Source organism: Dermochelys coriacea, chromosome 2, assembly GCF_009764565.3.
Source record: "Dermochelys coriacea isolate rDerCor1 chromosome 2, rDerCor1.pri.v4, whole genome shotgun sequence".
Lineage (NCBI taxonomy): Eukaryota > Metazoa > Chordata > Testudines > Dermochelyidae > Dermochelys > Dermochelys coriacea.
In genome coordinates, this window is record NC_050069.1 from 2,231,925 (window position 1) to 2,441,141 (window position 209,217).

The 209,217-nt window shown below is 49.9% G+C and overlaps 4 protein-coding genes across 19 annotated transcripts; 2 read left to right on the forward strand and 2 right to left on the reverse strand.

Annotated features, from left to right (window-relative positions):
• Window positions 1-4,251: 4,251 nt before the first annotated feature.
• Window positions 4,252-121,950, forward strand: LOC119850538. Of its 15 annotated transcripts, none has more exons than XM_043507222.1 (29): window positions 4,283-4,431; window positions 5,547-5,734; window positions 5,975-6,084; window positions 6,697-6,768; window positions 11,350-18,181; window positions 21,323-22,718; window positions 29,181-29,406; window positions 47,032-47,244; window positions 47,386-47,592; window positions 48,930-49,111; window positions 51,755-51,872; window positions 52,865-52,954; window positions 64,392-64,511; window positions 65,020-65,236; window positions 65,666-65,799; window positions 68,117-68,317; window positions 72,896-73,044; window positions 74,194-74,353; window positions 74,601-74,709; window positions 77,831-77,964; window positions 79,869-79,980; window positions 80,710-80,939; window positions 83,029-83,062; window positions 83,908-84,048; window positions 84,609-84,814; window positions 85,914-86,149; window positions 95,009-95,162; window positions 95,612-95,660; window positions 121,208-121,950. In XM_043507222.1, the coding sequence occupies exons 1-29, from the start codon at window positions 4,331-4,333 to the stop codon at window positions 121,261-121,263; spliced, it is 12,177 nt and encodes a 4,058-aa protein (XP_043363157.1). In that variant the 5' UTR covers window positions 4,283-4,330; the 3' UTR covers window positions 121,264-121,950. The 15 variants fall into 15 exon arrangements, with proteins under 15 accessions (XP_043363161.1, XP_043363162.1, XP_043363163.1 ...); XM_043507223.1 differs by having other exon boundaries at window positions 121,255-121,950; XM_038388702.2 differs by lacking the exon at window positions 121,208-121,950 and adding an exon at window positions 102,345-104,117.
• A 2,878-nt stretch (window positions 121,951-124,828) lies between these two features.
• Window positions 124,829-157,202, reverse strand: LOC119852186 (NFX1-type zinc finger-containing protein 1-like). The gene is made up of 14 exons (XM_043509850.1): window positions 156,898-157,202; window positions 149,195-150,589; window positions 147,519-147,675; window positions 146,979-147,104; window positions 139,530-139,672; window positions 138,932-139,066; window positions 138,236-138,332; window positions 137,539-137,671; window positions 136,795-136,914; window positions 136,017-136,171; window positions 134,202-134,347; window positions 133,613-133,723; window positions 129,196-129,291; window positions 124,829-127,756 (listed from the first exon to the last, which is right to left on the reverse strand). The coding sequence occupies exons 2-14, from the start codon at window positions 150,569-150,571 to the stop codon at window positions 124,829-124,831; spliced, it is 5,724 nt and encodes a 1,907-aa protein (XP_043365785.1). The 5' UTR covers window positions 150,572-150,589; window positions 156,898-157,202.
• A 30,618-nt stretch (window positions 157,203-187,820) lies between these two features.
• HGH1 (HGH1 homolog) lies at window positions 187,821-193,163 on the forward strand. Of its 2 annotated transcripts, none has more exons than XM_038392445.2 (7): window positions 187,821-187,971; window positions 189,059-189,617; window positions 189,969-190,069; window positions 190,501-190,599; window positions 190,858-190,949; window positions 191,358-191,480; window positions 191,809-193,163. In XM_038392445.2, the coding sequence occupies exons 2-7, from the start codon at window positions 189,088-189,090 to the stop codon at window positions 191,977-191,979; spliced, it is 1,116 nt and encodes a 371-aa protein (XP_038248373.1). In that variant the 5' UTR covers window positions 187,821-187,971; window positions 189,059-189,087; the 3' UTR covers window positions 191,980-193,163. The 2 variants fall into 2 exon arrangements, with proteins under 2 accessions (XP_038248373.1, XP_038248374.1); XM_038392446.2 differs by lacking the exon at window positions 187,821-187,971 and adding an exon at window positions 188,022-188,205.
• Window positions 193,164-194,029: 866 nt separating this feature from the next.
• LOC119852191 (testis-specific serine/threonine-protein kinase 5-like) lies at window positions 194,030-202,817 on the reverse strand. Its single transcript, XM_038393230.1, has 8 exons — window positions 202,614-202,817; window positions 200,988-201,095; window positions 199,817-200,019; window positions 198,903-198,958; window positions 196,526-196,658; window positions 195,963-196,078; window positions 195,359-195,538; window positions 194,030-194,487 (listed from the first exon to the last, which is right to left on the reverse strand). Exons 1-8 carry the CDS (start codon window positions 202,815-202,817, stop codon window positions 194,030-194,032), a joined length of 1,458 nt encoding a protein of 485 aa, XP_038249158.1.
• Between the last annotated feature and the right edge of the window lie 6,400 nt (window positions 202,818-209,217).

Consider the following 209,217-nt stretch of genomic DNA (forward strand, 5'->3'; position numbering starts at 1 on the left):
GTATGAAGACTTAACACACCAGGTTTTAAATCTAGCTTTAATCCTTGCTGCTGTTTCTTCTTCTGATGAATAAGGAGTTATTGATGTTAACCCAAATGCTGGAATATTTAAGTGCTGGTAGGCAAGAGATGATTGCGATGGCAGTGGCACTGATGCTCATCTAGTTAGTAATGAATATAAAGCCTTTTCAGAGTGATAGATTTAAGCTGGTAAATGATAAACATAAACTACTAGTCACAAGTCATTGATTAAAAGATCAGTATGAATTTTTGGAAGTTTGTGTGGGATGCATTTTTTTCCCCTCCTTTTCTTAATGACTGAATAGTTGGATGTAGACTTGCTGATTCAGTGGAACTTCCCGGCATGGGCTAATCCTCCACTCCTTGTGTGGGCAAAATGCCCATTTGCCTTTTTAAGAGCTGCTGCATTGGTCCTTGAGTTTGTATGATGCTAAGACTCGGTGAGCTGCTGTCTGTCAGATGAGACATAAAACCAGGGTTTAGTCCAGTTTTCATTAAAGATCTGTGGCTCTTTTGTTAACTCAGTGCTCTGACCAAATTCTTCTGGCCTAAATAACTAATGATGTTTCAGCATAATGGAGCAGGTGAAATGAGCTGTAGCTCATGCTTATGAGCTTATGCTCAGATAAATTTGTTAGTCTCTAAGGTGCCACAAGTACTCCTTTTCTTTTTGCGAATACAGACTAACACGGCTGCTACTCTGAAACTGGTAATTAAAGGAGGGTAATTTAATGCCAGTCAACATGGTTTATGGAAAATCACACTAGATAATTTTTTTGAGATTACAAGTTTGGTGAGTAAAGGAAATAGTGTTGATGTAACATGCAGTAACTCCTCACTTAAAGTTGTCCTGGTTAATGTTGTTATGTTGCTGATCAATTTAGGGAACATGCTTGTTTAAAGTTGTGCAATGCTCCCTTATAACGATGTTTGGCAGCCGCCTGCTTTGTCCACTGCTTGCAGGAAGAGCAGCCCATTGGAGCTAGCTGGTGGGGGCTTTGAACCAGGGTGGACCGGCAGCCCCCAATCAGCTCCCTGCTCCTCTAAGTTCCCTGTGCAACAGCTGCCCAGCAGGCTCAGTTGCCAGCAGTTCAGCTGTCCCTCTCCCACTGCCATGTGCTGTTCCTGCCCTCTGCCTTGGAGCTGCTCCGGGAGCCTCCTGCTTGCTGTGAAGTGGGGCGGGAAGAGGGGTGCTAATGTCAGGGTTTCATCCTCTCTCCTGCTCCTTTACCCTATCGGGCCATCTCCACGGAGCGGGAGCGTGGGGGACACGACAGGGCTCAGGACAGAGGAACCTTGCTGGCAGCAGCTGTTGTCTCAATTTGCTGATCTATTTATGAAGGAATCAGAGTAGCAGCCGTGTTAGTCTGTATTTGCAAAAAGAAAAGGAGTACTTGTATTTGTTAGTCTCTAAGGTGCCACAAGTACTCCTTTTCTTTTTAAAAAGGAATGTACTTAGAGTGGGGCCAGCATACTTAAAGGGGCAATGCACATCTCTCTCTCACACATACGGTGTGTCTTTCTGTCTGTCTCTGCTATGCTCTCTCCCCTCCCTACATTCACGCTGCCTTGTAGAGTGTGAGGCTACATTAACAACATGTTAAGCCTTGAGGGCTCAGCAGAGTGCTAGTTCATCATTCAGCAGTAAGGCATTCCCTGGGAAATATCCCCCCCCATACCACGCTCTGACTCCACCACCTCAACCAGGCTTCACAATCATCGTTGCTATGTACAGTATTAAATTGTTTTAAAATTTATACTCTGTGTGTGTGTGTAAAATACAGTCTTTTGTCTGGAACCTAGCTCCCCTCTTCCCCCCCTATTTACATTCATTCTTATGGGGAAATTGGATTTGCTTAACATCGTTTCACTTAAAGTCGCATTTTTCAGGAACATAACTACGTTAAGCGAGGAGTTACTATACTTGGATCTTTGTTAGGCATGTGACTTGGTACTGCAAAACATTTTGATTAAAAAACCTAGTGTGCTATAAAATTAACATGGCATACATTACATGGATTAGGAGCTGGCTAGCTGGGAATCATTGAGCAGGTGTGTTTCTAGTGGGGTGCAGCAGGGATCAGTTCTTGGCCCCTATGGTATTTAACATTTTTATGAATAACTTGGAAGAAAACATAAAATCATCACTGATAAAGTTTGCAGATGACTCAAAAATTGGGAAGGGGTTAAATAATGAAGAGGATAGGTCACTGATACAGAGTAATCTGAATTGATTGATAAAATGGGCACAATCAAACAAAATGCATTTTAATATAGGTAAATGTATACATCTAGGAACAAAGAATGTAGGCCATACATACAGTATGGGGGGACAATATCCTGAAAAAGATTTGGAGACTGTGGTGTATAATCAACTGAACATGAATTCCAAGTGTGATGCTGTGGCCAAAAGGGCTAATCTTTGGATGCGTTAACAGAGAAATCTTGAGTAGAAATAGAAGTGCTATTTTACCTCTGTATTTGGCACTGGTTTGACCACTGCTTGAATTCTGTGTCCAGTTCTGATGTCCGTAGTTCAAGATGGATGTTGATAAATTGGAAAGGGTTCAGAGAAGAGGCTTTAGAAAGATTAAAGGACAGGAAAATTACACCTTATAGTGATAGACTCCAGGAGCTCAATCTATTTAGCTTAACAAAGAGAAGGTTAAGGTTAAGGGGTGGCTTGATTATAGTCTATATGTATCATAAATATAAAGGGAAGGGTAACCACCTTTTTGTATACAGTGCTATAAAATCCCTCCTGGCCAGAGGCAACATTGTGTTACCTGTAAAGGGTTAAGAATCTCAGCTAACCTGGCTGGCACCGACCCAAAGGACCAATAAGGGAACAAGATGCTTTCAAATCTTGAGGCGGAAAAGGCTTTTGTTTGTGCTCTTTGTTTACATGTTTGTTCTCTCTTGGGACTGAGAGAGGCCAGACAGAAATCCATCTTCCCCAACCCACCCTAATCCAATATTACAACCAGTAGAGGTAAGCCAGGCAAGGCGGATTAGTTTCTTTTGTTTTATGTGAATTTTCCCTGCGTTAAGAGGGAGGTTTATTCCTGTTTTCTGTAACTTTAAGGTTTTGCCCAGAGGGGGATCCTCTGTGTTTTTAAATCTGAATACCCTGTAAGTATTTTCCATCCTGATTTTACAGAGGTGATTCTTTTACCTTTTCTTTAATTAAAATTCTTCTTTTAAGAACCTGATTGATTTCTCATTGTTCTTAAGATCCAAGGGTTTGGGTCTGTGTTCATCTGTACAAATTGGTGAGGATTCTTATCAAGCATTCCCCAGGAAATGGAGTGTAGGGCTTGGGGGGATATTTTGGGGAAAGACGTCTCCAAGTAGTCTCTTTCCCTATTCTTTATTTAAAACGCTTGGTGGTGGCAGCATACTGTTCAAGGCCAAGGCAAAGTTTGTACCTTGGGGAAGTTTTTAACCTAAGCTGGTAAGAATAAGCTTAGGGGGTCTTTCATGCGGGTCCCCACATCTGTACCCAGAGTTCAGAGTGGGGAAGGAACCCTGACAATATGTATCTACATAAGGAAGAAATATTTGATGATCAACTCTTCAATCTAGTAGAGAAAGGTATAACACAATCCAATGGCTGTGAAAGTTGAAGCTAGTCAAATTCAGACAGGAAATAAGGCATACATTTTTTTTTTTTAACAGTGAGGGTAATAAACCATAGGAATTGTTTATCAAGAGTTGTGGTGGATTCCCCATCATTGGCAATTTTAAATCAAGATTGGATGTTGATCTGAAAATTATGCTCTAGGAATTATTTTGGGGAAATTCTCTGACTTAGTTATACAGAAGGTGAGACTAGATGACCACAGTGTTCCTCTCTAGGCCTTGGAATCTATGAAAAGGACACTCTCTCTTTTTTAGGACCAGAAAATTAATAATGATTGTATAATGTTGTTGTGTGCAAGAGCTACGAAGTTCCATACCAAGGTTGGTTATATTTCCATAATGGGCGTGGAAATATATACATAATTTGTTAAGCCTTTGGGATCCTTGGGCTGGAAAGCACTGTATAACTGAGGGACCATAGAAAGAAAAAGCTATGTTAACTTTACTTGTTGGCCGTGGAACTTGGTCCTCCACTTTTGACCCTGGACTGCTTCTTCAGTTCACTTTGTGGATGGTGATATTTGATGTTTCTGGGATAAATGCATTGAAGGGTTGTAGATAAAGTGGGAGTGTTTTTGTGAGCAATGTGAAACTTACATGCTTCATTCACTTTATTTTTAATTTATTTTTCTCCCCTCCAGATGTAAAGCAAGCTTGTATTTTCTGAAATGGCAACAATCTGCCAAACGCACGGAGGGGAGCTCAACCAGTGTCACCTGCGCAGTATAGGCCGCAAAGCTTCTGTCTTTGGTGTTGCAGAGGTTATCCAGTGAGTACTGTGTAAGACAGCTGTTGGGCTGCTGTGCTCAAGAATGAACACTACATGCTGGGATTTGTATTTTACGGGCTGTGTTCCATGTTAAATATGAGTGGCGATTGTCCATATTGTAGACTGTGTCCAGTATTGAGACTAACTTGTTATGGTGTGAGTCTGATTTGATAGAGTGTTTCTTAGTTTAGTTTAATATTATTGATCGTAGCTTACCTTTGTTTTCTTGATTTTATTTTAGTTTGAGAATTGTAACTCTATATCAATTTTATAAATTGTATTTAATTTCTCTCAATAAGCAGTATGGGTCCCAGAACCTTTTGAGGGCCTGGCTTAGATGCCAGCTGATCAACCTAAAAGCCTGACCAGCTCCCCTTACAAGTCTTTGGTTCTCACAGCTTGCTTGGACAGTTTTGACTTTGCCACTTTGAATATTTAACAGAACAGTCTTGGCAGGGTCAGTGCAGTGGGTTTTTGTTGATTATTTTCCCCCAGATGTTTACGTTGAATCTCTCTCCTTTTCTGCTTATATTTCCAATTTCTCTAGGTCCCTTTGTGTTGTTATTTCTATGCCCTGAGTGGTGTTTGACTCCTTCTACTTTATTATTGCCTGTGAATGTAATTTATTAGCTGTTTACTCTTTTTTAGATCATTAATAAAAATGCTATATAAAGTCAGCTGTAACTTAATTCTCACAGTATTCTGTGGATTTAGTACAGACTACCTCTTGTTCCCCTCCTCCCTCATTGGGCTCCTTTTAATGTGTGTCAAGTCGGGCAGCCAAAGATCAAGACGCTCATAATCACTGGTTACTTCTGAAAATGTGAGCCCCGTGTTCTCTGAAACCACTCCCTACTATGCTGAGTGAGTTTTGCTCTATGTATCTTCTCTGTGACCAGTGACTAGTGACCAGAAAATGATGATGCGTTACTCCAATTGTAATTCAGTTGCTAGACCTTGGAAATTCTACTGCACCTAATTGTGGTACGGTGAGAGGTGTTCTCTAGCCTCTTGTAATCACACTGCTTTCCATGAAATCCAGACTTCTGCAGAAGAAGCTATATGTAACAGAGAAAAAAAATCTGACTTTTTTTTTTTTTAAACTTTGTTTAAAGTTTTTATAAGGCAGTTACCCTGATTGGAAGAAACAAAGATGTTGTGGACTATTTCATCAGTTGTCCAGTTTCAGAGAGAAGAGATTACATTTCCCGGACTCATGCCAGAGTGATTCGAACCAATGATACTTACAGACTTGTGGATTCCAGTTTGACAGGCGTTTATGTGAATGATGTTAGAATCAATGGTAAGTGTGGAAGGAAGATGTTCAAGGGCATCCAGAGGAATCTTGTGCATTCTTCTCTTTAGGATCTGATGTTAGGATATACATAATAGATCACTTTATTTGATGCTTATTTAACATTTATATTATGGTTTCTTTATCGCCCGACGTAATACATCCAACGATAGTTGTTCTGAATTTTTGAAAAGAATGATCGTTTGTTGTGATGTGTAATATTTTTTTGTTTTTGTTTTAAATTTTCAGGTACAATTAGCTTGCAGGAAGGAGATACTGTGACCTTTGGACATCCTGCAGGGAATGGTATCAGGTCTGGAACACAAGTTCGTCAGCCAAATTCAGAATTTTACTTTCTGGTACATTTTATTCCTTCTTTGATCTGTTGTAAGAGTAGCTAAAGTATGGGTCAAATGTGATCCATATTGTTACACAGTGCAGTCTGTGGCTACCCTCCCCCTTAATACAAGGCAGGTCCCATGGGAACTATGAGTCCCAGCATGCTGTGCTCCATTTTGATGTAAATGTCCTGTCCTCATTGCAGACTGGATGGGGGTGGCTGTGATCTGATTCATGTTAAATAAGTTAAGTGTTGCCTTTGTGCTCCTGGCGGGGTCCCATCAGTTTATCAAAGTTTTAGAGACCTCTGTTCTAATTAGTGATACTGAAGAGAACTCCCATAAGTTTAGTATTCAGATAACTTGTATTCTTTTAATACATCAGTATAGTTGTTTATGCTACACGCTCTGAGAATGGTTCACTTTTAAAGGTAACCAAGTAAGACTATTTGAATTAAAATTGGAAGACTTGAAAAAACTTGACTTCCTTTAAGCCTGAAAACTGAAATCTGTTAATAAGCAGTAAATGATGCAGTTTACAAGGTATTAGGGCCTCCTCTTCATTTTAGTCTTCTGGATCTTGAATTAAAGTGAGGTTGTGTTTCAGATAAACCTCTTGCATTTCTGTTTCAGTTTGAACATTGTTACTGTAGAATTGAACAGCTGCAAAGTGCATGTGGAGAGATGAGGAATTCGCTACCACAGGTGAGGCAAAGCATAGGAAAAAGAAATTACTAGCAGTACTCAGGGTATTTCATCTGACAAACACTGTTCCTTTCTTGTACTTAAAGAGGAGTATAAGGGGGAATAAGGCAAAGCACCACATGTATTGGTAATACATGTATCAACACTGTATCATATGCATATGATCTATATTACACTCATGCGCACACACACGCGCGCGCTCCGTCTTCTTGTTACCAACTAGTTGCTCCCCTTAACTTCACAGGCCAGGTGAGTTAGATGGGGGGGTGGAGCCGGGCTTCTGTCGATCTGGATCGATGCTCCAATGTTGACAAGATGAGACCCGGGGTCCTCTGCAAGACCCCTCATATTTATAGCTGCTTCCCTCTCATGCAAATCTATATCAAATACAAAATCTGTGTCTGTGTCTATTGGTCCTTTGTGCTGCTTCCTTCTGGGTGTTGTCTTAATGCTACAAAGAGGGTATTTTCAAAAGAAGGTGCTGGCTTCTAACCCCCAAGGCCGTCAGTATGTCTGCTCTTCTTTAGTGAGCCCACTTGACAAGTTTTATTGTTCTTGGGTCTGGCTTCCATCCCTTCTCCAACTGTTGCAGCTGTTTGGAGGTGCTTGTCTTCCACACCTAACTCATTCACACCTCGTTCATTCAACAGGGCAATTGATTGAGAGTGGGGGGGAGATCTTATTCTACTCCTAGCAAAAAGACATTTTTAACATTATACCAAGGCTCAGTATAAAGTTTTCTATATAAGGATCTAATAGAAAGTTGTATGAAAATAGAGGCATAATACAAAATCATATGAAAGTTATCTACAGCTTTTTTCAGCTAAGAAGACTAATGGTGGAAATCTGTGAAATGCTCTCTGACCTCCTGAATCAATTCCCCTGCTCATTGCAAGAGTCATGCTGTTGTTTGTTCAATACACAAGTGTAATGGGTGCTTTTCAGACAAATAAGACCCAGATCCTGGCCCAGTGTACTTATTTTCTAAATTTTAGACAAGATACAATGAATGATAGCAACAAACAAGATGGGGAATTGGGGAAGGAAGGACAATGGTTACAAAAATGTCATACTGTTTGATGTGCACATCTTGAAGTTTCTGTTATAATAAATACATTTATATTACAAATGGAAAAAAATAATAAATACATATTGTATGTATACATTTCTTGATCCTGTCTTCACCAAGCACTGTTCCCCCCTCCCCTTGTTGAGTTCCCTCTGATCACTCCTGCACTGCTTCTAAATTCTTTCAAGGGTGCCTACAGTGTCCAGACAGAACGAGAAAGAAGTGCTGTTGGAACTTGGACCAGTTCCTGAAAAACAGCACTGATTACACTTGGAGTGTAATAAATATAGAATATCAGGGTTGGAAGGGACCTCAGGAGGTCATCTAGTCCAACCCCTTACTCAAAGCAGGACCAATCCCCAATTAAATCGTCCCAGCCAGGGCTTTGTCAAGCCTGACCTTAAAAACTTCAAAGGAAGGAGATTCCACAACCTCCCTAGGTAATGCATTCTAGTGTTTCACCACCCTCCTAGTGAAAAAGATTTTCCTAATATCCAACCTAAACCTCCCCCACTGCAACTTGAGACCACTACTCCTCTTTCTGTCATCTGCTACCACTGAGAACAGTCTAGATCCATCCTCTTTGAAACCCCCTTTCAGGTAGTTGAAAGCAACTTGGGTCATCAGTTGTATATGGGGAAGAAGGCTATTATGCTCCCTCCAGTCAAAAATTATGTGCCCTTAATGTGTAGTAGTCTGGGGGTGGGGTGGTGGAGGGTGGCACCGAGTAAGTGAGGGGTGGTGGTGAAGAGGGATTAAGTGGATATGAAATGTCAAGTCATCCATGCTACATGGGTTTCTGTTTTCACATTTAATATGTAAAACCAAAGTTCATTCCTTTTCAGTTATCCGGTACGAAACTGTGGAAAAACCTGAGTGTCTCTGGATTAAGTTTAGAAGTGTGTGCAACAAGAGTGATGTCATGGTGGGAGTCTGCTATAGACCACCGGACCAGGGGGATGAGGTGGATGAGGCTTTCTTCCGGCAACTCACGGAAGCTACTAGATCGCATGCCCTGATTCTCATGGGTGACTTTAATTTTCCTGATATCTGCTGGGAGAGCAATACAGCGGTGCATAGACAATCCAGGAAGTTTTTGGAAAGCGTAGGGGACAATTTCCTGGTGCAAGTGCTAGGGGAGCCAACTAGGGGGAGCGCTTTTCTTGACCTGCTGCTCACAAACCGGGTAGAATTAGTGGGGGAAGCAAAAGTGGATGGGAATCTGGGAGGCAGTGACCATGAGTTGGTTGAGTTCAGGATCCTGACGCAGGGAAGAAAGGTAAGCAGCAGGATACGGACCCTGGACTTCAGGAAAGCAGACTTTGACTCCCTCAGGGAACAGATGGCCAGGATCCCCTGGGGGACTAACATGAAAGGGAAGGGAGTCCAGGAGAGCTGGCTGTATTTCAAGGAATCCCTGTTGAGGTTACAGGGACAAACCATCCCGATGAGTCGAAAGAATAGTAAATATGGCAGGCGACCAGCTTGGCTTAATGGTGAAATCCTAGCGGATCTTAAACATAAAAAAGAAGCTTACAAGAAGTGGAAGGTTGGACATATGACCAGGGAAGAGTATAAAAATATTGCTCGGGCATGTAGGAAAGATATCAGGAGGGCCAAATCGCACCTGGAGCTGCAGCTAGCAAGAGATGTCAAGAGTAACAAGAAGGGTTTCTTCAGGTATGTTGGCAACAAGAAGAAAGCCAAGGAAAGTGTGGGCCCCTTACTGAATGAGGGAGGCAAGCTAGTGACAGAGGATGTGGAAAAAGCTAATGTACTCAATGCTTTTTTTGCCTCTGTTTTCACTAACAAGGTCAGCTCCCAGACTGCTGTGCTGGGCAACACAAAATGGGGAAGAGATGGCCAGCCCTCTGTAGAGATAGAGGTGGTTAGGGACTATTTAGAAAAGCTGGACGTGCACAAGTCCATGGGGCCGGACGAATTGCATCCGAGAGTGCTGAGGGAATTGGCGGCTGTGATTGCAGAGCCCTTGGCCATTATCTTTGAAAACTCGTGGCGAACGGGGGAAGTCCCGGATGACTGGAAAAAGGCTAATGTAGTGCCCATCTTTAAAAAAGGGAAGAAGGAGGATCCTGGGAACTACAGGCCGGTCAGCCTCACCTCAGTCCCTGGAAAAATCATGGAGCAGGTCCTCAAAGAATCAATCCTGAAGCACTTAGATGAGAGGAAAGTGATCAGGAACAGTCAGCATGGATTCACCAAGGGAAGGTCATGCCTGACTAATCTAATCGCCTTTTATGATGAGATTACTGGTTCTGTGGATGAAGGGAAAGCAGTGGATGTATTGTTTCTTGACTTTAGCAAAGCTTTTGACACGGTCTCCCACAGCATTCTTGTCAGCAAGTTAAGGAAGTATGGGCTGGATGAATGCACTATAAGGTGGGTAGAAAGCTGGCTAGATTGTCGGGCTCAACGGGTAGTGATCAATGGCTCCATGTCTAGTTGGCAGCCGGTGTCAAGTGGAGTGCCCCAGGGGTCGGTCCTGGGGCCCGTTTTGTTCAATATCTTCATAAATGATCTGGAGGATGGTGTGGATTGCACTCTCAGCAAATTTGCGGATGATACTAAACTGGGAGGAGTGGTAGATACGCTGGAGGGGAGGGATAGAATACAGAAGGACCTAGACAAATTGGAGGATTGGGCCAAAAGAAATCTAATGAGGTTCAATAAGGATAAGTGCAGGGTCCTGCACTTAGGATGGAAGAATCCAATGCACCGCTACAGACTAGGGACCGAATGGCTCGGCAGCAGTTCTGCGGAAAAGGACCTAGGGGTGACAGTGGACGAGAAGCTGGATATGAGTCAGCAGTGTGCCCTTGTTGCCAAGAAGGCCAATGGCATTTTGGGATGTATAAGTAGGGGCATAGCGAGCAGATCGAGGGACGTGATCGTTCCCCTCTATTCGACACTGGTGAGGCCTCATCTGGAGTACTGTGTCCAGTTTTGGGCCCCACACTACAGGAAGGATGTGGATAAATTGGAAAGAGTACAACGAAGGGCAACGAAAATGATTAGGGGTCTAGAGCACATGACTTATGAGGAGAGGCTGAGGGAGCTGGGATTGTTTAGTCTGCAGAAGAGAAGAATGAGGGGGGATTTGATAGCTGCTTTCAACTACCTGAAAGGGGGTTTCAAAGAGGATGGCTCTAGACTGTTCTCAATGGTAGCAGATGACAGAACGAGGAGTAATGGTCTCAAGTTGCAATGGGGGAGGTTTAGATTGGATATTAGGAAAAACTTTTTCACTAAGAGGGTGGTGAAACACTGGAATGCGTTACCTAGGGAGGTGGTAGAATCTCCTTCCTTAGAGGTTTTTAAGGTCAGGCTTGACAAAGCCCTGGCTGGGATGATTTAACTGGGACTTGGTCCTGCTTTGAGAAGGGGGTTGGACTAGATGACCTTCTGGGGTCCCTTCCAACCCTGATATTCTATGATTCTATGATTTATACTTAGCATTTTATGGTGCCGTGACTCTTGTCTCTTTTCTACAGATTCAGTTACCGCTGTTGACATCTCCTGAAGTACCACCAGTGTACAATGCAGGTCTGGTCTTCAAGAACAACGTTGGCCTTCCTGTTATATCGCAGCTGGCATGGACTTCTCAAGTAGTCCCAAATAGTGGAGCTCTGTCTAAATCTAGCACACACTGTGGTGATATGCAGCCTCCCACAGTCACTGTGACTCTGCCATTAACATCAGCTGGCTCAGTACTGTCTTCAGTGAAGTCTTCTCTTTGTACAAATTCTGTTAATGTGACTTCAAACAAATTAGAAATGCCTGCAACATCTACATCAGCTGCAACAGCAGATACTTCTTTGGAAGACTACACTAGACCTAATTCTCAGATTGTACGTTCTTCTTCACCTGAATATGTCCATCAGAAGGGTTCAGCAGTCACCACAGAGCCTTCTCAACAAAGAGTCTTTGAAATTGCACAGTCATCTTTGTTTCGGGAAAATGCTGCAAGGACCGCAGAACTGGCTAATTCTGACTTTCTCTGCGTGAAACCAAGCGGAGCTCAACCATGCACATTAGGAAGCATGTCAAAGTTTTACAGACCATTCCTGGATGAGAGACGAGACAGTGGTGAAACAGAAACACAACCTCCTGTAACTTGTTATAATCTGGAACCTTCACCACCTTTTCCTCACTCAAGAGATGCTGTAGAGACACATGACAGTGACCCGAGTGGAAAAGCAATTGTCAGAGCTAGTCTTTCTGATAACAGTCTAGATCTTTCAGACTCTTTTCCAGTAGAAAGTGGAAGCAACCTTGATTCCAAGCCACTGGTTCCTGTAGCTGATAAGTCAGTGCTTGGAAGTTGTGCAAACTCTGACGACGATGATGTAGTGATGGAGATCAATGTTATTAACAGCACTGAAGAAACAGCTAAACATGAAACTTCTAGGCATTCAGAGCCTTGTATTCAAATGCAAGTCACAGAAGTGATAAATGAAGCTATGAAAAATGTTCAAGTGCCATCAGTCAGTGATTATAAGGCAAATTTAATGGAAAAGGAAAGATCAACAGAAGAACAGAATAGGTATTCATTGGAGCAGCATATTGTTGATGCTTGTGTACATGAAACTCCATGTGTGGCTGTATCTGTTACTGGAGATGAAACTTGTGAATCCCATTCAAAGAAAAAGGGTCGTCTTCATGTAAATAGCTTGTCAGAGTCGGTTATTGTTGAAGTAGAAAACTGTTCAGAAAACAGTGACTGTATGGCAATAAGCATTGTCCCAGAAGACATTACTTTGGGTAAAGATCTAGATGGTGGGTCTCCTGCAAAAGAAGTGGTGAGTCCAAAGAAACTAATGAATGCAGATGGTAAAACCTGTGTAGAAGAGTTGGATTTGCCTTCTGAAACTGCTATGACCATAGACAGAATTCGGGAAGTAAACATATCATTTGTGCCAGACTTAGAACTTCCACATAGTGTTTGGCATTCTGAGATGAAAAATGAGATCTGCAAAGATGAGCTGACTTCAGTTATAAAGCAAAACAGCCTTATGTCAAATGAGGAAGCAATAAAAGAAAGTAGTGATATTGTAGAATGTGAAAGTTGTTCCTTGGCTGACAGAGAAATGGAAACTTTAAATACCACCTTACATATGGAAACTCAGAAGCCTGAAACTACTTCGGACATTCAAGAAGGAGCTGAACCTAACACTGATAAAATCATTACGATATCAAACAGAGAAGTGAGAGAAATACATAGAGATCATGTTTTTGAGGACAAGTTGCAAAACGCTTTAGACCAGGAGTATATGCTTTCAGACACTGGAATAAGTAACCTAGAACATCAGAACTCTTCTGATGCTCATAAAATTCTGACAATGTGTGCAGCAAAAGAAATGTCCGGTTCTGAGTGTAATATTGGTTCTGCTAAATCCCAAAAAAATGAGGATGACAATGTCATTGGGGTTGCCTTATTCCAGAGCTGTGTTACAGAACAAGTTGTCTCTAGAGCCAGTGGAACAAAGATGGTCCAGTGTCTGGATATGCTTCATTCAGAAGAGGAAGAATCATCAATGGATTCTCATGTGGCACTGGATGGGCTTGTAACAAAGATACTTCAAAACAATCCAGATCTCACAGCACCAGAGAACCTGCCCTTGTGTACACAGAATATCTCAGACTATCATGTACATTCTCCTTCTAAACACCATATCCTCTCTCAAGGTAAATACTTGGAAGATATAACTTATTCTCCCTGTAATTGTGTGCCGTCTTCCTCTGGCTCTTTGCACAGTGAGAACTCACCTCACAAACCAGCTCCAAAGGAAGAGGAATTAAGTAATTCAGGGGCAGTTGTCAAACCTTTGAGTAGAACATTTTGCAGTTTGCAGGCCACAGCAATAGAAATTACTTCTCCTGAGTATCCTTGCACGTATGAAGACTCTGGAGCTCTTACATCTGTCACGAGGTCCATCAGTGAAACAATGAGCCAGGGAACAAACATCCAGCCATTGTCTCAGAATGAAACTGAAACTTCTGTGAAACAGAATGCATGCAATAAGGCAAATATTTCTCATGCCACTGTGTGTATAGAGTCTGAAGGCTTTCAGTCAGACCATGTATGTATGACTACATCCGTATCTACAAAAGGTGTGCCACAGGAGGTTAGTGATTTTGGTTTCAATAAATTACATTTGGAAGTAAGTGCTTCTGAAGCGGATGAAGAGCAAACAGATATGAATGTAAATTCCATCTCTTTAACAATGGATAGTCCTGTTAGATACGGAGACAAAGATGAGAGTGAAATAAAGATGGATTCCATGGATACAGAGACGAGAATATCTTCAGTTACAGATTGTGTTGAAATATCATATGCAGAAGTGGAAACTCAAACTAGGCAAATAAATGAGAGGGCCATAAACTTACTGGCTACAAAACCTTCAGTAAATGGAAACAAAAATAGTGTGTCAAACACTAGTATCTGCGAGGAAGAAGTAAATATGTCTGTGGACACACATTTGAGTCTTCAGCAATTTTCAGAGGCATATGAAAGAACTATGCTGTTTGACAATGCAAGTAAAAATTCCTGGAGAGAGTTCTCTAAACAGATGGAGATAGATTCCAAAGCAAAGGAAAAGCTGTCTTCAGAAACACGGATAGAAACCTTTGATGGAAAAACAATATTTGTAGCTTCGTGTTCTCCAAATAAAGTGACATTTTTGGAAAACACAGAGAAATTGGTGGAAGCAATTAATCCTGAGTCACCGATTAATGTAGGTGAAAAATTTCTTGATCGGTGTCTTCTACAGAAGAGTGACTGTACTTTGGAGAGAAAGAGGTCTCCAGGGAAAGAAGACAAGTCAGATGTCTCCGTGTTTTCTTCCAGTTCTCTTTCAACCACTAACACCAGATGTATTAAAACAGTTGAAATCCTTGTCAGACATACTTTGGATTCCACTCTTACTGATAACAATGAGATGCATGATACCGATTACCAGGAACTGAAAACAGCTTGCTTAGTAGTGGATGATACAGCATCAGGGGAGAAGCAGTTTGATCAGTCAGCTAGTATTGAAAATACATTTTATAAAAAGACAGATGAAGATGGTATCGAAAGCAAAGAGATAATGAAAATACCTGGAGAGAGACATGACTCAGGAACAGCCATTAATGGTAGCGTATTTGAAGAACAGAAAAATATAGAAAACAAAGGTATAGATAAAGAGATGGAGATTATGGCAAATGTGCGTGTTAGGCAAACAAATCTTAATCACAGCAGCGTTACAAAAGTACCCACAAACAGGCTGGAAGGGAATACAGCATATTACTCTTCAGAATTAGAGGGAGGAATAGCAAATGATCTTTCTCCATTATGCTTATCCAAACAGACTTCTCTAGTAGCAGAAAGAAGCTCTGACTTTAATGATTATTCCTGTTCACAAACACAGTCCCCTTACTATGTGAATAAAAGGGACATGGGAAACTATCCAGAACCTGTAAATGACTACATCTTGCCCCAGCAGGACACCAGGAATGAAGAAGGTATGAAGTTGAATGATGAAAATACAGGTGAGACAGTAAACTGTAAATGGAGTGTAAAATCAGTTACACTGGAAAAAGATAATGCTGATACACATTTTAGTGAGCTTGATTTGGGAACATTGAATAATTACCAAGAGGATAATGAGAACTCTTCTGTTAGCGCTGCCCATTTGGAATTACGACAGCAGTCTAGTGCATTTCATGACCAGCAGGAGACTGATTCCTATGCTGTGGAGTCCCAGCATTTGGAAAGTAACATAGATCTGAAATCCAAAGAGGATCCTGTGAAACAACCACTTTATCCAGAGGACTTTGTCATAGACAGTGATTTGAAGAAGCTATGTGAACAAAATATGACTACTGAAATCTTGACACCAATTGGTTTGGAAAGGAGTAATCAAAAAAGTATATGCCAAGAGGAAGGTGGAATCAAACTGCAAACTACACAACTATGCAATGTAGACAAAAATGATCTTGCAGTCGGGATGCAGGCTATTGCATTTGGAAAGCCTGAATCTGCCAAAAAAAATATAGCTGAAAACCACCTTAGGGAAATTGAAAATGACCCTACAGACGGGTCTGAGTTATTCAGTGCAGAGGAGCTTAATTTATATATCTCAGATTCTGAAGTTGAAAAGGAAAAGGAAGAAAACAATAGCACAAGAATGAAAAATACAGTTGAAATGCAGCATGATAGATGCAAAATCCTGAAGGAGAAGGATACTATCATCTCTGATCCAAACAGTGTTTCTGGCAGCATTATTCTGCAAGCTGACCTGGACTGCAAACCAAATGAAGATCAGCTTGACAGAGTGATTGAAACAGCTGATCTCAAATCAATGATAGGTACAGAAAAGTCAACAGATATGCGTTTGGAGGGAAAATGCTATTCTCTTTGCAATGCAGAATATGATCCAAGTGAACTTAGAATTGCTGGACCTGAAAATTGTAGCACAGGTGGAATGGAAGCAGTGAAAGGCAATGCAGAGATTGGTTTGAATAAGGGAGATGCAGGTTGTTCAGATGAACATGTAGGAAATGCTGATTCTAATTCTATCCAAGCTGGAAAAAATCTAGAGGAGAATCCGGAGCCTGAGTATAGCTTGCTTAATGGTTGCATTCAAGAACTAGAGGTGGGGACACTAGCTGCCCCTCTTGGAGCCCTAAAAACTGTTAAAGACTCTCCAGTAAATGAAATGCTGACAAGCCTTTGTGCAGAAAAAGACAAATTTAATCAGAAAACAGAAACAAATGAACTAGTATATATGCAGCAAGAAAGCAAAGACTCTGAACCCCTAAAATCCCAAGCAAAGATACACCAACCCATAGGATGTGCAGACTTTTCTGAAGGCAGTAATGAAGATTTAACTGTTTCAGAGTCTAACTTTATGAACAGAGTGGAATCTCATAAAGAGGAGAATAAAGATTCTCAGAATAAAGAGGCAAACAAAAATAATTCTTTCAGAACACTAAAAAGACACATGAGTAGAAATGAATATTCTGGAACTTCAGTTTCTGAAGATGAGCAGTGCTCCCAAAAGAGAAACTGCCCTTTGGGGTCTCTTTCCATGCAGGAGTCTGTATCTGACCTACCCAGTCCTAATGTAACCTTGTTTTCCATTCCCACTGATTTGAAGGAGTGTCATGATCAGTTTATTAGCAGTAGTGTTAAGCAGTTCTTTAAAAAATACCCCATTCTTCAAACAGCTCAGCATCTTGATGAAATGGAGAAGGAAAATAGTAAAAATATTGCCCAGTTGGTGAGAGAATTTTTTAAAAAAACAAATGACTCTGAGAACTTGGTAAATGAAAATACAAAACCTGAAAGGTTTGTGCCATCCATTGAAAGTAAAGTAGAAGAAGACACTGACTGTAAATCTATAAGTGAAGTAGACTGTGAAAGGAGAGATGGAAGTGGTTTATTTCTATTTTCAAGTATTGAACCTCAGATAAATGGAAAACAGTCAGTTAAATTAATATCTGAGTCCCAGAGTCTCCCCTTTGACAGTCAGTTTGGGTTTACTGAACTTGCTGCCAGTTCAGAAGATTCATGGACTGATGTACTAGAAAAAGATGTGGTAAGTAAAATTCCAGAAAGCCCAAGTGCAGATTCCCTGTCTGAAGAGGAACAGTTTCAGTCTAGTGTCTGTTTAGCATTAGATAATCTATATACTTCCGCTAAATCTCCCCTGAAATTTCCTGATACAGATTCTGAAAAGAGCACCAAAATCAAAGATTTGGACTTCATGTTCTCTGACATATCGAATAGCTCTGTTGAAAGTGAGCATCATCAACTTACCCGAAAACTAACTAGCTGTAGTTCTAGTGGAACAGGTGATGGGCTCCATGAAGGTATTTGCAGTGACAGTTGCAAAGCAGCAGGTCTTGACACACAGTCAGGTTTTTCATGCAACTCCTTAGAAGCTTCAGCTGTGTATTGGAGTGATGAAGACACAAATATAACTTCAGATCTCATTGAAACATCTAGAGAGAGCAGACAGTGTGTTATAAGTAACTTGCCACAGCAGTTGGAGTCAGAAGACCATGTTGAAAGCATCAAAGACAAAAATTACATGCCAGTACTGCACCGGGCTGAGAGAACACTTGATGGTATCAAAACACCCAATATAGAAGACTTATCAGTTCCTGCATTCTGTGTGAATTCAATAACTGGGGGTGTTTCTAGTTCACAGAATATCATCTTGAAGGTAGAAAGTGATGCAGACCAACATGAAGTCCCTGAATTTGATGGTCACAACAACACACAAAACAGTGAAATCTCCTGTCTTCAAACAAAATCTGTATGCTCTCCCTGCAAAGGTGGTAATTTTTTTTAAAAAAGAATAAAAAATACATATCTTAAGGCAGAAAAATGCATTTGAGAAGGCATTTGTTGTGGGCTGGGTGTGTGGCTATGAAAACTGCCAGATATAAATTAATTTGGCTATCACAGCACATCATATTTATTATGGTGCATAGTCCCTATTATATAGAGAAATTATAATTATCTGATTTCACATTGATAAACTTCCCTTTTTGTATGAGGAATGTGTCTCTCGCAGTGTTTTGGAACCAAATTTGCCTTATCCTACAAACTTGGAAGTAGCTTACATCAGTTATAAATTTAATGTGTTTATATTTTTATATAGACACATACTCTCTTTCCATCTTCCAGCGTGGGTTTTCTTGCATTCCTCGTGGCTGTGGACAGAGCAGCCTGAGTGGTATGGTTAATGCAGATTGAATTTGCTGAAAAATGTACAAATATTGTAGTTCTCTAGCCTACTAGTGTTCTGGAGCACTGGCTTCTGTCTAAGGGTACGTCTACACTGCAGTCACGGGCTTTTGGGCCATCTTGTACAGTTCACACTGACGTGCACGCTGCTGCAGCTTCACTGCTCTGGTACCTGAGATAACTTAGCTATGTCTACCTGAGCTGTGACTACAGCCTGGACCTACTCTAGCACAGATGTAACAGATGTGCTCAGCTGGCCTCCTATTTAGGCAGACACATAAGCAGAAGGCATGCGTATTTCTCTATCCCAGAATTCATCCCTTAACTTGGAATTGTGCTCCAGAATCTCAACTTTCATTTAAAAAAAAAAAAAGTTTATAACCCGTATGGTTGTGAAGATAGCCTCAAAAATGTAAACCAGTGCCCCATCTGAGTCTATAAAGAGACAAAAACAAATAAATTTGGTTGATCCATTTTCATCCTTAAATCTGAGGGTAAAAATGATATTCTCTACTAAAGAAGCCTCTGTTAGTAGAGTCTAAACAAATAAAGCTGCTCACTCTAAAATGCGCTGTTCTCTGTTGGTGCAAAACTAACATTGAATCAAGGGGTGAAGGTAGAGGGCACCCAAATATTTCAAGTTATATTTTTTATTTCTTTGAACAGCCAGAAACGTGCCGGGTACTCCACAAAAACAAGTATTCAGTCCCTCCCCCAGAGCTTGCAGTCTAAACTTGGATAAAGAAAAGGAGTACTTGTGGCACCTTAGAGACTAACAAATTTATTTGAGCATAAGCTTTCGTGAGCTACAGCTCACTTCATTGGATTCCTTTGTGTAATGACTCATCCACTCCCAGTCTCTTCAAGCCTAAGTTAATTGTATCCAGTTTGCAAATTAATTCCACTTCAGCAGACTCTCACTGGAGTCTGTTTTTGAAGTTTTTTTGTTGAAGGATAGCCACTCTCAGGTCTGTAATCGAGTGACCGGAGAGATTGAAGTGTTCTCAGACTTGTTTTTGAATGTTATAATTCTTGACGTCTGATTTGTGTCCATTTATTCTTTTACGTAGAGACTGTCCAGTTTGACCAATGTACCTGGCAGAGGGGCATTGCTGGCACATGATGGCATATATCACATTGGTAGATGCGCAGGTGAACGAGCCTCTGATAGTGTGGCTGATGTGATTAGGCCCTATGATGGTGTCCCCTGAATAGATATGTGGACAGAGTTGGCAGTGGGCTTTGTTGCAAGGATAGATTCCTGGGTTGGTGGTTCTGTTGTGTGGTGTGTGGTTGCTGGTGAGTATTTGCTTCAGATTGGGGGGCTGTCTGTAAGCAAGCACTGGCCTGTCTCCCAAGATTTGTGAGAGTGATGGGTTGTCCTTCAGGATAGGTTGTAGATCCTTGATGATGTATTGGAGAGGTTTTAGTTGGGGGCTGAAGGTGATGGCTAGTGGCATTCTGTTATTTTCTTTGTTGGGCCTGTCCTGTAGTAGGTAACTTCTGGGTACTCTTCTGGCTCTGTCAATCTGTTTCTTCACTTCAGCAGGTGGGTATTGTAGTTGTAGGAATGCATGATAGAGCTCTTGTAGGTCTCTGTTTGAGGGGCTGGAGCAAATGCGGTTATATCTTAGAGCTTGGCTGTAGACAATGGATCGTGTGGTATGATCTGGATGAAAGCTAGAGGTATGTAGGTAGGAATAGCGGTCAGTAGGTTTCTGATATAGGGTGGTGTTTATGGCTATCCTTCAACAAAAAAACTTCAAAAACAGACTCCAGCGAGAGACTGCTGAATTGGAATTAATTTGCAAACTGGATACAATTAATTTAGGCTTGAATAGAGACTGGGAGTGGATGAGTCATTACACAAAGGAAAACTATTTCCCCATGGTATTTCTCCCCCCCCACCCCACCCCCCACTGTTTCTCAGACGTTCTTGTTAACTGCTGGAAGTGGCCCACCTTGCTTGTCACCATGAAAGGTTTTCCTCCTTCCCCCCTCCCCCCCGTTGGTGATGGCTCATCTTAAGTGATCACTCTCCTTGCAGTGTGTATGATAAAACCCATTGTTTCATGTTCTCTGTGTGTGTATATAAATCTCCCCACTGTATTTTCCACCAAATGCATCCGATGAAGTGAGCTGTAGCTCATGAAAGCTTATGCTCAAATAAATTTGTTAGTCTCTAAGGTGCCACAAGTACTCCTTTTCTTTTTGTGAATACAGACTAACACAGCTGCTACTCTGAAACCTAAACTTGGATATGATAAGTGTGGGACATGGATAAATGAAATAGCGGAATTTAGGAGAGGAAAAGAAGAGGTGAAGCAAAAAGATCACGTAGTTACACAGTAAAGCAGCGATCCATTGTTGGTTTTAAATCTGCCTCAGCCTTTTGAGAGACAAGTCATGGGGGTGGGGTTTGAGAGTGAGAGAGAGGGAGGTGACCTGGTAAACATTAAGGAGGGCATTCCATGTATAGGGTGGCTTGGAAGAAGGCAGAAAGTAGCAGAGTGTGAGCAAGATGAAGGGGGTATTTAGGCTGGCATCATTGGCAGAATTCAGGGCACGTGGGAGGGAAAGCAAAAGGAGAGAAGGTTGTAGCTGAGAAGCAAGTAGCAGAAGCTTGAATTTGATAGGAATATAAGGAGCCGAAGTGGGCATTGGAATAGTCTAGATTTCTGTGAATTCTAAATTAAATGTTTGGTGTTTTTTCTTCTCACCTCCAGATTTAACACCTTCAGCCACAATGGATTGGAACACTAACTCACCTATACAAGAACAAATTACATCCCATGTAAGACTAGGCATTAATTCCCACACGCAGTTAAAAAGAGAGCTTTCTCATGAGGAGCATAGTGATAGTGGTAACAGAAACAGCATTTCCCCTCCATCCAAAATGTGTCCCCCTGATGTTGTTGCAATTTCTTCAGAGTCTGCTATTGAGGAACCAGCACCAAATCAAAAGGAAATTGGCTCTCCTGATGCTTCAGGATCATGCAGCACTTCTCAGACACATCTTACTGAGCATCTTACCCAAACGCCATCTAAGCCTGAAGCCAAACACTCTTTATCACTGAAGAAGCTGAAAAGTTCATATGTATCCATCCCTCCTTCTGCAGTTGAAGTGAGCAGTGCTTCTCAAAAGGCTGTAGATAGTAATGTAAGCAGATGTCTTCAGAGCTCTTATTTCAACAGTCAGTTGGAACTTTCTTCCTCTAAGTTTCCTCCTCCTGAGGCAAGTGATTCCGCTGAGGTGATTAATAGCCACCATGAGAGAACTGACAAAGAGGAGGACTTTGCTGAAGATAACCAGCATGGAGGCCAGCAAAACCAGAACGGGCAAACTAACCTATATGATTACATGGATGGAAGAGTTACTTTGGAGCCTTGTATTGCAGTGGGATCGAAAGAACCCAGTGACTTACAGACTACTAATGATTTTAGTAGTACGAGCAGTATGCCAAAACTAGAAGGTTTGGATTTGTCTAGGTCAACATTGAACAGTTTAGCTTGTGAACCTGCTACCTTTCCTGGTTTCAAAGAAGAAAATCTGCAGTGTTCTCTGCACGTACAGATGCCTTCTGACACTTCTGATAATTGCAGGTTGGACTTCAAGGAGTATCCCACAACTTTCTCTCCAGTAATCTCAACTTTGCACAAATGTGGTGCCTCAGAGACTTCAGTAAGCTCTCTGCCAGACCATTTGTTTCAACCAATGTCTATGGCAAATCTTCAGATTCAAGGCAGGGTCCTCTCGGCTTGTACGTTTAGCCAACCAGCTTCAGAACATGTTTACTCTTCGGATGAAGAAGCTTCCTGTCATTCTGAGGATTTAGGTGAAGATATGAAAGAATTCCCATCCATGTCTACAGAGAGTTCAAGTGCGATTGGCCTCTTGTCTGAAACCAAAAATTTGGGCAGTCTCTCTGATGCTGAAAATTCTGCTCACAAAGCAAGTTCCAGTAATACAAATATAATGGAGAGTGAGCTTCAGAAAGCCTGGGCTTTATCAGAGGGAGACATTGAGTTCCAGTTGAGTCAATGTCAAACTGTGCTTGATGACATTTCCCAGACTCTGTGTGCTGTGGAGGGCATTGATAAAGTGCACATGGAGGAATGGAGGTAAAGCTTTATTTTTGAGTCCATAGTTGTCAAATTAATGAGACCATTAGGGGGAGGCAGGGTTGTAGTGGTCAAAGCATACTGAAAGGCAGGATTCCTGACTCACTGCACGACTTTAGGCAAGTCACTTTAACCTCTCTGCCTCAGTTTATCCATTTGTAAAATAGTGTTAGTAGCCACTTCACAGGGATGTTTTAGGTTACTGTGGCAAATTTGGTGTCATCCCAGTGATGAATTTCTTAAGGAACTGTTGAGAAAATAGTATCCAGCCAATATAGGTTGTCAGTATGAAAACATAAATTAATGGGGTCAGGACAAGAAACTACTCAAATATCCGGGAACGTGTTGTCATGCCTCTCCAGTGCGCCCTCTTGTGGCCCTGTGGGTGTATTACACTTAGTGTACCTTGAGTCTTTTCAATTACAATTCAAAAACAGGTTTCGGAGTAGGAGCCGTGTTAGTCTGTATCCGCAAAAAGAAAAGGAGGACTTGTGGCAACTTAGAGACTAACAAATTTATTTGAGCATAAGCTGTCGTGAGCTACAGCTCATTTCATCGGATGCATGTAGTGGAAAATACAGTGGGGAGATTTTATATACACAGAGAACATGAAACAGTGGGTGTTACCATACACACTGTAACGAGTGATCAGGTCAGGTGAGCTATTACCAGCAGGAGAGAAAAACAACCTTTTGTAGTGATAATCAAGGTGGGCCATTTCAAGCAGTTGACAAGAACATCTGAGGAACAGTGTTGGGGGGAAATAACATGGGAAAATAGTTTTACTTTGTGTAATGATGCATCCACTCCCAGTCTCTATTCAAGCCTAATGTAATGGTGTGCAGTTTGTAAATTAATTCCAATTTAGCAGTGTCTTGTTGGAATTTGTTTTTTGAAGTTTTTTTTGTTGAAGAATTGCGACTTTTAGGTCTGTAATCGAGTGACGAGAGAGACTGAAGTGTTCGCTGACTGGTTTTTGAATGTTATAATTCTTGATGTCTGATTTGTGTCCATTTATTCTTTTATGTAGAGACTGTCCAGTTTGACCAAGGTACATGGCAGAGGGGCATTACTAGCACATGGCGGCATATATCACATTGATAGATGTGCAGGTGAACAAGTCTCTGGTAGTGTGGCTGATGTGTTTAGGCTTTATGATGGTGTCCACTGAATAGATATGTGGACAGAGCTGGCAACGGGCTTTGTTGCAAGGATAGGTTCCTGGGTTAGTGGTTCTGTTGTGTGGTGTGTGGTTGCTGGTGAGTATTTGCTTCAGGTTGGGGGGCTGTCTGTAAGCAAGCACTGGCCTGTCTCCCAAGATCTGTGAGAGTGATGGGTCGTCCTTCAGGATAGGTTGTAGATCCTTGATGATGCGTTGAGAGGTTTTAGTTGGGGGCTGAAGGTGATGGCTAGTGGCGTTCTGATATTTTCTTTGTTGGGCCTGTCCTGTAGTAGGTGACTTCTGGGTACTCTTCTGGCTCTGTCAATCTGTTTCTTCACTTCAGCAGGTGGGTATTGTAGTTGTAAGAACACTTGATAGAGCTCTTGTAGGTGTTTGTCTCTGTCTGAGGGGTTGGAGCAAATGTGGTTATATAGTAGAGCTTGGCTGTAGACCATGAATTGTGTAGTGTGATCTGGATGAAAGCTAGAGGCATGTAGGTAAGAATAGTGGTCAGTAGGTTTCCGATATAGGGTGGTGTTTATGTGACCATCGCTTATTAGCACCATAGTGTCCAGGAAGTGGATCTCTTGGGTGGACTGGTCCAGGCTGAGGTTGATAGTGGGATGGAAATTATTGAAATCATGGTGGAATTCCTGAAGGGCTTCTTTTCCATGGGTCCAGATGATGAAGATGTCATCAATGTAGCGCAAGTAGAGTAGGGACATTAGGGGACGAGAGCTGAGGAAGCATTGTTCTAAGTCAGCCATAAAAATGTTGGCATACTGTGGGGCCATGCGGGTACCCATCGCAGTGCCGCTGATTTGAAGGTATACATTGTCCCCAAATGTGAAATAGTTATAGGTGAGGACAAAGTCACAAAGTTCAGCCACCAGGTTTGTCATGACATTATCGGGGATACTGTTCCTCGAGGCTTGTAGTCCATCTTTGTGTGGAGTGTTGGTGTAGAGGGTTTCTGCATCCATAGTTGCTAGGATGGTGTTTTCAGGAAGATGGATTGTAGTTTCCTCAGGAAGTCAGTGGCGTCTCAAAGATAGCTAGGAGTACTGTACTGGTAGCATAGGGCCTGAGGAGAGAGTCTACATAGCCAGACAATCCTTCTGTCAGGGTGCCAATGCCTGAGATGATGGGGTGTCTAGGATTTCCAGGGTCTGGATCTTGGGTAGCAGATAGAATACCCCTCCTCAGTGTTCTAGTGGTGTGTCTGTGCGGATTTGTTCTTGTGCTTTTTCAGGGAGTTGCTTGAGCAGATGGTCCCTCTGATCCCACTGAGGGTTACCAAAAGAAACTAATGCCTTGCATAGTGACAGGTTTCAGAGTAGCAGCCGTGTTAGTCTGTGTTCGCAAAAAGAAAAGGAGTACTTGTGGCACCTTAGAGACTAACGAATTTATTTGAGCATAAGCTTTCGTGAGCTATAGCTCACTTCATCAGATGCATTCTGTGGAAAATACAGTGGGGAGATTTATATATATACACACACAGAGAACATGAAACAATGGGTTTTATCATACACACTGTAAGGAGAGTGATCACTTAAGATGAGCCATCACCAGCGGGGGGGGAGGAGGAAAACCTTTCATGGTGACAAGCAAGGTGGGCCATTTCCAGCAGTTAACAAGAACGTCTGAGAAACAGTAGGGGTGGGGGGGGGGAGAAATACCATGGGGCAATAGTTTTCCTTTGTGTAATGACTCATCCACTCCCAGTCTCTAATCAAGCCTAAGTTAATTGTATCCAGTTTACAAATTAATTCCAATTCAGCAGTCTCTCGCTGGAGTCTGTTTTTGAAGTTTTTTTGTTGAAGGATAGCTACTCTCAGGACTGTAATCGAGTGACCGGAGAGACTGAAGTGTTCTCCAACTGGTTTTTGAATGTTATAATTCTTGACGTCTGATTTGTGTCCATTTATTCTTTTACGTAGAGACTGTCCAGTTTGACCAATGTACATTGGAGAGGGGCATAGCTGGCACATGATGGCATATATCACATTGGTAGATGCGCAGGTGAAGGAGCCTCTGATAGTGTGGCTGATGTGATTAGGCCCTATGATGGTGTCCCCTGAATACATATGTGGACACAGTTGGCAACGGGCTTTGTTGCAAGGATAGGTTCCTGGGTTGGTGGTTCTCTTGTGTGGTGTGTGGTTGCTGGTGAGTATTTGCTTCAGGTTGGGGGGCTGTCTGTAAGCAAGCACTGGCCTGTCTCCCAAGATTTGTGAGAGTGATGGGTCGTCCTTCAGGATAGGTTGTAGATCCTTGATGATGCGTTGGAGAGGTTTTAGTTGGGGGCTGAAGGTGATGGCTAGTGGCGTTCTGTTATTTTCTTTGTTGGGCCTGTCCTGTAGTAGGTGACTTCTAGGTACTTTTCTGGCTCTGTCAAACCGATTGCAAAAGAAACTACACCATCTGCTCAAGAAACTCCCTGAAAAAGCACAAGAACAAATCTGCACAGACACACCCCTAGAGCCCCGAGCAGGGGTATTCTGGATGGGCCGCTCATCTTTCCTTCCTTCCTTCTGTTTCTCGCTCTCCTTCTGTCTCTCTCTCTCTTTAATATTGACATTATGCTCAATGACCATAGCCTTCCTCAAATCAAAGAACTTGAAATTATATAACACTCTTTAAAGTTGTATGAGTCCACTGTGTTGCGTTATTTTAATGGGAGAATATTTTTCTTGGGAGTAGATGGCTCCAAGGTGTGGATTAACTTAATTTTACAAATGCATGTTTAGGTTTCCTCAGCTGTACGTTTGTTTCACACACAGCTTCCCTAAAAAGTTAAACACAAAAATACCCACCCTCTTGAAACCCAAGACTGGTAATTCAGTCCTGCACCAGAGACAGGTTTAAGGTCTGTTTATCTTGTGATATCTAAAAATTAGAAACAGAAGCTTTATATCACTGGAAATGTCTAGTCAATGTGCATAACAAGTATGGCTGGAATACAGTAGTACAATATTTTGTCCCGGTTTTCATTCTGGTAATACTGTACTCCACTCCCTCATACACTAAGACACACCACACACTGGGTAACAGTCTTTCCAGTGTTCTGGGGTGCTTTATTTAGCATTTTTGTTCTGTGAAGGGCCTAAGGGCATACCATAGACTTCTCCTACCTATGCTTCTAGGCCAGTCTCTTTAACTACAGTCCTAGACCAACAACACCTGTTTTTTTTTAAAAATGGAAACTTAAATTGCAAGCTTTTTGGGAAAAGAACCATGTCATGAATTTATGCAATCTATAGCAGAGTGGAACACTCATCCTGATCAGAGCCTCTGGGAGCTACTGCAGGATAAATACTGCTAATAAACAGTCAAAACTGCAGAAAAATCACTCCTCCTAACTCTATAGGCTAATGTTCTGACTGTGAAGCTCACTGGCTTGTCTCATGGAGCTCCTAAGGCTAGCAGCAGGTGTTGTGATTCCTGCTGGGTTAATTGACAGGGTACCAAAGGTCATTTGCTAAAGCAAACCCACTTTGTGAACTCCTGCTAGTCCTTGGATAAATCCCTGCAATAGATGCAGGGGTAATGGATTTTCTTTCCAAAGGCTCATTTGGATTAGGATGCTGTTGTCATAGAAGATTCTTTGCTGAACCCCAAAGAACTAGTACATCCCATCATACTTCCTAAGTAAGCGTAGTTCTGTATTTTGGAATTAATTAGATGCACAACTGTGATACTTTTCCGTTAGTCTGGAGCAGACATAAGTACTCTTTAGATAGTACTTATCTAAAAGTACTCATTTTCAGTATTCCTGTGGTCTCAGGAGCACTAAAATACTTAACACTGTATCATGAATTGTTATATAAACCAAGAAAGCAATATATCTTAGCAGGGGATAAGCATAGAGGTCCCTCAAGATGACAGCACATTAATACTAGCAATAAGTTCCATGGGAGTGATCTATCCAAATGCAATAAAAATAATTCTCCTCTATATTGTATATAACTGCAGTATATATATGTTCTGTATTGTCAGTGGTGTGCAGTGATGTGCTAGTATTTTAACAGAGCTCTTCAATTCTTAAAGAAAACCTGAGTTGAATCCTTTGCAGAAGATTGAGTCACACTTCTCTGATATTTATTAATTGCTTATTGCATCGTCATCATGTTCCTATTACGCCTCTGGCGTTTAGGCCAGTGATGATGCTCCTCCACTCCTGTCTGTTTCTGGCAAGTCTTTCCATGGTTCCCCAGCTGTGCCCCAGGGTTTTCAGCTCAGCTTCCACAGCTCTTCACCATGTTGTTTTCGGGTGGCCTCGTTTTCTCTTGCCTTCAGGTGTCCATCTTATTGCTACTCTGGTGATGGAATCAGTTTGGATGTGTCCTACTTTCTTATTCCCCAGCACTCTGCACCATAAAGTAGTGTTGAAAGTATGCAGCTCTGATAAATCTTGTTTGGTTTTGGTGTTGTATTTCAATGATTTCCAGACTGTATTTAAGCTCCTGAAGGTGTTCCTGGCTTTACTGATTTTGTTCTGGATGTCCTGGCTTGTTCCACCATCCTGGCTACTTATTTACATAGGTGTAAATCTTGGAGGCAGACAGTTATTCTGTAGAATAACTTTAAATTTTGTTGATTGCTGAAGAGAGGCTTATGGGGAGGGGGGCGCAGGGAAGAAACCACAGTGTTTGAGAGAGATGAGATTTGCTCATGTGCCTAGGTTGTTAAGCAATGACCAAGCCTGGAAGTCATGTGGATTTGTCAAACATAGCAGCAAGTAAATAACAGTATTAGAAGGGGCAGCGATCCTACCAGGATAAGAACGAATGATACCTAAGTTCCAAGGCCAGAAGGGACCATGGTGATCATCTAATCTGACCTCCTGTATAACACAGGCCATAAACAACCCCAAAATAGTTCCTAGAGCAGACTTCTTAGAAAAACATCCAGTCTTGATTTAAATGTTACCAGTGATGGAGAATCCACCGTGAGCCTGGCTAAATTGTTCCAATAGTTAGTTACCCTCATGATTAAAGTAGGTGGTTGTATTGCTGTACGTTGTAAGTGAAATGTTTATGATTGTGGCGGTGGGTTCAAAAATACCAGAAGTAGGATACGACCCTCTAGTTCTGATTTGATCTCTGGTGGAGTAATTTTGGGAGCGTGGTAGGTAGTTCATCTTATATGCAGCTATAGAGTTCATCTTGTACGTGATTTATGGCTTCAAAACTTCCATCAGTCAGAATAGCTGCTTATGCAAATTGAAAGCTTAATAAGTTAAATGTTGCCAGGTGACTGCTTCATAATTCTGCCTTTTTTTTTTTTTTTAAATAAAGAGAACAGATTGAAAAGTTGCAGAAAGATACAAAAATGCCAAAGACCTACATTGCAGTGGTGGGGAACACCGGGGCAGGGAAAAGCAGCTTGTTAAATGCCTTGCTGGATGAGGAAGCTGTGCTGCCTACATCTGCCATGAGAGCTTGCACTGCTGTGGTGGTGGAGATCTCCAAGACCGGTGGGAAGAGTCTATATGAAGCAGATGTGGAGTTTCTTTCTAAAGAAGTAGGTAGCAAAGATAAATCTAAATATTCCTAAAATGGCTAAATTCTTCCAGCAGAATGGTTGTTTGATGACATTGGGAGCCTATGCTGTTAGGGTAAAGGGGTTAAAGAAGAGTAATTTCATTCCTGTGGAATGCAGATGCATTTTGTGTTGGCACACAACATTTCATGGGCAAAATCTGAAATCTATGACGTGTCTGTCTGTCTGTTTCCCTCCCTCCCTGTCTCCTCATGGATGTGTCCTCTAACTTTGAATCCTGAAACCCATTAACCTTAGTTGTATTGTCTTGCTCCCAGTCTCCATCCTTTATGGGTTTTGCTACACTCCTGAGTGTCAGACAGCTGCAGCGGCACAGGAGCTAGCAAACAGAGCTCTAAATAGGGGAGTTTGAGTGGGAGTTTGGATTGTGGTGCTTGTTTGGGGTTTGCTTTTGCTGGGCGGGGTGGTCTTTTTGGTGTGCCTTGTGTTTCCCAGATTAACAGGATTTAGGTGGGAAGGTGATGACAGATATGGAGGCAGCTGTGGGAGTGACTCCTGTAGTGGAAGACACATTGAGGATGACTGGATGTGGAAGCTGTGGTATGTACATGATCCTGGAGGGGGGAACCGGTAAGAGTTTTTTCTGCATGAAATGTTGTCTGATAGAGCTGATGGAGGAAAAGATCCGAGGTTTGGAGATGCAGGTGGAAAGTCTGGTTGAGTTTAGGAAGGGGTTTGAGCAGATGATGGAGCAAAGATATGAGGTATCTGAAGGGAAAAGCTCAGACTCACGGATGGAAGCAGGGCTGGGGAATTTTGAGGAGAGACTGGGTGAGGAAAGTGGTCAGTGGAAACATGTGACTCAAAGAACCAGGCAGAGGAAAAGACGGGCTAGTGAAGGAGAAATAGAGTTTAGGAACAGGTTTGCAGAGTTGGAAAATGAAGAAGGGGCTCAGCAGGTACTTGTTGAAGGTGGAAGGGTAAGGAAGAAGAGAAGAGAGGCTAGTCCTGTAGGAAAAGCAGAAGAGTCAAGGGAGACTAGACCAAATATGAGCCCCAGGAGGATACAGGATGGGTTGAAGAGGATTATAAGGGAAAATAGGAATGGAAAGAACTTGCAGCCAGAGGGAACGGGAGAGACTGGAGAATAGCACCGTCACCAGGAAAAGGCAGGTCTATGTGATCGGGGACTCCTTATTGAGAAGAATAGACAGGCCTGTAACTAGAGCTGATCCTGAGAATAGAAGGGTGTGCTGTCTTCCGGGTGCTAAGATACGGGATGTAGACCTGAGGTTGAAAAAGATCCTAAAGGGAGCGGGAAAGAATCCCCTAATTATCCTTCATGTGGGAACAAATGATACGGCTAGATTCTCGCTGGAAAGTATTAAGGGAGACTATGCTAGGCTGGGGAAGACGCTTAAGGAAATTGAGGCTCAAGTGATCTTTAGCGGGATCCTTCCTGTTCCTAGAGAAGGGCAACAAAGGTGTGAGAAGATTGACTGTTAACAGATGGCTTAGGCAGTGGTGCTATAAGGAGGGCTTTGGGATGTATGGCCACTGGGAGGCATTCACGGACAGAGGACAGTTCTCTCGGGATGGACTTCATCTGAGTAGGGAAGGAAATAGACTTCTAGGATCGAGGCTGGCACAACTGATAGAGAGCTTTAAACTAGGAATTAGGGAGAGATGGATGGGAGATGTCCAGGAAATCTCCACGCCAGATTTTAGCATTGAGAGGGAAGAAGACGAAGTAAGAAAGGATACAGCCGTGGGTAGGAGAATGTATATAAGGAGCGAGGGCGGTGTGGATACTAGTCTAATAGGTTATACTGGCTGTAGAATGACTGTGCCTAATAGGGTACAAAATGTGAGCGAGGCCAAACAGCAAAAATTAAGGTGTTTATACACCAATGCGAGGAGCCTAGGTAACAAAATGGAGGAACTAGAGCTACTGGTGCAGAAAGTGAAACCAGATATTATAGGGATAACAGAAACATGGTGGAATAGTAGTCATGATTGGACTGCAGGTATTGAAGTGTATGTGCTGTTTAGGAAAGACAGAAACAAAGGTAAAGGTGGTGGAGTAGCATTGTATATCAATGATGAGGTAGACTGTAAAGAAATAAGAAGCGATGCAATGGATAAGACAGAGTCCGTCTGGGCAAAAATTACATTGGGGAAGAAAACTAGTAAAGCCTCTCCTACGATAGTGCTTGGGGCGTGCTGTAGACCTCCGGGATCTAATTTGGATATGGATAGAGCCCTTTTTAATGTCTTTAATAAAGTAAATACTAATGGAAACTGCGTGATCATGGGAGTCTATAACTTCCCAGATATAGACTGGAGGACCAGTGCTAGTAATAATAATAGGGCTCAGATTTTCCTAGATGCGATAGCTAATGGATTCCTTCATCAAGTAGTTGCTGAACCGACTAGAGGGGATGCCATTTTAGATTTAATTTTGGTGAGTAGCGAGGACCTCATAGAAGAAATGGTTGTAGGGGACAATCTTGGCTCAAGTGATCATGAGCTAATTCAGTTCAAACTAAATGGAAGGATTAACAAAAATAAATCTGCAACTAGGGTTTTTGATTTCAAAAGGGCTGACTTTCAAAAATTAAGGAAATTAGTTAGGGAAGTGGATTGGACTGAAGAACTTATGGATCTAAAGGTAGAGGAGGCCTGGGATTACTTTAAATCAAAGCTGCAGAAGCTATCGGAAGCCTGTATCCCAAGAAAGGGGAAAAAATTCATAGGAAGGAGTTGTAGACCAGCTGGATGAGCAAGCATCTTAGAGAGGTGATTAAGAAGAAGCAGAAAGCATACAGGGAGTGGAAGATGGGAGGGATCAGCAAGGAAAGCTACCTAATTGAGGTCAGAACACGTAGGGATAAAGTGAGACGGGCTAAAAGTCGAGTAGAGTTGGACCTTGCAAAGGGAATTAAAACCAATAGTAAAAGGTTCTATAGCCATATAAATAAGAAGAAAACTAAGAAAGAAGAAGTGGGGCCGCTAAACACTGAGGATGGAGTGGAGGTTAAAGATAACCATGGCCCAATATCTAAACAAATACTTTACCTCAGTCTTTAATATGGCTAAAGAGGATCTTGGGGATAATGGTAGCATGACAAATGGGAATGAGGATATGGAGGTAGATATTACCATATCGGAGGTAGAAGCGAAACTGAAACAGCTTAAAGGGACTAAATCGGGGTGCCCAGATAATCTTCATCCAAGAATATTAAAGGAATTGGCACCTGAAATTGCAAGCCCATTAGCAAGAATTTTTAATGAATCTGTAAACTCAGGAGTAGTACCGAATGATTGGAGAATTGCTAATATAGTTCCTGTTTTTAAGAAAGGAAAAAAAAGTGATCCAGGTAACTACAGGCCAGTTAGTTTGACATCTGTAGTATGCAAGGTCCTGGAAAAAATTTTGAAGGAGAAATTAGTTAAGGACATCGAAGTCGATGGTAAATGGGACAAAATACAACATGGTTTTACAAAAGGTAGATCGTGCCAAACCAACCTAATCTCCTTTTTTGAAAAAGTAACAGATTTTTTAGATAAAGGAAATACAGTGGATCTAATTTACCTAGATTTCAGTAAGGCATTTGATACCGTGCCACATGGGGAATTATTAGTTAAATTGGAGAAGATGGGGATCAATATGAACATCAAAAGGTGGATAAGGAATTGGTTAAAGGGGAGACTGCAACTGGTCCTACTGAAAGGTGAACTGTCAGGTTGGAGGGAGGTTACCAGTGGAGTTCCTCAGGGATCGGTTTTGGGACCAATCTTATTTAATCTTTTTATTACTGACCTTGGCACAAACAGTGGGAGTGTGCTAATAAAGTTTGCAGATGATAGAAAGCTGGGAGGTATTGCCAATTCGGAGAAGGATCGGGATATCATACAGGAGGATCTGGATGACCTTGAGTAAACTGGAGTAATAGTAATAGGATGAAATTTAATAGTGAGAAGTGTAAGGTTATACATTTAGGGATTAATAACAAGAATTTTAGTTGTAAATTGGGGACGCATCGATTAGAAGTAACGGAAGAGGAGAAGGACCTTGGAGTATTGGTTGATCATAGGATGATTATGAGCTGCCAATGTGATATGGCTGTGAAAAAAGCTAATGCGGTTTTGGGATGCATCAGGAGAGGCATTTCCAGTAGGAATAAGGAGGTTTTGTACCGTTATACAAGGCACTGGTGAGACCTCACCTAGAATACTGTGTGCAGTTCTGGTCTCCCATGTTTAAAAAGGATGAATTCAAGCTGGAGCAGGTACAGAGAAGGGCTACTAGGATGATCCGAGGAATGGAAAACTTGTCTTATGAAAGGAGACTTAAGGAGCTTGGCTTGTTTAGCCTAACTAAAAGAAGGTTGAGGGAAGATATGATTGCTCTCTATAAATAGATCAGAGGGATAAATACAGGAGAGGGAGAGGAATTATTTCAGCTCAGCACCAATGTGGACACAAGAACAAATGGGTATAAACTGGCCACCAGGAAGTTTAGACTTGAAATCAGACGAAGGTTTTTAACCATCAGAGGAGTGAAGTTTTGGAATAGCCTTCCAAGGGAAGCAGTGGGGGCAAAAGATCTATCTGGTTTTAAGATTCTACTTGATAAGTTTATGGAGAAGATGGTATGATGGGATAATGGGATTTTGGTAAGTAATTGATCTTTAAATATTCAGGGTAAATAGGCCAAATCCCCTGAGATGGGATATTGGATGGATGGGATCTGAGTTACCCAGGAAAGAATTTTCTGTAGTATCTGGCTTGTGAATCTTGCCCATATGCTCAGGGTTTAGCTGATTGCCATATTTGGGGTCGGGAGGGAATTTTCCTCCAGGGCAGATTGGAGAGGCCCTGGAGGTTTTTCGCCTTCCTCTGTAGCATGGGGCACGGGTCACTTGAGGGAGGCTTCTCTGCTCCTTGAAGTCTTTAAACCACAATTTGAGGACTTCAATAGCTCAGACATAGGTGAGGTTTTTCGTAGGAGTGGGTGGGTGAGATTCTGTGGCCTGCGTTGTGCAGGTGGTCGGACTAGATGATCAGAATGGTCCCTTCTGACCTTAGTATCTATGAATCGATGAATGTTCCAGTTTGCACAGACCCTTTAAAGTCAATCTGCAAAATTTACGGGCATGTTCTTCATTGCACAGATGGGTTAGCAACTTGTCACACAATCTTTTCAATGCTGTTTGAAGAGTTTTACTATCATCTGAATGCTATTCATCTGAAAATATTGGGTACCCCTCTAGATCTTTGGGGTTGTATTATAATTTGTAGGGGTTTCATAGAGTCCAAGGCCAGAAGGGATGACTGTTATCATCTAGTCTGACCTGCTGTATGACACAGGCCATAAAACTTCCACAAAAATTCCTAGAGCATATCTTTAAGAGAAAAATCCAGCCTTGACTTAAAAATTGTCAGTGATGGAAAATTCACTATGACTGTTGGTAAATTTGTTCCAGTGGTTACTCTCATTGTTATAAATGTATGTGTTATTTCTGGTTAGAAGTTAATAGGTTTCTAAACCCAGGGAGAAATAACATAACTAAATATAATGAGATAAAAATCTCTCTGGCCTTCTTTCAAAGAGATATTAAGGCATGTGGGGTCTGTGATGGTAATTTGACCTTTTTAGCTAGATTGTACTTTTAAGATTTACTGTGCCAGGGTTTGAAAATTCCACTTTTCCTTGGTGAGCTTGAAGTTTTTCCCAGGCAAGTGCCATTAGCATCTTCCTAATATAAGCTTAGACTTGCATTTAATTTAAAAAATGGTTTGGGGTTCCTTAATTGTTGGGTGCCCATTTGAAAGAGCCTGATCTTCAGAAATTGTTCCCCTGTGAAAATCAGACCTTTTGAAAAATGTCTCCAGTTTTGTGCACACAATCACTGCCTAAGTTTCTTCTTAGAGTGGCCTCACCCTTAGAACGTTTGAATGGTGAGGGGAGAGACTAAGGGGAGCTTGTGAGCACTCCAGGAGGCATAGCTGGAAAAAATTCCACTGTCTGAGCACACCCAATAGGTGCATCCCATGAGTGTGAATATGCAGAGCCCATCTTGAAGAACTTAGGTTACAGGTAAGTAAACTTCATTTCTTCAAGTGCTGGTCTCTGTGTATTCCGCCGTGGGTACATGTGTGCTCCATGTGTCTGAGACAGGAGAATTCTTGCAAGTAATGTACATTGGTCTGCATCTGTGCTCCTACTGTCCTCGTGCTCTGCACCAAAATCATAAGTGGTGGGGTGGAACAATTGCCTCTCCAGTTTCTTCATCAATTTTATCTTCAGTGTAGCTATACTAATAGAACTATTAATACTAGCTAGTGGTTAGATAGCGTCCTCACCATGGGGAACCTTCCCAGATTTCTGGTATTGAAATCAGATTATATTCAGAATACTGGGCTTTAAAAGCTGCGTCTCCTGTCCCTCCTCTTTTCTTGTCAGTGATGATAATCAGCATTGTTTGCACTGCCTCAGGGAGGCTCATCTCTTCACCAAGTGCCGTATCTGTTTTGTCTGCACCAGCCGGACCTATCAGGTGTGGGAATTTTAACTTCCTCGGGGAGGCTATAAGGCTCCAGTCAGACCCAGACTGGGGGGAACTTCCCTGTACATTGGCCAGAGTCATCAAGTAGTGCGTCTCCTAGTATGAGGCCTGATGCAAGTGTGAGGAAGATCATACTTATGGACCCTACATTAGGGTTTGCTCAGGAAAGCAGGGAACAAAAGCAGACCACACTGAAGAGGATGATCCTCCCCTTACCCCCCCAACTCCATCCAAGTCAGGCAAGTCTTCATCCCCAGGTCCCAAAGACTTAGCATGTCTTGAGTCCCAGGGCCAGGATATAAAGATACATAGGAACAAGGTTCTGCCGATACTAGACTCTGCACTGGCAGCATTGCCATTGGCAGGTACCATTTGTAGGCCTTCATGGAGCCCTAGGCACGCCTAGCAGTATGAACCAAAGGTGGTGAACCAAAATAGGCCTTGTAAGAATAGTAACGTGAGGGTATCAGCTAACCAGGTAAACATGTTCCTGATTGGAGAGGATAGTACAGGAACACATAGGCCCCTAATAAAGATAAGGATGGGATGACAGAATAATGGACGAGGATATTTTGTTCAAACTAGGAGGTACAAGTGTTACCCGCATGCTTTAGGACACCCCATGTTTACCCTTTGGTGGGCTCAAGGGTTAATTTAGGCACCCCCACCCTAACCCAGTTCTTAGGGCTCAAGGCCACCCATACCCAATTCCTAGGGTTCAGGGTGTAATCTTCTGTGGGTTTTGTGGGGTTTTTTACCAATGAAAGAGCCTTACACAGTAATATCCTTAACCTCTATTTATTAAGTTACTACAACAGAATACAAATACTAAGCATACAATGCTCGCCACTCCCAATAAGTCAGACTAACTTTTCCTGGTGGCCAGTCAGGATCAGGTCATCCAGGGACTCCAGTTTCTGCACGGTGTCATCGGCAGGGTGCTGAGGTCTGGCAGCTCTGAGCTTGGGCTGTGTCCTGGAGTTGGTTCCCAAAGAATTTCCTTTTGGACCCCAGTTCATATAGTGAAACTTGAGCCTTGTTTAGCTGTGCCATAACCAAGCGTTTTAAACTGAAGTCCTACAAAACAGTATTTTTCACCAATCCTAGCCCATTATGAAACAATTCTTTAACCAATCGGCCCCAGCACCTTGTAAAATTAGTTACACGACAGACAGAAGAATTAAAGAATCAGACGGAGACCCTACAGATAAACAATCGAGAAGTATGACAGGTTTCAGAGTAGCAGCCATGTTAGTCTGTATTCGCAAAAAGAAAAGGAGTACTTGTGGCACCTTACAAACTAACAGATTCATTTGAGCATAAGCTTTCGTGAGCTACACCATCCGATGAAGTGAGCTGTAGCTCACGAAAGCTTATGCTCAAATAAATTTGAATAGAGAAGTAGGGACCATAAAGGCAAAACAATAAATAAGTATAGATTTCACAGTCACAACTAGTGAGAAGTGGTTTCTTGCCTGATAGGGTGACCAAACAGCAAGTGTGAAAAATCGGGATGGGGTAGGGGGGTAATAGGAGCCTATATAAGAAAAAAGACCCAAAAATCGGGACTATCCCCATAAAATCGGGACATCTGGTCACCCTATTGCCAGACAGATGCTATCAAATAAAGTTTTCTTTAAATATCTTAAGATCTATTTCTTTATCTGGTGGTGGTGGGTACCGTTGGGACAGGATCGCCACCGTTACAGCCCAGTATTACATTGTTTTGATGGAATGTAGATAGAATGTGAGGATGTATAGAGGACTGTGTAGATGGAAAGTGAGGACCCATGCACACAACACCCAAGGTCTGCGTAATCTAATAAGGAGTCAGATCACCCTTCCCCTCCAAGAGAACAACCAGAGCTTCCTTCTGAGCGTACAGAAGAGGAAGAGTATGGTTCTGCTGGTACTGACAAGGGTATCTTCTATAGTTAGATGTTCAGCTGCGTGTGTTCTCCCTGTGTGCTGCCCCAGCTCTGTGAAGACAGCCAGCACAGCAGACCTCGAGCAAACCACTCAATGACCAGAAGATCCGAAGGTGCCAGACCAGGTTTATTGTCGACAAAGCATGGTAATAACACCTGGCAGACTCTACAAGGATACTAAGACAAGTATGCCTGTGACAATGGATGCATCCCAGTGGATAGTGGGCCTTTCCTTTCCCCCTTGGCTGGACCAAGACACATACACTGAGAGATATCTCTTTAGACCCTGACACAAACAAGTTACGTACTGCTCCTCTGACATAGTTACTGCCCCCGGACATGGCTAGTTATTACCCAGCTCCTCGTACATGTTGGTTCGATCAAAACATCTGTATTCATAACCCTGTCATCCTGACCTTATCTTATGGTCATCCGGAGAGGATGGCGAAGCTGGAGCAACTACCGCATTCAGAGATGAGGAAGATGTAGCAGGAAGAGAGCCTGAGATATAAGCGCTTGTATCAGAGGCTTGAGCGAAAGTAGTGGGCAAACTACCCCGGAGGGGTCAGTGTGTTCCTGTTATCCATGGGGAGCGTTTGTTTGTTTTTGTACCGTCCTTGATATCAGGGATGTTCTGGTACCACTTGAGATCGGGATGCCTGAGTACTCTGTGCTTAGCACTTCTTAGGAGTGTGTGTTTTTGCAATATCAGCACTATTCTTGCCAGATTTTGTGAACTTGCAAGCAGGCAGAGCCTGATGTTTGCTTACAGCCTGACTTTTGCTAACTTTGCTTTATATCAGCAAAGCTTGCCCATTACTTTAGCTCAGGCCTCTGATACAAGCGCTTATATTTCAGGCTCTCTTCCTGCTACATCTTCCTCATCTCTGAATGAGGCAGCTGCTCCAGCTTCGCCATCCTCTCCGGATGACCACAAGCAATTCCAGGAACTGCTAGAGTTTAGCCCAAGTGCTCCACATCTCCTGAAGAGATCCAGGACACTCAACATAAGCTTTTGGACATCCTGAAACCCACGGGATCCAACTGGATAGCACACCCAGTGAACACAGACATACTGGAATTGGCAAGAGCAATTTGGCGTACGCCAGTAATGTGTGTCCTTCCCCCAAGAGGGCTGGGAAGTGTTCCTTTATGCTTGCAAAAGGGGCAGAGATTTTATTTACCCATCCTGCACTAAACTTTGGTTGTTCAGGATCATTGAAAGATCTAGGCAGCGACACCCAAGAGCCACCACGACTGACAAGGAGGCCAAACGTCTGGATCTGTTAGAGAGGAAGGTGTTTAAATCTACTAACCTCCAATTTAGAATGTTGTACTAAGTATGATTTTCTGAATTATTCAGAGTTTCTAGATTTTAAGGACAAACTACCCTAGCAGGACAGGGCTCAATTTCTGGCCCTTATCGGTGAAGACACACTGGTGGCCAAATCTTCTTTTTTTTTTTTTTTAATATATATATTAAATATATAGATCAACCCTGAAGAGGAAATACCATTAATAACCATACAAATAGAGACCTATGCCTCAACCATTTTACCATCTGCATTCTTACGAACTGCCTCATAAAAGACAGAGAAGGCCCCAAAGGCACGATACCCTGCACCCTCCACTTAACTACATCAGCCCAACCGCACCTCCTGGCCGAAAGATACTTTTGACAAAATGTTCAGGAGTTGTGAACCAAAGTTGATGCCATCTCTACCCAATTCCCAGGTCTCCTTTGGTAGGTGCCTAGCACTCTTCTCCCTCCCACCCCCGCCCCATAATTGGAGGGTAGTAACAACAAACAAGTGGGTGCAGGATATAATCCATTTCAGTTATACCATCGAGCTTCTCTCTCCTCCTCCTCCTCCAAAACCTCCTTCCCCTTCCCTTTTCAGGGACCACTCTTAAAAGGAGATCTCTCTCTCCTCCAACGGGGACCAATAGCGCAGGTACCTCTTCAGCATTGGGAAGAGGTTTATGTGTGAAATATTTCCTCGTTCCCAAAAAGAAGGCAGGATGGAGACCCAGTCTCGACCTATGACAACTCAATGTTTTTATTCACAAACTAAAATTCCACTCGGTTATATTGGTATTGATAATACCAACCTGGGAAAAGAACTCATGATTCATAGCTCTTGAGAAAACATAAAATAATCACTGATAAATGTTTCAAATGAAACACACACTGATGGAGTGGTAAATAACTAAGTGGACAGGTCACTGATACAGTGTGATGTGGATTGCTTGATTCAGTGGTGAACAGCATTTTCACTCAGTTGGAACCCCCACTTGGGACTCTTTCACCTCCCGAGAAAACAAGAAATGCAACACGTGCTGCTCCAGGGGTGACTCTCCTCCTACTCCATTGGACACACCACTTGAACTATTTATTCTGCTGCTACCTTGGTTCTTTAGAAAATTCAGACAGACAGAGCCTGAGTCATCTTCATTGAGGTCAAAGGACCCAAACAGTTCTGGTTTATAAGCCTCCTAAAAATGTCAGCATGTCCTCTCATCAGCATTCAACCATCCTGGATCGTCTGACTCCAGAGAATGGCCGGCTCAGGCATCCCAACTCTGGTGCCTTTCACCCCATGGCTTCGTATTTGGATGGGCCTGGAATATTCCTATTCTGAGGCTGAGCAACTCATTCTCGAGACCAGCAGTGTGACGCTGGCAGACCAGGTGCCAGTTATGCCCATGCCTGCCTGAACACTGACAAAAGCATAGCTGGGACCAGTCTGGCTCACCTCTGTGTTTGCGTTGCTGTGAAATAGACGTTAAGTCAATAAAAAGAATGTGTTTTAGTGTTTAGACTTGATGAAATGCTTGTAGGGTGCTGCATGTATTGATCTCGTTTAACCTCTGTTAGCCCATGGTATAAAGTTGTATTGAGAGTTTGCATTTGTAATTGTGTTTCTCACCAAACAGCAAAGGAGCCTTAATTAATGTAAAGTGCTTGTTCAGCACACAAGAAGGTCCATTGAAGGTAAATGAGCCATTGTGAAACAACAAAGGACAGACTTCGTTGATTGCTTCTCTGTCCCCCATGCCTGCCCCCCCCCCCCCATAAAGAGAGGATAGCACTTGGACACTCTGACATCAGTTTGAACTCTGGAGGAAGAAAATAAAAATGCCCGACCAGAAGGAACTGTAGCTCTTTGTGGCTTGAACTTTGAAGGGCAAAGTTTTCTAAACATAAGCAGGGGATCCTCAAGCTGCATAGCTTGCCTTAGGGGACATATGGATCTGACATATACAGCAGTTACAATCACTTTTTGGAACCTAAGATTGTAACTCATTTGAGTATGTATATCTGCTTTAACTTTGCAAATAACTCTTGTTTGTTTTTCTTCATTAATAAATCTTTAGTTTATTACACGATTGGCTACAAGTGTTGTCTTTGAGTGTGCATGGGTACGATTGACCTGGGATAAGTGACTTGCCCTTGGGGACTGGGAGTAACCTGAATATTGTGATTTTTTGATGTAAGGGACCATCTGTCACAAAGGCAGGCTTGCCTGGGTGTCAAGATAGACCAGAGTGCCCAAATGGACTGTCTGTGATTCCAGGGAAAGGCTGGTATAGTCATTGAGGAGTTCACACTTGTTACTTGGTCGGTGAAATCTAATTATAGAACAATCAGTCAATCTGGGGTTTGTGCCCTGCTCCTTGACAGTCTGCCCTGAGGTTGGCACTCATGCTCTTGACCCACTCGAGACCAGTTTGTCAAGCAGAAAAGATTCCATCAGAAAAATGTTAGCTGTCCATGTGGAAGCGCTTCTCCCTCGGGCCCAGCAGAATCATATATCTGCAGGTACACAGCGGATATTCTTGCAGTCTCCCTCCTTACCCACAAGATTGGTCTTTCCCTTAGCTTGATACAGGTTTACCTGGTGGCAAGCAATTTTTATAAACAATCAGCAGATAGCTACTTTATTTTTATTTACACAGTAACATCTAGATTCCTAGATGGATTAACCAGAACCTTTCTGCCAGTAACAAAATCAACTCTTCACTGGAACCTCATTTTAGTACTTTTTGCATTCACTAAGACAGCTTTTGACCCCTTTGCTACATGTTCCGTGTCTTATCTATCAATGAACATAATCTGCCTTGTTGCTATCACCTTGGCCAGAAGGGCACGTGAGCTTGTGGCCCTAACGATAGACCCACCTTACGCAAATTTCCATAAAGATGCACAGTCTTGCTATAACTGCACCTGAAATTCATCCCTAAGGCAGTTTCAGAAGTTCACATAAACCGGACTGTCCACTCATCTTCCCAAAGCCTCCTGCCTCCACTGAAGAGAAAAGGGCTTCGTTTCTTGATTTGACGAGACCAATGCACATCTACCTGCAGCAAGCAGAACAGATCAGAGAGTCACCTTGATTGTTGCTATAGCAGAACGAGTCTCAGGACAAGCTATTTCCTCCCAGACAATCTCTAGATGGATCTCTGGCTGCATCCTGCTTTATCAGTTGGCACATCTTCCTCCCCTACATGCGGTATGGGCTCACTGGTACCAGAGCACAAGCAGCCTCGGTAGCATCGCTTCACAAGGTACCCCCCACTTGATATTTGCAAGGCAGCAATATGGAGTTCTGTGCATATGTTTACAAGACATTACCCACTGGACTAAGACTCCTCCACTGACTTATCCTTTGGGACTGTGGTTCTACAAGCAGCTATATCACCTGCACCTTTGCATCACCACCTCCTAGTATTGCTTGTCAGTCACCCACAGTGAAATACACATAGGGATCAGCATGTGAAGAAGAAAGGGAATCACTACCCTTTTGTAACTAGAACTTTTCCAAAATGCCTGGTCCTTATCCCTATGCCACTTCCTTACTTCCTTCCCTTGTGCTTTGGATCATGATAAGATTTGCAGTAGAGAAGGAACCGGAGAGGCATTTGGTCCACCCTGCCTCTCTGTCTCGATACAGAACACAAGGAGAGCAAGGATGCAGGCATGGACCAGTGGATGCTACTTGCAAGAATGTGCTGGTCTCAAACATGTGGAGTTCATGCATATCTACAGGAGAATACAGATAGGGACCACACATCTCAAAGGACTCCAGTTACCTTATGGTAAATAGCTTCCCTTTATATCACTTATGGTTGACAAGATAGCTTTCAAACTTGACTTGAGAGTGAACTGATGCAGTTGTATGTGTGTGATGTGATTTTTGGCAGATAGACTGCTCTGTTGCCTTTGCTGCTGCTACTCTTCCAGGATGCAGCAGAGTGACTAGCTCTTGTCATTGTCGTCTGCTGCTTAGACCTCTGTGGGTAGCAGTGAAATGGAAGGAGTCTGAGTTTGCTCCGCTGCTGTTTGGCAAGGCTGTGAGTGGCAGTGGTGGCAGACATTGGAGCTTTTCAGTGAAGGAGGCTCCAAAAATAGAGGCCAAGTGAGGGATAAAGTACGGATTTTATTTAGATTTACATCTCTACCCTAGCCCCTCGCTATCGAGCTGACATTTTGGATTACTAGTCACTACTTCCCACCCCCAAATCCTGAAAACTTTGAGTTCTTAATTCGAACTCCCGTGCACTCTTCTCTCTCTACCTTCCATAATACATGCTGAGGGCACTGTTAAATGGCTTTCTTTTCTGTGTATAGCGTATAGTCTTTTCTCTTGTCTTCTTTTATTCCACTTGATGTGTCTTCTATGGATCCTTGTATATTATTTCAGGTTTAGCTTCCTTTTATCGTTTTCAATCATTTCAGCTGCTGTTCAGATCTTCCTCCACTGCCTCCAGAGCAGAAATCTATTTAAGCTTGTTACCTAAGTGGTACTCAAAAGGCTGGATTCATCCTTGGTGCAGTGTTGGATTTGTTTAAGTTAATGTCAGAGATGAATTCATCTTGCAAGGTGGATAAAAATCAGTGATTTAAAAAAAATAAAAAATGTGATTTTATTGAATCAGATTTTTCAATTTTTTGTTTATTTAAATTGTTGGTTTTTTTCTTCACTTTAAAACAGGTTTATTGCTAAGTCTGAATTTAGTACAAAATATGTGAAGGGCAACATTTATTATAATCTCTTAAAATCTACTAGTTTAACCAAGAGATGTTCAACCTGAAATTCAAGAGAGTCACACAAAAAGTGGAAAGTAGATCAAATTATTAAGCATGAATATAAAACAAAAACAAGCAAGTAGCAACAAAATTAGAAAGGTCAAAACACAAATGAGATTAAACTAGCTGAGGATATAAAGGGTAACAAGAAAACATTTTACAAATACATTAGAAGCAAAAAGAAGACCAGACCGAGGACAGGTTAAATCCATTGTTCAACAATTAGGGAACAATAACAGAAAACACAGCAATGGCTGAAGTGTTAAATGCCGTTTTTGTTTTGGTATTCACATAGTAAACATTGATTGGGTAGGATCTGAGGCTAAAATAGGGAAAGAACAAGTTAAAGAATTAATTAGATAAGTTAGATGTCTTCAAGGTGGCAGGGCCTGACCAAAATGCATCCCAAGTACTTAAGGAAATTGCTGAAGAGATCTCTGAGCCATTAGCAATTATCTTTGAGAATTCATGGACAGCTGAGAGATCCCAGAGGACTGGGAAAGGGCAAATATAGAGTAGAATTTCAGAGTTATAAACGCCTCAGGAATTGAGGTAGTTAGTAACTCTGAAATGTTCGTAACTCTGAACAAAACATTATGGTTATTTCAAAAGTTTACAACTTAACATTGACTTAATACAGCTTTGAAACTTTATTTTGCAGAAGGAAAAATGCTGCTTTCCTTTTGTTTTGTTTTTTTAGTAGTTTACGTTTAACACAGCCCTGTACTGTATTTGCTTTTTTGGGCGGGGGTCTCTGTTGCTGCCTGATTATTTACTTTAGGTTCCAAATGAGGTGTATGGTTGACTGGTCAGTTTGTAACTCTAGTGTTCATAGGTAATACAGTAGAACCAGTAGTTATCTATTATAAAGGGAAATAAGGATAATCCAGGAAATCATAGACCAGTCAGCTTAATTTCAGTACCCAGAAAGATAATGGTGCAAATAACCCATCAGTTTGTAAGCACCTAGAAGATACAGTGATAAGTAACAGTTAGCATAGATTTGTCAAAAACAAATGTCAAACCATCTTAATATTCTTCTTTGGCAGGGTAATAAGCTTTGTGGATGGGGGGAAGCCGTACATGTGATATATCTTGACTTCAGTAAGGTCTCACATGTTCTTCTTATAAGCAAACTAGAGAAACATAGCCTAAACAAACCTACTATAAGGTGGGTGCACAACTAGTTGGAAAACTGTACTCGGAGTGGTTATCAGTAGTTCACAAAAAAGCTGGAAGGGGTCTCGGAGAGATCTGTCCTGGGTCTGGTTATAATCAATGTCTTCATAAATGATTTGGATAATGGCATAGAGAGAACACTTAAAATTTGCTGACAATACCAATCCGGGAGGGGTTGCAAGTGCTTTGGAGGACAGGATTAAAATTCAAAATGATCATGGCAAACTGGAGAAATGGCCTGAAATAAATAGGATGAAATTCAATAACTACAAATGCAAAGCACTACATTTAGGAAGGAATAATCAATTCACAAATATAAAATGGGAAATTACTTCCTAGGAGTGATCTGGGGATTATAGTCTATCACAAACTAAATATGAGTCAGTGGCGTAACACAGTTGCAAAAGAAGGAAACATCAGTCTGGGATGTATTAGCAGGAGTGTTGTAAACAAGTCATGAGAAATAATTCTCCCATTCTGCTCAGTACTGATCAGGCCTCAACTGGAGTACTGCATCCAGTTTTGGGCGCCACACTTTGGAAATGATGAAGACAAACTGGAGAAAGTCCAGAGGAGAGGAACAAAACTGGTCAAAGTTCTAAAAAACATGACCTATGGGGGAAGATTGGAAAAACTGGGTGGGGGGGACATAATAGTCTTCAAGTATATAAAAGGTGGTTATAAAGAGGATGGTGATAAATTATTCTCCATATCCATTAAGGATGCACAAGAAGTAATGGGCTTAAATTGCAACAAGGACAGTTTAGGTTAGACATTAGGAAAAGTTTAGGGTAGTTAAGCAGTGGAAAAAATTACCTAGGGAGGTTGTGGAATCTCTGTCATTGGAGGTTTTTAAGAACAGGTTACAAAAATACCTGTTGGGGTGGTCTAGATAATTCTTAGTCCTGTCTCAATACAGGGGATTGCACTAGATGATCTGTTGAGGTCCCTTCCAGTCCTACGTTTCTAGGATTCTAAAACATTTAAATAATAAATATGATATTTTGTGTTTAATTACCCTTCTAATGCAGATTGACACAAATTATGTGCAAAATGTTTATTAATAAGTAAGCAAAATGTCATTCACCATTTTCTAACATACTAAAAATGCAGTTAAGAAGGATCTGAAAATATTAAGCTATATAACTGCTTAAATAAATGTATATAGTTATAATGTACCCTCTTAGGTAGCAAAAAGATGTATCAGAACTAGTATAGAAGCTCTGTCTAGTTGTAAATCAACATATTTTAATGATTATATCAACCAGTGAGAATGTACCTTTCTTCAGAAAATAATTGAAGTACAAGTGGAAAACTAGATTAAAATCAGTGATTGAAATGAAGGATTTCTACTTGGTGATTCAAATCATTATTTAAATCGATCCCCTGTCACCCTGTAGTTTGAAAATAGGAATGTTGCTCATTCTATATGTTGGAACTATCTTGGATCTTTTCAGTAGCCATTCTTTGTACCAGTCGTTGGCGATGCTGTTCATATTGTATGTTTAATTTTAGTGCTTAGGTACTATGGTAAAAGGGAGCTATATAAATATCTGAGGGAGAGAATCAGAGCTGAGTGGAAAACTTTCATCAGTCTTCAAGGGGAAAAAACAAACAAACAAAAAGCTTCTAAAAATGTTTGAAAATATTTCCTGTTTTACTGACTAGCTGGCGTAATAAGTTAAAAAAGGTTTCTTGGTCTCAGCAGAACAATAGTAATAGAACTCACTCCTCTGTATGTCGTAAAAATATCTTAGGGCAAACAGAGCATCTAGTCTTGATTCATTTTAACTTGAATAGTTATTCTACATATAACAAATTACAAAGTTACTCTTTTGGAGTATTGTCTCAATTGTTTCTATATTTCCCACTTCAGGAGTGGGATAATGAGCTGAAAGCTCTCCTAGAAGACATGAAAGACAAATCTGGTAACTTAAAGAAACGATGCCCAGATCGCAAGACTGAAGCTGGTGCTGCCTATAGTCGTGTGAAAGCTGTATATGGAACGATAGCAGAACTTCCAAAGCTGAAGGAGATGAAGGAGGTGACTCAGCATCTTGGGACAGTAAAGCACATCTCTGCAGAGAAGGTAAACGCAGCATGATTTGAGGTGTGGCCTTCCTATATCTTCACCCATTCAGGCTATTTCACGATGATATAGACAATAAATGGAGTAGCTCAGCCTATTGCCTGTAGTGAACCTTACTCTTGTTTTCTGTCCATTGCTTAGGCAGCAGATTTTCGCACAAAAATAGAGAAATTCATTGACTCTCGGACTGATAACTTACGCGACATGAAAGGTGGAGAATTTTGGCCCATTGTTAAATGTGTCAAAATCCGTGTTCCCGGTGCTAATGTCTTGAAGACTGGGGCAGTGCTGGTGGATTTGCCTGGAATACGAGATTCCAATGCTGCCAGGGATAATGCTGCCAAAGAGGTACAATGGCATCTCTGAAATTTCAGGCTGTGGTTTGTTTTGTTTTTTTAAATCCTTATGTCCCTTCTGGTTCCCAGACCTGATGTGCATTGGAAACAGCATCTTCCTTCTTAACTGCTATATAATGCTTTTGCACACATTATGTCATTCAATATGCATTGGACGCATGAGCAACCTCTTCCCTTTTCCTCTGTTTTTCAAACATAAACATTTGCAATACCATGTAATTAACATGTGGCACTTGCTGCTGCATGATGCCATAGTGACAAGCTGATTACTAAAACTCTAGGATTATTAGCTTCTATGGATAAATGGCTTTCACAGTTGCACTAATTAGGATACAATTACAAGTGCTATCCATCCTTGTGCTTCAGGGCATACACTGATTGTTATTTGAGGTGTGTAAGTAATCACCATAGATGCTATCATATTGCACTCTTAGGTGCCTTGAGGACATTTATCCCTCCCTTAGAAGGATGCATTCCTATTAGGGACTGATCGTAGTACAGTCAGAAGTAATACAGCTGTGTTTGTGTTTACACAGACCTTCTGTGCCATTTCAATCCCTTTTGTACATCTCCATCAGCAACACTGCTATATTGTGTTTGTATTAGTGCATTCTGCGAAAATATGGGCAACTGTCTTGTCTTATAGTGCCTCAGTAGATAACGGAGTGCAAAAAAACCTGATTAATGTTAAATTTGAAAAATGGTTCACCACTGTTAGACACATGTAACTGTTATATAGCAACTCTGAAAGCCTCTGCTCGTAAATAGGTTTGGAATTCTTTCCTTTTGCATTATCCAGCTGGAGCTTCCACTTAATATTTCTAAGGGCTTGTCCCCACTTAGCAGGGGATCGATGCACGGTGATAGATCCGCCGGGGGTCGATTTAGCGAAGACCCGGTAAATCGACTGCCGATCGCTCTCCCATCGACTCCGGTACTCCACCGGAACAAGAAGAGTTTCTCCCGTTGACCCAGTGCAGTGTAGATACCACAGTAAGTCGATCTAAGGTACGTCGACTGCAGCTATGTTACAGGTTTCAGAGTGTCACAAGTACTCCTTTTCTTTTTGCAGCTATGTTGTTCACGTAGCTGGAGTTGCATAACTTAGGTCGACTTAGCCTTGTAGTGTAGACCTGCCCTAAGTGTCACTCTACCACTTAGACACTCATGCAGGTTTGGAGATTCTGAAACAGTGAACAGTGTTTCTTTTAAAAAAATAAATTTTTTGGACAGTTCTTCTAAATGTATTAAGAATTGGTTGAAACTCTCAAGTTTTAGAACTAATTACTACAGTTTTCCTGTAAACTGACTTTTCTTGCCATCCTTTAGTATTTAAAAAACTGCAATGCAGTATGGGTAGTAGCCAGCATCACCAGAGCTGTGGATGACAAGACTGCCAAAGAGATGCTGAGTGCAAACCTGCGGAGGCAGCTGCTCATGGATGGCCAATATGGGAGTTTAGCTTTTGTTTGTACGAAGACTGACAGCTTTAATGTTACAGAAATAATGAGGTAACTTCAACTCTCACAAGCCTGCTGCAGTAGCATGTCTTACATGAGGTAGTGGTTGATCACTCAAGCTCTTTTAAACTGGGAACCACTTCAGCAACTTGCCAGGGGTACAAGAGATGCTCTTCACTTCCATAAAATGGGACAGATTACAAGTAGAGGTAGAATGCAGAGGTGATCCCACTGAGACTAAGGGCTCGTAAGTTACTGTGCAGCAAGCCAGGGTCTGACTCTGCAGCTCACCAGCTTGCTGTGTGCTAACATTCTGTGTGGACAGTGCTACAGTACAGTGAATGTCAGTGTGGCTCCTCAGCCTTAAAGCTTGTCTTCACTATGAAGCTAAATCAGTACTGCCGCAATCGATGCAGTGGCATTTCTGTACTCTACCTCAATGAGAGGCGGAAGCAATGTTGGCAGGAAAGTGTCTCCCATCAACATAGCATAGAGTGGACCCCACAGTAAGTAGATTTAAGCTACGTCGACTTAAGTTATGCTACGAACGTAACTTGTATTGCGTTGCTTAGATCGACCAGAAGCGGTTGTGTAGACCTGCCTTTAGGGCCCTACCAAATTCACAGCCATGAAAAACGAGTCATGCACCGTGAAATCTGGTCTTGTGTGTACATTTACCCTATACTATACAGATTTCACAGGGGAGACCAGCATTTCTCAAATTGAGGGTCCTGATCCAAAAGGGAGTTGCGGGGGGGGGGGGGTCATATTGCCACCCTTGATTCTGCACTGGCTTCAGGGCTGGGGAGTGGCGGCTGTTGGCCAGGCACCCAACTCTGCCCGCAGCAGTGCAGAAATAAGGGTGGCAATACCATACCATCCTTACTTCTGCGCTTGAGAGCTGGGCTCCTGGCCAGCAGCCACGGCTCTCTGGCTACCCAGCTCTGAAGGCACTGCCACTGCCAGCAGCAGAGCTGTAGTAAGGGTAGCAGTACTGCAGCCCCCCATAATGACGTTGTGATTTTTCTTCCTCCACCCCCTTTTTGGGTCAGGACCCCAACAATTATAATCTGTAAAATATTTAAATAGCTTAAATCATGAAATTTATGATTTTTAAAATCCTATGACTGTGAAATTGACCAAAATGGACTGTGAATTTGGTAGGGCCTTAATCATACTACAACTTGTAGGGCTTGCCATGTAAATCAGCCCTTAAGTGTGCAGAGTTCAAAAAAGAATCAATTAAGTGTTCTGGTTTGGTCGGGGCTAGGTTGGTGGCTGGCTGTATGGATTACTGGCCACAGCAGTGCACTAAGTTCATCACTATTGGAAAAGTTGATATGTCCCTAACCTTTCAGTTGAATTAGAATGGACTGTACCACCTTTAGCTCACACTAGTACAGTGCTCTCAAGATATAAATGGTTATAAAAGTGCTAAATATTTATCTGTCCTCAGAGTGTCTGTGTGGTGGGCTTTCTAGTATCTTGGCTTGTGCTTTCCGTAGATCATTTTAGAGGCCCATAACAAACAGGTTCTCTGTCTCTTGTCTTAAAATTCAAGAGCTTAGTTCTGTGAGGTGTTAGCATTCTCAGCTTCCTCTGACTTCAGTGCAAGTCACAGATCTGGATTGTAAACCCCCCACCCCCCGATGCAGTCTTTTTGTCTTTGTTCATGGTGGCTGATGTAAATCATTGTTGTCTTACCGTTCACACTCTAACCTTTAAAAAGCTAGAGTGGATTCAGGGAGCACACACTTGGGTACTGTCTGGAAAGCAGAATTAATATGTGTTACTAAAGTCCCCCTAAGCTGCGCGGCCACGCCGCGGCCGGTTAAGCCCCACGCAGGGGCTCAGGGCTGCGGCGGGGAAAGATGCCTCTCCCCCAGCACGGACCTTCCATGGTGGGGAAAGGCGCTCCTTCCACACCCCGAACCCTTCATGCCTGGCCCCACCCCAGAGCCTTCACCCCTAGCTGGAGCCCCCTCCCACACTCTGAACCCCTCGGCCCCATCCCCACCACATGAATTTTGTTATGTGCACCAATATAGAATCATAGAACTGGAAGGGACCTCAAGAGGTCATCTAGTCCAGTCCCCTGCACTTAGTGTGTCACACATCACTCCATATTGATGCACACAACAAAATTAATTGCGCACATGGACACACAAAATGGGTAGTGTCCTTTTGCCTTGTCGTTAACTTTCCTGCCTGTGTGACTGGCTTGTTTTGATATGCTACATGTAATCTTGGAAAATATTTGCCTAGGTTATTTATTTCCAGCAAGGAAACATAAGTTTTTACATATAAAGTCCCCAGCTTTGATGGCTATGAACCTGATCCAAAAGCTATTGAAGTTAATAGGAGTCTTCTCCATGACTTCAGTGGGCTCTGGATCAGGCCCTATTGTATGAGGGCCTAGATTATAATGTGATGTGCAAACCAATGAGCCATGGAACTCACGGATCTTTGAAAAGCTTTGCAAACAAAATGAGTGGCACAGGATTGTCAAATTTGTTCACAGTGAATTGCTGTTAGTAATCAAGCAATTAAAGCAGAATATCAGTGTAATTCTTTTACAGAAAAAATATCCACTTAATTCAAGTAGAATATCAGTGCATGCAATGTCTTTTTTTTTTTTTTTGTAGTGGGTCACTTTGTTTATAGCCTAACTTTTAAGTAACTTGGATCTTGCAGTGACCTGGATTTAAGAGATGAAATCCAGCCCATGGAAAAGTCACTGGAAGAGCTGGAAAATCAGCGGGTGCAAATGGAAATGGAGAAGGACACACTTTATACTCAGCTCCAGCAAGAGGTTGGTAATTCTTTTCCCCCTCCTAGTACAAGACACTGGGTGGCAGATATGTTTGGGTCTGGAAACAGCCTCCAGGCAATAGAAAGTCATGTTTGTTAGTGGTTAAAACAGTTATTCTCCTCCAGCTAACTTCACCCCGCCACTCAGACTCAGACGGGCTGTATTTCAAACCCGGAGAAAGGCTTTTCATGCTTAGTTGTTTTAGTGGGGAGAAAAGGAGGATGGATAATCTGAAATCGCATATGAAGAAGATCTAACTCAAGCCTTGGGAGCAGCGCAATAAGAGAAAATGTAGGGGGATCCTCAGCTCTCAGATTGCCAGGTTAGAGATGAAAATGTTCTTCGATCTAGTCCATCATCCAGGAGACCGTGCTGAACTGTACCCTACAAAATGTTCCTCCAGTGTTTTGTCCTGTAGGTTTGAAACAGCCTAAGCAATAGAGCTTCCTTTTCTCTTGGAAGGCTATTCCATAGTCTAAAGATGAATGAAAGTTAGGCACTGTGCTTCATTAGTACAATTGTATAGGGACCTTTTATAGAGAAAATAAACAAACTATCTCTGCCTTGTGTCATGTCCTCAGGCAAGATGGGTAGTGAGGCTTACACAAAATAAAGTTGAAGTTACTTGTCTTAATCTCAATTTTATCACTATAACATTGGTGTGGCATGCCAGCCACTGCTGTCCTTGAGTGTGATGAGTCTTGAGGACTCCATCAAGGTTCTCTTCTGGGAACGTCTCTGATTTGTGCAGTTGAAAGCTTTGTTGTGTTCAGTTGTGTCTAGCCAAATGTTTCCAGTTCATGGAATTTTTCTGATTTAAACACTCTCTTCTCCCCCCCTCCCCCCCACCTTAGGAAAGATCACTTTTAAAAAAATGCATAAAACCCATTTAAGGTCTAAATTACCTGTGCGACACAGCCTGGTGATTGGGGCAGTGTGGAGCTTTACATTTCTAATGTTTTTAATGCTTTTAGTATTCTGTTCTTTCATAGCAGCAACGGAAAGGACCTGGTGCAGAAAATCCAGCCTCATTCCAGAAAGAAAATGACCTTAGGAAGAAAATCCTAGAGAAGGAATTCAGAGTGAGTGCCTTGGGAGCCATGATCTGACCAACTTTTTGTTCGAACGAGAAAATTCTTCTTCAAGTGATGATCCCTAACGTGTTCCACTGTGGGTTATGCGTACGTACCATGTGCCTGGAGCCGGAGAATTTGAAAATATTGTCCACTAGTCTGCCCTGGCTCACCTTGTGTTTCTGACCAAGTAGATAAAAGGCGGGGCAGATCGACCACCTTCTCACTGCTGCATGAGCCAGGTCGGAACCTCTCTGTGTCTGTAGCTTTGGCTTCATCCCTTAAGATATTATTTAGCTTTATAAATAGTTTTTAGCACCTTGTACAGTTAATAATGTTAGCGTTTTCATAGTTTTTAGTGCCAGATTTATCTTTGGGTGAACACTTTTCTTTCCCCAATGCCGCATGTGGGTACTGGACTCAGCCCAAGATTCAGGGCTTCAAACTGTGTTTCCTGCCTGCAATCCTTCTTTGTCAGTGACAGCCACTATTGCTTTGGGAAGCTCACCTTGCAGTGAGGTGCAGTATCTGCCACTCATTCCCCAGCCGTGCCTGGGGGGGAGGGCAGGAACTCCACCTTTGAAAACACCTCTGTGGAAAAGACTGAGAGGGTTCAATTCAGCCTAGATGGGGGAAACCCCCTGTACACCAGCCTGACGAAGCAAGGCCTGGACTTCCTACTGCGAAGTCTGACACTGGTTCCAGAGATGTTACCCCCATATACCCCCAGCAGGATCTTCTCAGGAACCCAGGAAGCATTCTCATATGCCTGGGACTTCGACACCGGATTTGGCTCTGAAGAAGCCCAGCACCTCAGCCCAAGAGGACTTCCCAGTAGAACCTCAGAGTTACGAACATCTTGGGAATGGAGGTTGTTCACAACTCTAAACAAAACGTTATGGTGGTTCTTTCAAAAGTTTGCAACTGAACATTGACTTAATACAGCTTTGAAACTTTACTATGCAGAAGAAAAATCCAACTTTTAACCATCTTAATTTAAATGAAACAAGCACAGAGATTCCTTACCTTGTCAAATCTATTTTTGATAGTTTACATTTAACATAGTACTGTACTGTATTTGCTCTTTTTTATTGTTGTCTCTGCTGCTGCCTTGATTGTGTACTTCTGGTTCCAAATGAGGTGTGTGGTTGACCAGTCAGTTTGTAACTCTGGTGTCTGTAACTCTGAGGTTCTACAGTAGTGCATCCTAAGTCCCAGAGGCTTGACAGGAAAGTCCATGAATATCAAGCTCCATAAATGCTGGAAAGCGATCAGTCTGTATTGTTCTCGGCACCTCCCAGACCTCAGGATCTGTTGGCTCTGCCAATGGCAGTTCACCTCCTACTTGCGGCACAGTCTTCGACAGCACCCTCTCCAGCTCTGATGGTCCAGACAAAGACAGCCACTCTCACACTGGGGAGAACCGAGTCCCAGGCTGCTCCACAGGACATCTTCACACTCCCGGATCTGGCATCCCCTCCATTTGGTCTGTTCCTTTCCAGAGATGTTATAACACCACCTGGAAATCAACAGCTCAGAGAAGTTTATTGCCTGTTCCTTCCTCAAGTTGCAACTTCCCTTCATCGGCACCACCTCTGGAACAGGAATCAGCTTTCTCCTCATTGGGAGACTCTGAACCACCCGGGGAACCTTCGTTTCCTTGCCCTACATATCTTCCACACCCAAAAGACTTACACCTGCTTGGGAACAACCTCTATTTAGCTTGGAGCCGCTGGCACTTCATGCCATTGGGGCTTCCATGTCCCCCTTTTAACCCTGCCTACTGGCCATATTGTGGGCCCTGGGACCAGTACCGCTCTGCAGCGTCTCTCAGGTCTGCTAGGGAGTCACTCCTTGGTTCCTCTTGATTTGAGACACTCTGATCCCCCCAGATCCTTTAGAGGAGAAAGAGCAATATGCACTGGACCCAACAGTTCTGCTGGAACCAACAAGACTGCTATCTTTATCTTTGGACGAAGCAATAACCCCCAGGTCTCCCTCCCGCCGCCCAGTGAATTCAGGCAGTTCCAGGATCTTTGTTGTAGGGTTGCTGGGGAACTACAGATTCTTCTTGAAGGGTTTTCAGGAATCCCAGCACAAACTCCTTGACATCCTCCACCCGTTTGGATCCAGTAAAAGAATGCTCCACATAAACGAAGCTATAATGGAGCCCATTAAGGCTGTTTGGTTCACTCCCGCTGCCTGTACTTCCATCCCCAACAGGGTGGGGAAATGTTGTGCACTGGCCAAAGGGGCTGAAATTTTGTTTTCTCGCCCTCCTCCCAAGTTCTTGGCATAAGCCACTTCTGACAGGGCTCTACAGCCACACCCACGGTCTCCTCCTGCAGAGCGTAAGTGCCCAGACTTACTGGGGAGAAAGGTCTTCCTATTATCTAATCTCCAGTGCAGGATAGTCAACTATCAGGCAACAATGGGCGAGTCTGACTTCTTGAACTACTCTTAAGTTTGCGGAGTTCACCGACAGTCTTCCACAACAGGACAGCGTTTGTTTCCAGGCATCGATAGACGAAATCAAACTAATAGCCAAGGCTGCCCTCCAGTATAGAGTTGATGCCACTGAGATATCCTCTAGAGCCATGGCTACTACCATTGTCATGTGCAGAGAATCATGGCTCCATGTGTCAAAGTTCCCTTGAGAGGTCCAGAATACTGTGGAGGAAATCCCCTTCAATGAACCACAATTACTCAGTCACAAGATGGATGAATTCCTCCATAGTTTGAAGGACTCCAGGGCTATCCTCCACTCTCTGGGGACATATACACCTGCTCCCAAGAGAAAGCTCCATCGATAATCATCTAGACCTAGACATGCGGGGAGGGATAGCTCAGTGGTTTGAGCATTGGCCTGCTAAACCCAAGGTTGCGAGTTCAATCCTTGAGGGGGCCATTTAGGGATCTGGGGCAAATATTGGGGATTGGTCCTGCTTTGAGCAGGGGGTTGGACTAGATGACCTCCTGAGGTCCCTTCCAACCCCGATATTCTATGTGGCTCAACAGGTTTTCCCCATCAGATACCTTATGGAGCACCATGCAAAAGGTGGAATGTTCAAAGAACTTGCTTTCCTGCACCTTCTACAACAGGCTTGGCCTCCCAATCTCAACCTGCAGTGAGGCACAATTTTTGAAGGGATCTTGAGAGCTGTGAACTACTAGGCCAAACATTGTCCGACCTTCACATGCCTTTTGTAGGTTGTTTGGCGTGCTCTCAACCCCTAGAATGTAGTACCAGACCAGTGGGTGCTGAATGTCATCTGCGCTGGCTCTGTGATTGAGTCTGCATTCCTATCTCCTCCACAACCCCCTTCTCCTACCTCCTTTAGGGACTACTCTCCAGTAAGAGGTGGGCTACATATTCAAGCGAGGAGTGATAGAACATGTCTCCCTAGATACCAAAGAAGCGGCTTTTACTTGACTTATTTTTTTTAATACCCCAAAAGAAGAGCATATGGAGACCAGTTCTCAACCTCCACCACCTCAACCACTTTGTTTATAAAGTCAAGTTTCATATGGTCTCACTGGCCTCTGTAATACCATCCCCCAAAAAGGACGTGGTTTACAGCTCTTGATATGAAGGACATCTACTTTCATGTAGATATTCATCTTGTTCACAGATCCTTCCTCACATTCATGATGGGCCCTGACCATTTTCATTAGAGTGCTCCCTTTTGGCATAGTCTTCAAGGTAGTGAGAGCTCACGCCAGACTCCTTGATCTCCTTGTCTTTCCCTATCTCGACGACTGGTTCCTGTTGGTAAGTCATGCCAGAAGGCCCATGCATCAACTCTAATGATTCTACACTTCCTCTTCAACCTAATAGCTTTCTTTGACACGGGTAAAAAGCCTTGTGGATAGAGGGAAAGTGGTAGATGTAGTGTATCTTGACTTCAGTGAGGCTTTTGATACTGTCTTGTATGACCTTCTCATAAACAAACTAGGGAAATACAATGTAGATGAAGCTACTGTAAGGTGAGTGCATAAATGGTTGGAAAACTGTCCCCGGAGAGTAGTTATCAGTGGTTCACAGTCAAGCTGGAAGGGCATATCAAGTAGGGTCCCACAGGGATGAGTTCTGGGTCCAGTTCTATTCAAAATTTTTCATTGATTTAGATAATGGCATAGAGAGTACACTTATAAAGTTTGAGGACGATACCAAGCTAGGAGGGGTTGCAAGTGCTTTGGAATATAGGATTAAAATTCAAAACAATCTGAACAAACTGGAGAAATGGTCTGAAGTAAATAGGATGAAATTCAATAAGGACAAATGCAAAGTACTCCACTTAGGAAGGAACGATCAGTAGCATGCATACAAAATGGGAAATGACTGCCTAGGAAGGAGTACTGCAGAAAGGGATCTGGGGATCATAGTGGATCACAAGCTAAATGTGAGTCAGTTTAACACAATAGCAAAAAAAGCAATCATTATCCTGGGATGTATTAGCAGGAGTGTTGTAAGCAAGACATGAGAAGTAATTCTTCCACTCTACTCTGTGCTGATTAGGCCTCAATTTAGAGTATTGTGTCCAGTTCTGGGTGCCATATATCAGGAAAGATGTGGGCAAACTGGAGAAAGTCCAGAGAAGAGCAACAAAAATGATGAAAGGTCTAGAAAACATAGAATCATAGAATATCAGGGTTGGAAGGGACCCCAGAAGGTCATCTAGTCCAACCCCCTGCTCAAAGCAGGACCAAGTCCCAGTTAAATCATCCCAGCCAGGGCTTTGTCAAGCCTGACCTTAAAAACCTCTAAGGAAGGAGATTCTACCACCTCCCTAGGTAACGCATTCCAGTGTTTCACCACCCTCTTAGTGAAAAAGTTTTTCCTAATATCCAATCTAAACCTCCCCCATTGCAACTTGAGACCATTACTCCTCGTTCTGTCATCTGCTACCATTGAGAACAGTCTAGAGCCATCCTCTTTGAAACCCCCTTTCAGGTAGTTGAAAGCAGCTATCAAATCCCCCCTCATTCTTCTCTTCTGCAGACTAAACAATCCCAGCTCCCTCAGCCTCTCCTCATAAGTCATGTGCTCTAGACCCCTAATCATTTTCGTTGCCCTTCGTTGTACTCTTTCCAATTTATCCACATCCTTCCTGTAGTGTGGGGCCCAAAACTGGACACAGTACTCCAGATGAGGCCTCACCAGTGTCGAATAGAGGGGAACGATCACGTCCCTCGATCTGCTCGCTATGCCCCTACTTATACATCCCAAAATGCCATTGGCCTTCTTGGCAACAAGGGCACACTGCTGACTCATATCCAGCTTCTCGTCCACTGTCACCCCTAGGTCCTTTTCCGCAGAACTGCTGCCGAGCCATTCGGTCCCTAGTCTGTAGCGGTGCATTGGATTCTTCCATCCTAAGTGCAGGACCCTGCACTTATCCTTATTGAACCTCATTAGATTTCTTTTGGCCCAATCCTCCAATTTGTCTAGGTCCTTCTGTATCCTATCCCTCCCCTCCAGCGTATCTACCACTCCTCCCAGTTTAGTATCATCCGCAAATTTGCTGAGAGTGCAATCCACACCATCCTCCAGATCATTTATGAAGATATTGAACAAAACGGGCCCCAGGACCGACCCCTGGGGCACTCCACTTGACACCGGCTGCCAACTAGACATGGAGCCATTGATCACTACCCGTTGAGCCCGACAATCTAGCCAGCTTTCTACCCACCTTATAGTGCATTCATCCAGCCCATACTTCCTTAACTTGCTGACAAGAATGCTGTGGGAGACCGTGTCAAAAGCTTTGCTAAAGTCAAGAAACAATACATCCACTGCTTTCCCTTCATCCACAGAACCAGTAATCTCATCATAAAAGGCGATTAGATTAGTCAGGCATGACCTTCCCTTGGTGAATCCATGCTGACTGTTCCTGATCACTTTCCTCTCCTCTAAGTGCTTCAGGATTGATTCTTTGAGGACCTGCTCCATGATTTTTCCAGGGACTGAGGTGAGGCTGACTGGCCTGTAGTTCCCAGGATCCTCCTTCTTCCCTTTTTTAAAGATGGGCACTACATTAGCCTTTTTCCAGTCATCCGGGACTTCCCCCGTTCGCCACGAGTTTTCAAAGATAATGGCCAAGGGCTCTGCAATCACAGCCGCCAATTCCTTCAGCACTCTCGGATGCAATTCGTCCGGCCCCATGGACTTGTGCACGTCCAGCTTTTCTAAATAGTCCCTAACCACCTCTATCTCTACAGAGGGCTGGCCATCTCTTCCCCATTTTGTGTTGCCCAGCACAGCAGTCTGGGAGCTGACCTTGTTAGTGAAAACAGAGGCAAAAAAAGCATTGAGTACATTAGCTTTTTCCACATCCTCTGTCACTAGCTTGCCTCCCTCATTCAGTAAGGGGCCCACACTTTCCTTGGCTTTCTTCTTGTTGCCAACATACCTGAAGAAACCCTTCTTGTTACTCTTGACATCTCTTGCTAGCTGCAGCTCCAGGTGCGATTTGGCCCTCCTGATATCTTTCCTACATGCCCGAGCAATATTTTTATACTCTTCCCTGGTCATATGTCCAAGCTTCCACTTCTTGTAAGCTTCTTTTTTATGTTTAAGATCCGCTAGGATTTCACCATTAAGCCAAGCTGGTCGCCTGCCATATTTACTATTCTTTCGACTCATCGGGATGGTTTGTCCCTGTAACCTCAACAGGGATTCCTTGAAATACAGCCAGCTCTCCTGGACTCCCTTCCCTTTCATGTTAGTCCCCCAGGGGATCCTGGCCATCTGTTCCCTGAGGGAGTCAAAGTCTGCTTTCCTGAAGTCCAGGGTCCGTATCCTGCTGCTTACCTTTCTTCCCTGCGTCAGGATCCTGAACTCAACCAACTCATGGTCACTGCCTCCCAGATTCCCATCCACTTTTGCTTCCCCCACTAATTCTACCCGGTTTGTGAGCAGCAGGTCAAGAAAAGCGCTCCCCCTAGTTGGCTCCCCTAGCACTTGCACCAGGAAATTGTCCCCTACGCTTTCCAAAAACTTCCTGGATTGTCTATGCACCGCTGTATTGCTCTCCCAGCAGATATCAGGAAAATTAAAGTCACCCATGAGAATCAGGGCATGCGATCTAGTAGCTTCCGTGAGTTGCCGGAAGAAAGCCTCATCCACCTCATCCCCCTGGTCCGGTGGTCTATAGCAGACTCCCACCATGACATCACTCTTGTTGCACACACTTCTAAACTTAATCCAGAGACACTCAGGTTTTTCCACAGTTTCGTACCGGAGCTCTGAGCAGTCATACTGCTCCCTTACATACAGTGCTACTCCCCCACCTTTTCTGCCCTGCCTGTCCTTCCTGAACAGTTTATAACCATCCATGACTGTACTCCAGTCATGTGAGTTATCCCACCAAGTCTCTGTTATTCCAATCACGTCATAATTCCTTGACATCACCAGGACCTCCAGTTCTCCCTGCTTGTTTCCAAGGCTTTGTGCATTTGTATATAAGCACTTGAGATAACCTGTTGATCGCCCCTCATTCCCAGTATGAGGCAGGAGCCCTCCCCTCTCAGACATTCCTGCCTGTGCTTCCTCCCGGTATCCCGCTTTCCCACTTACCTCAGGGCTTTGGTCTCCTTCCCCCGGTGAACCTAGTTTAAAGCCCTCCTCACTAGGTTAGCCAGCCTGCTGGCAAAGATGTTCTTCCCTCTCTTCGTAAGATGGAGCCCGTCTCTGCCCAGCACTCCTCCTTCATGGAACACCATCCCATGGTCAAAGAATCCAAAGCCTTCTCTCCGACACCACCTGCGTAGCCATTCGTTGACCTCCACGATTCGACGGTCCCTACCCAGGCCTTTTCCTTCCACGGGGAGGATGGACGAGAACACCACTTGCGCCTCCAACTCCTTTATCCTTCTTCCCAGAGCCACGTAGTCCGCAGTGATCCGCTCAAGGTCATTCTTGGCAGTGTCATTGGTGCCCACGTGGAGAAGCAGGAAGGGGTAGCGATCCGAGGGCTTGATGAGTCTCGGCAGTCTCTCCGTCACATCACGAATCTTAGCCCCTGGCAAGCAGCAGACTTCTCGGTTTTCCCGGTCAGGGCGGCAGATAGATGACTCAGTCCCCCGGAGGAGAGAGTCCCCGACCACCACCACCCGCCTTCTCCTCTTGGGAGTGGTGGTCGTGGAACCCCCAACCTCAGGACATCGCATCTCATGCCTCCCAACCAGCGGGGTCTCCTTCTGCTTTCTCCCCCCAGACATATCATCTGGTCCACTCTCCGCATTGGTACCTGTGGAGAGAACATGAAAGCGGTTAGTTACCTGTGTCTGTGTTACTGGAACCCGGACATTCCGCTTACCTCTTCTGGAGGTCACATGTTGCCAAGCTTCTTCACTGGCCTCTTGGCTCCTCTGTGCAACCTGCTCTATATCTTTAGAGCTTTGTGCCCCTAGAAGGTTATCCTGAGTTTGGTCCAGAAAATCCTCAGTCTCTCGTATACAACGCAGGGTCGTTACCTGTTGCTCCAGACCTTCAATCTTCTCTTCCAATATGGAGACCAGCTTGCACTTTGTACAGACAAAGTCGCTTCTGTCCTGTGGAAGAAAGACAAACATGGCACATCCAGTGCAGGTCACAATAGCTGAACCCCCCCCTTCCATATCTCCTACCTACTATGAGCTTCCTCAGAGACGTTGGCAAGATGTAAGCCTCACTGGGCTCACTCCAGGCGAACTCCCAGGCAAACTCCTGCTGTGAGCTGCTCTGCTGTCCCCGCTGCTCAGCTGGTTCGCGAGGCTCTGGCTATTTTCAAACAGCCAGGCTTCCCTGACGCAAACACACAGACACCCTAATGCCCGCCCCCTGCAGGCTAGCAGCCAATCAGACACTCACTCAGGCTCTCTCCCTGCCCTCCCAGCAAACACACGCTCGGATACTTCCTCAGCAAGCAAACACACACACTCGGATACTTACCAGTCCCAGGCAAACTCCTGCTGTGAGCATGTGAAACATGACCTATGAGGAAAGATTGAAAAAAATGGGATTCTTTAGGCTGGAGAAGAGAAGACTGAGGGGGACATGACATAGTTTTCAAGTATATAAAAGGTGGTTACAAGGAGGAGGGAGAAAAATTGTTTTCCTTAACCTGTGAGGCTAGATGGGCTTAAATTGCAGCAAGGGAGGGTTAGGTTGGACATTAGGAAAAACTTTTTAACTGTCAGGATGGTTAAGCACTGGAATAAATTGCCTAGGGAGATTGTGGAATCTCCATCATTGGGGATTTTTAAGAGCAGGTTAGACAAACCCCTGTCGGGGATGGTCTAGATAATACTTAGTCCTGCCATGAGTACAGCGGACTGGACTAGATGACCTTTCGAGGTCCCTTTCAATCCTGTGATTCTATTGAGTCTTCCCTGGGTGTAAATGCCAAAAAAACATTCTCACCCTCCAAAATTCAGCAGGGCAGGACAGGGCATAGGTTATCCTGATCACTCCCTACTGGTCTAGACAGTTTTGGTTTCCGAATCTTCTGCACATGTCATTCTGAATGCCAATCATCCTCCCAACATTCCCCAGTCTCCTGACTCAGCAGAATGGCAAGATCAAGCACTCCAATCTGCATTTTCTTCATCTCAGGGCTTGGTTTTTGGATGGATGTTCTTGAAACATGCATGTTCTGCAGCCATACGAGACGTAATTTCTAATGGTAGGGAGGATTCCACTGGATGATTCATCCTGGCTAAGTGGAGATATTTTTCTTCTTGGGCACATGAGATAGCTCTCTCATTTTAGACGATACCTTTTCTCTAAAGACATCAGGCTTATCCATCAGCTCCTGGAGAGTCCACTTGGCAGCGATTAGTGCATACTGTCCTCCTTCTCAGTGTTGCTTGGTCTTTGCTCATGCATTGATCACCAGATTTTGGAAAGGCCTACTTGGAACCTTTCTGACTATTTACAAGCCTACCCTTGAGTGGGACTTGAACTTCGTTCTCTCAGTACTTACACAAACATGCTTTGAACCTTTAGCGTCCTGCTGCATGTCTCTTTTCTCTATGAAAGTCACATTCCTTGTAGCTATCCTAGAATCATAGAAGATTAGGGTTGGAAGGGATCTCAGGAGGTCATCTAGTCCAACCCCCTGCTAAAGCAGGACCAGCCCCAACTAAATCATCCCAGCCAAGGCTTAAAAACCTCTAAGGATGAAGATTCCACCACCTCCCTAGGTAACCCATTCCAGTGATTCACCACCCTCCTAGTGAAATTAGTTTTTCCTAATATCCAACCTAGACCTCCCCCACTGCAACTTGAGACCATATCACCTTAGCCACAAAGATTGGCGAACTTGGAGTGATGATGGCGGATCCTCCTTACACTGCAATCCATAAAGATAAGGTTTTGTTATGTTTACACCCCAAATTCACTCCCAAGATTGTCTTGGAATTTCACTTGGACCATTCAATCCACTTAGTTGTGCTCTTCCCTAAACCACACACTTCTTCAGAGAAACAGAGACTCCGTGCCCTCGACGTCTGGCAGGCCTTAGCCTTTGTTCTACACAGAACAAGACCAATCAGGAAGTCCCCAAGACTATTCGTCACTCTAATAGAAAGACTAATGGGACAAGCGATCTCAACTCAGAGGATCTCCGGTTGCATTCTACTGTTACCAAATATCGAGCCTCTCTCCCACATGGGGGAAGAGCTCATTCCACGAGAGCACAAGCTACGAGTATGGCATCTCTTCAGGATGTACTCTTTCTTGATATCTGTAATCCAGCCATGTGGGACTCTGTCCACAGCTTTTACGTGACACACTGTCCTAGTCCAGGACTCCTCTGCTGATGCCTCCTTTGGGACAGCAAGTCTTTTGCTCAGCCCTATTGTCAACATTCTCGCACTCTCCTCCTACTTAAGTACTGCTTGTTAATTACCCACACTGGAATACAATAGGGACCATCACTCTAAGAACAGGAGTTTACTTACCTGTAACTGGAGGTTCTTTTGAGATGTGTAGTCCCTATTGTGTGGTCTCTATTCAACTGTCTGCTTTCCTTTGGATCTCCTCCGATTCATGGTGGAGAAGGAACTGGAGAGGCAGTCAGTCCACGTTGTTCTTTATCCCCTTAGTTGGAGAGACAAAGTGATCCAGGGGGCATGCATAGATCAGTGGACACTACTTTCAAATTCTCCAGTTCCAGACGCATGGTGCACATGCGTAACCCACAGTAGAATACAGATAAGGACCACACATCTTGAAGAACCTCCAGTTACCAGTAAGTAACTTCCTGTTCCTTTAAGTTACTTCCTTTGCCATCCTTGTCATTCCTGACCCTGAACAGCAGTGACACCCCAATAAAACAATAACCTTTCTGTGCAGGTCACATGCAGCTTCAGCTTTTGGTTGCAGTTGAAATTTTTTTTTTTTTTTAAACATCGCCTGTTCTGGATATAACCTCATTTCTCCCCTTTCTTCTTTACTTAGATTAGTAAATTGCAGAGAGAGAAAGATATGAAGCTTCGTGACATTAGTCTGATCTGTGTTCAGTCCCGAAATAGATTTTCCAAACAGCGGATTTGGGTGGATTTCAACAACGGCCTTCAGGTAGGAATCCCTGGGAACGCTACCTCTATCTCTGCAGAAGGGGAGACAGCACTTCCAGGCCACCATCTGGATTTTGCTGCTCTTATGTAGTCAGTGAATGCAGTGAACCATAACTAAAATCTGAAATGTCGTCAACTTTCACAGAAAAGTTGAAGGGAATCCATATGTTTTTGGTGCTACCACTCCTTTTATCTGAATCACTGATGTTTCTATATGTATTACTAATGAATGGTTAGGGCACCTTTTTAGTGAGAAGCACATTATCTAGTAGAGGGCACCTCTGTGTTCTTGTTTGGCTAATTTCAGGAGACAAGTTGTATGTTCATCCATAGATTGCCATTATGACTTTCTGAATAACACAGGCCAGAAAACCGGACCAAATGCAGCTTAGAAAGACAAGTGTCTAAACTCATTCTAGTGTCTAAATTAGATTTTAGCTAAAGTCTTTGCAGCTGATCAACGAGTGTGCTTTGAGTAGAGGTGAAATGGAGGCTGTTCTTTGTTGCAGGAAATGAGAAGGAAAGCAGCATATGATGAAGATGAGGAAGAAGAGGAGACTGAGGATGAAGAGTTAACTACTTCAGACACAAGTGACCCTGGTGAAGTTGAATCCCAGCATGGGAAACTTCTGGTTTTCACTGTCAGCTCTACAGAATATCTAAAATTGCATGGAAAACTGCTCCGAGATGGGCAGCCGCAAGTCTTCCACAATGAGGAGGATACAGGTATTAACACCTGCTAACTTGAGCTCAAGTATCATGCTGCTGAGTTAGTGGTCTGTTGTCTTGATTGCTCACTAATACAATGATCCGCCCCCTGTAACTTTGAGGTTAGTTTGAGTGTTCTCCCAGGTACATGGCCAATAGGCATTACAGATACCACTTTTTTGTTTTATATCTTCTTATTTAAAAATATCTCTACATCAAATTCTGATAGTTTTTGCAACAAAATGTTTCCCGATCACTGTTTTCCTAGTCCTCTTCCCCAAGTCTTCCTTTTCATATTTTGTCTGTTTACTAGGTGTTTGTACAGAGCCTGGCACAATGGGGTCCTGATTATGATTGAGGCCTCTGAGTGCTAATGTAACTTAAATAATTTCTGAGGAAGAGAGTCCATGCAGGGGAATGGTCATGTTCTCTTGTCTCTTTGCCCAGAAATCCCAGCTCTGAAGAAGTTTGCCATTCACACTGCCTTGCAGCATAGCATGGTGGCAACAGAGAAGGTGATCAGAAATGTGGCTCGTATCATAAGTCAAGTGGTCAATTATCTGACCAATCAAAGAGCAGAGGTAAGCATACACTAGTGTTTTTAACTTACTTTTATTTGGGTTGAGCAACTATTAAAAGTTCCCTCAAAATGGATAGGTATTTGCAAGTGCATAATATGGAATAGACCAGTGGTTCTCAAACTTCATTGCACCGCAACCCCCTTCTGACAACAAAAATTACACATAATCCCAGGAGTGGGGACTGAAGCCTGAGCCTGCCTGAGTCCCACAATCCCAGACAATATGTCTATTTTAGCGATTCTCAAACTGTGGGTCGGGACCCCAAACTGGGTCAGTACCCGGTTTTAATTGAGTTGCTGGGGTGGCGTTAGACTAGCTGGAGCCTGAGCCTCACTGCCAAGGGCCAAAACCAAAGCCCGAGCCCCATCGCCCTGGGCGCGGGGGACCAAAGCCGAAACCTAAGGGCTTCAGCTTCAGGCAGGGAGCCTGTAACCCGAGCCCTGCTATGCAGGGCTGAAGCCTTGGGGCTCTGACTTCAGCCCCGGGTGGTAGGGCTTCAGCTCCGGCTTCAGCCCTGGGCCCCAGCAAGGCTAACGCCATCCCTGGTAACTCCATTAAAATGGGTTCATGACGCAGTTTGGTGTCCTGACCCAGTCTGAGAACCGCTGGAATAGACATATTGCAGCAACTTGCATGGACACTAGGTTTATTGCATGATACATGTTGCTGGCTATTAGTGCTATTGTCCTTGGTCCTACTCAAGATGAAGAAGAAATGCTGGAATGGCAGCCAGCAAAATGAACAGTATGGCCTAGTAGACTTAATATATATACATATTTAGGGAACCGAAGAGACTGTCTTCTCACTTCTCCTTCTCTCTGTTTGCAGCACAAGCCCTGAGTTCCTCTCTTTTAAAATTAATCTTTGTATTTTACTTGTTTAATACATTTCACGTTGACTGACTTCTGGTACCTAATCCAAATGGAACTCCTCTGTGACAGCAATGATGGCAGACAATGGGCAGTCATTAGTTTGAACCAAAGACAAAATCATACATGAGAAAAAAATTGTAACTACAGTAGAACCTCAGAATTATGAACACTTTGAGAATGGAGGTTGTTTGTAACTCTGAAATGTTTGTAACTCTGGAACAAAATGTTACGGTTTTTTCAACAGTTTACAACTGAACGTTGACTTAACGCAGCTTTGAAACTTGACTATGCAGAAGAAAAATGCTGTTTTCTTTTATTTTTCTTAGTAATTTAACACAGTACTGTACTTGCTTTTTGTGGGATGGGGGTCTCTGCTGCTGTCGCCTGATTGTGTACTTCCAATTCCAGATGAGGTGTTGACTGGTCAGTTTGTAACTCTGGTGTTCGTAACTTTGAGGTATTACTGTATGCCATTGTTCTTGGTCCAGTACTGGCCTGTGAAGCAGACTTGCTAGATGGGTCCCATAGGTTCGCTTTGTAGCAGAGTGAGGAAGGCAAAGGTATTTAATCATGTCACTAAACCAAGGGATGCCAAATTGCATTCTCTGTGCCATATCCAGCTCCAAACATTCTGAAGTGCAGCCTGTGCCCACTTCATTGTTCTTAATATGGAGTTGTGGCCAGAAGACTACAGGTCCTAGCATATGAGGTGTGGCCTGAATGCTTGGCTCAGTGTGAATCGTTCCAGCTGGGACCTGTAGTTTCTGCAGGCTGTACCTCTTTGTTAAAGATGTGGGTGGCTAAGTAGCTGTAGCTCTTTGGCTCATGGCATCTTGCTGCTGCTGCCCTATGTTGTGCTGCCTTTGAATGTAATGCAGGGTGCCCACATATCTGTGATGTATGCATGCTTTGATGGTCACGGGATCTTCCACTGGAGAGATGTGGAGACTTATTGGATATAGGTCTGTGTGCAGTGTTTTTGCTGCTTCGGTCCCAGGATATTAGAGACAAGGTGGGTGCGGTAATATCTTTTATTGGACCAGCTTCTGTTAGTGAGAGAGACAAGCTTTTGAGCTTACACAGATACCTGAAGAAGAGCTCTACTTAGCTAAGAAGCTTGTCTCACGCACTGAGAAAAGTTGGTCCAGTAAAAGATATTACAGCATCCAACTTGTCTCTGGATGTTGATCTAGTAGGCCAGCAGAGCTGTGGGTTCTGTATGAAGTTAGCTCTCAGTCGTGTTCTTTAAATCTTCTAGGTGCTGTTTAGCCAACATCCAGGGACCTGAAGCAATGTAGCAGGAGGCCCACGTTGATTGCTTGCATTGTGTGCAGGCTTCTGAATGTTTCTGAAGCAACTGGCAGAGTTTAGCAGGGATGTAGATGGTCTCATGTACCTGTTGCATTTACATTGACCTGTTAGGATCTTCACTGTTTGCCTTTCAGGACAATTCTCACCGGGCCCAGGTTCAAGAAATCGTGCAGGAGTGCCTGTCGAGACTACACACGCACCTTCAGGAGGCCATGGAAGACAGCCTCCATGACATCAAGTACTATTTTTCTGTCCTCATTCTCGCCAGCCTAAAGAAAGGAGCCAGAAGGGCAGAAGAGCTGTGTGAAGACAAAGTCAGAAGTTGGGGTTTACCTGTAAGATACGTGCTTCTGTTTGCCAAACCCTCTCCTATGCTGTCACTGTCAACACCATTGCCATCCTGCCTGCCTCTCAAGCTTGGTGCTGCCTTTCACTGCTCTTTCCTTCTGCACTTACATTATTGTACCCCTCTGCTCTCCATGTACTGGGTTCTGTACTAAGCCAAATATAAAATGATGCTAATGCTGACCTATGTTGGAGCGGTATGATGACTATCTATTGTTTTTTTGCATCACTCTAAAAATGCTATGTAACTGGGGTGGGGTGTTAGTGGTGGTAGTTTAAGGAAAGAATCTATGCATTGGAATGGATGGGCTCCACCTAAACCAAAATGGAATCAGATTGCTGGCGCTTAAAATTAAAAAGGTCATAGAGCAGTTTTTAAACTAAGGGCTGGGGGAAAACCAACAGGTGCGGAGGAGCATGTGGTTCAGACAGAGATATCCCTTAAGGGAGGATCTATTAATGGGTATTCTCTATATCCTTGTAAAGAGAAGAGGATGGAAGATAAAATATGAGTAGGATGTGATGAAAAACAGTCAAATGAAAGAGTCCCATTCAGTTACATCATGTAATGGCAGAGAGCTAAACAGTGACAGTTTTTAAGTGCTTGTATACAAATGCTAGAAGTCTATAAATAGTAAGATGGGTGAACTAGAGTGCCTCGTATTAAATGAGGATATTGATATAATAGGTATAACTTGCTGGAATGAGGATAATCAATGGGGCACAGTAATACCAGGGTACAAAATATATCAGAAGGACAGAATAGGTTCGTGCTGGTGGGGGAGTGGCACTATATGTGAAAGAAAGCATAGAATCAAATGAAGTAAAAATCTTAAATGAACCAAATTGTACCATAGAATCTCTATGGATAGTAATTCCATGCTTGAATAATAAGAACATAGCAGTAGGGATATATTACCAACCACCTGACCAGGATGGTGATTGTGACTATGAAATGCTCAGGGAGATTAGAGGCGCTATAAAAATAAAAAAAACTCCATAATAATAATGGGGGATTTCAGCTATTCCCATATTGACTGGATACATGTCACCTCAGGATGGGATGCAGAGAGTCTCTTGACACTTTAAATGACTGCTTCTTGGAACAGCTAGTCCTGGAATCCACAAGAGAAGAGGTCATTCTTGATTTAGTCCTCAGTGGAGCACAGGATCAAGTCCAAGAGGTGATTATAGCTGAACCGCTTGGTAATAGTGACCATAATATAATTAACATCCCTGTGGCGGGGGAAACACCACATCAGCCCAACACTGTAGCATTTAATTTCAGAAAGGGGAGTTATACAAAAATGAGGAAGTTAATTAAACAGAAATTAAAAGGTACAGCGCAAAAAGTGGAATCCTTGCAAGCTGCATGGAAACTTTTTAAAGACTCCATAATAGAGGCTCAACTTAAATGTATACCCCAAATTAAAAAACATAGTAAGAGAACCAAAAAAGTGCAACTGCGGCTAAACTACAAAGTAAAAGAAGCAGTGAGAGGCAAAAAGGCATCCTTTAAAACATGTAAACTAAATCCTATTGAGGAAAATAGAAAGGAGCATAAACTCAAGTGTAAAAATAGAATTAGGGAGGCCAAAAAAGAATTTGAAATACATCTAGCCAAAGACTCAAAAAGTAATAGCAAAAATTTTTTTTAACTACATCAGAAGCAGGAAGCCTGTTAACAAACAGTGGGGCCATTGGATGAGAATTAAATGAATTCTTTGCATCAGTCTTTACAGCTGAGGATGTGAGGGAGATTCCCAAACCTGAGCCATTCTTTTTAGGTAACAATCTGAGGAACTGTTCCAGATTGAGATGTCGTAGAGGAGGTTTTGGAATAAATTGATAAATTAAACAGTAGTAAGTCACCAGGTATTCACCCAAGAGTTCTGAAGGAACTCAAATGTGAAATTGCAGAACTATTAACTGTGGTATGTAACCTATCATTTTAATATGCTTCTGTACCAGATGACTGGAGGGTAGCTAATGTGATGTCAATTTTTGTAAAAAGGCTCCAGAGGTGATCCTGGCAATTACAGGCCAGTAAGCCTAACTTCAGTACCAGGCAAACTGGTTGAAACTGTACTAAAGATCAGAATTATCAGATGCATAGATGAACGTGATTTGTTGGGGAAGAGTCCACATGATTATTTGTTGGGGAAGAGTCCACATGATTTTTGTAAAGGGAAATCATGCCTCCCCAATCTACTAGAATTCTTTGATGGGGTCAACAAGCATGTTGACAAGGGGGATCCAGTGGATATAATGTACTTAGATTTTCAGAAAGCCTTTGACAAGGTCTTTCACCAAAGGCTCATAAGCAAAGTAAGCTGTCATGGGATAAGAGGGAAAGTCCTCTCATGGATTGGTAACTGGTTAAAAGACAGGAAACAGAGTAGGAATAAATGGTCAGTTTTCAGAATGGAGAGAAGTAAATAGTGTTGTCTCCCAAGGGTCTATAGTGGAGCCAGTGCTGTTCTACATATTCATAAATGATCTGGAAAAGGGTAAATAGTGAGGTGGCAAAATTTAAACTACTCATGATAGTTAAATCCAAAGCAAACTGTGAAGAGCTACAAAGGGATCTCACAAAACTGGGTGACTGGGCAAAAAAAGGGCAGATGAAATTCAATGTTGATAAATGCAAAGTAATGCACATTGGAAAACATCATCCCAACTATACATATAAAATTATGGGGTCTAAATTAGCTGTTACCACTCAAGAAAGAGATTTTGGAGTCATTGTGGATAGTTCTCTGAAAACATCCACTCAGTGTGCAGCGGCAGTCAAAAAACGAACAGAATGTTGGGAATCATCAAGAAAGGGATAGATAATAAGACAGAAAATATCCTATTGCCTTTATATAAATCCATGGTACTCACATCTTGAATACTGCATGCAGACGTGGTCACCCCATCTTAAAAAAGATATATTGGAATTGGAAAAAGGTTCAGAAAAGGGCAACGAAAATGATTAGCGGTATGGAACAGCTTCCATATGAAGAGAGATTAATAAGACTGGGACTTTTCAGCATTTAAAAAAAGACAACTAAGGGGCGGGGAATATGATAGAGGTCTATAAAATCATGACTCACGTGGAGAAAGTTTAAATAAGGGAGTGTTATTTACTCCTCATAACACAAGAACTAAGGGTCATTCAGTGAAATTAATAGGCAGCAGGTTTAAAACAAACAAAAGGAATTATTTCTTCACACAACACAGTCAACCTGTGGAACTCCTTGCCAGAGGATGTTGTGAAGGCTAAGACTGTAACAAAGTTCAAAAAAGAACTAGATAAATTCATGGAGGATAGGTTCATCATTGGCTTTGGCAAGGATGGTGTCCTTAGTCTCTGTTTGCCAGAAGCTGGGAATTGGTGACGGGGGATGGATCACTTGATGATTACCTGTTGTGTTCATTCCCTCTGAGGCACCTGGCATTGGTCACTGTTGGAAGACAGGATATTGGGCTAGATGGACCTTTATTCTGACCTAGTCTGGCCGTTTTTATGTTGTTAATAAATACCTTATGGAAGGAAAGGGCAGTGCTGGCACTCCCATTCCATTGAAATGAAAAAAATCCCAAGGGTTGTTAGCAAAAATGTGTATTTCTCTATGTAGATGGTGTAGACTTTAGTCATGTAAGCGTTTTGTGGGTAATAGAGATGATGTTGGCTGCTGTAGCTCAGTTAATGACTAATCGTGCTAAGATGTGTTTCATTTACTGTCACTAAAAGAAAAGGAGTACTTGTGGCACCTTAGAGACTAACAAATTTATTAGAGCATAAGCTTTCGTGAGCTACAGCTCACTTCATCGGATGAAGTGAGCTGTAGCTCACGAAAGCTTATGCTCTAATAAATTTGTTAGTCTCTAAGGTGCCACAAGTACTCCTTTTCTTTTTGCGAATACAGACTAACACGGCTGCTACTCTGAAACCTGTGATTTACTGTCACTGTTTGCTTCACCTCTCCCAGTTAAACAGCATCTTGCATTTTAAAAATGCTGCACAAACACTAGTAAATCTACACAGCCATTTGTGAGTTGCATTCATCTGCCAGTTTCACTTGTAGTCTAGACTGCTGAGTTTTGTATTAAGTGCTTTTGTACAGTGCCTAATGCAATGGAGCTGTGATTGGAGCCCTTAACCACTACCTGAATACAAATAATAGAACATTGTATGGGTGCTGCACTCCTGCCTCTTAGTCTGCTCGCTGTTCTAGTATATCTCACGCCATCTCCCTGTAAACTATTCTGCATTGGCATGTAGCTGTCTTAGTTCTGTAGGGGAACAGCACCTAGTAGTCCATAAGTGGGCAAGGAATTGTCATAGTAAGTTGACTATCCCTTTTGAGCTGCTCTTTTTATTTGTATTATTTTACAGCACTCAGAAGCTAAATCATACACTGTCAATGCCTTGCACAGTTATGATATGGTTATCCCAAAAGTGCATTTCTCACCAGTGAGCAACCAAAGAGCATATTCGTGTCTTAGAGTTGAACTGCTGTCTCCTATATACTTTGAAATACTGTGACAGACCCTCTCTCTCCTTGCTTTCCATATCACAGGTTATTGGATACCCCTATGCTACCTATCGAGCTGTGTGTGCTCGACAAGGTGTCTACAGCTCTGGAGCATGTGGGTTTGTTGATTTCAATGAGCAACTCACAGAGCCAATATCCAGTGCAATCTCCATGACATGGAATGACGTCTTCAGGTACCCTCCTCTTCACTGCACACTAGGACATTCTTACTAACACAAGACACTTGCAAACCTCTCTGGTAGAAAAACAAACACAATTTTGTGCTGTCTACCAAAAACTGTGAGACGAGCTGGTACAAAATGCACGGCCTCTGTTCTCTAATGTCCTCAGGCCACTTTATTCCATAGGTGAAATGATATTCCAGCATTTAATTCAGGGAATGGCAAAACTTCATGATTTCTTCCCCTGAGGGACTGAGCCTTCCAATTCACTTCCTGTCTCCCAAAAGGTGGAGATCACCTCATGGCTGATTTAGTGTCTAATTTGCATTGCTTCCTAAATGGGAAAGGATTAGTTATGTATTCGTTTGTATTTTTATATTAAATTATATCACACAGTCCCTAGTCTTGCAACCAAATGCCAGAGTGCTGGTGCAGAGCCCAGTTTTCTTAAGTGCAGTTGCAGAATGGGGGCCATATTCTCCAGTCACTTCTTGCAGAAACGTATTCAATTACTATTTTAAAAATAGTCTTTATACACTGTATCTGTGTACTAGTTATAACTTGTATTGTAATGCAAGTCTTAACAAGGATGAAGGTGTTAAATTCTGAAACTCTTAAGCGAACGTAAAATGTACTAATCCTTTGGAGAATATTATTTATATCATGGAGTAATAGTACTTATGTAAAATATCTTCTTCTGAATTAAGAAATCAATCACTTGTAGCATATGTGATCCAAAATTTGGAACAATAGATCCATAATATAAATTGCCATACTCGATAGCGGTCTGTCTTTTATAGGTTCTAATACACAGCTTCATTAAAAAGCGTAAAGTGCTTTGAGATCCTCTGATGGAAGCTGTTATAGAACTAGGAAAGCCCAAGACAGAAACGGACAGATCTGATGCAGCAAGGGTTCCCTAAAAGGGCACCTAGCATTTTTAGTGGGACTTTAGACCCTGTGGAAAAAAATGCAGATGTTTCATAGAACTCATTTCTCTGGACATAACTTCATCATTTGGTCATCAGTATGACCCCACCATTTTATCTCCTCCAATAGCAGTATAAGTGAATGGTGATCATGTCCCCAGATGCATTGCAGTGTGTTGCTCATGCCCTTAGGTGCCTGGATTAATCCTTGAATGCATTTTCCCCCTTCAAGTTGTAGATTGGGGGAGTCCATCAAACAGTTCAGCAAAGCCATCTTAGATAAATTGAAATACTTCTTCAGAGATCTCACGAACAAGCTCCAGGAAAAAGGCAGAAACACAGAGCCAGTAAGCGTCATTCAGAGGCATCAAATGGAAGCTGTCCAGGCTTTGGTAAGATTGGCAAGGGGGTCCATGCAGTGGATGCCCTTCAAAACTTGTCTGTTTTGTGTTGGGTAAATAAGGTGAGGATGCCTCACTATTTGCAGTTTGCCCTGTGCTTACTATAGGGAATCTGCAGCTGCTCAAGTAATATAACTATCTTGGGTAATGGGCAAGTTTTGGTAAGCAGCCACTTTATTTGAAATGAGAGAACTTTTTGTAGCACACCATACTGATTTTTCCTTCCTTCACTTCTCAGTTGTGTAACTTTCTTCTGGATCAGACTGAGTACATCAATAAAAGGCAGCGTGGTATATCCCGTGTCCTGACACCAGAAATACAGGCTAGCATGAAACCAATATATGCAGGTAGGAAAATCCTATAGCTAGGCTAAGTCTGGCTTCCTGTGCATTGAGTTACTGACCTGGAACCAAATGTAGCAGTGACACTAAACATCTGTGCAGTGGTGAATTCTGCCAGTTAGTACTGGAAAGAATGGTTCCCAAGCTGGTAGTATGGAAATCTGTATGGTGGTAGAATCACTGCTCTACTCCACCTGTTGAGTCCGCTTCTCCCACTTTTATTTCTTACATTTCAAAGGCCTAGTTCAAAGGGATCACTTTAAATTCTTATTCTTGAGCAGCCGAATAATAATGTTGTGTATTTGTAGATCACTTAGCAGCTTCAAAAGGGAGAGAAGGAGCAGAGAATGAAATTCCACAGCAGTGCTGCAGAACTGCACAGCGCTAGAGCTGGAGTCTGTCACACCAATGGAGTAGCACCCAGGTGTGGTGCATGCCTCCATCTGACAGTGAAATCTGACACTGAAAACAGCCACTCAGTGGGCAGCGGCAGTCAAAAAAGCAAACAATGTTGGGAATCATTAAGGAAGGGATAGATAATAAGACAGAAAATATCATATTGCCTCTATATAAATCTATGGTAAGCCCACATCTTGAATACTATGTGCAGATGTGCTCACTCCATCTCAGAAAAGATGTACTGGAATTGGAAAAGGTTCAGAAAGAGCAACAAAAATGATGAGGGGTATGGAACAGCTTCCGTCTGAGGAGAGATTAATAAGACTGGGACTTTTCAGCATGGAAAAGAGACAGCTCAGGGCAGATAAGATAGAGGTCTATAAAATCATGACTAGTGCGGAGAAAGTAAATAAGGAAGTGTTATTACTCCTCATTACACAAGAACTAGGGGTCAACAAACAAAATTAAGAGGCAGCAGGGTTAAAACAAACAAAAGGAAATATTTCTTTGTACAACACACAGTCAACCTGTGGAACTCCTTTCCAGAGGATGTTGTGAAGGCCAAGACTATAACAGGGTTCAAAAAAAGGACTAGATAAATTTATGGAGGATAGGTTCATCAATGGCTGTTAGCCAGGATAGGCAGGGATGGTGTCCCTTGCTTCTGTTTGCCAGAAGCTGGGAATGGGCAACGGGATGGATCACTTGATGATTCCTTGTTCTGTTCATTCCTTCTGAAGCTCCTGGCGTTGGCCACCATCGGAAGATAGGATACTAGGCTAAATGGACCTTTGGTCTGACCCAGGATGGTCGTTCTTTCGTTATTATGAAATGGCAGTCTCACCAAAGAACAACAGTTGAAATACAGGAAGGCTATGCTCTTCCTGTAATCCTTCTGGATGTTAGGAGCCACACCAAAATAAGTCTCTGGAAACTTTATAAAGGACTTCAGAGACACTGTAGTGATTTCTTTATATGGTGGCGTGTATGAAGTAATTCTTTGCTGCTGAGTTTCTGATCGCATAGGTCTGGGCTAATTTAAAATTGGAAGCATGTGATGATGAAAGCAGAAGAGCAGTAGGTCAGATGCTATCCACTGTTTTGGAATTAGAAGTCTAGGGATTGTGGAGACCTTATGGGTTTTGAAATGTACTGGTATGTTTTAAGGGTGCCAGAAGACAGCCTAGCAACCAATCCACTACCATATTCTACTGAAGTTGCTGTCAGGTCTGTAGCTGCTCACATTCCTTGGTGAAAAGAGCTTGAGGGATCAACGTGTAATACCCTGGCTTTTTTTTATGTGCTGATGACTCCCCCTACAGACTAGCTGCAGAGCATAGAATTTGCTGCTTTCTCACAGCTAAAGAGGGTCAATAATGCAGGTAGTAGAGGTTTGTATGTTTGGTGCTGAACATCCTGAGTTTAATCCACAGTGACAGTTATGATGTCTGTATATATGCCACTATGGGTTGCTATAAAAGCACTAGAGAAGTGCTCCGTGTCATGACCACAGATCTTCTGGCTGTTTAGTTCACAGTCTGTGTGGTCTACAAGCTAAATATAGCAGAGTTCTACAATGAAGATTATGTCCCACCTTATCTTCAGTGCGGAGCCCTGTTTCGCATGCAAGCTTTGCCCCTCTTGTTCTCAAGAGGGAGAACTTCTCTCCTCATGACAGCTTGGGGCTTCACGAATCGTAAGGCTGTCTAGTGCCTTCAGTGCCATCCCAATGTGCAGTTTAGTATGGCCGCTTGGATCAAAATGAAGCAGCATATGCTGGGACCAGAGGCAATACGTGTGTGTGGTAGGGGAAGGGGACGTGTAGGGTCATGTGCCCCCCTCCAGATGCTTGATCGCATGGTGCAGTCGGGCCTCCTCCCTACAGGACAGCTGAGCAGGCAGGAGGAACAGCTGGGAGGTGCAGGGAGGGGTCACTGATTTTCGGGAGGGAGGGAGGCACTGCTTTGGGGGGCAGGGCATGACATGAGCTGTTCTGGGGTTGTTCCCCTCCACTATAGATTCATAGGTACTCAGGTCAGAAGGGGCCATTATGATCATCTAGTCCGACCTCCTGCACAACGCGGACCACAGAATCTCACCCACCCACTCCTGAAAAAAGCTTCTCACCTACGTCTGAGCTACTGAAGTCCTCAAATCGTGATTTAAAGACTTCAAGGAGCAGAGAATCCTCCAGCAAGTGACCCGTGCCCCATGCTACAGAGGAAGGCAAAAAACCTCCAGGGCCTCTTCCAATCTGCCCTGGAGGAAAATTCCTTCCCGACCCCAAATATGGCGATCAGCTAAACCCTGAGCATATGGGCAAGATTCACCAGCCAGATACTACAGAAAATTCTTTCCTGGGTAACTCAGATCCCACCCCATCTAACATCCCATTACAGGCCATTAGGCCTGTTTACCCTGAATATTTAAAGATCTATTAATTACCAAAATCATGTTATCCCATCATACCATCTTCTCCATAAACTTATTGAGTTTAATCATAAAGCCAGATAGATCTATCAACAGGCATGGGTCGTCTCTGGTTGGGACCTGCAGTCTCTGTAGGCCACACCTCTATTAGATTGCCTTTTCCATTTTAGTAGTCGTGTGGCACCAGGCGTCCTGATAGATTGCCATTCCGGCCATTGGTTGAGTAGCATGTGGGCAAGGTTGCACCAACACTTGTAAGATTATGTGCTGATATTTAAATACCGTCTCTCTTCCATAGTTTGTAGCCAACTGAATGGTCCTGGCTGTTTCCAGAGAATGAAAGATCTTATGCAGAGGCTCGTCCACAATCAGAAGGAGACCATGTTTAGCTGTGTCACTGATAAGTTACGGCACCAGCTTGACCTGCTCCAGGTGAGATGAAACAGAATTAGCCCTCTTCTGGAAAGTAGCTGGCCTTGTACAATGTGATATAACTGCTGTCTCTCAGGTCATGGGACCATGCTGTTTAGTACGACTTGGAAGAAGCATTGTAGCTTTTCCATTTGCAGTTAAGTAGCAAGAATGGCAGCCAGTATTGGAAGTGGATCCCTCCTGTTGTGTTTAGTTTGACTCTGGTTGCAGTATTTACTGGGGTTTTAGCCCTGGTGAGATTCCAGTGCTATTAATAATCCTGTCTAGTGTGGAGAAGGGAGAATAACTTGCAAGAAACTGTGACTGGATGGAAAGATTTCTACTGTCTGTGAAAGATTTTGTGTGAAACACCAATAGACAAGCTTTGTGCAGGATGCCTCCTTGAAGTGAGTCTCTATATGGGGACAGTACCATGGGGCTAAATACCATGATTACTGTCTCCAGTTTTTCACACTTGACTCCTACTGCTTTTAGGTTTTTGAATCAGTAAGCTAACTTATTGATGGGCTAGTAGTAATCAGATTTCTATTATTACAAACAACTCTTCATAGTGTCAAACATGCCTGTTACAGGAGAGCCTCAGAGTTACGAACTGACCAGTCAACCACACACCTCATTTGGAACTGGAAGTTCACAATCAGGAGCAGCAGAGACCAGGAACAAAAAGAGCAAATATAGTACAGTGCTGTGTTAAATGTAAACTATAAAAAAAGAAGGGAAAGCAGCATTTTTCTTCTGCATAGTAAAGTTTCAAAGCTGTATTACGTCAGTGTTCAGTTGTAAAGTTTTGAAAGAACAACCATAATGTTTTGTTCAGTGTTACGAACAACCTCTATTCCCGACGTGTTCAGAACTCTGAGGTTCTGCTGTATATTTCAGTATGCTTTAGAGTTAAACCAGTATTTACATTTCATTTATTTTTTAATTCTATCTTCGAATGAGGCTTGAAAAGAAGTGAAAAGGCAGAGAAATACAGGAAATCTGCAGTTCAGACAGAGCATTGCATGCTGGTTTTGGTCATCTACAGGGGTCAGACTTTTCTTTTTGCGAATACAGACTAACACGGCTGCTACTCTGAAACCTATATTAAAGATGATGATTGTTGTAGTGCTTCAGCAAAGTTGAGTACCTCTGCATGAGCAAACGTATAATTTGGACCTGATTTTAAACATGTCAGATTTTAAAATGTATTTGTAGTCTCACTAACTGGTTGTTTGCTCGCTAAAATGGTCCTCAAACTGCAGTCCATGACCTGCAGGGGTCTTGATAGGTCACATTATGGAGATTCTTCCTCTTTGCTTCCAGCTCTTTCTAGACTATTGGTGGCAAAGAGCCCTGGTGCCCTATACAAGTAGTTGAAAATAAGGAAGAGGAGCCAGCCTAGCCTATGCACATTGTGTAACTGAGAACTGGAAGAGAGCGGGTCCATCGGGTTGCAAATGGGAGAGGAGGCAGATCCACAAGACTATAAAAACATGTCCCATGCCATGAAAAATATGAGCTCACCCAGTGACTATGTGTAGATAAACGGGAGAGGGAGGCATGTGTCCCAGATACTTAATGTACAGGGTTTCTGTATAAAACTGCAACCTGAGCCTTCTCCCCTCTGAGTTTCACTTTTTGTTTGGTTTGGTGGTTGCTCTTATACGGGGATTATCAAAGAGATTTAGCTCACGAAAGCTTATGCTCAAATAAATGTGTTAGTCTCTAAGGTGCCACAAGTACTCCTTTTCTTTTTGCGAATACAGACTAACATGGCTGCTGCTCTGAAGCCTGATTAGAGTGATCTAGTGATGAAGCAGCCTACTAAACAAAAGGTGCCGTGCTGACTAAAAGAGAATTAATATTCATTTTGAAGAAAATTAATGTGTAACATGAAACCTTGAAGCCTTGTCTTCTTTTAGATCTACATCGGTGGTAGTTTTGAGAGCTTGGTTCAGGAGCTGACTAAATCCTTGACTCTGCAGTTTGAACCAATGCTGAAGCTTATCCAGAAAAATGATGGAATTATTCCAGGTAAAGAGGCAATTGCTTACACGTTGGTTTCCTCTCGTCCCTGTAAACAATGTTTAGAGTGAATGCTGAACATAGAGACAGAACATCACAGTATTCAGCACCTTCTTGTGGAGCAGTTAGAGGCTGGTTACATATGTGAGCTATAACAAGTGAGCGTTGCTGCAGCTAATTCAGTAATCTCATACTTCAGAGTGTGCTGATCGAAATTGTGCTGTCTTTAAGTTTTGAACTGTAATGCTCTCATACTAAAAAGAGTGCTGAACTGTACTTTACTATCCCTAAAAAAAATAGTTCTGTCTTTGTCAGATTTGGACTGCGTGCCTGCCCCTTCTAGTGGTGTGCTCTCAGAGGCAGACTTTTCACACACAAGCATAATTGTATATACATCAACTGAAAGGGGAAGATCCACAAGGATGGCAGCCATTACCAATGGTACCTCTACTCTCCTGGGAATGGGCTGCCAGCCGCGCCAGGTGTGTCTTCTACACAGATACAAGGTGCAGTGTATCCACTGGAAAGCATTGCACGAAATTGGTTACTTGGCAGTGTTCCAGTTTAAGCAGTTACATAGTTTATTGGGAGCGGTACAGTTCGTGTTAACGTTACCCATTTCTTGCTGTGGGAAGCCTGGTTTCCACGTGTCTGCATTTATAACAGTTGCAGCTTTGAATCGGTAGGACTGCTGGTCAGCGGAGGGAATAACATTTGTTCCTTTAATGTTTTGTCCAGATTTAGTGAACATCTGTGCCAAAGTCAGCAAGATTTGTAAAATATCTCGTGTAGATTATGTTCTTCCCAACCTCAACCTGACAGAGAGCTGTTCTGTACCTTCTTCTCCTGGGAGAGAGCTGCCATTAAAGAGGGAGCTGCAGGAAGGCTTGGATCCCCAAAACTTCTTGGGAAAGTGCAATATCATCCACATTGGGACTGTATCACTTTCTCACATTAATCCCATTCAGGTACTGAATTTAAAAGCACCTCTTCCCTTGGTCTGGGAGGGATGTTCAGTAGGAGCAGATTTGTGTGTCCAAAAGAGAAGCCACAAGAGAAACTAGCAGAAATATTTCTGCCAAAGTGGTGTGAAACTTTGAGCCCTTTTGTTCCAAGTGCTACACAGTCAGAATATACGGTATATCCTATTTCCCTGTCTCAAAAGATTCACTGGCATAATATAGCATACCCATGGAGTCCATGCTAACAGGGAGGATTTTCTTTTTCTGCGCCGATATTAGATGAGAGATTCTCCCTTTTTCTCTTCTTGAAATTTATCCTCACTGGAAATGTTAGTTCTTTCTGTGACCACTCTCTGCCCTCGGGCAGGTTTGAACACATTGAGAAGCTGTTTCTCCTTTCAGTAGTTGAGGTTTTAACTAGATTTCCCAAGTAAGTTTGATTTTGGTCCTTGCACAGCCCTAACTTGTTCAAAATAAATCCTTTCTACCAGAAACTTCTTGTGTGGAGCATTCTGCCACAGGGTTTTTTTTCCTTATGTTTGTGATTAATTGGAGATGTGAGAAGTTGGAAAACAGACTTCAAGAAGATAAGTTAACTTTTTTTTAAGACCCTAGGAACCCAGTCCCCCCCCCCATTTTATTCATTCACTGGTCCTCAATGAAAGTTACTGCCTTTGAGTATTTCCGAAATGCCATGGGCTGGCTTTTAGATCGTGATTTATCTACCACAGACCTGGAACCACTGTGGCTTCCTTCACTTTTTATGAAGTTTGTCAGTTGCAACACTTGGCTTGAATATTTTACAAACCTATTAATTGCCATTCTAGACCAAACTAGAGGTCCCTTTAGTACAGTCTTCTGCCTCTCAGGTCTTGTCTGTACTTACGGCTAAATCGGCACTGCTACTATCGATGCACGGTGTCAATTTAGCAGGTCTGGTGAAGACCTGCTAAGTCGATGGCAGAGCACTCTCCCATCGAGTCTGTACTCCACCTCCCCGAGAGGCAGAAGGTAAGTCGGCGGGAGAGCGTCTCCCATCAACACAGCACGGTGTAGACACTGCTGTAAGTCGACCTAAGCTATGTCAATTTCAGTTACATATCTGAAGTAGCATAACTTAGGTCGACCTGCAGCTTTACTGTAGACCAGCCCTGAGAGTGACCACTACCAGATGCTTCAGAGGAAGGTGCAATGTCGTACACAATTGTAGAAGGGGCTCTTATGAGAGACTTTCCAAAAGTATTTGCAATGTCCAAAGACGTCATGTTGCCAGATTCCCCTTTATCCACTATTTTGTTGACATGCTTAAAGAATTTTAATAGAGAGGTGCAAGCTTCTTTTACAGAAAGTGTGCTGGCTTGGCCTGTCCTCATTCATGTAGGTGTTTTATAATTCTCTTTATTTCTACCAGTGAGCCTTAATACACTCCTGGATCCACAGCTACTGCCAACTAGACAGGGCAGTCAACTCCACTTATCCTCCAAAGTATACAGTAAATGTTATGCTCTGAATTACCTTCCTTATGCACTTCCAGATAGAGTTCAAGGTCTTCATCGTAAAAGTTTTATAAATACATCAAATTCTGGCCTGAAAGTACACAGAAACCGTACAATGAATGGTTACCATTTGCATCTCCTGTATCTATATTGCTCAGCAATGCTTGGTGGAATTATGGAGTTAGTGATAAAGTTGTTTGGGGGATCTGAATGGTGAAAATCTGGAAATTGAAACATGAGTTTGTTTGTTTTTTTAAATCTAATAAAATTGTATCATATATTTACATCCTTAACCTTACATCCTTAGTTTCTAAATTAAATATTTTAATGCAAAATGTATTATCCAGTTCTCAATTGCAGTGTACTTTATTAACTCATAGAGGCTATTAGCAAAATAAATTCAAAAACTGATCTTCAGGAGAAAGCAAAGCCTGTCATCCATTTCAGGGCTTCTCTATGAACATATTAGACTTCCATTCGGGGGTCAATACTGTAAAATGAAAGAGAGCCACAAACCTTGATTTTAAATGTCTTTTCTCACTGTTCTATTGCCAATCAATGAGTTATCACCTAACAAATCTGTCTCTTGTATTTTTAAGATATCTGCACAAGAAATCACTATCACTATGACAGGTCAGTAACCTACATCATTTTTAACTTTGTGCATGCTCTCCCTTTTCCACCCCACATCCCCATTTATAAACTGCAGAATTAAAGAATTTGAAGGGTTGAAGGGTTTTCTTCAATCCCTTGAAGTTGGTATTTAAAACTCCCAAGAAAGAAACTGTTTTGACCATTGTTTCTGCCTTGGCTATGAAGCATTGGGACTCAGCACACAGAAGCAAGGTCCCTCTAGTATGGGGACATTCCATGGGCAGTATGAATTGGATCAGAATGATTTGACTTTAAAATCATTGGTCTCACTGAATCCATTCACACTTTTCTGGCACAGCTGGATACATTCCTGTTACTTCTCTATCTGTACTCTCAAGAGACAGAGACTAGAACTTCATGCCACTCTTTTTCCTACACCCCATTTTAGGGCTTGGTGCACCTTGGGGATACCCTGTAGGTAAATCTTGGTAACCAGGAGTTCCCAGCCCAGCAGATTTCATTGATGCTCCGAGAAAGCTCCTGGTCACTGACTTCAAGGAATTAGTTATTACAGTGTTTAATACCCACTGCCATTCTCCATTGAGGGTTTTTCTTTGTACACTTTAAAATTAGACTTAATTTTAGAATATTCAGTGAACAGATAGTTAATCTCTCATGTGGGAGGCTTAAGTAGGTTTTTGATATGAGGATATTTTCTTTCCACCGGGACAAAGCACATAATATAAATAGAGCAGCGACAGCACCATCCTTTGGCTGTGGCACCATATTATGTTCAGAGATTTTGAAACGCTGAGTATGGTTTGGCTATCATAGGAGCATAAATGTGAGCATGCTTTTAAATGCTCATCTTTCTTCCTCCAAAGATCATACCACCATGACTCTTCCGTTCAGCAGCGTGTACCTTTGCGAATGTTGCTTCCACCTGTATTATTTGATCCTTCATCTCTCTCCTGAGTTTGCCAAGAACATTTACTCCAGATTGGGAGCCCAGGCATTAAACCCAAGTGAGTGGAAATGGGAATGCTTCCCAGGTGGTGGTGATGTCTTGAAAAACAACCTAGATAAACCTGTGAACTATTGAAGGGCTTTTTGTTTGTACAAGGTTTGTTTTCCATATCTTCCCTCACCTCCACCAGACAAATGTACCATGTACTGTAATTTAGAGTCTGAACCACTACAATGGGCTAATGTGTTTTGCAGTGATAGGTGTTCCTTGTCTTCTCTGTCCTAAGTGGTGGAGGGGGAAACCACACACATACCCACATTAGCTTTTTCCATCTGTCATTATCATCATCATGTGTGGAGCTGACAGGAGTTTCTTTGAAGATCTCCTGCTGTGTCTTTTGTATGGAGCAGTATCTATGCTAATTTGATTTACTCCATAGACCTAGTATTGCTGAGCTACATAAACCATATAAACATTCTGAGACTACCTCAGAACATATTGGATTCCTAGAAACAACAGCTAGTAGGAAGTGGGGGGAGTGATAGAAGAAGCTCCTTCACACTTCTGAGATTAGTTTATGTTGTGCTATGTAATGTAGTTTAATTGTACTGTCTTTAGACCTAGGTAACCAGGAGGTGCTCATTATCCTGGACAAGCCCCAGGACCCGTCATCTTTCCATAGCTTGGTAGAATTCATATCGGCAAGACATGGGGGCATACCTTGGTTCCGGGAACTAAATCTGCAGCAGGGAAGAGAGAAATTGGAATCGCTGGGAGTGTATTACACTGTCAAAGTGAGCCATCATGAGTTCTGCATGTTAGAGGTGGGAATTTCAGGGTGACTATCAGAAAACAAGCTTGTTTCCAAAGAGAGAATGAGTTAGAGGCTGTTTGCTAGGAATGCTGGTATTATCAGATACTTGAGCTCCACAGATGAGAGCCAGCCAGTCCTGAAGAGTTGTCCTGGAAGACTGGGGGCTTCCCCTACATGTTAATAGATCACCTACTCTTGAACAGATTCTTCAACCTCAAGTAGAATCTAGTTCTAGTGACACAGTGAATTCTCACTGTCTTACAATGATTTTTGCTTTTTTGGGTTGGTTTTTTTTTTTTGTATTTATCTATCAGACCTACTTCCTAATCAGACAGACATGCATGACTTAACTACAAATTCCCATATTGTATTTGTGCCTCTAGTTTAGCTAGCCACCACAACAAGCTTTCTGTGCTGTTCTTGCGAGGCTTTGCTTCTGGGAGACTCTTGAATGTAACCACTCTAACATCCACAGTTTGATCATGGATCTCTGCCCCTGCCAACTGTTGGATGATATCTCACCTGCAGGAATTCTCATTTGATTTGAATCTTGTGATGATGGAGATAAAATATTCTTTCATGGTGTTTAGTCACTCATCTTTCAGGAATCCTGACCTCCTGAGTTGAAATTATCGAGGGTTGATCTCTGTCTGATGGTGAATTATTTTTGGAAAGTCTTTAAACAAAAGCTTTGTAATTTAACTGACTTATGAGCCTTTGAAATATATGTACTGTTTTTGCAGTAGACTTCTGCATTCATCGTCTCATTGTTTTTATAAAGCGTGCAACAAAAGGCGGCTATGCTGTGCATACGTATGCTGGTATCATAAGCTGCATACTGTTGAATTGTAAGCTGTTGCAGGCTCAGCTATTGTTCATCTTGTTCAGTGCTCCTGGAACTCTTGCTGTGTTTTCGCTGAATTCTTGGAAGGAAAAAAAAATCCATATTCTTTTTTAAGCCAGAGAGAGAACCCATGGAAATTCCATACAAAATACGTTAAGAAAGCCTTAGAGATGCATGGTTAAGAATGCAAAAGTTAAGGTTGCTGCAGGCTACATTTTAGTACTTTCAGTTTAGCAGGTATTTAATATTTTTTTCTCTTCCCTAGGACTTAAAATATGATGATGAAGAAAAGACTCTTGAAGTCTCACCTTCCAGTTCGCCATCAGATCAACCAACCGTCTTCACCCTTGCACAGCAGCCCCAGCTCCCTGGCATGAAGTTGTATCCATACGGCAGAAAGAGAGGAGGAGGAGAGATCCAGTCACAGTGGGAGAAGAAGCACAAAGGCAAAACTATAGAACAAAGCCCAGAAGCGGAGCCTGCTGCGTTCCATCTACCAAGGTAACTGCATGGTGATCTCGGGGCTTCACTGCTCACATAGCAGTACTTTCAGTGTGTGGTCTCAACAGCATCAGCAAATATTGCAGCACACTATCATACATGACCCCCTGTCTCAGCTACAGTGTAAATATTTAGCAGGCCCTGTCAGAAAATCACATTTTTAGGAGTTCAAAAGTCTGTATAAAAATTTCAGCTTTAGATTGAAATGTGCCCTGCAAAATCCAAGCTCAGAAGAGAGACTTGGCGACAAAATGTAAATACAATTAAAATGGGATATTTTAAAGTGTATAGGCTTCAAAGCTGGAAAACACTCATTACTGGTTGCTCAGCCAATCCAGCCCTCCACTTTTCCTCTGCCCGTTAAAGTGTAGTTTCCTATAGTCATTCCATGTGGGAATCGTGTGGAGCTTTACCTCCTACCTCACAATAGGCACTCGCAGTACACTGTGGCTCATGGAGGTAGAGCCCTTGTTAGTGCAAGAGGAAAAGGTTTATGCTAAATGAGCCTGTCTCCTCTGTCCCTTCTTGATTCTGCACCCTTAGTAAAGCAAAAAATTGTGTTAACTTGAAAAACTGGCTTCATCCACCTAAAATGTTATACTTCTGTTTACTCGGTTATTGTCTTATGAAGAGAGGAATAGATTAATAACACAATCCAGTTCATTTTCTTGTAGAAGTTGATTGCCTAAGGCGATAGCTATCCATTAGCTGGGAGGGCGTTTCCCAGTGCAGCTAGATGGACGCACTAACTCTGCTCAGGCTCATGCACTAAGAATAGCAGTGTGGCTGGGATGACTGGGATTAGCTAGCTGAACCAGAGGGTCAGCTGGGATTGTGTTCAGGCAGTAGCCTGGGCAGCCTCCTATGGCTGAACTGCTATTTTTAGCACGCTAGCTTGAGCAGTGCTAGCGTCTGTCTGCCTACCTGCTCTGGGAAACACACTCCCAGCTGCTGTGTAGATATCGCCTAAGAGTGTCTTCCCAGCTAACCCTCAATATTCCATTTTAGTCCAGTTCCAGGCAAGCTCCCCAATCTTTGCGATATAATGCATTTGGGCCAAGAGTTGGTTCTTCTGCCTTCAGGCAAAAGAAAGTAGAGCTCTGGGGTATTCCCTCATTTGGCAGGCTTTCTTAAAGACAACAAGGAAACACAGATAGGTCTTGGGTCAAATGACTGGCTCCAGGACCTTCGTTCCATCATCTTCTGTGCTGACGGCTTCTCCTGTTCTGCCAGTGCTGCCCCAGGACTCCAACTAGCTGTCCTCAAGCTGGAGGAAGTCCTTCCTTGCCAGGGCTGCTTCTGTCCTGGATTGCCTGTAGGTTTGGATACAAGCTGTCATTAAGATCTGGATGGAAGCGTTTTGGGGATAGACCTGCTGCACTTCAGCCAAAGCTCTAGTTTTTCTTCGAGTGCTTGTTCATATCAATTCCAGTTGATATCGGGTATGCGTGTGCTGCGTGCACAGCAACTGTAAGATTTTTCCCTTAGCAGTATCAGTAGGGTCGACCTGGGTGCCCCCTGGAGTCGTGCTTTCATGGTGCCCAATATAGTGCCTTGCCAACCTGACACCATCCCCCCTCCCCCCCCATAATTCCTTCTTACTGCCTGTGACAGCTAGCTGGAACTCCATACCACTCTTGCCTTGGCAAGTGCATGCTTCGCAATATCTCTTTTCGTGTACGTAGTTAGATTTTGCAGTAGAGTAGTTTTATAGTTGGCTTTTCTTACAAGTTTCCTTTGGGGGGGTCTTCCCCCCGACGTGTTTTCTCAGGCAGTGGGCTATGCCTCGGTCCCTGGGCTTTAAACTGTGCTCGGACTGTGGCACGTTTATGCCAAGAAGCGACCCAAACTTGTGCCTTAAGTGTCTTGGCAAGAGGCATTTCAGGAACCACTGTAAAATCTGTAAGGACCCTTAAGGACAGAGAGCAGCGATTCCAAGTCTTACTTACGGAGGCAGCACTTCAGCCACAGTCAGAACCCCACACCGGACCTGGCCTCAAGTGTCGCATCCTTGGTGTGCAGCACGCCGGCACTGAGGAAGGATTCAGTTACAGACTCTCAGCACCGCCACAGCTCCACCCACAGGCAGGCATTAGTAAGACACTGCTCTCGCTCCATGGTGCCCCATAAAAAGAAAAAGGAAGGCAGAGGCGCTCCCCAGCTAGATCTAAGGACCATTTAACCAGCAAGCCCCCATCGGGCGCTCAGTTGGCTGGGATCCCATCAACTCCTGCCCCAGAAGGGATCCAGTTGAGTCTGGACCCACATCGCTCACCGGCCTGCTGCTATAAGGACATACAGCTCCCCTCCACGCCAGAGGCGTTCAAGGGAGCAGTGGACCTATTAGCACTCATGGCTCTGCCTTTGTCTCCTAGGAGGGAGAGGTCACCGGCACGGATACCAGGCCCTGTACATTCTGTGGGCAAGCCAGTGATGATGTTGGCCATGAGGCCATCCCCATTGCGTCAGCCTGCGGCACTGGGGGCCGTGCAGGAGAGCTGCTCTGGTCCCCAACTTGGCACCAACCCTGGCACCGAGAGGCTCCGTTCCTCCCTGGTCCTTTCAATCAGAGACCTTGGAATCGGAAGTGGAGTCCTTGCATCCTAGTAGGAGCAGAAGATCCTGCTCTCGATGCAATCGACATCCCTACCTGGCGCCGTGGCCAGGCTAATGGCAGGCTCCTCGGTGGCCCTTCTGGACATCCTGGGCCTATCATCAAAGCCAGGATTCCAGATTGGTGTCGATGGCCTCAGCCAACAACAGTGTCATCTGCCGCACTGTACTCAGCATCGTCCCTGGCCCCGATCCCAGCGCTGTCCACAGTGCCATTGCTCCTTGCCCCACAGGACTCCAGAGGGGCTGACAGCAGTGAACAGAACCCAATTCCCGCCACCTTCTCATCCTAGTCGTCGGATGAGGCGGTGGTGGGTACCTCCACTGCTCCGGCCTTAGAGGACCTTAGGGTCTTTCAGTAGCTGCTGAGTGAGACAGGTAGCCCAGAACCTGAATATCAAAATGGAGGAGGTGGTGGAGAAAGCTGATCCAATAGTTGATATTCTCTCCCCTCCCGGGCCATCCCGAATCACGCTGCCACTGATCAAAACGATTAGCGATGTCACCAAGACTCTGTAGCAGACCCCGTCCTCGCTGCCACCAACCTTCAAAAGATATGAGCGGAGGTATTTTGTTCCCTCACATGGGTATGAACATTTGTACACCCACCCCCAACCAGACTCCCTGGTCGTTGATGCTGCTAACTAGCGTGAGCAGCAGGGCTACCAGGGACTTTCTACCAAGAACTGTGAGGCCAAGAAATTGGACCTTTTTGGGGAGGAAAATGTACTCGACTTGGAGTTGTAGCTCCGTATCGCTAACCATCAGGCGGTGGTTAGCAGATACACTTGTAACACCTGTGGGACTATGCAAAAGTTCTCTGAACTTCTGCCTTCTGACTCTCGTGTGGAGTTCTCCACACTAGAAGAGGGAAGGCAAATTGATCTCCCTTGTGTCCCTGCGGGTGGCATTGGATGCAGCCTCCCGTGCAGTGGCTACTGGGGTGGCCATGAGGAGGAGTTCCTGGCTGCAGCTCTCGGGCCTACCATACATGGTGCAGCAGACAAGTCAGGATCTCCCTTTTGAAGGTCAGTCACTGTTTTCAGAAAAGACTGACTCTCATCTGCACAGCCTCAAGGACTCTCGGGCCACCCTGAGGCTGTTGGGCCTCCACATGCCTGCGACCCAGAGGAGGCACTTCAGGCTTCCTCTTTTCAGTCTCCCCTCCCCCCCGAGGAACAGGAACTGGAGAAAGAGACCTCATCCCTCCTCCAGCCAGGGCTCTGACTAGCCTAAACCCTCCTCAGGCCAGAAGCAGGCCTTTTGAAGGCGCGGTTGGGGGCGACGCAACAATGCAGAGTCTGGCTCCATTCCGCCTTACCTTTTCGTCCCGTCTGTCCACTTTCTACCCTTTGTGGGCTCGCATTACATTGAACTGTTGGGTGCTCTGCACTGTAGAAAGGGGATATTCACTCCAATTCTTGGCCCTCCCGCCCTTTCACTCCCCTACCCCGTCCCTCTTCATGGACCCCTCTCATGAGCAACTCCTTATCCAAGAGGTGCAAACACTCGTCTTACTAGGAGCAGTGGAAGAGGTTCCTCAGGACTACAGGGGCAGGGGTTTTTATTCCCGGTATTTCCTAATAGCAAAAGCCAAAGGTGGGCTAAGGCCTATTCTAGACCTGTGCAAACTCAACAAGTTCATGAAGAAACTCAAATTCCGTATGGTCTTGTTGGCCTCCATCATCCCTTCCTTGGATCCATGGGACTGGTATGCCGCCCTAGACTTGAAGGACGCCCGCTTTCATATAGCGATAACTCCGTCCCACAGGAAATACCTCAGGTTTGTGGTGAGCAACAACAACTACCAGTTCAGTCCTCCCTTTCAGTCTGTCAGCAGCGCCTCAAGTATTTACCAAGTGCACGGCATCACAGCTGCATTCCTGCGCAGGCACCAGGTACAGATGTTCCCGTACCTAGATGACTGGCTGATCAAGAGCCGCTCCAGGGCTCTAGTGGAGGCGGAAGTCGAATTCATCACGGCAACATTCGATGCCCTGGGCCTTCTCCTGAACGTGGGGAAGTCGACTCTGTCCCCTGTTCAGCGGATAGAGTTAATAGGGGCAGTGCTGGACTCGACCCGGGCCCTGGGCGCCGACATTCAGAATCTCAGGCAGTTTCCCATCTCCACAGCACGAAATTGTCTCAGACTCCTGGGACACATATCAGCGTGCACCTATGTGGTGCAACACGCCGGGCTCAGACTGCAGCCGCTCCCTTGGTAGCTGGCCTCAGTGTATCAGCCAGTTTGGACAGGATCATGACTCTGCCTCGCCTTGTCCTCGACTCTCTCCTGAGGTGGCTCGACCCACAGGTGGTGTACTGAGGTTCCTTTTGCCAGCTCCCAGCCAACTCTCTCACTGGTGACTGACACATCAGACTTGGGCTGGGGAGCACCTCTTGGAGACCTCAGGATGAAAGGCCTCTGGTCTCAGGTGGAACTGGCTCTCCACATCAACGTCGGAGATCCGAGAGTGGTGCGCCTGGCATGTCAGACTTTCTGAGCCCACCTAACAGGGAGGTGTGTATCAGTTATGACAGACGCACCACAGCAATGTTTTATATCAACAGATGGGTGCATGCTCCTCTCCCCTGTTCCAGGAAGCCCTCATGCTGTGGGACTTCTGTGTAGAGCATTCAGTACACCTGCAAGCATCGTACCTAGATTGGAGCACAGAACTAGTTGGCGGACTACCTCAGCAGGTTGTTCTACGACCACGAGTGGTGCCTATGCCTGGATGTGTGAACTCCATCTTCCAACGGTGGGGCTTTCCCCAGACAGACCTCTTTGCCACATGACTCAACAGGAAATGTCAGCAGTTCTGTTCCTTCCGGAACCACAGTCCGGGCTCCATGGTGGACGCGTTCCTCTTCCCGTGGGGAGACCATCTCCTGCACGTGTTCCTGCCCATTCCGCTCGTTCACAATGGAGGGATCAAGCTTTGGTGATATTGATAGCTCCACCCTGGCCCTGCCAACACTGGTACACATCACTCCTGGAAATGTACATGGACGCCCCAGTCACCTTGCCACTCTTCCCGGACTTAATAACTCAGGACCACGGCCACCTTCAGCACCCGAAGCTCGAGTTGTTGCATCTCATGGCATGGCAGCTCCATGGCTGAACCCAATGGAGCTTGCCTGCTCCGACCAGGCTAGACGAGTCCTCCTTGGCAGTAGAAAACCCTCCACTAGGGCTGCCTACCTTGCCAAATAGAAGAGATTTTAAATCTGGATGGCACAGCATCATTCATCCTCAACGCTGTACGGCTTATATTGGACTACCTTCTCCATCTCAGACAGCAGGGGCTGTCCATGTCGTCAGTAAGATTCACCTGGCTGCCATTTCAGCTTTCCATCCAGGTGCAGAGGGACGGTTGGTCTTCGCCAACTATGGTTTGTCGTTTTCTGAAAGGTCTCAACAGGCTATATCCACAGGTCAGGCAGCCAGTCCTGCCTTGGGACCTTAACTTGGTCCCTTCCAAACTGATGGGTCCACACTTTGAACCATTGATGGCATGCTCCCTGCTCTCTCTCTCTCTCATACAAGGTGGCCTTTCTGGTAGTGATAACCTCAGCCAGGAGGGTGTCTGAGCTCAGGGCACTATCAGAGCTCCACTACACTGTGTTCTATAAGGACAAGGTGCTGCTCAGGCCTCACCAGGCCTGCCTCCCGAAGGTTGTCTCCCATTTTCACATCAACCCAGACATCTCCCTCCCAGTGTTCTGTCCTAAGCCGTGCTCAAGTGGTAGGGATCAGAGACATTGCTATCTGGATATCTGCAGAGCGCTAGCTTCTTATATTGAGAGAACAAAATGGTTCCTAAAGCCCATCCAGCTCTTTGTGGCTGTGGTGGACAGAATGAAGGGTCTTCCTGTCTCTCCTCAGTGGATTTCATCATGGATCACATCCTGCATACATGAGTGCTATAACCTGGTAGGTGTTGCTGCCCCTCCAATCACTGCGCACTCCACCAGGGTGCAGGCCTCTTCAATGGCGTTCCTGGCTCACGTTCCCACCCAGGAAATTTGCAGAGCAGCGACAGTCCTCCATACGCACTTTCATCATGCATTATGCAATTACCCAGCAGGCCCGAGACAACGTGGCCTTTTGTAGAGCAGTACTCCAATCAGTGGACACCTCCGACCTCGCCTACTGAACTTGAGCTTGGGAGTTACCTGATTGGAATTGACATGAACAAGCACTCAAAGGAGGAAAAAATGGTTACTCACCTTCTCATAACTGTTCTTCAGGATGTGTTGTTCATGTCCATTCCAATTCCCACCCACCTACCCTGTTGTCTGAGTAGTTGGGAAGAAAGAACCGAGGCAGGGATCAAGTCGGCAGGGCCCTATATTGGGCGCCATGAAGGCATAACTCCAGGGGACGCCCAGGCCAACCCTCCAGATACTGCTAAGGGAAAAATCTTCTGGCTGTCTTGCGCACAGCACACGCACACCTGATTGGAATGGACGTGAACAACACATGTCGAAGAACAACAATTACGAGAAGGTGAGTAACCATTTTTTCCTGAGAAGATTGGGGCTTATTCCATTAGGGCAAAGGCTGTATTAGTGCCCTGCCTTCACAGGACTTCCATACAGCTACATGGAGTTGAGTACACAGCTTTACTCAGGAATACCATCGACGTGGCATCTGCGGAGGATGCTTACTTTGGGATGGCAATTGTCCAATCTCTATTCAGCTAGAATCCATATTCTTAGTACTGCTGGCTAAATCCCTGCAGACGGGAATATGCAGAAGACATTAAAAAGGCAAAAATTAAAAAAAATTAAAAAAAACCAAGTTTGTTTGACAACTCCTCTTTTACATAAGATACTGTGAACTGGTATTAATTATACTGCTTTGGCCCCAAATGTTACAGTACAATGTCTCTCTAGCCTCTCTTTGTTTCACATCCAGAAAGAGACCTTAACTGAAAGAGGCTCTTCACTTACAATCTAAATTTAAATGTATTGTCCAGAATAAATATAAGAGGCTGTTCAGACTCACTGCTTTCTCTCTCAGGGTTTTCTCTGGCGCATCACCATGGTATCTCTGCACCTTAGTCTTTCTTCTGAGGCCTTGTCTATACTACAGAGTTTTGTCGATACAAGTTATGCCGACATACACCACCACTTTAATTAAACTGCTATTTCATGTCAACACTATGTTCCTTGTGTTGGCAGAGCACATCCACACTAGTAGCTCTTGCATTGAGACAGAGAGCAGTGCTCTGTGGGTAGCTATCCCACTGTGCAACTGGCCGCAGGATGCTTTGATAAGGGTTTTCAGTGCTTAATGGGGCAGGTACACCATCACATGGTGCAGGTTTCTCAATCCCATCCTTCTGTGGGCATCCTATTAGGTTACAAGCTGCTTTTCATCTGAAGTGGGGGACGGGAGCGGGGGAGTGTGTGTGATGGGGCGGGGGGGGAGAGAGAGAGAGAGAGAGAGAGAGAGAGTGTGTGTGTGTTGGGGGAGAGCAAGTGTCTGCATGCTGTCTCTTTTAAGTTCAGAGAGCCGCCGAAGCAACTAATCCTAAGGCAGGGGGAGGGGGACACACCACTCCCCATCAACCCGCAGCTCTGCACAGCAGTGTCTCTCCCGCCCTCCACCCTGCCTACCTGCCACTGTATTCCTAGTGCAGAGGAGAACAGGATTCCACATTAATGATTCTGTGATTCCCTCTGAGTTCTCCCACAGCCTCGTCTGCCCACAGACCAAGATGATCTACCCCTTCCCAGTAGTCTAGGCAGGAGTGTGTTTGCTGCTGTAGTGCTCAAGGGGGCCTTAACTATGTGAGCTCTGCACACTGAGGAATTTCCACAGTTCCTGGAGCTTTGAAAGGGGAGGGGCACATGCCTGTGTAGCTGGATGCAGGGCTGTGGAGTTCAAAATAGTGAGCAGACTGATCATGGTGGGCACTGTGGGATCCTTCCTGGAGGCCAGGTGAACACAGTGTCTACCCTGACACTTCATAACTCTAACTTTGCCACAAAAATCTCTATGCCTCTCGTCAAGGTGGTTTTATTTTGTTGGCAAAACAAGAGAGTTTTGCCACCAAAAGTTGCATTGTAGTGTGTACCCCTCCACTGTTTTGCCAACAAAACTGAGTAGTGTAGACAAGGCCTGTGTTTCCAGTGCGTATTGAATTAGCGGTGATGTGACCTCTGTTTTAGTCTCTTTCAGCCTTCTGCTGTTTAAATGCCCCTCCTTGATATTTTTATTTTTTTTTAATTCAGCCAACACATTCCTGGCGGACTGGTGGTCTCAGCCAGACAGTCCATGGCAAGTCACCCGCAGAACGCAAGCAGAGAGTGTGCACCTGCGTTTTACGAGTGGAATACAACCTCCTTTCCAGGAACGTCCGTGTCTGAGGCACCATCCAGCTCTCATGTAAGCAGCCGGCTAGGAGTGTGTTACAGCTGTCATGGGGGGACAATGACAGTCCCATCAGCTGGGCTGTGGTTTTCATGGGAGTTATGCAACTGGAACCTTGTGCAGTATTTTGAACACTGACTTTTGTCTGGAGGATTTCATCCTTAACTAGGAACATGCATCTTTACTGGTGAGAGCTTCTTACGCCTTCCCATGTGAGAGCTTCGTTTCCTTGTCAGAGACCTGGGCATCCCTTCTCTTTTATAACACTACCTTGAGGGCTTTCTCTTTCCGTGCAAACATAGGTCCCAGCCCTCTCTGATTTATTGGAGTCTGACAGGCCATAGTTGAGCAGCTAATTAAAAATGAACCACTTCTGTGGTGGCTGGTAAAAAGAAGGGTGAGAGACATAGGAGCTTGTATAGTTGGGTGTATACTGAACTTTAACTCTTGGTTTATTTCTTCAGGTAACTGTGAAGGTTGAAAGTGATCTGTTTACCATTCCAAGTGCAGCAGGTAAGCAAAGGCAACTGTTAATGGTTACTGTGTCCTTGCTAGGCAAGGGACACCCCGAATGTGCCCAACCAGAAACTTCACCACCTTTGCAGCCTACAGTCAATTAAGAGATGCAGCCTATGGGGAATACATATCTCAGCATGTCTGCTCTGATCAAGGCAAACTATACTGGACTTGTCATCTCTGTGAGCCTTGCTTCCATATTGATAAGGGTGGCTGCAGTCTGAGTCTTAACTGGCTTATTGCCTTCTCAGTGATCCATTTCAGAGGACCCCACTCTGTTTCTGAATGTGTTTGGTTAGGTGTATGGACGAACGTGTGGTGCTTCGAGTGACGTTTGCGCTCCATGTGCCTGACACTGGAAAATTCTTACTAGCAGCATCCACTGGTCTGTGCCTGCACCTTGTGCGCCCCGGGGCTCCAAATCGAGGGCATAAGGGGAAGTGTGGATTGACCGCCTCTCGAATTCCTTTCTACCGCTTATGGTCTGAGACAGAACTCCTCGGGGTCTGCAGCTTTTGCTAGCATTCCTGCTTAAAAAAAAAAAAAAAATCTGGGGGGGGAGGGGAGTGTAAATAGTTTGTCTTAACTAGCTAGTTCTAGTATTTTAGTAGTTAGTGTTTTGTGGTCTGGGTTTTCCCCCCATGTCTCTCCCCCATAACGTTTAGGGTTCTTAGGATGCCTAAGATCCCAGGCTTTAAATCCTGCATGACCTACCTCCAGCTTTATATTGCCTTGGAGGCTCCCATGTTCTCTCCATGTGCAATATTTGCCGTTCACTTCCACCTTGAACATGGCAATCCCATGAATTTCAGCTTCAAAGATACCTAATGGAGCAGTCAATGAAGCCCCAGTCCAATCCCACATCGTCTCTCTCTCTCTCTGTCCCTCTCTCTCTCTCTCTCTGTCATGCACAAACACAGACCCCCTTGTGCATTGTCAGCAGTTCAATAGTAATGTCCTTTCAGGCTGACACTCTCCAGCTCTGGATCGTCGGATACCAAGCCTGGGAACTCTTAACAAAAGGCAAGATCAAACACCCCATAAGAAACAGAAAAGGTCCGCTCCTAAGGCCTCTAAAAAGAGAATCACTTCCCCTCCACCTTCCAAATCACATCCCAGTATTGGTATGTTCGGAGCTCACTGGGACCCGGGGGCTGATCTGTCAATACTGAGGGCCAAGAGCAGCCCTAAACGGCCAGCTGTGGAAGGGGCAGGACCAGCCCCAGCCCCAGTACTGGAAACAGGAGGGAGTGAGCACCGGCTGCACTGTCAGCACTGCACCACAGCAACAAAAGGGACATGGTGGTTCCATCATCTACCACCCAACTTAAATCACTACTGTCAGCTCCTCTGGGAGGTAGCAATCCCTCCTGCTCTCCTTCTGGTAGACCAGGGCTCACTGTCCTGGAGAATCTGGCTTTTATTCCAACACAGAATTGCTGATACTTTTGGAACCAGTGATCTATAAGGAGATACCCACACCTTTGAGGCACCATTTGCCAGTACTGTCAATGGCTTTATCCGTGCAGTCTGAAGAATCCTATACTTCTGGTGAGATAGAGACTGAGTCAGTGTCCCTCTGCCTGCTCCAAGAAGCAATGTTTACTCCTGGGGGAATTCTGTGCCTAAAAATTCTGCAACAAAAATTTAAAAATTCTGTGCACAATATTTTCAAATTCTGCATATTTTATTTGTCAAAATAACACAATATAATCACACCAGTTTCAATTATTTTTGGTCATTTATTTCAAAATACCTGTCAACAAGTGTGTCTGTAACAATACAGACAACAAAAAAGATTCAGAAAATTTTTTATGACAAATAGATTCCTTATTAGGCATATTAATACAGAACTCTGAGTAATTCATTTAAACTACAATACAGAACCGTATTTCCTGCACCCCCACAGAAACAGTGCAAAGTCTGCGGGGAGTGAGGGGTAACGGAGAAGCCGAGGGAGAGTGAAATAATTGCTGGGAAGGAGCCTGGATGTGAACTTGGAGGGTTGTTGGGTATGGGTGGGAAAAGTCTGGAACAGGTTTTTTGGGGGGCGAGGAGGGACTGCTAGAGAGTTTTCCCCCATGTAGAGCCTCGCTGACCCCAGCCTCACCCGTTCAGTCAGGCACATGTGTCCCTCTACCCCCACTCAGACACCCACTCCCCCCCATCCACATGTGTCCTTGCACCCCACGTCCACATGTATTCCTCCACCTCCACTGAGATACCCATTCTTCCCATCCCCATGGTGTCCTCACCCAGCCATGCCTTGTCCCTGTGTGGCTCTATACCCCTTCTCCCTGTCCCAATGTGTCTGTGCCCCCACCAAGCCACCCCCTATCACTATGTAGCTCTGTACCCCATCCCCCATTACCATGTGGCCCTATGCTTCCACTCCATTCAGCCCCTGCCCCAGTCTGTCCTCCCACACTAGCCCTAGTGAGCCCCTGTCTGACCCCCCCGCCCAGCACCCCATGCTCTGTCTCTCCATAGCTCCTGACCTGGCAGGTGCTGTGAAGAAGGCAGGCACTTTCTCTTCCCTAGCTGGCTGGGAGCTGCTGCTGTGTTCTATCGCCACAGCACCCTTTGGTGGGCAAAAGATGGAACTGTAGCCTCTTTTCAGCAGAAGCTTTTTTCTGCACAACAAAATTAAAGTATGCACGGCTCATTAATTATGCGCACCTGCAGTGGTGCAGAATTCCCCCAGGAGTAAATGTTTTCCAAGATAGGGGCTCCAGACTCTCCTAGTACCCTCCCCTTTGTCACCACTTCTTTATTATGATCCCGTCCTCTGGACATTGGAGTTCCTGGAATCCCTACTGCAGACCGCCTGATTTAAAGGGATCTCTGCAGGCGTCTACACAAGGATCACTGCAAAGGGAGTATCCTCAGCTCCCTCGTGAGTACTATGAGGAAGAAGATCAACCCAAGCAGACAGAACGGCTTAACCCCCATGTAGCACTCTCTTCCACATTTCCTAATGAGGTGGTGATACCAGCCGCATCATCACTAACCAATGACTACAAGCAATTTCAAGGTGTGAATTCCAGAGTCTCTTCAGATTCTTCTGGAGGAAGCCCAGGATTCCACTCACAAGTTTCCGCAGGACCACAAGTGGGAGCTACACAACTTGGTGGTACAAAACATCTTCCAGTGGGGATTCCCATTGTGGGATCTCTTCATGCCCAAGGACAACAAGAAATGCCCAACCTAGTGTTCCCAAGCAGCTTGGGGTCATGATTCCAGAGGGGATTCTTTCCTGGTTCAGTGGTTGGAGCCGCTGATGTATGCCTTCCCACCCCACCACCATTTTGCCCTGAGTCCTAAAGAAAATCAAGGAGGACAGTGTGGTGGTGATTCTCATAGCATCCTACTGGCTGAGGCAGTTCTGGTTCACCAGCATCCTTCAGATGTCAGTGTTCCTGTGCATGCATATCCATCCATTTCCAAACGTTCTAACACAGAACAGAGGCAGGATCAACTATCTCAACCCAGCATCCTTCTAACAGCCTGGTATTGGGAAAGATGACGAGCTTAGAGGAATCGTGCTCCAAGGAGGTACAATCCATACTCCGTAATAGCAGAAAACTCCCCACGAGACAGTATTGTGGGCCTAAATGGAAGAGATTTTCTGTCTGGTGCCAACTTCGTCACATAACCCCAGAGGATTTGGACATTCCTACTCTCTTAGACTACCTTCTTTCCCTGAAGAATCTGGGGCTATCTCTGTTCCCAGTGTATGCATTTGACATCAGTTAACGCCTTCCAGTTCCTGGTTGACAGCTACTCAGTCTTCACCCATCCTACAACTTGGGGCATTGCTACACTTGCAGATGTAGAACGCCTTGAGTTAAACCCACCTTGGGAGAGCACAGTAGGGAAAGCGCTGCAGTCTGTCCACACTGACAGCTTCAAGCGCATTGGCGTGGCCACATTTGCGGCACTTGAAGCAGCATTGGGAGCGGTGCATTATGGGCAGCTATCCCAGCATGCAAGTGACTGCAACTTGCTTTTCAAATCGGGGAGGGAGGGAGGGAGTGTGACAGGGAGTGTGTTGTGTGTATGTGGGGGGGGAGAGTGGGTTTTTGAGGAGCTGAGAGCATGTCAGCATGCTGTCTTGTAAGTTCAGACAGCAGCAGACCCCCCCCTCGCCCCTCCCCACCCCTCTCCCTCACACAGCATTCCACAGTAAGAGTTGCTTTGTCTCGGAGCAGATAAGCAGCCAGCTGTCAGAAACTGAGCTTTCAAAGGGCATATCCACATTCCTACAGTGATTCAAAAACAATGAGAAGAGTTGTCACTTGACCTGAGAGGATTATGTGACGTTTCCAGAGGCCGATCAGAGCGCAGTAATGCAACACCTCGTTCACATTGATGCCCGGGCGTTTCAGCCAAGGTGCACCAAGTGTTAATCTTCTCGCCGAGGTGGAGAGCCAGGAGCGCTCTAGTGGACGGGTAGTGAGCTAGGGTGCCTGGGGCTGCTTTAATGTGCTCTAACTCGCAAGTATAGCCCAACCCTAAGATTCCTGAAAGGCCTTGCCAGAACTTTTCCTCCAGAATTGAAACCAGCACCGTCTTGGGACCTCAGCTTGGCTTTGTCAGCACTCATGAATCCTCTATTTGTACCATTGGTCCCTTGCTCCCTTCTCACCTGTCTATGAAGGTAGCCTTCCTGACTGCAATCACCTCTGCCAGAAGAGTGGGAGAGCTCAGGGCCCTTATGGCAGACTCCCTATGTAGTGCTCCCTAGAGTAAGGTAGTTTTGAGGTTACACCGCAAGTTCGTTCCAAAGATTCCCTCTGAATTCCACATTAACCAGGTCATACACCTTTTGGTCTTTTCCCCAAAACCTCACGCAATCAGGGAGAAAGGAAGTTCCACTCTCTGGATGTCCCTCAAGCCATAGCTTTCTACATACAAAGGTCTGAACCCTCCCAGAAATCTGAAACTCTTCGTTTCCTGTGCTGAGCAGATGAAAGGAGAAGCAGTTTCCTCTCACAAAGTCTTTCCAAATTGATTTCTGGTTGTCTGCCTTTGCTATGATCTTGCAGTGATGATGACTTGTCAGAGTGAGGGCTCACTTGACCAGAGCCCAAGCTACTTCAGGGCCATCTCTTCAGGGTTTTTCCCTCCTGGAGATCTGTAGAGTGACAACATGGAGCTCTGTGCAAACCTTTACTAGACATTCTGGATTGGTGCAAGCCTCTTCTGTGGTTGCGTTCTTTAGTACAGTGGTCCTAGAGCTGATGGTGCAATACAGGTCCTCTCACCCTCCTCCTTCCTGAATACTGTTTGGGAGTCACCCACAGTGGAATACACATAGGGACCATCACTTGAAGAAAGAACAGTAAGGTAAATGACCTGCATTCTTTGAGATGTGGTTCCTATGTGTATTCCAGTACCCACCCTCCTCCTCTCCTGCATCAGATCCTTTCTCTACCACAAATCGTTCTCGGAAGTATTGAAGAGGCATTCAGTCCACACCTCCCCTAAGCCTTCAGATTGGAGCATGAAGAGATACAGGGCACAGGTGCGGACCAAAGGATGCTACTAGGAAGAATTTTCCAGTCTCAGTTGCACAGAGCACATGTGCACCACAGTAGAATACAAATAAGGACCACGCATCTTGAGGAACGTTGGTTACTGTAAAGGTGAGTGATCTTTGTTTTTAAACAGGTCCTTGTTAAGAGGACTTTCAGTAGATGCCCATGTAAGAGCAGGACTAGGGTGCGCCTACATTGAGGGGCTGTATGCCATTGTAAGCAGAGCTTTACACAGCGGAATGCTTGCCTTGAGGGGGAGTAAATCTTCATACTAGCTGCAAGCCAGAGTTTTGTATGACTCTTCGCAATCTATTGCCAGTGTTAATTATGACATGGCTATCAGGAGGATTGTTCAAGTCTAGGAGCTTTCTATAGCAGCCCATCATACATGTTAACACCCTGTTTCCCCTCCACTATCAGTAGCTCCTGCATGTGTTTCACAGGTAGCATTGATAGTGGTAAATGACTGGAGTACTGGGACATGGGACCCCTTGGGGAACCTCAAGACTTGTTGAAGGGGAAGGCAGAGGAGAAAAGAAATAACTGGAGGCAGGGAAAGTTGTTTGGCCCCAGAAAGTCAGCAGCATTCTGTTCCTGCACTGGTCCCTGCTGTAGCCAATGCTGGGAGCAGCTCGTGTACATAGTACACAGCTGCCTTTTTGTGGAATAGGGAGAGGATAGACAGTTGCCAGATAAGAATTAAAAAAAAAAAAAAAAAAAGTGAAAAATACACAAAAGTAAGAAGCAAGATGAAAAAAGGTGGAGGGGATGGGACGGACAAAGACCTGATGAAAGAGAGAATGGACAGAGAGGAAAGACAGTGTTGTTTTTAAGGTTTCAGAGTAGCAGCCGCGTTAGTCTGTAGTCGCAAAAAGAAATGGAGTACTTGTGGCACCTTAGAGACTAACAAATTTATTTGAGCATAAGCTTTCGTGAGCTACAGCTCACTTCATCGGATGCATTTTAAAGTGTGCTGCAAGGGGAACAATAAGAAGAACATACCCAGCCATTAGTGTTTCCCCAGTGGGATTCCAGCAAAAGGTTGGGAACCACCAAACGAGAGCACCAAAATTCACTGGTGCCAAAGCAGGACTGATGTGTCTCAATCTAATGTTTTGTTCTCCTCTTGCATACAATAAAGGTAACCTTCATGTCGGAGCCAAAGAGGGTGTTTGGGGAAAGTGGCAAAATCCAAATGCTCAGGAAGACAACAGTTCTGATGTGGATAAAATGGAGACCAATGGAAACACGCACACTGCAAAAGATTCATGGAGTCCACACTAGTTTGTTATAATTCAAAGTCTGTTACCTGACTTGTATACACACAACACGCAATATATGTACGTACATCATCAGTACCAAAAGGCTGTAGAAATAGACTCCTTCCTGTTGAAAAATTATTCTGAAACTGATTGTCATGTAATCTTACACTGATAATTTAACACGATTGACTGAGTGAATTCTGGGCACTGTCTCTGAAGTAGCCTGCTGCATCAGTGCCTCTTTTCAGAATGGAGGAGTTTGCATACAATAGCACAGCTGAAATATCCGTTTGGACAATGGTTGGCTGTTTCTTGAAAGAGAAATGAAGTGAGTCAGCTACATGCAGAAATGACATACATGGGACTCCCCCTTTGCTAAGACACTTGACTCTAGAGTGTAGCCAACAACTCTCTGCCAGTGAAAGCCACATTGGTAAAGAAAAACTTAGAGTAACAGGCAAAGACTCATCCAAAATGCATAGAGTCAAATACTAAGACTCTGTAGCCTACATATTAATCCAAAGCAATAGAGCATAGACCCACTGATTTTTGGAAAGGAAAACAGATTATGATTTGATGAACAGAAAACTTCTGCAACAATAAAGAACAGCTTCTTGTTGTTCCTTGTAAATTGAGGGGATGGATGATGTCCAAATTGAGCTAGGATGGTGCTGGAGAATCAGCTTATCCTGCCTGTTAAGGAGCTTTTCAAATACAGACAGGTTGTGCTCGAAGTTCAGCAGAAGTGGAAAGAAAGTAGGAAAGGTCTAACCTGAAAAGATAATGTGTTTTGTTTACTTGGGGGGTTATGCTAATCTGCATTAAAACCTCTCCCTCTCCCTGGCCTTCTGGTGAGGTGTAACCAAAACTTCCATCTGGTGAGAGCGAGTTCTTGGAGTTACTGTGTGTCAAGTGTGAGAAATTGCCGAGTTTTGTGTCCCATAAGGACATTGTTTCTGAGAGAACCTGAAGTCGGACTATACTTTTCTGTATCATAAAGCCCTGCAGTGTTATAGTGGCAGTGGATGCAAGTGGGGCTTGATCCACAGCCCACTGAAATCAAGTAGAGACTCTCAATGATTTCAGTAATCTTTGGAGCAGGTCTCAATGAAGATGAGAATTTTGTTGAAGAGGAATCTGTGCAGTACAGTTAAATCTTCCTGGATTAACTGTTCAATTTTGCTTTCTCTAAATATTCCCAATTCTGATTAGGTTCATAATGGAGTCTTTGCTGAACAGAGCAATGGAGCACAATGATCTGTTTAATAGTATTGCCCCCACCCTTTGTGTTTAGTTCACTGTCTTGTTTCTCCTTTTTAATGTGTTTCCATCCTTTCCCTGCAATGCTACGTCGCTGCAGGATGAGTAGTGCAGCCTGCTGCTAAATTTGCAAGTGCTGTAAGAATTTTTATGCTGTTGGGCAGGGTTGTTTTTTAACTGAATGCAGTATGCTTTGAGGTAAAGCAGATAAACTGCTAGGATGTCAGAGACCTAGCCTGACTGAAAGTGTCTCTCGGTGCATCACTTCAGCTGACAAACTGTTTTTGCCTTATACCAATATGGTGTTTTCTAGCATTGCTTGAATCATGCATTGTATTTGTGCCTTTTTGTATTTATAAAATAAAAATACTTGATATTCTTCCAAAAAAAAAGTATACAGGTATTGGTGGTTGTATTTGTGTGTAGAGGAGGCAGGGACATGTTACATACTGAGAATGGCTGTCACTGCATCTCTTCTTCATCCATCCTCCTTCCCCGCTACTGGCTCCATTTTCCCATCCTTGGTACCCTCACCCTTCTACAGTTCCCACCATCCCTACCTGCTCCTCTTCCCCTCTCCATACTAATCTCCCCTTTCCTTCCACTAGCACAGATACAAGTCCTACATTAACCCCCTTTCTACTTCCCATATCCATCTCCCCATGACCACTTCCACTGCTCTTGTGCCACCACACACACACACACACACACACACACACACACACACACACACACACACACACACACACACACACACCCTTCCCCACTGTCTCTCGAACACCTACTCCTTCTCTGAAAAGATTTGTCATCCATGACCTCTTTGTATCTTGTTCCCTCCAGCTCTTGGCTTTCTGAGACCTAGATCCCTTTGTGTGCCATGGCCTCTGCTGCTACTCTCTTAGGATGTCTCTTCTTTTCTCTCATTCCCTGCCTGGAACAGACCGGTGGGGGTGTTGGGCTTTTTCTCTCCTGTTCCTGCTGCTGCAAGTCCCTCCCACCCTCTCCCTTCCCACTTTCTCCTCTTTTTGAACAGCACTGCACCCGACTCGCCGCTCTCCCTCCATGTTGCTGTCATCTACTGTCCATCCAGCCTTCCTCTTTGATTTCAGCTCTTGGCTCTCTTATCTTCCCAGTCTTTCACACTCATCCTTGGTGATCTCAACTTCCATGTTGAAGACCCATCTGACCCCTTAGGTGCACATTCTTCATAGATTAATGGTCTCTAAGTGTATTCTAAATGTGGGTATGAGTGCGCGCTATGCACCCCAATACAGAAATTTTTCAAAGCAGTGTCCATTGGCCTGCACATGTGCAGTAGTTCTCCTCATGCTCCTGATCAGGGGTATAAGAGACAGTGTGTGTTGATACCTCTTCAGTTCTTTCTTACCGCTGCCTGGCCCAAGTCAGAACTGTGCCCTCCGCTTTGGTGCATAACCTATAAAGAAAGCATTTGTAAATAGTTATATTCTGAGATTAGTAGTTAACAGTTAAAGTTTAGAGAATAGTTTAGAGTATTTCTTTCTCCCTGGTTGGGAAATGCCTCCCCAGCGCCAGGACTATGCCCAGAGTCCCTCGGTCCTTCTCAGTCAGTGATGAACATCAGTGTTGCCTATGTTGTCTGGGTAAGGCGCATATGTCTGTTGCTCCTTCCCACCCAGAACTCAAGAAGTCCGGGAGCTTCACCTATGGAGTCATGTGATGGAGAACGCTATGAGACACCTCTCCGATTTGGGCCAGGGAGACCCTCTGTAATCAGCCTTAACTGATCAACAGTGCCTCTCCAAGTTTGTGCCTTGGAGCAAAGCCCTCAACATCTAAGCCTAAGATCTCTTCTTTCAGGGCTGCCCTTGACGGTAGAGAGCACTCTCCTGGTGTAAGGACAGATCCCCATTGATGACTGTCCATGAAAAACGCACTTCCTCCCTGGGTCTGTCCAGCTTGGGTGAGACATCACATATGGAATTTGAAGAACTGACTCTATTGAAGACTCCTGGATCAGACTGCAAGACACATAGAAAGTAGGATCCGCTGGTTCTGTTGGTCACCTTGGTACTGAAGCATAAGTTTACATGTTCACTGGTTCCATCTACAAGTGCAGGTCCAAACCTATTATCTGTATCGCTTCGTCTATCTAAAGACCAGCTGGTCACTGCAGATGAACCAGATCCATCATATTTAACTACGGGAACCGCTTGAACACCGGGGTGTCCCGAGACTTATACAACACCAGAGGATATATTCCTCCCTTATCTGTAGTCTCCACTTCTCTCTGGCCCAGCCCTCCTGAGGGATGCTCTTACTCTGGAGGAGGAGTCTGCACCATTGTCCTAGGAGCCATCTCCCTTCTGGCCATCTGGCAAGAGTGTCCCGGTACCAACGGCACCACTTCTACCAATGGAGCAGGTCTCGGACTTATATGACTCTCTGAGTCAATTGAACCCTGATAGTCAAGAGGTTTGTGTTGAAGCGGGACGACTTCTTAATATTTCCTCTGAATATTGTGGGGGTGCCTCAGTTTCCTCTATGCAGTTCTTTAAATATCTAGGAGGTGGGATAAGAGTGTATGATCGTTGCAGAGTCCTAGAGGGCAGGTGTGTGCAGGGGTCTGGACACAGAATGGCCAACACCCTGTTTCCTGGCAAGTGATGGCCTGGCCCTTCCCCTCTGCAAGATAAGAGCTAAAGGGTTGGGGAACAAAGGAATCAGGTGACCTCCTAGCCCGGGAAAGGGACAAAGCCCAGGGGAGGGGGCTGGAGAGTGAGTAAGTTTTGGGGCTGGCTGGGGATAGAGTGAAGTGCAGATGTGGTTGTCTGGCTCGCTGCCCCCCCCCCAAAATGGACCCAGCTGAGGGGTCCTATTCTCTGCACCTACAAGCTCTGTTTTAGACTATGTTCCTGTCATCTAATAAACCTTCTGTTTTCCTGGCTCGCTGAGAGTCGCGTCTGACTGCGGAGTTGGGGGGCAGGACCCTCTGGGACTGGCTGTGGGAAGCGCACAGAGGGGCAGAGGATGCTGAATGCTCCAAGGTCAGACCCAGGGAGGTGGAAGCTGTGTGAGCTGTGTGTCCTGCAGACAGTCTGCACACGGAATGGAGACTTCCCCAGAGTCCTGACTGGCTTCATGGGAGCAGTTCCAGAGCATTGCCCGGGGACTCCATGACAGGGTTACCCTCGCCATCTTACTGGATACAACAACCCTTCCCCCAAAGGGACTGCTGGTACAACTTTCCTTGGGGTCCTCCTGCAACCAGTCAATCCCTCTTTCTTGCATTATTGGGATCTGTGAGTTCCTTATGGCAGATATCTGTGCCCCTCTCAGGAGTCCCACTGCTCCTCGCCTCCAGGTCAATTTCCGGAGCTTTGCACTGTGGGTAGCTATCCCACAGTTCCCACAGTCTCCGCCGCCCATTTGAATTCTGGGTAGAAATCCCAGTGCCTGATGGGGCTAAAACATTGTCGCGGGTGGTTCTGGGTACATATCGTCAGGCCCCCATTCCCTCCCTCCCTCCGTAAAAGCAAGGGCAGACAATTGTTTGCGCCTTTTTTCTTGAGTTACCTATGCAGACGCCATACTATGGCAAGCATGGAGCCCGCTCAGCTAACTGTCACTGTATGTCTCATGGGTGCTGGCGGACATGGTACTGCATTGCTACACAGCAGCAGTTTATTGCCTTTTGGCAGCAGACAGTGCGGTATGACTGGTAGCCGTCGTCGACGTAGTCCTGGGTGCTGTTTTAACCGGGCGCCTGGGCAAACATGGGAGTGACTCAGCCAGGTCATTTCCCTTGTTTCGTCTCATGCCGATTGAGTCCTACCAGCAGTGCACTGTCTTTTAATCTGCAGCCAGCAGAAGATGATGGCCAGCAGTCGTACTGCACCGTCTTCTGCCGAGCACCCAGGAGCTGACGATGGCTAGCGGTCATACTACACAGTCGGCTGCCAACAAGATGTATAAAGATAGATGAAGTGGCTCAAAACAAAAAATAGACCAGATTTATTCTGTTTTCATTTTCTCCCTCTGTGAAATCAACGGCCTGCTAAACCCAGTTTTGAGTTCCATCCTTGAGGCGGCCATTTAGTTTCTCGCAAAGCCACCCCCTTTGTTGATTTTAATTCCCTGTAAGCCATATCGTCAGTCGCCCCTTCCTCCGTCAGAGCAACAGCAGACAATCGTTCCGCACCTTTTTGTGCAGACGCCATACCACGGCAAGCATGGAGCCCACTCAGATCACTTTGGCAATTAGGAGCACATTAAACTCATTAAATTAGGAGCACACGCATTATCCAGCAGTATATGCAGCACCAGAACCTGGCAAAGCGAAACAGGGCAAGTAGGCGACGTCAGCGCGGTTACGAGAGCGTTAAGGACATGGACACAGACTTCTCTCAAATCACATGCCCTGGCCACGTGGGCATCATGGTGCTAATGGGGCAGGCTTATGCGGTGGAACTCCGATTCTGGGCCCGGGAAACAAGCACAGACTGGTGGGACCGCATAGTGATGCAGGTCTGGGACGATTCCCAGTGGCTGCGAAATTTTCGCATGCGCAAGGGCACTTTCATGGAACTTTTGACTTGCTTTCCCCTGCCCTGAGACGCAAGAATACCAAGATGAGAGCAGCCCTCACAGTTGAGAAGCGAGTGGCAATAGCCCTGTGGAAGCTTGCAGTGCCAGACAGCTACCGGTCAGTCGGGAATCAATTTGGAGTGGGCAAATCTACTGTGGGGGCTGCTGTGATGCAAGTAGCCAATGCATTCAAAGATCTGCTGATATCAAGGGTAGTGACCCTGGGAAATGTGCAGGTCATAGTGGATGGCTTTGCTGCAATGGGATTCCCTAACTGTGGTGGGGCCATAGATGGAACCCATATCCCTATCTTGGCACCGGAGCACCAAGCCAGTGAGTACATAAACCGCAAAGGGTACTTTTCAATAATGCTGCAAGCACTGGTGGATCACAAGGGACGTTTCACTAACATCAACATGGGATGGCCGGAAAGGTACATGATGCTTGCATCTTCAGGAGCTCTGGTCTGTTTCAAAAGCTGCAGGAAGGGACTTTCTTTCCAGACCAGAAAATAACCCTTGGGGATGTTGAAATGCCTATAGTTAACCTTGGGGACCCAGCCTACCCCTTAATGCCATGGCTCATGAAGCCATACATAGACAGCCTGGAGAGTAGTCAGGAGCTGTTCAACTACAAGTTGAGCAAGTGCAGAATGGTGGTAGAATGTGTTTAAAAGCGCGCTGGCGCAGTTTACTGACTCGGTTAGACCTCAGCGAAACCAATATTCCCACTGTTATTACTGCTTGCTGTGCGCTCCACAATATCTGTGAGAGTAAGGGGAAGACGTTTATGGCAGGGTGGGAGGTTGAGGCAAATCGCCTGGCTGCTGGTTACACACAGCCAGACTCCAGGGCGGTTAGAAGAGCACAGGAGGGTGCGGTGCGCCTCAGAGAAGCTTTGAAAACCAGTTTCATGACTGGCCAGGCTACGATGTGAAAGTTCTGTTTGTTTCTCCTTGATGAAACCCCCCGCCCCTTGGTTCACTCTATTGCCTCTGCAAGCGGTGATTGAAGGGAGGTGGGGAGGGTGGTTAGCTTACAGGGAAGTAAAGTCATTGTTGCTTCACATTCATGCATTCTTTATTAATTCATCACTCAAATAGGGGGATAATTACCAAGGTAGCCCAGGAGGGGTGGTGGAGGAGGGAAGGACAAGGCCACACAGCACTTTAAAAGTTTAAAACTTATTGAATGCCAGCCTTCTGTTACTTGGGCAATCCTCTGGGGTGGAGTGGCTGGAGGGGCCCCCCCCACCCCGTTCTTGGGCGTCTGGGTGTGGAGGCTATGGAACTTGGGGAGGAGGGTGGTTGGTTACACAGGGGCTGTAGCGGCGGTCTGTGCTCCTGCTGCTTTTCCTGCAGCTCAACCATATGCTGGAGCATATTAGTTTGATTCTCCAGCAGCCTCAGCATTGAATCCTGCCTCCTCTCATCATGCTGCCACCACCTTTCAGCTTCAGCCCTCTCTTCAGCCCACCACCTCTCCTCCCGGTCATTTTGTGCTTTCCTGCACTCTGACATTGTCTGCCTCCATGCATTTGTCTGTGCTCTGTCACTGTGGGAGGACAACATGAGCTCAGAAAACATTTCATCGCGAGTGCGTTTTTTTTCGCCTTCTAATCTTCGCTAGCCTCTGGGAAGGAGAAGATCCTGTGATCCTTGAAACACATGCAGCTCATGGAGGAAAAAAAAGGGACAGTGGTATTTGAAAAGACACATTTTATAGAACAATGGGTACTCTTTCACGGTAAACCTTGCTGTTAACATTACATACATAGCGCATGTGCTTTCGTTACAAGGTTGCATTTTGCCTCCCCCCCACTGCGTGGCTAACAGCGGGGAACATTTCTGTTCAGCTACAGGCAAACAGCCCATCAGGAACGGGCACCTCTGAATGTCCCCTTAAAAAAAGCACCCTATTTCAACCAGGTGACCATGAATGATATCACTCTCCTGAGGATGATACAGAGAGAGAAAGAACGGATGTCGTTTGAATGCCAGCAAACATACACTGCAATGCTTTGTTCTACGATGATTCCCGAGTACGTGCTACTGGCCTGGAGTGGTAAAGTGTCCTACCATGGTGGATGGAATAAGGCTGCCCTCCCCAGAAACATTTTGCAAAGGCTTTGGGAGTATATCCAGGAGAGCCACGAATGCCAGGGCAAATTAATCATTAAACATGCTGGCTTTTAAACCTTGTATAGTATTTTAAAAGGTACACTCACTAGAAGTCCCTTCTCCGCCTGGTGGGTCCGGGAGGCAGCCTTGGGTGGGTTGGGGGGTACTGGCTCCAGGTCCAGGGTGAGAAACAGTTCCTGGCTGTTGGGAAAACTGGTTTCTCCGCTTGTTTGCTGTGAACTATCTACAACCTCATCATCATCATCTTCCTCGTCCCCAAAACCTGCTTCCGTGTTGCCTCCATCTCCATTGAAAGAGTCAAACAACATGGCTGGGGTAGTGGTGGCTGAACCCCCTAAAATGACATGCAGCTCATCATAGAAGCGGCATGTTTGGGGCTCTGACCTGGAGCGGCCGTTGGCCTCTCTGGTTTTCTGATAGGCTTGCCTCAGCTCCTTAAGTTTCACGCGGCACTGCTTCGAGTCTCTGTTATGGCCTCTGTCCTTCATGCCCTGGGAGATTTTCACAAATGTTTTGGCATTTCGAAAACTGGAACGTAGTTCTGATAGCACGGATTTCTCTCCCCATACAGCAATCAGATCCAGTACCTCCTGTTCAGTCCATGCTGGAGTTCTTTTGCGATTATGGGACTCCATCATTGTCACCTCTGCTGATGAGCTCTGCATGGTCACCTGCAGCTTGCCACACTGGCCAAACAGGAAATTGGAATTCAAAACTTCGCGGGCCTTTTCCTGTCTACCTGGTCAGTGCATCTGAGTTGAGAGTGCTGTCCAGAGCGGTCACAATGGAGCACTCTGGGATAGCTCCTGGAGGCCAATACCATCTAATTGCATCCACAGTACACAAATTCGACCAGCAAAACCCATTTCAGCGCTAATCCCCTTGTCGGGGGTGGAGTAAGGAAATTGATTTTAAGAGCCCTTTAAGTCGAAAAAAAGGGCTTCTTCATGTGGACAGGTGCAGAGTTGCATCGATTTAATGCTGCTAAATTTGACCTCAATGTCTAGTGTAGACCAGGGCTGGGGCACCTGGCATTGGCCACTGTCGGAAGACAGGATACTGGGCTAGATGGCCCTTTGGTCTGACCCTTTATGGCTGTTCTTATGAGGTCCAGGATCCTCAATACCAGCTCCTGGACATTGTGTAGCCTCAGGAGCCACGTAAGGTAGCCCTACCCATCAATGAGGCCATACTAGAACCGGCTAGAGTGGGATGCCACACTCCAGCATCCTGTGCCCCCATACTGAAAAGGGCTGAGACAGTATTTTGTTCCTGCCAAAAGGGTTTAATTCTTATTAACCCACCCTGTCTCCAACTTCCCAGTGATACAGATGGCTGACGAAAGTGTGGGGCCTGCATGGCAAATAAAGGCTCTAAAAGACTGGATCACATAGGGAGGAAGGTCTTTTCCTCCACAGGCCTGCAATTTCATGTTGCTAGTGAAATAGTATTTTAATACTTATCCCAGGCTTGTGGACTTCACAGACAAACTTCCCATAGAAGACACAGCTCAGTTTCAGTCCCTTTTAGAGGAGGGGAGGCTAGTGACAAAAGTAGCCCTCCTGGCTGCACTGCATGCAGTGGACACGGCTTCTAGAAGTTTAGCCACTGGTCTATGTGTGAGGGGGATTCCTGGCTACAATCGGCAGGGTTCCCTAGCAAGGTCCAAAATGCCACCCAGGACCTTCCTTTTGATGAGTCAAATCCCTTCAACAAGAAAATTGATGAGTCCCTGCTCTTGCTAAAAGTCTCAAGATTGATGCTGCATTCTCTGGGGATTTATACGCCAGCCTCTAGGAGGAAACACCAGACAGAGTCCAATATACCAAGGCCACCTTCTCACGCATCGTATGACCTGGTGCACAACCCAGCCTCTGCGCAAATGCCAGAGGATTCAGAGGCCTTGGTCTTGGTCTCCTCTACTGCCACAGCCTCTCCTCACTATCCACCACCAGCCAAGAGCCACTTTTGACATATTGGTGGAGACCCAAGCACCACTACTGTTGCCAACCATCTGTCCTCTGTCATTTTTGGGGGCCATCTTACACTTTTAACCCACAACTGGAACAAGATCACAATGGACAGTTTAGGTTCCAGAGATTATTCACCAGGAATATTTCATAGTTTCTTTCCTTGCCACTTCACAAACCCCCTTCATCCCCACCTCTCATCAGGTGATTCTTCAATGGTAGGCGGAATCCCTTTTACACTGAGGGGCAATAGAGCACATCAGACCTCGTTACCGCAGGAGTGGGGAGGGTTCTACAACCCATATTTCCTAATCCCTACAAAAGACTAAGGGTGGAGACCTGTCCTGGACCTTCAGCAACTCAACATCCTTATTCAAAAACTGAAGTTCCAGATGATCACACGAGCATCTATAATCCCCTTCCATCAGGAAGGGATGTGTTTCATAGCTCTCAGCATGGAGGACGCATATTTCCATGTGGATATTCACCTATCACACAGGAAGTTCCTGTGTTTTATGGTAGGCCAGGAACATTTCCAGTTTTGAGTACTCCCCTTTGGACTGGCTACGGCAACAGAGTATTTAGAAGGTTTTTTCTGTAGAAGGAGCCCATATGAGGTACCAGGGCTATATGATATCTGATGTGATATTCGATTCGCTTCTGGCAGCCCGACCTTGTCAGGAGGTCAGGTCAGCGACAGGGTTTCTCATACAACTTTTAACTGCCCTAGGAGTTTATATAAACAAAGTTTTTTGTTACCCATAAGGTCAATAAACTTTATAGAAGAATGATTGGACTAGGTTTCTGCAAGAGCATTCCTCACCCCAGAAAGGTTTCGTGCCGTGAGCAACCTGATTTTACACATTGACCACAGTCTCACTCCTTTCACAGGCTCCATCTGCAGTGCTTTCAGGCTTGGCTCCATCCCATCTATTGACCAAGCAAGGACCATGTCACCTCCAGCGTGGTCAATCCCACTAGAGTTATCATTTCCCTGACTTGTAGTTGAACCCAGAAAAGGTCATGGCGGGAGTTCCCTTCAGCCCTCCCACCCCCAGGGCCACCATTGTGATGGATGCCTCCCTCCTGGGGTAGAGTGCTTACTTGGACCCCATGGGAGGCCAGACTACATATAAACTTATTGGAACTGAGGGTAGTCCACCTTGTGTGCAAGGCCTTTCATCTTCCTGTACACGCACTCTATATACAGGTAATGTCACACAACATCACCGCTATGGTATATATAAACGGACAGGAAGGAGTGAGATCTGCTGCCAAGAAGCAGTCAGACTTTGGAACTGATCCGTCAGAAACTGCATCATGATACAGACCACCTACCTCTCCAGTATTCACAGCTCCTTTGCAGACTAAACAGAAGGTTCTCAACAGACCGCAAGTGGGAGATTCATGATCTTGTGCTGACTGAAATATTTATACAGTGGGGTTCACAATGGGACCTCTTGGCATCCCAAATGAACAGAAACCTCCCCCTATATTGTTCCAGAGGAGCCATGGGTCGTGAATCCCAGGGCAATGCTCTGCTGCTGGCTTGGATGATGGCCTCATGATGATGATGCCTTTCCTCCCATTCCCCTACTTCCACAATCATAGGGAAGATACGTCGCAACAGAGCCAACATCATTCCCCTAGTGTCCCACTGGCCCAAACGGTTCTGGTTCACAGAATTTCTAACAGCCCACCTGTCTGTTAGGATCTGCCCATTCCTCGCTTTCCTAACCCAGGATGGGAGGAAGACTAAGCATCTCAATCTGGGCTCACTCCACCTAACAGCCTGATTATTAGATAGGCATTGGAAATAGAATGCTCATGTTCGGCACCTGTTCAGGTGATCCTTAGCCAGAGTAGAAAAGAGTCTGCTAGACCCTGCTATCAGGCCAAATGGAGACTCTTGTGGGCCTGGGCACAACTACACCAACATTCTCCAGATACTCTAAGCATCCTCTTCTAGACTATCTCCTGTCCCTGAAGACTTCAGATCTCTCTACTAGTTTGCTAAGAGTACACCTAGCAGTGATTAGTGCCTTCCTCCCTGCCTCCCTCACTATTTATTTACCTCTCTCCATTCTGAAAACTGACTATTTATTTCTACCCTTTGTTTCCTATCTTTTAACCAGTTACTGATCCATGAGAGGACCTTCCATGGTGAGTAGCCTCTCCCTCCTGGACTGCCCCTTGAGCTTCTGCCCTCTTAAAGTCTTCAGCCCCCATGTGTCGGGTGCCACCCATGCCAGTTTTCCCATATCAGCACAGACTCTGCCAGGTTTGTCTTCAACAGATTGCCGCATGCATTGATTCCATTGGTGAATGTGGGCTGGTTTCCCTCTGAAGCAGTCTGCTTCTTGGTGCAGAGGAGATCAGTTGCATTCAAGCTAATTTCACTGTTGCCAGCTCATGATTTTGTCTTGAGTCTTACGATAATTATTGTTTTCCTTAAAGCCCAGCTGACTTCAGCCTTTGTTCTTAAAGAAAAAGTAAGTTTCTAGCCTTCATGGCTGTGGGGAAAGCTTCAACATGTGACATCAGTGCACCCGAAAGGCTCAAAAGCAGAAGGCAAATAAAAAGAGCCCAAATCTATTATTTTTATATAATATCATAAATTTAAAGCAAATCTCATGATTTTTGGTGAGCCTGACTCATGATTTTTGGACATTTGGGGTTGGCAATACTGTAATTTGGCTGCCCCCACAATAGCAGTTCTATGGCAGAGATAGAGATATGGCGGACAGGGGATGAACACAAAATCTCGCTTGAGTTCTAGCTAGTTTAATTAATGGACTGTTTTGGGCTGTGACCTGTGATTTGGACCTGTATCCCTTTTGCTGGAAAAGCAAGCAGTGGAACTGTTGATTGATTGAAGCCCATGCCTGTCGTGAGGATTGGATAGGATTTTTGAGGATGTTGTAATCAAATTACCCTGTGGCTCTCTTGCCAGGGCCTTGGTTTTGTTGATTGTACACCACCACACAAAGCGAGAGAACTCAACTATTGTATTTATGAACGACACACGAATAAAGAGGGAAGAAAGTGAAATGATCCAGTGTGAGGCAGTGATGCTGGGCAATGCTCCCTGCCATGTGTCACCCAAGCAAGATGCCAGGTGCACCCAGAAAAAAAATGACAAAAGGAAGGGGGAGGCAACTGGTGCATCCAAACTGGCCAGTCACACTGAGTTGGGAAGTATCTAACCATTGGTCTGGAGCTGCTCAGGGCAGTCACAGAAGCACCCCAGGGCCTGTGTAGGCATACTTCCCTCACCTTCAACTATGGCCGGTCAACTTCCCATACTTAAAATGGGACTAGGCCAGATCCATCTCAGGGAGCCTTACAGAATGGGGAGCGACCACTCTGCCCCAGACAGCTTAGAGCCAGGAGAGCTACGCAAGGGAGAGCTCAACAAGAACTAAAGGGAGTGGGCAAAGGGATGAGTGTAGGGCGGAGGGATATAGTGGTTGGGGCAGGGACTAGGATCTGGCTCATTGTTCCAGGTTGTCTGCAAGCTCTGGAGGATGGTGCCGTCTCCTGTTCTTCTCAGTTCTTAATTAGAATGTTAACCTGGCAACCATGATGTGCGTGTCTGTATCATCATTTTAAGAGCTAGGGCCACATCAATCCATCAGTGCAGGCTGGATCCATGGGCAAGTCCTACGTTTAACACTTGTCCTTTAGGCTTACTCAGGACCTAGCACAATGCACCTCAATCCTTTGGGTGGCCTCTCGTGGTCAGTGTGGCTTCTGTGGGATGGCGGCTGGCTTCTGGATTGTTTAGGTCTAAACAGCTGGTTGTGTTCTTCCTACCTGCCCAGTTCTTAAGGAGCACGTGTCATTTTGTTTATATGTGGAGGTACTAGTCACTTTGGTGTGAGATTAAATTGACTGTAAATTATTATTTGTATTACTATAGCATCTAGGAAGCCATAGTGTGTCACATGCTTCTTCCTACTGAGCTTCAATTAAACACACTTTAGGTGTTGTTGAGAATAAGAGGACAGAACAAAGTGAATAAAGCACAATCTGTCAGCTGTACTTGGAGAGCCCATTCCCCAACCCTGAGGGAAGAGAGCTGAGCCTCCCAAAAATCACTGGAAAATCCTCACCCTAACTACAGAATCCAAGAGGAACTAAAATCAGTAAAGAAAAAGCAAAAAGGTGGAGGAAGGGAGGAGTGGAGAAATGCTAGTAATGGTCCCGTGCCTTTTGTTCTTACTCTGTCGTACTAGGTATGTCCATCCTTCATCAGAGAGTGCTTCCTTTACCTGCCCTTTGTCCTACATCTTCCAAAGTCCTTCTGCATCTGGAGGACTGAAGGCTTACTGTGTCACTGGGGGGAGCTGGGTGCAAGACTCCATGATCTACCCTTTTTCCTTCACAAAGTCCTTGAAGAACTTTTTAAATTAGATTTCTTAATGTTTTCTTCTTGTCAGCACAACTCAGGACCAGGTGCTCTAGCTGGTTTGCTCTTCAGGAGCAGATATTTTGCTCTTGCCCATTCTGTTGTGGGGTCATAATCTAAAAACCATCTCTCTGACCATATTGGCATCCTTTTTTGCCTCCTCTCCCTCCAGGCATGCCCAGCACCTAACACCTACAGGTTATTCTCTTTCCTCCATCCCATCCCACACGTTTGGTTTTGTTCACTTTTCTATTTGAATCCTTTTCCGGGAACCAGCTCTGTTACCCCCCCTCCCATAAGACTTTAGTCACCCCTCAATGGCCTGCCTACTCCAATAATTCAGTCTATTCATTTGTCTATTTTGGTAGGTAAAAGGGGGTGGGTCCACTTTAGAGGATTTGCCAGGGTTTGCCAGGGAGTTTCTCTGCAACCTATGAAGGACTCCCCAGGACAGACTAGCTCTGTTGATCGTTGGAAGGACACAGATCCAGTCTTTTGCTCAAAGGATTGACACTCAGACAGTATTCTTTGAAATCAAAAATATTGTTTATTAACACAATATTCCCTAATACAAAAAATTTATTAAGAAAATAAAGAATCAATAAATTTTCTTAACAAGGCATAATGTGCATCTGTGTTAATTGACTTTAAGTATTCAAAATTGCAATAGCAGTTTTTAAATTGCTTCAAGTGGTCATATTGCATATGTGATGACCAGTCACTCACAGAATACTGACAGCAAATCCTTAAACATCTAAATCATAACAAACACAAAAACATCCAGTTTTATTATCCCATACACTTACATTCACACAGTTTAATTATTCTTTATAGGAGAGTTATTTTGCTTACTCTCTCTATCTTCTTTTCCCTGAGAGCTCCTTCTGTTCTGTCACTGTTACCAGTGTTGACACTGCTCCGTTGTTACTGCTTACCTCTTCTAAAGTGATTTTTGGTCTCTTCTTTTTATTCTTGATTCTTCTGCAGCTTACAGACACCAGTACCTTCCACTCTCTCTGCCTCCAGTGTCAGCTCTCTGCCTTATATACAGATTTTGACCTATTGGGATTGGTTATTTTTACAGTCATAAGCTTTCCTACCAATCAGATTTAAGCCCTCTATCTGTCAATCAAAGCTAGACCTGATTGAAGACTTGCATCTTGCCTGACTGACCTCTCCCTTCAGGTTCTTGAGTGATCTTTATTTCACCTCAGCCTCCCTACTTGCTATTGGCCGAATCGCTCCCAGACCTCCATTCTGGATTTCTCTAACTGACTGCTTGTGACCGCCACCTTGTTATCGCTAGCTGCAGCCACCTAAAATGATCTTTAACTATTAACCCTCTACACTTGTAAACTATCCATGTCTAAGTAGACCGTAACCCTGACCCTGCCAACAAGTTTAATTCCGATCTCATAGATACTAAGGTCAGAAGAGACCATTCTGATCATCTAGTCCGACCTCCTGCACAGTGCAGGCCACAGAATTTCACCCACCCACTCCTACAAAAAACCTCACCTATGTCTGAGCTATTGAAGTCCTTAAATCATGGTTTAAAGACTTCAAGGAGCAGAGAAGCCTCCCTCAAGTCACCCGTGCCCCATGCTACAGAGGAAGGCGAAAAACCTCCTGGGCCTCTCCAATCTGCCCTGGAGGAAAATTTCTTCCCAACCCCAAATATGGCAATCAGCTAAACCCTGAGCATATGGGCAAGATTCACCAGCCAGATACCCAGGAAAGAATTTTCTGTAGTAACTCAGATCCCATCCATCTAATATCCCATCTCAGGGAATTAGGCCTATTTACCCTGAATATTTAAAGATCAATTACTTACCAAAATCCCATTATCCCATCATACCATCTCCTCCATAAACTTATCCAGTAGAATCTTAAAACCAGATAGATCTTTTGCCCCCACTGCTTCCCTTGGAAGGCTATTCCAAAACTTCACTTCTCTGATGGTTAGAAACCTTCTTCTAATTTCAAATCTAAACTTGCTGGTGGCCAGTTTATACCCATTTGTTCTTGTGTCCACGTTGGTGCTGAGCTGAAATAATTCCTCTCCCTCTCCTGTATTTATCCCTCTGATCTATTTATAGAGAGCAATCATATCTCCCCTCAACCTTCTTTTAGTTAGGCTAAACAAGCCAAGCTCCTTAAGTTTCCTTTCATAAGACAAGTTTTCCATTCCTCGGATCATCCTAGTAGCCCTTCTCTGTACCTGCTCCAGTTTGAATTCATCCTTTTTAGACATGGGAGACCAGAACTGCACACGGTATTCTAGGTGAGGTCTCACCAGTGCCTTGTATAATGGTACTAAAACCTCCTTATCCCTACTGGAAATGCCTCTCCTGATGCATCCCAAAACCGCATTAGCTTTTTTCACAGCCATATCACATTGGCAGCTCATAGTTATCCTATGATCAACCAATACTCCAAGGTCCTTCTCCTCTTCCGTTACTTCTAATCGATGCGTCCCCAACTTATAACTAAAATTCTTGTTATTAATCCCTAAATGCATAACCTTACACTTCTCACTATTAAATTTCATCCTATTACTATTACTCCAGTTTACTCAAGGTCATCCAGATCCTCCTGTATGATATCCCGATCCTTCTCCGAATTGGCAATACCTCCCAGCTTTGTATCATCTGCAAACTTTATTAGCACACTCCCACTTTTTCTGCCAAGGTCAGTAATAAAAAGATTGGTCCCAAAACCGCTCCCTGAGGAACTCCACTGGTAACCTCCCTCCAACCTGACAATTCTCCTTTCAGTAGGACCCGTTGCAATCTCCCCTTTAACCAATTCCTTATCCACCTTTTGATGTTCATATTGATCCCCATCTTCTCCAATTTAACTAATAATTCCCCATGTGGTACGGTATCAAATGCCTTAATGAAATCTAGGTAAATTAGATCCACTGCGTTTCCTTTATCTAAAAAATCTGTTACTTTTTCAAAAAAGGAGATTAGGTTGATTTGGCACGGTCTACCTTTTGTAAAACCATGTTGTATTTTGTCCCATTTACCATGGACTTCAATGTCCTTAACTAATTTCTCCTTCAAAATTTTTTCCAGGACCTTGCATACTACAGATGTCAAACTAACTGGCCTGCAGTTACCCAGATCACTTTTTTTTCCTTTCTTAAAAATAGGAACTATATTAGCAATTCTCCAATCATTCGGTACAACTCCTGAGTTTACATATTCATTAAAAATTCTTGCTAATGGGCTTGCAATTTCAGGTGCCAATTCCTTTAATATTCTTGGATGAAGATTATCTGGGCCCCCCGATTTAGTCCCATTAAGCTGTTTGAGTTTCGCTTCTACCTCAGATATGGTAATATCTACCTCCATATCCTCCTTCCCATTTGTCATGCTACCATTATCCCTAAGATCCTCTTTAGCCTTATTAAAGACTGAGGCAAAGTATTTGTTTAGATATTGGGCCATGCCTAGATTATCTTTAACCTCCACTCCATCCTCAGTATTTAGCGGCCCCACTTCTTCTTTCTTAGTTTTCTTCTTATTTATATGGCTATAGAAACTTTTACTATTGGTTTTAATTCCCTTTGCAAGGTCCAACTCTACTCGACTTTTAGCCTGTCTCACTTTATCCCTACATGTTCTGACCTCAATTAGGTAGCTTTCCTTGCTGATCCCTCCCATCTTCCACTCCCTGTATGCTTTCTGCTTCTTCTTAATCACCTCTCTAAGATGCTTGCTCATCCAGCTTGGTCTACAACTCCTTCCTATGAATTTTTTCCCCTTTCTTGGGATACAGGCTTCTGATAGCTTCTGCAGCTTTGATTTAAAGTAATCCCAGGCCTCCTCTACCTTTAGATTCATAAGTTCTTCAGTCCAATCCACTTCCCTAACTAATTTCCTTAATTTTTGAAAGTCAGCCCTTTTGAAATCAAAAACTCTAGTTGCAGATTTATTTTTGTTAATCCTTCCATTTAGTTTGAACTGAATTAGCTCATGATCACTTGAGCCAAGATTGTCCCCTACAACCATTTCTTCTATGAGGTCCTCGCTACTCACCAAAATTAAATCTAAAATGGCATCCCCTCTAGTCGGTTCAGCAACTACTTGATGAAGGAATCCATCAGCTTTCACATCTAGGAAAATCTGAGCCCTATTATTATTACTAGCACTGGTCCTCCAGTCTATATCTGGGAAGTTAAAGACTCCCATGATCACGCAGTTTCCATTAGTATTTACTTTATTAAAAACATTAAGGGCTCTATCCATATCCAAATTAGATCCCGGAGGTCTATAGCACACCCCAAGCACTATCGTAGGAGAGGCTTTACTAGTTATCTTCCCCAATGTAATTTTTGCCCAGACGGACTCTGTCTTATCCATTGCATCGCTTCTCTCCCTGCTTCAGCTGGTGGTGGCCATGCCAGCGCTCTTAGTACTGTCTTCCTTACACAGAGCAGCTGAAAAATCTCGTCTCACCATTGGACTTTGGAGGCGGATCCTGACATGAAATTTTGCTCAACAGTTTTGCTGGGAACATGTGGTAAGGAGTTTACCCTGAACCAAGTGTAAGTTTCTTGTTAAGTTTTAGCTACTAGAAAGTATTTGTCTTTATTTCTCTTGTAACCATCTTTTATTTTAATGCCCTATACTTGTACTCACTTAATCACTATCTCTGTAGGTAAATAAACTTGTTTTATAAATCTAAACTAATCCAGTGGTTAAACTGAGCTGTTTGGTAACTCTGGTGAAGGTAGAAAAATGTCGAATGTTGGCCCTTGACCTTTACTATCTGAACTGTCCAGGAGAAGCTGGACCATGCAGAAGAGAGTCCTGTAGCGGGACTGGGATCCCACAGAACCCACTGCCATAATAGCGGGAGCAGGTAAAATGTACTTTGTTGCGGGTGGGACTCGGAGAGCAAAAATCCAATCTGCGGTAATTTGCGGAGAAACGCTAATTTATTTTTTTTAAATAAAGGTTTTAATACTTAAATTTTAGCGAGGAATAGAAAGCAATTTGATATCTATCATAACAGGAGTTAAAGGGGTTTTTTACAGGGTTTAAGCATGATTTTCTTTATTCTTTTAGTGGTAAAACTTATGTCTGAATTCTGTTTCCATATACAATAACTCCTCACTTAATGTTGAGGAGTTAAGTGACTTTAAGCGAAACAATGTTAAGTGAATCCAATTTCCCCATAAGATGTAATGTAAATGAGGGGGTTAGGTTCCAGGGAAATATTTTCACCAGACAAAAGACATATATGTGTGTGTGTGTGTGTGTGTGTGTGTGTGTGTGTGTACACACACACACGCGCGCACACACACACACGTTTCAGAGTAGCAGCCGTGTTAGTCTGTATTCGCAAAAAGAAAAGGAGTATTTGTGGCACCTTAGAGACTAACAAATTTATTTGAACATCACAGACAGCCACGCGGGGCAGTCTCCCCTTCGGACCTGGGAGCCGGCACCCACAGCTGACCCGCTTCCCCGACCCCAACGTCCCCTGAAATAGCTCACCTTAAGTGATCACTCTGGTTCCAATGTGTATGGTAACACCCATTGTTTCATGTTCTCTGTGTATATAAATCTCCCCACTGTATTTTCCACTGAATGCATCCGATGAAGTGAGCTGTAGCTCACGAAAGCTTATGCTCAAATAAATTTGTTAGTCTCTAAGGTGCCACAAGTACTCCTATTCTTTTTACTGCTCAATGATGAACTAGCATTTGGCTGAGCCCTGAAGGGTTAAGTCGTTGTTAATGTAGTCACACTCTCCAAGGCAGCAGGCATGGAGGGAGGGGAGACAGCATAGCTGTGCGAGAGAGAAAGATGCGAATTTCCCCTTTAAGTAGCTGACCCCAGGCTTAAGTACAATATCTTGTTAATTAAATCAGCTTGCTGAGACCTGAGACAGCAGCTACTGCCTAGAAGCTCCCTCTGTCCTGAGCCCTGTTGTGTGTCCCCCCCCTGCTCTATGGAAGATTGGGTAAGCGGGGTGCAGGAGCAGGGTGGAGGGGGACACCCTGACATTAGCCTCCCTCTTCCCCCCCTTCCTCCATACAGCAAGCAGGAGTCTCGGGGAGCAGCTCCAAGGCAGAGGGCAGGAGCCGCATAGGGCAGTGGGGGAGGGACAGCTGAACTGCAGGCAATTGCTAGCCTGCTGGGCAGCGGTTGCACAGGGAACTTAGGGGAGCGGGGAGCTGATAGAGGGGCTGCTAGTCCACCCTGTTTCCAAGCCCCCACCAGCTAGTTGCAAAGGGCTGCTCTTTCTGCAAGCAGTGGACAAAGCAGGGGACTGCCAAACGTTATAAGGGAGCATTGCACAATTTTAAACGCGCATGTTTCCTAATTGATCAGCAAGGAAACCATGGAACAATGTTAACCAGGATGACTTTAAGTGAGGAGTTCCTGTAAATATTAACTGACCTTTTAGAGGGGTCCGGGGGTGTTCAGTAGCTTGGGGGGAATCAGTCTCTCTTGTGGGATTTGCGGGATCCAAGATCTTTGCAGGGGGAGCGGAATTTAAAAAAAAATAGTCCCACGCAGGGCTCTTGTGCAAAATACCTATTTTGGGGGGGAAATTCGGGACTGGGAGTGTGCTGGGGTCACCCTGCAGTTAGTAACCAAGGCTGCTGGAAGCCACAGTGCAGCTGGTGTGTTGCTGGCAAGCTGCTGGGATCAGAGCTGCTGGCCCAGGGCTGTGGCTACACACACACACTCAGGGTGTGAGTGGCCTAGGCTGGGAGCTACAACAACAAAGTGTTGTGAGGCACCCAGATTGCAGGTCAGGTACTGACACAGCCCCTCACTGACCCAGATTGCACCCTGGAATGTGACATTGGGCTGTGAAAAAATTCATGAAATTATCCCCCGCTCCCGAGTCAGTCTAGGCCCTTTGCATAGGAAGGACCCACTTGTCTGGGGGCTGAACCTTGGGCAGGTGCAGAATGTAGACGGAGTCTTCCTGCATTCCATTTGTCATTCATGAAGCCTGCTGTCTGTCCTGATACACAGGTCCATAAAAGCCTCCAACTTGGCAGGAGAGCCTACCCATCTCAGCTCACCCTTTAATTCATCACACTGATTGGAGGAGTGTGACATCAATCCAGAGGCTGTCTGTGGCCAAGTGTCTAAACTGGGCAACACAGGAAGGGGCCAACCTCAGAGTTTCCCGGTGCATACGTAAAGCAGTCTCTGCCATGTGAGCTTTAGCTGTCACAAACGGTAGCAAATGCTTGCAGGAAAGAAGCCCAGCATGTCAGCAAGGGGTGGTCTAGCCTATGCTAAAGCCTCCACGGTAAGCAAGTTAAGTAGCTGCCCCACCTTGACTTGGTCCATGGCATATTCCTGGGGTTGGAGCATAAACAGGAGTCTGCACTGGGTAATAAACATGCAAAACTTGTAGATGGTGCCACAGTATCTCTCTGCGAGTGGAACTGTAGCTGGTGTCACTAGGGGAGACGTGGGTACCTGCAGCTGCTCTGAGAGCTGCAGTGTGTTCCCGCAGGGAGAAATTTTCTGTCTGCAGTTGCCATATGTGATCTCTCAGGCTCTGGTTCTCAGCCTGGAGGACAGTGATGTGTTCCTGTAGGTGCACAGGCCCCTGAGGCATCAGTGAGGCGGAAGACTCAGTTCAGGGGTTCAGCAACAAGTCCTAGAAGAGACTGGGGTGGTCTGAGTAAACTGTCAGGGCCCATACACGGGCAATCCCACCTACTGGTCAAAGCTCAAAGCAGAGTCGGATCGTGGACAGGAATCACACCAAGGGTGACAGGACGAGTCAGAGTCAGAAGCCCCGTCAGGTGTGAAGGCCGGAGGCAGTAACTGGGGCCGGGATGAGGAATAAGGAGGGGGAACCGGGCAAGGAGCCAGGAACTTGGTTGTAGGGGATCGGTCAGTGCCGGGCCTGGCGCCGGATTGCTCAGGCAAGGGGTGACACAGGCACACGAAGCTTTATGCCCAGTGGTGTCCAATCAGCAGCTGCTGTCAGTCACCGGACCTGGCTGATGCAGCAGGTGGAGCATTAGCAGCGGTTTCCCTGCCTTGCCGCGCGGTGGCGGAAGGAGTAAGGTTCCCGCTTGGTGCACCCGCGAGCCTGGGTTCGAGGCCTGTGGTGCCTGACAGTAGGCAGGGGGTTGGCAAGGCCAGCTGGCAGGGGGGTGAGGGGTTGACAAGACTGGCAAGCAGGAGAAGCTGGATTGGTGAGTCGGCCTGAGGGTGGGGGGCTGGGTGGACGAGAGGGGGGTGAGTCCGGCTGAGGGTGGGGGCTGGGCGGGCAAGGGGGGGGTGAGTCTGGCTGAGGGCAAGGGGGCAGTGAGTCTGGCTGAGGGCCGGGGCTGGGCAGGCGAGGGGGCGGTGAGTCCGGCTGAGGGCAAGGGGGCAGTGAGTCTGACTGAGGGCCGGGGCTGGGCAGGCGAGGGGGCGGTGAGTCTGACTGAGGGCCGGGGCTGGGCAGGTGAGGGGGTGGTGAGTCCGGCTGAGGGTGGGGGCTGGGTGGGCAGCAGGTAGGTGACCATGGCTGATCGTTGGAGCTGCGCAGAGCTAAGATACTATCCTGTAAACGTGGTTCTTGCACCTGTGCTCTAGCGGGTTCCAGTATTTGATCGTCGGAGACGTTATCCCGAGTGAGAGCGTGGTTTTGCCCCCCAATGGTAGCTCCACACTCGGGGCAGCTGCTCTGCTGCATTGGGCGGCCGCATTCCCCAATAGTGTACAAATGGCCCTGAGGGCATCTGTACCAGTGGCCCCTGCCGAATTGCATGGCCTCTGTTATCATGACCCTCTCTGCCTCGGAGAGCTGCAGTCCTGCAGCAGGAAGCCACTCGTCAATCTTCTCCAGCACCCTCTGGAGAGATTCCTCCCGACTCTGGGTGAAAGGGTCCTGCCGCTGGAGGATACCTATGGCTTCGTTAGCAAGTGCCACGGCCTCAGTGGATAACGACTCTTGTTTGTTTTCGTAGCCACTCAGCCGCACAAAGATGTTTCCCAGGTATGATATCCTCGTGATCTCATTCCTGCATTCCCTGAGCTGCTGCGCCGTGAAGGCATGTCTGTTTCTGTTGAGCCAGCGCTCCACAGCCTCTATCTTCCTTTTCAGATTGCGTTCTCTCGCCACTGTGCACTTCTGTGCTTGCTGCTTCAATCTGGAGAGACTTGCAAAGAAATTTAGGGTGTTCTCCAAGTCCAGAAGGCTCTGACGGGAAACAGTGTTCATAATGCTGCTTTCCATACCCGCCCAGGCCACGAGGTCTCTGTCGCTGTTCAGCCGAAGGAGCAGTTTAAGCTTTCCAGCTTCAAGTTCTTCCCTGGTTCCCTGAATCTTCAGTTTGATCTCCTTGATTTTTTGCTGTATGGCCTTGATCACGTTGTTGTAACGCGTGTTGTGCTGGATGGGTGTCGCGCATTTGGGGCACACCTTCAGCTGGACGTGTTGGGTCTGAGCGTTGTCTGGCTCACCATCCATCCAGCGATCCAGACCCTGCACCTCCAAGACGTGTCCACAATCTTCCAAGACAACAAAACGGGCATCCGGCTCATCTTCGGCCCCAAAGAAAATCTCTGCCAGCTCGTCTCTGTGGCATGTGCGACACTTGGGAGGACACGGCTCTCCACAGAGGCCTGTGCAGGGGTGGCTACAGTTGAGTGATTTTTGGCAGGGCTCATTGCAGCGGGGGCGATTGCACTTCTCGGAGCACAGGTTTGTGCACCGGTAGTGCCTGCATTTCCAGGAACAGGGCTGTATACAGGGAAAACAGATCTCCCCGCATAGCTTATCACAGCGGCTGTGTCTGCACTTGTTGGGGCATTTCCTCTTGCATGGAGGACAGTTCTCAAAACACGATTCCTGGCACTGGTGGGAACACAGAAGGACCCTTGTGCACTTGTTACGGCAGAGGACGTGCAGCCTGCCCTGCACACATTCATAGCAGTTTCCTTTGCAGTGGTGTCCACACTCAAGTTTCTGTTTGCATGTCTCAAGGCAGATCGGAGGCATTTTCTGCTTGTAGCATTCCGTTCTCATGACGTGAGAACAGGGCAGAGTAACATCAATCATTTCCTTGCACCTGCAGGTGCTGCAGGCTTCCCCACAGCGGCACGTGCATGGGTGTTTGCATTCCAGAAGCTGCTTGCATGGCTCCTGGCAGAGCCAGTGATCAGCTGGCATGTGACAGGGGACTGTCTGGAGGTGCCCACACTTCGGAATGACTTTTTCCACTTCCACGGAGCAAGGTCCGCAAGGTTCCTTGCACTTTCTGGGACATCTGTGGTTGAGCTCACACAGCTTGGAGCACGGGAACTGGCAAACGTATAGGCTGTGATCCCTGTCGTATGGGTGGCAACGGCGCGCGCAGGGGTGGCCGCATTCCAGACGGGTTTGGCACTGGAGCGTGCAGCCTCCGTCAGGGATTTTACTGAAGTCTGAACTCTCCTTCACCACTGTCTTGGTATCGGGGTGATTTTGACACACCAGTGTCAGCCCTTCCCCTGTAAGTTTATTTCTCTTCAGAAGACGTAGAATATCTTTCCACAGTTTGCTGTTGGACCCAGCTGCAATGCTGGCTAGGTTTCCAATGCAATAGAAGCCCTTCCTGGCCCGTGACAAAGAAACACAGAGCCGATTTTTATCCTGGAGGAAACCAATCCTCCCTTCTCTGTTGCTTCGTACCAGTGAGAGAAGAACAATGTCATTCTCCTCCCCTTGGAAATCATCCACTGCATGGACAGCCACCTCTCCCATGTCCCTTCTCCTCATCAGCGTGCGGATCTTCAGCACCTGGCCGTGGTAGGGGGTCAGAATGGTGACTTGGCTCTGGTCGTATCCCTGCTCCAGGAGGTATCTGCTCAGTGAGACCAGGAAGGAAGCCTCAAACTTGTTGCTGTAGCTCTCGGAGTCAGCGCTGTGGCTCTCGGCCGCTGCGTGCTGGATGAAGAAGACGCTGCTCTCCACACCCTGCAGACAGGGAGAGTTGGCACACTGAGCATTTCTTAAAATGAGTGGGAGGAGGCAGAGCTGTCTCGCCGGAGGCAAAGGAGCTGGGATCCAGTAACCGCCCTGTAACCCTTGCTATTCCTTTAACCCCCTTTGTCCCAAAGAGCTTTACAGGTGGTACCAGCTCATTCAGCCGCAGCCGAGGGGTGGGACTGGGCGGCCATTCTGCGCCAGTAACACTAGGCTACTTACCCTGCGAGCTGCTGTTTACTGTGGGCTGTGATTGGTGCCCTGCCTGCAGCTTCTGAGCTAGTGCTAGAGCAGAAGCATTTGGCCTCTCTTCTGAGTTCCCTGTGAAGCACCTTACCCAGTACGGGCAGTTACAGAAGAGAGCGTGCTTTCAGGAGCAGTGAAGAGGAATTCCATGCAAAAACTGAACTACCACTAACCCTCGGGGTAGGCAGGAGAAACTAGTCTAAATATGAGTCATTGGGCTTTGCCTGTTTGCAGCTCATCTCCCGTGGAGACGGGTTCACATCCCACTTCCTGATGCTGCCTGTCAGACCTCAGCAGTAGCATAGAATTACAGGTCTGAGACTTGTTTATAACCAAGGTGCAGAGGATGAGTAAGAAGGAGCCTGTTCCCTCTGGGAGGAAGGATGATTCAGTGCTTAGGGCACCCCATGTTTATTTTTTCCTTCAAAGCGCCTCTTTTGGTGTGTGTAATTAACCATTAAAACTCCCCTTGGCCTCCCCAGCCAGAAGGAAGGGTCCCCACACCAGACACCTAGGCGCGCACACAGAAAAATTGACTACGGCTGGTTGGAAAAGTTTTTGTAATTTCAATTGTTTTGCAGAAATCCTCCCTGAATGGTTAGCTGAGCACGTTTCCTTTCAGTTTCCTGAGCAGCCAGAAATCACTGAATGTTCAAAATCTCCTCAAACTTTTTTGGGATATTTTTTCCCTGCATTCTACAGCCAGCCCTACAGATGAGGATGAGAACAAACGGAAGGAAACAAGCCAGCAACTCCCCCATTCACTGCACCGGGGAGCTGCAGTGCTGCCTGACAGGGCTAAGTGGGGCAGAAATAGCTGCACTCACAATGCCCCAGTCACAGGACCCAACAGTCTCCACCAGCTGGTCCTGTTGGCTTCATCTGGATCCAGAGGAAACCTAGACTGATAAATAAACATTGCCCTGAGGCGTGCGTGGCAGGCTCCTTCAGTGAGCCAAGGCAGAAGGATGGGAGAAACGAGCCCTGCAGTTGGTTTCTTGCTCTACCTTGGCCTTGTTAACAGCTTCAGTGGGATGCGTCTAATAAATTAGAATCCCTTTGGTAATAACCATGCCCTTGTTCCCTGCACTCCCCGAACACTCTTGACCAGGCTGGCAGGTGCCTCCATCACGTTGTGACACAAGCTGCCGGATTTCCCAGCTATGGAAAATGTTTCCACCTACCTTGATCTTTTCATATTCAGCAACGGCACTGTGGTCTTTGAGCTGTTTGTAAAAGAGCGGCACCAGCAGCTGGGAAATCTCTGGGTGCATGCGGTGCTGTTTGAGACAAGAACAGGACACCCAGCTGAGAGCCAGTGAGTCTCCAGGGATAGTTACTCTTTGGTAACTATTTACAAAACCTCCCTTGGTCCCAGATTAATTCCTTGCTCCATGTTTGTTATAGTTCCCCCTGCTTCGCGGTGGTAACTGCTAGCTCTTTGATGAAGAGGTTGGAGCATTCCTCAAAGCCAGCACTAGATTGTACTATGGGACGATGGACCTGCATCTAGCAACAAAATCCTAAAGCTGTTATCACCCCCCTCCCGCAGCAGCTGGCACATGGTACAGCCACCCCTGCTATGTCTAGCCACCATTTCTGTTCCCCTGATCGGTGTCACCGAGTGTGTGGGTATGTTAACAGCATTTCTCTATACCTGATGGTTTGTCTGAGTTATTTATTAAACAGGATCCCCTGGGTTGCTTGGTTACTGTTGTGGCTGGATGCTCCAGCCATTGTGGAGTCTTGAAATCTGCCTATTGCATGGGGGTTGGGAGAGGGGGTAGCTGTTTTTCAGCAAGCCAGCCCAGCAGCTCACTAGCCCCTAGGAGTGGGGGGGGGGGCTCCAGGATCCCGAGTGCATCATCTCAGAAGAGGTGAGGACAGATTCCCCATCCACTTTCCCATAGCACCATGGGCTGCAGTTTGGATTCTCTGGGCTTATGCCTGAGTGAAGCCGTGGGGCCTGTTACACCCATGATGTGCCAGGCCCTGCTTCCCCCAAGGAGTAACTCAGGCACAGCCCCTTGGGAGGTGCTGAGAGTCTGGGTATGGGCTCATCACCCTTCTAGGTGAACTGGTCAGGGGACTCGGACCCCAGTACCAGGGATGTGCAGCTGATCTGCAGCTCTACCTATCTGTCAGGGGACCCCACCACTGCCCCCGGCTGGCCCGATGCCTGGATCAGACCAGCTCGGGGCTGCAGCTGAACCGGAGTTAGTTGCTGGGGGTAGAGGAGGGCACTCGGAAGGACACTTTCTACCATCTGTGCTGGGCTAGGAGATTCTGTCCCTTCTGGCCTTAGGGGGAGCAGAGGGGCACCCCAGACTCTGTCATCCATTTGGGGGCTAATCTAGGGCGAAGGGACTCTGCACATGTGTGATGTGGCCTATTCATCTCCATGAGATGTTCTCAGAGGAAAGAGAACACCCCCTGGAGACACAGGCGCCAACTCCGTGAGTGCTCCAGGGCTGGAGCACCCATGGGAAAAAAACAGTGGGTGCTAAGCACCCAGCAACAGCCCCCTTGTCAGCTCCCCACCCACCCCACGCACCTCCCACCCACTGGCAGGCCCCATGAATCAGTGTCTTCCCCAGGCCTGCCACAGTCAGCTGTTTCACGGCAGGAGGCTGGTGGGAGGATGCGGCATGCTCAGGGGAGGGGGCGGAACTGGGTGGGAAGAGGTGGGGTGGGAGTGGATGGGGTGGGGCCTTGGAGGAAGGGGTGGAGTGGGGGTGGGAAGAGGTAGGGTGTGGGTGTAGCCTTGGGGGAAGGAGTGGAGTGGGGGGGCATGGGTGTGGCCTTGGGGGAAGGGGTGGAGTGGGGGCGGGAAGAGGTGGGGTGTGGGTGTGGCCTTGGGGGAAGGGGTGGGGGTGGAAGAGGCGGGCCTTGGGGGGTGGAGTGGAGTGGGGGCAGAAGAAGTGGAGCATGGGGGTGGCCTTGGGGGAAGGAGTGGAGCGGAGCAGGGGCGGGGGTCAAGCACCCCCAGCACTTTGGAAAGTTGGCACCGGTGCCTGGAGCTGAACGCAGCCTGACACAATTGCTCTGCACACCGTGAACTGCCCCTCCCCCTCCCCCTCCCGGGAAACACCACTCTGCGAGACAATTGCTGTCACCGGGACGAGCTGGCTGGTGGAAGGGGGCATTCGACCTCCCACTTAGCATGGGGCCCAGGGGATGAGCGGAGGGTCAGAGCCACTGGGACAGAAGCCAAATGCCAGAGCCGGAGGCTCCTCTGGAGCTGCAAGCTAGAGGCAGAGCTGGGGATCGAAGCTAGAACCTGAACCCGGAGGGGGGCAGGGGCAGGGGCCGGGGCCGGGATTGGAACAGGCTGAAGCAGGAACAAGGGCAAGCCCAGCTGCAGGCCAAGCTTATAAGCAGGGGCTGTGGCCACCCCCTCCAGTTCCAAGGCGGGGCAGGGCAGCTGGGCTTGTTAACTGCCTAGCGCAGGGGTGGGCAAACTTTTTGGCTCAAACCCACATTGGAGTTGCAAAACTGTATGGAGGGCCGGGTAGGAACGGCTGTGCCCCCTAAACAGCCTGGCCTCTGCCCCCTCCCACTTCCTGCCCCCTGACTGCCCCCCATCCAATCCCACTCCCAGCACTCCCCCCACCCCTAACCACCCTCTGGGACCCCACCCCCATCCGACTGCCCTGACCTATCCACACTCCTGCCCCCTGATAGACCCCCCGGGACTCCCATGCCCTATCCAACCACCCCCTGCCCCCTGACCGCCCCCTCAGAACTTCCACCCCACCCAACCGCCCCCTGACAGGTCCCCCCAGGACTCCCACTCCTATCCAAGCGCCCCCTGCTCCCTCACTGCCCCCCGGCTCCCTTACCATGCCACTCAGAGCAGCATGGCTGGAGTCGTGCCGCCAGGCCAGAGCCAGACACGCTGCCCTGCAGGAGCACGCAGCCTCGCCACCCAGAGCGCTGCCCACGCGGTGGCATGACTGCGGGGGAGGGGGGTAGTGGGGGAGGGGCTGGGGCTAGCCTCCCCGGCGGGAAGCTCAAGGGCCGGGCAGGATGGTCCCGCAGGCTGGATGTGGCCCACAGGCCGTAGTTTGCCCATCTCTGGCCTACCAGCAAAGTTAGGGAGTCGGCCAGCAGCTGTTGGAGCTGGGCTGCCCCTGACAATCCCACTAGGCATGTGGGTTTTAGAACAATTTCAGTGTTAAAACCAGCTCCTCTTTGGGTGGGGAGACCTTCACCTGAGGAACTATGTGACCAAATGACTCCAACTTGCATCACTGACTCAACGCGTGGCCCTGATGTGACACAGCAGCCCTGTGGCAGGGTGGTGGCACCTCTCGAAATAGTTACACCTGGATTTCCCATCTAGTGGGGGGACCATGTCTATACAAATTCTGCTGTTTGGGGCAAAGTCTCGTTTTCAAATGTATGTTGTCGTTTAGGCCCAACTTGGTTTTTTGGTAGCAATTTATGGGGGGAAAACATCAATTGAGATTTGCTACGAGTTTTTTTTTTTTTCCAGTGTCTCACATTCCTTCAGCCCCCTCTTCTAAGGAAGTTCAGCACTTTGAGGGGGCTTGAAATCAGTGAGGGGGCAAACCCTTGGTTTGTGTAGATTGGATGAGTTAGTGCAGAAATTGCAATGTATTTTCTGCATTTGTTTCTCGTGATAAGCCTAAGATACAGTTCTGACTGAGGTCTGTATCCTGGTACCGCATCATCCGCTGGGCTCCTTATACCCATCCTTGCGATAGGGCTCTCCGTTACGGATGCCTGTCCTGATGCGTCATTAATGAGAGTCACAGCTACTTGCTTTTCTTTGATCACACGCAGTCCCGTTGTTCAGGAAACGGGTGAAGCACATGCAGCCTGGTTACATTATTTTAATGGTGCTGCTGCTGGCTGGACACTTGTCTTCCCTCTCTTTAATCAATGTTAGTTCCCTTGACAACACTTCTGACCTAAACTCCGAGTCTGCCTGTGGCTTTTCGAGCATTTAGGGAAAACTGGTTGTTAAGCAGAAAGCAAATCACAAGGTTAACTTTTGTGATGCTGCTGCCCCCCATAATTTAGGCCCCTAAGTGCCCAGTTGCTCAAAGGGGCTGAGCACTGAGCAGCTCCCAGTGACTTCAGTCAGCGTGGCTCTTGCTCAGCACTTCTGATAACCCGGTCGCTTATTTCAGTGCCCACATCTAGGCAGCGGACATGGAAAATTCTGGCCATAGTTTACGTTGTGCCCAGCAGCTGCGTTGGTGAAACACATATTTTGTAGATCTGGCCCGGGGAGCAGCTCAAGGCCTCCCAGTGCGTGCGGTGTCCTGGCTTGGTATCTGTTCAGCTACTCACCATTATTCCCCACTCTGACACCATCTACCCTCCCCAGAGTTGTGACACAGAGTGAGGATCTTCCGGAGACTGTCTGCGTTCGTAACCAGGCCAGTGTAGTTACTCAGAGGCTCTCCAGGGGACAGGGATGATAACTCACATTGTCACTGTACAACCCTCCCACCAGCTACCTGAGAGGGTCACCAGCTGCATTGAGCAGCTACCCCTGCCACAGGGAGGGGCCTGGGGTGCGATCGGTGCAGGCGGGCCCCTCCCAGAGACATGGACAGCGTCACTCACCTGATAGAGCAGCTGCACATAGGGGATCTGATTATTTATCATGCGCTCGAACAGGGAGATGCCGAGGAAATACTTCTTCTCCAAGGTGTAATCGGCGGGTTTGGGTCGCAGCTGGAAAACACGGAGCCAGTGCTGGGTGCTGCACACACAGAACGCGCAGTGCTTGGCCATTGGGAAGGGGCTGGATTTTGATATCGGTGGCCAGATTCCAGAAGAGCAAAGCTACAAGGGAGCTGCAGAGCTTTAATCTCCTGTGCTCCTGGATCAGCTCTAAGGAAGTAGCAGCCATCACACAGTTCCCGTTTAATACCTCAGCAAACACACAAACTCCGTCCTCGCTCCTCTTGGCTCCTCCCAGCCACTGATCTCCTGTAACCCGCTGACCTGCCAAGGGACCTACCTCACAGATGGCTGTGCCATTTCAGCAGTGCCACAGCAGGGCCTACCATGAGAGTGAGCCGGGGAGGGATGCCAGGGGAAAGGAGCAGTCCCTGTGGGCAGCAGGGGACTCCTGGGCTACACAGGGGCAGCTGTAGCAGGAAGTGCGCTAGGGTGGATGGGCTTGGGAGGCTGGTTTTGTTGCATTTACCTGCTGGTGATCTCCAATCAGGATGAGGTGCTTGCAGGCCGGCGTGAGGCAGGTTAGAACGTGAGCTTCCAGGATCTCTGCTGCCTCTTCCACAATCACCGTGTGGGGCTGGATTTTCTGCAAGAGCTTTCGGTACTTGGCAGCCCCTAGGAGCAACGAACAAGCAGGGTGAGCGCATGGGGAGAGGGCAGCGTGGCACAGGTGGGAATTCCCGCTGGGGCAAGGACATGGTGTGCCCGGTGGGTGCCCTAGCTATTCTGGTGAGGCCCTTCGGAGACACCACACTCGTCCTGCGCGTGGTGTCCTTTATTTCCTACCGGCTGTAGCATATGCTCGTCACTCCTGGAAGGCTGGCATTGGCAGAAGGGGCCGTGCGGTCTCTAACACTGTTCTCTTTGTGCTTTTCACACCTTCTGTGGTCCCAGGCGTGTGTCTGCCCCGCAGCAGGGGAGTCACTGGGATTGGTTAATGGATGTCAGGGCTGGTCCAGCTCCTATTGACGTCAGTGTCAGAGTTCTCATTCATGGAGCTCGGGGGCCCTCCACCAGCACAGGCTTGTGAGAGGGTGGGTCGGTCTGTGTAGCCCTGTCCGAGGGCAGGGCCTCCTCCAGAGGGACGTTCCTTCAAGGCAGAGCATGGGCAGTTTGCTTTGTGCTCACCACGGGGAGATGGCCTGGCCTGCATTGCTTGCATTCTGTCACTCTCCGCACTGCCCAGCTCCCCGGCTGTCTCTGGTGTTTGGCCCATAGACCCCGTACAAGCTGGGTCTAGGCGGAGACCTGCCCTGCCATGGCCTCCGGTGCAGACAGACCCTGCCCCCCTGTTAGTGCAGTAGAAACCCCCAGTTCTCCTTGCAGGGGTCGCATTCTTCAACCCATCAGCCACCATCCCCCTCCCTGCCTTGAAATCCTTTCGCAAGAGGCAATTTCTCTAGAGGATTCAGAGTAGCAGCCATGTTAGTCTGTATTCGGATGCCGATGAAGTGAGCTGTAGCTCACGAACGCTTATGCTCAAATAAATTTGTTAGTCTCTAAGGTGCCACAAGTCCTCCTTTTCTTTTTTCCAGGAGGATTGAAACCTTCAGCCACTTCTGCACGTGCAACACCAGGATGTAGAATGGCTACCACCCCCAAGCTGCTCCAATAGGCCCCCAAGTGACCCCTGAAGAACATAGCCACACTGGGCCACACTATCCTGTCATCCAACAGCCAAGCCATTGTGCTGTCCCCAAGCTTGACTGCCTGACCTTCCTGTCCCCTCCCCTCCTGTGTCAGGCCGTGGCTCTCCCTTGCTGACCCCGTTTAGATTGGAGGCTCTCTGGAGCAGGGATTATGTTCTGGTGCCTGGTGCTGCCTGGTTTGGGCCTGTCTGAGGGGCTGTGCATAAATTAACACATTTTGGGGTGATTTTTTGAGACACGCCTGCCTCTTGTAAAACTGAAACAAACGTACAATTAGGGACCCTCTCCCCCAGTGCATTATGTAATGTATGGACAGCCCCTGCCTTGAAAAATAACAGCAGCATGTGGGTCCCTTGCCAGGATTGCCTGGGGGTCTCACTTCATCCTCTCCCTGCCACTGGGGGCCTCAGACACCAGAGCCCCTCAGTGTTCGCTGCCTGTGGCACACGCCAGCCAGGTCTCCTGCCCTCCTTCCAGGTGCTGGGGTTAGTGAGCGGGTTGGTGGCCTGCGATAAACAGGAAAGCAGATGATCTGCTGGTCCCGTCTGACCTTACACACTGTGGCTGTGAACCTCTGGCCGTGGCTGAGGCTGTCTCAGGTTGTGCGTGGGGGGAGCAGCTGAGAGCGTTCTCACCTGTTGTCGTCATGCCAATGACCCGGCTGCGTTTCAGCACCCTCAGATCCTCCTGGAAGGTGAGCTCTGCTAGCTGGGCTGCTTTCTTCTCATACTCCTCCAGCTTCTCCACCAGCGTCTCCTTCAGCTCATGCTCATAGGCCAGCATCCACCTCCTGTGCGCATGGTGCAGGGAGAGCAGCTCGGCTTGCTGCGTCTGGAGCCGGGACCCAGCCCTCCCACAGTGACCCCCGGGGCCGGGGCTGTGGTAGCCCAGTGGTCAGTGTGTGACGTATCCCCCTGCCCTCTCCACAGGGTGCCGTCCAGCTCAGCCAACAGCCTGGCTGGCTCACGTTCCCACAGGACTCCTCAGAGCAAGGGTGCCGCTCGGGCTCCTCGGGCTGGCTCCGGCCAGGCTTGTCCAGCCCCGTGTGGCAGGGTGCGACTCACGGGCTATGCCTGGCCCTGCATAGAGAGTAAGGACCTAGCTCCTGCTCCCCGGGGGCCCCCTCCCACCAACGAGCAGGCCCTGCACTGGCTGGAGCTGTATTATTGCCTCCAGCCGCTGGCCCGTGCTCCTTCCACAGACCCGAGGGCCGCCCTGACTATTAACCTCATCTCCCATGTAACCAGGGCTGGGCTAGCGCTCAGGTCTCTGGGGTCAACGGCTGGTGTGTGTCACCCTCCTCTCCCAGAGGTCCCGGCTCCCCGGGAGCTCGGGAAGGGTCCTGGCAGGACCATGCCGTGGTTTGGAGGGCTCGGGGAGGGAGGCTGCTGCCCGGAGGGGGGGCTGGGAGACCTGTAGAGACGCCAGCGATCCCGCAGCCGCAGCTCCCCGACGTCTCTCACGTTTGCGACGTCCTCATCGGTCATGATGTCGCCTTCCTTTAAGCATTTGCGCAGCCCTTCATGTGAGGAGCTGAGGGAGAGACTGGGCAGTGACTGAGCAGCGCGGGGAGGGCTTGGCGGCCTGCGGCCCCTGCTCTGTGTGAACCCCAACAGTGACAATGGGGCACCAGCGGCAGCTGGGGTGACCACAGCTCCCACACCCCTTCCAATGGCCGCGGGCTCCTGGCACGGCCACCCAGCTGTCCCCTGCCTTGGTGGGTCTCAGCCAGGGGCTGGCAGGGGGATGTAGAGCGCAGAGCGGGGACAGGAGCCGGAGCTGCCATTCCCAGGGGCGATACCAGAGACCGCGGCAGCGTTGTCTCCCTTTCAGAGCAGGACGGGGCGCAGTGCCAGGCAGGGCCTGGGGCTGTGGTGCTGGCGCAGGGCAGGGAGGGCTGAGGGCTTTGCACAGCAGTGAATGCTGTGGCTGCTCAGGCCCTGCATCCCATGGCTGCAGGAGGGGCCGTGGGGCCTGTGCGCCCGGCTAGTCCCCGCGAGGCTCCCCTCCCCGCTGAGGCCTGGCGCGTCGTCCCGTCTAGGAGACACAGGGCGGCATGAGGCTGGCACAGCAGCCGGGCCCTGTGCCCACGCCCTGGGGCCGTGCTGAGCTCAGTAACGGGCACGCGGCGTCTCTGCCCATGGCCCCGGACTCTACCTGCCCTCAGCGGGGAGGATGTAAGCGAACTTCTCCTCCGCCGTGCTCTGCCGCCACTCGGAAGGGTCCAAATCATCCTCGTCATCCAGGGCCCGCTCGTCCCTGGGGCGCAGCCAGGGCTCTTCCTCCGCGCCTGGGGGCGGTGCAGGGTGACCCCATGTCCCGAGATTTGGGGCTTTGTCTTATACAGGCGCCTGTGACCCCCGCCCCCACTCCCATCCGGTCGCCCAAGCGGGGTGGCAGCTCCATGGGGACCCAGGCCCGTGAGCTCAGGGCCAAATCCTGCCCCACAGGTCCAGAGGCAGGAGCTGCCCTGGGGGGCATCAGCAGAGCCAGTCAGCTCTCACCTCGTGCGGCTCAGCCTTGGGGACTGGGGCTTGGCTCTGGCCTCCCAGCCCCAGGGCCTCAAGGCCCACAGCTCGCGCTGGTTTACAGAGGGGGTGTTCTGCCCCCTACGCCCACCATCACCAGCTGCTCCGCCTGCAGCAGCCCCCTGAAAACCTGGCGTGCGGGTCGCTGCCCCTCCCCCAGCCCCAGCTCGGTCCCCTGCTCAGGCAGGTGTGAGAGCTTAGCCGGGCTGGGCCCCGGGGTGGGCCGGTCACCCCATGGGGAGGCTGGGCACTCAGCGGCCTGGGCTCCACAGGAGGAGCTCTGAGCACAGCCTGTGACAGCGCACGGCCCTTGCCCAGGCACTCACCTGCCTTCCTGCCCCTGCCCTGAGCCTGGACCGGCTTCTCCTGCACCGCCCCAGGGTCGATCTTCAGCCAGTCGCACATGTCGAAGCGCCCCACGCTCTGTGGAGTGTCCGACATTGAGACGGGGTGTGACGAAGCGGGACTGTTCTTAATGTTTCCTCTGAATACTCTAGGGGTGCCTCAGTTTCCCCTAGGCAGGTCTTAAGTCTCTAGGTGGTGGGATAAGGGGGTGTGATTGTTGCAGAGCAAAGGGCCAGTGTACATAAATGGCCGACACTCTGTCTCCTGGTAACTGATGGCCTGGGCCCTTCCCACTACAATGTGAGAGCTAAAGGGTTGGAGAACAAAGGAACCAGGTGACCTCCTGGCCCAGGAAAGGGACAAAGCCTGGAGGAGGGGGGGGCTGGAGAGAGTTTCAGTTTGGGGCTGGCTGGGGATATGGAGTGAAGTGCAGATGGGGTTGTCTGGCTCACTGTCCCCCAAAATGGACCCAGCTGAGGGGTCCTGGTCTCTGCACCTACAAGCTCTGCTTTAGACCATGATCCTGTTGTCTGCTTCGTAGGGAACAGTTCCAGAGCATCACCTGGGTACTCTGTGACACGGGGCTCCAGCCGCCCACCCCAGCAGGGCTCGGACGGAGGAGCCCAGTCATGGGGAAGGGGCAGCAGGGTCCTATGTCCTCCCCACCGCCGCCTCACCCAGGAGCGTGCCAGGTTGTCATCGTGGATCTCCGCAGCCAGCTCTGTGTCCGTGAGGATCCCTCGGTGGAGGAGCTCCAGCACCGCGGTGCGGTAGGCGATGCTCTTCTTCTGCTTCTGCAAGGTCTTCCGCATCTGGGGTGGAACAGAGCATGGGCTGGGGGCAGCCTCCTGGCCCAGGGCACAGGGCAGGGCAGGCAGGGAGTGCTGTGCTCTGGGGGGGAGGGGGAGAGTGGGGCAGGGCGGGAGAGGGAGTGAGTGGGGCGGGGGAGGGAGAGCCGCGCTCTGGGGGGGGAGCGTGGGGCAGGGAGAGCCGCTTTCCGGGGGTGGGGGGTGAGTGGGGCAAGGTGGGGGAGCGAGTGTGGCAGCAGAGGGAAGAGCAGCGATTGGGGGTGGGGGAGTGGGGCAGGGCGGGGGAGGGAGTGCTGCACTCCGGAGGGGGAGTGGGGCCTCCCACCCAGCACCCACCCGATCACCTGGCTCTCGCTACCCCACACCTCTGTTCCCGGGGCATACAATGGTACTCACCCCAGAGCCCTGCTGGGGCCGCAGCGTGAGAGCTGCCCTGCGCCCCATGCCCCACATGCTAGCTACATACCCAGCCATACTGGTGTTTCGCGGCCCCCAGGAGAGCTGGCAGCTGCTTTTGGCGAAGGTTCCTCAAGGAGCAAACTGCCAACTTGTCACTTCTGCTCCTTCCCCCAATGCGCACCACGCCGGAGGGCTGGAACCGCAGGATCCCTGCGCAGGGGGCAACAGGCAGGGCTGGCTGCACTGACCACACAGACCCCCATCCCAGAGCCTGGCCTGGCCTAATGCTGTTAGTCAGCTCGGCTGGGAACAATGCAGGACAGCGAACCTCTTCCCACCCCTCGCAAGCGCTGGAGGTCACATCAGCCCCATGTGGGGGGCTGGAGGTCGAGCCTGGCTGCTAGCCCAGCCCGTGTCCCACAGGGACAGGGTGTATTGTGCAGCGCTGGAAGCAGGGGGACTGTTCGGTGCATTGTGCAGGGAGAGGCAGCGATCGTGCCAACGTGAGATGTCCGGCCGTGCTAAAGCCTCACTGGAGAGGCTGATAATACAGCTCCAGCCAGCTGGACCCAGAGCTCAGCGCCCGGCCGTGCCCAGAGCTCAGCACCCACAACAGGACCGGCCATGCCCAGAGCTCAGCACCAGCGTGCCCAGAGCTCAGCACCCGCGAAGGGACCAGATATACCCAGAGCTCAGCACCTGCCATGCCTGGAGCTCAGCGCCTGCAAAGGGGACCGCCGTACCCTGAGCTCAGCGCCCGCAAAGGGGCCGGATGTGCCCGGAGCTCAGCGCCTGCGAAGGGGCCGGACACGCCTGGAGCTCAGCACCCGCGAAGGGACTGGACATGCCTGGAGCTCAGCGCCCGTGAAGGGGCCAGACATTCCTGGAGCTCAGTGCCCGTGAAGGGGCCAGACCCCTCCAAGGGGCAGGGCAGAGGGATGGTAGCACTGAGCTGAGCCGCAATGACGGTTTGCTGAGGGAACAGCTGCAATCTTGCCATGCCAGGGCTGCCAGTCGACGGGCGTCCCAACGTGCTGCGTGAGGCTCCCTGGTGTGACGAAGTGGGACTGTTCTTAGTGTTTCCTCTGAATACTGTAGGGGTGCCTCAGTTTCCGCTAGGCATTTCTTAAGTATCTAGGGGGTGGGATAAGGGGGTGTAATTGTTGCAGAGCAAAGGGCCATTGTACATAAATGGCCGACACTCTGTCTACTGGCAACTGATGGCCTGGTCCCTTCCCCCTGCAAGGTGAGAGCTAAAGGGTTGGAGAACAAAGGAATCAGGTGACGTCCTGGCCCAGGAAAGGGACAAAGCCCAGAGGAGGAGGGGTGGGAGAGTTTCAGTTTGGGGCTGGCTGAGGATGAGGAGTGAAGTGCAGATGGGGTTGTCTGACTCACTGCCCCCCCAAAATGGACCCAGCTGAGGGGTCCTGTTCTCTGCACCTCCAAGCTCTGTGTTAGACCATGTTCCTGTCGTCTAATAAACCTTCTGTTTTACTGGCTGACTGAGAGTCCCATCTGACTGTGGAGTTGGGGGGCAGGACCCTCTGGCTTCCACAGGACCCCACCTGGGCGGACTCACTGTGGGAAGCGCACGGAGGGGCAGAGGATGCTGAATTCTCCGAGGTCAGACCCAGGAAGGTGGAAGCCATGTGAGCTTCTTGCCCTGCAGACAGGCTGCTCACAGAGAGGAGACTTCCCCAGAGTCCTGCCTGGCTTCGTAGGGAGCAGTTCAGAGCATCGCCCGGGGACTCCGTGACAACTGGTGGCAGCGGTGGGACGTGCTGCACCCCGTGGATGGCGCTTCCTGCAGTAAGTGACTGGGGAGCAGTAAAATGAAGAGGGATTGTCGAGGACCAGGTGTGCTGAAGGCTCAGAGAGAAGCGGTTTCGGGGGGCGGTTAACCCCCGGGAGAGTGTGACCAGCGAGAAGGACTGTGCAGTAATGGGGTCCCCTGTGGGACTGTAGTGAGCAGTCTCAAGGGTGGAGGAGCCTGCGGCTTGGCCCTGGGAGAGAGAAGGACTTTTGCAATAACAAGGTTCCCCTGGGGATTGCAGCGAGCAGTCCCGGGATGGAGGAGTCTGCAGCTCGACCCTGGCAAAGAGGTGGTGACCTCGAGAAGGGCTGGCACACTAGGGGTTCTCCCTGGAAACCGTGGGGGGCTGAGAGCACACAGGCCTGTGAGTCCACAACAACTTGGGAAGAGCGGAGTGATGGCCTGTCACCATCTCCTTAAGAAGGACATTGTAACCCTGTGCAAAAAGAGAGGGTTGCGCATTGGAAAGTTCACCAAAACACAGTTAATCGTGCAGCTGGAGGAGGATGATCACTCTAAGGAGCAGATTCCTGACCCAGATGGGGCTACAGTAGGATCTGGGAGCAGCTTGAAATTAGACTTGAAATTAGATGAAGGTTTCTAACCATCAGAGGAGTGAAGTTTTGGAATAGCCTTCCAAGGGAAGCAGTGGGGGCAAAAGATCTATCTGGCTTTAAGATTCTACTTGATAAGTTTATGGAGGAGATGGTATGATGGGATAATGGGATTTTGGTAAGTAATTGATCTTTAAATATTCAGGGTAAATAGGACTAATCCCCTGAGATGGGATATTAGATGGATGGGATCTGAGTTACCCAGGAAAGAATTTTCTGTAGTATCTGGCTGGTGAATCTTGCCCATATGCTCAGGGTTTAGCTGATTGCCATATTTGGGGTTGGGAAGGAATTTTCCTCCAGGGCAGATTGGAGAGGCCCTGGAGGTTTTTCGCCTTCCTCTGTAGCATGGGGCACGGGTCACTTGAGGGAGGCTTCTCTGCTCCTTGAAGTCTTTAAACCACAATTTGAGGACTTCAATAGCTCAGACATAGGTGAGGTTTTTCGTAGGAGTGGGTGGGTGAGATTCTGTGGCCTGCGTTGTGCAGGAGGTCGGACTAGATGATCAGAATGGTCCCTTCTGACCTTAGTATCTATGAATCTATGAATCTATGAGCTGGAGTGGTAGCCAGGCATCCCCAAGACTCCTGTCCCTGACCAGACAAGGGTCTTCACAATCGGGTTCCCCATCGGGGGATCGGAGACGGACGGGATTGGAGCTGAGTCCGAGAGAGCGAGAGGACTGTGAGAAACAGCGAGAGCCCGAGAAAGAGGTGCAGGAGCAGCAGCAGCATGAACTGGCGATGGTGGAGCCGAGAGGCAGAGGGGACCTCCTAGGGGTGAGCGGGGATAGACCCCGGGGTGCCAGTTCCGCAGGGAACCTCGAGACTAAATTGCTGCCCCTGGTTAAGGAAGGCAGGGATGTGGATGCCACCTCACTGCCTTTGAGCAGGCTGGAGATTTGAACCAGGGGGACTCTGTGGAAAAGCCCCAGGGTCTAGCTCCCTTGCTGGGTCCCAAGGCCGTAGACTCTGTCAGCCAGATGGGTGGGGAGGTGGACAGGCTCCCACTTCTGGTCCCAACCTATATGTCGTGTGGAGTTTCCTGGGCTCAGGCCCCTCGGACCCCCAATGGGAGTGGAAGGTGATGGTCAATGGGGAGACATTCCTGAGGTGGCGAGATCCTGGGACAGAGAGACCGGTTGTCAGGCCTCAGGTGGTGCAGGCTCACCACATGTTGAGGGGCTGTGTGAGCTGGGTGAGGGTCCCAGGGATGAAGCCCCTTGCCCTGCCTATAGCCCAGATCCCTGTGCAGACCCAGGAGGGGTGGGGCTGGCTGGTCGTTGGGGTTCTCCAGGATATCAGCTGTGAGACCCTGTTGGGGGGTGACTGTCTCTCTTTGGGACAGGATCCAGGCCCTGCTCCTGTAATGGCCGAGGGTTTGAATTTGAATCCAGGGAACCAGTCAGTGGAGAGGGAAATGGTCAGTGAAAATGCGGATCACCTGGCTGGCAGCGGGGAGGAGCTGCTAGGCTCAGGCTACCTGCCTGCCTGTAACCAGACCCCTGGGGCTGGGTGGGACAGAGAGATGCTCCCCACCCCCTTGCACACTGGAGAGGGGGCTCACACTGGCTCTGATGCTGTAACGAGAGCAGAGAGCTCACTGCCAGCCCCCACTGGGACAGCAAGGGCAGCACTGAGCCAGTGGGGAGCTGAGACCCCAGCTGAATGGGGGGACCCACAGGCAGGGCAGGACGGCTGCCAACCAGGTTTGCCTGGTCCAGACGGGCTGCTGGGAAGTGAGTCCACGGCAGGGAGGGAGCGACCAGGGACAGGGCTCAGCAGGGCTGTGACCCCAGGCCCAGCCCGCGAGAGGGAGCAGGTCCCGCTCCCTCCCCCAGCCGCTGAATTCCAGACCCAGCCGCACAAGGATCCCTCCTTGGAGGAGCTGAGGGAACTTGCTGGCCACAGGCTGCAAACTCCTGTGGGGAAGGCTGCAGGGACAGATTCCTGTGGGAGAAGGGATTCCTGTACTGGGAAGGGGCTCCCCCAGGGGAAGTAGAACTGTGGGGGATCAGGAGGCAGCTGGGGGTGCCCCAGAAGTGTCGCCGCCGGCTGTTGTACCTGGCCCACGATGTCCCTCTCTCGGGACACCAGGGGATCCAGGCCCCAGGCAGCGGCTGCTGCAGAACTGTGACCGGCCCGGAGTCTGGGACGCGGCCCAGCGGCCCGGCAGGTCCTGCGACCCAGGCCAGAGGGGGGGGAAGGCTGGGATAAGGGTGAAGCTCCCTTGAGACCCCGGCCCATCATAGAGGAACCTTTCCAGAAGGTGGCTATGGACATAGTGGGGCCCCTCAGCAAGGCGACCCAGTCAGGGAAGAAATATGTCCTGGTGGTGATGGATCTCGCTACCCGCTACCCAGGGGCAGGGGCTCTGTCCTCCATCAGGCAGACACCAGGGCAGACGTGCTGCTGACCATCTTCAGCAGAGGGGGGATCCCCAGTGGGGTCTTTACAGATCAGGGGTCCAATGTCCTGACAGCCCGGCTCCGGGTGCTGGTGGGAGAAATGGGGGCTCTGGCCCACCTGGGTCTCTGCAGGTCACCCTCCGTCCCACGGGCTGGTGGAGAGAGTCTATGGCACCCTGGGGATGATGCTGATGACTTCTATGAATCAGCATCCGCAGGACTGGGACAAGCACCTGCCCCACCTGTGGTAGGGAGACATGCCCCAGGAATTCACCGGGTTCTTCCCTTCGAGCTGCTGGATGGGAGAAGAGTGAGGGAACCCCTGGACCTGGTAAGGGACGGTTGGGAAGAGAAGGGGAAGACCCCCTGGTGGATCTCTCCCCTGAGATGGGAGCCAATCCTCCCACCAGGTGTCCCCCATTAAGAGTCACTGGGAAAACAGCCCAGAACCTGGAGAGGGAGGTCAAGGACATGCTGGCTTTAGAGGTGATCCAGCCGTTCAACAGCCCATGGGCCTCACCCGTGGGAATGGTCCCCAAGTCAGACAGGTTGATCTGGTTCTGTGGGGACTATCTGAAGCTTAAAGCTATCACCATGTCCGATGCCTACCCCATCCCTAGGCCGGGTAAGATACTAGACAAGCTGAGGGGGGTGCAGAACTGGGCCCTGGCGTCCATTGAGGACATCGGTGTCTCTAGCCAGACCTGGGAGGAACACACGTCCCAGGTGAAGAGGGGGCTGGGTCGCCCGAAGGAGACAAGACTGATGATAAAAGCTGGAAGGTGTAAGGTGGGGAAGGCAGAGGCGTTGTACCTGGACCACAAGGTGGGGAGCAGCTGCCCTAGCCCAGAGCTGGCCCAGGTCAAGATGGGGGCTCTTAACTAAGAGAGACTGAATTGCAGCCCTCCAGACTGGAGCGCTGGGAGAAGACCCGATCCCAGTTTGAACCCCAGAAGTACTGGGGTGGCAAAAGGGCACGGGCCGCATAAACCTTCCCACATGCGGCCTGCAAGTGCCATCGAGCACCCCCGACCTAAGGGAGGGCGTGAAACAGGAAGGGCCTGGTGTAACTCCCACCAAGGAACGGGAGAGATGCTGGGGCATCCATGGGAATGTTGGTGGGTTCGAACTTCCCCAGCTCACCGGCTAAAGTGACCTCGCTCAGTTCGGTCTCGAAGAGGGGAGAGATGTGACAAAGTGGGACTGTTCTTAATGTGTCCTCTGAATACTGTAGGGGTGCCTCGGTTTCCCCTATGCATTTCTTAAGTCTCTAGGGGGTGGGCTAAGGGGGTGTAATTGTTGCAGAGCAAAGGGCCAGGGTACATAAATGGCCGACACTCTGTCTCCTGGTAACTGATGGCCTGGGCCCTTCCCCTGCAAGGTGAGAGCTAAAGGGTTGGAGAACAAAGGAATCAGGTGCCCTCCTGGCCCGGGAAAGGGACAAAGCCCAGAGGAGGGGGGCTGGAGAGAGTTTCAGTTTGGGGCTGGCTGGGGACGTGGAGTCAAGTGCAGACGGGGTTGTCTGGCTCACTGCCCCCCAAAATGGACCCAGCTGAGGAGTCCTATTCTCTGTGTCATGGAGTCCCCGGGCGATGCTCTGGAACTGCTCCCTACGAAGCCAGGCAGGACTCTGGGGAGTCTCCTCTCTGGGAGCAGCCTGTCTGCAGGACACACAGCTCACCCGGCTCCCCCCTTCCTGGGTCTGACCTCGGAGCATTCGGCATCCTCTGCCCCTCTGTGCGCTTCCCACAGCCAGACCATCCAGGCAGGGTCCTGGGGAAGCCAGAGGGTCCTGCCCCCCCAACTCCGCAGTCAGACGTGACTCTCAGCCAGCCAGTAAAACAGAAGGTTTATTAGATGACAGGAACATGGTCTAAAACAGAGCTTGTAGGTGCAGAGAACAGGACCCCTCAGCCGGGTCCATTTTGGGGGGCAGTGAGCCAGACAACCCCGTCTGCACTTCACTCCTCATCCCCAGCCAGCCCCAAACTGAAACTCTCTCCAGCCCCCCCCTCCTCCGGGCTTTGTCCCTTTCCCCAGCCATGAGGGCACCTGATTCCTTTGTTCTCCAACCCTTTAGCTCTCACCTTGCAGGGGGGAAGGGCCCAGGCCATCAGTGTCCAGGAAACAGGGTGTCGGCTATTCTCTGTGTCCAGACCCCTGCACACACCTGCTCTCTAGGGCTCTGCAACGATCATACACCCCCATTCCACCACCTAGATACTTAAAAATTGCCATGGGGAAACTGAGGCACCCCCACACTATTCAGAGGAAACATTAAGAACAGTCCCACTTCGTCACACTCTGCACCTACAAGCTCTGTGTTAGACCATGTTCCTGTCATCTAATAAACCTTCTGTTTTCCTGGCTGACTGAGAGTCACGTCTGACTGCGGAGTTGGGGGGCAGGACCCTCTGGCCTCCCAGGACCCCGCCTGGGCGGACTGGCTGTGGGAAGCGCACGGAGGGGCAGAGGATGCTGGATGCTCCGAGGTCAGACCCAGGAAGGGGGGAGCCGGGTGAGCTGTGTGTCCTGCAGACAGGCTGCTCACAGAAAGGAGACTTCCCCAGAGTCCTGCCTGGCTTCATAGGGAGCAGCTCCAGAGCATCGCCCGGGGACGCCAGGACACCTGAAAGCCCAGGGACTGGGGGCAAATGCCAAGAGCCTGGTAGTCACAGGTACCTTCCATAAATTGATCCAGAGCATGGTTTGTGTAGCAGACGACCAGGAAGGGTCTCTGGTCCTCCCACCACTGAGACTGATTCCTCAGCAGGATCTCCACGATCTGGAGCCCAATGAAGGTTTTGCCTGGAAGGAAACGGCTGGTGGTCACTGGTGGGGCAGGGGCCCGGAACAGTTCGGTCACATTGACCAGATCACAGGCCCTGCTGCCACAGCGGGAGGCCCCAGCGAGGATGCTCTCAGGGCTGCTGTTAACACCACAAAGACAGCATCTCCAGCAAGGCCAGGGCTAGAGCTTCTCCTTTGCGTGCAAGCCCCATTAGAGGATGGAGTGGGGTGGGCTCCTTAGAATCGGAGCATGGGACCCAGGGAGGGGCTCAGCCCCTCCTGCGACTAAGCCAGGGAAGATAAAATCCACCCTGGGGTCAGGTTCACTGGCAATCGTGCAGCCCTGGCACGCAGGGTGAGGAGCAGGAGTCACTGAAGCCGCAGGGCAGCCCAGAGCCATTGCAGTGGTGGGCGGGGAAGCAGAGCACGTACCTGTCCCAGGTGGGCCCTGAATCAGCACAAATTCCCTGCTTAGGGCCATTCTAATGGCCAAGATCTGAGACTCATCTAAGTGAGGAAATGTCTCTGGAGACCAGATATAGGAGTCGCAGGGTCTAACGGCCGTCAGGTCCACCGCAGTCACGTGCCCCTGAAAGCCAAGAGCCAGGCATGTTCTCAGCCACCTCCGACGAGCCCTCCATGGTGCTCAACCTGCCGGCCGCACACGTGTGGAGAGAGACGCGTGCGCTGCAGCCCTCTCCTGGAAGGACTCCGGCATGTGCAGGTGTTTCTGAGCGTCTGCACTGGACCGGGGGGGCGTAATTCTGGTTCAGGTGCACACGCTCCTGCCAGTTTTGAGCGAGGGGCAGAATGGGTGGCAGGCGCCAGGGGAGACTAGGCAGGGTATTGATGGGGGGGTCAGAAAGGAGGGGGTTGTTGACTGTCACAGGGTGGCTGGCCCTTTGAAAGGGAGGGAGGCCTCAGCCCGCCTGTGACACACCTGAGCTGCCCCCCTGGCAGTGAGAATGAATGAAGGCTTGTGAGAGAGGGTCCTGTGACTACACCCAGCCTCCGGGGCAGGGCGGGGGCAGGACCACGGGCCAGCCGGGGCACGGCAGAGCAGAGCGAAGCTGTGGGGGAGAGGGGCTCTGGCAGTGCTCCGTGGGGAAGGGGGACTTTGGGTCAGATCAGTACGAGGGAGTGGTTGGGACAGCGACCGCCGGCGATGTCGGGCTAGGGCATCCGGCGCAGTCTAGTGGTCAGACTCTGAGCGCCAGGCCCACACTGGGCAGCCCGGCGGAAGGAATAACGGGGTGGGTCTGCATGTCGAGCTGGGGGGCGATTGTCAGCTGGGGGGGGGACACGTCTGCGCTAGCTCTGATCAAGCTCGTGTGCTAAAACGAGAGCACAGCCCCCGCTGCGGCACAAGGGGCTAGCCGCCACGGGCGCAGTCCCATCCCAGACGCTAGGCACGCACTGCGGGGGCTGGTCCCTCACGCTGCATTCCCCCAGCGGCAATGCGTCCTCCTGGGCTCGGCGGACCTGGGAGGAGGCGTGGAAGCGGGAGGCCGGCGCCCGCCGGGTGTCATGGGTGAGGCTCCGAGGCAGCGGGGGCAGGCACCTGCAGCCAGGTTTTTCCCATTTGTCATTTCTGCTGAGCTGGGAGGAATCGGGGGTCAAAACTAGCCTGGAAAGCGAGTCACTGAACTAAGGAGTCACTGCTCTGACCTCATCATCTGAGCCGGACGGCTGCGCCTCTCTCCACAGCCACCGGCACTGCCCCTCCCTGCCTCACCTCCACCCCCAGATAAGCTCACCCCACGGCACAGGCAACTCAGGAGGTTACCACAGTGGACAGACAGCCCGGGCCCCGCTGCCTGGCTCTTTAAACCCCGGGGACTGCACGACCTCCTGGTAGCCAGGCCTGCATCTCGTTGCCGGAGTTCCCACAGCAGAGCTCAAAGCTGCTCAATGTGTTATCCTCATGCCCTCGGCAGGACAGTTACCCCACGTTCCAGATGGGAAACTGAGGCCCAGAGAGACTTGCCCAAGGTCACTCAGAAAGTCCATACTGGTGCAGCGAATTGACCCCCCATGTCCTAAGCCAGTGCCCTTACGCCTGGCCCAGCTTTCCCTCCTTCCTGCCCCTCCCCGCTACCCAGACCTACCTCAGATGTGTGCCCCATGGTCTCTTTGTTGGCTCGCCCAGTGGGATGCAGAACAGAGAGGTCGAAGGTGACAGCATCTCCGAAGTGCGCGGGGGGCGCGACGGAGGTGCGGCACTGCACGACGTAGCTCTGGAATGGCACCTGGGCGGGGTCCATCTCCTGCAGCCCCTCCAGCACGTGCCGGTAGGACTCGAAGAAGGCCGGCGACTCCACCATGATGAAGTTGGTTTTCCCCAGGTGCCGCCGCAGGAGGTCGCTGTGGTTTGCCTTAATGTCCAGCCACACGGCTCCCTTCAGGACTTCAGGCCTGTTGCCCCCCACCACGGTCCCAAACAACACCTGGCCACAGTCACTGGAGATGAGGCAGGTCAGGGAGCCGCTCAGCAGCCGTTTGGAGGAGGCATGGGCGGAGCCCTGCGGGGCCTGGAACCGGGCCATGTACATGGCACCAGCCGGGGAGGTGCCCACCTTCACCAGCTGCACGTTCCTATAGAGCCGCAGCGCCCCCCTCTGCCTCCCATCGCCCCCGAACACGTTCCGCAGGGAGAAGTGAGCCGAGATCCCGGCCCTCAGGGGCCGGACGAAATCCTCCCGCAGCAGGCGGAAGTGCGTGTCCAGGTAGGCCGCGTCACTCGCGTACTTTCCCACCGGGAGGTTACGCTTCAGCTTCTGCCCGGGGTCGACGAATATCTCCTCCGGGGTTGGGAAGATGGGGATTGTGTGGAAATCCTCCCGCCAGGCTGGCGAGGCGAGGGGCGCACTGCTCCGCGGGAAGGTCGCGTCCACCAGGCTCTTGGTGTCGTGAAGCCGTTTCTGGATGATCCATGTGAACTCAAAGCCGCGGCTCTGCAGTCTCTGGACAGTGGCGAAGAGAAGGTCCACAGGGTAGCAGAGGAGGGTCTTCGTCTGCTTGGGGGACGCTGTCAGCAGATGGTGCAGGGCAGCCACCGTGTCCTCCATTATCTCCTGGGAGATCTGCCCGTCCTGGTGCTGGAAGCTCTCCAGCTCAGCAATGAAGCCCAGCAGGCTCCTGAGCACGAAAGCTGGTCTCAGCACCAGGGCCAGGACCTGCTGGACCGGCTCCGGCTCACCAGTGCTCTCCATCACCACCTTCAGGGCCCGCAGCAGCGTATACACCCTGGCGGGGCTCACCCCTGGACTCTCCCCGACCTGCTCCAGCTGGTAGTCGTGCTGCAGCAGGAAGGGCAGGAGTTGCTGGGGTCTCTGGTCGCAGAGCTTTTCCAAGTCAGTGAGGATGGCGCAAGGATCTGTCCTCCAGCTGGGCCCTGGCTCCGGGGAGAGCCGGGTCGCTTTCAGTGGCCTTGGCTCCCAGGTGCTGTCAGGCCAGTCCTGCCGCCTCCTCTTCTGGCCAGACATTTCTCCGCAGGACAGGAGCTGCTCAGAGACAAGAGGAGTCGACGCTGCAGAACAAGCCCCCAGCCCCACCCTGCCTGGGCTGAGTCATGGGGGCCGCCGCACCCAGCTCCAGAGAACGGAACTGGACGCATAGAGCCTCCTCGTTAATACCACGCGAATGAGTTTGCCCCATGATTCCAAACTGGGGGAGCTGCAAACTCTGCTGAGATCAGAGAACCGCCCCAAAGGGACAGGGCATGAGGGTCGTCCTGGACACTGGAGCAAAAGCCGCGAGGTGCGGTGAATGAGGACATGAATAGAAGGTGGACGCTGTGCAGGATGGGGGAAACGAGAGATGAGCCCACCTGCCTCTGCCTGTCGCTGGCTGTGGGGGGCTGGACAAGCGCTGCCCCGGGGAGTCTCCCAGCTGGGAGACCTAGTGCTAATATTGCCTTTCTGCCCAAGGGCTCCACAAGCACCTTCCACCTGTACAAGGGGGTGGCTCAGCCGGAAGGGGCAGGGGGCAGATTTCAGCCAGACAGCTCCTGGGAGCTCTTTGACACCCAGCACAGCAGCCAGGAGCCGGCCCAAGGGACTGATATGACACTAGCAAAGGCAGGAGTTTGTCGGCTGCTTGGAGAGGCAGGGCCTGCCCTCAACATCTCAGGGCATGTCTCTGGGCCCCACCTGCGTTGCCCTGGGAGAGACCCGCCCGTGGGACATGGGGGGAGCGTCCAGTGGCACAGTAGTTAATGGCCGATGGGGGCCTGGCTTCCGGCTGCGCTCTGCAGGGATCCTGAGTGCGGCCAAGCAAGGCCCTCCATGCCTCTCAGACAGATGTTTGGCTCCTCTCCAACGCAGGCCCCTCCCACCCTGGGGTGCTGCACAGCCCCCAACTGGAGGTGGCGCCAGCTCTACTCCCTGGAAGGATTGCAGATCAGACTAGCCTGGTATCCCCTCAGTGTGCCCACCAATGTCACGCCCCGAGTGCCGGGCCCAAGTGCACTGGTTTGAGTCAGCCCACGTGCGTGCCCCGGATCTGTGTGCGTGCCAGCCTGTGTGCACAACCCAACCTGCGTGGGTGCCAGCCTGTGTGCGTGACCCGGCCTGTGTGCCAGCCTATGTCTGTGTGCCCGCCTGCATATGTGCCCCAGCCTACGTGTGCTCCCAGCCCCTCTTGCTCAGACAGCACCAGTGTCCAGAGAACCACTGCTCTACTTCTCCTGATGGCTGCAGTTTTTGGGTCTCCCACCATCCCCTGGTTGCTGATTCCCTTTCTGGCTCCCCGTCAGGGCACCCGAGAGCTGGTCCAGTTCAAGGCCGGAGCCAGTGGAGCAATACCTGGGTTCCCAGGTTTCGAGGACACCCTGGGGGCTGCTGGGTGAATTGATCAGACTCTTGGGAACCTGCCAGTTCTTGAACTCAGGCCAACAGCCCTGCAAGTGTCACAGCCAAACTAGGCAGCGGATGTGCAGCCCACATCCTGCCACCTGGCACTGCAGGGGAGCTGCCCGCCCCATATGGGCCCCAGTGCAGTGCTTAGAGGGCTGGATCCAGGGCCAAGCTAAGGCAGAGCCAAGTTCTGCACCAGCCTCCGCTGTTGGGGATACCTTCCTGCCTGTAACCAATCCCCTGGGGCTGGGTGGGACAGAGAGATGCTCCCCGCCCCCTTGCACACTGGAGAGGGGGCTCACACTGCCTCTGATGCAGTGACGAAAGCAGCGAGCTCGCTGCCTACCCCACGGGGACAGCAAGGGCAGCGCTGAGCACACTGGGAGCTGAGACCCCAGCTGAGGGGGGAGACACAGGCAGGGCAGGGGATCTGTGGGGAGTGGCAAGGTGCTTGGTAAGGAAAGTCTGGATGAGCCTAGGCAGCCTTGTGAGCTGTGGCTTTGTCTAGTCAGCAGGGTGGGAAGGCGAGGAGAGTGGAAGGTGAGTGTCCCTGCACCTTACCTGTTACCTGGGTGGAGAATTGGGACAGGGAAGGAAACGTGCCTGTGAAGGTCAGGCGTATTGACTTGCCTATGGAGGGAGCTACCCTGATCTCCAAGCCCTTGTCTGTGAACAGCCCTGTGTGCTGGGACCAGGGGAATGATCCCGAGCTGTGTGTCTGGGAAAGGAGAAAGTGTGTCCGGCTCTTTGTCTGTGGAGCAGACAGAAGGGGCCTTTCAGCCTGTGATGGTGGAGAATAGTGCAGTTGTCTCGGAGTTGGTTCTGGATTCAGCTAAAGCCCGGGAAGGGAATGGCCCTAAGTTTGTGTCTGCTCGGGAGAATGGCCCTGTAACTAGGTCACATCCAGTTAGTGTCTATGTAAAATCCCAGAGCCCAGACAATTCTGGTGCTTGTATTTGCCTGTTGCTAGTGTGTGGTTGGGAAAGGCTGTAGCAACTCTGTCTAATCAGGGTGAGATCCTAGCCAGGGCACAAGGAGAGCAGAAAGGTGACTTGATTGTGTTACCTACTGAGGGTGTGGAAACCTGTAGCAAGAAGGAAAAGATTCCTGAATTTGTGTGTGGCAAAGGGAAGGAGAAGGCTTCTAACCTTTTATCTAGGAAGTCTGTGAGTTTGCCTGAAAGGGGATTGTGTAGGAATCCGCCTGATGGGCCAGAGGTGATTCTGGATGTAAGTGAGACCCAGAAAGAGTCTGTGGTTGCTCAGGAAAGTGTTCCTCTAGGGCAAGCCCCAGGTGAAGAGGGTAAGGGCAGAATTTCTGTGAAGGGTGAATTGTTGCATAGAAAAGCCCCTAGGGAAAGGAATCCTCATGGAGTCTTTGCAAGCAGTTTACTGCAACTGAAGGGTGTGAAAGTGATTTAATCAAGAAAGTTTCAGTTCCTAACAGCCAGAAATTTTCGGTTGTGAATGGATCCCCTGACTTTCCTGTTGAAAGATCCAGTGTGGATAGCTCTGAGAAGGTCTCAGATGGAGTGAAAGCTGTTAAGGAAGTTAAACAGTCCTCTAACCAAGTGGCTGTGTTTGGCCAGCTTGTTGGGGGGACAAGGTTGTTGAGAAAGGGATGTCTCCATGCTAGTGCTGTAAGTGAACAGTATGTGGCCCTGGTCAAGATGGGGGCTCTTAACCAAGAGAGCCCGAATTGCAGCCCTCCAGACTGGAGCGCTGGGAGAAGACCCAATCCCGGTTTGACTCCCCGGGGGTATTGGGGTGGCAAAAGGGCACGGGCCGCATAAACCTTCCCACATGCAGCATGCGAGTGCTATCGACCACCCCCGACCTAAGTGAGGGCGTGAAGCTGGAAGGGCCTGGTGTAACTCCCACCAAGAAACGGGAGAGATGCTGGGGCATCCATGGGAACGTTGGTGGCTTCGAACTTCCCCAGGTCACCGGCTAAAGAGACCCCGCTCAGTTCGGTCTTGAAGTGGGGAGAGATGTGACGAAGCGGGACTGTTCTTAAAGTTTCCTCTGAATATTGTGGGGGTGCCTCAGTTTCCCCTATGCAGTTCTTGAGTATCTAGGTGGTGGGATAAGGGTGTTTGATTGTTGCAGAGCCCTTGTGTGCAGGGGTCTGGACACAGAGAATGGCCGACACCCTGCTTCCTGGCAACTGGTGGTCGGGCCCTTCCCCGCTGCAAGGTGAGAGCTAAAGGGTTGGAGAACAAAGGAATCCGGTGACCTCCTGGCCCGGGAAAAGGACAAAGCCCAGAGGAGGGGGGGCTGGAGAGAGTTTCAGTTTGGGGCTGGCTGGGGATGAGGAGTGAAGTGCAGATGGTTGTCTGGCTCACTGCCCCCCAGAATGGACCCAGCTGAGGAGTCCTGTTCTCTGTACCTACAAGCTCTGTGTTACACCATGTTCCTGTCATCTAATAAACCTTCTGTTTTACTGGCTGGCTGCGAGTCACGTCTGACTGCGGAGTTGGGGGGCAGGACCCTCTGGCCCCCCCAGGACCCCGCCTGGGTGGACCCGCTGTGGGAAGCGCACAGAGGGGCAGAGGATGCTGAATGCTCCGAGGTCAGACCCAGGAAGGGGGGAGCCGGGGGAGCTGTGTCCCCTGCAGACAGGCTGCTCCCAGAGAGGAGACTTCCCCAGAGTCCTGCCTGGCTTCACAGGGAGCAGCTCCAGAGCGTCACCCGGGGACGCCGGCACAGTGTGCATCTGCCACGTGTGCTTATACATGTGCAGCTGTGTGTGAGTGTAGCTGCGTGCACATGCGTGTCTGCATGTGCACATGGGTGTGGGTGTGTTTCTGCCTGTGTACGTGTGGATGTGTGTGTCTCTGGGGGGGTGGTGGGACTGGCTTTATTACAGCACTCTTCGAGGTCATGCTGAACGGTGTGGGGGGCTGCACGGCAGCAGCATGTCCCTGTTGGGAGGTCCAGGGGGGTGGGGGGCAGGGGCCTGTTTATTTCAGCCTCTGGGTGAGTGAAACCAGCAAAGGCCCAGCTCCAGCGCCTCCCTCCCCTGGCTGCAGTGGGACAGGCACCGGCCCCAGTCGCGGTGACCCTGCCTAGGCGGCCCCCACGCTCTGCCAGGCCTTCTCTGATCACCGGGGCGTGGGGGGGGGCTGCCAGGGCAGACAGACAGACAGATGGATGGGCGTCGGGGGAGCAGCTGCCAGGGCAGACAGGCATGTGGGGGGTGGCTGCCAGGACAGACAGACAGACGGGCGTGGGGAGGTGGCTGCCAGGGCAGACAGACAGATGGGTGTTGGTGGGCAGGGGTGGCTGCCAGGACAGATGGACAGATGGGTGTTGGTGGGGGGGGGTGGCTGCCAGGACAGAGACAGTCAGGCATTGGGGGGCTGCCAGGGCAGACAGACAGAGGGGCATTGGGGGGGGCCTGCATGGAAGCAGGTGCAGGAGGACTTTGGCGGCAGCCTGGCACAGGGAGGTTCAGCTAATGCAGTGTTTTGCGCGGGGGCAGCAAGGGGCGCTGGGACCGGGGAGGTCTGCAGTGAAGACAGCACAGCCGTACAAGGACCTGACTGACCGAAACTGGTGTCAGATGGCACCACTGGGTGAGCAATGGGGTGGGGAGCAGTGGAGGGACTGGGGGGCAGAGCTGCGGGGGGCAGTGGAGTAGCTGGGATAGCACAAATGGGGGTGACCGGGCCAGGTCAGCTGCAGGGAAGCTCTGTGTGGGGCAGCAGCCTCTGGGGGCTGCAAGACGGGGGGCTGGCCAGATGGAAAGGGCTGGATTTGGAGGTACTGAGGGAAGCAGCAGCCGGAGTGTGAGACCAGCGAGAGGAGAAGTCCACGTAACCCCTGATTCTGGGCTGGGGGGACCAGACCCCCCCCGACAGGTGCATGGCCCCTGTACTCCCCCAATCCCACAGGGCTCCCTGAGTCCTGGCTGCCGAGGCTGAGAAAACCCCGCTAGGTCCAGGCCAGGCTGGATTGTTTCGTACCCGCACAGCCTGGCACGGCGGTACCAGTGCCCAGGTGCCCACAGGCTGGCATGAGATCCCGCCCGGGCAGCATTTCCCTGCCAGGGGCCAGGCTCTAGGGGGCATGTGCCCATCCCTAGCGAACACTCCAGGGAGCCACACAGCACTGGGGTCAGGAAGACCACCCCACATCTGCCCCTGAGCCCCTTGCTCCCAGCTCCCCCTGCCCTCAACTGCCCCGGTGCCTCCTGCCTGCCTCCGTCCTCGATTCCCCAGCCACAGGGGCCACCCACTTGCCCCCGTCCCCGAGCCACCAGCCCCTGGGGCCACCCACCCACCCCCAATTCCCCAGCCCCCGGGCCCACCCACCTGCCTCTGTCCTCGATTCCCCAGCCCTCAGGGCCACCCTCCCGCCCCCGTCCCCGAGCCACCAGCCCCCAGGGCCACCCTCCCACCCCTGTTCCCAAGCCACCAGCCCCCGGGGCCACCCTCCTGCCCCATCCCCGAGCCATCAGCCCCCGGGGCCACCCAGCCCCGATTCCTCAGCCCTGGGGCCACCCAGCCACCTCCGTCCCTGATTCCGCAGCCCCCAGGGCCACCCACCCGCCCCCATCCCCGTCCCCGAGGCACCAGCCCCCAGGGCCACCCACCCGCCCCCGAGGCACCAGCCCCCGGGGCCACCCACCCGCCTCCATTCCCCAGCCCCCGATGCCACCTGTCTGCCTGCATCCCTGATTCCCCAGCCCTCAGAGCCACCTGTCTGCATCCACCCTCTCCCAGCCCCCAGTGTCACCTACCTTTATCCACACCCTCCCACCCCGCAGCTTGTGCCGTCTGCCCACCTCCGCCCCTTAATCCCACCTCCCACCCCTGTGCACCTGCCAGCATCTATTTCTGTGCTTTTACAGCCACATTTTCCACTCTGTCCCCCTGCCCCGTTGTGTCTCCTGGATGGAGAGTCAGTCCCGTTAGCAGCCTGAGCCCTCGAGCTTAGCACCCCTCTGGTTACCTGGCACGGTTGTCACTGTGCCCCTGCCCCTGCTACCTCCCCTGGTGCTGAGCTGGGGCAGCCAGGTCCGGTGCCGAGCCGGGTGAGGTCCTGTCCAGGGCACTGAGGCTGGGGGCAGCTGGGTCCGGTGCTGAGCCGGGCGGGGTCCCTGGTATTAAGAGACAGTTCAAAGCCCTAGGTCCCACCCAAGTACTGCCTCTGGCTGCTCTGCCCAGCCACTAAGTGTCTGAGCAGAGAAATAGAAACTTATATTTCCTGCCCTGGTGCCCTCTGGGTCCTAATACAGGTCACCATCTGGTCCTGGGCTTGGCAGCATGAGTGAGGGTCTAGCCTCGCTGGGTTGGGCATCTGCGCCAGGCCAGCCGGTCCCCCCCATGCCCAGCTGGGAAGAGCTGGTACGGATTGGTTAGGAACCAAAGGCGATGGCATAGCGAGAGGCAGCCGATGCCCTGCTCCCTCCAGCGAGCAGGGGCAGCAGGGCACTGCCCTGGAGCAGGGGTGTGAGTGACACGGGCAGGGTGGGGACCATTTGCTGACCCAAGTCGGGGCATTTTATTTTGTAGGCACTGATGGTTTGGGCCTGGCTCCCTTGCGGGCCCAGCCCTGGCCTCCCGTTGGGCTGAGGAAGCTGGTGGCACCAGGCGCTTGAGCGGACATGTTGCCAAGTCCGCAATGCCCCCTGCGGTATTTTCTGAGCCGGTGTCGCGGGTTGTGGTATTTGGGATTAGTTTGCTCATAGTCGGCTGCATTTGGGCTACTTAGATTTTAATTCCATGAAAAAAATAGAACTAGCTGTAATTCAAGCTCTGGGGGCGGCAGTCCAGCACACGTGGATGCCGGGGCCCAGTTGGCGGGGGCGAGGGGCCATGCTGTGCCAGGGTCTCTCCCGGGGCTGCCAGGCTGTCCACCAGCTTTCCGGTGCAGGGCCTGAGTCGTGGCCTCTTCCCCCGGGGGGCTCCGTGTCTGTGTCCCCGGCCGAACGGCCTGGCTTGGGGCGCTCGACAGGTGAATGCTGAGGAGAGCGGGTGGGGAATGGGCTCTGCGGGTGCGACCAGGCCCCTTACTGTTCCGCTCCCCTCTCTCCTTTCGATGGCCTTGCGCCCAGCAGAGGAGCACTGGCTTGGACTCCCTGTGGGGACCCTGTGGCCAGTGGCCCCAGACCTGTGCACACTGCACAGCTCACTGCTCTGCTGCCCGGGAGCCGGCCTGTGGAAAAGGACCCTGGGGATCTCTGTTAACGCCACCTTCCCCTGCAATACAGCCATCTTGTGCCTCCGCGAGCCCCAGGGCTGGCTCTGAGATTTCCTTCCTGGCACTAAGAGCCACATTCTTCCCCAGCTCGTTATGTTGGGAGTTGCGGACACATGTCTCACAGCCACATTTGGCCTTAAGCGTTCAGTATCTTAGCGCAAGAGACGGCGTTCTTCCCACAGCTGGCCATTGCTGCTGACTATCTGAACATGACTATTCAAAAATACATTACAGCCTCATTGGCTTGCAGTGCCCTTTCCCGAACCTCCTGGTGGCTCTCCCCAGTTCATAAGGGCACTGCGGGCTGTGGAGGGGGTGGACTTGTTATTGTTTGTGGTTGATCGGGGCTTTTTGTGGAGATTCTGTTTCCAGTTGCTGAGCGGGCTGCTCGGTGATCGATCACGTGTAGTGCTGGACTGGTGTCCACTTTCCAGGGAAGTCAGGGAATCAGCTCAGTTTTGCTCCATATCTCAGAGTGCTTTACAGACACTACATTTTCCACCCCTCCTATAAATGAGAAGCCCATTTTACAGATGGGATTATTGAAGCAGTGATACTGTACATTTCTAGTCTTTTAAAAGAAAATCATTCCAGTTTTTGACAGAGCAGAATGTTTGGAATTTGTTAAGATTTTTTCACGTCTTCTACAAGGGTATTTCTGCTTTGTTGGAAAAGAGGAGACTAATGGGGGTGGGGTATGATAGAGGGATATAAAATCACGAGTGGTGCGGAGAAAGTAAATAAGGAAAAGTTATTTACTTGTTCCCATAAGAACTAGGGGCCACCAAATGAAATTAGTGGGTAGCAGGTTTAAAACAAATAAAAGGAAATTCTTCTTCACACAGCGCACAGTCAACCTGTGGAACTCCTTGCCTGAGGAGGTTGTGAAAGCTAGGACTATAACAGGGTTTAAAAGAGAACTGGATAAATTCATGGAGGCTAAGTCGATTAATAGCTATTAGCCAGGATGGGTAAGGAATGGTGTCCTAGCCTCTGTTTGTCAGAGGGTGGAGATGGATGGCAGGAGAGAGATCACTGATCATTACCTGTTCTGTTCACTCCCTCTGGGGCACCTGGCATTGGGCCACTGTCGATAGACAGGATACTGGGCTGGATGGACCTTTGGTCTGACCCAGTGTGGCCGTTCTTATGTCCATAATGGCCTCTCCAGCAAGGTAGAAATTAATGTACAGGTGCTGTATACCCTGACCACTGTTACACAAAGTACAGTCCAATGCAGAAAACAAACTAAAAAGACAGACACTTTTTTGTTCATGTCTGTCAGTTGTACACCTCTTAGGTATAACAACCAACTGTACAGGGTTGTCTCTGTCAATGTGGCAGGGCCACACTATGAGTCATTGACTTGAAACTGAGAGAGCAAGTCAGGAATCGAAACTGAGAGACCTGGTGCCCCGCACTTTGTGATCATCAGTAGATGTACTGGTATGTCTTGTATATTTGGGGAAGCAGCCAAACATATCTTCTAGTGTGTACCATATCCCTGGGTTAGTGCGGATGTACTTCCTTTCCCAATGGAGAGTGGAACAAGAAGCAATTGACTAGCTGGAATATTTGGCCTGGGGGCTGTCATATAAAACTGTAATTTGGGTGAGGGAAACAATAGCGAGCCTGTTAAACACATTTGTCACCAGAGGGAAAGACTCTTCAAATTTTCTAACAAATTTATCACAAAGGAGGGAGTAGTCCTCTCCTCCATATGAATGTGACAGCTCTTTCTAGCTCTCTTCCACTATGTTAGTGATCACAGTGTGGGTAGAATCAGGAAAGTGTAGGACTGGCAGGGACCTCGAGAACTCGTCTAGTCCAGTCCCCTGCACTCATGGCAGGACTAAGTATTATCTAGCACATCCCTGACCAGGTGTTTGTCCAACCTGCTCTTAAACATCTCCAATGATGGAGATTCCACAACCTCCCTGGGCAATTTATTCCAGTGCTTAACCACTCTGACAGTTAGGAAGTTTTTCCTAATGTCCAACCTAAATCTCCTGTGACAAAGTTCCTGCTCTACTCCCTCCACAGACCCTACGTTACCAGCACTCCCAGCTATCTTCGAGACACCACTGACTTCCTGAGGAAACTACAATCCATCGGTGATCTTCCTGAAAACACCCTCCTGGCCACTATGGATGTAGAAGCCTCTACACCAACACTCCACCCAAAGATGGGCTACAAGCCGTCAGGAACAGTATCCCCGATAATGTCACGGCTAACCTGGTGGCTGAACTTTGACTTTGTCTTCACCCATAACTATTTCACATTTGGGGACAATGTATACCTTCAAATCAGCGGCACTGCGATGGGTACCCGCATGGCCCCACAGTATGCCAACATTTTTATGGCTGCCTTAGAACAACGCTTCCTCAGCTCTCGTCCCCTAATGCCCCTACTCTACTTGCGCTACATTGATGACATCTTCATCATCTGGACCCATGGAAAAGAAGCCCTTGAGGAATTCCACCATGATTTCAACAATTTCCATCCCACCATCTACCTCAGCCTGGACCAGTCCACACAAGAGATCCACTTCCTGGACACTACGGTGCTAATACACGATGGTCACATAAACACCACCCTATACCAGAAACCTACTGACCGCTATTCCTACCTACATGCCTCTAGCTTTCATCCAGATCACATCACACGATCCATTGTCTACAGCCAAGCTCTACGATATAACCGCATTTGCCCCAACCCCTCAGACAGAGACAAACACCTACAAGATCTCTATCATGCATTCCTACAACTACAATACCCACCTGCTGAAGTGAAGAAACGGATTGACAGAGCCAGAAGAGTACCCAGAAGTCACCTACTACAGGACAGGCCCAACAAAGAAAATAACAGAACGCCACTAGCCATCACCTTCAGCCCCCAACTAAAACCTCTCCAACGCATCAACGAAGATCTACAACCTATCCTGAAGGACGACCCATCACTCTCACAGATCTTGGGAGACAGGCCAGTCCTTGCTTACAGACAGCCCCCCAACCTGAAGCAAATACTCACCAGCAACCACACACCACACAACAGAACCACTAACCCAGGAACCTATCCTTGCAACAAAGCCCGTTGCCAACTCTGTCCACATATCTATTCAGGGGATACCATCATAGGGCCTAATCACATCAGCCACACTATCAGAGGCTCGTTCACCTGCACATCTACCAATGTGATATATGCCATCATGTGCCAGCAATGCCCCTCTGCCAGGTACATTGGTCAAACTGGACAGTCTCTACGTAAATGAATAAATGGACACAAATCAGACGTCAAGAATTATAACATTCAAAAACCAGTCGGAGAACACTTCAACCTCCCTGGTCACTCGATTACAGACCTGAGAGTGGCTATTCTTCAACAAAAAAAACTTCAAAAAACAAACTCCAACGAGACACTGCTAAATTGGAATTAATTTATAAACTGCACACCATTACATTAGGCTTGAATAGAGACTGGGAGTGGATGCATCATTACACAAAGTAAAACTATTTCCCCATGTTATTCCCTCCACACCCCCCTCCCCACTGTTCCTCAGACGTTCTTGTCAACTGCTTGAAATGGCCCACCTTGATTATCACCAAAAGGTTTTCTTCCTTCCCCCCACCTTCCCTACCTGCTAGTAATAGCTCATCTTAACTGATCACTCTCCTTACAGTTTGTATGATAAAACTCATTGTTTTATGTTCTAAGTGTGTGTATATAAATCTCCACACTGTATTTTCCACCAAATGCATCCGATGAAGTGAGCTGTAGCTCACGAAAGCTTATGCTCTAATAAATTTGTTAGTCTCTAAGGTGCCACTAGTCCTCCTTTTCTTTTTGCTCTACCTTGGTGGGTCTTGCGCTTATTGGTGGATTTGCTCGCCTTGGAGCTTCACAGCAGCCCTCAGCTTGGCCGTTTTTCTGAACCCACAGTCCAGGTCGACTCCTCCTGTGTCTGACCAGGAGTTAGGAGGATCTGGGGGGAACCCAGGCCTGCCCTCTACTCCTGGTTCCAGCCCAGGGCCCTGTGGAATGCAGCTGTCTAGAGAGCCTTCGGGAACAGCTGTACGACAGCTACAACTCCCTGGGCTACTACCCCATGGCCTCCTCCCAACCCCTTCTTTATCCTCCCCACAGGACCTTCCTCCTGGTGTCTGATGATGCTTGTACCCCTCAGTCCTCCAACAGTCCACGTTCTCAGTCTCAGCTCCTAGTGCCTCTTGCTCCCAGCTCCTCACACGCACACACCACATACTGAAGTGAGCTCCTTTTTAAAACCCAAGTGCCCTGATTAGCCTGCCTTAATTGATTCTAGCAGCTTCTTGATTGGCTGCAGGTGTTCTAATCAGCCTGTCTTAATTGTCTGATTATTCTGGAATCTTCCCTGTTCCCTTATCCAGGGAAAGAGACCTGCTTAACCTGGGATCACTAGTTCTCCCCTCAGTCACTCTCCTGTAGCCTTCTGGCCTGGAGGAAGAAGGAGGGAGAGGGCTGCTGCTACTAGGTCCTGGGCTCTCCCTGCTGCTCCAGCTGCTCCTCTGGCTGGGCCAGACACCCCCCCTGCCCCCGTTCTCTGCTACCTGCTTGCTGGCCGGCTGCTGGACCCCCCACCCCCGGGTGCTGCTACTGCTCCAACTGCAGCCCCTTGGGGGGGGCCTGCTGGCTCACTCCCCAGAAGGGGGGAGTGAGGGACCCCAGCCCCAGCCGTTGCTGTGGAAACCCCCACCACCACCACCTGAGGGGGTGCTCCCCCCAGCACGCCCAGACGAGCACGAGAGCCCCGCCTCTGCTGCCTGCAGTCCGGCGGGGCATCCAGAGGAGGGTGCGGCAGGGTACCACCGAGCATGGGAGAGGGCCCACCCCAGGGGGATTCTTCCCTCCCTCATGCCACCCCACCGCTGCCTCCCACAGTCCCTGAGCCATCGCCCCTGCCTCCCGACCGACCCCTGTTAGCCAGCCCCCTGATGATGCCATGGAGGGCTGGGCCCTAGTCCAGGGGAAGCGGGACAAGCGGAAGACTGGAGCTCCGCTCCCTTCCACCGATGCGGAAGCCCCCCGGAAGACCAGAAAAGGGGGCACCGATGCCAAGCCCTCTGCTTTGCCCACGGGCGCGTTCCATCCCCCAGTGCTGGCTGGGGAGGGCATGGCAGCATGGGAGGGCAGTACCATCCCTCCACTGGAGCCCCTTCCCTCCAAGGCCCCCGATGGGCCCCTCCTGTCCCATTACCATCCGGAGCCCCTGTGAGCCCCGAGGCGAGCGTCACTTCGGGCATTGGCAGGGAGACCTCCGGGGTGGTGGAAGGGGAGCTCTCTTCCATCTATGAGGAGATCAAGGCCCTGGGTGTGACCCCAGTCACCCAGGGGGAGGACGACCCTCTGCCAGCGGGCCTCGATCTGAGCGACCTCACCCCGGCCCCCCCTTCTCCATGCTTCTCCTCCCTAACTGCTGCTTCTGCTCCCGCCCCCGAGGGTTCCCTGGGCTCCTCCATCTGCCCAGCCACGGGTCGCACCCTGCTGTCGGCCGCCGAGCCCATTGAGGCGACGGCCGGTGCCGTGCGGCTGGGACCCGGGCCCCATGGGCTGTCCCTTGTGGGCGTGGGGCAACCGACCTCCTTCCCAGGCGGGGACCCCACTGGAGATGCCGTGGCTACTCCGCCGGCTGTGGTGCCAGAGCCCGGCATCTTGGAGGGCCCCCTTCCCACCCCCCATTCCCTTGAGCTTCACCAAGGGGGGCCAATCTCCAGCTGTGTGGCTCCTGGAGCCCAGGATCCTGCCCTTGCCCCTTTCCCTGCCTCTGCTTCCAACCCCTGTCCTGTTCCTACTCTGGATCCCTGCCCTGCCCTTGTTGTCGACCCCATCCCTGTCCCCTCCACCTCCCGTGATATAATTGCCGCCCCTGGGGCCACCACCTCCTCGTCCCCAGAGGATAGTCCCCAAGGAGTGGCCTCTGTATTTCCCAGTCCCGACTCACCAGGGGCTGCTATCTTCCCTCTGCCACCCCCAATTGAACCGGGGTTTGAGGGGGTGCCATGTGGTGCCAGCCCATCGGGCGCCACGTCGGGGGTCCGCCCCTTGCCTGCCCGTCTCGGTGGGCCACGGGGCTGTGTCGGCGGTCCCTCCGGAGCAAAGCCAGGGGCTAGTGATCCCGGCCCCCCATACGCTGCGAGAGGGGCTGCGGGAGTTCCTTAAGGACGTTCGTGGCTCCCGTAACAAGGTGCAGCTCGCTCTCCAGCGATGGGGGGATTTTCACCTTATCCTCCGGGCCGCGAGGGCCCTCATGGGGGAGGGCAAAAGGACCGGGAAGCAGGGCGCTGCGGCCTACCGGCGGGTCTGCATCTTCCGTGATTCCTTACTCACCCACGGGGTAGGTCACGGACTGTTGCACAGCCCGTCGGGAGCCGCGAGCATCCCTGCCGGCGAGGATCCCCCCCCAGTCCTCCTCATGGCACCTCTTACCATCGCAACGTTGAACACCCGTGGCTATAGGATGGGTCTCCGCAGGTCCCAGGTGCTCTCCTTCCTTCGGGAGGGGGGGGTACTCTGTGGTTTTCCTGCAGGAGCCCCATATGGATCCGACCGCCAAAGACAGCATGAGCCTCGCGAACCAGCTGAGCGGCAGCGAACCAGCGGAGCAGCGGGGACAGCAGAGCAGCTCACAGCAGGAGTTTGCCTGGGAGTTCGCCTGGAGTGAGCCCAGTGAGGCTTACATCTTGCCAACGTCTCTGAGGAAGCTCATAGTAGGTAGGTGATATGGAAGGGGGGGATTCAGCCGTTGTGACCTGCACTGGATGTGCCATGTTTGTCTTTCTTCCACAGGACAGAAGCGACTTTGTCTGTACAAAGTGCAAGCTGGTCTCCATATTGGAAGAGAAGATTGAAGGTCTGGAGCAACAGGTAACGACCCTGCGTTGTATACGAGAGACTGAGGATTTTCTGGACCAAACTCAGGATAGGCTTCTAGGGGCACAAAGCTCTAAAGATGTAGAGCAGGTTGCACAGAGGAGCCAAGAGGCCAGTGAAGAAGCTTGGCAACATGTGACCTCCAGAAGAGGTAAGCGGAATGTCCGGGTTCCAGTAACACAGACACAGGTAACTAACCGCTTTCATGTTCTCTCCACAGGTACCAATGCGGAGAGTGGACCAGATGATAGGTCTGGGGGGAGAAAGCGGAAGGAGACTCCGCTGGTTGGGAGGCATGAGATGCGATGTCCTGAGGTTGGGGGTTCCACGACCACCACTCCCAAGAGGAGAAGGCGGGTGGTGGTGGTCGGGGACTCTCTCCTCCGGGGGACTGAGTCATCTATCTGCCGCCCTGACCGGGAAAACCGAGAAGTCTGCTACTTGCCAGGGGCTAAGATTCGTGATGTGACGGAGAGACTGCCGAGACTCATCAAGCCCTCGGATCGCTACCCCTTCCTGCTTCTCCACGTGGGCACCAATGATACTGCCAAGAATGACCTTGAGCGGATCACTGCGGACTACGTGGCTCTGGGAAGAAGGATAAAGGAGTTGGAGGCGCAAGTGGTGTTCTCGTCCATCCTCCCCGTGGAAGGAAAAGGCCTGGGTAGGGACCGTCGAATCGTGGAGGTCAACGAATGGCTACGCAGGTGGTGTCGGAGAGAAGGCTTTGGATTCTTTGACCATGGGATGGTGTTCCATGAAGGAGGAGTGCTGGGCAGAGACGGGCTCCATCTTACGAAGAGAGGGAAGAACATCTTTGCCAGCAGGCTGGCTAACCTAGTGAGGAGGGCTTTAAACTAGGTTCACCGGGGGAAGGAGACCAAAGCCCTGAGGTAAGTGGGAAAGCGGGATACCGGGAGGAAGCACAGGCAGGAATGTCTGAGAGGGGAGGGCTCCTGCCTCATACTGGGAATGAGGGGCGATCAACAGGTTATCTCAAGTGCTTATATACAAATGCACAAAGCCTTGGAAACAAGCAGGGAGAACTGGAGGTCCTGGTGATGTCAAGGAATTATGACGTGATTGGAATAACAGAGACTTGGTGGGATAACTCACATGACTGGAGTACAGTCATGGATGGTTATAAACTGTTCAGGAAGGACAGGCAGGGCAGAAAAGGTGGGGGAGTAGCACTGTATGTAAGGGAGCAGTATGACTGCTCAGAGCTCCGGTACGAAACTGTGGAAAAACCTGAGTGTCTCTGGATTAAGTTTAGAAGTGTGTGCAACAAGAGTGATGTCATGGTGGGAGTCTGCTATAGACCACCGGACCAGGGGGATGAGGTGGATGAGGCTTTCTTCCGGCAACTCACGGAAGCTACTAGATCGCATGCCCTGATTCTCATGGGTGACTTTAATTTTCCTGATATCTGCTGGGAGAGCAATACAGCGGTGCATAGACAATCCAGGAAGTTTTTGGAAAGCGTAGGGGACAATTTCCTGGTGCAAGTGCTAGGGGAGCCAACTAGGGGGAGCGCTTTTCTTGACCTGCTGCTCACAAACCGGGTAGAATTAGTGGGGGAAGCAAAAGTGGATGGGAATCTGGGAGGCAGTGACCATGAGTTGGTTGAGTTCAGGATCCTGACGCAGGGAAGAAAGGTAAGCAGCAGGATACGGACCCTGGACTTCAGGAAAGCAGACTTTGACTCCCTCAGGGAACAGATGGCCAGGATCCCCTGGGGGACTAACATGAAAGGGAAGGGAGTCCAGGAGAGCTGGCTGTATTTCAAGGAATCCCTGTTGAGGTTACAGGGACAAACCATCCCGATGAGTCGAAAGAATAGTAAATATGGCAGGCGACCAGCTTGGCTTAATGGTGAAATCCTAGCGGATCTTAAACATAAAAAAGAAGCTTACAAGAAGTGGAAGGTTGGACATATGACCAGGGAAGAGTATAAAAATATTGCTCGGGCATGTAGGAAAGATATCAGGAGGGCCAAATCGCACCTGGAGCTGCAGCTAGCAAGAGATGTCAAGAGTAACAAGAAGGGTTTCTTCAGGTATGTTGGCAACAAGAAGAAAGCCAAGGAAAGTGTGGGCCCCTTACTGAATGAGGGAGGCAAGCTAGTGACAGAGGATGTGGAAAAAGCTAATGTACTCAATGCTTTTTTTGCCTCTGTTTTCACTAGCAAGGTCAGCTCCCAGACTGCTGTGCTGGGCATCACAAAATGGGGAAGAGATGGCCAGCCCTCTGTAGAGATAGAGGTGGTTAGGGACTATTTAGAAAAGCTGGACGTGCACAAGTCCATGGGGCCGGACGAATTGCATCCGAGAGTGCTGAGGGAATTGGCGGCTGTGATTGCAGAGCCCTTGGCCATTATCTTTGAAAACTCGTGGCGAACGGGGGAAGTCCCGGATGACTGGAAAAAGGCTAATGTAGTGCCCATCTTTAAAAAAAGGGAAGAAGGAGGATCCTGGGAACTACAGGCCGGTCAGCCTCACCTCAGTCCCTGGAAAAATCATGGAGCAGGTCCTCAAAGAATCAATCCTGAAGCACTTAGAGGAGAGGAAAGTGATCAGGAACAGTCAGCATGGATTCACCAAGGGAAGGTCATGCCTGACTAATCTAATCGCCTTTTATGATGAGATTACTGGTTCTGTGGATGAAGGGAAAGCAGTGGATGTATTGTTTCTTGACTTTAGCAAAGCTTTTGACACGGTCTCCCACAGCATTCTTGTCAGCAAGTTAAGGAAGTATGGGCCGGATGAATGCACTATAAGGTGGGTAGAAAGCTGGCTAGATTGTCGGGCTCAACGGGTAGTGATCAATGGCTCCATGTCTAGTTGGCAGCCGGTGTCAAGTGGAGTGCCCCAGGGGTCGGTCCTGGGGCCCGTTTTGTTCAATATCTTCATAAATGATCTGGAGGATGGTGTGGATTGCACTCTCAGCAAATTTGCGGATGATACTAAACTGGGAGGAGTGGTAGATACGCTGGAGGGGAGGGATAGGATACAGAAGGACCTAGACAAATTGGAAGATTGGGCCAAAAGAAATCTAATGAGGTTCAATAAGGATAAGTGCAGGGTCCTGCACTTAGGATGGAAGAATCCAATGCACCGCTACAGACTAGGGACCGAATGGCTCGGCAGCAGTTCTGCGGAAAAGGACCTAGGGGTGACAGTGGACGAGAAGCTGGATATGAGTCAGCAGTGTGCCCTTGTTGTCAAGAAGGCCAATGGCATTTTGGGATGTATAAGTAGGGGCATAGCGAGCAGATCGAGGGACGTGATCGTTCCCCTCTATTCGACACTGGTGAGGCCTCATCTGGAGTACTGTGTCCAGTTTTGGGCCCCACACTACAAGAAGGATGTGGATAAATTGGAAAGAGTACAGCGAAGGGCAACAAAAATGATTAGGGGTCTAGAGCACATGACTTACGAGGAGAGGCTGAGGGAGCTGGGATTGTTTAGTCTGCAGAAGAGAAGAATGAGGGGGGATTTGACAGCTGCTTTCAACTACCTGAAAGGGGGTTTCAAAGAGGATGGCTCTAGACTGTTCTCAATGGTAGCAGATGACAGAACGAGGAGTAATGGTCTCAAGTTGCAATGGGGGAGGTTTAGATTGGATATTAGGAAAAACTTTTTCACTAAGAGGGTGGTGAAACACTGGAATGCGTTACCTAGGGAGGTGGTAGAATCTCCTTCCTTAGAGGTTTTTAAGGTCAGGCTTGACAAAGCCCTCGCTAGGATGATTTAACTGGGACTTGGTCCTGCTTTGAGCAGGGGGTTGGACTAGATGACCTTCTGGGGTCCCTTCCAACCCTGATATTCTATGATTCTATGATTCTATGACAGCCGGCGGCTGGATTGGGGGGACAGGGTCTACTTTAGCCACCTCACAGTTCATACGGCTGGAGTGGCGACCCTGTTCTCCCCCGACCTACGGCCCGAGGTGCTGGGGGTCATCGAGGCTGTGCCAGGCCGCCTGCCGCACCTCTGGGTCCGCATGGAGGGGCTTGTGGTCAACCTCGTCAACATCTATGCCCCAGCAGTGAGCCCGGAGCGGCTGCAATTTTATCAGCAGGCGTCTGCCTTCCTCAGCACCTTGGATCCTCGCGAGTGCCTGGTCCTGGGCGGGGACTTTAATATGATCCTCAAAGAGCGGGACTGCTCAGGGACCGATCAGTGCCCGGCCGCTGCGGATGTCCTCCGGGGGATAGTTGACCATCACTCCCTGGTGGACGTCTGGCGCGACCACCACCCGGATGACTTCTCGACGTTCACCTTTGTCCGGGTGGAGGCCCATCGGTCGCGCCACTCCCGGTTGGACCACATCTACTTATCCCATTTCCACCTTTCCTGGGCCCACTCCTCCAGCATTTGGCCGGCCCCGTTCTCCGATCACCACCTAGTCACCGTGACGGTCTCTCTCTGCGTGGAGAGGCCGGGGCCGGCTTATTGGCACTTTAACAACAGCTTGCTGGAGGATGCGGGCTTCGTGGCGTCCTTCCGGGAGTTCTGGCTGGCCTGGCGAGGGCAGCAGCGTGTCTTTCCCTCGGCGCGGCGGTGGTGTGACCTAGGGAAGGTGTGCGCCCGGCTCTTCTGCCATGACTACACCTGGGACGCCAGCCGACGGAGGGATGCGGCGATAGGGAAGTTGGAACAGGAAGTTTTAGACCTGGAGAGGCGTCTGGCCACCAGCCCCGAGGATCCATCCCTCTGCGAGGCGTGCCAGGAGGAGCTCCGGACCCTCGAGGACCACTGGGCCCGGGGTGCCTTTGTTCGATCCTGTATCCGTCTTCTTTGGGAGATGGTTCACAGCTCCTGCTTCTTCTACACCCTGGAGAAAAAGAGGGGGGCTAAGAAGCATGTCACCTGCCTCCTCACGTAGAATGGCACTCCCCTCACGGATCCAGCGGAGATGTGCGGGAGGGCCAGGGCCTTCTACGCATGCCTTTTCTCCCCGGATCCGACCAATCCTAATGCTTGCAGAGTGCTCTTGGAGGGGCTCCCGATGGTCAGCGCGGGCGACCGAGACTGGCTAGAGCTGCCTCTCACTCTGGCCGAGTTCTCGGAAACCCTCCGTCGCATGCCCACCAATAAATCTCCGGGCATGGACGGGCTGACCGTGGAGTTCTACCGCGTGTTCTGGGACATCCTCGGCCCAGACCTAGTCACCGTCTGGGCCGAGTCTTTGCAGAGCAGGGTCCTCCCTCTTTCGTGCAGGTGAGCTGTGCTCGTCTTATTGCTGAAGAAGGGGGACCTCCGCGATTTACGAAATTGGCGTCCCATCTCGCTCCTCAGCACGGACTACAAGGTAGTAGCAAAAGCAATCTCGCTGTGGCTAGGGTCCGTGCTGGCGGATGTGATCCACCGAGACCAGACCTACACCGTCCTGGGCTGCACCATTTTCAACAATCTGTATCTGGTCTGGGACCTTTTGGAACTCGGGTGTAGGGATGGTCTGTCATTCGCCCTCCTGTTCCTGGACCAGGAGAAGGCGTTCGACAGGGTGGATCACGGGTATCTCCTGAGCACTCTGCGAACGTTTGGCTTCGGACCCAGGTTTGTGAGTTTTCTCTGGGTGCTGTACGCCTCCGCAGAGTGTCTGGTCAGGCTCAACTGGACCCTGACCGAACCGGTCAGCTTCGGGCAAGGAGTACGGCGGGGTGCCCCCTCTCTGGCCAGCTGTACGCTCTGGCAATCGAGCCCTTCATCTGTCTCCTCCGTAGAAGCTTGTCGGGGTTGGTGCTGCAGGAGCCGGAGCTTCGGCTGGTCCTGTCGGCGTACGCTGATGACGTGCTCCTCGTGGTCCAGGACCCAGGCGACTTGGCGCGGGTGGAGGCTTGCCAGGCCGTTTACTCGGCAGTCTCCTCCGCCCGGGTCAACTGGGTTAAGAGCTCCGGCTTGGTGGTAGGGGACTGGCGGCAGGCGAGCTCCCTCCCACCCTCGCTTCAGGCCATCCGGTGGAGCGCAGGTCCGCTGCTCTATCTCGGCGTTTACCTTTCTGCCACGCATCCGTGTCCGCCGGAGAACTGGCACGGTTTAGAGGGCGGGGTGGAAGAGCGGCTCTGGAGATGGACAGGACTACTCCGGTGCCTCTCCCTTCGAGGGAGAGCGCTGGTGCTTAATCAACTAGTCCTGTCCATGCTCTGGTACCGGCTCAACACTCTGGTCCCGGCCCCGGATTTCCTGGCCAGGCTCCGGACGTTGATTCTGGAGTTCTTTTGGTCAGGATTGCACTGGGTCCCTGCAGGGGTTCTCCATCTACCTCTGGAGGAGGGAGGGCAGGGCCTGGAGTGTTTTCACACTCAGGTCCGTGTCTTCCGCCTCCAGACCCTGCAGAGGCTCCTTTATGGTGCAAGTAGTCCGGCATGGAGCCTATTGGCGCACGCCTTCCTGCGCCACCTCCGGGGGCTCCGATACGACCGGCAGCTCCTTTATCTCCATCCGAGAGGTCTTCCGCAAGACCTCTCCGGGCTGCCGGTCTTCTACCAGGACCTCCTCCGGACCTGGATACTGTTCTCAGTGACCAGGTCCGTGGCGGCCTCCGTAGGGGAAGATCTCCTCGCGGAGCCCCTGCTACACAACCCCCAGCTCCGTGTGCAGGTGGCGGAGTGCCCCACAGTGCGCCGGAGGTTGGTTCTGGCAGAAGTCACCAGGGTCGGAGACCTCCTGGATTATGACTGGGGAGACTGGCTGGATCCCCTGATGCTCGCTCATCGCATGGGACTCTCCAGACCTTGTACTCCCCTGTGTGTACTTCAGGAGGCCGCTTTGCCGCCCGCTGCTCGGGTTTTCCTCGACCGGCTCCTAAGGGAGGGCGTGCCCCGTCCACCCTCCACGCCAGGCCCTCTGGACCTTTTCATCGGACCCCTGCTCCGTGGACCCGACCAGCCCCCCTGCCCCTTCACCGTGAGCCGGCTACACGAGCTGCAGTCGGTCTGTTTTCAGACCGCGCCAAGGACACATCTATACATGCTCGTGCTCCACACCCTTCACGTCCTCACCCTCGTGTCCCGCCCAGATACAAAGTGGCGGGACCTCCTGCCACCCTTAGAGAGTGAGGAGCCCCGGTGGGCCGGCCTCTATTCCACACTGTTCCAAAGACCCGCCAGGGATATCAGTTGGTGGCTCCTTCACGGGGCCGTGAGCACAGGTGTGTACTTGGCGTGGTTTACCCCAATCCCGGACACCTGCCCCTTTTGCGGCGTGAGGGAAACCCTGGTGCACGTCTACCTAGAGTGCACCAGGCTGCAGCCCCTATTCTGGCTCCTCACGAATATTTTGTTAAGATTCTGGTTGCACTTTTCCCCTCACCTTCTTATCTACGCACTCCCTGTCCGCGGCCCCACCAAGTCACGGGACCTCCTGGTGAATCTCCTCCTGACCCTGGCTAAAGTGGCCATCTATAAAACCGCGGTGAGGAGGTTGGCCTTTGGAGTCTCCTGTGACTGTGGGGCCTATTTCTGATCCTCCGTCCATTCACGCCTCTGGGCAGAGTTCCTCTGGGCAGTGTCTGCTGACTCGTTTGATGGAGCAGTGGGCGCTGTCCAGGGTTCTCTGCTCGGTGTCCCCATCCAGTTCCCTTTTTTGACCCTTTAGCCGCACCTCTGTCCCCGTTGTTCATTAGTTGTCCCCCATAATTATTTGGCTTTTCAGGTCCTGTGGACCCTCCTCTTAGGCTGAGGGGGGATCCTTTAGCAGTGGATGGGCTTCGCCCGCCCACTTCCTGGATCCCAATATGGCTCCAGCTGCTGCTGCTGCTAAGCCCTGGGCTCTCCCTGCTGCTCCAGCTGCTCCCCTGGCTAGGCCAGATAACACCCCCCTTCTCTGCTACCTGGTTGCTGGCTGGCTGCTGGCCCCCCACCCTCGGGTGCTGCTACTGCTCCAACTGCAGCCCCTGGGGGGAGTGAGGGACCCCAGCCCCAGCCGTTGCTGTGGACACCACCAACACCACCACCTGGGAGGGGTCCTTTCTGCCTGCCTGGACCATCACCTGGAGCTGCTGCTGCTGCTGCAGAGTCTGCTGCCTGGAGCTGCTGAAGCCCCGAGGAGGAGAAGGGGACCATCTGCCAGTGGGGGAGCACCTAGAGACTTTGCAGACCACCGTGGAGGGGGCCTTAAGACTGAGTAACTCTCGAACTGTGCTCTTGTGGTGGGGGTCTTGAGTGTGTTTGTAGGGACACAGGCGGTGTGGTGTAGAGCTGCCCCCCGATCCATCTGTGTGTCCCCCCCCAACCCCCACCACTACCACCGCTGCCCCCTCCACCGACCCCACTGGCTGTATACCATCTGCCTCAGCCCCTGCCTCTGGACTCAGCTGCTTGCTTGGCTTGCCGCGCCCTGATTCCACCCGAGGGCCAGAAGCAGCAGCCAGCCCAAATTGACTTTGTGCAAGCGTACGTGCCCGCCCCCCACCCGGACTGCCTACCCCCCAGCTTTGCCCTTGCAACCTGCCCCATTTGCCCTTTGCAGCTTTTGCCCCCCCTTACTAGCTTCAGTTTGTTTGCCTGCCCCACCCATTTCCTCCTGCAGCCTCTGTTTGTTTGCCCCGCCCCAGCCTCTGAGGCTCGCCCCTTGGTTTCCCTGCCCTACCTCCAGCCCGCTAAGCCCCTTGCTCCGTGTGCCCATGCCCCCTCCCATGCGCTTGTGCCACTCCCCATTTTAGTTTCAACCCTCTTCACTGCACCCCCAGTGTTGTTGTATCCCCCCCTCCCGTAGTGCACCAAGAGGAGCCGGAATTCCACCTTGTGTCGGTGACTGACCCCAACCCCTGATTGCCCCCCGTCCAGCCCACCCCTTTTGGCGCCCTCCTCCCCTGCCAGCAGCCTAGCGGGGAGGAGTGGTCGACCTGCTTCCCCTCTCCCCTCCTCCTTTTGGTGTCTCCCCTTCCCTCCCTGCTCACAATGGCGGGGTATGAGATGGGTGGGGCCCCCCAGCAGCCCCAGCTACCCCTCTCCCGCCTGCCCCTCTGTCACCCCCCCAAGCCTCTACCTCCGCTGCCGAACCATCTGCCATCGCCCCCGCTGGGGCACCAGCAGCGACGGGCACCGGGGTGACCTCCACTGCTGCCACGTCTCTCACCCCCTCAGATTTGGGGGGAGTCCCCCCAGCCGGCGGGAAGGGCCAGGGGAAGAAGAAGGGGAAGGGCCCCGCTAAAAAGACCAGGCCCTCCATGGCAGGGGCTGCCCCCAATGCCCCGGCCCCATCTCCACCTGGGGCGCCCCTCCCCGCTGTTCCCTCCACCAGCTCTGCGGGTGTCCCTCCCCCGGCCCCCAGAGCATACGCCCAGGTGGCGGCAGCCCCCCCGCCTGCCGCTACATCATTTCTCCAGCCCACCGCCTCCGCTACCATCTATAGCGGCCGGGGCCCCTTTCCCAGCATGACCAGGAAGCACGGCGTCCGTTGCCTCCTGGTGCCCGCCTCACCCCACGTGGAGACCTATGTGCGGGCGTTGGCGAGGGTGGTGGGGCCCACGGCCATTGTGGCGGCCTCCAAAATGTATGGCAAGGTCGTCTTCTTCTTAGCATCGGAGGCCACTGCCCAGGAGGCGGTGGAGAAGGGTCTGGCGGTGGGGGTCGTTTTTGTCCCCCTAGAGCCACTAGAGGACCTGGGCGTCCGCCTGGTCCTGACCTCCGTCCCTCCCTTTCTCCCCAATGCCGCCCTCTTACCCGCCCTTTCTACCTTGGGGAAGCCCATCTCTGTCATCAGCCCCCTCCCGTTGGGCTGCAAAGACCCCGCCCTCCGTCACGTCCTCTCCTTCCGCCGGCAAGTGCAGCTTCAACTGCCGCCGGCGGCGCGCGACGGAGAGGCGCTGGAGGGGTCCTTCCTAGTCCCCTACCAGGGGGCCCATTACCGGGTGCATTATTCCACGGGGGAGGCCCGGTGCTACCTCTGCCGGGCGATGGGGCACGTCCGGAGGGACTGCCCCCTGGCCCGGGAAGGAGGGGCATCCAGGACACCCGAGCCCCGGCAGGGCACCAGCCCCGTCATCGCCTACACCCCTGGCTGCCCGGCGCCCGAAACCACCCCTCCTCCTTCCCAGTCCACCATTGCTCCCGCTCGGGCCCCACTATGCCCAGATGAGTGGGAGAGCCCCACCCCCTCTGCTTGCAATCTGGCAGGGCCTGTGGAGGAGGGTGCGGCAGGGACAGCGCCAAGCATGGGAGAGGGTCCACCCCAAGGGGAATCTTCCCTCCCTTGTGCTGCCCCACCGTTACCCCCTCGAGTCCCTGAGCCATCGCCTCTGCCCCCTGACACAACCCCTGCTAGCCAGCCCCCGGATGATGCCATGGAGGGCTGGGACCTAGTCCAGGGGAAGCGGGGCAAGCAGAAGGCTCGAGCTCCACTCCTCCCATCAGATGTGGAGGCCCCCCGGAAGACCAAGAAGAGGGGCACCGATGCCGAGCCTTCCGCTTTACCCACGGGTGTGCTCCATCCACCGGTGCCGGCTGGGGAAGACGTGGCAGTACTGGAAGGCGGTATCTCCCCTCCACGGGAGTCCCTCCCTTCCGAGGCCCCCTAGGGAGCCCCCCTGCCCTGGCACCATCTGAAATCTCAGTGAGCCCCTAGGCGACCATTGCGTCAGGTACCGGAGGGGAGAATCCCGGGGTGGCGGAAAAGGATCTCCCATCCATATATGAGGAGATCGAGACCCTGGGTCTGACCCCGGTCACCCAGGGGGAGGACGACCTTATGCCAGCGGGCCTCGATCTGGGCGACTTCACTCCAGTCCCCGTTTCCCCATACTCCCTCCCCCAACTGTTGCTGCTGCTCCCACCTCTGAAGAGCCCCTGGACTCCTCCATCAACCCAGCCGCAGATGGCACCCCGCTGAGGGCCACCGAGCCTGTTGAGGTGACGGCCAGTGCCACGCGGCCGGGACCCAAGCCACCGGGGCCACCTCTCGTTGGTGAGGAGCATTCGACCTCCTTCCCGGGAGGGGGCCCTACAGAAGAGAGTCCACCTCCTGATGCTGTGGCTGCCAAATCCACCATAGAGCCTGCGCCCGGCATCACTGAGAGCCCTCTCCCCGCCCAGACTCTCACCTCTACCCCTGCCCCTGCCCCTATCCCGTCCACCTCCCAAGGCGTTATTGCCGCCCCTGGGACTGTCTCCTTCCCTTTTCCAATAGATGACCCCAGGGAGCGGCCTTTGTGTTTGCCCGTCCCGACCCACCAGGGCTGCTATTCTCCCTCCACCGTCCCCTATCGCCCCAGGGTTCGAGGTGGGCCTAGTGGCACCAACCCATCAGGAGCCCCGTTGGGGATCCGCACCGTGTCTGCCCGTCTTGGTGAGCCACGGGGCTGTACCAAGGGCCCCGTTGGGGAGTAACCAGGAGACCGTAACCCCAGCCCCCCATGCGCTGCAAGAGGACTTGCGGGAGTTTCTAGAAGACGTCCGTGACTCCCGCAACAAAGTCCAGCTTGCTCTCCAGCGATGGGGGGACTTTCATCAAATCCTCCAGGCCGCAAGGGCCCTCATGGGGGAGGGTAAAAGGACCGGGAGGCAGGGCACTGCGGCCTACCAGCGGGTTCGCCTCTTCCGTGACTCCTTACTCACCTATGGGGTAGGTCACGGACTGTTGCGTGGCCCGTCGGGAGCCGCGAGCGTCCCTGCCGGCGAAGATCCCCCCCAGCCTTCCTCATGGCATCTCTTACCATCGCAACATTGAACACCCGCGGCTGTAGGATGGGTCTCCGCAGGTCCCAGGTGCTCTCCTTCCTTCGGGATGGGGGGTACTCTGTGGTTTTCCTGCAGGAGCCCCATACGGATCCGACCGCCGAAGACAGCTGGCGGCTGGATTGGGGGGACAGGGTCTACTTTAGCCACCTCACAGTTCGTACGGCTGGAGTGGCGACCCTGTTCTCCCCCGACCTACGGCCCGAGGTGCTGGGGGTCACCGAGGCTGTGCCGGGTCTCCTGCTGCACCTCCGGGTCCGCATAGAGGGGCTCGTAGTCAACCTCGTCAACATCTATGCCCCGGCAGCGAGCCCAGAGCAGCTGCAATTCTATCAGCAGGCGTCCGCCTTCCTCGGCACCTTGGATCCTCATGAGTGCCTGGTCCTGGGAGGGGATTTTAACATCACCCTCGAGGAGCGGGACCGTCCTCCAGGAGATAGTTGAATACCACTCCCTGGTGGACGTCTGGCACGACCACCACCCGGATGACACTTCCACGTTCACCTTTGTCTGGGTGGAGGCCCATCGGTCGAACCACTCCCGGTTGGACCGCATTTATTTATCACGCTTTCATCTTTGACGAGCCAATTCATAGATAGGTCAGAAGGGACCATTCTGATCATCTAGTCCGACCTCCTGCACAGCGCAGGCCACAGAATCTCACCCACCCACTTCTACGAAAAACCTCACCTATGTCTGAGCTATTGAAGTCCTCAAATTGTGGTTTAAAGACTTCAAGGAGCAGAGAAGCCTCCCTCAAGTGACCCGTGCCCCATGCTACAGAGGAAGCGAAAAACCTCCAGGGCCTCTCCAATCTGCCCTGCCTGGAGGAAAATTTCTTCCCGACCCCAAATATGGCGATCAGCTAAACCCTGAGCGTATTGGCAAGATTCACCAGCCAGATACTACAGAAAATTCTTTCCTGGGTAACTCAGATCCCATCCATCTAATATCCCATCTCAGGGAATTAGGCCTATTTACCATGAATATTTAAAGATCAATTAATTACCAAAATCACATTATCCCATCATACCATCTCCTCCATAAACTTACTGAGTTTAATCTTAAAGCCAGATAGATCTTTTGCCCCCACTGCTTCCCTTGGAAGGCTATTCCAAAACTTCACTCCTCTGATGGTTAGAAACCTTCGTCTAATTTCAAGTCTAAACTTCCTGGTGGCCAGTTTATACCCATTTGTTCTTGTGTCCAAATTGGTGCTGAACTGAAATAATTCCTCTCCCTCTCCTGTATTTATCTCTCTGATCTAGTTATAGAGAGCAATCATATCTCCCCTCAACCTTCTTTTAGTTAGGCTAAACAAGCCAAGCTCCTTGAGTCTCCTTTCATAAAACAGGTTTTCCATTCCTCGGATCACCCTTCTCTATACCTGTTCCAGTTTGAATTCTTCCTTTTTAAACATGGGAGACCAGAACTGCACACAGTATTCCAGGTGAGGTCTCACTGGTGCCTTGTATAATGGTACTAAAACCTCCTTATCCCAACTGGAAATGCCTCTCCTGATGCATCCCAAAACCGCATTAGCTTTTTTCACAGCCATATCACATTGGCAGCTCACAGTCATCCTATGATCAACCAATACTCCAAGGTCCTTCTCCTCTTCCGTTACTTCTAATTGATGCATCCCCAACTTATAACTAAAATTCTTGTTATTAATCCCTAAATGCATAACCTTACACTTCTCACTATTAAATTTCATCCTATTACTATTACTCCAGTTTACAAGGTCATCCAGATCCTCCTGTATAATATCCCGATCCTTCTCTGAATTGGCAATACCTCCCAGCTTTGTATCATCTGCAAACTTTATTAGCACACTCCCATTTTTTGTGCCGAGGTCCTCCAGCATCCAGCCGGCCCCATTTTCTGACCATCATTTAGCCACTGTGACGGCCTCCCTCTGCGTGAAGATGCCGGGGCCGGCCTATTGGTATTTCAACAACAGTTTGCTGGAGGATGCGGGCTTCGTGGCGTCCTTCTGGGAGTTCTGCCTGGCCTGGCGAGAGTAGGGCGTGCCTTTCCCTCGCGGTGATGGTGGGACCTAGGGAAGGTGCACGCCCGGCTCTTCTGCCGTGACTACACCCAGGGTGCCAGCTGATGGAGGGATGCGGCAATAGAGCAGTTGGAACGGGAGGTCTTAGAGCTGGAGAGGCGTCTGGCTGCCGGCTCCGAAGATCCACCCCTCTGCGGAGCGTGCCGGGAGAAGCGGGAGGAGCTCCGGGCCCTCGAGGACCATCGGGCCCACGGCGTCTTTGTTCGATCCCGCACTTGTCTCCTTCAGGAGATGGATCGCAGCTTCCGCTTCTTCTATACCCTGGAGAAAAGGAGGGGGGCCAAGAAACATGTCACCTGCCTTCTGGCAGAAGATGGCACCCCCCTCACGGATCCGGTGGGGATATGTGGGAGGGTGAGAGCCTTCCACGCAAGCCTTTTCTCCCCGGATCTGACCGATCCTAATGCTTGCAGAGTGCTCTGGGAGGAGTTCCCCTATGGTCAGCGCGGGCGACTGAGACCGGCTAGAGCTGCCTCTCACTCTGGCCGAGTTCTTGGAAGCCCTCCGCCAAATGCCCACCAATAAATCTCCGGGCATGGACGGGCTGACCGTGGAGTTCTACCGCGTGTTCTGGGACGTCCTGGGCCCAGACCAAGTCACCGTCTGGGCCGAGTCTTTGCAGAGCAGGGTCCTCCCTCTTTTGTGCAGGTGAGGCATGCTTGCCTTATTGCCAAAGAAGGGAGACCTCCACGATTTATGAAATTGGCAACCCGTCTCGCTCCTCAGTACGGACTACAAAGTTGTGGCAAAAGCAATCTCACTGTGGCTACGGTCCATGCTGGTGAACATGGTCCACCCAGACCAGGCCTACACCGTCCTGGGCTGCAGCATTTTTCACAACCTATATCTGGTCCGGGACCTTTTGGAACTTGGGTGTAGGGACGGTCTGCCCTTGGATCAGGAGAAGGCGTCCGACAGGGTGGATCACGGGTATCTCCTGAGCACTCTGCAGACGTTTGGCTTCGGACCCCAGTTTGTGGGTTTTCTCCAGGCGCTGTACGCCTCTGCAGAGTGTCTGGTCAGGCTCAACTGGACCCTGACTGAACTGGTCAGCTTCGGGCGAGGAGTACGGCAGCGGTGCCCCCTCTCCGGCCAGCTGTACGCTCTGGCGATCGAGCCCTTCATCTGTCTCCTCTGAAGGAGGTTGACAAGGTTGGTGCTGCGGGTGCCGGAGCTGCAGCTGGTCCTGTCGCCATATGCTGCTGACATGCTCCTTGTGGTTCAGGACCCAGGTGACTTGGCACGGGTGGAGGCTTGCCAGGCCGTTTACTCGGCAGTCTCCTCCGCCCGGGTCAACTGGGTCAAGAGCTCTGGCTTGGTGGTAGGGGACTGGCAGCAGGTGAGCTCCCTCCCACCCACGCTTCAGGCCATCCGGTGGAGCATGGGTCCGCTGCTCTATCTCGGCGTTTACCTTTCTGCCACGCATCCGTGTCCGCCGGAGAACTGGCATGGTTTAGAGGGCAGGGTGGTAGAGCAGCTCTTGAGATGGACAGGACTACTCCGGTGCCTCTTCCTTCGAGGGAGAGCGTTAGTGCTTAATCAACTAGTCCTGTCCATGCTATGGTACCGGCTCAACACCCTGGTCCCAGCCCCGGGTTTCCTGGACAACCTCCGGACATCGATTCTGGAGTTCTTTTGGTCAGGACTGCATTGGGTCCCTGCAGGGGTTCTCCATCTACCCCTGGAGGAGGGAGGGCAGGGCCTGAAATGTCCACTTACTCAGATCCATGTCTTCCGCCTCCAGGCCCTGCAGAGGCTCCTTTATGGTGCAGGTAGTCCGGCATGGAGCATATTGGCGCATGCCTTCCTGCGCCGCTTCCGAGGCCTCTGATACGACTGGCAGCTCCTTTATCTCCATCCGAGAGGTCTTCCGCGAGACCTCTCCGGGCTGCCGGTCTTCTACCAGGACCTCCTCCAGACCTGGAAACCGTTTTCAACCACCAGGTCCGTGGTGGCCACCGAGGGGGCAGATCTCCTCGCGGAGCCCCTGCTACACAACCCCCAGCTCCGTGTGCAGGTGGCGGAGTCCCGCTCGGTGCGCCAGCGGTTGGTCCTGGCAGAGGTCACAAGAGTCGGAGACCTCCTGGACTATGACCGGGGAGACTGGCTGGATCCCCTGACGCTTGCTCAGCGCATGGGGCTTTCCAGACCTTGTACTCCCCGGCGCATACTTCAGGAGGTGAAGGCCGCTTTGCCGCCCGATGCTCGGGTTTATCTCAACCAGGTCCTGCACGAGGGCACGCCCCTCCCACCCACTACCCCAGGCCCACCAGACCTTTTAATTGGATCCCTGCCCCTTGGATCCAACCGACCCCTTCCCCCCTTCACTGGAAGCCGGCTGCTCGAGATGCAGCCGGTCTACTTTCAAACCGCACCAGGAAAACATCTCTACACGCTCGTGCTCCACACCCTTCACGCCCTCACCCTCGTGTCCCGCCCCGATACAAAATGGCGGGACCTCCTGCCACCTTTGGAGGGTGAGGAGCCCCGGTGGGCCAGCCTATATTCTACCTAGGTCCCGAGGCCCACCGGGGATATCAGTTTGCAGCTCCTTCATGGAGCCTTGAGCACGTGCGTGTTCTTGGCGTCGTTCACCTCTATCCCAGACACCTGCCTGTTTTGCAGCGTGAGGGAAACCCTGGCACACATATATCTGGAGTGTGCCAGGCTGCAGCCCCTATTCCGGCTCCTCACTAGTATTTTATTACGTTTTTGGTTGCACTTTTCCCCTCACCTTCTTATTTATGCACTCCCTATCCATGGCCCCACAAAGTCATGGGATCTCCTGGTCAACCTCTTCCTAGCCCTAGCTAAAATGGCCATGTGACAAAGCGGGACTGTTCTTAATGTTTCCTCTGAATATTGTGGGGGTGCCTCAGTTTCCCCTATGCAGTTCTTAAATATCTAGGTGGTGGGATAAGGGTGTTTGATCATTGCAGAGCCCTAGAGAGCAGGTGTGTGCAGGGGTCTAGACACAGAGAATGGCCGACACCCTGTTTTCTGGCAAACGATGGCTTGGGCCCTTCCCCCTTGCAAGGTGAGAGCTAACGGGTTGGAGAACAAAGGAATCAGGTGACCTCCTGGCCCGGGAAAGGAACAAAGCCCAGAGGAGGAGGGCCTGGAAGAGTTTCAGTTTGGGGCTGGCTGGGGAGGAGGAGTGAAGTGCAGACATGGTTTTCTGGCTCACTGCCCCCCAAAATGAACCCAGCTGAGGGTTCCCGGTCTCTGCACCTCCAAGCTCTGTGTTAGACCATGATCATGTCATCTAATAAACCTTTTTTTTTACAGGCTGGCTGAGTCCCGTCTGACTGCGGAGTTGGGGGGGCAGGACCCTCTGGCTTCCCCAGGACCCTGCCTGGATGGTCTGGCTGTGGGAAGCGCACAGAGGGGCAGAGGATGCCGAATGCTCCGAGGTCAGACCCAGGAAGGGGGGAGCCGGGTGAGCTGTGTGTCCTGCAGACAGGCTGCTCCCAGAGAGGAGACTCCCCAGAGTCCTGCCTGGCTTCGTAGGGAGCAGTTCCAGAGCATCACCCAGGGACTCCGTGACAGGCCATGTACAAATCCAGAGTGAGGAGGTTGGCCGATGGAGTCTCCTGTGACTGTGGGGCCTATTTCCGATCCTCGGTCTGTTCACGTATCCGGGCAGAGTTCCTCTGGGCAGCATCCACTGACTCCCTTGACACCTTTGCGGAGCAGTGGGTGCTGTCCGGAGTTCTCTGCTCGGTGTCTCCATCTGGTTCTCTTCGTTTGACCCTTTGACCACACTCCTGTCCTTGTTGTTTCATTAGTTGTCCCCCGGATTTATTTGGTGTCCAGGTTTTGTGGATCCCCCTCTTAGACTGGGGGGGATCCTTTAGCAGTGGATGGGCTTTGCCCGCCCACTTCCCGGATCCCAGCAGGATTACTCTCCTATAGCCATTTGGCCTGACCCTGTCACACCTCCCTTGCTGCAATTTTAAGCCCATTGCTTTTTGTCCTATCCTCAGAGGTTAAGGAGAACAATTTTTTTCCCTCCTCATAACAAACTTTTATGTACTTGAAAACTGTTATGTCCCCCCTCAGTCTTCTTTTCTCCAGACTAAACAAGCCCAGTGTTTTCAATCTTCTCTCATAGATCATGTTTTCTAGACCTTTAGCCAATTTTGTTGCTTTTCTCTGGACTCTCTCCAATTTATGCACATCTTTCCTGAAAGGTGGCACCCAGAACTGGACACAATACTCCAGTTGAGGCCTAATCAGTACAGAGTAGAGTGGAAGAATTCCTTCTCGTGTCTTGTTTACAACACTCCTACTAATACAGACCAATGTTTGCTTTTTTTGCAACATCGTTACACTGTTGACTCATATTTAGCTTGTGATCCATATGACCACCAGATCCCTTTCCACAGTACTCCTTCCTAGGCAATCATTTCCCATTTTGTATGTGTGCAACTGATTGTTCCTTCCTAAGTGAAGTACTTTGCATTTGTCCTTATTGAATTTCATCCTATTTACTTCAGACCATTTTTCCAGACTGTCCAGATATTTTGAATTTTAATGCTGTCCTCCAAAGCACTTGCAACCCCTCCCAGCTTGGTATCATCCGCAAGCTTTATAAGTGTACTTTATAAATGCCATTATCTAAATCATTGATGAAGATATTGAACAAAACCGGACCCAGAACTGATCCCTGCAGGAGCCCACTCATTATGCTCTTCCAGCATGACTATGAATCACTGATAACTCCTCTCTGGGAATGGTTTTCCAACAAGTTATGCACCCACCTTATAGTAGCTCCATCTAGGTTTCATTTCCCTAGTTTATTTACAGGGATTACATACTTTATGTAATCCCTGTAATACATACTGTCTCACATGATCTTTTAAAATCACTGTATGTAATAAAAGCCTTACTAAAATCAAGATATACCACATCTACCGCTTCCCTCCTACCTACAAGGCTAAACCCTGTCACAGAAAGCTATCAGGTTTGTTCTTGACAAATCCATGTTGTACTTATCACCTTATTATCTTCTAGGTGTTCGCACATTGTTTGCTTAATTATTTGCTCCATTATCTTTCCTGGCACAGAAGTTAAACTGACTGGTCTGTAATTCCCTGGGTTGTCCTTATTCCCCTTTTTATAGATGGGCACTATATTTGCTCTTTTCCTGTCTTCTGGAACGTCTCCTGTCTTCCAGGACTTTTTGAAGATAATTGCTAATGGCTCAGATATCTCTTCAGTCAGATCCTTGAGTATTCTTGGATGTATTTCATCAGGCCCTGGTGACTTGCAGACATCTAACTTGTCTAAGTAATTTTTAACTTGTTCTTAGCAATATGTCCACTTTAGGGAATTCTAGGGATACAGGCTCAACGGGTTAGCTATTAGCTATCATATACAAATTTTTGACTGTGTATGGGATTGCTACAGCCCTTCATTCTACTTCTTTTTGGTGGAGGAAGGGTTTCAGCTGAATATTAAATGTGTTGTGATCTTCGTATACATGCAGTACTCGAGAGGTTGGAGGAAGGGGAGGGGAAAGGATCATGCTTTTTACAAGAAAGCCTTTGGAGCTCTGGGTTAACATTTGTCACTGATTCCTGTGCTTCTGAGCCACTCAGAGCCAGGCGGAAAGGAAGTAGAGACTGTAACGATGCTGCCTCTGGCGGGACACAACTGAGACTATCAATTCAGGACAAATTGCTTAGAGCAGGGCAGTCACAGCCCAAGGCTGGGTTTCCTTTACTATTAAGGCAAACCAAACCAGCCAAACAGAGAGAACTTCGGTCTCACCCCACTGCCTAACCAGAAGTCATACAAGCAATTCCCTTAGACACTCCAGTTTCCCAGTATCACCAGCAGCACTGCTTCTTATGGGGATGACTGGTTATGAAAACCAATACCCCAGTAAAAGAAAAAAGAGGTCCTCCTGATCCCAAAGGACCAAGCCCCAGACCCAGGTCAATATACAAATCAGATCTTACCCACAAATCATGCTGTTGCCAATCCTTTAGAATTTAAAATCTAAAGGAAAGGAGTACTTGTGGCACCTTAGAGACTAACAAATTTATTTGAGCATAAGCTTTCGTGAGCTACAGCTCTAAAGGTTTATTCATAAAAAAGAAAAAAATATAGATGAGAGCTAAAACTGGTTAAATGGAATCAATTACATACAGTAATGGCAAAGTTCTTGGTTCAGGCTTTTAGCAGTGATAGAATGAACTGCAGGTTCAAATCAAGTCTCTGGAGAACATCCACAGCTGGGATGGGTCATTCAGTCCTTTGTTCAGAGCTTCAGTTTGTAGCAACGTCCTCCAGAGGTAAGAAGCAGGGCTGAAAACAAAATGGAGATGATGCAGTTGCCTTTTATAGTCTCTTGCCATGAGGCCTGGGCTCCCTTTGTTCCAATCACAAGCCACCCAGCACATGGCTTGGAAAAACCTTAGAGTTCTGTCCACAGGCATGTCTCTGCCTGCCTTGCTGAGTCACAAGGTGCATCTGCCTTCTCTCAATGGGTCAGTTGTATAGCTGATGGTCCTCAATGGGCCATCAAGCAGGCTAGGCAGAGCTGATGCCACATTGTCTGGGATTGCATAGCACAAGTTTGGACCAAATTGTATAGCACAAGTTTGAAATACAGACAGTATAGAGCCAATACTTATAACTTTAAATACAAAAATGATACATGCATACAGATAGCATAATCATAATCATAACCTTGTCATAGATACCTTACTTAACCTCTTTTGTACAAAATTTGGTGCCATTATATGACCTTGGTTGCAACAATAATCTATACAGTCACAGTTCATGTCAATAACATCACAGAGACACAGTTGCATACAATACATGGGAAGTGAGTTTAAAGCATTTTCAGATTTGGTACCTGCCAACTTCATTCATCCTGTTTTGTTTGAACCATCTGCTAACCCTCAAATGGGATACAAGTACCAGTGTCGGGGGGTTGGTTTGACATACGATTGTCATCTTATAGAGTAAGTCTTTTTTACTCAGAACATTTAAAACCCTGGTTTGCATTAATGCATATTGAACTATGAACTTATTTAACTAATAAATCTTTGTTCCAATTGTTTAATGCTCTTCCCTCTTCAAGTAATGGCTGACAAAGCTCCCAATCCATCTGTATCCTAAAAGGAGACCTCCAACAAAAGCAGAGGTACAATCTTGATATTTCTCAATTAAAACACAAACTCCTGCTGGGGGCCTGTAGCTTTTTTTTTTTTTTTAAATAAATCTGTGCTAAGTATCTAGTGAAAGCTCCTGTTTGTTCTTCCATGTACTGACCAAAGTGTTAATAACAAAAGTTTAGGAGTACTTGTGGCACCTTAGAGACTAACAAATTTATTAGAGCATAAGCTTTCGTGAGCTACAGCTCACAAAGTTTCCATCAAATGCATCCGATGAAGTGAGCTGTAGCTCACGAAAGCTTATGCTCTAATAAATTTGTTAGTCTCTAAGGTGCCACAAGTACTCCTTTTCTTTTTGCGAATACAGACTAACACGGCTGCTACTCTGAAACCTAACAAAAGTTTGTTTCAATAAACAGCTTGGGTTACTTTGGGGCTAGTGTTTAAGTGTCTTTGGGCTATTTTAATGAAGGAGAAATCTGGCCACCCCCTCATGGGGGCCCTCGAGGCAGGCAAATGCCTTTATCTCAGCCTAGACTTGTTGCTCCCCAGATTTCTCTGCCCCTAGAGGGACGGAGCAGGGAGCTTCCCGTGGGATGGTCTGTGGCTCTTGGTCCAGCTCTAGTCCTGTCTATAATTTGTCTAATGGAGGGCCCCAGGGTACAGGGCCCATCTTCACAACAGTGAAATAAAGCGAACAGACTCAGTGTGAAGCTTGGCATTTACCAGCAGCTCCTGCTGCTGTGTTAGTGCTGCGGGATGAGCCCTAACCTGGCCACTGCTGGACTTGGTGGGGTGACATTCCTCCCTGAACTGGCTCTAGGGCCGGGCTGGCTTTGGAGGTGAGGCTTTTCCCGTGTACTTTCCTTGTTTTGAAAACGAGAGGGAAAATGAAAGTTGAGGCAGCAGCTATGGAAGTGTAGGGCCGTGGTGCTGGGCACTGCACAAAGGCAGGACTGCAGGGAACTCGGTGGCTGGGTGAGACTTGCTGCAGAGCAGAACTGGGCTCTGTCCCTGCCCCGTCGGGCTGCAGTTCAGTTTTTGCTTCTGCTGGCATCAGCCATTAACTACTGTGGACTCAATCCCCTGATTTCACAGCAGGCCTGGGGAATGTGGCGGAGCCGGCCTGCAGCAGTAGCTGTGACAGGACTGAGCTGCCCTGCTCATCCCCCGGGGGGGGGGGGTTCGCTGTTTGCACTGCAGTAGGACCTAGCCACAACCCAGACCAGGGCCCCGCTGTGCATAGACACCAGGATAGTCAGTCCCTGCCCCAGAGAGCTCTCAGCCTGAGACAAGAGAGACACGGGACAGGAGGGGAAACTGAGGCATGGGCATGGCATGCCTGGGGCAGCCTGCAGGACAGGGGCAGAGTCTGGAAGACTCTGGAAGCGTGGTGCCATCACAGGGAGCTGCCTCACAGCGGGTCATGGCCAGCCCTTCCCCGGTGGCACTGAACCAGCCGCTGCCAGCAGGTGTTATGGAGCAGGGCAGCCTCAAGCCCCAAGCCTGCTGGGTCTCCTGAGCCCCCCACAGCCCTGGCTCGTCTCTGCAGTGCCCCAGCCGGCGCCCGCCCTGGCCCAGCTCAGCCGCAGGGGTCTCCCAGGAGAGGGTCTGTGTAGAGCACGGGCCTGAGACCAGGGTGCTAGGACCCCGCGGACGCCGGCTGGGCAGAGGACCGGCGAGCCCTAGGACCCCGCGGGCGCCGGCCCGCTAGTCCGGTTGCAGGAAATAGAAACCGATCGCGAGGCGCCCGGCCGGGGGCGGGGCTCTGAGGGGGCGTGGGCGGGGTCCGGGGCGGGGCCTCAGGCTTGGCACGCGCAGAAGCATCCCCGTGTGACTACAACCCCCAGAATCCTCTTCGCCGCCTTGCGGTCCCAGGCGCCGCTGATTGGGCCCCAGCCTCCGGGTACTCCTCTCTTCCCTCCCCCCCCGGGCCACCGCCGTCAGCGATTGGCCAGAGAGCGCGTCAGTCTGGCGTGGAGCGGAGCGGACCCCCGTGCCCGGAGAGACCCACGCGGCGGCGAGACGCTGAGGTCGGGCGGCGCCGGGGACGGGCGGGGGAGTCCCGTGGGTGGCCCCCGCCAGCCCGAGCCGGGCCCTTGCAGGCGCCGCTGGGGGGAGGGGAACTTTCCTGGCTGCCCCCCCTCCCCGAAACCCCGACAGGCTGCGCCCAGCGCTCCTGGGGGGCCCCGTCTGGTGCAGGGCCGCGGGGGCCCCCGTCCCAGGGGCCTCTCCCTGCCCCTCGCGGCGGCTCAAAGCGGAGCCAGGTTATTCAGCGGCACCCGAGTTTTAAACACACCAGCGAAACACGGGGGCAGGCGCCAGGAACAGCCGCCGGGCGCCTCTGCGGGGGGAGGGGGGAGCGCCTCTGGGGGGGGGCTGCCCCGCCGCCGGGCGCCTCTGGAGGGGGGGCCGCCGCCGGGCGCCTCTGGGGGGGGGAGAGGGGAGCGCCTCTGGGGGGGGGCTGCCCCGCCGCCGGGCGCCTCTGGGGGGGGGCTGCCCCGCCGCCGCACGAGCCACGTTACCGCGCGGCCGGTGTCGCCCAGCCCTTGCTCCGGCCTGGCCCTCGGTGGCCGGACCCTTCTTCCCCCGGGGATTACGGTCCCTCCCCGAAGTCCAGCCCGCCAGGCCTCTGTGCTGGGCCCAGGGCCGCCCCCCCCCCCCCCAGCTCTTCCAAGCTTCTCACTGCACCCGGCTGCTCCAGCCCTGCTGCTGCTCCGCCTCCCGCTCCCTGGGCTTAGCTTCTGGCCCCTGCGGCTGCTCGGCTCCGCTTTGCTCTCAGCAGGGATCCGCTGGCTGGGCTGGTTCGCTCCGGCTCCGGCTCCGGCTCCGGCTCTCTCCTTCGCTGGCTTGCTCTGCTGTGGTCCCGGTAATTTCAGCTCACGGGGAAGATGGGACCCCCGACTCCCTCAGTAGCCTGCCCGCCCTGTCAATCAGGCTGATCTGAAGCGTTGGCCTCTCCCCATTGTTTCTGGGGCCTGTCAGTCTCAGGGTCCTGATTCCCCATCAGCCCGTCCCCTTTCCTTTGGCACTGGGAGCCGGCAACCAAAACCCCCACTGAGTGTTAGAGAGGGGCCAACAGTCCCCTTACACCCACCTGACAGGTCCCTCTGTCTGCAGGGTGGCGCCTCCAGACCTCCTGCCCCAGCATGGACGAGGGGCAGGCCAGAGAGCTGCTGGGGTTCCTCCACCTGGACACCCGGCCTGATATAAAGGGCCAGGCCACAGGCTACGTTCTGGGGCTGACGGGCAGCGTGGAGGGGCGGATGCTGCTGGCGGGCAGGCCGGATTTCCTGGAGACTCTGCTGCTGCTGACGGGTGACCGCTCCTTGGCCGTGGTGAAGGACAGTTACCACTCACTCATCAACTTGTCTGTGGCTGCAGCCACCCATGGGGCCCTGGCCAAGGAGCTGCCAGTGCTGCTGCATCGCCTGCTGGACCCGGGCTACGCCTTCGCCGACCAGGTCTGCACCCTCCTCTCCAACCTGTCCCGGGAGGAGGCCACCTGCCGCCAAGTTTTCTGGGCCATGCAGGAGGAGGGGCTGGGGCTGGCCCAGGTTGTGGACGCGTTCTGCACCAAAGGCTACAACAAGAAGGCAGCCCTGCACTACCTGGGCCCCCTGCTCTCCAATCTGACTCAGCTGCCGGAGACCCGGGAGTTCCTGCTGGACAGATCCAGGTGGGTGCTGGCCTGCGAGCTGGGAACGTGGCAGCAGGCAGGAGAATCGTGGGGTCAGGGCTGCCCCAGGTCAGACTGTTAGTCCATTGATGTAATGGAGACAAGATTGGAGGGAGGTTGTATCTTCTGCTGGCAAGAAGCTCTGGGTAGCTCGAAAGTGGGTCTCTCTCCCCAACAGAAGCTGGCCCAGTTGAAGATATTCCCTCCCCCACCTTGTCTTTCTAATGTCCTGGGACTGACGTGGCTACTGCAGCACTGCAGTGCCGGTCTCCAGCAGTGCCCCAGGGCATGCACACGCCAGGGCCCAGCGTGTGCAGGCCTGTCTCTGACAAGGGCCCCTCCTCTGCCCAGGTGCGTGGTGCAGAGGCTGCTGCCCTACACGCAGTACGAGGCCTCCGCCATCCGCCGAGGGGGGGTGATCGGGACGCTCAGGAACTGCTGCTTCGAGTACAGTAAGTGTTTTGCATTTGGGGAGTACTTGGTGTCCCTCGCCCCTGGGATCCGGCTGGCTTCCTTGCCTCGGCCTAGCCCTGAGGGGACTTCTTGGTATCAGCTGGTTTGTGAACCAGCCTGTGCCCTAGAGCTCAGGGCTCTGCCCCATCATGTGGGACCTCTGGCTTCAGTGCCCAGGCCTGGCCCCTGGCTCCCCAGCACAAACAGGCCCCAGTCAGGGTTTGCCTGTCCCTTCCCTCCCCAGAGGAACTGGCAGGGTGTTTTGTGCTTTTGCTCGGCAGCGCCCCCGTGTGGCCCATGAAGTTTCCTGTCTGGCTCTTGCCAGGCAGTCTGGTGGGTTCACTGTAGGGCCCCCCTGTTACTCCCCACCTCCTGGTGATTTCTGCCCCCTCTTCTAATCCCAGCCTGTTGCGTGGGTGTCTGTTCCCAGAGTACCATGAGTGGCTGCTAGGCGCTGAGGTGGACCTGCTCCCCTTCCTCCTGCTGCCGTTGGCGGGCCCTGAGGAATTCCCTGAAGCGGAAATGGAAAGTGAGGAGGGGGGATGCTGGGAGGGGGGCTCTGGGGACTCGTGTTTGGGGGCAGGGGTCTAGCAGTGGCAGAGTTGTGCAGCCAGGAACAAAGAATTTAGTTGTGTTCTGCTCTCATTTCCCCTCTGCTGTGGGGTGGTAAAGTGAGTGTGGTGCGGGAGGGGGTGGTTGCTGCAATTTTCTGGCAGGAGCCTGTAGATCCGTGTGCTCTGTTAAATCCCCTGCCCTGTTCTAACGCCCCTGCCTGGCTCTGCCCCAGGGCTGCCTATGGACCTGCAGTACCTGCCGCAGGACAAGCAGCGGGAGAAGGACCCCGACATCCGGAAGATGCTGCTGGAGGCAGTCTTGCTGGTGGGTCCCTCCCTCTGTCGCTGTAGAACACTGGGGGAGGGGAGCATGGGGCGGGGGGACAAGGCGGCTGGGGCAGAGAGGGTTGCTTTGCAGATGACCCCTTTCCTGCAGCAGGGCCCCCCCACACCCGCTCCCACCTGCTGCTGCCCCCTATCCATGCGACCCTCCCTGTTCTGAGGATCCCCAGCCCCACTTACGCTGGAGGGTTAGGACCCCTGTTCTTGTAGGGCAGCAGCCGACCACTCTCTGATGGGCCTAGGAAGGGGCTTCCCCACAACTGCCCACTGCAGGGTGTGCCTGGCCTCCCTCTGAAACGGCTGGGGCTGGCCGGGCCCACGCTGCCCACGCTGGCTGTGGCTGGGTCTGATCCGTGGCCTGGCCCCTCTCCCTGGCTTGCTTCCCACGCAGCTCACAGCCACCAAGGCCGGCCGGCAGCTGGTGAAGGAGAAGGGCACCTACCTGGTCGTGCGGGAGCTCCACCAGTGGGAGACGGAGCCCGACGTCCTGGCTGCCTGCGAGAAGCTGATCCAGGTAGGGGCAGAGGCCTATTGTATCCATGTGGCTCAGCATCTGGAGGGCAGGGGGCTTGGGCAAATGGGTCCCACCCAGGTAGGGGTCTTTGGGGGCCCCCCCTCTATTAAACTCCAGGGATGGGGTCCGGTCTCTGCCGGGCAAATGCAGACAAGCAGGGGCTCGATGCTGCCGCCTCGTGGTGCAGTCGTACTGCACAGTGAGTTCTGCCCGGGATGCCTCGGGAGATGGGGGTCAGTGCGGATAGGGAGCAGGGCGCTGCTGGCCAGTCCAGGGCGACTCAGTGGCTTGTTTCCCCTCTGAAGCCCTGGTGCTGTGCCCTGAGCAGGTGCTGATTGGGGATGAGCCTGAGGCCGGGATGGAGAACCTGCTGGAGGTGAAGATCCCCAAGGATGTGGAGGAGCAACTGCAGCGCCTGGATCGGGAGGCGGAGCGGCAGCAGGAGACGCAGAGCAAGGGGCCTGGGGCACAGATGGGCTCCCAGGGGCTGTCGAGGTGACTTGCTGACCTGCTTGCCCTGCCCTGGCAGCGGAGGGCGCTCGGACTCTGCCCAGCTGAGGGCTGTGACCTGCCAGCTGTTGTGGTAGCCACGCCCAGCCGGACCAAATGGAACTGGATGCAGCCCCCCTTGTGAGGCCTGTAGCGACGGCAGCTCCCAGCTCAGCCTGGCGGCTCTGGAGCATCGAGAGGGCACTGGGAGCTCCTTCCCTTGAGGTTCCTTGCTTTGCTCCAGCCCACCTCGGTCGCCACTGCCTGACCCAGGCAAGATGAATCGGGGGGGTCTCAGCTGGGCTCCGGAGGGCCAGGGTTCCCCCTTGCACAGTGCAGCAGTGCTGGCAAAGAGGGGCTGCTCGGCAGGGCAGGGCAGGGCTGGGGCACAGTGGGAGATGGTGGTGCGCACACAAAGTGCTGCTGCTCCCCGGCTGTGGGGCTGCCCCTGCCATCAGCGTGGCTCAGAGGAATGGTGGCCGGCAGCTGCCTGGGCTGTGCCCTGAGATTCTCACCTGCACCCAGCGCTGTGCCAGCCCCCGTCCTGAACTGGCAGGTGCACGTGCTGAGCCGGCGTCCACACAAGTGAACCTGGCCTGGTGCCTCTGGGAGGCTGATTCCAGCCCTGCCTGGGCACAGGCTGTGTCTCTAGCGAGGGGGAGATGGATGCTGAGCCCTCGGACCAGCAGTAACCTGCTGTTTAATTCCAGACGGTGGGAGGATGGGGAGGCAGAGCCAGGGGCTGGGAGGCAGGAGCTGGACAGTGGCTTTGGGCTGGGTCCTGTTCTTAGCTGTTAAATATATTTGAGAGGCCGGACACCCCAACTGTCCCATGTGTTGTTTCCTGCCTGAAAGACCCTGGTGTGACGCAGCAGGGAGGGGGGAGTGTTGACCTGGGAATGTGGCAGGGGAGTTTCACTGGGGATGGGAGACCTGAGAGCCTGTCACTTGAGCCGGGAGAGGGATGGGGAGGTAACACCTCTGCCCGGGAAACTGGACAAAGGCTGCAGGAGGGAGCCTGCTGGGGGGGGGGGGGTTTGGTTTCAGTAGGTGCTGGGTGGTGGAACGTAGGGAACCCCAGGGCCGGGGTCTAAACTCCCTGCCCCCCGGAAGGACTTGACTGTGGGGTCCTGGTTGTACCCACAAGCTCTGTTTTAGACTGTGTTCCTATTGTCCAATAAACTTTCCATTTTACTGGCTGGCTGAGAGTCACAGTAAATCCCAGGAAGAGGGGTGCAGGCCCTGGACTCCCCCACACTCTGTGACACCTGGCACAGTGGCTCTGTGTCCCCCGGTGTCTGGGCATGGCCCTGGGGCCTGCAGCCAGCTGGCTGGAAGTCAGCGCTGCCTTGAGCCTGCCCCTGAGGTTGTGGGGTCTGTGAAGGGGACATGAACCACCCCATCTCGCTCTGGCCTCAAGTGGAGCTTGGGCAGTATGGAGGGGTGGGCGCCGGCTCAGCTGTCTAGCCTGTGAATGGGAGTCGCTGCAGGACTCTCTGGCCCCCCATAAGTCTGGCAAGGCCTAGTGTGTCACTGCTTTTGTCTCGCTGCTGGCAGGGCCCATGCCTCCCTCTGCCCCAGCAGGGTGTTTTCCTTGGCACCACCTTCACGGCAGCAGGTCCCCTGGAGTCCCGTTCCAGGGTGCCCGTCACCAAGGGATCCAGGCCCTGTGGCTGGGTTCCTCTCCCCAAGTTCTCACCCCCTCTGCTCTGTGTCTATGGCCTGAGCTGCTCCCTGCGCAGGCTGTCCCAAGGGTGCCAGCCTGTGGCTCCCGGAGAGGGACCGATGCGGGAGGGTGGCTGGGGGAGCAGATGGTCCTGCGGGAGAGGCAGGGGCATAGAGGAACGAGGAGTCAGGCCTGTGTAAAACGGGTCTGGGGCAAGCTGGGAGCCAGCTGGTGCCAAGTACAGGGCCTAGAGGGAGCCCAGAGGGGGACAGCTGAGAGCCCTCGATTGAATAACATTTAATAGTGCGTGCTGCATCCGTCCATATGGGCTTTGTTTCTGTCGGGGTAGGGCCAAGCGGGGGCGGCTCTGGCCTGGCCCAGGGCGAGGCCCCGTCTAGTTGGTGAGGGGCTCTGGTGGGGGCTTCCGGATCACGGACATGGAGTGGAGGGAGATGAGCGGCTTGGAGGAGCCGCTGCCCACCGCTGCTGCCACAGCGGGGCTCTTCTCGCCCAGCCGCCAGCTGGCTACGTAGGCGCTGGCCGAGGTGGCTGAGCCGGGCTTGCGGAAGTTGGGGAGGTGGTGGAAGGGCCGGAGGCCAGAGAGCAGGCAGGGCCGGTACAGGGAGAATTGGGGAGGGCGCTCAGCCTGGCACGGCGACGGCAGCTGAAGGAGGCAGCCGGCAGAGATCAGCTCGGGAGCCTTGGCCTCCATCTCGGCTCGGCCAGGGAAGAAGTCCTGAGCAGAGGAAGCGTGGGGGCCTGCTGGGGCTTTGGTTCCCTTGGCGGCTCCCTCGGGAAGCTTGGCCGAGCTCTCCAGATCTGGCAGCAAAGAGATGGAGCCTCCGCTCTCGCCTGCAAAGGAAGTGGCAGGGATAGAGGGGCCGGTTCCACGTTCCCCCAAACGTGGGGCTATGTCCTGTGGGGTGCCCAAGGGTGGGATGGGGGCTGGTGCTGTGTTCCCCTGGTCGTGGGGCTATGTCCTGCGGAGGGCCGGTACCACATTCCCCAGGCTACTGAGCAAGGTCCTGCGGGGTGCAGAGGGGCAGGGGGCCGGTGCCACATTCCCCCGGCTGCTGGGCGAGGTCCTGCGGGGTGCCTAAGGGGAGAGATGGGGGGCTGGTGCCATGTTCCCCCGGCTGCTGGGTGAGGTCCTGTGGGGTGGGGTGCGGAAGGGAGGGGCAGGGGGCTGGTGTCGCGTTTCCCCAGCTGTGGGGCTATGTTCAGTGGGGTGCCCAGGGGAGGGCTAGGGGCTGGTGCCGTGTTCCCCCAGCCATGGAGTGCCCAGAGGAGGAGGCTGATGCCATGTTTCCCCAGCTGTGGGACAAGGTCCTGCAGGGTGCCCAGGGGAGTGGGGCTGGGGCCATGTTCCCCCAGCGGTGGGGTGAGGTCCTGTGGGGTTCCCAGGGGAGGGGTGGGTGGGGTCTGCCTGGTGCTTCTAGCTGAGGGGCTGTTTGGGGGGGCAGCTCTTTTCTTTGGGGCAGGGACACCGCTGGGCAGCAGTGCTCAGTTCAGCTGTGGGGCTAGGGTGCTGCTGGCTCCTGGAGGTGGGGGCTGAGCCCCCAAGGGGAGCTACTCCTGGCCTGCGGCTCCTTGGCTCGTCCCAGAGCCAGACCTGGCGCTGGCGAGGCCGCTCCCTGCTGTACTCAGCCCAGCGCTCCCCACCCGTGCCCCCAGCTGTGGGGCTGCCCGCGGAAGGCAGGCCTGGGGCAGGGCGCACACGTACCTTGGGCGGACGGCTTCTCCAGGGCTGGGCCGAGCTCCGGGGGCCTGCCCGTGGCGCTCAGCGCCTGGTGGAAGATGGCCGAGGTGGCGGGCAGCATCCAGCAGTGCGTGGCCACCTGCTGCAAGCCCAGCCGGGCCCCAGGCTTCAGCTGCAGCAGGCCTTGGATCAGGTTCTGGCACTCTGGCAGCAAAGAGAGGGGCTGACGGCCGGGCCTGCCCCACGGCTTGGCAGGGCGGCCTCCCCACCACCTTGCCCTGGCCTGGCTCCGGAGTGGGGCAGGGTCACTGGTGCCATCTGCAGAGCGCTGGGCTCCATGGGCCCTCAGCCAACCCCGCGTGCGCTCGCTGGCTTTTCCCTCCCTGCTCTCCAGGCCGATGGGGCTGGCGTCGGCCTGGGGCAGGGCTTGTGGGGGGCGGCCCTCGCTCCTCGGCGCAAAGCAGGAGCCGTGGGGCAAAGGGGGACGCGGCCCGTTCCCTGCCCCGGCTCTGGCTGATTCTCCACAACGCCTGACGCTTGGCTGCCGCGCTGCTCTTGTCTCCTGCCCCGGGGCGCCCCGACCCTGCCTGGCTGCTCGGGGACCCCGCTCGGGGGGAGCAGGGGTTACCTGGGGAGATGGGCTGCCGGAAGCAGAGGCCCTGTTTTATCATGTGGATCATCTTGGGAGGCTGGCGCTCTCTGAAGGGCAGCTTCCCGGTCACCATGGCGTAGAGGATCACACCGCTGCGGGAGGAGGCCGGGGTCAGGGGCCGGCACCAGGGACAGGGCGTGGGCTGCATGGCCCAGGGCAGTGCCCGGCCCGCACGGGGCAGCCCGCGCTGCCCTCCCCGTGGCGTACCGGTGAGCGTGGCTTGGGCCCGTCCACAGAGAACAGCAGCTGGCACGGCCCTGGCTGCGGAGCGTTCCAGCAGCTCCCCCCGTCCAAACCCCAGGGTGTTGGCCAACGGGGGGCCCTGGTGCTCTCACCCCCCTGCGGGCAGCCTGCTCGTCTCCCCACTACACAGTGCTAACGGGCCCCATGATGCAGCCGGCTCCACCCCGCCCCTCCCTCGTGGTACTCGCAGTGCCAGGAAGTGACTGACTCCTCTCCCTGCTCCAGGGAGCGCCTGCTCCCTCCAGGCCGGAGTTCCCGCAGGCCATGTCCCTCCCCGCCGGAGACGTGGCGCTCACAGGCTCCACAGGTCAGCCAGCTCTCCGTTGTACTTCTTGCTCATGAGGATTTCGGGGGCCGTGTAGGCCACAGAGCCGCAGAACGTGCTCATCAGGGAATTCTTCAAGGAGTAGCGGTTAGCAAACCCAAAATCTGTAATGCAATGACCCACCAGTGAGACGCCTGCTCAGTGCTCCGTGGCGTGGCCCCTGGAGCAATGGGGGCTGTATGGGAACCGAGGGGGACGTGGCATTCCTCTCTCACCACCCTCCGCCAACCGACCAGGCCAGCAGTCTGACCCCCCCCCCCCCCCAGTCCAGGGCGCTCTCACAGCTCTGCCCCTGTCTAGCCTGGGCTGTCCAGGCTTGGGGCTCTGGGGGAAGTGGCTGATTCACATTAGCCAGTGGGGTAGGAGGTGTAGGGATCAGGCCCCCAAACTCAGTTTTGGTGACCTAATGGCTGATTTGAATCCAGTTGAAGGACAACAAGTCTCCCCCCCGACCCCAGCCTTCAACCCCCCATTTCTTAGGCCCAGATCCTCAAAGGTATTTAGGCACCTAACTTGCATTGATTTCAGAGCCACCCAGTAAAGCTGCACCCAGAGGAGCAGGTGACTCGAGGGATTGCTCCTGGGCACCAGAGCCTTTCACCCAGCCCAGACTGGCAGTGAAGAAAAGGCCCTGCTGTCTGATGGCCGCTCAGTGGCCCAGGTGGAATGAGTTCAGTCCTGTTCCCAGTGGCACATCACAAAACCATGACTGCAGCTGGTGCCAGCCTCTCTCGGAGGGGAGTCCAGGAACTGACTGGGCTAGGAGCCTGGACTCCCCTTGCGGGAGACCATGACTTTACCGTCCAATGGAGCCATGAAACTGTCAGCTGAGTGGGGGAGGCACATGAGTGTAGGAAACAGACCCTTCCTCAGAGATGGACCTAGACTCTGGACCTCCCTGCCAAAGAAACACAAGACCTGGGGCTGCGCCGCCCCTAGCGCAAAATGCACTGATGTGACAGCTTCTCTGCACTAAGTGCTGCCCAGGCTGATACTGCACTGATGCAGGTAGGGCCAGTTCCCAGTGGACCCCATAGCTCAGGGGGTTACTCAAGCTGGGGGTTACTTGGGTGAGTCTTTGTTGGGTGGGGGCTGATGGGCCATGTGACCATTAAATGAGCATTGAAGGAATGCTGTCAATGATCACTGAACAACTTGTGTTTCACACCCCTAAATGCCAGGTCGCACACCTAGGAACAAAGAACGTAGGTCACACTTGTGGGATGGGGGCTGTGTCCTGGAAGGCAGTGGCAGTGAATAGGACTTAGGGAACCACCTGAATGTGAGCTCCCAGTCCAATGCTGTATCTGAGAGAGGGAACGTGGTCCTCGGATGGCTGAGCAGGAGAAGAGGGACTAAGAGCAGGGAGGGGAGTTACCTCTGTGGGCAGCATGAGTGAGCCCGTCCCTGGACGATCACTTGAACACAGACTTTGACAAACGGGGAAGGGTTTGGAAAAGAGTTACAAGGATGAGTCGAGGGCTGGCAAACCGGCCTTAGAGTGAGAGCGTGAAGGAGCTCAGTCTACCGAGTTCATCCCCGAGACGGTTAGAAGGTGACTTGAGCGCAGCCTGTGGGTTCCTATGAGCGGAAGAGATTTCTGAGAGCAGACATCTCTTTAATCTCACAGGCAGAGGCAGGACACGGTTTAATAGCTAGAAGATGAAGCGAGCCATTCAGACTAGTAATGAGGTGCACCGTGATGATATTAACCATTGGATCATGGTGGATTTGCCATTACTTGGGGTCTAGAGTTAGACTCGGACGATTGCTCTAGCTCCCATAGAAGCTATAGGCTGGATTCGGGGATCACTAGGGGAGGGTCTCTTGCCTTTGTCACACATGGCTAGATGATCCGAGTGGCCTTTTTGCCTGTGAAACCTGAAATCTAATCAGTTAAGACCCTGAGTTCAAAGCAGTCTGAGGTTCCCTGCAGCCTGGACTGATTTCTGTGGCTTTGCCACAAGGTCCTAGTTCTTCCATGTTTGTCTCTCCCTGTTGTGGTGGGAGAGTGGCTGACTCAGCACGAAGAGTGACGCTGACTCTGCTCTGAGAGCTGGCAAATGCACAAAGGAGACGCACTGAACAGAGGGAGAAAGAGCATGGCTGCCCCTGGTGAAACCTCGGCAGGGAGGAGCTGAATGGAAGCTGGCTTCCCGTTTGGAGCTGGCCTCCGCCCAGTCTCACAAGCAAAGTCGCTGCAGGCAAAACTAACCTAAAGGCAATGGCTCCTCTTCCCTTGCGCCCAGGCTGAGCTCCCCAGCATGGAGCACTGAGCAGCTCCCGCACCCCTAGCCAGGGCTGGCTGAAGGGAAACAATTCCTGCCCCGGGAGCAGGCCACGCTCACCTGTCAGCTTAATGAAGCCTCGCTCATCCAGCAGGATATTCTCACATTTCAGGTCTCTGCAGGGAACGCAAAGCAGGAGCAGCGGTGTCACTGGGATCCCTGTCCCACGCACTTCTCCGCACACGTATGTCCCCGGCAGGAGGCTGCTGGGGCCAGGTGCCAGCTGTGCTAAGCGTGCACTGCAGGAAGGCGGCTCTATCAGCCCTGATCTTGCGGCCAGCGGGGGATTCAATGGCCCTAACAATACTGTAGAGCAGCCTAAGGACTGAACTAAGTTACACTGGCTGCAGTGGTCCCAGAGGGGCTGCTTCGCTGGGTGAAGCACTGCAGGCTCCAGGCCTGCCCCCTCTTGTGCCTGATCTGGCCCCCCACTCCCAGTGTGCCCCCCATGCTGGGAGGGGGCATATGGTGATGAAACTGACCATGGCTGAGGCTCCCCTGGGCCCGGGCAGGCAGGGACCCAGTGGGACCGTGAGCTGACCAGGGGCCCTGCCCAGCAGATCTTACAGTCTCTGGGTTTTTAACGATGTTCGTGCTGGTGTGGCGATGGCAGCCCCAGCCCCAGCCTTGGGACAGTAACGCTGAGCCTGACAAGGCCGGGGCTCAGGAGCTAGCCCGCCCTAGACCCTGGGGCACCCGCTGGATGGAGCCCTGCAGGTCTTCCCCCCACCCCCCCAGACCCTACAGCACACCAGCCACACGGGACAGGGCCTGTACTCCCTGGGGGCCCCATGCTCCAGAGGCCAGAGCAGGGGGATGAGTGCTGGGACTTCTGGGTTCTCCAGATGCAGGCGGGTGGTGATGAACACCAGGCATCACCTGGTCAAGCTGCTGCCGCAGCCGTTGGCAGGGCCCCTGGGGGTTTGGGCTCCCCGTGTAGGAGTGATGGCACAGGCCCCAGCAGCCCCTCCCACCTGTGCACGATGCCCACGTTGTGGCAGTGTGCCACGGCGCTGACGATCTGGCGGAAGAGCCTTCGCGCCTCCTCCTCCTCCAGCCCGGGGCACTCCCTGCGGTCAGAGGTGGCGTTGATGTGCTCCAGCAGGTCGCCACGGGAGGCCAGCTCCAGCACTAGGTAGGTGCACCTGCTGTTCCTATACATCTCGTAGAGCTGGATCTGCCGAGGCGACAGGGCAATGAGAGATGCCCCTGTTCCTGGACAGAGAGCCCCTGCAGGGCATGGGGCAGCATCTCTCTAGGGCTCGGGAGCTCCCACACCAATCTCCCCAGGGAAATGAGAGACGCGCCCATTCCTGGACAGAGATCCCCTCCAGCAGCATGGGGCAGCATCTCTCCGGGGCACCAGTGTCCCCAAGGAAATGAGAGACGCACCCATTCCTGGACAGAGAGCCCCTCCAGCGGCGTGGGGCAGCGTCTCTCCGGGGCACCAATGGCCCCAGGGCAATGAGAGACGTGCCCATTCCTGGACAGAGAGCCCCTCCAGCGGTGTGGGGCAGCGTCTCTCCGGGGCACCAATGTCTCCAGGGCAAAGTGATGGCCGAGGTGGACGGGACCAGATTCCCTGGAGGCCAGACAATCCTAGTCCCGTCCAGAGGGGTTGCTGTCAGGACAGGACAGGAGGCTGGGTCGGGGACCCAGGGCACCCGGGTCTCCAGCAGGGCAGCGTACGGCCCTGGCTCGTAGGTAGCCAGGCGGGCTTGGTTAGCGACAGGCCAGGCCTTGGAACCAGACCCAGGTCTCCTGCAAGGAGCTGCGAGGCGTGAGGCCCCAGGGTACCCATGGAGGAAGCGTTGCCTGGGCTGGTGCTTTAAGGGAGGCCCCAAAACCTGAGAGGAGCTGGGAGAAGACGAAACGCAGTGGCTGAGCCCCTGGGCTGAGATTTCCAAGCCTTATTCCACTAGGAACTGGGTGTCTTACCCTCCTAATCTGTGCTGGGCTTTGCCTGCTTGAGACTCAGAATCGCTGCAATCTCTGCAGGCTGCCCCTCCAAAGGAAAGCCGATTAGCATCCCTGGAGCGTGGCCTTCGCCCGGTGCAGTTTGGGTGCCCTATTGCCACGGCTCTGGTAGGCACAACAAAAGGCCGAGGTAGCCGGGGTGGGAAGGGGGAAGCAGCTGGGACTCACCACATTGATGTGCTTGTAGGTTGCATTAAGGGAGTAGATTTCTCTCGGGAGGAATTTTCTGGAATATTCCAAGGGGGCTTTGGCTGTGGATATGATCTTTATGGCCACCTGAAGAGGAGAGGGCGGCTGCTGAGTTGCACGCAGGAGACTGGGCAGCTCCTGTTCGTTTTGCTGACGTTGAGCCCTCCTGGCCCTTGGAGAGAAAGCGGCTCCGTCTGTGCCAGTCCAGCGGGCCGTGCGGGCACACCTAAAGGAGACACTGACGGGCCCAGCAGAGGAGCAGGCTGGTGGGAAGCCAGGTGGGGAAAGAACTGGTGGGGGAGATCAGATGTACGGCACCATGTGGAGTGAAATATCGTCCGTCGGAGCCAGCAGGGGCAGGCGAGTCTGGGAAACCCAAGTGAAGGTGGGGCAGGGGGCTGTTTGGGTGTCGCTTTGGCACATCACTTGGGAATGAGTGTCTGTGGGCATCCTCTGCCCATCTGAGCTCTTCACTGGCCTTGTAGGAAGCTCAGCACTCCCCAGACACCGGATACCCTCAGTAACTGTCAGGCCCATCAGTCACCCGCCTGCTTTACCCAATCCGTGAGGAGAGACAGGGCAAGAACCAATCAACCCAGAAAGGCGGGGGTCACATCTAAAGAAACCAGAAATGGGGCCAGGTTATAGAGGATCCCTGAAAGCAGCCAGAAGTGGCTGTTCTTTACTGTTCTGGGTCTGACCCAGCAGCCCCAGTCACGGACCGGGACCCCAGTGTGTTAGGTGCTGGTTGGGGGAAACAGCAGAAAAGGCTTGGGAGATAAAGGCAAATCATTAGCAGCCTAGAAAACCCCCAGATGAATCTGAGCAAACAAGTGGGACAAAGGGGGAATTCAGAACACAGCCACAGCCAGAGACATGGCCGGGGAACAACAGCGAACCCCACCACAAGGGCTTAGTAACAATCCCACTGACAACATTCTGCACAGAAAGAACAATCCATCTGGGGTAAAATCCTGACCAGGGAGTATGAGGCTCGCCAATACTACCCCCCACCAGCATGGCCAGCGCAGTGAGGGACAGGGCTTGGAACAGGACGTGGGACTCGGCCAGGCTCAGAGAGCTGATATATGAGGCTGGGATTTGCCCAGGGCATCCAGGGGATGCAGTCTCCCAGCTGCCATTCCAGGCACCAGACTCCCTTTGGCTCCTTTGAGCCTAAGAAACAGACAGAACTACCTGGACACATGCCAGCCATCACCCGGCCGGCTTGGTGTGTAAGTTATAGCTCTGGCTTCCCAGGGGCTAGCCCCCTGCATGCCCCTGCCAATAGCCCACCCTCCAGGAGCACAGCACTCCTTGCTATCCAGGACCCGGGATTCTCCTGGGCAACCAGACAGGCTGGTCTCCTGGGCAACCAGACTTGGATCCGTGCCCACGAGGGGCTAGGATGAGAGCCCCCAAACTCCCTGCACCTCTGAACTGAGAGCAGGACTGGAGCGGTGCCTTATCTTGCAGAGCCCCCAGGGGTGTTGTACCCTCAGTGACTGAGCTCCTTTTCCCACTGGTTCCCTGGCGTTTCTCCTTAGGCTTTCCCAGCCAAGGAGTCTGAGTAAGACTTGTGCCCCCTGGCCCTGCTGTCCTCACCATGGAGTGCCGCTTGCTCCGAAGGTCTGCGGCCAGCTTGTAGTTCTGTCTTAGCTTCTCTTGGGTGGCGTAGCCCAGGTAGACTTTGGAGAAGGCCCCAGAGCCAATCTTCCTGGAGGAGAGGAGGTAGCCATTCTCCTTGCTCTCCCGCACCTGTTCCATGAAAGTCTTCCTGCCGGCCTCTCGCTTAGCGCAGCTTTTCATGGCGCCCAATGAGCATTCTTGGCTCCACCCAGGCTCGCGAAAGAAAAGGCAGCAGAGAGATCCTGCTGGGGCAGGTGGGGACGGTGATTGCACTGGGGCTGGAGGGAATGCCACAGGAACCAGAGTCCAAATATGAACATTAGCTCCCCATGAGGGTGAAGGACAGAGGAGAAACTCAAAGCACTGGGTTCTTCTAGGTCGTTGCCCTCCCCATCTTTCAATTTGGGCCCTGAGGGCTCGGTGGCACAGGGCAAGGCCACGGGCTCCTCGCTGCTGTCCAGATGGAGAAGTTTCCACAAAGATGGGAGAAGGATGAGTGTTCTGGAGGCAGCATTCTAGAACTGAAGTGTAACAAGCTGGTTTAGAACGCTGCCCTGGCTCCAGAGCATCGTGTCCCTTCTAGAGCTATCATCACTCCCTGGGGGGGTCTGGAGATGGACAGGAATCCCTCCCCCAAGGAAATGCAGCCACCTCTGCACTGGAGCACTGCAGCAAGGTAGGTGATTGGCACAGCTGGGGAGGGGAAGGGATATTTTGGCCAAAGAACTCCGGAATGAACCCCAGGGGATTTTTAGTAGCCACAGAGAGCCCTCACCTCAGAGAGTTCACACAGGAATGCGCATGGAACTGAATGTATCTGCGACCAGGGAGTTTAAGGCAAACTTGATGCTTAACCACTCGTCACTCAGTGAGAAGTGTCTGGAAGGAGTACAGGGCTCAGTCCCAGGGTACCCCTTAGCTGGAGCAAAGGACAACTAGTGAAGTTCATTACTTCTATTTCTGGCTCTCTTATAGACTTGATCTGCGGCCTTGGGCAAGTCCCTGCCTCCGTTTCTGCTTCAAATTCCCCATCTGCACAGCAAGAGTGATGATTTGCAGATGATACAAAGCTGGGAGGTATTGCCAATTCAGAGAAGGATCGGGATATTATACAGGAGGATCTGGATGACCTTGTAAACTGGAGTAATAGTAATAGGATGAAATTTAATAGTGAGAAGTGTAAGGTTATGCATTTAGGGATTAATAACAAGAATTTTAGTTATAAGTTGGGGACGCATCAATTAGAAGTAACGGAAGAGGAGAAGGACCTTGGAGTATTGGTTGATCATAGGATGACTATGAGCTGCCAATGTGATATGGCTGTGAAAAAAGCTAATGCGGTTTTGGGATGCATCAGGAGAGGCATTTCCAGTAGGGATAAGGAGGTTTTAGTACCATTATACAAGGCACTAGTGAGACCTCACCTAGAATACTGTGTGCAGTTCTGGTCTCCCATGTTTAAAAAGGATGAATTCAAACTGGAGCAGGTACAGAGAAGGGCTACTAGGATGATCCGAGGAATGGAAAACTTGTCTTATGAAAGGAGACTTAAGGAGCTTGGCTTGTTTAGCCTAACTAAAAGAAGGTTGAGGGGAGATATGATTGCTCTCTATAAATATATCAGAGGGATAAATACAGGAGAGGGAGAGGAATTATTTCAGCTCAGCACCAATGTGGACACAAGAACAAATGGGTATAAACTGGCCACCAGGAAGTTTAGACTTGAAATTAGACGAAGGTTTCTAACCATCAGAGGAGTGAAGTTTTGGAATAGCCTTCCAAGGGAAGCAGTGGGGGCAAAAGATCTATCTGGCTTTAAGATTCTACTGGATAAGTTTATGGAGGAGATGGTATGATGGGATAATGGGATTTTGGTAAGTAATTGATCTTTAAATATTCAGGGTAAATAGGCCTAATCCCCTGAGATGGGATATTAAATGGATGGGATCTGAGTTACCCAGGAAAGAATTTTCTGTAGTATCTGGCTGGTGAATCTTGCCCATATGCTCAGGGTTTAGCTGATCGCCATATTTGGGGTTGGGAAGGAATTTTCCTCCAGGGCAGATTGGAGAGGCCCTGGAGGTTTTTCGCCTTCCTCTGTAGCATGGGGCATGGGTGACTTGAGGGAGGCTTCTCTGCTTCTTGAAGTCTTTAAACCATGATTTGAGGACTTCAATAGCTCAGACATGGGTGAGGTTTTTCGTAGGAGTGGGTGGGTGAGATTCTGTGGTCTGCGCTGTGCAGGAGGTCGGACTAGATGATCAGAATGGTCCCTTCTGACCTTAGTATCTATGAATCTATGATTCTGACTAGCCTGCATCACAGAACTGTGGAATTAACGCGTTTGCAAAGTGCCTGGGCTGGATTTCCAACAGTGACCAGGAGGTGGAGGGCTCCGGGCTTCCATGTCATCGAGAAACCTTAAATACTTTGCTCCTGTGGCCTATGAGCCTATTGCATAGGAGTTGACCATAACCCTAAATAACACAATGGGAACTGGATGAGCAAATGAACTAACTGGCTACACTGGCCATCCAAGGGCTAGTTCTGAAATAACTCTGGAGCAAGCTTCAGGGATTTATTCCCAAGTAGCCTGTGGACACATACGGGAGGGAACTGAGGATTTACTGTTGCACAAATATCAACACAGTGGCTCCCCCAGGGAGTTTGCGCTCTGGGAGACAAACAAAAAGGCAAGAAGCACTTGGAAATCTGCAAGAAGGAATCAGATTTATTTATTTTGACCCCTTTTCAACCTGGGTGGCTACTCAGTGTTCAGGGCCCCAGGCCGGGATGTTCCAGTTGGAAGTAGAAACTGGTGAAGTCTGATATTTTCTTCAGTGCAGTCTTGTTTCTTCACAAGGAATATGCAAAGTTCTACTTTTCTGAATGCAGAAGGAAGCAAGAACAAAAGGAGCAGTTTCTCCCCAGCTTTTTCCAAGGTCACGCTGTGCTCACAGGCTGCTACTCAGCATTCTTGCTTTCTGCCTCTCCCCCTGTTCTTGCCTGGTCTCCGTTTCTGTGTGTTCACTCACGCACACACCTGGTCAAAATCAGGCGTGACGGACACTCCCTAAAAGTGCAGGGGCCACTGGCGCCTGAACCTTGGCCCCACCCCCCACATTGCCCCGCCCCCCCACCCTCTGCCCCTGTGCTGCCCCTTTAGAGTGACCAGATGTCCCGATTTTATAGGGACAGTCCCGATATTTGGGGCTTTTTCCTATATAGGCTCCTATTACCCCCCACCCCTTCCCGATTTTTCATACTTGCTGTCTGGTCACCCTACACTCCTTCCCCCTGAGCCCGTCCTCGCATTGCCCCTTCCCCCAAAACCCTGTCCCCCCTCACTTCTCTCTGCCCCACATCACTCGTCCTTATGGTCAGTAAAAAGTGATGGGACCATTGCCCCCTGGCCTCCTCGTCCCAGTGCCCCTGGTCACACTACCCAGTGGAGTCCCCTGTCCGCATGGTGCTATTTTCTGGACAGACTCAAAAAGGCCCTGTGTTAGGTGTCAGAGTAGCAGCCGTGTTAGTCTGTATTCGCAAAAAGAAAAGGAGTACTTGTGGCACCTTAGAGACTAACAAATTTATTAGAGCATAAGCTTTCGTGAGCTACAGCTCACTTCATCGGATGCATTTGTGTTAGGTGTGGCTCCTTAACCCTCTCTCCCAACTCTTTGAAATGAAAGGCATATTCACACATCCATTTGAATGACGCTTTAACTCAGCCCTTAACAAAGTTTTATGCAGCTCCTCCAGCCTCCATCGCCCTTGTTACCTTTTCAGACAAGCCCCTTTGTGCTTTCTCCTGTGCTGCCCCTCATACTTGGGAGGAGCATCCCATAAACATCTGCAAAAGTACCTCATTATCCTACCTCAACCCCCCCCCCCCCCCGGAAAACTCCCCTTTGCCATGGAGCTTACAGGAAGCTGGAGGGTGGCTTGGCTGCTGGTGTGCTCCGATCACTGCCTGCCAGGCTGACAATGTTGGCTCAGGGTTTCCTCATGCTCCCCCCGGGTCGCTCTGTACCCAGCTGTTGTCTCTTGTCTTATCCTTCCAGGTAAGCTCTTTGGGGCCGGGACTGTCCTTTTGTTCAGTATTTGTAAACCATCGTGAACAGTGGGGATCTGGTCCATACCTGGGGCTCCTAGGTGCTATGGGAATACAAATCCTAGGCATTCATCATTATACTAGCTATCATCTTCATTGCTGGGTCACCCTGCGTTTTGGGGCCTTGCAGAGGACGTGGATCTTTGCCCTTCTCAGAAGAATGCGTCCGTTAACCTCCCAACAGTGGGGACAGTCAATAACACGATCGATCGGTGTTCCTCCATCTCCAGTGTGGGTCTGGGAGCCTATTCATGGGGAGATGGCTGCTCCACCGCTCAGTGAGAGGGGAGGTCTCCTCTGTGCAGCAAGGGGAAGGCTGTCTAGGTTTCTCCAGCAGGTGGCACAGATGCATTTCTCTCACCTATTTGTAACGAGGCTTCTGTGCATCCCCCCAGCCTCTCCGTTTTATTGCAGTATTTCCCAGCCCTGCCGTTCCCGCAGTGCTGGACCAGGCAGGACTACAAATGCAGTTGGGATTTCTCTCTTCTTCCTCCCATCCCCCCGCTCCAGAGCTGCTCAAGACCCAAACAAACTGATGGCAAGAAATGGGAGCTAGCGAAGGAGCATCTTCTTGCAGCTGGTGCGTTAGAGCTGTCCCTTACCTCCATCCTGTCCCAATACACAGCAAAGCCAAGCTGCTGTTCTCTATGCTGCAGGGCTGGCCCGGAAGCGGTCAGCAGAAACTGATTTAGTTGGGATAGCAAAGTTCACCAAGAGTCAGTGATGGGGAAACCAGAACACAACATTACATGTAATCTGCAGGTTACTAGCCAGTAGTACCCAGTCAGGATGGAGAACACTGCTTAATGCACCACATGTTCCGTTCAGGCGCTTGTCTGTCTGCAGGCTCACAGGAGGCGCTGGTGCTGTCTCTCCCTTTCTTTCACAGCACCCAAGGACTGGCAGTACACATGCAGTCAGGGAGCATGCTCACAGACAGACAGCGAGTGTTACGAGCATCTCAGCGAGGGGCTGCCTGTGCTCTGGTGGGTGGAATCTGGGTGGACACCACATGTGCCGGCCAAGATTTTAAAGTGACTTGGGGGATCCAAATTGAGATTCCTTAAAAGGGCCTGATTTTCAGACACAGGGTGCTCAGCGCTGTATAAAACCAGGCCTTGAGTTGGGCACCCAAATCCCAAGGCACAGATAATCGATCTTGGCCGGTACCTGGGTTAGACTGACCTCCACACCACACCTGACGTGTGACTCAGTCAGCAGGGCATAGTGAGACCGGCAGATGGGAAAGGCAGTCTGGGACACAGCAGGGGAACATGCTGATGTAGAGCGGGGAGAAAATGGGAAGTTTGATTTACATTGGGCTGGCAGGGAAGTGATAGGGAAGAAGGAGAGATTTGGGGTCAGCAGCCCTAGGGAGAACTTGCTACTGCTAGATGAATAAATTATATTTCTCCTAAGAGGGTTTAGATTCTCCTGGATACTGGAAACTGCTTCCTTCTCCATTCTAGCCCTCTAACATGGGTGGCGTTGCAGCGCTTCCCACAGGTGGCTTTGGATCACTGTGGAGACTTTGAGCTTCTGGTGCTATTAGCCTCATCTACTACTGGGCACAACAATGAATGACTTTGTGGTGTTGTGCCAGGGCCAGCCCTAAGCCCAGACAACTGCCCGGTGCCCAGTGCTCTGAAGGCACTTGCAGAGCTGCACGGATGCTGTGACTCGGGGTCCAGCCTAATTTCCCTTCTCCAGGATCTGGGAGAAGATTCCCCCTTCAAGCAGCTGGACAGGATGGAGAGGAGAATGGCTTCACCGGGCAACTCAGGGCACTGCCTCAAACAGCCAGGCCAGCCTGTATCCCTGAACCCATAGGGCTCCAGGCTGTTGACTGCTGGGACAGCCATCCTCCTGGCATCTGTGATATGGGGCAGAGGCTTTCATGTGAAAAGCCAGATGCTGGAGACACAGTCACACCAGTTTATTTATTAATGTATGGGGTGATGATCTCATAACACCAGAATAACCCTTTGCCCTGCCACAGTACTTGCCATCCACGGAGCCCAGCCTGCCTCACTAATGTCAACCACGGCAGCCTCCTAGTTCCCCGTGTGGGAGGCCATATTCCACAGCGGCAGAGGGCGGGGGACAGGGGAAAGTGACTGGCTTGGGGCCGAGCTGGGTACTCAGATCTGACTCCCAGTCCTGTGGCTTAACCACAGGGTCAGCCTCCCTCAAAAGGACATGCTTTTTCCCTTAACCAGCGACCCAACCTCTCAGGTCCTTCTCTGAGGGCTGCATGGCTCCCACTGGCTCGGAGCAGGTCTTTCTCACCTCCCAGTCACCACCATGCTTTGCAGAGCTCACTCGCTCGCAAGCAAACCTCAAGATGACAAATGAACAGACACTGCTCTTTGAAAAGGAGACTTGCTCTTTAAATATTCCCCATTTGACCCTTATTAAAGCTGCTACAGTATACACTGGTGATGGGCCAGACTCCTGCAGCCGGGACAC

Bases quoted from the DNA above. Each gene is read 5' to 3' on its own strand.
- LOC119852186 (XM_043509850.1), bottom strand. From the start codon at position 150,571: ATGTCTGGCCAGAAGAGGAGGCGGCAGGACTGGCCTGACAGCACCTGG. The intron at 139,673-146,978 runs GTACCTGTGACT...CCCCCTGCGCAG, and splicing joins TCTGGATCAATTTATGGAAG to GGATCCTGCGGTTCCAGCCC. The intron at 134,348-136,016 runs GTGAGAACGCTC...CGTTGCTCCTAG, and splicing joins CATTGGCATGACGACAACAG to GGGCTGCCAAGTACCGAAAG.
- HGH1 (XM_038392445.2), top strand. From the start codon at position 189,088: ATGGACGAGGGGCAGGCCAGAGAGCTGCTGGGGTTCCTCCACCTGGAC. The intron at 190,070-190,500 runs GTAAGTGTTTTG...GTCTGTTCCCAG, and splicing joins GAACTGCTGCTTCGAGTACA to AGTACCATGAGTGGCTGCTA. The intron at 191,481-191,808 runs GTAGGGGCAGAG...TGCCCTGAGCAG, and splicing joins CCTGCGAGAAGCTGATCCAG to GTGCTGATTGGGGATGAGCC.
- LOC119852191 (XM_038393230.1), bottom strand. From the start codon at position 202,817: ATGAAAAGCTGCGCTAAGCGAGAGGCCGGCAGGAAGACTTTCATGGAA. The intron at 196,659-198,902 runs GTGAGCGTGGCC...ATTGCATTACAG, and splicing joins AGGCTTCATTAAGCTGACAG to ATTTTGGGTTTGCTAACCGC. The intron at 196,079-196,525 runs GTGAGCGCCACG...CTCCTCCCGCAG, and splicing joins CTGGCTGACCTGTGGAGCCT to CGGTGTGATCCTCTACGCCA.
- LOC119850538 (XM_038388702.2), top strand. From the start codon at position 4,331: ATGGCAACAATCTGCCAAACGCACGGAGGGGAGCTCAACCAGTGTCAC. The intron at 47,593-48,929 runs GTACAATGGCAT...GCCATCCTTTAG, and splicing joins GGGATAATGCTGCCAAAGAG to TATTTAAAAAACTGCAATGC. The intron at 51,873-52,864 runs GTTGGTAATTCT...GTTCTTTCATAG, and splicing joins ATACTCAGCTCCAGCAAGAG to CAGCAACGGAAAGGACCTGG.